Source organism: Schistocerca gregaria, chromosome 6, assembly GCF_023897955.1.
Source record: "Schistocerca gregaria isolate iqSchGreg1 chromosome 6, iqSchGreg1.2, whole genome shotgun sequence".
NCBI classification, from domain to species: domain Eukaryota; kingdom Metazoa; phylum Arthropoda; class Insecta; order Orthoptera; family Acrididae; genus Schistocerca; species Schistocerca gregaria.
Window position 1 is genome coordinate 280,769,726 of NC_064925.1, and position 288,358 is coordinate 281,058,083.

The window sequence follows — 288,358 nt, forward strand, 5'->3', positions numbered from 1 at the left end:
TAACAGATTTGGAAGAGGTCGAAATTAGATTCAACAACTGGTGCACAAATTAATCGTGTTCAAATGCATGTGGGTGCTGCTCATTCACTTTAGCCACTGCATATCTCATATGTCTCAATATTATACTTGGCCACTGTCGAGATCAGAGACTCATCACACTGAATCAACATCCTAAAAATGCAGCTTGTCATGTGAGTTATTTAAGGGTAGCTTAACCAAGGCTAAGTTGAAGAAATTTAAGGATCTCAAGGGAGTAAGGCATGCACATATCTGCAACTTGAAGATTAGATGTAACTGGGACAAATAATAACTCCAAAGAATAGAGCACATAAGATGTGTAATAGAATTAGTTAACTGTGAGCTCATCAGGCGTATGGACTGCGCTAAAGTCCGAGACACATTTTACAAGTGCGGTGTCAGTCAGGATGAGACAAGAGCAATTAGTGAACAAAACCAAATGGAAGTTCTCTCTCCTGAGCAGGCCTCAGTTCCCGGAACTCCACTTGGAGGGCTGACAAAATGTCCTTTACACACGTAAAAAAGGCAGGATGCAACTGAAATTTGTCATTCTTACCGTATTAGATTGATTAGGTTGGTTCTGGTACCGAACAGTCTCCTTCCGTTGTTTAGCATTGTTCACGCCACATCTTATGGTGGGGACGATACAGTCTACAAATCAGACAGAAAACATCAGACTTTCTCACGCGGCCAGAGTAACGCTGGATGGCGGCTCTTTTTGTGTGCAGACAGAAAGACAAATCTCATGTTCAGGTCCCCCCAGCAGAACGCTACGAGGACCGGCGGCAACGTTCCTCTTAAAACAGGATTGTGCCAGGAACTTGACCGCAACATTTCCGGGATACGGGACCTTCCGCGAAAACTAGGGGGCACCCATGAGACTGTCGTTGCCTGCTTTTGAGACACAGTGAAAGCCTTCAGCAGCCCAAACGTTAAAATACTGAGCGTGACTGCGAGAAATCTAATAACTCTCCACTCCCCACAAAACAAAAAAAATTAGTAAGTATTAGTAACAAAGCTGAAACAAATATCCTATTTCTGCGTACTTCCTATACATGTGAAATTACAGGAGGTGCCTGAGGACACCTTTGGTACCATTGCCAAATTACCACTTTCCTGTTCAATTTGCGAATTTGGCTTGGGATGAACGACAGTCGGTATAACCCCCAATTTCTCTGGTTTTCTCATCGTTGTCATTTCACAGTATGTACGAGGAATGAAATAAAGAACTAATCGGCTCTTCCTGGGATGCCAAATTTGAGATGTAAACTTATAGTGCAGAATGGATTTCCATGAAGAAACCTGTAACATTAGATTGTGTAGGCTTCTGGGGCCCTTAACATACACTGGTGTGCAAAACATAAGAACGAAAGTAACGTTCACGTGATTTGTCACTGTCAAGTAAGGTAGTTCAGTGGAACTTAGAACATGTATATGAAGATCTGGTACTCTATAATACAGATAGTAACTCGAAGAAATGCGCAGTGAAACTAACGGAAATGACACTTCCATTGAAAGTTAGTAGCGACACCGAAGTCACTACGAATTATGACGGTCCCCTGGCCTTTGAAAAAGGTAGAATGTGACACTTAATAGTGTCTTCGTACATCCACGTATAAATTGGATGGTGGTGGGGCATCAGCTGCTATAATTTTTATAGAAAATGAAACTCCTTTAGCTGCACTTAAAATTTCATATTTACTTGGCTACTAGTTTCGAAGTTGCGTCAACGCCATCTTCATGTCCACACACTTTGATGATATCAATTGTGTGTGGCTGAGTACCTGAAATCCGCGGCGAGACCAATGCATGCTCCACACAGATGGCGATCAGTAACTCAACTCAATGTAGTGCGTCATCCCTGTAGAGAGCAATGCAGGCTCTCCAAGTGGCTCCCATGCTGGCCACTGGGAAGGTAGTTGTTGTGGTAGGATGTTCCATTCCTCCACAATGGCAGCTGATAACTGCTGTATGGTCCTTGGTGCACGTGTTAGTGCTGCACTACATACCCCCAAAGCATCCGACACATGCTGAACAGGGAAGTCGGGGAATGGGCAGGCCATTCTATTCACCAAACATCCTCTCATTCCAAAAGCGCCATTATCTGTGTTTTTCAATGTGGTCGTGCACTGCTGTCCATAAAAGTGACGTCAGACCTGAATGCACCTCCGAAAAGGCGCTCAATGGGACAGTACAGTCCTACAATAACGTAGATTGGTGAGTGTACAGTGTTCAAAGATTTGGAGGTCAGTACGCCCATAAACTATGCAACAACTGCACGGCCGAAACGATCATGTTAGTATCTCCACTGCTCGACATATAAGGGTACTTGCAGAATCACAACTCAGACTGAATGTGCTCTCATCCGAGAAGAGCACCTGACCCCACATCTAGTTCATCCAGCCCTTATTGAAAGGTGGCACGCCACTATCTCACTTTAACTATATTGTCGGTCAGATTAATATTCATATTTTAGATCACAATCTCCGCGTTCCTGATTTGCTTACATGAGAAAACTGTTGGCAGAATGTCCTTATAACTGCAAGTGTAGGCTGTAGATAACTTGTACCCCAGGGGCCGTAGTGGAGGCGACAGAGAACAGGGAGAAAGATGGATCGTAGAACATAAATGTTGTGTTCAGCTACCTGGCTGTGCAGGTGATTTGGAGAAACTGCGTTCTGTGAATTATACTTGCAGAGGGACTTTGAGCAACAGCAATCGCCTTTCCCCATTTAGGGTCGCACGGGAGGGCGCCAATTCGCAAAACATTTTATCTGAGCCAGGCAACAGACCGTTATGAGGGTGACCAGTTGGTAAAAAGTGATTGGACAATGGTTCAAATGGCTCTGAGCACTATGGGACTTAACTTCTGAGGTCGCCAGCCCCTGTACTTAGAACTACTTTAACCTAAGTAACCTAAGGAAATCACACACATCCATGCCCGAGCCAGGATTCAAACGTGCAACCGTAGCAGCAGCGCGTTTCGAGACTGAAGCGCCTAGAACCGTGACCGACTTTTCCGACAATAGAGATTCGGAGTCGATGATTGGCTCCTTTCAGGATACGCAAAGCAGCGGCCTGTTTCCCCAGCTTGGAAAGCCAGGTGCTGTATCTGGATTGGCTACCAGGCCAACAGAGCAGTGAACAGGGGAGATTCAATGAATAGAGGTTAGTTCGGTTGGTTTGTACAATGTGGAGGCGGGATTTCTCTGATAATTTGGCTTCCGTACCGAGGCTTGGTGGAAAGTGATTTTGATTCTTGGCTTCTTCATCTTCTGATATTTGTCTGGTGGAGATCTTGTGATCTTTCCCTACTGAGCGAGACCTGTGGTCTGCAACTTGTGGTAGACTAAGAGCCAGTGGCAGTTTCCAGCTGTACCTACAGCGGAGCTATATATCATCTTGGACAAATCATTTCTCACGAGGGAGAACTGATTCCTCCTGAGTCGGTCATCTATCGTTTGACAATTTCAGCACATCGTATTGTCCTTCAGTCAAATAGGTTTGGCCAGACCACTGAATGGGTGCACCTCACACTGAAATCTGCTGGGATTTCGGGGCTCCGATAGCGAAGTTGCCCGCTATCTAATAATCAGAATGCCTGCCTTCCTAGTTCGCAAATTGTCACGGACGCTTCAGAACATTATTGATGCCACAGTGCATTGCTACTCACCCACAGCATGCCGTTTTCAGCTGCCACCTGAATCAGGGTGAAAAGGTAAAATACTACTAAAACGGCGTCGAGTTGCTAAATGATATTCAGAGTTCCCTGTTCTCCGTGAACCATAGTTTGTGCTGTAATTGGTCGTAGTTGATTTCATTCGAATAGAATTGGGCCTCGCAGTCGATTCATGTAAACAAAGTCAGATTGCGTTGTAAAGGGATAAATTCAGAGAAGAATTGGCGTTTGTCATTAACTAATGCACGTTATGAGAGATAATCATCAGTGTAAGAGAATAGATAACTAGCTATGATTAAGTGGATGCAGAAATTAAATGTGAAATTATTCAAATGTTCCTTTACTTGTCACACGATACAGTTACCATGAATAATAGCACAATAAGAGACATGGAAGAGTTTGAAATTAGTTTCAACAACTGGTGCACAAGTAAGTTTTTTATCAGTCTAACACAATCAATTTTTCTGATCTATGTTTTTGTAAGATTTATCAGGTCAATTTTTTGTAAACTTAAATACGCCACTGTCCTCATTCATATTCTTCCAATCATTCACTTTTTTGTTATAGTGTGATGATACAAGGACAAACTAGCAATTCAAAAATCAATCATGTTAAATTAGTTGACTATTAATTTCGGTCCTGAAGGTGGGACGTAACTTCTCAGGTCGTCAGTCCCCTAGACATAGAACTACTTTAGCCTAACTAATCTAAGGACATCACACAAATCTATGTCCGAGCCAACAAATAGGCAATAAAAGTGTCATATTTCACATATAAAAAAGAAATGCGTAGTTCAGAGATTCAAGATTCTTCAGAAGATATTACTTTTCCCGGCGTAAAGATAATAACATATAGCATCAAATTGGCATATATTTATGATTAAAGCAAGCGATCGCTCGCATTATATTCTTGGCACCATCACATCGAAGCCGCCGATGTGCAGGTATCAAGGGAACACAGCGTGATGGTCGTCGGGCAAAGAGGCAATCCTCAGTCTGTCACCGAGTCACGGTGGAAGGGATGAGATTGTGTGCACTGCAGTCATGTTACTGATGGTTGCAATTGCACCCGCTGTTTCACGGGGGTGCCCTTCTTGTATGTTGCAGAAAGCAGTTTCATTTGACCGTGATTCCGAACGCTCGCTGTGCACGTGAATCAGTGCCGTCAGCAACGCTTATCTCCTCGGTGACACACATCACACGTGGTCCATCTTCCACCTTCCAGATTGTTCTAACTCGTGTCAAGTTCCGCGTGTGTTGCTTCCGGGCTATGTAGTAATGAAGACCACCACCAGATTGGGCCATACGTGCTCTCTGATTGGCCCACCCTTCCGTCAGCCGTTTCTTCAACTGCGTCCGTGTTGTGGAACCAGCCCAGTTCGGCGCTATAGTCACGCTGACGTCACGACATCTGCCATCACGCTTTCTGTACTCTACTGGGAGACGTGTGGAATCATGTTCAATCCCAGCAATAGTTAATATGCTACTCTACTTATCTCGTCCTTACGTTTTGCAGAGCAGTGTGTATGTTTTCTGGTTTTAATGCCGCGTCGTTTTGTAAAATAACTACCACTGACTATAAACGAATTTCGGCCACGTTTGCTGTTGTCCTTCTCTAACTTAAATATCGTATTTGATGGGAGATATTTTACAAAATGACCCGAGCTATTAGCATCAAACATTTATATTTATTTCCATAAAGCCTTCATAGCTGCTAAACGAAACACTGTGATAAATCGGCTCTCATATCCCACCTGTAAATGTCCCAGATTCACGAGCAATACTCAATCTATCGCACGAGTGTCTACTAACCTACATAGTTATCGATTCAGTTACATTACGTTAACATCCCTCCAATGAAATTCAGTCGGGCATTTGTTTTCCCTACTATTAATTTTATATAGTCATTCCACTTCAGGACAATGCGGACGTTATCTAACTGTTCATTCTGTTTCCAGAGTCTTATCGCAATAAGTGTAATCGAACTTAATGAATCTCGTCGCCTGTTTATGCACCCCAGATTAATTTATTAGTGCTCAGGCTCAAATGACAGCACTCGCACCAGAGCTCGATCCTTAGCAGGCCTTCCTACATATCACTGCAGTTTTCTGGCTTTGGACGTTTTCTGTAGAAAACGGCAACTTCTACGAACAGCCTCGCAGAGATTTCGACGTTATCTGCTAGTCCACTAGTTCAGCGCTTACCAACTTGTGAGGTGTCCCTAAACCCTCACTCTTTCCTCGTGGGGACGCGTTAAAATTAAATTGTGGGGGGATGAGAGCTTATCGAGAAGAAAAAAATAAATTTATCAGCTTACTGAATGAAGATCAAAGCGGAATACATTGACATAACAGAAAAAATTAGAATTCCCATTTACATTGGTAACAGACTATCGGTACACTACAGTGAATTTAATCATTAACTTGTAAATGCTAAATTAGAAACAGGTTTTATAACCATTAGTTACTTTCTTGGGTGTTTCCAGAGCAAAATTTTTCGAATGGGGGTTCAATGTACAAAATAGACGATCAGAGATTTTGTTCTATGTTAGACTGAGATTTACATTTTGTCTTCAAAAATCCAACGCAGAAAATCCGGTGTCGCAAAGGTAAGAGGTTGAAAATTGTAATATTTTCAGTACAGGAAACTCATAAATCCATCCCTGCCTCGATTTTAAAGAATGATTAAATACTAAATTTTCTTTTGATTAATCCATTTGCCGTGAAGTCTAGGATCACTTCTTCTCCAAAAGTTGGGGGATTTCATACACTATCTGTAAATCAGAGAGCAGTAGAGGGCTACCGATACTGGTTCCTTCAGTGCAGCGGAGCGGTGTTGCAAAGTAACTCTTAAGATTCCTAACTCTTAAGATTCGTAACTCTGTAGCTTCAGCGTTAATATATTCACAATACATTATAAATGAAGTGAAACGAACAAAAATTTCTCCTCTTATCTTACGAGCTAGAGGGTGCGATGAAAATTATTATTGAAAATTTGGCAGCGAATACTGAAAAGTAGAGAAACGCTGCAGTAAACAGGAATGGCCTCACCACACTCTCTTGAGGCTCTCCCGAAATTAATATTTCATTTACAGATTTTGTCCTGATGAAAACGACGTGTTTAATTGCACATTGTTGTAAGCCCAAAATCAAATTGCAAAGCAGGTCCAGCCAATTTCGAGTACTTTACATTTACTGAAACTGTCCAACTGTAGTGAATGTCTTAATGAAGTCAAAGATCACAGTATCAACCTAGACACCGTTGTAGCACTCTGAAGCTTATGGAAGAGCAGAGAAAGCTAAGGTGCACAAAATCTCTGTTGATTCGTATAGAAAATATTTTTCTTTCCTTATATTGTGTTTTAGAATTGTCATCGGACTGTAGTCAGCAATGCAGTCCTCGCGCAACAAAATATCTGTGCCCAAAAACTGGAAAGTAGCGCAGGTCACACCAACACACGGGAAAGGAAATGGAAGTAAACGGCTGACATCAATTTGCGGTTGGATTTCGGAACATATACTGTATGCGAACGCCAGGCACTATCTCGAATGAAGCCGTTTTGAGATGTGGCGAGATATTTTCACAAAAGGTGAATCACCAAATTTCTCCATCATGAAGGTATATTACTGATTCTGACCATACATAGTGAAAAATGATCATCGTAATAAAATAAGAGAAATCAGAGCTCGTACGGAAAGTTTGTTTTTTTCCGTTTTTCTTGCATCTTTCCTGCGCGCTGTTCGGGACTGGAATGTTACAGAAATAGATTGGATATGGTTCGGTGAACCTTCTGCAAAGCACTTAAGTGAATTCCAGAGTAGTACGGTAGTCGTGTATGTAGATGGATGTGGAATTTTGCATTCGAATTCGTTTCATGTAAGGCTCTACTTACGCTAATTTTTCCTTCGTTCAAAAATGGTTCAAATGGCTCTGAGCACTATGGGACTCAATTGCTGTGGTCATCAGTCCCCTAGAACTGAGAACTACTTAAACCTAACTAACCTAAGGACATCACACACATCCATGCCCGAGGCAGGATTCGAACCTGCGACCGTAGCAGTCGCACGGTTTTTTCCTTCGTTCAGTTGTTATTTGTATGAGAGGGTTTGGGAGAGTTTAAAATTGCAGTGAAGTTTTCTTTGCTTCCGGATCAGCTTTCTAACATGACTATCGAATCATGGGGCCTCTTTTCCATCCCTCACAACTTTACTCAGCACATACGTGTCTAAGTTGTACTGTATAATACCCGTGATCTTCGTCCATTTATACTCTCTCTTTTCCGTACTGGAAATTAATGTTTCACGTTGACCGCTCAGATAAACTAATTTTTTTTTTGTTCCACTTCAGCCGGCCACTGTGGCCGAGCGGTTCTAAGCACTTCAATCCGGAATCGCGCTGCTGCTATTGTCGTAGGTTCGAATCCTGCCTCGGGCATGGATGTGTGTGATGTCCTTGGATTAGTTAGGTATAAGTAGTTCTAAGTCTAGAGAACTGATGACATCGCATGTCAAGTTCCATAGTGCTTTCAACCATTTGAACCATGTTTCGCGCTTCCTAAGGATAAATATCTTCATAGCTTTCTTTACATTGCTATAGAGAACCGTTTTCAAGACACTGTAGCGGCTTTATGATCATTGACTTCCTATTTAGTGCTAACTGAGACGAAAATTTCGGGTCTGTTTGTCACCAGCGGAATTAAAATGTTAACTTCACCAATCGTTTCGCCAATAATTTTCCCAAGGTAATTTTCAGATGTAAGATTTGGCACAGTTTCTAACGTGTCCCTTTCCCTACTAATCACCCTAGTCGCTTGAGTTTCCCGGTTAAAATGTGACCCTAATACTACGACTTGATTATGAATTTTTTGCTAAATACATTATAAGCCTTCTCTTAAGTGTTCCGCTACTGATGATCGTGAGGCAGGATGTCTATAAATCCATCTGAAGCCATGTTTGGTCCATCGTTAACGGTTGAATCACCGAAGCTATTTCGCTTTTGAAATTTGTTCTAATCTTACCAGGTGTCAAATTATTTGGGGCAATAAAGACGTGTGCTCCACCAGCATTGCATCTATCTTCCTGCAATAGATTTTAGAATTTAATTGTTATTAACATTTAGTTTCAGCCAGTCATGTGACTTTTATCAAAGCAGCTGGAAACATGAATGATTTATTGAGAAATTGCATTAATCAGAATAAGAATTAGCAACAGTCGACTGTACAGGAATAGTTTTCATTGTCAGCATGAGCACATTAACCATTCTACTTAATATCATGTTCTGTGCCAAACATGACTATTTAGTCCATTGCAGCTTATGGTAGCCAAGGCTCATTACATGAGAATCCATAAAATAAACTTACCTTTGAATGCAGGCGATCTTCGATGTGAAGCTAATGTAAATTAACATCTGTAGATGTGGTGCTTGTTCTTTCAGGAATGTCCAAAAGAACATACATCACTCCTAATGGCAGTATGAGATATGCATGTGCCGTAAAGGGTACTATGATCAATTAGTGCAGACCACCTTTTGGCTGACCCCGTATGGGTCTCCGCGTGCTCCGACGAATAAGGAGGAGAAAAAGAAGTAGCGGGAGCTACTTTGGCAGTGAGTTGCAACTGGGGATTGTAGTGAGGAAGTAGGACTGCTTGAGTATTCCGTGCAGTTGTCTACCCACTGTACCAACGTTTCGTAGATGGTTGGCGGAACTGCTTGGTAAGCAGGAAACCCGGGTTCGTATCCTGGTCTTGGTACAAATCTTCATTTGTCGCAAATGCATCCTTCCATTGCTTGAGTGCAGCAGAGATCGGAATTTTCCTTTCTGAACATATGGTGCTACAAATTTTTCCAGCAGCACCTCTCAAAAGCGGATCGCCTGACGCGATTTCTTCTTACTATCTGTGTGGAAGAACGTGCAGTCTTCTGGATGTTCCTGCTAGAAGACACAAAGCAGAGTTAGAATGTGTCAGAAAAAATAGAAGGCGAGTTACTAGGTTTGTTGCGTTTTGTACGTTTTACTTTAACCAATATCTCGGACACATTGAATAGCAAGGATTCCATTCCACGAGCTCAGCGGCGCGTCACAACGTGAAACGGGCTGCCATGGCTACCAGTAAGCACTGGGAGTGTTCCTCCAAATATTGACGCTCGCCGATATTGGAATGTCAGTCTCGCGGCAGTACTGCGCACGATAGCTGCAGATGGCGAAGGCGGCTAGCGTCGTAGAGGGGGGTGGGGGTGGGGAATGAAGAAAAAAGTGAATGGAGTGACTATCGGCAGTTTTTATCGGCCACGGGAGAATGAGAAGAGCTCTTCCTGGGAAAAAGTATCAAGTAGTAGCTTAGGAAGTATAATGGCAGTATCTGTGTGTGTGTGATTATGATGAATGCAACCATTACTACAGAGGCCAGTGTTATTTCTCTGACACCGCTTCAGGAAATCTCATAGAGGACTAGAAATGACGAACCCAGCACTGGTGTATCTTCAGCTACGTGATTATGCGCAAGTGCCTACAATGCTGTGTCATCAGCAGCCATATACAGCCTTCTTTATTATTTCTTAAGTTTTGATGAAAAAGTTTCCGTTTGAAGACCGTAAGACCAGAATCGAAGTGCCAGTTAGAAAAAAATTTAGGTAATCATTCCACAGACGCACCAGACTGCAGATACCCGTTTGGTAAAACAACTTGTCCTGCTGTGTGACGAAATTCGTAAATGCGTCCGGCAAGAATTTATCGACCCTTCAAGGCCTTTATTAAGGGATCGAAGACGTTATAATCGCATGGGGAGAGATCAGGGCGGGTACTTGAGTGTCTCCGACTTGAGTTGGCCTAGCTTCTGCTTTACGACATTTGCGATATGTGGACGTGCGTCATCATGAACGTGCAGCACAGAACTTGGCGCACCATTCCACAGATGTGGTTTTCGATAGCCATGGTGTCCCATACTAATTCTTCATTCTCCAATGAGTATCTACAGGGGACTATCCGTCGGTGGCAAGGTAAAGAATAACAACACGTTGATACTCTTTAGACATGTTTGGTAAAAACTTCGCCATACGTGAAATTTCCACGTTTACTGCAAACACACCGGGAAAACACGAAAGTCCCATTACTCCCTTTCCTACATTTTGGTGCTTATGTATGCACATCTGAGTAACACTACGTTGCATATACACTGACGCAAAGGCCTCAAATGGAAACTTTTTGATAGTCCCTTTTATACGCAATAAGACGAAGAAAACACACACTACAAAGGAATTTTCCGAATGGGACGGAAATCGTAAGATGTGATGTACATGTACAGTTAGAGAAATTCTTATAATTTCAGAAAAATTTTAAAATTTATTCAAGAGTAAGACCTTTAGGAATTGAACAAGTCAGAAACGCATTGGTCCACTTCTGGCCCTTACGTAAGCAGTTATTCGACATGTCATTGATTGGTTGACAGAGTGATTGGATGTCCCCTTGAGGGATATCGTGCCAAAACCTGTTCAGCGTTAAATGGTCAAAATTCCTAAATGGTAGTAGAGCCTGGCCATAGAGCTTCCAGTGTTCTTAACTTTGGAAAGAGCTCGCGGCCTTGATGGCCAACCACGAAGACCAGTAGCAGACACACTCGCCAAAGGCATCCCAGGCTATCATTCCTGGTTATTGGACTTTATACCAGCCCGAAAGTCGGTTTAGCATCTCACCACTGCTCGGCGCGTCTCTAGACACGTCTGCGGCCTGGAATCTCATTCAGTGGAGTTGAATTGTCTTCAGTGATGAGTCCTGCGTCGATCTGAGCTTCGATGACCAGCGAAGTCACCCTGCCAATGGACACATTCTGACCAAAGAGAGACCAGTTTGTTGGTGACATCAGTTTAGAACGTTTGATTTTGACGACAGAGACTGAACCTCACCTCTACTTGGATAGCTTTATCACTGCCAAATAGAGACCCTCGAAGGTGTTCTCTACGTTTCTGAAACTAATCGATGACTGTGTACGCAAGGCAATGGATTGCTACAGAGGTGCATTGCCTGTTTGTGATCTAACAGAGTCATACTGAAGGGAGAGGAAATCTTCGAATACTAATCTTGATTACAGCATGCTGTTCCTCACGTAAAAACATAATCACGTTAAAAATCACCGTGTTTCGCGGTACAGTTAATAGGCCTCTAGCGACAAAGACCTGCAAATACGTAGCCATGAAGAACAACGATGTGGAATGTTAATAACGTTCGTCGTACTTTAAAATATTCAAGAGTTTTTACACCAAAAATTCATAGGAATTACCTTTCAGCAAGCCCTCCTAAAACCAAGGAATAATTAGTTTTTAAGTTCTCTGCTTTTTACGCTCATGGATGAAGAAATAAAGTAATAAAAATCATATAGAATTATTTACTGTAATAATAGCTGTAGCAAGGTGAGTAACATTAATAGGGTTAATGTAGGTTGATTCATACAAACAAGAAGACAGCAAGCAGCCACTATAAATACTGCTATTTATTTAAGTAAATAGCGCAATAGCCGGTTTCGAACTGGCAAGTTCATCATCAGACGCCTGTTCACATAATTTGCAAGATACACTTTAAATAAATTATAAGTATGGCGCTATGTACTTAAATAAATAGCAATATTAATAGTGGCTGGTTGCTGTCTTCTTGTTTGTAAAAATCAACCTACATTAATTGTACACAGCCACGGTCTGACTATATCAATTTTAGACAAAATGACATTAATAAAGAGCTAAATAATTCAGATGGTTTCTGTTAAGGCCAATATGTTTTCGTTCTGAATGAAGTATGGTGATGTTATACCACAGAGGATAAAAAGTGAGACAGTAAAATTTTTCCAAATTCCACGCTGGCACAGCCACAGGTGACATTTGTAAGAGGTGGTGACATAGCTGTGCAGCAGAAAGAAGCAATCAACACTGTCAGTCAGTCACACACGTTAGCACACATTGCTATACCATTACAAATCACCAGCTAAGGGCTACACTTCAACAAAATATATATATATATATATATATATATATATATATATATATATATATATATATATAATGTGTGTGTGTGTGTGTGTGTGTGTGTGTGTGTGTGTGTGTGTTTGTCCTTAGGATACTTTAGGTTACGTAGTGTGTAAGCTTAGGGACTGATGACCTTTAGAAGTTAAGTTCCATAAGATTTCACACACATCTGAGCTTTTTTTTCTTGTTATGTGGAGCAACAAGCTTTGCCTAAGACGCAGAGTCTTGACAGTGCAGTAAAGAGTCTCTAAGAATTTGTTAAACAAACACAGCGGAATGAGGATCTCTGACAACTGGTGAAGAATCAAGCCACCGTTGGTCGTAATGAACAGAGCCTCACATACTGTCTCCCTCTAATTTCCATAAATACTTCAGTTCTCAGGTCCCATTGCAATTCGTCATTAGATCAACATTGTTGACACCAAAGAAATCGATTTAGTGCGGACTCTGAAGAAACTTTCTAATGCCAAAATTGCCGATATAGTATTTATTAAATTTAGATAACCGGTTTCACCAAGACTATATTGCCGTCTTCATAACATTACTTCACACACACACTCACACACACACACACACACACACACACACACACACACACACGGTGTAACACCAGTTACAGCACTAATGAAAAGACGTTGTAGAATTATAAAGGATAAGATTCAAGGATGGAAACATAGACTTGACTAATACGGTTATCTAAATCTAATAAATGCTTGAACAGTGATTTATGGCATTACAAAGTTTCTTCGAAGTCCAGACCATAGCAGATCACCACCGTGGTGGTACAATGTCATAAATTTACACTTGATTCAATGATTACTACAGTGTAATGATATCCATGTACTAGAAGTTTCCCCACTTCTTGTGAATATGACAAGGTCCAAGTAAAAACCATCTGCTGCAAAATTTCGAGAACCGGCACTGCCGAACGATTGTGCTGCCGCTAACATTCACTGCGCGTAAGAACCACGAAGATAAGGTGAGAGGGATTAGGGCTCATATGGAGGCATATAAACAGGAAAGGAAATGACAAGTAGTGGTTCAGGGTAGCCTCCCCCACGCGTCGTACGGTGACTTGCGGAATATATATGTAGGTGCAGATGCTGCTAGCGGGACATAGTTCGTGGGCAGACTAATGGTCTTCCAACACCACCACAAAAAATGTTTCAAATGGCTCTGAGCATTATGGGACTTAACATCTGAGGTCATCAGTCCCCTAGACTTAGAACTACTTAAACCTACCTAAACTAAGAACATCACACACATCCATCCCCGAGGCAGGATTCGAACCTGCGACCGTAGCGGTCGCGTGGTTCCAGACTGTAGCCCCTAGAGCCGCTCGGTCACACCAGCTGGCTAACAACTACTTCTCGTGGTGCTTATTACATTAACATCATCGTCACTGTTGGATAAGAGAGCAGTCTGTCGCCTCTGTTCCTGACCATCGTTACAGGCACTTCCGGTTTCCAAAGGCCTACATGTCTGGTGGAGCCAGAATCACCTGAGTACACGACTTCCAACCGTGCGGTATATCCAGATGGGTCACTGCAGTTCATCGTGATCTTCCGGAGCGGGGTCAAATCGCTCTAACTCAGTATGACGCCATACACTCACGTAACGGCTTCGCCTGCCAGACAGCATCCGCAAAACTTCAGCTGAATTGTAGGAATAGCAGCCTTGCCAGCTAAATTGACTACAGGAGTCAGTGGAATTTCATCGCGTCACTGGTATGCAGCGTCAGCCGAGGCTGATGAAGAGACATAGAACTGTAAATGTGAATTAATAAATATTAAACTATTAATCACGTTTGATTAGCGTCAATGGACGCTCTATAGGTTCCACAGCACTATCCTGACAATGTGCAGGTATCATTGCTCGGCACCTCTACGTTGCACTGGATTCATCCCTATCAAATCCATATGAAAACTATATTCAAACATCATCTGTACTGCAATAGACTGTTACATGAACATTAGTATTTGTTATTAATATATTTTTGTTAAGAATGATAGTTAATCATAATTAGTGGCATAAACTGACACAGGGGAAAGCATACTACAATAGAAGCAAAAAAAGAGCCATTTGCGAGATAACTGCGCATGAATTATTTCAAGCTACCACTGATTTGAGTACGAAATTGCCTTAGTTAGTACAAATCTATTTGAAATATTTTTTCGATTAAGTCCTCATCAGAGCTCAAATATCACGCTCGACCTACTCTAAATAGAAGTACAACTACACTTCAGTACATTGCCTATTACAATCTCTCATACAGTCGTATCTGTTAATGACGGTAGTCCATATGTTGCATTTGGTTTCAATACTGTTGTTGCTTCAATCAACCATTCCTCGAACATCTCTTAGAGCTTGACAAGTCTGAACTACTCTCAACTCGAGTTCTTTAACTACGTCTGCAGAACTGCTGCACACATCTTTTCATGTGATCCGAAGATTTGACTCTAGATGACCATGGCGGACAAGGTACAGCTTCTGCTCGATCTATCCACCAAGGATGTCGACTTAGATCGGAAGATAAATGCGGCAGAAGCCCACAATTCCCCAACCACGGGCACATACCTGAAATTTGCGCCCAGCTCGGTGGGACGCAATCGAAATGTTTACATCTGATATGTATTTCGTTTAATTTGTAGAGTATTCCGTATGAAGTCGATGTGAGAGACATCTGACCTTCTCCAAACTCTCCAGTGGGTTTTGTCACTTGCTAAATGTTTGCGAATATAACCGACTTCTCGGAAAGAAGTGTGCCAAATGGTTGAAATGCCTCTGAGCACTATGGGACTTACTATCAGAGGTCATCAGTCTCCTGTAACTTAAGACTACTTAAACCTAACTAACCTAAAGATATCACACACATCCATGCCCGAGGCAGGATTCGAACCAGTGACCATAGCGTTCGCGCGGTTCCAGACTGAACCGCGTAGAACTAGTCGGCCACAACGGCCGACGAAGTGTGCCATGATACTTTTGTTAAATGATAATTTGTGTCCATATTTCTCACTTCCATCCTCATCCAAATAATGTCAAATTACAAACTCACAACAGATGCCAACGAGATACATTAGTAAAAGGAACATGGGAAGTTGCTGGCGTATCACTACTTGCACTTTGACCGACATATCTGACTGCTGCAATTAAATGTGGGATACGATTTATGTTAGCCAGGATTTCAATGTGAGCAGAGCAGAAAAACCTCCACTGACACTCGTAATTAGGAACTTTGAATATCATTTAGACCGACTGTTCAATATTCCTCTTCGGAGGCCCAGAAACTAACACGTCAGAATATGGCTAAGTTGCAAATGTGGATCTTATTGTGTCGCTCAGGCAATGCAACACCTTCATGTAACGCATTCAGGAGAGATGCTTCGCAGGACGGTCGCGTTACAGGCCCGGTGAGGTTTCATCATGGTACGTTCTCACGGGCATGCACAAAATGGACACTTCACTGATTAACGGCGGAGACACGCGTCTTGTAGACTCGATGGCTCCGGGCCATAAGTGACAGCTCAGAAACTAACGTCTGTTAATGCCCTGAGGCGACATACTGGCGCGCGGTTGAAGGTTTATAGGCCACTGTTTAAGTAGGGAGTTACTCTTCCGTAGAGTTGTTTGGGGGAGGGGGGAAGGGAAGGGGGGGGGAGGGGGGGGAGAGAAGAACAAACAGTGACAGCGAGATCATCGGTCGTTATGCCTCAGACAGATGTACCAAAGCTCGACGTATTTGCCAAAATTGTGGGAATGGTAGAGACACTTTCAAAATATAAGGAGGAATGTAAGGGTGGAAACTTATATTTTGTCATGTCTCGTAGGCTTCCGCCAAGACTGTAGCTCTCTCTGCCGGCTAATATGCAGCGTCCTCCTTTCTGAGACTCGTAAGACAAGAGAAAGGGATTAGTAAAACAAATAAGCAGAATGTCTGATTGACTGACGCCAAGTCTTTGGCGGAATTATTTTGTTGAGACGTTAAAAGTACAGAAACCGAGTCTATTATGGAGGGCAGTCAATAAAATATTCTGATACAGAAAGCGGTGCAGTCAGCGGCGTCCTGTGTTTCTGATCTGTGGAGAGGAGCTGGTTTTCGTTCGAGATTCCAGGCGGTAGCCAGAATGGTGAGTTTTCGGCTGCAGTGCTAGTATTTAACTGAGATTAGCATCTTCTGATGTTTTGGGACCTTGTGATCAAGTTAGAGTCGCTTCATAACCGTAGTATTGTTACCTAATATTTCATTTCAATCCTTCCGTGGTTCGGGACTAAAGTTCGTCACAGTGAATCTTGAGTTTCTATTGACTTGCTCGTTAACATGCCTGGTGGACGCATTCATTCTGCTGCGTGTCTAACCTTTCCTTACTAGCATAGGTAACGCTCGTATTTGTGCCACATGATTTAAAGTCGTGTCAGTCACGATCTCTGAAACTAACTCCTCTTTTACACTGTATTTTGCAATACCTTTCGGACCCACATATGTGCGCTATTTGTGACTGATACAGTTTAATACTTCATGTTCCCTGTTACTTTTAAACAAAAATTCTCACCATATTTAGTCTTTGTTCATGTCTGTAGACCCCTGATAAATAAATGTTCAGTAATCTAATTACTGTGGATATCATTTTGGTAGTTAGTTACGCTCATGTCATTTGACCGTAGATTAACCAAGGCCGTCATCCATACCTGTACATCATAGATATAACTTCAAGTAACAATTACGTGGTATAAAACTTCCTTTAAATCAGTCCATAGACCAGATTCCTTTATTTTTGTATTAATTTTGATGCTCTGGCACCTGGAAACTCTGTGTTAAATGATTATTAGAATTAGTAGTAACAACTTAACAGTTCACTTACTTCTCCCCAGATATTTGTTAATATTAGACAACTTTCATTTAGCTCACCCTGCCAGGATACTTAATCACATATGTTTCATTTAATTCGTCCTGCTAGGATACATATTCCACCATATATACACACTTTTCATTTGACTCACCCATCCAGAATATTTAGATCCACCCATAGTCTCCCTTCATTTAAATCAGATACTTCCCAGTAGGTGGCTTGTAACCACACATTCGCTGTTTTGGCACAAATGGTTCATTTGAAGAGCCATGCTTGCTGTAATGTCTTTCATTCTTTTATTGTACGGTGTGTCTCTTTTAGTTATTAATCGAAGTATCCGCTGTGTAATGGCAACAGTTACAAAATCTTACGTGTTCTCAAGTACCATTTACTCGTCGTTGGACAAAGGAATTAAGGAAACCGACTGTAGATGGTGAAAAATAACCGAAACATGTATGGATGGAGACAAAAGTAGGACCTGTGTTTAGGTAGGCAAAATGTTTGAAAACATGTTTATCCACTGTAATAGAGCTGGATTAATGAAGGCTACTGTTAATCGATATGGAGAGCTGAGGTTGAGAGCTCACAAGCACCACGTTAAGTACATTTTTTTGGACTATCATGACGGGAGGTGGTGACAGTGAACTAGCTACATAGCGAAACGAGGGGGCCAACGGCTGCCTGTAGCGGCTTAGTGAATTATTCAGCCTGGTGGTAGGGGTGGGGAGAGGAGCGAAAGAGCCTCCAGAGTACACGAGGGGACAAAGGCTGCAGGCAGGGTACACAAAGCCCGCGCCTAATGGAGGACCGCTGAAGCAAGACCGGGTCCGCTGCTTCCATACGTGTCTTACAATAGACGCGCGTTCAGCTACGCGCCGCGCTCCTGAGTTTTTTTTGGAAGTGTGCGGGGTTACACCGCTTAGCACTCGATCTCTTTTACCGAAACTTGCAGTGACAGAGATGAAATGTTTTGCACCACGGACGCAGTCAGCGAACGCTGCCAAACTGATAATCGAGTTCTTATAATTAATTTTTTCACGAGGCATTTGAGTCTTACCTTTATCTCCGATAATGATGGAAGCTGGAAAATGAATTAAAATTGGTGCCACGGCCGAGAGTTGAGCCCAGGTCTCCTCGTTTACCAGGCAGGAACGCTAGCTATCGCACCTCCACCGCACGATTACTAAAATTCCTCAATGGACTACCAAAGTGGAATGCCATCCCCAACAAAAACATTATTTCATATCTTTTTCTTACTTTCCCCTTCTTAGATCGTCGCTATTGCTGAGGCACTCCAGTAAGCAGAAGTTATGAATTGTAGTTTGTCTGGACTCGGATAGTCCATGCAGCAATATTAACCACAATGCTGTGACTGTGCAATGGCTAAGGCTCCTGCTTAGTGAGTAGGAAGACTGGGGTTCAATAGTCAGCCATGGGACAAATTTCTTCAGCTCCCATCATTATCGTTGATAATCGAGCGCCTGTGTGATATTTGGATTAAAACTGCATCCTTACTCGAGATTATTTTCTGTACTATCTGTCTATCTATCGCTTGAGCCTTGTCTCACAGTTACGCAGGGTCAACCATCGTTAATCGGACTTGGCATGTTAATGTCTAAGGGGTGGACCAGTGCTCTTCCTGCCGCCACCTCGTACCACCCGGGACGGAATTAGTGTACCCCAACTGTCTGCGTCAAGTATAATCTATGGAATAATGCGAAAGTGGTCAGATGTCTGCAAGCTGTGTAACTGAGTCGGAACATGTTGACCAGCACGGTATTCACCTAGCGAGATGTGGAAAACCGCCTAAAAACTACATCCAGGTTGGCCGGCACACCGACCTTCGTTAATCCGCCGATCGGATTCGATCCGGGGTCGGCGCGCCTACTCGAGTCCAGGAAGCAACGCGTAGCGATCTCGGCAACCCTGGCGGGTCAGATTATTTTCGGTGCTATTAACACAAAAAAAAACTATTCCAACACGTGAAGAATTTGGAGAGTATATGACTGTTATTAGAAGTTAGTAACAATGTTGGATCTTTTCAGGTGGATATCGCAACATACACCACGAGAGAACGTGGACATCATATTTCAGACTTTGAGAATCGAATCATTGGCTTGAAGGATATAAGCTCACTGGACAAAAAGTTAAGCTCAGATGAATCGTTAACTATTCGCCGATGGTGCAGTCATCGGATCAGGTGCTCGACAGCGCATCAGCTGTCTCTAGATGAGTACAAGGCAGTAGAGATCAGTGAGAGATCTATGTTTCAAGAGGACGTTGTACGTAAACATGGGTAAACGTAACGACGTGATACAGTGGCAGAAAGTAGCAATCGTGTTCGGCCGTTCCCATGGCCTAAGACTGTGAATTTGATGATTTTGTTGGTATTTGGAAGCGTGCTGTCCAAAGAGTCAAAGAGTCTACAAGTAGTTGTGTAATACAAGTGGCCACGAAACACGAAGTCAGAATTGTGTTCGGGAAAAGATCGTGACTGAGAGGAGCTGGACGCTCGTATCACGGATTGTGAAACAAATTCGCTTCCGAACTCGACTCGAATCGCTTCAGGCAGTGAACGAAGGTCGATCCGAAACTGTTAGCGACAGAGAACTGCAACAGGAACTGCATGCAATGAGCATTTAGAATAGGTCACCTCGGAAGTAACGTTTGTTTACACAGGCACACAAAGGTGACAACAGCGAAGTTCATCGGGCTGAATGAATATGCGACTGATTTTCTCAATGCTACCCCAAGCTATTAAATATCAACTGGCCGTATAAAAAATCTTTAGAATATGTTTGAACTGCGGATAAAACGCCGACATCAACATCCGCGAAATTTGGTGGAGTCATGCGATCAAATCCACAACGAGTGGGTTAACTTGCATACGACATACCTGCACAACTCAGCTGGCGGGATTCCGGCGTTTATCAGGTCCAAGCATGGAGTTGCACGTTAGGTAATGACGCTTGTAATGGTTCCTCCAGGGGAGACTAATTGTTTGTCCGCGGAGCCTATTAAAACAGTACGGGCTGATGTGTATAGATGGATGCTCATAGTATAATTACTGCAAATCCAATGGTGACGAGACGGATGGAAAATACCAGTGTGACGAGTAGGTACAGGCAGTTCGAGAAGGACTACACTACGAGAAATGGTAGGTTTGTTCGACTGGCTCTAACAAATAGACTCATGACAGCAGCCGAGACCCAGACAGAGGTTACCGGCAGAATGGAACGACGAATCGTCAAGTAACGATTACTGGAATTTGGATTGAGACCTGGAGTTGCCATGCTATGTTTACCGCTGGCACCGCAACACAGACAACAGAGTCTTCCGCTTTTTAAGTGTTGTCCCTACTCGAGGAAAAATGAGGGCTCTGAAACTCCCTCCGTACCTCCACCCACTTTGACTAGTTCGCTGACCAAATGTAACTATAACGGAGGACTTAAGATGCCATACTGATCATTGCTGTTCAGACTGATTTCTGTTCAGAATCTGAGCAGTGGCTTTGTTCGAACCGTCTACCTAGCCATGGACGCAATCCCTGTAGTTACTCAAGCGATCAAACAAATAAACAAAAAATCTGTATTAGCTTCCTTAACATTTCCCTATTCCCCTTTCTAACGTTTCTATTATTTCTTTCCTGTGTTATTTCGTTTACCGTCTTTCCTTCAATTCATTCTTGACTTATTTGCTAAATCCAATCGAAATTCAACATAACTTTTTTTTAACAGAAAGGGCATGTAAGGTGTCAAGGCGAGTGGATACCAACGGCACATTTCCTTCCCCATCGCCGAGCGCGGTAGCCGCGCGGTCAGGGGCGCCTTGCCACGGTGTCTTGCAACGGTTCGAGCGGCTCCCCTCGTCGAAGATTCGTGTTCTCCCTCGGGCGTGTGGTGTGTGTGTGTGTGTGTGTGTGTGTGTGTGTGTGTGTGTGTGTGTGTGTGTGTGTGTGTGTGTGTTTTCCTCACCGTAAGCTAGTTTAAGTCAGATTAAGTAATGAGTAAGCCTAGGGACTGATGACTTCAGCAGTTTGGTCCATATAGCCACTTACCGCAAATTTCCAAAATTTTTCTTCACCATCTTTCTTCAGCCCCTGCTTGAGCTGCTTCCTCGCAACCTTTAATATTATTCTTCCTTGCTTCCTTCAAGCTGATGCCAGCGGCAATAGGTGGAGAAGGAACAGCCTTATTGCACACAGTGCCTAAACAACTCCAACAAAATCCCAGGTTGTTTTTCTGATGTAATTTCCAGTAAGAAGCAGCAACAAGCTCTATCATCGCTACGATTCAGTGGGCTGTGATGTGAATGCGGCGTGCTCTAAATGCTGGTACAGTGAATAGGGACTCCATGACTGAGAGCTGACGACCAATAGTTTTGCGATCGACGACCGCTTCGCTTCGCATTAAATGGTGAGTCCTGCTTTGACATTAGTGGTGACAGCTTTGCTCTCAAAGCCAAGAACAAACAACGAAGTGAAGACATGGTGTGTAGCCTTACATCAGATATTCTGACTTCTGTCGCACAATAGGGCCTCATTCTGTTGCTTTTCATCTCAACTGCAATACGCTATTGTAATGAGATATTCCCATCAGAATTTGTACCCGTAGAACACTATTCTGTTTCCCTCATCACGACTGCCACCTTTAACTCTTGTCTGTAGCTGTATACACGCTATCAATACCTGTTGCACTGTCAGAACGATCTCAGATCTGTTTTGTGTCTGTAAGATGAAAATTGATTTATCTTAGCATCCAGAAACGTAAAGCTTCAACAGCTCATACATCAAATGGCTCTGAGCACTATGGGACTTAACATCAGTGTCATCAGTCCCCTAGAACTTAGAACAAACTTAAACCTAACTAACCTAAGGACATTACACACATCCATGCCCGAGGCAGGATTCGAACCTGCGACCATAGTGGTCGCGCGGTTCCAGACTGACGCGTCTGGAACCACTTGGCAACATCGGCCGGCTGCAGCATTGCATTGATACCAGTGCCCATCACTTAGAACACCTTCTGTAGATAGACGTTCATGCCAACTTTTTGACCTTCGTTGACCTTCAAATACTTTACTATTACAAATCATTGGACTCGCCTCGATATCCGCTATCAAATAGTAAGTACCAAACTATATTATCCCGTTTTAAAAAACAATTATCTCTCGCTCGACCCCACCTAGCAAAAAAAAAAAAAAAAAAAAAAAGCATCTTATGGCCCCCGTTGGCCCATGCAACTTTTGTCCCACAAACTTTTCAGCTACCATAATGCTTTCGGATTTATTTTGCATGGAAATAGTTAGTGACTCACCCTGTCAGGTCCTGTTGTACAGCTAGGCAGATCTTCCGTTGCACACGTAATGTCTGGTGCGTTGTAAGACCTCAAAACATGTATCCACTTCCGCCCCAAAGTAGAATTGTTAACTTTAACCCCGAGAGGTCAGTTAAAGAATGTTTAGACAACAGGGTCTCAACTGTTAGAAGACAAGTTTCATAAATGGTAGCTCTCGTGACAGGATCACTTACTATTAAAGCCTACAGCACAGACAGTGGGATTAACCGTATGAGTCACAAATTAAAAGTTGCAGAGTTAAGGGTAACTATGGTGAACTTGCACTTCTTGACAGAACCAGACGAGATTCTCAGGCAGATACGAAACCGTAAACACTTTTTTCAATAAGCATAAGATTAATGATTCACAAAAAATGTCCATAGATATAGGAGATAAGCAAAATTTTATGAATACAAATAAATTATCTTCTTGAGCGATAAGTGACATTGTATAATTGTTTCCTATTCTTAGTGTCAAACAGACTAAAACTTGAAGTAAATATGTTCAGATTGGACTTCAGCTATTACAGCGCACTTAACAGTACAAGTCTAACTACACTGCTTGCATATTATTGTGTTTCAAAATAAACGCAACGTAGGAGCATCGCTGGACTCATTCCGCAGAACCTAGCTGCCTACACCACTAATTAGTATCATATGTCGCTTCCATGCATTTTCTGAAGAATCTATTGTGCTACCAGATAAAGTTTTGCGGACATCATCTACGAGAGCTTCACAGAGTACAGAAAGGAGGAAACACTACTGGCCGATTCACAAAGGGAACTCCAGAAAGGATCATTTTAACTAGCGCTGTTTTTGGTGGGAAGGCTTCGCCATTATACTGTACATTGAATGTATTCGCAATTGCGAAAATGGACAACCATCAGTTGCAGAATGAATGACGAAAATGAAAATTCGTGCTGGGCCAGGACTCGAACCTGGATTTCCCGTTTATAACAAGAGGTCGCCTTGCCATTTGACTACCCGTGCATGAGTCACGGTCAAACACAAACTTCCATATGTCGTCAACCACGTGTCCAGAACCTGTACTCGTACATCCACTACGTATATTTCAATACAGGAGAGATGTTTCATTTGACAGTCGCTTTTCCGGTTTCGCCGGATAAAAACGATATTGCACTGCCTCTGTTATGCCGAATTACAGACATACATGCATACTGTATTTATCCGCCAGCGCTGATCGAGAGACTTTCATGTAAAATGTCTTTCCTATACAGCAATGTACTGTACTGGCGACTTCTGCCACCGAATGTATCAGGATGACCAAATGTAGCGGAAAGACACCAAATGTAGTGGGTGGAGACAGGAAATGCCATATTAAAACTCGGCGAGAACTTCCCAAGTGATTTATTGTTTTTTAGCTACAGTGACCTCGTTTCTCTTGGTCTGCATTACAGGGCCCCACAATGCTGAGGAAGCACCCCAGCAGCCCGTGTAACACAATGCTGTGTCATGCCGGCGTTGGACATCTGCAGAATTGTGACAGCGTCAGAATGTGCCGAAAGTTGGCTCAGCGGTCTGCATGCCTGCCAACTCAGTGGTGCTCAGTTTGACCCGCAGGCAGTCAGCTGCTGCTTCTTCTCACCGGCGTGGCTGAGATCGCGGCAATGACAAGCGCCTGTGATCCGGCGTACGAATCTGTGGCCCTCGCCTCGGAATGCCTCTGGCGTGTGTTGGACGCCAGGATGGCTGCCCGCGGAGCGACCCGCAGAGTGGCCCGCCGCTGGCGAGACCCTGCATCGGACTCAGAGGGTCGAAGCAACTACCCACCGTGGACTGAGATGCTGACGCCCCATCTGTTGCTGCGTGTAACCCAGTGGCCTGATACACCCCGCCATCCAGGAGAGCTGCCACACATGAATGAATGTCGTTAGAAAATGGCACCCTCGTTTTGCTAACGCGGCGCTCTGAGTCACGTACTCACCGCACCTGGCTGTAACCTGTGCTCAGAATATAACACAAAACTAACTTTCCATATCCTAAACGGTAGTGGCGCTACAATACATAGTGGATATAGAAGTCATAGACGCATGTTTGACGATATAAGGAAGTTCAGGTCTGGCCGTGGGTCGTTCACTAATAGCCATGTGGTAAGGTGACGGCTCTGAATAAGCGGGAAATTCGGGTTCGAGCTCCAGTCTGGCTCCAATTTACATAGTCGTCATTCCGTTCGACAGCTGATGGTTGTCCATACTCGTAATAGCGAATACATTTATTGTATTTCCCAAGTACTGTAGGTGCCACAGTGCCTGTTCTTTTGGACGTGCATGTCTGACCAAAGTAACTTTGCACCGTAGTTCAGAATAACACAAGCATTGTGATATCTTATTCTACCATGCGTATCTTACAGCGCCCACTACAGAATTGCGATTGGACTGAGAAACTATTGTAGAAGTTGATGCACACAAGGGAAGTTTGCATGATAGTGCTGTGATCCATCGAAACAATTAGTGGGGAAACAACCAAGTGACTGACTGCAATAAGCTGTTGTCTCTTTGCTTGAACAGTCCACAGGTGTACTGCCACTCCAATATGTGCAAGAAGCACAATATTTCAGCGATCAGACATGTCGCCATCGTCAGGTCCGCTGATGAACTTAGCTCCTGAGACGTTGACGCTGAAAAAGATGAGCCTTCGTTGGCTCGAGGTGGTGCAGTTAACAAAATTCGTCATTCCTGCGGTTCCTGTAAAAGAGAGAAAAATATGTTATCACTCTTGTTGATTGGTCCTTGCTGGTATAACCTGAAAATAGAAAGACACACTCTGACGGGGTATTAGTAAAACTTAATCCCTCAGCAGGTCAGGCCTCCGTATGGTTGGCCTGTGATGAGGTTGTTGGCCCAGTCCACGGATGAGCCGGTTACGGGAGTCTCCGGCTTTCTCGTAGAACTTCCTGGCGATAGCGCGAAACCTGTCTTGGAGAGGCAGGATCCCGGTATCCTCGTGCAGTTGGCGCGTCGAGAAGCGCCTCGGTAGATTCATAGCAGTCTTCAGGGAGCAGTTCTGTATCCGCTGCAGTCACAAGGTGAGCTTCTGCTGCTTTCCCCCAGACCACAGCCGCATACTCTAACTGTACGCGGACCAATGTTATGTATAGCAATGACGACTGCGGGTATAGCAGCGGATATGGGGCGTGAAGGCGTCGTATTGCTGTCCCTTTCACATCACGGATGTGATGCTTCCTGGTGAGCCTGCGGTCTTGGGTAACCCTTAGGTATTTCGCCGTCCCACTCCATGGGATAGGTTCTCCCAGGGTTTCGACTGGCGTAAGCCCTGGCGGCACAAGACTTCGAGTGAAGACAACTGCCTGGCTCTTCATGGCGTTGAATTCCAGCCGCCACTTTGTTGCCCATAAGCCCAAGGCGTCGCACCCGCGTTGGAGGCGGTTTCTCAGCACTTGGTCGTTCATACTGCGAGTGAACAAAGCTGTATCATCCACGTAGAGCGCCAGTTCAACTCCTGCCACTTTCGGTGCGTCGGCAATGTACAGTGAGTACAACGAGGGGCTGAGGACCGACCCTTGCCGTACCCCTGTACGTATCTGCAGGTCTGTGAGAGTACCGTCGTCAACCCCCACGTGGAAGGTTCGTTCAGAAGGATTGAACTCGAGACCGCCGTGCCACACCGAGTCAAACGCTCGGGAGACGTCGAGGAACACTTTCCCGAAGTATTCCCTTGCTTCCAGTGCCCTCTTCGCCGGTTCTACCACCCGCAGGAGCTGGTGGGAAGTGGAATGTTCTTCTAGAAATCCGAACTGCTCGTCCGGGATGATTCCCTCCTGGGTGAGGTGTCGCATGTCTTCTCGCGTACAGCTTCTCGAAAACTTTCGAGAGGGACGGGAGCAGGCTGATGGGTCGGTAGGTCGATGCCTGGCGTGGGTCCTCGCCGGATTTCAGAATGGCCACCACCTCCCCGTGTTTCCACGCAGAGGGGTAGACACCTGATCGGAGGATCTCGTGGAAAACATCGGCAAGTTGCCGGTGTGAGCCCGGCGGAAGGTTCTTCAGCAGGAGGTTTGTGACGCCATCGCTGCCTCCAGTCTTCTTGGGATTCAGCGAGCGGAATTGCACAGCAACTTCCTCGTCTGTTATCGGCTCGATAACCCCGCCTTCCTCAGTTTCGGCGTGGAAGGTTGGTAGTTGCTGGTGGACCCGCCGGTGTGAAGTTCGCTGCAAATGCGTCAGCCAGGACGCGTCGGGGATGCTGGTGAAGTCGTTCCCGACCTGTAAGGGCGGTAATCGCTGTCGCTGGCGTAGGAAGGATTTTACCACCCTCCATGAACTGCCATCCACAGGATTGAGCGTAGACAGAAGGTCTCCCCATTCCTGGTTTCGCTGTTACTCGAATGCTCCCTTAATTTCCCGTCTCATGCGGCTTAAGCGGCTCTTCGTGTCTGGTTGGCGAGTGAGCTGCCATTCACGGAACAGTCGGTTCTTCTCGGTCATCGCGTCCGAGATAAGGCGCTGTAGCTGCCGCGAGAAGTCTCGTGGCCCTTGGCGATGTCTCGGCTTGGCTTCCTCTGCTGCTTCGGGTGGAGAATGCTAGGGTGGCGTCTGCCCGTACCTCAGCGGGGTTTGGCGCGTCCTCGAGCTCCTGAGGGCGGGCGGCCGTCTGAACTACCCTCCCCTCGCGAGGCGTTCTCTCCACGGTCCGCGCCCACGCTTCAGCGGTCTCTGAAACGCTGGTGTCGGCTTCTGTGGTGGAGTCGGTGTAATTGCCTGTCTGTAATAATCACCCGTTCCTTTCCTTTGCTGACCGTCTTTTTAATTAGACTCAATGCTGGTTCCCATACCCTGCTAAGGTTGTAGCCGCAATCTCGGTTGATGAGTCCGTCCCTGGTACGAATTTTGATAGGCTCTGTAACGACGCTGTCCCAGTATTTAGTAGTCTGTTCCAAGACCCTGGTATGTTGGTAGTCCATTTCGTGATTTTGGGACAAACGATGCTCTATAACCGACGACTTGCTGGGGTGCCCAAGACGACTGTGCCTCTAATGTTCTCGGCAACTATCTTCGATGGTGCGCACTGCCTGGTCAATATAAATCTTCCCACATTGACACGGAATCTGGTATATGGCGGCCTTCCTCAAACCGAGATCGTGTTCCACACTTCCCAATAATGCTCGTGTTTTATTTGGTGGGTAAAATACAATTTCCTCAGTATTCGTCCTATTTTCCCTTGATAGTGCGCCAGTATACGGTATACACGCAGTGGCTATCTCTTTCTCCGTCACTTCTTCCGTCTCCACACACTGTACTGTAGAGGTGCGGCAGAGAGCGTGTCTGATCTGCCATTCCGAGTACGCGTTTTTCCAGAATACAGTTTTGAGGTGCTCCAGCTGTTGGGGCAGACACTCTGTGTCGGAGATTGTGCGCGCACTGTGCACCAGTGTTTTTAGCACCCCATTCCTCTGTGCAGGGCGGTGGCAGCTATCCACATCCAAATATAGGTCGGTGTGCGTTTTCTTCCTGTATACGCCGTGGCCCAGGCTGCCATCCGCTATTCTTTTTACCATGACGTCCAGGAATGGAGAACTTCCTATTGATTCGGTCTTCATAGTGAATTTGATGTTAGGATCTATGGAGTTCAGGTGTGTAAGGAAGATTAAGAGCTTGTTCCTACCATGGTGCCAGATTACGAACGTGTCATCCACATAACGTGTCATCCACATAACGTGTCATCCACATAACGTGTCATCCACATAACGTGTCATCCACATAACGTAGAAAACAAGTAAGTTTCCATTTGGGTGTCGCCGAAACTTCCTCTTCGAGGTACTCCATATAGAAATTCGCGACACAGGTGAGAGTGCGCTCCCCATTGCGACTCCTTCTGTTTGTTCATAGTATTCTCCATTAAAGGGAAAGTACGTGGAGGTCAGAACATGCTTGAAAAGGTAGGTCATCTCGTCAAATTTCTGTTCAATAAGCTCAACTGACTCTCGAAGAGGCACCCTTGTGAATAACGAAGCAACATCAAACTCACCAGGGTATCTGAGTCTTTCTGCTTGAAGTTGTCGAGACGTTTTACGAAATCCACAGAATTCGATGAGGTCATTTACCCACATAAGGGCTTAGTAATTCTGCCAGGTATTTGGCCAGCAAATATGTAGGTGCTTTAATGTTGCTGACAATTGGGCATAACGGCTGCCCTTCTTTGCGAACATTAGGGAGTCTTGGCGGTACAGCTCCTTGAAGTGTCAGTTTCGTGGCCACACCCTTTTCTGGTAAATCTTTGACCTTGAGAAGAGCTCTAGTATTGTTTTCCATCTTCTTTGTGGTGTCAGCGTTGTATCTTTGTTTATAGGAGGAAGGTAGTGATGGAAGGGAAGCTGTGAGTGCTGATCGTGAGCCGTACCTAAAGGGGCTGTAGTAATATTTGCTTTGCAGGTGTCATGTTACGGCTTTCAGTACTTCTTCACTACATGGTTTTAATTTGCCAAGGTGTTTCAGCTTGTAAACATAAGGAAAGGTAGACCTATACAGGATCACGTACGGTTTGCTAATGAGAAACGGGCGTCAAATGTGTGCTAGTGCTCACTGCTGTACATCACATGCTGTCGTGCGTCTGTACGAGATAAAAGGATGTACTCGCAACGTGGGACATCACAGAGACGCGCGGGGAACGCGACGGAGGCAGGCAAGCGGCCGCGGTGGCACGCTTTGGCGCTGGGGGTGCGCTGTTAGGGGGGGGGGGGGGGGAGGATAATTTCCATTACGGGCCGCGCTGGCGGTGCGGTGCCGCGTGGCTTTCCCCTGCACCACGACCACGGCCACGACCACGACCGCCATTACTGGCGACGTCACGGTAATGCCGCCACGACCGCACGCCGCCCCTGCCAACGCCACCTCCGAATTCCCCTGCCTTCGCTGGTCTACCGCGCTTGGTCTGGGGACTGCGTTTGTTACTCCCGACACGATGAAGGCCTCCTACGCTCTTTTTCTGGGTCAGGGACACTCAATTGTAAATACATTCTGAATTATCAACTAGAAAATTATGTTTCCTAAAGAAGCTCATGACTATTCGGAATGTTTCGTAAATAAACTCTGCATTTTCTTTCAACTGGTACAACCTTAGCTGCAAATAGTTTCATTAGCTTCGTGATAATTACAATGAGTCTTAACGAACTTGTTCCGATAAAATTGTCATTCTCAAATGTTCCCACTGACATATTATAATTTCCTGGGTTCGATTCCCGGCGGGGTCAGGGATTTTCTCTGCCTCGTGATGACTGGGTGTTATGTTATGTCCTTAGGTTAGTTAGGTTTAAGTAGTTCTAAGTTCGAGGGGACTGATGACCATAGATGTTAAGTCCTATAGTGCTCAGAGCCATTAGATATTATAATTGGTATAGTGGGCATATGTCTATGTATTCTCCGTGTAATATTACATTATATTCTACTTATGTCTAGATAGAATGCGACTTGGAGCAAGTTTTCTGTCTGGTAATAAGCCACTCTGTGACTCTCATACTTAATTTTGAATGGGGCTTCTAGTGATTACGTAGCACTTTTAACAGAAATTTGACAGAAATTTGACAGTTTTTGCTCCATCAATGATTTGTGTGTATAGAGTAAATTATATCGCTGAAGTTTAGGGATGCAGTTTGAGTTTCAGAGATTTCAAATTTGTAGTTGTGCGAAGCTAAAAGTATCTATTGTTTTTTTTGTTTCGTGTCATTTTGATCCTTTTTCTTTTTCTATTATTTCAATAAAGTTCTGAAGCAGTTTTTATGTGTCAGATGCTGTTTGGATATTTTTTTGTACGTGATTAAACTTTAATTCTCCTAGGGTGTCCATATCATGACTTTTAGGTATTTTATGTAGAATTTGACATGCCTTTCCGATTCGTCCTGCATTATGATTTTGGCTTCTCGGGTGTAAGTAGGAAACTTATTGGTTACCTTCACAGTTTCTTGTTAGTTCTATAGATCTGGTTACAGAATTCTTTTCAGTTCCTTTTCTATAGAATTTAGTGCACTTTTACAGGAATTTTTTTTAACGCTCAGATTTTAAAAAATGGTGACCTCATTTTTCCCTGATCTTATATTTGTTTTCAGGTTATTCTTTGTGCGAAAAGCTAGTTTTATTTCCTTATTCCTTAGCAAGCTGTTCAGTTTGTTCGATATGTGTGTGGTCTGTGTATGTTGTTGTTGAAATACAAAAGGAACATCGTGATTGGTAGTAACGCTATATTACTACAAGGAAAACTCGCTCCAAGATGCATTATGGACGTCACTTTAACTGAACATAAATACGGAATAACGTAATATTACATGAAAATACATAGACTTACGTATACTAAAACTATTATAAGATCTCAAAAGGAATATTTGAAAATGGAAAATCCACCGAAACGAGAACGTCGTGAATCAGCGTAATCGGCACGAGTCAAATAATAATATAAAAAAAATTCCAGCTAACCTTGTATCACTTGAAATAAAATGTCATATTTTGAACTTACGTACGCTCCGTATCCAGTATAGAAGAAGTAAATAAAATAGTCTGTAAGGCGTAATTATGTCTACTTATATCGACATTCCGGAAGACGTCCGATTACTCGTAGATTTTTATTGATACCGACACAGTCCTCGATTTTACAAGTCTTCATCTGATGCTGGCAGTAGCCTAAGCCCACATACGCCCACGTACCGCTCTTGTAACCCTAAATGCTCTGTAGAGTGTCGACATGTAATCTTGGCCTGCTCGATACCCAAATCTGTCTCCATTCGAGCACATTTGAGACATGGGACGAAAATTCAAGCGTCGCCCACAAACAGCATTACTTGTTCATGTACTGACCGACCACGTGGAACATGCATGTAACTCCATCAGACAAACTGGAATCCGGAGAATTTACAACTCAGTACCTTTGCAACACAGTACACGCTCGTTTGCATGCTTGAATTCAACATTCTGGCAGTTGCATCTGTTATTAAGGTACCAGCATTTGCAATATGTTATCTCCTGCTTACATTAACATGTAATATTGCAATTTAAGTTACTTAAACGTGTTACCCAGACCAATCTATTCCTGAAATTTCAGTACTCTGCATTAATCATTGTTTGCTATTTTTTCAGTCAGTATATTTTATTTCTGTGAAGTTATGCCCAGCGGCGTCTCACGCCTTCCGAGTATTAAGAAACTATGAGTTACAACTCCCTTTTTTATTTATCATTTAGTGTATAGCATCTGACACTTTACGGAGAAAAGACAGCTTTCTATGTTTTGTTCCTTCTTCGGCTTTGTTAAAAGCTTTGTTCCTTCTCCTTTCACGACTCGCTAAATATTTATGAGCTTTGTATTTTGGGTTTCAGCCAGCTCGAATGGAGACATATTTGGTTATCGAGCAGGCCAAGATCACATGTCGGCACTCTACAGAGCCTTTAGGGTTACAAAAGCGGTATGTGGGCGAGTGTGATCATTTTGGATAGTCCCCTCTGCAGTAGTGTTCATGAATGGCTGCAAAACAGGTCGAATCAACAGCGTAATTTGAGCGCTAAAACTTCGGTAGAAGGCTAGATGTTCAGGAACTTTGCTACGAATACTTCGACAATTTACTGTTAAAAGTTTGAAAATTCAAGTGTAGCTGCTTAATAAGAGATCTGATTTCGCTCTGTGCGTGTCGATGGCGAGCGTTTATTAGAGGACCTAAAACTAGCGCCTAGTCTAAAAGTATTTAGCTACCCGGGCTGCTGCTTTTTTGTACTGCATCTAGGACCTATCAAGGGTAGTCCTACAACTCTCCACCTATAACGCAGGTCTAGAGATCTGGCAGCCGTAACCGTCACAGAATAGACCGAGCCTCTTCTGCAATATTGTGCAGTAACTTTCACAGACACAAGGATATGGCGGATATTACACTACTACTCTGTAGCGAGCCCGCGCAGACTGTGAGTACATAGTACCAAAATGATTAGAATATATCCATGAACAACATCTGAAAATTTATCGGTGGAGTTCTGGTTGAGAGTCTGAAAGGTTTACAGTGGAGCTACGGTTCACCTTGTGTTTGGCCCAGCCTTGACGGTAGACACTGCTGCCAGTACCATAGGAATATAGGTATGTCGTGTCCAATACTACACATGCGTAAAAAACGTACTCTACATTTTGTTTGTCGCTTCCGTAAAAAAAAGTAATACATTTTTTGTCCATGCCTGTGGAAACATAGGCATAAATTGCGTACTTTTAATATTTTAATTACCTATTATTAACCATTTTCGAATTACATTTCAGTGACAGAAGTTTTCATTTTCGTATTATTAGTCATCTACGCATAATCCACAAAAAGCAAAGTGGTATGACAGCAGTGAATTTACAATAATTTCATTCTGTTCTTCACACAGTAAATTAACATGGAAATACATTCATCGCAATATCCCTTAGCGGCCCTAAAGGTAGAACCTGTGTGTATAGTCTCTCGTACGTAACAGCTGTAGTTTACATTCTGTTCCTTAAAGTACACTGCGCTAACTGTAGAGTAGACATCTCGCAGCATAGAGACTCCTAAGTTATATTCTTCCAAAGCCATCCCTGTTGCGAACAACACACTTCAGCAGACAGAATTTATCTAGTTAAACACAAAAACAAACTGAACAACATAAAGTAAGTTTTCATTTAGCGGACATGCAGCACTAACACCGTATCATAGATTGTAACAGTCTTGGAAATGGGGAGTTACCTACGATAAAATTCATTAACTTCATAGTTTAAATAGGACCAATATTCCCGTTGTACAGGGAAATCGCTTTCCTGGTGGACAGTACTACCTTGCTATGGACAGTCTGCTTTCGCGTAATTCTCTATAAAAGAAATTACGTGACTGAACAGAGGAAGGAAGATGAAAAATACATCAGGCCCAGAGAATTATTGACTCTTCCAGTACGATTGCTTTAATGAAATCCTCCTACATCCGTCTGATCGATTCCATCACCGGAGAGGCCACATCTCGTTGGGAAGCAGCTGAGCTGTTAACCCCCGTGGCAGCCGCTATTCAGCCTTGCCGCTGGATTCCCTCTTCTTATTCCAGCACTGCGCATGATGGATGCGTTTCCCTTAGAGGATCAGTCCGGCATAGCAATATCCCGCCCGTAGGCGGGAATCGTAGAACCCTTTAGCGTCCCACTAGGCCCCGGTATTCAACATTTGCTTCCTTCTCACCTTCACATATGTTAAATACCTGTCTCAAGTACCTTCATATCAATAAGGGGATTGTGGTCCACTGATGGTTTTGTTATGAACGAGCATATGTACATTCTCAGCATATTACATGTTCTCTTCCTCGTCACTGCATATTTTCGTGACTGGTGACTAACAAGTTTCTAACGACCAGATTATTATCTTCAACTACCAAAGGTATGTAGTATACAAGCTGAACATTAAACGCTCCACTAAAGAGGTAACTGAGAATATCTGAATTACACTGAGATAATGTAATCATCACTTTACATTCTAAACTATGTTAATTCAATAGACTTACCAATATAAGATCACTCAATTTATATATCAATGTTTTAATTTCAGAATGATATCTATGTCGGACTGGTGATTTCTAATTTGTGTGAAAATGTTTTGAGGTTGTGTATTTCAGCAGTATCCAGTATTTGGCACAGAACGTGATCAATGTAGGTAAAATCAGCATTTTCATCTAATTTTTATTAAGTGCTGGATAAAATTCGTCACACATTTCTCATCACAATAGGAATTCTAAATTTACAAAGAGATATTCAGCTCGTTCCCAGCTCCCATACACCAGTCTTCCCCTAAAATGTGCTGTAAATCACTTCTTACACAAACAGATCCAATAGGCAATTCCATTACTCTGTCATCATAACTTCATCTGGCGATATACCTCAGCCAGCATCCATTTTTATTTAATAATGACAGCTACTACAGTGTTGGTCGGAATAAACTCCTGAAAATTGTGCAGGTCTAAGGGAGAAAATAATGATGAAATTGTTAGCTACATGTTGTACATGAATCAGGCTACAGTTATAAAAACCGAAGGACGTGCAAGAGTTTATTAAAAAATGTAGCTACATAGTTCTAGGCTACCCCTTATGACGTTCAGTTTCTACACTGAGCGAGCAGTAAAGGAAACGAAGAAGAACTAGGAAAGGGAATTAAAGTTCTGGGAAGTGAAATAATAACTTGCAGGTTTGTTGATGAGATTTAAAATCTGTCCATTGCGACTAAGAACTTGCACCATCTGTTGAAGGGGATGTGTTTGGCTTTGAGCTCACAAAAAGAATATCAACAAAAGTACAATAACGATAATGGAATGTAGCCGAGTTAATGACTTGATTATGACGTTAAAAATGGAACATTAGAAGTAGTAGATAAGTTCCGATATTTGGCCACGAAAATAACTAACGATCAGTGTTTGAGGCAAGTAAATGGTTCCTGATTTGTCTCACACGCTCTCACGTCACTCACGCTATCTAGCTACAACGATAAGATTTATCTTGTGAATCAGTCTCTCTACTTTCCTCGATAAGCAGTATAACTTCTGGCGGTGTCCAGTTATGCTGACGGCCTACTTACTGTATGCAAACTGCCACGTGGTATAAATGGCACTAACTCACATAGCAATTTACGATCTTCCGTTACATTTATAAGGTAGGGCGAGTATTGTGAATTCATATTCTAGTACACCAACGTTGTAGTATTCACAGGGGCCGCGCGGGATTAGCCGAGTGGTCTAGGGCTCTGCAGTCATAGACTTTGCGGCTGGTCCCGGCGGAGGTTCGAGTCCCCCCTCGGGCATGGGTGTGTGTGTTTGTCCTTGGGATAATTTAGGTTAAGTAGTGTGTAAGCTTAGGGACTGATGACCTTAGCTGTTAAGTCCCATAAGATTTCACACACATTTGAACATTTTATTCACAGGGGATACCGGGAATGGACACAATAATATGAACATTATGCATTACCGTACATCTCTTTGCAAGTAGGCACTACTGAAAACATGTAAGTACTGCAACGCGGCTGCATTGCTCGGTTCGCATACATATCTAGGAGGTTCTTTCAGCGTATTACACACTTTGTCCTGTGACGGTTAAGACAAGCGATCGATGAAACTGTTATATCTCAGCCTTCAAAACAGGGTAAATAGTGAGTGCACGTATAGCGGCAACATCTGTGAGGAAAACAGCTCAGCTGTTTACCATTTCACGAGTGACAGTATTCACGGTAATGACAACATACGCAAAACCCTGGGTAAAACTCCGTCGGCGAAAAGGAATACAGGGTGAAATTGAAGTTAACTGATGAGCATTAAAAATGAGTGGCCAGAAAACATAAAACTATTCCAACAAAAGTGAATGGTGTACTCGACACTCGCTTGAGTACTGTGTAGAGGTAACAGTGCAGCTTCATAAGGCTTTCGTGACAGGGCTGCAATTTCGAAACCCGTAACAACGGAAGGCATGTGGAAGGGCAGAACATTAATCCTTATTTTGCACTGGGCAGAATGTCAATTGTAGAAGTATGGATACATGGGCGCAAAACGTTTAGTCTATACTGGCAGGTGTAATCCACTTAGTGGCGCAGTCTTCACCGTGCAGTAAACATCAAGTCGTAAAGGTTGTGATTTCCTTGTGGTAAGATTGTTCGGTGCAGAGAAAAACAAGCAACACATATAGGTGTGTACGTTTTAAGGCGCTACACATAAAAACATGTGCACTTATGTCCGCTAACCCTGTAGGAATGCATGCATATCTTACGATTATCCAAACGCCGAGTAAGGTTGAGTGACAGTCAGAAAACACTGATCAGCAAAACATTATGACCGCTACCCACTGCGATGTTAGATGCCCCCTTGTGTTGTTGTGGTCACGTGACACTATAATAAAAGTATGTAAGTGGAGCAGGCATGGATGGGGTATAACCCTAGCGAAGATATTGGGTGCAAATGGAAAAATCCATTGAGATAATCGACTTAGACAAAGGGCAGATAATTATTACGCAAAGCCTTTGAACTAATATCATGAAAACGGTGAAGGTGGCCGAATGTTCACTGTCGTGAGCAACAATGGAAAGAAGTAGAATGGTCTCACAGGACTCTTCACGGGACGTGGAGTTTTGAGGGTCCCCTGCTCTCCAAAGTAGGAGAGTGGTGATCTGTGGCCTCTGTCCTGAATGTGATCAAGACTGATGCTCAAACGTGTTTTGAAGCTCACCGTTCATTGTACATTGTTCAACATAGACCACCAGTACTTGTTCACACGTTGCCCCACGACATTGCCAGTTACGATCGCAGTTCGCAAGACACCATCGAGATTCGACCATCGATCAATGCAAACCTGTCGGCTCTTCAGGTGAATCGCATTTTTGCTGCAGTAGGATGGTGGACTTTGCATGGGGGCTTAATTAAAAAGAAAAGACTAATATTAATGAATAAATGCAATAATTTTACCAGCTGTGTGGCCGGTTACGAAGTCTCGTAACCGTTTGGCCCTGACTATTATTAGCACGCAATCTGACTGCATCAAATAAAAATAAAGAATGACAAGAAAGTTTCACTAACACAATTTATTTATTAAGTCCCCTGCAACTATAAAGGCTACGAAACAACAAAGCACAAGTGTAACTGTTCTGTGTGTGGTAGTTGTGACTCAACGTACATGTATCTGCCTCGGTTCTTTCTCAATACGACTAAATATTTTAAACACTATTTACAATGAACTAATTGAAATACCAGAAATACTATAATTGCACATACATTACAAGTCTAATAAATGAGCGCCAACCAGATGCTTTGTTGACTGCACCCGTGAGCAAGAGGAATTTTTATTAAAGGAAACTGTAATATCTCCTTACCTCATTATATATTGACGAAAATATTCCTTTATACCAGCACCATAAATCGAAAGCCCATCTCCTATCTCAAATATATTCTGACAATTGTATCTTGTTCCATCTATACATTACAACAACCAAAAGTTACAACATTTCAGTCAATACTAAGATCATCTACTCTCTCGCCCAGCAGTACAACGACTGCTCTCGACATCCTCTGAACTACTACTGCCCCAGTGGAGGCGGCGGAATAATAATCTTTCGCGCAATCTCTGGCGCTGTGACTCAGTGTAGCCACCCTTCGACTTTTCCACAAACATCGTCATGGAGGTGATCGGCGGCTGGAGACCTGCAGTATGCCACAGACGCAGGCTGGTGAGACCAGTATTATACTATGGGAGACATTCTCTTGCGCTTCCATGGAGCCTGTGGTAGTAACCGAAGACGCACTGACAGCTGCGAAACACCTGCATCCCTTAATGCTTCGCGTCTGTCCGACGGTGATGTCATCATTCAGCAGTATAATTGCCTCTGTCTTGGAGCCATAACCGCGCTACAGTGGTTTGAGGAGAATTATGGAATCATCTGGGTCACTCTCAGGCGCCATCACTGCGTATGCAGAATAGTGGCCCGTTAAGTACGCGAATTAAATGAGTTTTTCGTACACATTTAATGCAACATACTTCCTCAAACCAACCAACAAGCTGTTTGATTGAAACTTTTCGGAAGAGAGCTTCTGTAAAGCCTGGAAGGTAAGAGACGGGGTACTGCCAGAAGTAAAGCTGAGAGGATGGGCCGTGAGTCGTGCTTGGGTAGCTCAGTTGGTAGAGCACTTGCCGCGAAAGGCAAAGGTCCCGAGCTCGAGTCTCGGTCCGGCACACAGTTTTAATCTGGCAGGAAGTTTCGTATCAGTGCACACTCCGCTGCAGAGTGAAAATCTCATTCTAGAAACTGTTTGATTACTGATACGCAGAATAAGTGATGTATTTCGTTCCAAAGACAGACAAACAAAGTAATAATGTTTTGGCTCATCAGTGATAGTTTCCAGCAAGTGTGACAGAGCTACCTTCGTATCACAGTCGCTCTCCGGAGAAGCCTCCAGTTATTTGAAACGACCGCATCAGAGTCCCTCCGTCCATCACCTTTTCTTTTTTTTTTTCTTTTTTTTTTTTCTTTTTTTTTTTTATTTCCTTCCTCGGCAGCCGTCCTCACACACGTATTCTATCTCCCGGTATGTCTGAACGTGTATTTGGGGGACGGGGGCGGAGTATAGGGAACTCACGCCGGACGTCTGCGAGCGGGGATCGATGCTGCCCGGGAGAGAGGAGGCCTTGGATCAGAGCAGGCCGCCTGCTCGCTGCGGCTGGCATCGTGACAGCGCCCGGCGGGTTGTCTGCTGCCGCGACGCGCCGGCGACAGCTCCCCTGGGAGGCCGGCAGCCCGCGCCGCAGCTATCCCCGCCGCCCCCGTTGTATTAACAGATTACAGCGCGCCAGCGACAGGTCGTTACCGCGCTGTGGAAGGGCAGACCGCGCAGTCCACGCTCGTGGGACTGCCGTGCTGCTGCTGTGACGGACGTGCGGGAGCGCGACAGCGAGTGACCGATCGCGTCTAGGGAGCTGTTACTGTGCAGCAGCCGCGTCGCGCTCCTAATTGGCTAATCGTGACGACCGTCTGTCTCATAAAATGAGAGGAAATTACACGTCTATCAGCGAAACAAATTAGAACTGTGTATAAAGTACTAGGCTTCATTATTTTATAATGTAAATTGCGATAGCTAGCTTAGAGTCATGTGATTCAAAGTTGGAAGTGTGAAAATGTGCCCCCGTATGAAATATACGTTAATTATTCACCCTCCAAAATAACGAATCAGGAATTAAATTACTATTAAATGGAATATTAATCAAAAAATTTCGTCGATTTCCAACATTTTGGATTAATTACGCGACAGCAAGCAAAATTCTCTTGTTATTTAATTGATGCTTAGTTTTGGGTTATCCGAACAAATTTTAAGATCATACAGACAGTTAATGCAATATTTTATGAAATAGTATGTAAACATTGTATTCAGAATGTATGAAAAAGGATGGCGCAAACTTACACGGGTGAAAGTACACGATAATAGAAGCTTAAAAACGGCTCTAAAGCACATACCTTAACGGCTATGAGATTTCTTCCTTTTCAATATTCTGAAACAAATCTCTTATACTGCAAGCTCTTTGCTTTCCATATTTTGGGAAGTAGTAGTATGGATCAAAACAAGAAAAAATGTGTAGCAAACATGTGATGTAAAATGCATACCTTAGCATCTATGAGCACCTGTTCATCTTCAGTACTTTGGAACACAACTCTTCTAATGAACAAGTGCTCATAATTTTAAATGAATGCATTTTAGAGCACATGTTTACTGGAGACTTTTTTCTTGTTTTGGTCCATACTACCACATCCCAAAATATGGAAAGCAAAGAGCTTGCAGTATAAGAGATCTGTTTCAGAATATTTAAAATCAAGAATATCTCATAGGTCGTAAGGTATGCTTTTTAGAGCCCATGTTTACTTGAGATTTGTGCTTCTATTATCATGCACTTTCAGCCTTTTTGATCCACCCTGTATACATACAACAAGATCAGGATTAGCTATGAACAGTGACTGAGTAATATATTTGTTCTGTCACTGTTCATGGTTAAACTTGACTTTGTTATGGATAAGTTTGACATAGTTTGCACAGTATTTCGGAAAGTACTGTTTCGTCTGTCTGGATCATTTGAAGATAGTTTGAGTGTCCTGAAACTAGTCAACAGATACACAAAAAACTGAGTCTTTGAACTTTGGCTGTATGTATGTAAAACAATAAATACCGCTTATCCCGTTACAGAAGACATTTGACAAGTTATGATAAAATAACTGTAGTGAAACATTGGCACATCTGACAAAAGGGTCTGGGGTAAGATTATAATAATTACGTAGGTGAAAGAATTGCAGTCATGAAATAGTACCGTAATTGTCATATTGTTAATGGAGAAGACAAATAATGCTACAGGACGGAAGCCGTTGAACCTATGGTCGGGGTTCGAAGCAAGTTGGCCAGTCACTCAGAATCCAGGCCTCGCAAAGGAAGCTTGAAGTTATGATATTCTATAAAATGGCTTTAATGTCTCTCAGCTGCGGCTCGATCTCAGCCTACTAAATTGTAGGTGGAGGCTTGAAGCGGCTGCAGAATTGGCTAGTGGCGTCACATCAAAACCCGTCACATCAAAACCCGTCTCACTGTCGCTCGATACAACTGCTCAGGCGGTAGACCTTGGCGAGGAAGACTTTCATAAGTAAAATAATGCCGGTTAAAGCACAGCTTTCTACGTAGTGTGCACAGTAGTGTCTTTTGTACTTAGTCAAAAACAGCATTCCTTTTCATTTCACTCCTGTGTTATAAAACTTGCCTCATCTGAGGGCCTTGCACCATAGTAAATTATATCTGAAGGGCTTATTTCAATAGTGGTACAAGTCCATTTTTGTTCATTCCGAGATACCGGGTCCTAAAGTTAAATGAACGCTGAAAAATCTGCAGTTGAGATACCAGAAATACTCAAGTATGTATACTTGAATATTTCTGGTATCTCAATTGCAGATTTTTCAGCGTTCATTTAGCTTTAGGACTCAGTATCTCAGAATGAACAAAAATGGTCTTGTACCACTATTGAAATAAGCCCTTCATCTCTGACTGCCAGTGGTGCTTCGGTCGCGAAGCAGCGGCATTACAAAAGACTATCCAGTGGCCATCGAGCCGTTGACCTGTGTACTCCCTGTGTTCACTCTCTCTGTTCACTTCAGAGAACCGTTTCTACAGTGGTCCATGTGAGACCCATCAGTGTACAGTCAACACGGCCTGTGTGCCGCTCGTCGCCTGACGTCTTAATTAGCATCGGCACTGCCGTCACTACAGAGATACAGCCAGAGCAAGTAGATGGGCTAATGATGTGAGGTAGGGTTAGGAGCAGTGCCAGAGGAACCTTCCATGTTAAATACTCAAGGAACTTTTTAATTATTTCCCTTCTTCCTCAAGAAATCCTCATCTAGTTCCGTACTCTGCACCACATTTTAGCTTGTCTCCTGAAGCTGTTGGAGTCTGCAAGCAGTGCAACTCACTCCCTCTCAGGACACGACAGGGGCAGAAGAAAAGCCGACGACACATTTGGGGTTAGGGGGATATTGAAGGGTCTTTACATGTTTATTGAAGAATTTAGAGGGTTATTGAAGAGTTATATAGGTCTGGAAAGAGATAAAGACGAATGGAATAGGTGGAGGAACAATCAGATGAATCAGCCCTGCTCTGAACATGGAAGGAGTCGATAGCGGCAGCAGTAGTGGTCAAGAGGCCCACCATACCAGAAGCGTCGTTACTGACAGCACTCGTTTGAAATAGGTCCACAATACAAAGGGGCAGGCCGACTGTACCAAGAGGCGTCACTACAGACAGACGTGGGTGAGAGGCCCGCCTTACCAGGGGCATTGTCAACGATAGCAGCCGTGGGCGAGAGACTTACCGCGCCTGAGGCGTCACCACAAGCAACAGATGTGAGGGAGACGCTCACAGTACCAAGAGGCGTCACTACAGACAGACGTGGGTGAGAGGCCCGCCTTACCAGGGGCATTGTCAACGATAGCAGCCGTGGGCGAGAGACTTACCGCACCTGAGGCGTCACCACAAGCAGCAGATGTGAGGGAGACGCTCACAGTACCAAGAGGCGTCACTACAGACAGACGTGGGTGAGAGGCCCGCCTTACCAGGGGCATTGTCAACGATAGCAGCCGTGGGCGAGAGACTTACCGCACCTGAGGCGTCACCACAAGCAGCAGATGTGAGGGAGGCGCTCACAGTACCTGGACCCAGACGAGCACAGCAGGCATTTACGACAGGTTAGAAGAAAAGGTGACTTCCACGAATTCCACTCACAGCAATACAACACTGCACTTAAACTGTAGTGAGGCCGCGAGACTAGTACCCAGAAAATTCGATGGTGACAGAGAGCAGCTCTCAGAATTTATGAACAGTTGTGATAATGCTTACGATTTAGCTGCACTGAACTCAAAGAAATCAAACAACGGAAAATCCAGGATGGAATGTAACAATATTGTGAAAAGAAAAGTCGCTACTTTTCATATAGTGGAAAAGCTGAGTTGCATATAGGCACAACAAAACATAGTCACAAATGAGCATTCGGCCAGCAAGGACGTCATCAAAAACAGACGACACACACACACACACACACACACACACACATACACACATACACACATACACACATACACACACACACACACACACACACACACACACACACACACACACACACACATGACAAATCTCGGGAAACTGAAGCCACACTGTGAGCAGCACCACCAGTGTATGATGGGGGTGGTGACTGGTTGGGGGTAAGGTGGAGTCTGGAGCGGGAAGGGGGAAGAATGGTAGAGTAGTGGTGAGGGACAGTGAAGTGGTGCTGGTGAGAGCACAGGGAGGAGGTGGAGAGAGGTTAGGGCAGCTATGTGCAGGAAACGACATTTTTTATATAAAAAGTGTATGTGTGACTAAAGCCCTTCTGGCCTGTTCATTATTTTAAAAGTGACATGTAAGTACTGCCTGTCTACTCCTATAAATTTTTAACTATTTTATAGGCCATTTCAATTGTTTTAATTCTGATGAAGGCACTCGTATAAGTGTTGAAACCTGGTCAACAAAACTGAAAATAATTGTGACCGAGGGCTCATTTGTTTCAGTTTTAATTTAGAGACGGTCACTGAACCCAGCAGACATGCTTAAAACTTTGGGAGAAGGAATAGTACAAAGTGTCATAAACAGTATAACAATAACATATGACCCACGATTAATGGCACATCTCGCATCTATTGTTACGTCGGGGTCTAGAGGGTGGGACAGCGGGACTATAACAGAAGAGGTTAAGGTCAGGGGAGAGAAATGACTAAAATGCAAATGCGATGAACCGCACAGTTTGCTGTCCGGATAGTTGCGCGTGTTAGCACGCTGCTTGCCGTATTCGTGGAGGCGAACTGCTCCCTGCTTTGTCCACCCAGCGGATTAATCACGAGCGCCAATGTTCCGGGTACTCTGTAGGTTGGTTTTAGATGGTGTTCCATATCCCACTATGTAAATACTGGGCTGGCACCGAAGCACCGCATCATTTTCACGATATGCAAACTAACAGCTTGCGCTCTTTTGCAAGGATAGCATTCCTAGAAGAGAGTAGGAACACAGAAATTCCGCCACTGGATGGTGGGTGGGTGAAATATGCCAAATACGATAATAACCATAACGACCACGTGTTGGTAAACGATGAAGGCAAGAGGAGAACAAAAAGAGGAAGAAGAAGAAGAAGAAGAAGAAGAAGAAAAGAAGAAGAAGGACATGCATACTTACATGTCAGTACAGCGAACGTATCGCCTGCCTCGCAGCCACGCAGGGAACTAAACGGGGCGGTGGGATGTCTTTAACAACTGGGCGTATCGGTGCTACCGACCGGTGTGTGAATTAATACATGAGAAGATACAGCCAACAACGAGAATTATATAAGAAAACCAAACCGACTGGACCGTCGGCTTACAGCACAGGCTCGACAACAGTTCTGGATAAGGCGAAGAAATCGAGAAAGTCTCCATTATCGATATTCCGGTACCGCAACAGTAGCATCATATAGCGTAAACTAAACGATGGTTTGCAATTTATGAAATGTGTTTATCTCTCCTAATATAAGCTGTGAGATAATGAATCGATAAATGTCTCTAGAATCGTTGGAAAATCTCCTAACATGATTTACGTCAAATGACGGGTTGTGTAACGTAGTATCAGTACTCCCAACTGTTACATCTGTGATTATATTCAGGTAGTATTGTTTCTCATTCTTTCTAAATATTAATGAAGCGGTAGGGAGCTGGTGAGGAGTGGAACGGAACTGGGGTTAGAAAATAAAATGCTTTAGATTAATCATTCATTAACGAAGTTAATTAAACCATTTAACAAAGAAACAATTTATAAAATATATGAGACTAAGACAATTAAAAGAACAACAATTAAAAATACTTAGCAACTGCATGAAACCTGGTTGGTAGCTACTCAAAGACGGCACAGGATAAGGTTAAGATTGTGGATGGGGCCCTAAACAGTTACTGTGAGTTGCACAATCGAACACAACTTTATTTGTCCAAGAAATACATATTTACACATTGCTTTAAAAGATCACACTCAAACAATACGGCTGAAGGCCAGGTTGAAGAACACTTGAAATGCTTTCTGCGCTGATGCCACAAAACGACACAGCAAACACAAGAACGGCAGAAGGCCTGGCTTAAAAATCAAAAGCAATTAAGAATAAAAGTTAAAAATGAAAAAGTACATGCAATTGAAACATTTAGCTGCTTGAAGGCCTACACAACTCATCTGAAGGACAACTATAATGAAAACACATTAATAAACAATTTTTCTAACCAAGAAATTTCCTTTTAAACTTACAACAGAATGGCCGAAAGCCTAATTAAGGAAATACAAACTTATTGTGTGGCTGAAGGCCACAAAAAAATTTGAAACAACGGCTGAAAGCCTTAGCAACAAGTCAGACAAACAATTTAAAATAGACCCCTTCCCTCTTATTAAAAAATTTTCCCTTAAAGAAAACACACTGCTGAAGGCATTATTAAAAGGGGTTCACGTAAATCCTCGGCTCGGCTGAAGGCCTCACATAGCACATCAAATAACTAACGGCTTAGGGCCTGGTTTACAAACAATTTCAGACAGAACCAATTTTAAGGAAAAAATTTTTTTTAAATAAAATCAATCTTCAAAATTTTAATTTAAAACAGCTGAAGGCCTTTACGCAAAATTTAAAGGAACTGAATTAATTTACAGCTGAAGGCCTCACACAGTACTTCAACTAAAATTAAAATTACAATATAAAATAAACAATACAAGTGGCGCTCAGAAATGTTCCAAGGGCCGGCCTAAGAAGGTAGCTCAAACGTAAGGTGAGGTGAGACAGGCAGCCAAGAGGTAAATAATTGGCTGACAACCCAAACTAGGGACGGCCCAAGGACCGACCAATAATTTAACCACTTCCCTTATGTCCAAAAAACAGCACAATAATGGAAAATATCGACTAAGGACGAGAATACGAACAGCACTAGGTCTTCAGAAATTGGCGTATAAAACAGCCAAGGGAACAATAACCACTGTAAGCAAAATATGAACCAAACAACTTAAATGCTGTCGAACTACACGCCATGCCATGCAGCCTCAACACGACGAGGAAAGGCACACTGCCAGAAAACTGTGCTAACGACCAGGGCAGGTAACTGGGGCGTTAAAGGCCACAGGGCTGAAAATACCGCTGGAGCACTTCACTGGTAAGTAACAGTCAGTTTAAAAATCAATGGCAATATAGGGAGACGGCTGCAAGATTTCGCCGACTCCAACACATCATATGCTGCTGCCAGCCCATACGGCCCAGGGAACAACAACTCACAAATGAACGAAGAGATGTCACATTTTATAACAGGTTAACTGATAACTCAACTTCAGCGTCCAAGTTTGGTGGACAATGAACTTCGTCCCACTCGCAGGTAGCGCCTCACGATAAGACTGCGTGTGTACGCAGTTCCTCGCTGCTCCATCCCAACCGACTGAGTCATTCCAGCACGCAGACAACATTACAATAACTGCTCAGGCAAAACAGCACAAGCTACAAACGGTTGCGCCAAAACGCTTCCACAGACAATTCGAACAATACTAAAGCAGTCACTGTGGAACAACAATCACAAGTCGACACACCCAAAGATCCCAAAAGCGGTCGGCGCCCAAATACAAGTCGTCTGATGGGACGACCGACTGAACGACCAACCAAGGTCGTCCCCACTCAAGTCTTGTGTATGCAATGGTCGGGCAAGTCATGGCTGTCTGGACCTTACTGCTGCTCCATTCCGACTGAACTCCTCGACACGTGGCAACCCGGAAATACTAGCGGTTGCTCCAAAGGTAGTACGACAGTGCTCTTATTGATAAGCGCTGCTGCTGCCACTCATGGGCAGGCAAGCCAGAAACTTAGTGACGCCAATAAATCGAATAACATACGGGATGGCAGTACCGCAAAGACAAGTTTTCAAGTAATAAATGGAACAAACACGAGGCGCTCAGGGCTCAGTGCACTAATGGCTTAAAGCCAACTGAATAGTGTCCTCCACAGTAAGTCCTAAATAATTTGAAGCATCAAGAAGTTGCAGTACATGTGGTTGACAAGGAGTTACAGATGAAGTGCAATCAAATAATTGTTTCAGGCAAAAGCAGAAACGGCTAAATACCCAAGAATAAAGGCCTACTGCACTGAGGCCAAAAATAATTTGAAGGGTACTAGGCAGTTGCAGTCAGAGCATCAGCAGACAGTTCCAGGTCAAGAACATCAACTGATGAAACCAATAACAACAATTTGGATCTGTACAATCGGCTAAAGGCCCAATGACAAAAGGCTAACAACATTTTAAAGCGCAAAAATTCTATAAACAACGGGATGTAATAGGATTCTAAATAGAAGATATGTACATGCTAACTGAATTAACAGCCTGCGACAACGCAACAACCGTTTTAATTGGTGCTTTATAATTTGTCTTAAATTTGGTTAATGCCCAAGAAGCCCCTAAATAGGTATACAGTGACCTTTATGGCGTACTGACCAAACAAGACAGTAGATTGAACTTATATTAAGGATCGGCTATAAGTGATTTGCATGGATTTTCTTGATGGGGATAGGTGAAGTTAAAAGATCCTATTTAAATCAATTCACATAAAATTTTAATAATCGGAAAGCGATGGGCAATCGCTAAACTTCAGAGATAAAAGAAAACAAACAATGGCAGTAGTTGGTCAAATAGATACAGTGAGCAAGGTCTGGCGGGAACAGATTAAATAACCAAGTAACAAAATAACTATCACACAGGTAGGTAGTTCGAAAAATAGTATGTAACAAGTGACACAGACTTCATGTAATCAACTGGTTAACTGCCTTACCAAAACGGATACCTTTCACATAGGCGTCTAACAAAAACTGTTTGATAAATGTCACTGTATCGACTAAGGCATACCGTGAGATCCATGATAATCAACGCATTACTTAATGGCTAACCTGTTCTGCAACAAGGACATATACATGAGGATTTAACACTGTTCGAAGTAAATTTAAAACCATTGCGCAAAATAAGTTTACAAGCACAGAAACATGTAACAGCATTGTACCAAAATAGAGCTAACTTGGAAAATTCTAAGCCCCAAACAGTGTTCTAACAAAATTTCAAAACTATCAAAAGGCTTAATGAACATTGGATGAAGGCTACTTGAATAAAACGGAAAATCTGTAAGGCAGGTAGATAATAGTTTATGTTAACAGTAAGTGCCTTGAATACTGCTTTAATTAAATATAAAATTAAGACACAAATAAATTACAGAGGTTGACTCCGAGTGGGCATTGAATTAAATCAACGGGGAAAGTAGAAAATTTGTTAATTTGTGCCGGAGTGGATGTCGAACCAAGGTCTCACGTTTTTTGTTGTTTTTTTGTTTTTGTTTCACACACACACACACACACACACACACACAGGGCAGCCAGCCCTCTATCGGAGCACGCTGAGCTACCGTGTCCGCCCATTAGCCACCCAGGCACAATGGTCAGTGCAGCTGCACGGACTGTCCTACCACACTTCCCGCCGGATTCCAATTCTCACCTTATCCACACAATAGTAATGCCGGCCGGTGTGGCTGAGCGGTTCTAGGCGCTTCAGTCTGGAACCGCCCGACCGCCACGTTCGCAGGTTCGAATCCTCCCTCGGGATTTGATGTGTGTGCTCTAAACTGTAGGGGACTGATGACCTGAGCAATTAAGTCCCATAGTGTTCAGAGCCAATACTCATGTTCTGCCCCCTGCCAATTATTCTCATTACTCGCATCGTTTTGCTGATTCCCGTATGAGTTCGAGCATGGTGTGCATCGTCAATAAAGGGACCATTGGTCGTCCTCAGCTTAATTATATAAATATGGTGACCATTCGGACATGTGCCTTAAAAGAAACTAGCAAACATTTAACGAAAAGAAGAGGGCAGATAACCTACAAAATGAGATCACGGAAAGCCCACTGTAAGCTGGCCACGCTACGCCGTATTTTGGCTAGTAGAAAATGAAATTTGAAATTCATGCACCTTCACGAGAAGTCGTGAATATGTGTCCAGAAATACAAACGAGCGTCTTTGGCTCACAACACCAAACACGGAAAATGACATAGATATCAAGCACTCGGGAACGGAACCAGGATGCAGTTGTCCACACGTAATTTAAGAAGAAAATTAATGCCTGTTACCAACAGACCTCATTATGACTGGGAAACAGTTCGCCGAGCAAGCTCACTTCCTCCAGTGAACGGGTGGCAGAAAACTCCAACCCATCGTGATGGTGCCAGTAAGATTCCACAAGCCAGGCTTCCAGCTAAGTTCGACCTAACAAAACGCTCACACGTCCTCAATAAATCCGAGCGTCCAACTGCCCTCTGCTCCCAGAGAGCTATTTTTCTATCGCTAGCTGAGCATGGTCATATATCCCCGTCCAATTTTGCTACGTGCGCCCTCTTTCCACTACGTTTCCTCTGGTCTCCCACCATTCGGCCAGAGACAAACACAGCCCATTTGCAATCGATACCGGAATCCCTAAGACATCGCACGTACATGATATAATTAACAGTTTTTTTTATACATGTATAAAGGCAGTTACGGTAAGGAAATATGTATAGTGATTACCGATGTGGAGTTTCACAAGTTTTATGGTGACACGTTTAACAGAAAGTGACGGGAAATGGGCCAAATATGAAGTCCACGATGTAGATATTGAACGTTTCGGTGGCATATATTCAAACAAAAGAAAAATTCGGAGTAGGAATTAAAAACACTCAGGTTCGCCGATGACATTGTAATTCTCTCAGAGACTGCAAAGGACCTGGAAGAGCAACTGCACGGAATGGACAGTGTCTTGAAATAAGATGAACATAAAACAAAAGCAGGAGGAGGATAATGGAATGTAGTCGAATTAAATCGGTAATGCTGAGGGAATTAGATTACGAAATGAGACGCTTAAAATAGTAAATGAGTTTTGCTATTTGGGGAGCAAAATAACTGATGATGGTCGAAGTAGAGAGAATATAAAATGTAGACTGGCAATGGCAAGGAAAGCGATTCTCAAGAAGAGAAATTTGTTGACATCGAGTATAGATATAAGCGTCAGGAAGTCGTTTCTGAATGGTGTGTAGCCATGTATGGAAGTGAAACATGGACGATAAATAGTTTAGTCAAGAAGAGAATAGAAGCTTTCGAAATGTGGTGCTACACAAGAATACTGAAGATTAGATCGGTAGATCACATAACTAATGTAGAGGTATTGAACAGAATTGAGGAGAAGAGAAATTTGGGCCACGATTTGACTAGAAGAAGGGATCGGTTGGTAAGACATATTCTGAAGCATGAAGGGATCACCAATTTAGTTCTGGAGGGCAGCGTGGAGGGTAAAAGTCGTAGAGGGAGACCATTAGATGAATACACTAAACAGACCGGTTGGTAGGACATGTTCTGAGGCATGAAGGGATCACAAATTTAGCATTCGAGGGCAGCGTGGAGGGTAAAAATAGTAGAGGCAGGCCAATAGATGAATACACTAAGCGGATTCAGAAAGATGTAGGTTGTAGTAAGTACTAGGAGATGAAGAAGCTTGCACAGGATAGAGTAGCATGGAGAGCTGCATCAAACCAGTCTCAGGACTGAAGACCACAACAACAACAACAACAACAACAACAACAACAACAACAACAATGATTAATTTTCATTAGCGATGTGATATAATGGGGTGCACATACGGTGGCGAGCAGTGAGGCGATGCCCTTTTGCAAGATAGCGGTGTGTAGTGTACCATATGACTTTACAACCAACAATGTCCCACTACCGTGTCTCTATGCATCGTGTGCTTCGGGCAGCACGTGAACTCACTCAGACCGTCGTCAGGCCACGAGTGGCCTCCCGGGACCATCCGACCGCCGTGTAAGATTTAAATTTGATTTTCTTGTTAATTTAGCTATTGTGAGCGTTCATAGGCACAGTACTGTTCATTATGAGCGACACAATCAAACACAACAAGTGTTACGTTACAAGAGACAGCGACAATTTTCCGAGGGTTTAAACTCATTTAGGAAGAGTCAAAAGCGGGAATACTGACCACTACACTGTGGTCCTCACCTCAGAGTTGCCATAGGGCAGTGACCTCACTCATCTCCCCGTCCTGAAAGCCATCGGATATGTTAGAGACGTACACATAAACCCTGCAAGTAATTTCGCTGTGCACTAAGTCTCCGGTTCTAGAACGAATGGAAAGGAATTTCGTATACAGAGTGGCCGAATTTAGTGAAAGCCCTTCCTGGAAGATTACAATTAGTAAGTCAGAAAAAAGTGAAAACAACTTTCGGTGAAACTAAAATAAAGGACGATCACATTAAAAGTGCAATAGAGAACAGAGCAGATAGGTGGAAAGAGTGAGTTGAAAGCCTCTATGAGGTGGAAGACATATCTGATGACGTGACAAGAACAGACAGTAGTCAATATAGAAGAGATATCATTGGGAGCAATGGCAACAAAACGACTATCTTGTGGTGTGTTGAATGAATCAGTCTGACGACATATCATCTGGCTTTCGGAGAAACATCATCCACACAATTCCGAAGGTAGCAAGAGCAGACAAATACGAAATTATAGCACAGTCACCGAAACAGCTCATACATTTAAGTTGCTGGCAATAATAATTTACAGAAGACTGGAAAAGGAAGTTGAAGATGTATACCATGTGATCAAAAGCATCACGACGTTTTCAAATTAAGTGTATTGTACTGTCACATACTCCTAGGTACTCCATATCGTCGACCTCAGTAACCATTCGACAGCGAGAGAGAGCAGAATGGGGTGCCGCGCTTAAATCACGGACTTCGAGCGAGGTCAGGTTATTAGGTGTCACATTTGTCATACGTCTTTATGCGAGATTTCCACATTCCTAAACATCCCTAGGTCCACTGTCTCCGATGTGATAGTGAAGTGGAAACGTGAAGGGACACGCACAGCACAAAAGCGAACAGGCAGACCTTGCTTGTGGCCTGACAGATCGCCGACAGTTGATTAGGGTCGTAATGTGTAATAGGCAGACAGCTATCCAGACCATCATACAGGAATTCCAAACTGCATAAGGATCCACTGCAAGTACTATGATAAATAGAAGGGAGGCGATTGGCCGCTCCTAAGCCACACAACATGCCGGTAAATGCAAACGACGGTTTGCTTGGTGTAAGGAGCGTAAACATTGGACGATTGAACAGTTGCAAAACGTTGTGAGGAGTGACGAATCACGGTACACAAAGCGGCGATCCGATGGCAGGGTGTGGATATGGCGAATGTCCGGTGAACGTCAATTGCCAGCGTGTGTAGAGCCAAAAGTAAAATTTTGGGGCGGTGGTGCTATGGTTCATGGAAGGGGTTTGCACCCCTTGTTCTTCTGCGTGGTACTATCACAGAACAGGCCTACATTGAGGCTTTAAGCACCTTCTTGCTTCCCACTGTTGAAGAGCAATTCGGGGATGGTGATTGCATCTTTCAACATGATCTAGCATCTGTTCCTAATGCACGGCCTACGGCGAAGTGGTTACACGACAGTAACATCCCTGTAATGGATTGGGCTGCAGAGTCCTGACCTAAATCCTACAGAACGCTTTTGAGATGTTTTGGAACGCCGACTTCGTGCTAGTCCTCACCGACCCTCATCGCTACCTCTCTTCATTGCTGCACTCCGTAAAGAATGCGCCACCATTCACCAAGGAACGTTCCAGTACCTGATTGAACGCATGCCTGAGAGAGTGGAAGCTGTCATGAAGGCTATGGGTGGGCCAACAGCATATTGATTTCCAGCATTACCGACAGAGGGCGCCACGGACTTGTAAGTCATTTTCAGCCAGTTGTCCGGATACTTTTAATCACATAGTGTATTAGGTGGCGTCGGCTTTAGGGAAGATAGAGACACCATAGAGGCATTTTTTGACGCAGCGCTTGATGAAAGGAGGCCTAATGAAAACTGAAGACTCGTTCATAGGACTGTGACCTGCAAAAAGCGTTCGAGAAAGTAAAAGGGTTCAAGATGTTCGAAATTCGGAGAAAACTAGTATAGCGAAAGATGCGTAACACACAGTATGTACAAGAAGCAGGAGGGAAAAATCAAAGTGTAAGAGTAGGAGTGAAGTGCTTTCATTGAAAATGTGTGATACAAGAATGTAGTCTTTCACCCCAAATGTTCACCTATACATTGAAGAAGAAATGAGGAATGCAATGCGGAAGGACAACGATACACTACGCATTGTGCCATTAATCAAACTTTCTATTCTCATTTCCGCCAGCTGTACTCTGCCGCCCCACATCCCCCGACCTTAATTGAGGAGGTAGCAGCAGTGACTGTCAACACCATGCCAGAGGATATGGCTGAAGAACTTCAGGAACAAGTGACCTCCGATGAAGTCCTAGGTACTATCAACGCGGGAGTTGCCAACAAGCCCCCTGGACCTGACGGCCTCCCCCTCTAATTTTACAAGTGTTCTAGTTATCTTTTGGTACCTACTTGGACGTCCATCTGTCGTGAATGTCTCTCACGACAACGATCCCATACACATTCCTTGATGGGGTCATCATCCTGGTTACCACATGGGCTATCATGTATCTGTGATTACCGGCCCATCACTCTACTCAACAGCGACATGAAAATTTTTACCCATTTTTGGACCTCACGACTCAAGAGGGCAGCAAGATACGTCGCCTCTCTTGATCAGACTTCGCGGGGCGGTGACAACAACATTCATACGGCCGATTGCCATTACATTGACATAATCGCGCTAGCCCGGTCGCTACATCTACCTGGCGTATTAGCATCGTTTGACTACAGTCAGCGACCATACCTTTCTGAAATCGGTTCTCCAACACTTGGGTTTTTGGCCTCGTGTAGTAACAGTGGTAGTGCGAATCTTGAGCGGGGAGACTTCAAAAATATTCTGTAACGGTCACCTCACAGCGCCACTAGTGATCGCGCGCTTTCTCCGACAATTTGGCCCACTTTCCACGATACTGTATGCTTTGCCATTAGAGCTCCTACTCCAGGAGCTTCGCCAACGCCTGGTGACATGACAGTGCATGAGCACCGCTTCAGTTGCACAGACTATGCTGACGATCTAGTCCTCTACCTCCGCAATGAAGGCGGTGTTCGTGCGGCTCTGACTTGGGTGGCGACTTATGGGGAGGTATCGGGCAGTTCTCTTAACATTTAGAAATCGAAGTTCTACTCCTTGGTGAGGATCTAACTGAGAAATATATCGCTCCTCTAATTGTGGCTACCAGCGTCCCTGTTTGGGCACTGATTTTATGAATGACCTCCGTCGTTCAGCGGCAACCAACAGTAGACGTCTCCTCCAAACGATCAGGGCTGACCTCGTGGACCACCGACTTTGATCCCTCTACACTCTACAGCGTGAACAATATGTGAATGTTTAACAGCCCTCACGCATACCACATGTGGCTCAAGTGTTCCCGTTTCCGATTACCCTCGTCCGTCGTATGTCGATGGCGATGGGATCATTTGTCTGTACCGAGATGTTATCTACAGTTCAGTATTCCTCCCTTTCCCTCCATCGGGAGAGTGGTGGTGTGGGCTTACTCCATAAGCTAGAAAGAGTTACGGCATCTTTTTTTTTCTTTTTCCTCTCGCGACTGTTAGTCTGTCATCGCTGCCAAACGAGCCTGACTGGACTGCTTTTCCATGAATACGTGCCAGTCTCCATGTCAGCCCCAGTCATGTCCTCAGACATTCCATCCTCCTTTTATCACTTTCGGTGCTTTTTTCTTGAATTAAGTTACGTCCTGCACTCCTTACCCCTTCCACGTATACTCCAGACAAGGATTTTACACGACACATTACAATTGTGTCGAACCCCAACCATATCGAACAGAAGTTTCCCCAGATCTTGTGGCGTCATGTATGGAAGGCGGTGCATGCTGGTTGTCTCGACAGCAACGTTCAGTCCACTTGGTATATCACCGTCAGTGGTACACAGGTCAACCAGTTCCGTTTGCTCAGCATCCGGCTTGCTGACACACCCCTCTGTGTTCACTGTGGTGTGGAAAAACCAGACGCTCATCGATTCTTATGTGGTGCGTCGTCTGACGTCTCGAGGCTCGCGCAGCGTATCTTGGTTTTCCTTACCCGACAGACACCTTCTTGGATCGCTTTCTTGACGCTTTTATTCCCGTATGTGATTAATTAAATCGCAACAAAAACTAGCACTGTCAACTGGATACTAGGTCATACGGTCCGCTACCTTTTTGGCCCCGATGAGAAATTGGAACTAGGTTATTGGACGTACCTTAACGATCGACACTGTGCTTTTCTGCTAACATGATACTCTGAACGCACTACAAACGGAATCTCCAATAACATTTCGGGAAGACACGTTTGGATATTCCGCCAATCGGGAGGCGCTAGCGACTCCTAGAATTCAGATACATCGACTAGAATAATCCAAAAATTTAGTAAACAAAATAATAAAAAAATAAAAAACAAAAATATCCCATTCTTGGTACAGTTTTTCATTTACCGCTGTAGTCTGCATATATACGTCTAAGACGTTTGAGACTTGAGAAGCTTTCAGGAACCACACAGTCTCATCTGATAACTTATATTGACTTTTGGTTTTCTCGTCTCCGTCAGACTGCTCTCTACCTTAAGCTACCATTTCTGACTTCAAATGCTAGTTTTAATTACTGATGTATTACTCTACCTCTCTTCTGCTATTTTCTAGGGCAATTTTCAGTCTTTCAGCCTTTGCTAGCCAGCCCCTGAGAGGACCGTTAGGTCTCTTTACTGCTAGCGGAACCTATCTTCACTAATTTCCAGGCAGTCAGTATGGTCGTTAAGAAGAAACTACTCTGTCTTTGATCTTTTAGCGGCACTGCAGACTGCCAAGTTCCCAGCTTCTACAATTTATTTTAATTATTTCACCGGAGCATGCATCTTTGCAACACACGCACACACACACACACACACACACACACACACACACACACACACACACACACACACACACACACACACACACCGATATATAGAGCATTCCTTACATTATCTATGTAACCTAAGCTACATAAATTTTGTATGTTTGTAAATGTTATGCAAGTATACGTTATGTAAACTACCTACTATGCCCAGAGAAATTATTAACGTTTTAAAATCTGAGAGGAACACGGAGTGGGAAGCGCTTTGAAAGTGGAGTCGAGAGAGCGTAATAATGGCGTTCGCTGAACTGGCGATGGTAAAACGCGTGGGAGACACAAAAATTATTATTAGGTATCGGTGTGGAATGTAGCTTAGAGCGAGCGCTGACCGATGAAAAGCTCTGCAGACAAGGCAGGGGCAATGGCCTTTGTGAGAGCGATTGGAGACGTTTTGAGAAACGGAACATATTGCAAGTGAAATTATACAAAATTCATGGATATTTGCTAGAGCCACATATGATGGATCTGCTTAAGATATTAAATTCTGCAAAATTTCTGTGAGATAAAAGCTTGGGAAAGTTACCTTACTTTGCTCATTACAGTTTCATTACTGCCACATACAAGGAAATACTACGAGATTATACACTAAGAATAATCATTTCAAAGAAACGTGTTGTACGAATAGTACCTGCTGTAAATCCTGTAACTACATTGGAGCAACTACTCATAAATTATGCATACTAACGACAGCAGCACATTCACTGTCGTTCAACGAGCCACAGTTTGATCAAAATTTTAAGATTCATAAATGTAACAGTAGCAGCCAAGAAGGGCACGCGTTGTCCACCAACTATCCTCTTGACAGAAGAGAACATAGTGTGCATCAGTGTCTAAAGACTTGACTTGTCAGTTGAAAATATTGATAGAGAATTTAAAAAAATGAAAAAGGAGTTGAGCTTATTCTTCTATTAAAGCTTCTTCTCCATACACGAGAATGACCAACTTACATTTGTAAAGTTTAAGCCATGATCATCATAATAATTAACTAGCGCAAATACAGCCTGTGGAACATATAAATAATTCTACTGAACTAAACAAAGTCTCTGGCTGCTACAGAAACGTTGAAAAATATACACTACAAATTGAATATGTACTACTTGAGATTTTTGTACAACGTAAGAACATATAGCGATTATACTGCAGAAAAAGAAAGTGCGAGATTCTCTTGGGGGTTAAATTTCGCGAGGGGTCGAGAGAGATGGAAGTACCAGCCGACGCGTTCCGACCGAAAGTAGGCCATCATTAATGGCCGTAAAGTGGCTCGCAATTTACATCGCACTCCTGTTCGCTTGATGGGCCAGTGACTTCCCTTTCCTCCAGAGAAAAGTCAACAGTACTAACTTGACCTTAAATATATTCAGCAACCTCAAGGATTACTTTTTCTTCAGAACAAAAAATAAAACTCATCCAACCTTCTACTATACTAGTATGCTAACATGATGCCCCAGTTTATCACATATATATCGTATATCTAGTGGAGAACATGTAAAGCCTGCAAAATGATTATCATCAAATTCGCTGCTGCACACAATATTATTGCTTTTATTGACTGTTCTCGGTAATATATTTTACACATTATGATCCAAAACACACATCTCCATGAGTGATAGCTTAACTTACTTTTGCTGTTGGCTTTCAACATGTGTCCTGGAAGACATTAGCAATCAGCTCAAAATAACAACAAGTACAGCACTCTACTCAGAGTGAAAATTTGTGCAAATTCACCACTTTAAGAGCTATGCATAGGACCGTAATTTTCGCGAAATCCATTTTACTAGTCGCACAAAAGATTTAAAGGTTATTTTTTAAAGTGGTGGGTTGCCTACACTTAGTTTTTGAGGGTTAAGGGAAATTCTGAATTGCGTGGTTTGATATACGTAAAGATGGTATAATTTTGTGCTGTAATGAACACATGAGGTGACGTCTAATGTAGCCAAGGATTTGGTGGACTTACACATTTCCAAGAGACAGGGAGGAAGAGGGAGGGAGGAAGGGAAGGAAGGAGAGGGATAGAGAGAGAATGAGTGAGTGAGAGAGAGAGAGAGAGAGAGAGAGAGAGAGAGAGAGAGAGAGAGAGAGAGAGAGAGATAGAGAGAGGGAGGAAGGATGGAAGGAAGAAGGAAGTTCTGACAGACAAGGACAGAGCGATAAAAAGACGTAAGGAGAAGGAGTGGTCCATGTAAGGTCTCTCTGCAGGAGGGCATGTCGGCAATTACGGTGGAGTTGTGGGGACGACGTATGGCGACCGCCGCCTTAGCACTCAGCGGCGGGGCCGGGAACACGGCTCTCCTGGAGACGGTCGTTCAGCGTGCCATCGGCAGCTCGGCTTAGCATTGCATCCCTGGTTCCTGGACCGGCGCCTCCCTTCTGGCGGAGCGCCAGCACCGGCGGCCCGGCAAATCCCCAGGTAGCTGCAACTCAGGCCTCGCCGCTCGCTAGCAGCCCTGCACCGAATCGGGGCATCCCTCTGCCGCCCGTTATTGCACACCATCTGTACTACACATTCCTCTGAGCCTCGGTATTACCGACAGTCACCGCTGCTCACCAAAATTGTCAGCATCGGCATCTGGACAAATACTCTACAAAACCACGGGAGAGTGCATGGCAGCGGGTTCTTAACACAGGTCACGTATTAGGCGTTCCTCCCATTACAGATGCATATGTAAAGCTGGAAGAATGCTGAATTACATTGAAGAGACAAAAAAACAGGTACATTTGTCTAAAATAATGTAGGGCCCCCGTGGGCACGCAAACGCGCCGCAACACGACATGCCATGGACTCGACTGATGTCGGATGTAGCTCTTGAGGGAACTGACTCCATGAATCCTGCAGGGCTGTCCATAAATCGGTAAGAGTACGAGGGGTTCGCGATTTCTTCTGAACAACACGCTCGAAGGAATCCCTGGTATACCCGATAGTGTTGGTGTCTAGGGAGTTTGGTCGCCAGCAGAGTGTGTAAACTCAGAATAGTGTTCCTGTAGCAATTGTGGACGTGTGGGGTGTCGCACTGCCATGCTTGAACTGCCCAAGTCTATCGGAATGCACAGTACGCATGCGTGGATGCACGTGACCAGACATCTACATCTACATGGATGCTCTGCAAATCACCTTTAAGCGCCTGACAGACGGTTCACCGAACCACCTACACAGTTCTCAATTATTCCAATCTCATATAAACCGCGGAAAAACGAACACCTATATCTTGCCGTACGAGCTCTGATTTCCCTTCTTTTCTTATGCTGATCATTTCTCCCTATGTAGGGTGGCGTCAACAAAATATTTTCGCCTTAGGAGGAGAAAGTTGGTGATTGGAATTTCGTGAGAAGATTCTTCAGCAATGAAAGACGCATTTGTTTTAATGATGTCAGTTGCATATCCTGTAACACTTCAATGACACACTTTCTCATACTTCGCGATAACACAAAACGTACTGCCCTTCTTTGGACGTTTTCGGTGTACTCCGTCAATCTGGTCTGCTAAGGATCCCACACCGCGCAAGCAGTATTCTAAAAAGAGGACGGACAAGCGCAGTGTAGGGGGTCTCCTCAGTAGATGTGTTACATTTTATGGTGTTCTGCCAATAAAACGCAGTCTTTGATTAACATCCCCCTTAACACTTTCTGTGTATTCCTTCCATTTCAAGTTGTTCGTAATCGTAATTCCTTCGTATTTAGTTAAATTTACGTCCTCTAGATTTGGCTGATTTATTGTGTAGTTTAGCGGATTCCTTTTAGAACTCATGTGGATGACCTCACACTTTTCTGCCAATGAAGGCGTCATCGGCAAACAACCTAAGACGGCTGCTCAGATTGTCTCCCAAACCGTTTACATACTGTCGATAAGGAGCAGCAAAGGGCCTATAACATTACCTTGGGGAACGCGAGAATAACTTCTGTTTTACTCGACACTGTTAAAAGCCTTACGGAAATCCAGAAATACGGTATCAATTTTAAATCCCTTGTCAATAACACTCAACACTTCATGCGAGTAAAGCGCTAGTTGTGTTTCAGAAGACGATTTTTTATAAATCCTTGATGATTGTGTGTCACTAGACTGTTTTCCTCGAGGTAATTCATAATGTTCGAACACAATATATGCTCCAATATCGAGCTGCATATGGATGTTAATGATGTGGGCTTGTAATTTAGTGGATTACCTCTTTTGAATATTGCTGTGACCTGTGCAACTTTCTAGCCACTGGGTACGGATCTTTCGTGAAGCGAACGGTTGTATATGATTGTTACGTATGGAGTGATTGCATCAGCATACTCTGAAAGGAACCTAGTTCGTATACAGTCTGGACCAGAAGACTTGCTTAAATTGAATGATTTAAGTTTCTTCACTACTGTGAGGATATGTATTTCTACTTTACTCGTGTGGACAGCTGTTTTTGATTCTAATTCTAGATAATTTACTTCTTCGTCTTTTGTGACAGGGTGCTTACGTACGTGTCAACTGCAAGAGTGATATCTAGGAGAATCATGGGTCCGATATCCAAACTATACACGTCCCGCTCGTTCACAGAACCACCACCTGCTTGAACAGTCACCTGATGACATGCAGGATCCACGAATTCATGAGATTGTCTCCAAACTCGTTCAGCTCAATCCGCTCGATGCAACTTGAAACGACACTCGTCCGACCATACAACATGTTTCCAGTCATCAACAGGTGAGGCGTAACTCTTTGTGTCGTGCAGTCATCAAGGGTGCACGAGTGGGTATTCGGCTCCAAAAGCCCATATCGATGATGTTTTTTTGCCGACACTTGTTGATGCACAGCATTGAAATTTGCAGGAATTTGCGGATGGGCTGCACTTCTCTCACGTTGAACGACTCTCTTCAGTCGTCGCTGATTACATTCTTGCAGGGTCTTTTCCCGGCCGCATCAGTGTCGGAGATTTGATGCTTTACCGGATTGCTGATGTTCATGGTACAATCATGAAATGGTCGTACAGGAAAATCCACACTTCATCGCCGTCTCGGAGGTATTGTGTCCCGTCGCTCGTGCGTCGACTATAAAACCACGTCCACACTCACTTAAATCTTGATAACCTGCCATTGTCGCAGCAGTAACCCATCTAACAACTGCGCCTGACACTTGCTGTCTTACACGGGCGGCGCCGAACGAAACTCCATATTTTACTCAATTACATATCTCCGTATTTGAATACGCATGCGTATAGTAGAGTCTTTGGCGCTTCAGTGTATATCCGTGTGCATGCTTACCAGTATGTTCCAAAGCACCGAGCGAGAAAAAGGACGGGAAGATTTGGGGGATCATTCCTCGGATACTATTGATTATAGGAATGTGCAGTCAAATATTATGGAGAGCACTTGGTCTAGGGACCATTTGTATACTTAACTGAAGGACCGTCTTAGTATTACTATCCTGCAATACGGGCTCAAAGTATGAATATTACGTAATTACTCCTCCTTAGGCAAATGGATGTGATTTGTTAACTCTTTTTGGATTTGAAGTGGGCTACGTTGGTCTTTAGGGTGTTTACGGAGCCACCATTAGTTCAAGGACGCTTTCAAAGAACCCGAAGAAAGGATTTCTTTTACAGTTTTTTCGTACCAAGACCAAACCGTTGGTTCCAAAACGGCTATGCGTAGAAGATGGCTGTAATTTGTACAATGTAGTTCAATGATCTATACTTGGAACAAGTTTGAAAATGTTCTTAATATCATTATTCGTTTTAGAGACACAGATGTTCAAATTTGCCTTACTGTAGCAGGTAAAACGAACGTGTAAAATCCGTTGTGAGACGGACACGTGGGTTCTAAAGTGACGTAGCATGGATAAATAAGCTGTAAAGCGTCTCCGTTGTCGTCAAAAGGATTCCGAAAATCCGATGTTGTAATACTGAAGGGTAAAAAAATATTCTTCAACGTTTTACTGACGTGTAAACTTCTTGTCATATGAGTGACATGCTCTTTTATAGCAGGGAAACGAAGGGAACCAGCACCAGCGGAAAAATGTTCCTATCACAGAACATAAAGACTAAAATGCTCTTGTTTTTTGATGCTGTGACCGAAAAGTGGAGTAACGGTGTCTCTTTCTACTCGTATCTTACACAGTACCTTCAAAAAGTGTCCCAAAAGTTTTATCACACGGCATGTAGCGCTTTTTTATACTGAGAGAGAGAGAGAGAGAGAGAGAGAGAGAGAGAGAGAGAGAGAGAGAGAGAGAGAGAGAGGAGGAGACAGTGGCAGTGGGAAAGAGATGGAAAAGTAATGCACAGTATACAGGCAGATCATAGCGATTGCGAATGTAATGAGCAAAGGAGACAATGGTATTATGAGAGAAAGAGAGGGGCAGTGGCAGTGTACCATAGTTGACAGTGACAGAGTGTTCAGAAAAGAGTGAAAGAGTCAGTGCCAGTGGGAGAGAGAGATACACTAAGTGGATGTGGTTGAATGAATGTGACAGTGAGAGTCAGTCTGTGACAATGTCAACGAGGAAGACAGAGATGCTGACAGTGAGAAGGGGCAGCGATGGACTAATGGGGGAGTTACAGGTTAGTTGCATTTTAAAAAGATCGCAAATATGTTCGCACTCAAAAAATTTGGGAACATTTTTGATGTCGCTGAGAAAGAGAGACTGAGACAGCTCCTACACCACCTTTCGCGGAAGTCTTTTAAATCAACAGGAACATAATCGCGTTCTTTGTGCTCCGATAGGAACGTTTTTCCGCTAGTAACTAACTGCTTAAAAATGTCACACAGACTCAAACCTCAGTCTTCTTAAGATTGTGAACTTCTACCAGATGATTCCATGACGATGATACAAAATTTCGGGTATGATGGAGAAAAATAAATGATTTTATTTGGCCTTTGAGTGTGCCATCGACAACACATGCTGACAATGTACACATAATTGAATAAACAAATACAGAAATGCTTGTTTACAAGAATAAAAAGCTTAACTGTTACAGGTTTGTACATAATGTTTTAAAAATTGAATTGAATTGGAAAATAATTAAAAGTGTCTTGGCTTACAATTCACACCAATTCTGAAATACCTTCATCAGCAAGACATACTTATAATTTACGTACACCATTAAAACCTACAGATTGTAACCAGTACTCTTGATGAAGTTAACTATCACTTTATATAGACGAACGTCTTTAGTACACAAATGATAAGAAAGTGATTGAAGAAGATGGTAGCCCATACTGAGCAATGTCTTCAGAAAGACCAACCGTTCACGATCAAATTTGGGGAACATAAATAAGATGTGGTTAACATCAGCTTCCGACTCAGGATCACACTCACATGCTGGTGAACTGTAAAATGTTTAAAGAGACCATAGTCCGGAAGTGACCGAGCCGAGAGCTGTAAACGAAAATTCTTCTGATACTTCTGACAGTGGAACACCTATATTGTTGCTGTAAGATTAGGCAACTTTCAGGGGTGGTGGTGTTGATCAAAACAAGGCAAAACGTCTAGTAAATATGGGCTCTGAGTTGCATACCTTTAAGAGCTATGAGCACTTGTCTAGTAGAAGAGATGTGTTTCACAGTAACGAACATGAACAAGTGCTCGTCGCTCTTAAAATATGCGCTCTAGAGCACACGTTTACCGGAATTTTTTGTCTTGTTTTGGGTCATACTTTTTGGAAATCAAAGACCATTCAGTACGACAGATTTGTTTCCCAGTAGCAAAGATGAACAAATGCTCTAAGCCCTTAAGATATGCAATTATGAGCCCATGTTTTGTGGACAATTTTTATTGTTTTGGTCCATAGTACCACATCGGAAAATTTCATACCTCACAGTCTCAGCTACAACAATACCGGTATGAGTCTTAAACTGTCAGAGGTATCAGAACATTGTCCGCCTATAACTTTCGACTCGGTCACTTCTGAACGAGGGCCCTTATTTCACACCGGTATATTTACCGTTTCCGCTGAATTTAAAAGTTACCGACATCATCACTAAATCAACCTGTATAGTAGCAAATAGCTGAAACGGTCACCTAATAATTGTGCCAGGTTTCCTATCCAACAGCTTCCGGGCACAACAAAAATTTAAGATTCACTGCTTCATATAATTATTAAAGAAATTTAAATTACCCTCATAATGTACTCATTAAGAGGTACAATCTTACGTTAAAGGCTTACCACAATGGTCAGTTACAAAGTTAGAAACCGTGTATATTATGAGTGTTGTCCAGAAGGTATGTTCCGTTCGGTCGCGGAATGGAAACCACTGGGTGAATCCTGTAAAGCGTGGCACAAATGCGTTGGGCAGTGTCTCTAGTACGCCCGTCGATCGTGTCGCGTCGCTCTTTTCAGTTTTGAGTGAACAGTGAGCACGTAAGGATGCGTAGGGAATAGCATCTCCCGCCAAATATGACGGCCTGGTTAGAGATGTTACCTGTGTCATGCAGCCCACATAACACAACTGTCGAACAGTTCCTTCTTCATGCCAATTCTCGGCCGCACACTGCAGAGACAATCAGGCCGCTTCTGCAGTGTTTCCGATGAGAAGTGTTTGATCACCCACAATACAGTCCGTGATTGGTTCCCCCTGGATCTCATCTCTGCTCACAAAACCGCTGGCTATGAAGGCAAAATTTTTCCACAGAGAACGAGCTGCATACCAGTGCCTATAACTGGCCAAAAGCACAGACGGCTGCTTTCTATGACGAGGGTATTGGAAAGTTGATACAACACTACGACGAAATTCGAAGTTGCAGCGGCGACTATGTAGAGATGTAGGTGGAAGGTGAACATAGCTGTTGCAAATAAAACATTTCTGGCTTTCACTGTCGTTTCCATTTCCCGATCGATAGGAACTTACTTTCAGGATAACCCTCGTGAGCCGGTTGCAAATAAAACATTTGTGGCATCCAGTTCCCGAGCGATCGGAACTTACTTTCTCGACAACCCTCGTATATTGAGACAGTGTAACGCATAGTGCGAAACGTACACATGCTATATTTGTCCACTATTTAAAATTTCTAACAAGAATTGCACATAGATTTCTATTTTATTTTCGCTAACAAATTCCGCAAAATAATGTAACAAAAATGTATATTACTTGCTACAATTTCACCTTTCGTGCAGAGAAATTTCAGCAAATATATGACGTTTTAGTTTATAACTTCATTACTTCAAAACTCTATTTACTGAATGCATTGACGGAAAAGGAAGATCGCAACAACAAGACGGAGTTGTGCAACATAAACAAAAGTTCGTAGGCGTGTTTCTACGACTGAAAGATAATGTCTGTTGAGATTTCCGGCTAGTCGCATAAGAGTGGCGCTTGTAGTGCCATTATGAGGATTCGAAAGAGATATGCTTTAACGCTGTAACGGTCTTGAGCGTTATATACCTTTGAGGTTGGAGATGGTGAGCTGATGTTTTCAAAAATGTTTTCCAGGCGACAATGACACCTCACTGAGTTTGAAAGAGTTCTTGTAATAGGGCTACGAGAAGCTGGATGTTCCTTCTGCGATATAGAAGAAAGAGTTAACAGAAATGTAGCCACTTGACCAGATTCCTGGCAGCGGTGCCAACAAAAATCCACGGTCGCAAGAAGAACCACCTCCGGATCGGCAAGTGTCACTACCGAGACGGAAGACCATCGTGTTCGGGGTATGGTTCTTGCGCTTAGTTGTGCATCTGCAGTTTGGATAGCAATTTGAACAGTAGTTGATAGCACAGAGACACAGCGAATGGTTACAAATCGGGTACATCAAGGACTGCTCCGAGCTTGACGCCATCTAGCGTGCGTTCCACTGACTCCAAAAATAGTTCAAATGGCTTTAAGCGCTATGGGCCTCAACATCTGAGATAATCAGTCCTCCTGACTTAGAACTACGTAAACCTAACTAACCTAAGGACATCACACACCTCCTTTCCAGAAGCAGGATTCGGAGATGCGACCGTAGCAGCCACGTGGTTCAGGACTGAAGCGCCTAGAACCGCTCGGACACAGCGGCCGTCCCACTGACTCCAGACCACTTATTGTTGGCAACTTCAGTGGCGTCAAGCGAGAGCTCGCTGTAGGCTGTCTGGAGGTATGTGTTTTCTGATGAAAGTTGGTTCTGCATTGGTAACAGTGACGGCCGTGTTTTGGTTAGGAGGATGACAGTTGAGATTCCATACCGTGAGGTATAACCCAACATCATAATGCTCCACGAAATACCGCTGTTGTAGCCAGTCTGCTCTACAGATAGTCGACATGTTCTCTTGGCCTGGTCGATCATCAGACCTGTCTCCAGTCGAGCTCACACGGCCATTATCGGACGACAACTCCAGCGTCATATTAAAAACAAAACAGACACGTATTAACAGATATTTCTGTTTAAAGATAACGCGCTTCTCCGTGGTTAGGCTTCTTCCACAAACAGCATTAACAGTCCCTGTACTGCCCGAGTAATTGTTACAGACATGGAACTCTATCTTACGAAGTGACATCCGGCACCAGTACAACACAATGCATACAGCTATGTTTTCTGGCATTCAACATTTTGGCGTGTACAGCGCTTGTTAAAGTACCACTATTGCAATGGCTTATCTCGCGCTTACATTAACCTGTGATCTTCCGGTGTTGGTAACTTAAATATGATACCTAGACAAATTTATTGGCAAAATTTAATTACTCTACAGCACTTATTTTCTGGTGTTGCGGTTTTTTCCTGTCAGTGTACTTTGCATATTCATACACCACTGAATTTGCCGGAAAATTTATACCATTGTACGACATAATTCAGGAGATATGGAAATTATATTGAAATGTGTCAAAAACTAGACATTTAAAGCTGTTGTATACATGGGACTGCTATTCTTTGAAGAATTGGAGTTGAGTTTAGGGAGTGACACTCTTAGCTAGTATAATAAATTTACGCTAACCCTACGGGAGCGGTACGCACTGGAACGAAAATTATCTCTGGACATTTCTCTCTTTACTCGTTCCTGAGACTTTGGAAGTTGGTCAAATCAGGTTTTTCAGCCTCCGTACCACCCTTCTTTGTATTCCTTAAATGACCGCCGTTAGTTCTATTTGGTAGCGGTCCCACATACTTGAATAATATTCGAAGATGGGGCTCATGAATGCTGTATAAACACTCCTTTGTAGATTCACTAGATTTTCCCACTAACCTCCCAATGAAGTGAGATCTGCCCCCTGTCTTACTTACATTTGAACCTATGTGACGGATCCAGTTGATATCGGTACAAATTGTTACCCATAGGCACTGTTACAAGTCGACAGATTCCAGTTATGAGTAAGTAATGCTGCAGTCATAGTATACTGATTTTGTGCGTTTTGTGAAATGCACGTTGTTACACCTCTAGACTTTTGCGCAACTTCGAAATACGATCAAGATCCGACATCCGACGGGACATGCAAGAATTGCATTAGTGCGCGACCGATAAGTAGATTCAGATTCAAGTCAAAGGCAATAAATGTCGGCATTTAGACCCTCACACCCCCCTCCCCCCCCCCCCCCCCCAAAAAAAGACAGAGACAGAATGACAGTTGTTTCACAGTAAGTATAATAGAACAGAAACTTTTGCTGGCCGACTCGGATACATGTGGTGCACGAGACAGCAACACAACGAGTCAATCTGTCAATCTTTTTCTTCGAACACGGAGGTCAGACATTGCACATTTCTACAAAGCGCTTACCTGCCTTGTGGTCAGAGGAATATGACGTCACAACGCTGACAAATCTTGGATGACAGTGCAAAGTAATATTCCCACAATCCAGACTCAAAGGCTTTTCTTCGGGTGGAATGCTAATTGGTTTGATTCTTATTACCTGAAAGCATTGTCCGTTAAATTTGTATAGGTATTCTCAATCTTTTACTTTATTTTAAATCTAAGAGAAGTCATAGCTGATGACTTTCAAACTGCAGAGGGCTGTGAGTCTGAGACCAATGTCGTTAAACTCTCGAGTGGTTGTGATTAGGTACAATTCCATTTTTCCTTCTTTTCCCCCCATTATTCCCCAAATTTAGCTGAAAGTATGTGTTACTGGCAGTTCTAAGTACATTAGGGTGACAAAAGTTATTATAGTGATGTGCACATATACAGATGGTGGCTGTACGAAGTACACAAACTATGAAAGGACAGTGCCTTAGCAGAACCGTCATTTTTAGTCAGATGATTCGTCTGAGAAGGTTTCCGATGTTATTATGGGCGCACGACGGGAATTAATAGACTTTGTACGGGGAAAGGTAGTTGGAGCGGGAGGCATGAGGTATTCCATTTCAGAAATCCTTAGGGAATTCAATATTCTAACATCCACAGTGTCAAGAGTATGCCAAGGCTACCACATTTCAGGCTTTACCTCTCACCAGAGACAACGCAATGGCCGACGGCCTTCACTTAACGACCGAGAGCAAAGGCGTTGCCATAGCGTTGTGAGAGCTAATAGACAAGAAATACTTCGTGAAGTAACCCCGGGAATGAATATAGGACGTACGACGTACAAATCCGTTAGGATGGTATGGAGAAATTTGACGTTAATAGGATATGGCAGCAGACGACCGATGCGAGTGATGTTCCTGACAGCAGGACATCGTCTGCAGCGCTTCTCCTGGTCTCTTGACCATATAGGTTGGACCCTAGACGAGTGGGAAACCGTGGCCTGGTCAGATGAGTCCGAATTTCAGTTGATAAGAGTTGACGGTATGTTTCTAGTTGGCGCAGACCGATGGACCCAAGTTCACAACAAGACACTGTGCAAGCTGGCGATGGCTCCATAATGGTTTGGGCTGTGTTTACATGGATTGGGCTGGATTCTCTGGTCCAACTGAACCTTTTGGATACCGTTTGCAACTATTCATGGAGATCATGTCCTCAAACAACGATGGAATATGTATGGGTGAAAACACGTCGATGTGACTGGGCCACAAGGCGATTTGTTTCAAGAACTTTCTGGACAGTTTGAGCGAATGATTTTACGCTTGTATTGCTCGACATTTATGGGACATGATCGAGGAGTCATTTTCTGCATGAAACCGTGCTCCGGCAACACTTTTGTAGCTATGAATGGCTTTGGAGGCAGCATGGGACTCCAAACGACTTGCTGAGTCCATGCTAGGTCAAGTTACTGCAGTACGCTAGGTAAAAGGAAGTCCGACGCGATGTTAGGAGGGAATCCGTGACCTTCGTGACCTGATTGTAGTTAAGGGGGTAGTCTTCTCTGATAGTTTCAAAAAATCGTATGTCTTATTGTTATTTTTTTCTTAGAATATGCGCTGGGTTACCTACTTCATTTTGGTATTAATTCCAGTTTCGTAAGGAGCTCCGTTAGCGAGTTACAAGGCGATTTGTCACAAAGCGTATCCGAAAACCATTCATCAACTACTGCGTAACAGGCGTTATGTAAATTATGATTGTTCTTGAACTTGAGATGGGCCCACCCTGTTACAGCTTCAGCACTAAATCTGAAGAATTGCATGTCGAGTGAGCAGAGCAAAGGATGACAGAAGCTTTCAAAGATTCCCGCAGAAGCACTGTGGGGACAACTAAGACGTAGGAGGGTCTTCTCTTGGGTCTGAGGGGATTGCTGAAGGGCCCAGCTATCACTGATTAGAGGTGCGTTGAACTTAAGTACAGAAAACCAAAAATTTTAAATTGGTTTTTATCGAAATCGAACTTTTTAAGGTGGTGGGAAATGTAACTTGAGAACGGTGCATGCGGTTTCGATCGGAATTTGATGCCAGCACTCTAAACTGAGTTCTCTGAAGTCTTACATAACGATTTTTTTAGGTATCGATACTTTTACCTCGATTTTGTGGCGAAGGTAACGACATTTAATGCAACATGTAACCATTTTGTTAGAACCTAATATTTTCAACTATCCTATGTACGCAGATAGAACTATACTGAAAACAACTTATGCAAAATTAATTTGTTATACTACCGGTAGGAGGGCTTCGGGAATTGTCGCCAATAAAAGATGTTCCCATTGCAGTAGATACGTCCATCTGGCGCAGTGGTTACAGGCAGCGTTCGAGGTGGACACAGTAACGATTTCTTAAAGAGAAAAGTATAAGAAGTAAGTTTGTTTCGTCACATTTAGCATTACTTAATATTTTACTTGAAAAAATCACGAAAATTACCCATTATTCATACTTTCAAAGACGCACTTAACAGGTGCCGTGTGTCACAGATTTCTACAGATGAATTACCAGCGCTATTGGAGAATGTTTTCCTTTCAGAAACACACCGTCTCATGTTCTGCATCCCACGCAACAGTACCTCATAGCAACGTGTGATGTTGTGCGGTTACATGGCTACACCGATTACCAGTCCTGGATGGGTTGGATTTCCGGCTATAGGCACGTATAAAGGCATCGGTTTATATCCAACCCATTGACAATGTGCACACGTGTTTCACCAATGCACGTGAAGCAATCCACATACAAGCAGATTTATTTAAAACAGTGCATGATTCAGAGGCAAAAGGATGTGTCATGACGCATTGTAACAGCATACACCAATTCCTGTATTTACTGTATCTACGTGTCAGACAGATAGGAATGAGGCGATATCAATGTAGAAACGTTTCTTCTCGTTTCGAGCAGTATTACCTGTGTCATTCGTTTTGAAACACTTGCAATTACTAGAAAATATATTCTAACATACCTTTTGTGGTGGCCCGAAATGACAAGTAAACCTACGCAAGAAATATACTTACATTGTGATAGGCACTGAATATGTCTTAGCGTAGAAGAAAAGAAGACGCACATTTACCTTCATACGTGTCCATGCAGCTGTTACGGGGTGAAGCATCCCCTTGAAATAATATTGTTTGACATTTGTGAATTAATATAGCTGTAAAGTTTGCAGATATGAAAAAACTTCCAATAAACTTTCTATAGTTTTTCTTTTGTACATCATAACAGTGCAGCCATATTTGTCAAAAAGTAATTTTTCCAAAATACTCTCGACCGTCAGCATTTTTTGACCAAAACAATTTTTCACTTATGATTATAGATTCATACAGTAAAGTTACAACAGTAATGTACAAACAATTTAAAATATAACATAATTAAAGCTGAAAAAAGTAAAACTTGAAAAAAAATACACATAAATTAAAAATAAAAATGACTTGAAAACGGTATATGTGGTTTTCATGGGAATTATATATATATATATATATATATATATATATATATATATATATATATATATATATATATATGAGAAAAAGTATCTCCTTTTGAATAGAATTGGGGAGAAGAGGAGTTTGTGGCACAACTAGACCAGAAGAAGGGATCGGTTGGTAGGACATGTTCTGAGGTATCAAGGGATCACCAATTTAGTACTGGAGGGTAGCGTGGAAGGTAAAAATCGTAGAGGGAGACCAAGAGATGAATACACTAACCAGATTCAGAAGGATGTAAGCTGCAGTAGGTACTGGGAGATGAAGAAGCTTGCACAGGATAGAGTGGCATGGAGAGCCATGTCTCAGGACTGAAAACAACAACAACAACAACAACAACTTATGGTTTTGGAAAGTACTTATTAAACAATACGTAACACGACAATTGGCATAGGAAGAGACACACATCCGGGGCAATTACAGGGGTGATATAGCGAAATATCTAGGTTATTTCTGACATGACTTTATCATAAATGAATGCTATACGTTTTGCTATTAGTCAAATGTCGAAATGAAAAGAAGTGCGGGGAGCGGAATTTTAAAAATTATGACTTTCTCAACAAATGTGGGTTCACTTTCGTTCTGTTCGTTAAAAAACGGTAATACTTTCGTTTGAAATTTCTAATATTTGTTCCCGCTTCAGGGGTATTCATTCAGAAATATGAAACTCAGTTTTTTTTCAAGGGGATGTTTCACCTCCTTCACGGTTATGTAGTCAGGTATAAAAAAATGTTACTCTTATTTTGCTCTACACTACATCGTATTCAAAGCCGATCGAAATGCATCGCTTAGGTAGGTTTACTTCTCAGAGCCCTTAACTACGAGTCGCGCCTATGTTACAGTCACGCAACTTAGTATAGCACAGTCAGTCATCTTTAAATGTCCACTGCTGCATATAGCCTTCCTCAGCTTTAGCAGTATCCATGAGATAAATACTCCAGCAAGTGAGCTACAGTCGAAACGTGACGTCAGCGAAACGGAACATGGTAGGGATGGTGATGGAGCCTGGTGTGGTAGGGGTGTGGTAGGAGTGGGGGAAGGGGGAGGAAGGGGGTTGCGGCTATCAGCCGCCCCGGCGAGTGACGGCCGTCTCCGGCTGTGGCTGCGCCGGTATCGCTGGCTCGCCTCTGCGTCCCTCCCAGCACAGCTTCGGGGGAGCGAGGGGTGGGGAAAACTATGGACGGCTTTGTAACGGCGGCCACAAGATGTACACGCGTCGTCGGCGGGCATTCCGCAGCCTCTCTTAGCGCTCTCGCGAGAATTCCTGCAGGGGGCGTCACAGATTTTGTCTCGCTTTTTCAAGCTCTTTTGCAAGACAACATATATCTGCACTAACAGTTCGACGATGTTTGCAGCAGCATGTACTATCTGCTCGGACACCATGACTGTGGTTACCATTGACTCTGCATCCCAGACAGGAGCGCCTGCGATGGAGTACTAAACGACGAATCTCGGTGGGCGAGAGGCAAAACGTCCAATTTTTCGGGTGAATCCAGGTTCTGTTTACAGAATCATAATGGTCCCATCCGTGTTTGGCAGCATCGCGGTGAACGCCCATTGGAAGCGTGTATTCGTGTTCGCCGTACTGGCGTATCAACCGGATACTGTACCATTGGTTACACGTCTCGGTCACCCCCTGGTCGCCACTGATGGCAATTTGAACAGTGGACGTTACATTTCCGATGTGTTACGACCCGTGTTAGATCCCTGCGGAACTCTACATTTGAGCAGGATAATGCACGACCGCATGTTGCAGGCCCTGTACGGACCTTTCTGGATACAGAAAATGTTCCACTGCTGCTCTGGCCAGCACATTATCCAGATCTCTCACCAATTGAAAACGTCTGGTCAATGGTGGCCGAGCAAGTGGCTCGTCACAATACGCCAGTCACTACTCTTGATGAACTGTGGTATCGTGTTGAAGCTGCATTGGTGGCTCTATCTGTACACGCCATCCAAGCTCTGTTTGACTCAATGCCCAGGCGTATCAAGGTCGTTATTATGGCGAGAGGTGGTTGTTCTGGGTACTGATTTCTCAAGATCTATGCACCAAAATTGCGTGAAAATGTAATCACATGTCCGTTCTAGTATAATATATTTGTCCAATGAAGACCCTTTTATCATCTACATTTCTTCTTCGTGCAGCAATTGTAATGGCGAGTAGTGCAGTTACAGGGACGTTAACTTTTGCTCATATATTTCGAAAACTGTCTTGAACATATAGTTGGACGCATATAAAACAAACAATGTCAGAACAAACTTTGTAGGCCCAACGGTACCGGCCGGCCGATGTGTCATCCTTAGCCCTTAGGTGTCACCGGATGTGGATACGGAGGAGCATGTGGTCAGCACATCGTTCTCCCGGACGTCGTCAGTTTTTGTTACCGGTGCCGCTACTTTTCAGTCATGTAGTTCCTCAATTGACGTCACAAGGGCTGAGTGCATTCCGCTTGTCAAGAACACTCGGCAGATCCGGACGATGTTAGCTGAGCCAGACAACGCTTGACTTCGATCATCCGACGATGACTGCTGTTACCACTACGGCAAGGCCGTTGCTTCGACAGCCCATATGCAGCGGAAATGGTTCAAATTGTACAGAATTGAAGGTACAGGTATATGCACATATACAGATGCCAACAGTATCGGGTACACTTGATGTGAAAGGGCAGTGCATTAGCGGAGCTGTCATTGGAACTCTGGTGATTCACGTAAAATAGTTTCCAACGAAATTTTGGCCGCACTTTGAGATTAACAGACGTTGAAGCGGGATTGTATTTGGAGATAGGCACATGGGACATCCCACTTCGGAAATCGTTAGGGAATTCAATATACGGAGATCCACAGTGTATAAGGTGTGACGGTGAATACTAAATTTCAGGCATTACCTCTCACCACGGACAACGGAATGACCGACGGCCTTCGCTTAGCGACCGAGAGCAGCGGAGTATGCGAAAAGCTGTCAGTGCTAAGAAATAAACACTGCGTGAAATAACCGAGAAATTGACGTCTGACGTACGACGAACGTATCCTTTAGGACAGTGGGGTGAAATTTGCTGTCATACGACCGACGCGAGTGCCATTGCTAACAGCACGACATCGCCTGCAGCTCATCTATAGAGCTCGTGTCAATATCGTTTACATCCTAGACAGGTGAAAAACAGTGGCCTAATCAGACGAGTCACGATTGATAAGAGCTGATTGTAGGGTTAGAGTCTGGCACAGACCCCACGAAGCTATGGACCCAAGTTGTCTACAAGACTCTGTGAAAGCTGGTGGTGGCTGCATGATGCTATGGTCTGTGTCCAAATGAGATGAAATGAGTCTTCTGTTCCTATTGAACCTATCTTTGACTGGATTCTGTTATGTTCTGCTACTTGGACGCCATTTACAGCCGTTCATGGACATCATGTTCACAAACAAGAATTGAATTATAATGGATGAGAGCGCTCCAAGTCAGCGGGCCACAATTGTTCGTGAATGACTTCAGGGACATTGTGGACAGTTCAAGCGAATGCTGCACCTCGCCCAGCAAAACGAGATCTGACACGATATGATCAAATATCCGAGGACTTTCGTCAAAATGCCTCTGAGCACTATCGGACTTTACTTAGAACTACCTAAACCTAACTAACCTAAGGACTTCAGACACACCCATGATCGAGGCAGGATTATAATCTGCGACCGTAGCTGTCACGCGATTCCAGACTGTAGCGCCTAGAACCGCTCGGCTACCGCGGCCGGCAATTTTTGTCACCTCAGTGTAAATGTGGCAGAGAGAAAACTCTGAATCACTGACACGGTTACAGATAAGTGTATGTATTCGATGCAGATGGTGCAGACAACCAGTTTTGTGACGTACTTATGCACAAATTTTCAGGAAATTGCCTTGAAGATCTAGTTCGACAGTCCACACGCAATGGAGATATTTTAGAACTTTTAGCTACCAACATGCCTGGCACTGTCGACTGTTGTGAAGAGACGAAACTACTTTCGTCTTGTCGTAATTGTGGGTTCTTTCATTGCTCGGGAATAGATCATGAAACTAGAAGACATGAAATTCTAGTTCACTAGTTCACATCAATGCCAACGGTCTTATCGCAGTGGTAACACCGGTTCCCGTCAGATCACCGAAGTTAAGCGCTGTCGGGCTAGGCTAGCACTTGGATGGTGTACTCGGCCCTTGTGAGGCGAACTGAGGAGTTACTTGATTGAGAAGTAGCGGCTCCGTATTCGGGAACTGACATACGGCCTGGAGTGCGGTGTGCTGACCACATGCCCCTCCATATTCACATCCAGTGTCGCCGGTGAGCTAAGAACTACGCGGCGGCCGGTCGGTACCGTCGGGCCTTCATGGCCTGTTCTAGAGCAGTTTCTGTAGTAGTTCACGTCAATGAATAAAAGATTTACTTATCTTTGACGTAATCTGTGGCCACACAATTGTAAATTTTACAAATGTCATTGCCCATCAAAGCATTGCTTGATGCGTTTATTAACAGTTTTATAAATATCACACATTGATGGATGGAGATCGATTGCTTACTTCAATGTAAAGGAAGTTTCTCATTTGAAGATTTTTATTGCGCTGATTGCGTGTATGTACACTGGATCACCAGTTTTTCAGGATTAGGCTATCTTCTTCAGATCCACAGTATACAGGTTATGAAATCATGCTGTGCCATAAACCGCACGTTTGTTTTCTTACCATTGAAACGGACTCGTAATAAACAACGGGTAGAACGTTAAAATTTATAGCTGGGTCTTCATGGCAATACCGAGTAATTGAAGTGTCGCACGTCAAGAACTGCCGCATTTGGCACTGTTCAATTTACCAGACTTGTATGACACTGTCTTGCCAAGAAGACACGGTGCACATACTTGCGATCAAAAAAATGGTTCAAATGGCTCTGAGCACTATGGGACTCAACTGCTGTGGTTATTAGTCCCCTAGAACTTAGAACTACTTAAACCTAACTAACCTAAGGACATCACACACATCCATGCCCGAGGCAGGATTCGAACCTGCGACCGTAGCAGTCGCACGGTTCCGGACTGCGCGCCTAGAACCGCGAGACCACCGCGGTCGGCACTTGCGATCAAGACAATAAAAAAACTGCATATCGGAAGCTTTGTTTACACTGTATTAACGGAGGGTTCTCTTGTAGTACAATATACAACGTTTATGACAGTAAATCACATCAGAAACTTTAACAGCTATCAGTGTCGTACACGATGATGCTGACTGCTGTAGCTGATGTCACGAATTGGGGAATAACTTGCCCAAGCTCTTCTCTACGTTGACCTCCTGGCGAGAGCACTGCTGCGTTGAGAAGGGAGGCGTGGTGTCCAGGAGTTGGGGATTCCGACGAGACCTAACTAACGTCTGTGTCATCGACTTCGGTTTGGCGCGACTATCTTAGTGCGATATCACATCGACAACAGTGTCAGTAGCGAGAACACGACACAGGTCACGATATCATACATTAAAGAGGCTAAGCGCCTATTTATGCTAGAAAAATCGAATAAACAGTTGTTAGCATCTCACATATTCAGTGAATGGACATAGGTTAGCTCTGACAGACGTAGAGGAACTCTGAACAACGTTTAAACTGACTGTTAATCCGGCTCTGCCGATGTATGTGCTACGAAGCTTAAGGATGGAGGAAACCCTCCATGGTTTAATAAAAAAACTTAGAAAATACTGAGGAAACAAAGATTGTTGCATACTCGGTTCAAAAAAGAATGCACTAATACCGAAAGGCAAAAATTAGCTGAAATTCATGCGTCTGGAAGAATACCAATGCGCGAAGCACGCAAGCTCCACCAGTATACCTTAGCAATGAATCCTACCGGTATTCTGAAAAAAATATGGTCATCCGTGAGATTCTTAAGCGGATCAAAGGCTTCTGTCCAGTCACTCCTCGATTAGTCTTGCGTGGCAAAAAAAGTCGACAAAGGGAAAGATGATTTTTAATTTCGCGTTAAACAAATCATTCACACAGAAGCACCGAACAAACAAATCGACGTTTCACTGTCATACTGACTCCCTGGTGGAGGACATAGAAATAGGCATCTGTGGCATAGAGAAGCAACTACGAGAGTTGAAAATAAATTAGGCGCCAGTTGCAGATAAAGGTTCCGTTTTACAGAGAGCACTCTGCGGCATTACGGTCTCACTTACCTTGCGTTTATAGCGAATATCTCGCCCACGGCAAGTCCCAAACCACTAGAAAAGGGTGCATGTGACCTCTACACTTTAGATACGTATGAGAATTGACCCGTATAATTAAGGACTAATATCTACATCTACATCTATCTGATTACACTGCTATTCACAATTAAGTGCTGGGGTCAGAGATTTCCACCCTCATCGAGATGACTGAATGTTTGCGTTGTCCTCATCATTTCATGATCATTCATGCTAGCTGCCAGACTGGACTGAGCAAAGGTTGGAAATTTGTACAAGCACTGATAACCGCGCAGTTGAATGACCCACAAACCAAACACCATCATCATCGTGCCAGGCAGAGAGTTCAATGAACCTCCTTCAAGCTGTCTCCCTACCGTTCAACTCTCGAACGGCACGCGGGAAAAACGAGCACTTAAATGTTTCTGTGCGACCCCTAATTTCTCTTATTTTATCGTGACGATCATTTCTCCCTAAGCAGGAGGGTGCCAGCAGAATATTTTGGCAATCGGAAGAGAGAACTGATGATTGAAATTTCATGAGAAGATCCTGTCGCAACGAAAAACGCCTTTGTTTTAATGATCGCCACTCCAATTCAGGTATCATTTCTGTGACATTACCTTCCCTATTTCGCGACATCCGTCAGTCTCACCTCATGCGGATCCCACAACGCACAGCAATACTACAGAATAAGGCGGACGAACGAGATGTAAGGAGTCCCTTTAATGGGCATGTTGCGCCTTCTAAGTGTTCTGCCAATGAGTCGCAGCCTTTGGTTTGCTCTATCCACAACATTGTCTACATGGTTCAAATGGCTCTGAGCACTATGGGACTCAACTGCTGTGGTCATTAGTCCCCTACAACTTAGAACTACATAAACCTAACTAACCTAGGGACATCACACACATCCATGCCCGAGGCGGGATTCGAACCTGCGACCGTAGCAGTCGCATGGTTTCGGACTCGTGCCTAGAACCGCGAGACCACCGCGGCCGGCTATCTATATGATAGTTCCAATTTAGATAATTGTAATTGTAATCCCTAAGTATTTAGGTGAATTTACAACCTTCAGATTTGTGTGACTTATCGCGTAATGGAAATTTAGTGGATTTCTTTTAGCACTCTTTTAAAAACTTCACACTTTTCTTTATTTACGGTCAATATCGGTAATGTTGCTTTGCTGCAGAATTATGGTTGAAAATAACAAATTTCCTTAGGAAAGGAACGCTTCCGTCCACAAATCAGCGTGGATTTAGAAAGAATCGTCGTGCAAAACTCAGCTGGTCCTTTCAGCACATGATATCCTACAAACCATGAATGAACCATGAATGGAGGGCCGTAAGCCGGTTACATATTCCTAGATTTCTGGAAAGCGTTTGGCACAGCGCCGGATGGCCGACTGCTGCCGAACGTTTGAGAATGCGGAAGATGTTTCCAAATGTGTAAGTGAATCGAAGAGTTTGTAAGTAATAGAACCGAGTACGTTGTGCTCGACGGCCAGCGTTCATTCGTCACAAGGCTATCGCCAGGAGTTCCTTGGGAAATGTGATCTGACCACCATTTTTCTCCATGTATTAGAAAAAGAAAAGATTTGTTGCACAGGATGAACAACAATTTACGGTTGTCGGCTGATGACATTATGGTATACGGATGGTGTCTTCCTTTAGTGACTGTACGGTAATACAATATGACTCAGCCACGATTGATAGTCGTTGCGATGAATGTCACCAAGCCCTAAATGGGGAAAACTGTAGTTTAATACGAGTGAGTAGGAAAAATAATCCTGTAGCTCTGGAATACAGCATACGCATCGTGCTGCGTGACACTGTCACATTGATTGAATATCTAGGCGTCACGTTGCAATGCGAAATGAAATGGAATAGATAATAGGGAAAGCAAACAATTGCCTTCGTTTTGTGGGGAGAGCTTTCGAAAAGAGCAGTTCAAAAATGGTTCAAATGGCTGTGAGCACTATGCGACTTGACTTCTGAGGTCATCAGTCACCTAGAACTTAGAACTAATTAAACCTAGCTAACCTAAGGACATCACACAAGTCCATGCCCGAGGCAGGATTCGAACCTGTGATTGTAGCGGTCGCGCGATTCCAGACTGAAGCGCCTAGAACCTCTCGGCCACACCGACCGGCTTCTGAAAGGGGTGCGATGGGTAGTTTCCCTTGTTAGTTTATTGCAACCTTTCAACGTAAGTAAATGAATGAATGAAAGCATGTGCTAGTCTTGCTGATTCGTCCGATTCGTTATTAACTACGCAACGAAATGAAACGATTATCAGTTACATTGAATATGATGTACTTTACCTTGACTTGAGTTTTTCAACCATCTACTGTCGAATGGGAAGCTTCTTTCTTTCCCTTCCCTGTTGTTAAATCCCCTCGCCCTATATTGACGCGTAAGCATTTTTTTCATATTTATTATACCACCCTTATTAATATCCATTTAAAAAAGATGTTTCCCGTATCGCTACGGTGTTCGTGTTTCAATTAATCTGCATGATTATTTAGGGTGGCTCCTCGTTCTGTTTGTAATCGGATTTTGTGTGTCCTAGGGATATGTTCGTACCACAAACCACACCACGCATCATCAAAATAGACCTTCGGACGAACGGAATTTGGTAGCAATCCAAGAGCCATTGTGCTCTCCGAACTTTGGTGATAGAACTGTATTACGTGCAAAAGTGTTTCTCTGTTTTTTAACTTATGCTCTGAGGAGCATTCAAGTGGGCATCAGTGGGTCCAGTAGAGCTCATGCAAGGCACCGTGATCGCCAAGGACTGTCGTACGCTGGTTGCAGACCACAGACACCCGTTTATGACGATCATGTTTCCCGACGGCAGCAGCATTTTTCAACAAGATTATGCGCTATGTCAAGAGGTCAGGAGTGTGATGGAGTGGTTCGAGGACCGCAGTGACGAGTTCCAATTTTGCTGGCCCTCCAGCTCGCCAGATACTAACCCGATCGAACGCACCTGGGATGTGATTGAACGTAGCGTCAGAGATCGTCGTCTCCTTCCTGCGCATTAACGGGAATTAGGCGGCTAGTGTGTGGAGACGTGATGCCGTCTCCATCCAGCGACATAGTAAGGCCTCGTGGCTTCCGTGCCCCAAAGCGTCGCCACTGTTACCCGCACCAAGGGCGGACATACCGTATAGAAGTTCGGTGGTCATGAAGTTCTGGTTGATCAGTGTATAATACGTGCGACATTTCCGCCTATGAAATTATACATTTTACTACGCAGGACGTGTAGAAAAGAGGGGAATTGGAAGCATCAACAGTTCCCACCAGTTACATAAAACACATACAAGAAAAAAATGATAATTAATCGAAACCCTCAGCTGCCAACAGGTGTTGTTGATATACCCCAATGGGGACAGCTGAAAATGTGTGCCCCGACCGGGACTCGACCCCGGGATCTCCTGCTTACATAGCAGACGCTATATCCATGTGAGCCACCGAGGGCACAAAGGATAGCGCGACTGCAGGGATTTATTCCTGGCACGCTGCCCGTGAGAAACACATTTTCAACAGTTGACATCCTACATACATTTCCAGCTGTCCCCATTCATGGTTGAAATGGCTCTGAGCTCTATGGGACTTAACTTCTGAGGTCATCAGGCCCCTAGAACTTAGAACTACTTAAACCTAACTAACCTAAATACAGCACACACATCCATGCCCGAGGCAGGATTCGAACCTGCGCCGGAGCGGTCGCACGGATTCAGACTGCAGCGCCTAGAACCGCGCGGCCACCACGGCCGGCTGTCCCCATTGAGGTATATCAACAACACCTGTTGGCAGCTGAGGGTTTCGATTAGTTCTTCATTTCTTTATAGAGAAGCTGCATGGCCATCATTAATATCTGTTCTTTCGGAACAATTACTATCTTCACAAACAAGAAGGTCGAGCTACCCTAAAGTTTCAAGAGCTACCTGAGCACTGTTCACTGCCATTTAAATATCTGTACACTGGCTGATGTAAGAAAACACGTGACCGTCAGTAAGGAATAACTAGTATCCAATATTACCTACCCACGCCTATACATTCAGACTTCGGTTCTTTGATATTCAGGTCACTTGTCTACATCTTCGGAGAACGCGCCTACGAGAACAAAACGACAAGAAACATTTTTCTACGAGTACTGCTGTAATCTCCAAGTCACCTTAGGGAATGTGGCGTAGGTTACTTCAGACAGCACTATCATTTGCCTTTTTTCTACAACATTCTTTCCCGTACCAGTCTTTTCGTGGGATTTATTAGAGAGGAAGTTATATGCTGCTTGACTCCACCTGGAACGTACTGTTTCGAAACCTTAACAGCAACGGTTTCGGTTCTAGAACTTCACGTGTATTTCCCAAACACTGTAGCATTTACGTAATGAGTCCGTAACGAAACGCAACGCTCTCCTCTGGACTGTCTTTATATCGTCTATCAGTCCCAGCTATTAAGAATTCTAAGCTCACAAATGATTGTCTTGTGAGCCACTTTTTTCTAGAATTTCCTTAGGATTTTTCCAATGAATGAATGCCTACCATAAGCTTTTCGTAGAACAACGTTTACGTAGTCATGCAACTTTATGTGACGCCGGACGGTTATCAGTTTATACTTTACGGTTATTACCGTATCCAGGCATTTATCGCCAATCGTAAAATAGAAGATTAATGGGCATTTCTGTCTATTTATGCGCAATATGCTAAATTTATTAACGACGAGAGCCAGGTGTCCTTCCATATGTGTATCCACGGCACACTGCACATGTAGGGTGTATCAGAAAGGACTTTACAACTTTTTAGATTCGTACAACTTTATTCATTACACTTACGAGCTCAGTATTAGTGTCAGCTTGAAAGAAAATACATGAAGTTGTGACTGACTAAAAACTGATATGCTTTTTGAATTTGAATATACTGCTGATTATGAAATATCAAACATAAGCTCTGAATATTGTAAACTGACCAGACTGAAAACTGAATGTGAAATCAGAATCTGAATTATGTTCTGAATGCATTAAGAACTACATCTCTGACGAATGATTCAGATATTGTTTTAACTACTCGGTGAGAAATCAGAAATGTATTTAAGTTTATAGCGTGAAGTAGTGCGCTTTTGAAATTACATTCTCGTTTAGTTTTGAAAGTTCCAATCAAGAATCTTCCAGCTGCACGGAATTCGTCTCTGCTGCCCGACGTCTCACTGCTAAGTGTTTCGTGGGCTACACCCCATAAATATATTAGAATTCTTTTGATAGACTGATTCGTCGTGATTGGACTTTGCTAAGCGTTACCGACGGCAGCGGTATTTTTCAACATGATAATGTGCCATGTCACGAGGCCAGAAGTGCGACTGAGTGGTTCGAGGAACACAGTGGCGAATTCCAGATTGGAACTTGCCTCCATCCGGCAGAACAGGTGTCAAGGAGCTGTTCCCGTGGAAGACGACGGATTCGCGCCCTCGAACAGGCGTGATGAACAAGCTGTCGGGATTCTGCAGACTGTGTAAAGCTCTGCCATTGGTCCTAACTGAAGTGCCGATGGTCACGTGCCCATTTCAGTCGTAACTACCGATATCGCAGGTGTTAACATTGACACGTACGTGGGTCGACTCCTGCAAAGACTAATTATTAGGAGTGTTCCCTGTACTGCGTGTTCACACACATTCATACTGTGCAGCGCTGAAATCTGATGTTAGTAACGCCACAGTTCGCCACCTGTCCTGTTGCACCAGTCTGCCCAGCCTACGACTTCTGATATCTGTTCAAAAAATGGCTCTGAGAACTATGGGACTTAGCATCTGAGGTCATCAGTCCCCTGGACCTTAGAACTACTTAAACCTAACTAACCTAAGGACATCACACATATCGACGCCAGAGGCAGGATTCGAACCTGCGACCGTAGCGGTCTACGACATCTGTAATGAAGGGTAGGCACCAAACCCAACGAAGTCTGGGGCTGGCTTTACCTTTTTCGCTACGTGTTGAAGACACTCACCACTGCATTCCTCGAACACCCAACAAGTCATGCGGTTCCTGGAATGCTTGTGCCGAGCCTCCGAGCCATAACAATATGCCCTCGGGAAAACTTGATTGGGCGCCATCCCCATTCTACAATCGGACAGCGCGCTCACTGATACAGCATGCACCGTGGTTGTGTCATTCGTTGCCTGGTGATAATCGCCTGGACTTTTTTATATTGATAGCATGTCGGTGGTCACAATGTTCTGGCTGATCATTGTATTCTTGGCTAATGCTCCGTGGTTTGCTGAAATTCTCAGAGAAACACGTTGTTTCGTCTCCATTTGTGAAGGACGTCTTCACTGGAGGGTGTAGTTTCTGTGAAGATTCGCTTCACACCCTGCCTCGTCACCCTAGAGGGCCAGGCTTTCAATCGGACTTTTATGTGGCTTTGTGGCTCTGAGTAAGTGTAAGTCTAGAAACGCTAATGCGTCCGTTTCATAGCCGTCAATAGTGGCCGTGCGGTTCTAGGCGCTACGGTCTCAGGTTCGAATCCTGCCTCGGGCATGGATGTGTGTGATGTCCTTAGGTTAGTTAGGTTTAATTAGTTCTAAATTCTAGGCGACTGATGACCTCAGAAGTTAGTCGCATAGTGCTCAGAGCCACTTCGTCCATTTCATAGTGGCTACGACCCCATAAATATGACCTCCGCAGGTGGGTTCAAATGGCTCTGAGCAGTATGGGACTTAACTTGTGAGGTCATTAGTCCCCTAGAACTTAGAACTAGTTATACCTAATTAACCTAAGGACATCACACACATCCATGCCCGAGGCAGGTTTTCGAACCTGCGACCGTAGCGGTCGCGCGGTTCCAGACTGTAGCGCCTAGAATCGCTCGGCCACCCCGCCCGGCCCTTAGGTGGGGGACGCAACGTTGCGTTTCTCTAGCAAATTCTTTCGACGACGCCACAATGGCCTACAATGTACTGATTTGAAAGCCTGGCTTGTAATCTGCTACTGAATGAGTCAATCACTCAACATTTCGTAAGAGTTCAATAACTATTTTGGGGACAGATTCCCCCCACCCATCTGCGTATTCTTATATCTATTCTAGATTTGAGTTTCACAAATGTTTACCGTAGTATTCGCGATCGTTGTTTTACGTCCATCACCAAGAAGCTGGAACATTACTAAATTCGCTTTTCCAGATATGCTTTACCTGGAGTGTTGATTTCTTTCAGTTGCTCTGATTTAAGTGTCTTGTGTACCACCACTCACTTTTTAGTGCAAAGCCAAATAAACATAAATAACCGTTTGAAGCATGTTGTAAAAACAAGGTAAAAACTTATATTATAACAACAAATTTTCAGCTTCAACGTTATGAAAGTAAACGATTTTGTGTTTAGACGAATAATCCGCTACCTTATTATACTAAAAATGAAGTACTAATTAAATCGGTTAGGTATTTATTGTATAGCACTAGTAATGGTGGATAAAGTTGGTTACAAAATGTTAACAGCTTTCAAAAAATTATCATGACGTATTGACATCCTACTGAGATAAAATATAGTACTTAAGTAAGTTGGTTTTCATCGTGCTTTGGATAACAATCGCTCACATAGCTTTTCTCTATCTTTTCACATACTAGTGAAACATCTCACTGTTACTTCCACTGAGAAGATCATATGCATATATGTCAACAGTCAGACGCTGATTAATAGAATGGGTACAGATTCTTAAAAAAAACATGTAAGTTTGAGGACGCAAAACATTCATCAGGTACGAAAAGTTAACACATGTTTTAACGGCGACAGTAAAAATTTAGATCCTTTATGCGAGTGATATTCTGATTTATATGTGAACTAGAGTTTAACAGTAAAATTATGTTTAGTGGATTAGACAACAGCTAGATTGTAGAATGTCATCTGCGATAAACCGTGATCTGAATTTCGCCCCAACGACCGTCTCATTTCGGCTCTAAAAGGCACTTATGGTTTCTATCAGGTATTTAGGTTACTGTTTTGTGTTCTTTTCCAAAGGACTCACCGAGACACCTGTCTGAAATTGATTGGTTCAGGAAAAGGATAACATAAATATGGATGGTCTGAATCCAGCTTCTGCTAAACTTTGGTACATTTTCTTAACAGCTGAGCCATTTCATTCCACAATGCATGCACAAAAAAGAATTCATGGTCATCACAGGAAGAATGCGTGCAACAACACCGTTGATGCAACAACCGCGATTGTATCTTTAAGACCGCCTGAACTTCTTACTGAGTAGAAGGCATGTTGGATTTCCATTATAAGAATCGAATCGAATATCAGACTAAAAAGACGAAACGCCTTGAAAAATGGTCTGCGGAACCAGTAGGTACATATACATATTGTTCCACAGTTCCTATTCCACTTTCTAGGAGATACAGGGGGAACATAAGGTACATAAAGTTCTAATAAGGAACCCACTCTCGGAAATATGCCGTTTGGTTTTAAAATAACTTTCAAGATCGGATGGCTTTCAAATGACCCACACTGAGAAGAGGTTGCCGTCGTCATTTGATGTTTTTGTGACATCAAATACCATTTTGTCCGAGTACAACAACGGCAGAAAAAAAACTAGCAAGTTCTCAAGTAGAACGAACGACTGTGGTGTTCCACGGACGAACCGAGCTATCTTGTTTTATGAGGACGCCCTTCGTCACCAAGAAGAGAACCCTACAACGACTACTCGAAACATTTTCCTAGCCAAGGCCTCCTTTAGATCACACATTGTCTCTAATATGCGCGTACCTTGACGGGAAAGATTTGAAAGAGACCTGGAATTCAAAATTATTTCACATTTAAAAGGCGCGTTTACGTACGTTAGTTCCTTATCGTAACTTTATCTATTAAGTCCCCTCTGCAACCCGAAGAAGCCTGTAATAAGAATTGCGAAACACCGTGTGTCGTGAGTTCATTTGCCTCAGCAGTTATTGTAATGTCTTGTAAACGTAAAAAACTGAGAATGAGAGAAAACTAAGGCAAGAAACGCCGTAGTACAATGTGTGTACATTTTACAACCATAACCTAATATATTATATTGTGAACACCTTGTCAAGGTCGTCATAGGAAATGGCAGGAGTTTGGTGTGCCTGGTACCTTTTTGTTTTATCACTATGCCTTGTTCAACACCTGTTTTCAGCAGTTTATCTTCCTCAAATATAGCACTCTCCATTTATAAACTTCTGTTTACAGCAGTCCCTCTTCCTCAAATACGCTAAGGGGATTATTTTCTAATTTCTTTTTTCTGTCTGTTTTAGGTAAGACGCAGCCCTACTTTATCTCACAGAGGTGCCACCAATACCAGAGCAGTGACACGCTTCCTGTAGAATTGCAGAAGTAAGTACTGTAGCATTACTACTTGTTTCCCATATTGCCACATAGTACCGTTCAACATTTCACTTAAGGTACTAAGATTACAGTAATACTCATTGTGACGTACTAGTTCAAGCACAAAATAGGGTACCGTACCCTGGCACACTGATTTTTGTGAAAATAACTCGAGATTGGTATGTTGAATAGCGTAGCAGGTTATGAAATCACTTGTCAGATGCAAATTGTGTGCCGGAGAGAAACATAAACTCAGGACCTAGGCTAGCAGACAACGCTGTTACCGAGTCAGACCCCGCAGACAACGCTGTCACCGGGTGAGACATTCAACCACAATTCGCGACCCCCTGTGAAAGCTTCAGCTTGTCTAGTACCTCACCCCACCATTCTAACGTTCATAGAAGCTTTGCATTCCCCACGAAAGAAAAAGTTTCGGGCTTCAGTCACTATCCGGCGTGCAGTTGTAATGCACCATAAGGTTTCAGTTAGTGATAGTGTTAACGTGCAGAGTGTATACAGTTGCACGCCTTGGCGCCCTCGCAAACAAAAATTTGTGTTATTGCACGTTTAGACAATGAAAACCTATGGCATGCAATGAAAACGAGAAAATATGTTCCAGCATGCCTCGCCAACTGCAGACGATGCAGTATTATCACTGAAGCAAGTTATAAGGCCGAATAGCAATGTCTCTGAAACTTCCACGGTGTCCTCTTGGTTAACGTAAATTACGTGCTGTACATTATTTCGAACATCAAGAAATTAATTGTACATTCTATGAACTTACGTGAGAATAAGAAGTACAACTGATAGTTTTGTTTCTTATCTCCTTCAAAAATACGTTAGTTTTCTTTGTTTTTCTTTTTCTTTTTCTTCTTCTTTTTCTTTTTCCTTCCCAAGCTTTCATTTATCTGTAAGTAATGCATCTGGGTAGGTTATATTTAGTTGTTGTTGTTGTTGTGGTCTTCAGTCCTGAGACTGGTTTGATGCAGCTCTCCATGCTACTCTATCCTGTGCAAGCTTCTTCATCTCCCAGTACCTACTGCAACCTACATCCTTCTGAATCTGCTTAGTGTACTCATCTCTCGGTCTCCCTCTACGACTTTTACACTCCACACTGCCCTCCAATGCTAAATTTGTGATCCCTTGATGCCTCAAAACATGTCCTACCAACCGATCCCTTCTTCTAGTCAAGTTGTGCCACAAACTTCTCTTCTCCCCAATCCTATTCAATACCTCCTCATTAGTTACGTGATCTATCCACCTTATCTTCAGTATTCTTCTGTAGCACCACATTTCGAAAGCTTCTATTCTCTTCTTGTCCAAACTAGTTATCGTCCATGTTTCACTTCCATACATGGCTACACTCCAAACAAATATTTTCAGAAATGACTTCCTGACACTTAAATCTATATTCGATGTTAACAAATTTCTCTTCTTCAGAAACGCTTTCCTTGCCATTGCCAGTCTACATTTTATATCCTCTCTACTTCGACCATCATCAGTTAGTTTACTTCCTAAATAGCAAAACTCCTTTACTACTTTAAGTGTCTCATTTCCTAATCTAATTCCCTCAGCATCACCCGATTTAATTGGACTACATTCCATTATCCTCGTTTTGCTTTTGTTGGCGTTCATCTTATATCCTCCTTTCAAGACACTGTCCATTCCGTTCAACTGCTCTTCCAAGTCCTTTGCCGTCTCTGACAGAATTACAATGTCATCGGCGAACCTCAAAGTTTTTACTTCGTCTCCATGAATTTTAATACCTACTCCAAATTTTTCTTTTGTTTCCTTTACTGCTTGCTCAATATACAGATTCAATAACATCGGGGAGAGGCTACAACCCTGTCTCACTCCTTTCCCAACCACTGCTTCCCTTTCATGCCCCTCGACTCTTATGACTGCCATCTCGTTTCTGTACAAATTGTAAATAGCCTTTCGCTCCCTGTATTTTACCCCTGCCACCTTTAGAATTTGAAAGAGACTATTCCAGTCAACTTTCTCTAAGTCTACAAATGCTAGAAACGTAGGTTTGCCTTTTCTTAATCTTTCTTCTAAGATAAGTCGTAAGGTCAGTATTGCCTCACGTGTTCCAACATTTCGACGGAATCCAAACTGATCCTCCCCGAGGTCCGCATCTAGCAGTTTTTCCATTCGTCTGTACAGAATTCGCGTTAGTATTTTGCACCTGTGGCTTATTAAACTGATAGTTCGGTAATTTTCACATCTGTCAGCACCTGCTTTCTTTGGGATTGGAATTATTATATTCTTCTTGATGTCTGAGGGTATTTCGCCTGTCTCATACATCTTGCTCACCAGCTGGTAGAGTTTTGTCATGACTGGATCTCCCAAGGCAGTCAGTAGTTCTAATGGAATGTTGTCTACTCCGGGGGCCTTGTTCCGACTCAGGTCTTTCAGTGCACTGTCAAACTCTTCACGCAATATCGTATCACCCATTTCGTCTTCATCTACATCCTCTTCCATTTCCATAATATTGTCCTCAAGTACATCACCCTTGTATAAACCATCTATATACTCCTTCCACCTTTCTGCCTTCCCTTCTTTGCTTAGAACTGGGTTGCCATCTGAGCTCTTGATATTCATACACGTGGTTCTCTTCTCTCCAAAGGTCTCTTTAATTTTCCTATAGGCAGTATCTATCTTACCCCTAGTGAGATAAGCCTCTACATCCTTACATTTATCCTCTAGCCATCCCTGTTTAGCCATTTTGCACTTTCTCTCGATCTCATTTTTGAGACGTTTGTATTCCTTTTTGCCTGCTTCATTTACTGCATTTTTATATTTTCTCCTTTCATCAATTAAATTCAATATTTCTTCTGTTACCCAAGGATTTCTAGCAGCCCTCGTCTTTTTACCTACTTTATCCTCTGCTGCCTTCACTACATCATCCCTCAGAGCTACCCATTCTTCTTCTACTGTGTTTCTTTCCCCTATTCCTGTCAATTGTTCCCTTATGCTCTCCCTGAAACTCTGTACAACCTCTGGTTCTTTCAGTTTATCCAGGTCCCATCTCCTTAATTTCCCACATTTTTGCAGTTTCTTCAGTTTTAATCTACAGGTCATAACCAATAGATTGTGGTCAGAGTCCACATCTGCCCCTGGAAATGTCTTACAACTTAAAACCTGGTTCCTAAATCTCTGTCTTACCATTATATAATCTATCTGATACCTTTTAGTATCTCCAGGGTTCTTCCACGTATACAACCTTCTTTCATGATTCTTAAACCAAGTGTTACCTATGACTAAGTTGTGCTCTGTACAAAATTCTACTAGGCGGCTTCCTCTTTCATTTCTTAGCCCCAATCCATATTCACCTACTATGTTTCCTTCTCTCCCTTTTCCTACACTCGAATTCCAGTCACCCATTACTATTAAATTTTCGTCTCCCTTCACTATCTGAATAATTTCTTTTATTTCATCGTACATTTCTTCAATTAGTTATCAGACATCTTTTACACATTATTTTGTAGTTTTCCTAGTAGCGTGATTTATTTCTCCAATTCAGTTATACCAGACAACATGCTGGTGACATACTATTAGCATCCTACTCTTAAGACTTGTTAAACTTATTTCTGATTAAGAACTGCTATACACTTAGAAGATGTTCCTGCCAAAGATAAAATCCCGATTTAAATATCTTATTACAACGTAATGTTAATTTGAAATGTTTTGTTATTTTTCCATAATTTTACAAACAACTTGTTAATTATTCCTTTATATTTTGACCATCACTGTAAAGACCAATCTGCTTACCTGTCCACACTACTTATCCTGTTCCAGTCTCTTCATCTCTCCAAAATCCTTCCAACCTACATTCACTAGAATGTACTTACTGCACTCAAACATTGGTCTCCCTCTGATTCTAAAACTGAATTGATGTTTACGATGTATTTACTTATTTTTTTGTGTATTTCACTAGGTCAGTCCCGACAACCTGAGCTGATATTTTCATGCAAAGTAAAAATTTTAAAACAAATTATTTCACAAATCATACCATAAATTACGCAAGATGCATTTAACGGACTTCTAAACCGCATAAGTAATAACATTCATCGGTAATATTTGAAATATATAAAACCTCATCTCAAAAATTATGTAAAAATGCTTTTATAAATCTTGCACAAATTTTCATTTTTCTGTATACGTATGAACCGAATCTTTATTACACCAATGAACATATAACAGTTATTAAGTTTACAAAGTAGTTTTGTTGAGTTATATCACACTTTCCGAAATACATTGTTACGTCGAGATCGTATGGCTTATCAGCAGGTACAGGCCATACTGGTGCGACACTGAGACTTCAGTAAAACCAAGAAGCGGCAAGGGTTGTATGCAGTGATGAGTGGATACTTGAGCATACCAGAGAGATCAAGTCCCATTTTGTATGGCCGTAATCGAGAGTACACCTTTGTCCACAGCTCTCGGAGTCGGATCAGTCCAACGCGTGTGAACGTGTCCAAATCTGCACTACGATGCCGTCTACTGTGTGATAGACTGGTGATGTTCATGTCAATGTGTCACCGAGCGTCAACGTCTCACATAACGCTGATGCGTAAACCTCTTCGCTAGTGTGCTGAGTGGGAAAAAAGCAAAGTTACGTCTCTGCCTTTTCAGAGTGGTATGGTGTACGAACCAGAGTGTGATTTATTGGGATGTCATTCCATGTATTGTATGAATGATTCAAATGTACTGTGGGAAGCTGGAAGAGCCATCTTTACGTTATGGAGATTTAACAGTTTGAACTATTGACCTTCAGACACCACCATACCTCATATTCCGTCGGGACCGTTCCAAGGTTTCGTTCCATTTCCAAGTTACCGTCGAGGAACGACTCGCACCAACACTTCTTTGGCTGCCAATTTCCCCGGAAATGTGGCCCATCCAAAATATCTGGAATATCTACAGAGAATAAGGAAAATCTACTGAAAATCTTCGAGGCACAAATTTTGAACACTACAGATATATGGGGGTCAGGGCCTGCCATCAGCCATCCCTTCGTCAGTAAAGTTGAGTTTGTACGCCACGGGACCAAAGTCGTAAGTTCTCGCAGTGACACTGACATCATACAGGGTCGCGTCCATGTCTGCAACAACGAAAGTGCTTCAGCGTTACAGTTCGTGTTTGCTGCCGAAGGGGTGGCCTAGCAGGAGTCGTTGACGCCCATATGTCACTCGACAGCGACATTCGATGACGTTCCTGGTCTTCGATTCATACCCTTATCTCTTTTCTGAACAAGTCCTTTCAGTACCATTTTTTTTTTTTTTTTTACATCCTTGAAACTTTTGAAGTGGCGTGCAGTCCAAAAGTTGATTGCTTCATAATCAGCACGGACGAAAACAATTGTCTCTTGAGATAGGCAACCCAACTTACCTCATCCGCCGCAGTTGCGGATGGTTTCAGCTCAGTTGCCTATCTTAAGGTACAAAATATATTTTCCTGGGCGATTTTTCAATATTGTGCAGACTTAAAGCGAGAGTAGCTTCCGCATGATTTGTAACTGCCAACTAACACAGCTCGATGAAACTTGGAAATGACAAAGAACTGGGACAGTAAAAGATACTTCAGTGTAGTATAGAATAGCACAGAAGGCAAATGATAGAAATACACAATGAGCCAAACAGAAATTACGCTTTTATTCAAAGACAATAAACGTACTGAAATCAGCGCGATTAATAACGGTCCTTTGGACATTATAAAATGCGGTGCATTGTTCTAAAAGTAATTAGTTTTTCCTTTAGTGGCTTCAGTGCCGCCTACAGTACTGCTGCCATCTAATGGATGATCGTTGATATACGTGGACGTGCTGCAGTACGTCCCCGAACGATCCCACGTGTGCTCGATACGATGTAAGTCGCGGAAACTGTCAGGACAGTCCATTCGCCGAACATTCTCTCTTCCCAGGAATCCCTCGTTGCAGCCGTCCACAATACTGAAGTTAGGGTCTAATGAATCCGTGAAAACATGCACATGGGAAGGGAGTGTAGTGTTGCAGTAACGTTTACTGGTGAGTGTACCTTGATCAAAGATCTGGAGGTCAGACCGCCCATGCAACATCGTACCTTCCAACTCCACAACACATGGGCCACCAAAACTAAAAAGTTCCAGAATCCTGTATGTATGCTTACATGGTGAGAGGTGAGAAACATAATGCACTCGGGAAAGTTGTCGAACATGAGGGTTTTGATTGTCCAGGTGTTAGGATGTGCCGGCCGGTGTGGCCGAGCGGCTCTAGGCGCTTCAGTCTGGAACCGCGCGACCGCTACGGTCGCAGGTTCCAATCCTGCCTTGGGCATGGAAGTGTGTGATGTCCTTAGGTTAGTTAGGTTTAAGTAGTTCTAAGTTCTAGGGGACTGATGACCTCAGGTGTTAAGTCCCATAGCGCTCAGAGCCATTTGAACCAATTTTTGTTAGGATGGCTGGAGACATAACACATAATATTGCGTGGTCGAGTTGGCCTCCAGATCTTTGAACGCTGTACACTCACTGATCAGTGTAATTCTGGCATTGTACTCCTTAGCCATGTGCGTCCTTTCAGGGCTGCATTCGGCTCTCAATTCAATTGTACGGATGATAATGCATGACTGCATCCAACAATGCAGGTGAAAGAGCTCTTGGAACGAGAGGATATTGGGGGAATGAACTGGCCTGCCCGTCCTCCCGACTTAAATCCCATCGAACAAGTGCCGAGCACTTATCAGAAAACGAATAATATACTTTCCTAGGAGACATATGAGTTTTCTGTAAGAAATACCTAAACTGTGCTTTCGATTACCTGTTTTAAAAGAAGCTTGAAAAGTCCGTAAATACATCTTTACTGTAATTCAATATAGCTCCTGTCACTTATGTGGTGTCGAAACCAGAACGTCAGGACACATACAGCAACTGACATTAAACGTCGGAGAATTAATTTCCCTCCATCTAAAGGGACATTCACGTGATTAGTAGCTGTATCAACTCTGTTGTTAAACCGTTACTAATCGACACCAAAATCTCTCGCGCACAAGATCAACAAACACAGTCGTACGTTAACGTGGTAATTGCGGTTTACAGAAACAAGGGCTGTGGTAAGTATTGGAACGTCTCTAAACGAAATTTACGCATTCAGGAAACCTGACGAAGTTCGCAAAACCGTTTCAGGACGTCATCTAGATTTCAGTTTGTATTTCTTGTCAGCATGTCTAATGTTTCGTCAGCGATTAATGTCGTTACTTCGTCTCTGTACTTGTGCATCTACATCTGAAAATATGTGAAACTGTGACTTCATTTCCTCATACAAGTTGCCAGTGCTTTAAAGTATATCTCTCGGTTAGAGGAGCTATCCTCTTTAAAATCTGCGAAAGACACTGCTGAGGATTGTGGTACTAATTATGGACTACACTTCTGATGGTAAAGATTTGTAGTTGTAACAGATTTCCCGAATCACGGTTCTAAAGTTTATGGCAAAACCGACTTTTGACAAGGATGAAGCTCAGCCTAAATGGCAGAGTTTAACAGGTGGGCTCGAGCTGCATGAAAGGAAGCTCTTCAGTTGCGCAATACTAAAGGAAGACCATTTTTCATCTTACTGATAGGACACATTGTTAAGCGGAACTCCCCCCTGCGGTGTGTGAGGATGACTTCATGGCGTACATCTGCAATATACAGGGTGTTACAAAAAGGTACGGACAAACTTTCTGGAAACATTCCTCACACACAAATAAAGAAAAGATGTTATGTGTACATGTGTGCGGAAACGCTTAATTTCCATGTTAGAGCTCATTTTAGTTTCGTCAGTATGTACTGTATTTCCTCGATTCATCGCCAGTTGGCCCAATTGAAGGAAGGTAACGTTGACTTCGGTGCTTGTGTTGACATGCGACTCATTGCTCTACAGTACTAGCATCAAGCACATCAGTACTAGAATCAACAGGTTAGTGTTCATCACGAACATGGTTTTGCAGTGCCCATTTGATGCATGGATTAGCACGGGGAAATTGACGTGGCGCGGTACGTTTGTATCGAGACGGATTTCCAGAACGAAGGTGTCCCGACAGGAAGACGTACGAAGCAATTGATCGGCGTCTTACGGAGCACGGAATATTCCAGCCTGTGACTCGCGACTGGGCAAGACCTAGAACGACGAGGACACCTGCAATTGACGAGGCAATTCTTCGTGCAGTTTACGATAACCCTAATGTCAGCGTCAGAGAAGTTGCTGCTGTACAAGGTAACGTTGACCACGACACTGTATGGAGAGTGCTATGGGAGAACCAGTTGTTTCCGTACCATGTACAGCGTGTGCAGGCACTATCAGCAGCTGATTGGCCTCCACGGGTACACTTCTGCGAATGGTTCATCCAACAATGTGTCAATCCTCATTTCAGTGCAAGTGTTCTCTTTACGAATGTGGCTTCATTCCAACGTGATCAAATTGTAAATTTTCACAATCAGCATGTGTGGGCTGACGAGAATCCGCACGCAATTGTGCAAGCACGTCATCAAAACAGATTTTCTGTGAACGTTTGTGCAGGCATTGTAGCTGATGTCTTGATTTGGCCCCATGTTCTTCCACCTACGCTTAATGGAGCACGCTATCATGATTCATACGGGATACTCTACCTGTGCTTCTAGAACATTGTCCTTTACAAGTACGACACAACATGTAATTCATGCACGATGGAGCTCCTGCACACTTAAGTCGAAGTTAGCGAACACTTCTCAACAACAGATTCGGTTACCGATGGATTGGTAGAGGCGGACCAATTCCATGGCCTCCACGCTCTCCTGACCTCAGCCCTCTTGATTTTCATTTATGGCGGCATTTGAAAGCTCTTGTCTACGTAAACCCGGTACCAAGTGTAGAGACTCTTCGTGCTCGTATTGTGGACGGCTTTGATACAATACGCCATTCTCCAGGGCTGCATCAGCGCATCAGGGATTCCATGCGACACAGGGTGGATGCATGTATCCTCGCTAACGGAGGACATTTTGAACATTTCCTGTAACAAAGTGTTTGAAGTCACGCTGGTACATTCTGTTGCTGTGTGTTTCCATTCCATGATTAATGTGATTAGAAGAGAAGTAATAAAGTGAGCCCTAACGTGGAAAGTAAGCGTTTCCGGACACATGTCCACATAACATATTTTCTTACTTTGTGTGTGAGGAATGTCTCCTGAAAGTTTGGCCGTACCTTTCTGTAACACCCTGTATACTTAACATCTCACTGAAAGTGCAAGGCAATGGTTACTTCTAACTAATATCTTTGATTATCTATCCTACTACATTTGCGTATTTAGCGTGGGAAATACAGCTATATGCGTCTTAGCCGTCCTAACCTCTCTTATCATTCTCGTCATCACTAGTTACAGTTTCTCTAAATTTACACAGTAGAGTTTCACAAGAACTACATCGTCTTGAAGTTGCGCCTGAGGTGCGCCGACCTGCTACGATTTAAGCAACGCATCTCACACTTTGTTCGATATATATCTACTTTACAAGAAAACTAGACGAGTACTTGCGTTGCCCGCATATTACAGCTAAACCTGCTGGTACTTGTCTACTCGTGAGACTTAAAAATAATGCGGTGCCGATATCGAGCATATCCTCATGAGACACACATGTCTATAGGCAACGTTAAGCGGCCCCTGAGCTGGTGTAAAAAGTTTCGAACGTGTGATTTAGAGTGACAGATCCCATATCACGCTACCGCAATCCAACGAAGTTCTTGGGTTCGGTGGACGCTACCTGCTAACATACACTGATGAGCCAAAATAATATGACCAATGCCATCTTCGACAATGGATGACGCCTGGTGGCTTTGCGAGCACGTGACGCAGTAACAAAAGTATATAAGCGGGGCAGAAACGCACGAGTGATTATCCTAGTGAAAATATGGTCTGCCAATGGAGAAATCCATTGAGATAGGCGAATTTCACAAAGGACAAACTATTATTACACAGAGCCTGTGAAAGAGTATCTATAAAACGGTGAAGTTGGTCGAATGTTCATGTGCTACTGTTGTGAGCATATACGGAAAGAGGTAGAAGTACAGTGTAACTACCGCTATGCGCTAAATAGTTGGACGTCCTCGACTCTTCACTGAAAGTAGAGTTCGGAGGCTTGTGTGCTCTGTAAAGTAGGATAGACGATCGCTTCCCTCCCGAAAGAGCTCAATGCTGGTGCACGCTTAAGTGTTTCGGAGCACACTGTTCATCGTCCATTGTTTAACTTGAAGCTCCGCAGCAGACCACCTCTCCACGTTCACATGTTTACGCAACGACATTGTCCATTTCGATTGCACTGGTCACAGGACCATCGCGATTCGACCATCGACCAATGGAAACGTGTCGGCTCTTCAGGTGAATCACATTTCGCCTGCACTCGTATACAAACTCCATCATCGAGGTGAACGATAACTCGAAACATGCAGCGCGCCACGGACGTAGGCTGCTAGGAGTAATATTACGCTATGAAACACATTATCCTGCGCTTGCATGGAACTTGAGACTGAAGGCACGCTGATGGCGTGAGTCCCTTCATGATTGATGCCTTACCCGACAGCGATGTCATCATACAGTAGTAAATTTGTCCGTGTGTCGGAGACAGAAACATACTACGACGAATTAAGGGGTATTATGATGAACTCACTTTGATGTCTCGGTGAGCAAATTCGCCTTATGCAAATCCTATTGCGTGCCATTGCCGCGTACTCAAATCAGCGGCCAGCTACTTACGCGAATTTCATGACCTGTACCTGGACATCTAATGTCACAAATCGCCTTGAAACTACCACCGAACTGCCGGACCCCCGATATGCAGAATCATTTATGTATATGGTCCAAAGACGGACAGGCAACTAAGCAGGTTATTGTAATATTTTGGCTGATCGGTGTATGTAGTGCAACAGAAAATTATGGAGGAACATGTTTAGCAGTGTGGTGGTATCTTTTGTGGTCCTCTTATTGCGGTTCAGAAAACACTAAATGCACAAGAACATGAATGTGTTTTACAGCATTATGTATTGGGTATAATACAGGGACTATGTGGATACGATTACTGACTCTGTTAATCGTAAAGAAACATATCTGAAGCTAAAGTTTGTGAATAATAACAATCCTGAAATGGACTGGCCTGCCCTGTGTCCCGATATGAACCCAACGGAGCACGTTAAGGACGAATTATAACCTTGACTTTGTTCCCGCCCTCAGCATCCGAGACAACTACCTTCTCCCCCAACCCCCCCACCCCCCCCCCACCCCCCCCCCCCCTCCAACCCTCGAGGAATCATGGCTGCCATTTCTTCACGGATGTTTCGAAATATCACTGAAATTGCTCCAGGGGGCTTCAAATCGTCATAAAGGTGAAGGATAGAAACACCCCATATTAATATTAAAAAGTGTCCCGATACTTCAGATCGTTTATAAGAAATGCCAACTTCAGAGTCAGAGAAATGATCCAACATGCACCCAAAACAGCATGCACAAAACGGTTGTATAAAGTAAATCGTTGCAATAAAAGCTCAACTAGACATGTTCACAATTTGAAACCTGTATCTGCTACTGAACGAGGCGCTACTCTGAAACTTTATTATTTTTTACTAAACTTTGTATTAAGTAGCATTAAATAAATGGTTGTCGAATGCTGCCGAATTATTCGTGCGACACAGTTTCTCCCGCCTGCTGCTATTCCGCTAGCGTTCGGCACCGCGCGAACGGCAAGAGCAAACGGGAAAAATAAGATAAAACGAAACGCAAACGAGCACAGCATACCAGAGGCTGTTATAAAAAAGATACCGCATTTCCCGGTTTCTCTCTCAGACTCTGCAGTCGGTGTACAACGACATGCTGCATCGTGTTGGAGCTGTATTTAATTGCTGTTCTCTATATCGGATGTACGTTAACAATAAAGTTAAATATAAAAATTAAAAAGAAAACGACGGTGCACTTCATTCGTGTAGTCTTTTTGAAAAACACTGTCTGGGCAAAGTTGCATTTCGGTCGAAATAAAGGCCACCTCTTCAGATAAAACACAGTTCAAATTCGTGTTCAACCATTCAGATTTAGGTGTTCCATGCTTGTGACAAATTACTGTAGGCGAATGCCAATATGGATGCGAGAAAGCTGCGATAGGTTCCGTTCCTCTCTCATATCCAAATAATTCAGACTCTAATACTCTCGACGTTGACAAGAAGTCGAATTCTACACTTCCCATTGATGTACTTTCCAAGAATGTCATTAAGTATACCGTTTTTAGTTACTTAACAGTTAAAACCTACAATCGTAAAATAGTAACAAATTCAGCTGTCTGGACCCTTACCGTGAAAATCTCTGCAGCTTGAACAGAATAAAGCAAAAGTTATCTTTTGGCACATTAGCGCTAGTTCGTTAGAGGAACGTAGCCTTCAGGTGACTCTCCTATGTCTCCGATGTGTCAGATGTGATCTCACGCTGTGTTAAATGTTACTGTTCCGTAACTGAATGGCTGTTAACTTGGTATTTCAAAAGCACATGAGTATAATTGGGGGCTCCTAGATCGACATTCAGATTACGACGCACACCCCAATACCCAGATTTCCTTTGATGCCCATATCATTTGATTTAGCTTTCGTCGATGTTTTCAACGAAACATATTTCTGTGTGTCATCTGTTGTCTCGGATTTTGACAGCCTGCTCAAGTGACAAGTCCACTTAGTAGCCGAAAATAAAAGGCAGTGAACGATTTCCCCTGTTCCTCTCTCCGTATGAGGGGATATCTCCATACAGATGATCCTATCTGCACCTCTTGTTCCTGTCCCCGCAGCCTTTCGTACTTCAGGAAGTCTGCATAGAGGATAATGACATGTTAAACGTTCACTTATTGTTTCCGTTAATGTTCCAACAGGGTTTAAGGATCCAACGATACCGACCGAACGCCATGTCCTCATCAAACAATAGGCTGGATGTGGATGTACGGGGCGAGGGAACGGGGAGCTGCATCTAGCCATCACACTGCTCTCTTGGACGTTGTCAGTTTTCATGACAAGAGTTGCTACATCTCAGTCAAGCTTGTCCTCAGTTTGCCTTACAAGGACTGAGGGAGACCATGCAGCCAACAGCTCTTATTAGGCTCAGACGGTCCGGCATTGCCAATTACTCCTACATCTAACTGGTCTCAGATTTCACTCATGGCTTACGTTAACACCTTCAGCACGTTACATACTATAATTTCGCCTACAAAAGTGCCTGTTAAAAAAGGTGTCGCATATTTCCCCACTTGGACCCAGTAAAGCACTAGTCTGTGCATTGAATTGTGGATTCCTTCTCTAACACCTTCCGGTCATATCATAACTCTACGCGAGGTTTTGCAACTCACTGCAGCAGTTCTCTAGCTGTATCAAAGGCAGTCTGAAGAGTTCACTTTAGACACCATCCCAGACAGAAAAAGAAATAGGATGATCTTCGAGGGCTAGTAACAGGCCCTGCTTGACCTATCCACCATGATTTGGTGCGTTAAATGCCGTCTTACATTGGCATTAAAATGTCCTGGTACCCCATCATGGATTTACCACATACCCTGCCCTGTGTCATAGTTGAAGTCTGCACCCAGTTGGAAATTAATCGAAAATTTTACGTTTCAAATACATTTGTATTAATTAGGTAAACAACATGAAATTGGATTCAATTAGGAAATGTCGTGCTTAGCGACTTTGAAAATGTTATAATCGGGCGTGAACACTGCAATCCGTATTTTACTGCAAATTGACCTAGATTTCAGCTACAGTACAGCCTCATCAGTGCGCTTAGTAGCGAGTCATGTAGACCAGAAAGCTTGTATGCACATGTGTGGCTAAAGCGACTTTAATCTGCTTATATCCCTTCATACCGAAAGTGCTATATAGCAAGGTCGGCCAAAATTTCGGCTCGTGGGCCAGATGTGAGTTGAGGGCCTAAGCGCCCAGCCTCTCTTTACACGTCTCCCACTGCCACACCACGCTGCCAGAATGTGAGGAGGGGAAAGAGGAGAGAATTTCCAACGCACTGAATTTCAATGTCAGTGCAGTCGCACAGCATATTACTTTGATTTATATTTTTACGTTTCTCAACAATATAGGTCACAAATAAACCAAATTTTCGCTATTATTTAAATATCTCTGGCGCGCTGAAGACATAATATAACTTTATCCTGGAAGAAGCTGTCGCCTTTCGGACAGACGCAAATTATTTCAGGGTTTCACACTCAAGTTGCCAAGTAATCGTCTTTCACTTAGTTTAATATTCGTAGAAAGGTCTTTCACACAAATATGTGGATCACAAAATTATATCATTTTAGCAACCTCATTGAGGAGACCGCGAAACTACTTGAAAAAGCGATGTAGACATCTTGGACTGTTGTAAAACGATTTTTCATTGAAATGGGAAATAACTCGCAGGTCGATCAGTTGCATCTGCACATCCACAGGGGTGCTTTCAACTGAAGCACCAAACGGTTCCGAAACCAACGCAGAAACAGGTGAGAGATCGACACTATCCTCAAAAATCTTAATAAGACTAGTCTTGTAATTCTTTCGAGGCCACAGTGAATTCTTCGAACGTGGCATGTTCTTTAAAGCCAGAAAGCTTAGCGAACTGGACTGTCTTTGTCAGATTGTGTCCCTTCTACATCATCATTTTCTATTTAAATGCATCCTCATCAAATCAAAAAGAAGCTACCTTGCAATGTGTTACTGTGAGCAGTGTCCAGACAACTCCACTTAAAATGCGAAGTCGGCAATGCATTCAGGATCTTCTAATTTTCGTTCCTGTAATCCTTCACAACCTCAACACTAGCGAGTATTAAATCGAAAAATCGTTCCTGGCATTCGCTTTGACTTAACCAACGGAGTTCGCAGTTGTATATTAGGTTTCCATAGCCTTCCTTCAGTTCCAGTGAAAACTATTGTAACACACAGTGAGCTCCAGGCCTACATACACTCCTGGAAATAGAAATAAGAACACCGTGAATTCATTGTCCCAGGAAGGGGAAACTTTATTGACACATTCCTGGGGTCAGATACATCACATGATCACACTGACAGAACCACAGGCACATAGACACAGGCAACAGAGCATGCACAATGTCGGCACTAGTACAGTGTATATCCACCTCTCGCAGCAATGCAGGCTGCTATTCTCCCATGGAGACGATCGTAGAGATGCTGGATGTAGTCCTGTGGAACGGCTTGCCATGCCATTTCCACCTGGCGCCTCAGTTGGACCAGCGTTCGTGCTGGACGTGCAACCACGTGAGACGACGCTTCATCCAGTCCCAAACATGCTCAATGGGGGACAGATCCGGAGATCTTGCTGGCCAGGGTAGTTGACTTACACCTTCTAGAGCACGTTGAATGGCACGGGATACATGCGGACGTGCAATGTCCTGTTGGAACAGCAAGTTCCCTCGCCGGTCTAGGATTGGTAGAATGATGGGTTCGATGACGGTTTGGATGTACCTTGCAATATTCAGTGTCCCCTCGACGATCAGAGGGTGTACGGCCAGTGTATGAGATCGCTCCCCACACCATGATGCCGGGTGTTGGCCCTGTGTGCCTCGGTCGTATGCAGTCCTGATTGTGGCGCTCACCTGCACCGTGCAAAACACGCATACGACCATCATTGGCACCAAGGCAGAAGCGACTCTCATCGCTGAAGACGACACGTCTCCATTCGTCCCTCCATTCACGCCTGTCGCGACACCACTGGAGGCGGGCTGCACAATGTTGGGGCGTGAGCGGAAGACGGCCTAACGGTGTGCGGGACCGTAGCCCAGCTTCGTGGAGACGGTTGCGAATGGTCCTCGCTCGCCGATACCCCAGGAGCAACAGTGTCCCTAATTTGCTGGGAAGTGGCGGTGCGGTCCCCTACGGCACTGCGTAGGATCCTACGGTCTTGGCGTGCATCCGTGCGTCGCTGCGGTCCGGTCCCCGGTCGACGGGCACGTGCACCTTCCGCCAACCACTGGCGACAATATCGATGTACTGTGGAGACCTCACGCCCCACGTGTTGAGCAATTTGGCGGTACGTCCACCCGGCCTCCCGCATGCCCACTATACGCCCTCGCTCAAAGTCCGTCAACTGCACATACGGTTCACGTCCACGCTGTCGCGGCATGCTACCAGTGTTAAAGACTGCAAACGAGCTCCGTATGCCACGGCAAACTGGCTGACACTGACGGCGGCGGTGCACAAATGCTGCGCTGCTAGCGCCATTCGACGGCCAACACCGCGGTTCCCGGTGTGTCCGCTGTGCCGTGCTTGTGATCATTGCTTGTACAGCCCTCTCGCAGTGTCCGGAGCAAGTATGGTGGGTCTGACACACCGGTGTCAATGTGTTCTTTTTTTCATTTCCAGGAGTGTATTTAGCAAAAAGCGTTTTCGATGTACAGCACAGTGAAATCCGCCTGCCAATCGGTGTGCCAGCCGAAGTGGCCGTGCGGTTCTAGGCGGTGCAGTCTGGAACCGCGGGATCACTACGATCGCAGGTTCGAATCCTGCCTCGGGCATGGATGTGTGTGATGTACTTAGGTTAGTTAGGTTTAACTAGTTCTAAGTTGTAGGGGACTAATGACCTCAGCAGTTGAGTCCCATAGTGCTCAGAGCCATTTGAACCATTTTTTGAATCAGTCGGTGTACATTTTTCCTCTTTCGTGCTTGGTATTCTAATGTCGTTCAGTAGTAAATATGCAATACCTGTCGCTTATGAGAACTCTCATCGCTGTCATCCCTCTTTTCTGTCGTTCCCATTCATTTTAAAGGATTGCGACGACAGATCGCTAGACAACCTCTTTTAGTGCTAACAGGTACTGGACATATGAAAGTCTTACAATATGTATAGCGAAGTTTAAACAGCACTGACAGCGCCATTCTGCCGAACTGAGAGAGCTGTGCCGACCGAAAAATGCCGCACCGCAATGCTAAATGAAATGTCAAGCTGTTCCAGGTGCTTCTGAAAAGAAAAATCGAGTAAGGCGGAGCCAAGCCGAGTGACAGGTTGGGCCTTGGCCTGCACGTAGCGCGCACACGCTGCACACGTGACGTGTTGCATGCCACGGCCGGCGCTGCCATATAGCGATGCACCGTCAGATGCCTTACACTCTCGCATACTCCATAGCGAATGTATATCTGCTCTTGGTACGAGTTACAACCCACTACCTGTCTTCGGAATCTCTGCCTCACCTCGTTTCCCCCTCTTGTTATTCTTGAACAGAATATTCGCTTTGCTAACCGAAGATTATTGCGAAACTTAATTACTATTTCTCTTCTCCCATTCCTTGTACCAAGCCCATAGTGTCCTGTAGCTCTTACTTCTACTCCTTCCTCTACAGTGATATTCCAGTCCCACATGACTATGGGATTTTCATCCCTCTTTTGTATCGAATTAGCCGTTCAATATCCTCATATACATCCTCTATTTTTTATTCTTCGGCATGCGATTTTGGCATACATACCTTGTCGTTGTTAGTTTGCTACCTATTCCTATGAGGAAAAGTCTATCACTGAACTCTTCATAGTACCAGTAATTCACTCTTTGTCCTACCTTCCTGTTCATAACGAAGCCTACTCTCGTTATACAGTTGATATTACCCTATACTCATCTGACCAGAATTTACCCCCGGTAGTTGAGTGGTCAGCGCAACCGAATGTCAATCCTAAGGGCCCGGATTCGATTCCCGACTGGGTCGGAGATTTTCTCCGCTCAGGGACTGGGTGTTATGTTGTCCTAAACATCATTTCATCCCCATCGACATGCAAGTCGCCGAAGTGGCGTCAAATCGAAAGACTTACAGCCGGCGAACGGTCTACTCTACGGGAGGCCCTAGTCACAAGACATTATTATTATCTGACAAGAAATGCTTGTCTTCTTTCTATTTCACTTGATGAACCCTTAAAACCCGACAAGTTATAACTTTATATAAATGCAATAAACTATTTTAAACAGGAATCGACTTAATTTTTCAAGGAAACCCTCGATAGAATAGATGCAGTAGTCCAGGAAGAAACTGTTCATTTTGGATATCAAATCCCTTGGATAATTGCTAAGATTTTTGAATGTTTGTGATAGCTTATTGAAAATGGATGCAGTAGAATACTGCACACCTTTCTGAACGAGATTTGAAGGAGGTGCGACACAAATGCAGACTGGATTTCTGCCCAGTATTAGCTGAGTGAACGCTGCTATTTCTTCGGAATAAGTTGGTATTGTTAACAAGATACGACGTTAAAGAATATACATAACGACAGGCCATTGTCAGAATACCCATATTAATGAACAGGCTGTAAAAGATGTTCGCGAACTTACATTACTTATTGCCTGAACCACCCGTTTATTAGCCAAAAATGCCCTTTGAGAATGCGAAGAGTTACCCTAAAATATCATACCATACATCGTGTGTGAATAAAAATAATCAAAAGACCATTACGTTTGGTGTCGAACTGTCACTTACTTCAGATACTGTTCTAATAGTAACGTCTTTGAACAAGACCCTGAACATGGACTTTCCACGACAGTTTATTATCTATCTGAACGCCTAGAAATTTGAACTATTTAGTCTCACTAATCACTTGCTCATTCTGTGCAGTTAAACGTCAGTTTTTGTTGAATTGTGTGTTATAAATCCACAGTTTATTTTCTACAAGCTATGAACTTATGTCTTTGAAATAATACACTGCCAACGTTTCACATGACATCCTTTACTAAGAACCCAGTTTAATATGTAAACAGAAATATTTCATTATCACCAATTCAACAAAACTACTAGAAGGCATTTATATAAATACAGAACATGAGTGGCCCCAGCAGTGATTCTTGGGTCTCCCCCCACTTAACTGTGCCCAACTCGGATTCTATATACAGCCATTCTCAATTCTGTGAGAATGACCGTCTCTTGTCTGTTCTTAAAGCAGGACGTGAACCAGTTCTGTTATACGCTGGATATTCCGTATTGGTCCCACTTCTTGAGCAATATTTTGTGATTAACAGACTCAAACGCCTTATTTAAATAAATAAAAGGCTTAACGTTCGAAACCTTTTGTTTAATCCGTCAAGTAGAGCACAGAGAAAATATAATATAGTATTTTCAGTTGATAAACCACTACTAAAACCAAACTGTACATTTGACAGCAAATTACATGAAATAAAATGATCAATTATCCTTTCACTCAAAGTCTTTCCAACAACTTTAGCAAACACTGATGATATACAAATAGTCTTGAAATTATCTATATTATCCCTATCCCCTTTCTATAAAGCAGCTTTAAAACAGAGGACGTTAATCGTTCAGGAAACCGACCATACCTAAAGGAAAAATTACAGAGATTGCTAAGTACAGGGCTAACATGTGCAGCACAGGACATCAGCGTTCTGCGAGATACTTCATCACATCCATGAGAGCCCTCAGTCTTCAGTGAATTTATTATTGACTCAATCTCTCTCTTGAGTGTCATCGACGAATATTTCAGATATTAGTCTCGGAAAACCATTTTGCCATCAGAGTTGCGTAAGCCCCTGTACAAACAAAGTTTTTATTTAATTCATCAGGTATGTTCAGAAAGTGTTCGTTGAATACTTTACAAATATCTCACTTTATATCCTTGACCTTGTACTTCTGACCAGACACTTGCTCTACAACTGATCCTATGGTTTCAGTTTTATCTTGAGAATTAACTATTCTATTTGCATGGCGCGTCCTCTCTCCTTTCTAATAACATTTTAAGCACCTTACAGTACTGTCTGTAATAGGCTACTGTAGCTCGACTGTGATTAATCCTGGGATTTTCATATAATTCCCACTTTGTTCTACACGATATTCTGATACCACTAGTCAGCCACCTAAGCTGCCTTTTACTGCTACCATGTTTTGAACGTACTAATGAAAAGCAGATTTCAAAGAGCGTGAGAAATGTGTTAAGGAAAGCATTGTACTCTTCAGCTGCCTCATCAGCACTATAAAAATCCTCCAACTCTTGTTTCTTAACGAGTTTTAAAAGAACAGTATATCTGTTGGATGTCCGCAGTTCGTGGTCTCGCGGTAGCGTTCTCGCTTCCCGAACACGGGGTTCAGGGTTCGATTCCCGCTGGGGTCAGGGATTTTTCCTGCCGCGAGATGACTGGGTGTTGTTGTGTCTTCTTCATAATCATCGTTCATCCCCATTACGGTCGGAGGAAGGCAATGGCAAACCACCTCCACTAGGACCTTACCTAGTACGGCGCCGCGGGTCTCCCGCGTCTCTCCCCTACGCTCTGTAAAGAAGTATGTTACTCATCATCATCATCATCATCATCATTTCTGTTGGATGGGCTTTTGTACATAGTTTACAACTATATATAAAGTTTTTTAGTACAAATATCCTTTAATGTTAAAAGTTATGCGTCATGATCTGGGAGCCATATCACCTTTTCACTAATAGAATGCTCATCTAATAATGAAGAATGGATAATAATATTGTCTTTAGCTGTGCTGCGGTTAGCCGGCACCCTGGTTGGAAAAAATAGTCTGCATCAGATCATCGGAATTTAGGACATATTCCAGCATTCTTTTTCTTGCACAGTCACATACAAAATTAATATCGGAGTCACCACAAGCTCCTAACAATTGGTACTCCTTGTAAAGTGAACCTCGACCCCTCTCCAGCATGAACGGAAATTCTCTCATGTCAGAGTCAGGGGAGGTATACATAACAACAATTAGAAGTTTAGTTTCACTAAATTCAGCTTCTCCCGCACAATATTCAAATACCTTTTCGGTTCAGTGCCTCGACACGTCGACAGACTGAAAAGGACTACTGTTCTTTACGTACATGGCCACTCCCCCATTCCGCAAAGAACTTGTTGAAAAAGAGCCACTTAATCTGTATTCTGGCAAAGGAAGCCTCTGAACTTTCACATTATTTAAATAATGCTCTGATACACCAATAATGTCACAGTCAACATCTATAAGGTTTTCACTAACTTTGCCTCTAATACCTCTTATGTTTTGATGAAATGTGGTAATTTCCTCACTGCATGGATACGTGGTCTTCTTTGAAGGTGGTTCCATTGCTAGAGAGACATCCTTTAAGCAGTAATACCTATCAGCTGACTGCAGTCTAAAAAAGGTGCAGCTCTAACACAACTTCACTAGGAATTTTCCCATGAGTGATCCCACCACCATCCACTACGCTCTTATCTGTAAGCTTTGCCAATCGCCTTTCTCATATCTTTTGAGATGCTGACGATGCCCAGGGAAACCTGGTCTATTCATGGACTCAGTTAGCACCACTGCAATGTGATTCATGCCCTCTGCCGTCAGTATCTTCTCAAGCCCCACTTTAACGGAAGTGGACCATGGCGCTGAAGCAGTTGCACGAAGTGCACATTTGTGCCGCCAGTTTGAGTAAGCATACACCCCTTCCATATTAAGACTATACCGAGCTCCAAGCACAATCATTACCTGATCCTCCATCGTAAATTTCCTGCATAACTGCCCTACGTTAACGGTCACCTGGACCAACTCTGCACTAGCTTTCACAATGCTGGTGAATTTGTACACACTACCCAACACTATCTGCAACTGTTGGCCCAAATCTCTGCTTAACAACACTACCTTCTTTTTTCTGTTTCAAACTGCAACTGACTTACACTCCCTATCTGCTGAGGTCTGCTGCATGTTTCCTACACCTACAGCTGCAGGGAGCTCGTCTCCACCAAACTTTGACAGTAGGTCAAATCTATTGCTGATACGCGAAGTGTAATAATATAGTGGCGTGTGACGAAGGCCTCCCGTCGGGTAGACCGCTCGCATGGTGCAAGTCTTTCGATTTAACGCCATTTAGGAGACTTGCGCGTATATGGGGATGAAATGATGATGATTAGGACAACACAACACCCAGTCCCTGAGTGGAGAAAATCTCCGACCCAGCCGGGAATCGAACCCGGGCCCTTAGGATTGACTGTCTGTCGCGCTGACCGCTCAATTACCGTGGGCGGACATACGCAAAGTACAACTGTCTGAATATCTCCTCCTTCTAGCTGCCTTCTTACCAGCTCCAAGTTCCCATTCTCCACCGCTCTTCTCTCTCCTCATCCTGTGTAATTCCTATTTTACGTTTTGCAACTGCGTTTGAAGGGCACAGATCTTACGTTCCTGGTGCTCTATTAACTTATTTCTGCAACAAATTCTGCAATTCCAAGAGAGGATGTCCTTGAATGCCCGATTACTTACCCACTGCATTCCCCCCGATGAAAAAAACTTTGAAGAAATCTCACACCGTAGCGTACTACTCACAAACCTACGAAAACGCCCACACTCCTCACTCGTAGTGAAATGTTAACAGTGACTGAGAAACTAAACATCTGCCTTATCTAAGTTCAGTTACTACAGTAGAAAGATTTAAAGAACTGGCCATAGTGATATCTACTTTCACTCTCTACTCAAAAGTAACATTTTCTGTTATGCTACTAAACCATAACTAATACCAATACCACAACACTTCACCCAATTTTTGGTGTAAAACCAAAAATTTAAGGATATATAGGAATACACAATGAAACTAAGAAAGTGAGTGAATGTTTTCATTGAACTATTTCACTAAAAACAGCGACTGGAAACTACCGTACTAAATTTAATACACGACTACAACACCCAAACAACTTCATAAAATACACTGAGCGAAAAGTTGTCGAAACTTTATTGAACTGTTATTTCACCAGAAACAACACGAGACACCTATGAAAACCACTGAATACAGTTCACAAACAACTTCGTCTGTACTTAACTTAAGGGGTGAAAGTTTGGATATCGCAGGTTTCATCCAGTTTAGGCAAATGCAGCAAAACGGTTGGTTCTTATTACATTGTACGTAGTGTATGGTGTTTCTTAAAGTGCTTATGGAGGCACCATTTAGTTCATGGACTGTTCCTCACAAAACTCGAAACCCATTATTTCTGGATACAGGAACCAAGCCACGGATTCCAAGAAGGCTATGCAGAACAAATGGCTGAAGTTTTTAAGATACATTTTTAAGATCACGATCTCGAATAACCTTAAAAATATGTTTATCTGTTTCCCAGGTACAGAGCTTTAAATTCACCCTACTTGCACACGTAGATTACGGATGTAAAATCCAGTGTGAGGCGAAAACGTAATTTATATAGTGAAGTAGTACGGAGAAATATGCTGTAAACCGTCTCCGTTATCATCAGAAGAGTTCTAGGAACGCGGGTTGTAGCAGTGAAGCACATGCAACATTTTTTTGCACATAAAATCCGATACGAGGTGTAAATTTATGTAGTACTACATTATTACAGTTTCACCTAAGTAAACTATAAAAATTTTACTAACCCATAAAGTTCTTTTCGTACAAGTGGCATGTCCTACTGTAGCAGGAAAAGAAGGGGTCAAATGGAGAAATGCTATCTGGGCACAAGAAAATGGAATAAGCTGCTGTTTATTTATTAACACTCCGCCTGAAAAGTTGGGTACCAGCTGCCTGCGTCTACTTTCCTCAAGTCCTTTAAATTTGTTTCCAAACATTTTGGTGTGAGAACATAATCGCGTTTTTTATGCTGCGAGGGAAGGAGACAGTGACAAAGGGAAAGAGACGGGAACGTAATAAATAACTACTGGAAAGTACGAGACAGTGGTTGTTGTCTAGAGAGAGTGAAGGAGACAATGGCAGTGCGACAGAAAGTGAGGGACACGGTGGCAGAGGTACGTAGTTCACAGTGACAGAACAGTGCAAGGGAGAGAGTGAAGGAGAGAGAGCCAGTAGGGTAGGAGTAAAGAGAATGAAAAAGTGGAACCGGTTGAGAGCCAGCGATAGTGATGGACAGAGTCTTTGACAGTGACGACGAGGAAGGGGAAGATTATGACAGTGGCAAGAGACAGCAGCCGCAGGCTGGAATGTGAGAGATAGTAAGAGAAAGACAGAGCAACAGGAAAACATCCTGACAGAGAGACGAAACAGTATTAGTAGGACAGTACGAAGGGGGCTGTGGCTGTGAGACAGCAGACAGTGAGAGTCAAAAAGAAATAATGATAATAAGTGAGTGAAAATGAGCAAATGGAATTGAATGGGTAAGAGCGAGTTACAGCGCTGGACAAACATGTGCGAGCGACTTACAGTTAGGGTAGCTTGCAAGAGTGAGAAGTGAGTTGCATGTTAAAAAGAGCATGAATATGTTCACATGCCCGAATTTATGGGAAAACTTTTGAAGGAATGGACCTGTATTCACTGACAACAATAATTCCTTTCGGGTTTGGAACAGAGTACACCTATTATTGACAGTGCGTAACACAGGTCTGCAATTCCTTTCACTTGAGCTCTTTCTACGACCACTGCACTCACGCTGTGTATATGGTTGAAGTATTATGGCATTATTTGTAGCCAAGTCAGGTAGTACGTGTTGAAAACACAAGATGTTAGGTAACTTCTTTTAGAACACACTCTTCAGGGCAAGTAAACACTGCTTTTTGCCATTCTGTCACGTCGACACATCTTACTACACTGCTTCCTTGTTACCAACTCGTACATGCAAACACTTTCACTGCTGTGACGTGTCAACAATGAAGGTTCACTTTTACTACACTTCCATCAGTCATAAGCAGCAAGTGAACTCTTTTAATCTGTAGAGTAATTTTCTAGGAGGAAACGTAGTTATACGCATATACAGGGTGTTACTGTGGTATCAATGTTCGACACCACATTTGTTAGGGGTTTCAGATACCGACCGCGGTCCGTAATAGATATTGCTGGACCCGCGAGTCGCGACTAGCGGCGCTAGTGCCGCTCGCAGCTTGTGACAAATACTCTACTGGCCATTAAAATTGCTACACCAAGAAGAAAAGCATATGATTAACAGGTATTCATTAGAGGAATATATTATACTAGAACTGACATGTGATTATATTTTCACGCGATTTGGGTGCATAGATCCTGTGAAATCGGTACCCAGAACAACCACCACCTCTGGCAATAACAACTGCCTTGATACGCCTAAGCATTGAGTCAAACAGAGCTTGGACGGCATGTACAGGTACAGCTGCCCATGCAACTTCAATACGATACCACGATTCATCAAGATTAGTGAATGGCGTATAGTGACGAGCCAGTTGCTCGCCAACCATTGACCAGACGTTTCCAATTGGTGAGAGATCTGGAGAATGTGCCGGCCAGGGCAGCAGTTGAACATGTTCTGTATCGAGAAAGGCCCGTACAGAACCTGCAACATGCGGTCGTGCATTATCCTGCAGAAATGTAGGGTTTCGCAGGGATCGAAGGGTAGAGCCATGGGTCGTAACACATCTGAAATGTAACGTCCACTGTCCAAAGTGCCGTCAATGGGAACAAGAGGTGACCAATGGCACCCCATACCATCATGCCGGGTGATACGCCAGTATGGCAATGACGAATATATGCTTCCAATGTGGGTTCACCGCGATGTCGCCAAACACGGATGCGAACATCATGATGCTGTAAACATGACCTGGATTCATCCGAAAATATGACGTTTTGCCATTCGTGCACCAAGGTTCGTCCTTGAGTACACCATCACAGGCACTCCAGTCTCTGACGCAGTGTCAAGAGTAACCGCAGCCATGGTCTCCGAGCTGATAGTCCATGCCGCTGCGAACGTCCTCGAAATGTTCGTGGAGATGGTTGTAGCCTTGCAAACGTCCAAATCTGTTGACTCAGGGATCGAGACGTGGCTGCACGGTCATTTACAGCCATGCGGATAAGATGCCTGTCATCTCACTGTTAGTGATACGAGGCCGTTGGGATCCAGCACAGCGTTCCGTATTACCCTCCAGAAACCACGGATTCCATATTCTGCTAACAGTCATTGTATCTCGACCAACGCGAGAAGCAATGTCGGGATACGATAAACCGCAGTCGCGGTAGGTTACAATCCGACGTTTATCAAAGTCGGAAACGTGATGGTACGCATTTCTCCTGCTTACACGAGGCATCACGACAACGTTTCACCAGAAAACGGCGGTCAACTGCTGTTGGTGTATGAGAAATTGGTTGGAGACTTTCCTCATGTCAGCAGGTTGTAGGTGTCGCCACCGGCGCTAATCTTGTGTGAATGCTCTGAAAAGCTAATCATTTGCATATCACATCATCTTTTTCCTGTCGGTCAAATTTCGCGTCTGTAGCAGATCATCTTCGTGTTGTAGCAACTTTAATGGCCGGTAGTGCATCTATTAAGCTCTAGGCCACTCTTGCTCAGGATGTCAACTAGGAATGTAGCACAGCGTTCAGCTGATAGGAAGCAACCTCTTATACATCGCTTAGTCGAGTCTGGCATAATTAATTCCTCTCTCTCTCTCTCTCTCTCTCTCTCTCTCTATATATATATATATATATATATATATATATATATATATATATATATATATATGAAGAAGCTGTAACACAAGTTAAGTACAATATATATTAGTTTTTACCCAAGATTGCTAATTGTTTCACTCGCTGCAGACACAGACTAAGCAGTCTGTTCCTTACCGACTTCACTGCGAGACCTGCAGTATATGTTTCTATTTAGCATTGCCCACCTGTCATCATAACAACTGACGACGAGAATTATAAGAGTTTTATAGGTACATATATTGTGACCGTTAGTATCTTAAGACGTAACCACTTAAGTGCTTAGTTTTTCTTTTTCTGCGCCTAACGTCCTTCCCGCTAACGCTTCACATAATTTACCACCTGATGTTTTCTGAATGGTCGTAAATGTATCAGGAAGTTGATTACACCTGTCAGGATAGACCTTTAATTTGGTCATGTATCCAGACGTCAAGAAATGACTTGCTGCCCAGGGGAAAATAAATATTAGTGACGAACTTCTGGCGAGGATACTTGGCGCTACTGATATACGTAAAATTATACTACTTGCAATAGCTATAATTATTAGTCTGAAAATAAATACAGAAGTAATGTTGTTCAGTATACTGTACTCAGACATAAACAAAAATATCAGCTCTTTCATCCCTAAAACCCCCGTGCACTTAGGTAGCAGTCTGGTCCACCACAGTAGCGATGATCTATAGGCTGCAGTGACTCTCTAAACAGCCAGATAGCTATCTGCTTGCCAATTCACCTTCTCTAATGTAGTAGTGTTAAAACGAGAAAGCCTGTCAGATTTTACAACTTTTTAAAAATGTTCTGGAACATTCACAAATGAGTAGTGTTCTAAGGAAGCATTTGTTTAACAGTAAAAGAAGTGTAGGCGAACTATTGTCTGGTTGAAGGCATATGCGACATCCACCGATGAAGATCTGAGCGGTCCATTTGCCATGTTGCTGGGCCCATCTGTACGGCACTGCATGGTGACTTGGTTGGACCTCGTCATGGACGTCGGGAGTGAAATTGCGCATCATGCAGACTATTGCGTGCAGTTTGGGTCCTGTGGCTGTACGGAAAGCATTATTCCTCATAGTGGCGTTGCTGTCAGGGTTCCCCCGAGCCACAATCCTTTGGTAGCGGTCATTCACTGCAGTAGTAGCCCTTGGGCGGCCTGAGCGAGGAATGTCATCGACGGTTCCTGTCTCTCTGTATCTCTCCCATGTTCGAACAACATAGATTTGGTTCACTCCGAGACGCCTGGACACTTCCCTAGTTGAGAGCCCTTCCCGGCACAAAGTAAGAATGCGGACGCGATCGAACCGCGGTATGGACCGTCTGGGCATGGTTGAACTACAAACACTAGCCGTGTACCTCCTTCCTGGTGGAATGACTGGAACTATCGGCTGTCGGACCCCCAACGTGTAATAGGCGGTGCTCACGACTGGTTGTTCACATCTTTGGGCGGGTATATCTGAACAGTCAAAGGGACTGTATCTGTGATACAATATCCACAGTCAACGTCTATCTTCATGAGTTCTGGGAACTGGGGTGATGGAAAACTTTTTTTTAATGTTTGTGTTTAAATTTTCCCTCTAATCACTAATGATTCTTTTCGTAACTACGCTGACTACTTTCAAGCAGTTAAATACTATTTTGCCAAACGTAGACTTCACGCAGGTTTATTTGATTCCCAATTTGTTCTTTTCCCGCTTTTCGTCTGCCTGTGAAAATTTAGAAAATAAGCATTTTCCCTCAGATCAATAACTAATTTTTGTTAATTGCGATGATTACTTTAGAGCAATTAACTTTTTACTGCTAAAATAGAACTCTTGCTGTTAAATTTCGTATCGAATTTGTCCATATTATACTCTCCGTTCGGCTAGGAAAAGTCGGACAAGCTTTTTCTCCCTAATTACTAGTTAAATTCTTTAATTACAGTGCTAACTGTTAAGTATTTTTTTTTCTTTTTTGGAAGAGTGGTCACAATAACTCATTTCGTATTTTATTGGGAGTTCTGTTGCCATTTCGCTCCAACATTTGAGCAACATAATCTTAGACAGTGTATATTTATAGTGCGAGCAAGCCTGTACTTGGAGAGAAAGGTGGGCCTCACTGTTTTAAGGAACAACCACACTAAGAGAACAGAACAGGTTTGTTTTCTGTCAATGCCAACAGTGCTTATCATCGATATTTTCATAGTTTTGCAGGTATTTTCAGTGCTTTCGGTACCATACAGTTAAGGTGAATGGAGGTAATAAATCAAATCAATTATCAATAGTAGTTACTGTGTAGCGAGCCATCGGAGACAACACCACCATTAAATTGGTTCAGATGACTCTGAGCACTATGGGACTTAACATATGAGGTCATCAGTTCCCTAGAACTTAGAATTACCTATACCTAGCTAACCTAAGAACATCACACACATCCATTCGAACCTGCGGCCGTAGCAGTCATGCGGTTTCGGACTGAAGCGCCTAGAACCGCTCGGTCATCACGGCCGGCCCCTTAAATTAATCTTGTCGTGTGTACATAGTTCCGGTTCCCCTGCATAGAAGAAAATAGGTACCTGCTTGATAACCTGTTTTCCGTATTGGCACGGGGCTCCAGTCACAAAACACGTGAATTTTTCCATTTCGTGTATGTGTTCTGTCGCTACGATCATCGATGGCCAGTATTTCAAATACCAGTTTGGTCACATTCACTTAAAGCGAAAAACACGGAGAGATAAATCGAAGTATGAGTGTCGCACTTACCTATGTGTATAAAGAGACTTTGTTTTATTACCCATCTGTGGCAAAAATATCGTGTAGCTGATTTGCGGTTGAGCGATGACCAAACTATAGAACAAAAGAGAGCAGGGTTGTAATATCGCAGTTGTCGTTAAAAAAACAAAGACGAAGCGCACTCGCCACAATTTGTGTATCGCAACAGGATCGTTACCTACGTGACACCCCCACCTCTGTAACCCGTAAGCGATGTGTTTTCCGCGCCGTGGTGAGTTAGCGCTGCACCGCTCACCTAGCCAGTCTGATTCCATTAGCAAGCAAGCCGTACCTGCAGCGATTACAAAACTCGATTTACATTCAGGACCGAACCATAATGGTCGGTGGTGGCGGCGCGTTCACTGAAGGCGCAATGACAGAAGCGGACAGACAGGTCGAGGCCGGCCAGATATGAGGGCTAAATTGTTTGTTACCCGCCCCACTATGGTAGCCACACCGCTGCAGGCGCCGGGGCTGTCCAATTATCGGAGAGGGATGCATGCGGGATGCGAGGGAAGCTACCGCATTACGTGGTCCTCTGCCGCTCCACTCAAAGCCCACGTGTTTTATGCACGACCGCGGATCATGCGAGATAATGGGAGCGCCCTCGTGTAGCGCTCTCTCTCTCTTTCACACACACACACACACACACACACACACACACACACACAGGCACATACGTAAGTGTGAAAGTACACCTACACACGCAGACGCGCAACGCACACATGCACGCACACGTACGCACTTTATATCCAATTACGCAACTACCAAACAAGTAATTAACCCATAGGTGATCATGCCTGGAGCAGAGATCATGTCGTAATGGAGCTGCAAGCTTTTTAGGCTTAACCGAAAAAAAACAGATCTTTGTGCTTTTGGTATACATTCATAGTGTACAAGAGAGATTACATATATTTATATATTGCACAGATTAGTCACCAAAATAAATGTTAATCACTACTAGCCACACACTAACCACTGATATTTTGCATTTAAAGGATTTGTTGCTGACAAACTCTATTTCCTAATCGACAATCCCAAGGGGTAAAATGCTAATGCTACCATTTACACCGTTTATACAAACGTTCACAACTGCCGCAGACTACTAGAAGTACTTCTTCTGCAGGCGATCTGGGAAAAGGAACCGCAAAATATAATTTTTATTACGTCGAGAGACATCTGACAACACGTTTTTTACCGAACGTCAACACATTGTTTAAATAGAGACCTAGTGAAAGACAAAATTTCATTTAACATTATAAAAAAAATCAGACTGCTCGTATGACTCTGACAGTCATAGATTTTCTCTACGTATTAAACCTTAAATCCGATACGGTAGTCCCAACGATGGATCGTTGAGCAAAGAGATTTGCTCTAAAAGTCTGCATTGTGGAAATCCAGAAAACGTTTCATCACCTTGCTGTCGTTATGGAATTGACTGCCACGCTCTTGTTTCTTTATCCGACAAAAAAGGAAGAAACCATTTTTTGCCATGTGAGGAGAATACTGACAGTAAGATAGATTATGAAAACCAGGATGAGCAGCACGTGTGACTTTTTTCTGGGCCACACTGAGCTGGAGTACGGCCGTGGAGCAAAAACACCCCCTTACATAGCTTCCCGCGACGATTCACCTTTAAAGCCTCCCGTAACACCGCCAGGAGGTTTCGACACTGTACTCTACTGATGGTTCGCCCCTTAAGATCAGTATCTGTTAGCAGTGTGAGGTGGCGGCTTGTTACAGGCCTTACTTCACATATTACGTTGCTTTACATTTGAAGTTGGCTTATCAAACTTTAATTTCTTCAGTTACCTATCTGAATCGACAGGTGTTTACCGTGCATTACTCGTAGTTCTACTGAAGTAACTAAATGGTTCAAATGGCTCTGAGCACTATGGGACTTAACATCTAAGGTCATCACTCCCCTAGAACTTAGAACTACTTAAACCTAACTAACCTAAGGACATCACACATATTCATGCCCGAGGCAGGATTAGAACCTGCCACCGCATCGGTAGTGCGATTCCTAGAACCGCTCGGCCACTCCGGCCGGCCCCGCACCAATAATCAGAGCCGTTGTCCACTTGTGTTTTGGGGCCGTCAGGGAATATCTTGACCGATGGGGGCTTGCCGATGCAATCAGATGGGAAACGCCAGTATAAGTAGAGAAAGTGCGATCAGACCCACTGAGCAGATAGAACACTGTGGGTCGGTAGTTCAGTACCTCGTAATCCTAGCAAAATTCATGAGGCAGAGTGCGTTGTAGGATGATGGGTATCACATACCTTTGCTGCCTGAAACTCTGAACTAGTAGAGCTGTCCTGGTCCTTCGAACACTTTCGACTTACCCGTTGTCCCCAACAGCACGTATATTATCCACTGGCAGCCTCTGGACAATAGGAGACGTAGCTGAAGACTCCGAAGTGAACTTTGCATACTGTAACAACCGATACCTCGTGGGTGGTGGGACTGGGACACAACCGTCCTTAAAGCCACCCACCGGCGGGAAAGATACAGTTTACTTTGTAGTAACGGAAGTAGTAACGCGGAGAGGAGAATTTAGAGACATTAGAAGCAGTTTGAGCTGCAGAGAAGGGCGAAACAGAGAAGTACCGAGAAAATTATAGCGGCATAGTCGCAGTAAAATACGGAAATTTGCAGACAGAATTTCAAGAATTTAATATTTAGCGAAGATCGACCCAGAAAAACAGAGGATTATCAATACGAAGAATCAAGACATCGAAAATCGAAGAAGAGCCGAGTCATTATCACAAAACGCACTACACCGTGAACTAGCATAGACTGTAGATGAAACAGAAAAAGTCTTCATGTTCACTAGAATAACAGCGTTGATGTGCTCAGAGTTAAAAAAATGTTTATATCCGTGTTTCAGGACGCGGCCTGTGAACAGAGTAACTATTATTAAATTACTCAGTGTGATGACCACATCAAGCTGTGATGACACACTGACCAAACACGTCGCTACGTTTTCGTATATTATTGTATTCAAAAGTGTGTCCATGTTTCCACCCAGCATATTTCATTCCCATTTCCCCTCAAAAGGAGTTTTGAAAGAGTTTTTCAACGAAGTTTATCGATCAAGAAGGTGCACTCACGCAGAAGTCAGACATACAGGCGTTTTGTAATTATTTTAATCATTTATGAGCTTATTAATTGCTGTCTTCGCATCTTCCCGCCACATCGGGAACATCTACAGGTTTAGGATCGCCAGAGATTAGCAGTTTCAGCAGCAGGTGAGGAAGCTATTACATTTCTCTGGTAGTAGCCATTATATTCCTTGGAGTTCGCTGGCGCTCAACGCGGAGATTGCAGCGCCATAATGTTCGTCGCAACTGTGACAGTTCTCCTCGGAATTGAACGTTACGTATGGATATTAACTAGAGGTAGACAACAGCGAAAGATATTTAGAGGGAGATATTCTGAATAATAATAATAATAATAACAATAATAAAACTGAATACTAACTAAGCTGTAATATAACGGATATGGGTAGTCCACAGTGAGCGTTGAATATTCAGTAGCAGAATCCGCGGTTTACTGCAGATCTAGATTTAGAGTATAACTAGTCATTATTGGTGCATTACCAGAGGAGCTGTGTAGGAATAACCGTATCAGATCACATACATGTGACAGTAGATGCCAGCCTTTACATGACAGAAACAAATTTTGTATGTCGACTTTCTGGTGATCCACTGATGATGACTACGCAATAATCGAAATGTGCAATCAATTACGGATTCTGTGACTGACTCCTGACCTTCATTCCATAAGGAAACACTCTAAGCCGGCTGGAGTGTCCGAGTGATTCTAGGCGCTACAGTCTGGAACCGCGCGACTGCTACAGTCGCAGGTTCGAATCCTGCCTCCAGCATGGGTGGGTGTGATGTCCTTAGGTTAGTTAGATTTAAGTAGTTCTAAGTTCTAGGGGACTGATTACCTCACACGTTAAGTCCCATAGTGCTCAGAGCCTTTTGAACCATTTTTAAACACTCTCATTCCCAGTGGAGCTTTCGGCAGTAATACTTGGGAACATTCCTCCGGCTGGTCCCGGCGGAGGTTCGAATCCTCCCTCTGGCATGGGTATGTGTGTTTGTCCTTAGGATAATTTAGGTTAAGTAGTGTGTAAACTTAGGGACTGATGACCTTAGCAGTTAAATCCCCTAAGATTTCACACACATTTGAACCTTCCTCAGCACTCCACGTCATAACAATCCCTACTTCAACTCTGTACGAAAAGGAAACGGAAACACACACACACACACACACACACACACAGGGGCGCGCGTGCGCGATCGCGCACGTACAACAACAGCTACTCTACTTCATTTTATTCTGATATTTGTTCGGCCTTTGTATAGTGTCAGTATGTTAAAGAAAACACAGCGTATATATACGTCTCGACACGCAGAAGTAGTAATCTTATGATGGTTATTTCTTGTCACAATTTCTGTTTAGTGACCATTTTATATACAGATCATTCAGCAGGGTCAACATATTTATAACACTTAAACAATATTAACTTTACATAAGAAAATCCACTCTAGTTACATTGACATACAACATTAAGTGAAGACCAGAAAAGTAATTTATCTTGATTCTCTGTTTTTGCCTTTTTTATGTATGCGTGACTGGAGGCGCGCACATGCTTGTGTGTGTGTGTGTGTGTGTGTGTGTGTGTGTGTGTGTGTGTGTGTGTGTGGAATTAGTTGTTGGAATGGAAGCAACAGTAGAAGTGTGGGCAGCAGTGAGTAGGTTACTTGGAAGTATTTGCCTAGTACTGAATTACTCAAGAGGTACAGTAGCAGGAGAAAATGCATCATTGTATGTGTGTTCATTGACAGTGAATGTTCGCCGGGTATCCAAGTCTACGTCAGCTGCATACCACTGATATCAAGGCACTCCGTCAGTATTTTTCATTTTATCACTTTTGTTCAGTCAACAGGTCAGTCCCGCTATTAATTTATTAACCACCTCACTGCTATAGCATGATACTGACATATGTCGACCCGACTAGAAGAGGTTCTCGCTGGCATCGAAGAGCATAGAAAAATATGAAAAAAAACCGACAGTAAGAAGGAACAGACGGTAAGACGAGTATCAAGACTTCAGGGCAGTGGTCGTCAAACTGTGCCAGGGTTCAAATGGTTCAAATGGCTCTGAGCACTATGGGACTCAACTGCTGTGGTCATCAGTCCCCTAGAACTTAGAACTACTTAAACCTAACTAACCTAAGGACATCACACACATCCATGCCCGAGGCAGGATTCGAACCTGCGACCGTAGCAGTCACACGGACTGTGCCATGCCTTCGTAATATGTTACGAGCACCCAACAGTAGGAGCGCTGGAAGATTGATTCGCTCCGTGTGTTGACGAACTCTTCGAATTCGGGCCTTCGGGTTTCTGAATGTCTCGCAGTATATTTCAGAGTTTATGGTGGTGACTTTAACCATGCACTCCAAACAATCCCTACCCTGAACATCCAAGAACACCGATGCTGTTGAGGTCTTCAGTCCTGAGACTGGTTTGATGCAGCTCTCCATGCTACTCTATCCTGTGCAAGCCTCTTCATCTCCCAGTACCTACTGCAGCCTACATCCTTCTCAATCTGCTTAGTATATTCATCTCTTGGTCTCCCTCTACGATTTTTACTCTCCACGCTCCCCTCCAGTACTACGTTGATGATCCCTTGATGCCTCAGAACATGTCCTACCAACCTACCCCTTCTTTAGTCAAGTTGTGCCACAAACTCCTCTCCACCCCAATCCTTTTCAGTACTTCCTCATGAGTTATGTGATCTACCCATCCAATCTTCAGCATTCTTCTGTAGCACCACATTTAGAAAGCTTCTATTCTCTTCTTGACCAAACCATTTATCGCCCATGTTTCACTTCCATACATGGCTACACTCCATACAAATACTTTCAGAAACGAATTCCTGACACGTAAATCAATACTGGATGTTAACAAATTTCTCATCATCAGAAACGCTTCCCTTGCCATTGCCAGCCTACATTTTATATCCTCTCTACTTCGAACATCAACAGTTATTTTGCTCCCCAAATAGCAAAACTCCTTTACTACTTTAAGTGTCTTATTTAATAATATAATTCTCTCAGCATCACCCGACTTAATTCGACTACATTCCGTTACCCTCGTTTTGCTTTTGTTGATGTTCATCTTATACCCTCCTTTCAAGACATTGTCCATGCCGTTCAACTGCTCTTCCAAGTCCTTTGCTGTCTCTGTCAGAATTACAATGTCATCGGCAAACCTTAAAGGTTTTATTTCTTCTCCATTGATTTTAATACCTACTACGAACTTTTGTTTCCTTTACTGCTTGCTCAATATACAGCTACAGCCCTGTCTCACTCCCTTCCCAACCACTGCTTGCATTTCATACCTCTCGGCTCTTATAACTGCCATCTGGTTTCTGTACAAATTGTAAATAGCCTTTCGCTCCCTGTATTTTACCCCTGCCACCATTAGAATTTGAAAGAGAGTATTTCATTCAACATTGTCAAAAGCGTTCTCTAAGACTACAAATGCTAGAAACATAGGTTTGCCTTTCCTTAATCTTTCTTCTATGATAAGTCGTAGGGTCAGTTTTGCTTCACGTGTTCCAAGATTTCTACGGAATCCCAACTGATCTTCCCCGAGGTCGGCTTCTACTAGTTTTTCCATTCGTCTGTAAAGTATTTTCCAGCTCTGACTTATTAAACTGATAATTTGGCAATTTTCACATCTGTCGACACCAGATTTCTTTGGGATTGGAATTAATATATTCTTCTTGAAGAATCTTGCTCATTAGATTGTAGAGTTTTGTAAGGACTTGTTCTCCCAAGACGTCAGTAGTTCTAATGGAATGTTGTTTACTCCCTGGGCCTTGTTTCGACTTAGGTCTTTCAGTGCTGTGCCAAACTCTTCACGCAGTATCATATCTCCCATTTCATCTTCATCTACCTCCTCTTCCATTTCCATTATATTGTTCTCAAGAACGTCACCATTGTATAGACCCTCTATATACTCCTTCCACCTTTCTGCTTTCCCTTCTTTGCTTAGAACTGTGTTTCCATCTGAGCTCTTGATATTCAAGCAAGTGGTTCTCTTTTCTCCAAAGGTCTCTTTAATTTTGTTGTAGGCAGTAACATCTTACCCTCATGCGATAAGCCTCTACATCCTTACATTTGTCCTCTAGCCATCCCTGCTTAGCCATTCTGCACTTCCTGTCGATCTCGTTTTTGAGACGTCTGTATTCGTTTTTGCCTGCTTCGTTTAATGCATTTTTATATTTTCTCCTTTCATCAATTAAATTCAGTATCTCTTCTGTTACCCAAAGATTTCTACCAGCCCTCGTATTTTTACCTACTTGAGCCTCTGCTGCCTTTACTATTTCATTCCTCAAGCAAACCCATTCTTCGTCTACTGTATTTATTTGCCCCATTCCTGTCCATTGTTCCCTTATGCTCTCTCTGAAACTCTGTACAACCTCTGTTTCTTTCAGTTTATCCAGGTCCCATCTGCATAAATTCCCACCTTTTTGCAGTTTCTTCAGTTTTTCCACATCTGCCCCTGGAAATGTCTTAAAATTTAAAATCTGGTTCCTAAATCTCTGTCTTACCATTATATAATCTGTCTGAAATTTTTTAGTATCTCCAGGGTTCTTCCATGTATACAACGTTCTTTCATCATTCTTGAACCAAGTGTTAGCTATGATTAAGTGATGCTCTAAGCAAAATTCTACTAAACAGCTACCTCTTTCATTTCTTAGCCCCAGTACATATTCACCTACTATGTTTCCTTCTCTCCCTTTTCCTACTGACGATTTCCAGTCGCCCATGACTATTAAATTTTCGTCTCCCTTCACTACCTGAATAATTTCTTTTATCTCATCATACATTTCATCAATTTCTTTATCATCTGCAGAGCTAGTTGGCATATAAACTTGTACTACTGTAGCACGCGTGGGCTTCGTGTCTATGTCGGCCACAATAATGCGTTCACTATGCTGTTTGTAGTAGTTTACCCGCACTCCTATTTTTATTCATTATTAAACCTACTCCTGCATTACCCCTAGTTGATTTTGTATTTACAACCCTGTATTCACCTGACCAAAAGTCTTTTTCCTCCTGCCACCGAACTTTACTATTCCCACTATATCTAACTTTAACCCATCCATTTCCCTTTTTAAATTTTCTAACCTACCTGACAGATTAAGGGATCTGACATTCCACGCTGAAATCCATAGATCGCCAGTTTTCTTTCTCCTGATAAGGATGTCCTCTTGAGTATTCCCCGCCCGGAGATCCGAATGGGGGACTATTTTACCTACGGAACATTTTACCCAAGTGGACGCCATCATCATTAACCATACAGTAAAGTTGCACGCCCTCGGGAAAAATTACGGCTGTAGTTTCCCCTTGCTTTCAGCCGTTCGCAGTACCAAAACAGCAAAGCCGTTTTGGTTAATGTTGCAAGGCCAGATCAGTCAATCATCCAGACTGTTGCCCCTGCAACTACTGAAAAGGCTGCTGCCCCTCTTCAGGAACCACACGTTTGTCTGGCATCTCAACTGATACCCCTCCACTGTGGTTGCCCCTACGGTACTGCTATCTGTAACGTTGAGGCACGCAAACCTCCCCACAAACGGCATTGGTGATTTCTTGATTTTTGGGTAAAAATGGTGAACCCAGTTTTCGTCACCTGTGACAACGTTGTTAAGAGACCCTCCATCCTCATGCTGAAAATTCAAAAGAAGCTGTTCACAGATATCCAATCTCCTCTGATCCATTTCAGAAGTGAGACTTAGGGCATCCACCGTGCGCAGAGTGTGCTGTTCGGCAGCTGTGCAGTGACGGTCTTATACAGTCTTGTGATACGACGCACTTGCATGAGAGGTGTGCCCATGTTAGACGACGATTTTCTGTGACGACTTGACCAACTCGACTACGATGAATCTCGTCAGTTGCAGTCCGCAGTCGTCCACTCCGAGCTCTGTCACGCACTTTGATTCTAATACCACCGTTTCTTTCATTAGGAGCCCAAACAATCCAACGTCGAACGTTAATGATGTCGCTGTAATCATAAGGGAACACAGCTTCCATGGATTTCAATTGCAGCTACGTTTTCTGCAGTTAGAAACGCGATTACAACACCTTCTTCTGTCTTTTAAACCGTGTTGTGAATGCATAAATTTAGCAGCTTCCAAAATAAATATTTAAATATGTCTACAGTTCCGAATGTCATACAGTTACTGCATGACCCGGCTAGAATATGAGGCGAGCATGAAAGTGAACTAAATTGAAACACACAATCATTTTCATATGTTGTCTTTAAATAAGGTAATCTGTTCAAAATTATTCAATTAGGTTCGTTGACTACATTCATAAAAACTTAGTTCACTCTCGAATATCATTTCACTTTTATAACACGGAGACACACAACAGTGGAATCGGCGAAGTTTACTGAAAAGATTTCTGAGCTTTAGCAGAAAGATTTTTATGCTCCGACACCAGCAAAGATTGGTGGAAGTTAAAGTAGTTTCTCGTAGCATAGATTTTGATATAGAATCAAGTTACATTTACGTGTATTCGTGTGGAAAATATATATATGTCTGAATTATTCGGAAATTTAATCTCGCGGCGTGAAGTTTTCACGATATGGTGGCAGATATATGAACATAGATGTATCACAGAATCGATATGTTCCATTTACATGTAAAAATAATTGACTGAATTCGATCTGAAAAAACATTAATCGGCATTAAATAATTGTTCTCAGCATTTTAATCTGAATTAAAACTATTACCAACAAAATGATACAATCATATTACCGCTAATTTGCGGCTCGTTCGTAGCAAAGCAAAGATGGAATGCAGAGGATCAAGATTAATAATATTTTTTACAGACAATACTCGATAAACTTGACTGACATTATTCTCTAATTTTCTCCAATAATTTACAATAGGCAGTTTACATAATAGTATTAATACCATACCTTATCATAGGCAGCAGATTAAAGTGCGCCTTGCTAGCATCATGGCTACTCGAACAAGAAGAAAGAATTAAGCGAAAAATCATTGATAATAATAGTTGTTCTTATAATTAAAAGATATTTTTGTTTTCAGTCTATTTTCTGTGGCTTGTGAAGAACCTGTTATACCGTCTGTGCACTAGCAAACCCAAATTGTTTCTCCGACAACACACACCGATATCACATATTTAAAAAATAATAGAACTGTTTCTGTCGACTATAAAAAAGGGACGTGGATGTTATAACCTGTATCTCGCGCACTGACATAGTTGCAATACACACCGCCCTGTTACACGCTATAATTCGGAGTCTTCTAGAGGCAGAGGGTCGCAGCTTGGGTCAGCGAAGCAAGAAGTCGACCGAGTAAAGTCCGTGACGTATATTACCTAAACCAGTAATAAGAACAGAATAAAAAGTTGGGGCTCATTAGTTTTCAGCACGCCCTCGTAATTTATGAAGACAACCAATTCGACAGAAAATAAGATTGATAGATATGCCGCGCGACGTGGCACGGCCCCGTGTCCGAATTCGCTCTGAAGCACAAAATCTGAAGTCCCTGCTTTAGAGAACAGTTTTCGTGGTTTCCAGTATGGGGTTAACCTCTGATGGGTAAAACGAAATTTTCGCATGTCTAAAGACAAGAAGGTTGAATTGTTTTTCGGTCAGGACACTAAATTGTTTTTAGATATCATTGCTATTATCACGATATCATAAGGTACTGATGTCGAATACAAATGTGCCATAGTGTGTCGTAGGCAACACGTTACAAAATGAATGCATCAAAATGAGTGTATTATGTATGAATAACAATGAATTTATCATCAACTTATTCACACAGTTCACCCACTGCACACACATTTTGTGCTATGCGTTTCTGACATTAAAATTGAGACATACATATAATGAAGCAATTTATGGTCGATTTCGGTAACTACCTACAGCTCGGAAAAGGCACTTCCCTGAGATATTTAAGCACGCACACACACACACACACACACACACACACATTGTGTGTGTGTGTGTGTGTGCGCGCGCGCGCACGTGCGTGCTTATATGTATCACAGCTGCAAAATACTAACGCGAGTTCTTTACAGACGAGTGGAAAAACTAGTAGAAGCCGACCTCGGGGAAGATCAGTTTGGATTCCGTAGAAATGTTGGAACACGTGAGGCAATACTGACCCTACGATGAAGGAAGGGCAAACCTACGTTTCTAGCATTTGTAGACTTAGAGAAAGCTTTTGACAATGTTGACTGGAATACTCTCTTTCAAATTCTGAAGGTGGCAGGGGTAAAATACAGGGAGCGAAAGGCTATTTACAATTTGTACAGAAACCAGATGGCAGTTATAAGAGTCGAGGGGCATGAAAGGGAAGCAGTGGTTGGGAAGGCAGTGAGACAGGGCTGTAGTGTATCCCCGATGTTATTCAATCTGTATATTGAGCACGCAGTGAAGGAAACAAAAGAAGAGTTCGGAGTAGGTATTAAAGTCCATGGAGAAGAAATAAAACCTTTGAGGTTCGCCGATAACATCGTAATTCTGTCAGAGACAGCAAAGGACTTGGAAGAGCAGTTGAACGGAATGGATAGTGTCTTGAAAGGAGGATATAAGATGAACATCAGCAAAAGCAAAACGAGGATAATGGAATGTAGTCGAATTAAGTCGGGTGATGCTGAAGGAATTAGATTAGGAAATGAGACACTTAAAATAGTAAAGGAGTTTTGCTATTTGGGGAGAAAAATAACTGATGACGGTCGAAGTAGAGAGGATATAAAATGTAGACTGGCAATGGCAAGGAAAGCGTTTCTCAAGAAGAGAAGTTTGTTAACATCGAGTATAGATTTAAGAGTCAGGAAGGCATTTCTGAAAGTATTTGTATGGAGTGTAGCCATGTATGGAAGTGAAACATGGACGATAAATAGTTTGGACAAGAAGAGAATAGAAGCTTTCGAAATGTGGTGCAACAGAAGAATGCTGAAGATTAGATGGGTAGATCACATAACTAATGAGGGAGTATTGAATCGGACTGGGGAGAAGAGAAGCTTGTGGCACAACTTGACCAGAAGAAGGGATCGGTTGGTAGGACATGTTCTGAGGCATCAAGGAATCACCAATTTAGTGCTGGAGGGCAGCGTGGAGGGTAAAAATCGTAGAGGGAGAGGGTAAAAATCGTAGAGGGAGACCAAGAGATGACTACACTAAGCAGATTCAGAAGGATGTAGGTTGCAGTAGGTACTGGGAGATGAAGATGCTTGCACAGGATAGAGTATCATGGAGAGCTGCATCAAACCAGTTTCAGGACAGAAGACCACAACAATATATATATATATATATATATATATATATATATATATATATATATATATATGTGTGTGTGTGTGTGTGTGTGTGTGTGTGTGTGTGTGTGTGTTTCTGCTTAAATATCTCAGGGAAGTACCTTCTCTGAGCCGTAGGTAATTCCCGCAGTAGGCCAGAAATTGCTTCATTACTCACGTCACAACAATGGAGGAACTAACTTACTATACAATACCAGAACTACATAAAGGCTACTACACAGCTGTAGGCTCTACACTGCATTATTATTATTATTATTATTATTATTATTATTATTGTTATTACTATCGATGGTGGCACTGGTCCGACACAAGGTGTTCCAATACATGTCAGTTCAGAAGTAGGAAGTCCAGCACTCAAATGATTTACAAGTAGTAAGTATAGTGCAGGCATTTTAGCTTGTTTGATGTTGAAAGATGGTATGGAGCGCTGGTGAAGAAAGTGTCATTAGGAACAAGAATACAGCAGAGGAAGGACTATTTGTGGCAAGCGTCTACCCTCAATGTGGAAAGTTAGCTTTCTCTTCCGAGAAGGAAATGTACATAGCGCTCACGGTACACTCATAACTGCTCCATCATTCTACAAAAAAATGGTTGTTAGAAAAGAGCGGTACCAATTGTTCCAGTGACTCAGTACCTCATCATTTAATAAAAACATACAAAAATCATATATCATTTCACTTTCGTCACTTTAAAAATGAATGGGTTCGAAGAAGCTAATGTTGATTGTTGCAGGATGACGGGACGAGGGGGTTAGGGGCTTGACAATAGCTAATAACATATTTTTCTAGAAGTTTGGGCACCACTGCAATAGAGAGTTCTGTGGAGGGTAAAAACTGTACGAGAGGATACACTGGAATACATACACCAAATAATTGAGGTCGTAGGATGCAAGTGCTATTGTGATATTTTTTGTAAGTTTGTGGTAAGGTCTTACGGGACCAAACTGCTGAGGCCATCGGTCCCTAAGCTTATGCACTACTTAACCTAACTTAAACAATCTTACGCTGAGGACAACACAAACAACCATACTCTAGGGAGGACACGGAACCTCCGGCGGGGGTAGTCGCGCGGACCGTTATAAGGCGTCTCTACACTGCGCGGCTAACCCGCAGGGCTGCTATTCTGAGATGAAGAGGTTGCATACGAGAGGAATTCATGACGAAGCCCATTAAACTAGTCAAAAGGCCAGTGAAGAAAAATAAAAAAAAAGGAAAAGGAAAGGCGCTCCACGTTTTGTTGTGTCCTGTAGTGACGTGCTGCTGCGCTGTAATTCGTGGAATTCATTGTGTACAATGACTGCAGTCAAGTAAAGAATTAATTACGTAACTTTAATGTTTTTCGAGGCGGCAATTAAAACTTGACGAGTACCCCCTCGTGTGTGTGCGGGCTGGCTTTTAGGAAGCAGAGTGGTTTCGGCTGCAGCCCACAGAACTCCGTCAGAATCCGGACGCGGCGTATTGCAGAGGTTAGTGCCGGCGGCCGGGGTCTCGCCCGGCCGTAAAGGCGGCGAGCACAATGGCAGAGCCCGCCGCTCCGCCCCCCGACAGACAATAGCGGCCGACTGCCGCCGGGGACAGCGCGCTCCGGCGACACCTCCACTCGCGGGCAACGCAGAAGTGCTGCATGGACGCTCCAGCTGCGGAAAAGGCGTGGTCCCTGTATGCAGCGGCCTGCGTGCATCGCTTCCTACTTTACAAAAATAATGAGCTCTTTTCTCTACAGATATCGCAAGAGAATATTTTGCGGAACTACAACTAGAAATAGGACCTTAAACAAGAAAGTATGAGAGAAGAAATTGAAAGAAAGAGATTAAAATGGTATGGTCATGTTAAGAGGATGCATGGGCAGAGACTCCCAAAAATTATGGAAGAACTAAAGATGTATGGGAAAAAACCTAGAGGGCGCCCAAGAACACCGTGGAAAATGGGAGTGAGAATATCTGTAGAAAGGAGAGGTGTGACCAGGCAGCAAGTGGAGGAATAAAAGTGGTGGGAGGACCGAGTCAAATGGAGAGGACTCATCAGCACCCAGACCCGGCAGAAGCTGAAGCGGGATTCGGATATAGATAGACAACTAGAAATATCGACTTCTTGGAATCTTATCAAAAGATTCGAACAACGAAAAATCCCAACTGTTCCATATTACTGAACAGTACATGACCTTACCAAATATTGAACAATATTAGCGATTATATTAATGACCACTTAGGAGAACTGAAAGGGTAGTTCGTCGTGGGACCACCAAGCGAGGTTGCGCAGTGGTAAGCACACTTGACTCGCATTCGAGAGACGACGGTTCGGACCCATGTCCGGCCATCCTGATTTAGGTTTTCCGTGATTTTCCTTAATAGCTTCAGGCAAATTCCGGGATAATTCCTGTGGAACGGCATAGCCCATTTTCTTCCCCATCCTCCCCTAATGCAATGGGACTGATGACTTCGTTGATTGGTTCTCTCCCCCACACAAATCAACCAAACTTAATAACATGTTAGGATTTTTTTTTTCTTCTCCTTCAGTCTACTGACTGGTTTGATGCGGCCCGCCACGAATTCCTTTCCTGTGCCAACCTCTTCATCTCAGAGTAGCACTTGCAACCTACGTCCTCAATTATTTGCTTCACGTATTCCAATCTCTGTCTTCCTCTACAGTTTTTGCCCTGTGCAGCTCCCTCTACTACCATGGAAGTCATTCCCTCATGTCTTAGCAGATGTCCTATCATCCTGTCCCTTCTCCTTATCAGTGTTTTCCACATATTCCCTTCCTCTCCGTTTCTGCGTAGAACCTCCTCATTCCGTACCTTATCAGTCCAGCTAATTTTCAACATTCGTCTATAGCACCACATCTCAAATACTTCGATTCTCTTCTGTCTGGTTTTCCCACAGTCCATGTTTCACTACCATACAATGCTGTACTCCAGACGTACATCCTCAGAAATTTCTTCCTCAAATTAAGGCCGGTATTTGATATTAGTAGACTTCTCTTGGCCAGGAATGCCTTTTTTGCCATAGCGAGTCTGCTTTTGATGTCGTCCTTGCTCCGCCCGTCATTGGTTATTTTACTGCCTAGGTAGCAGAATTCCTTAACTTCATTGACTTCGATGTTCTCATTTCTACTACTTCTCATTACCTTCGTCTTTCTCCGATTCACTCTCAAACCATACTGTGTACTCATTAGACTGTTCATTCCGTTCAGCAGATCATTTAATTCTTCTTCACTTTCACTCAGGATAGCAATGTCATCAGCGAATCGTATCATTGATATCCTTTCACCTTGTATTTTAATTCCACTCCTGAACCTTTCTTTTATTTCCATCATTGCTTCCTCAATGTACATATTGAAGAGCAGGGGCGAAAGGCTACAGCCTTGCCTTACTCCCTTCTTAATACGAGCACTTCGTTCTTGATCGTCCACTCTTATTATTCCTTCTTGGTTATTGTATATATTGTATATGACCCGTCTCTCCCTACAGCTTACCTCTACTTTTTTCAGTATCTCGAACAGCTTGCACCATTTTATATTGTCGAACGCTTTTTCCAGATCGACAAATCCTATGAACGTGTCTTTATTTTTCTTCAGCCTTGCTTCCATTATTAGCCGTAACGTTAGAATTGCCTCTCTCGTGCCTTTACTTTTCCTAAAGCCAAACTGATCGTCACCTAGCGCATTCTCAATTTTCTTTTCCATTCTTCTGTATATTATTCTTGTAAGCAGCTTCGATGCATGAGCTGTTAAGCTGATTGTGCGATAATTCTCGCACTTGTCAGCTCTTGCCGTCTTCGGAATTGTGTGGATGATGCTTTTCCGAGAGTCAGATGGTATGTCGCCAGACTCGTATATTCCACACACCAACGTGAATAGTCGTTTTGTTGCCACTTCCCCTAATGATTTTAGAAATTGTGATGGAATATTATCTATCCCTTATGCCTTATTTGACCGTAAGTCCTCCAAAGCTCCTTTAAATTCCGATTCTAATACTGGATCCCCTATCTCTTCTAAATCGACTCCTGTTTCTTCTTCTATCACATCAGACAAATCTTCACCCTCATAGAGGCTTTCAATGAATTCTTTCCACCTGTCTGCTCTCTCCTCTGCAATTAACAGTGGAATTCCCGTTGCATTGTTAACGTTACTACCGTTGCTTTTAATGTCACCAAAGGTTGTTTTGACTTTCCTGTATGCTGAGTCTGTCCTTCCGACAATCATATCTTTTTCGATGTCTTCACAATTTTCCTGCAGCCATTTCGTCTTAGCTTCCCTGCACTTCCTATTTATTTCATTCCTCAGCGACTTGTATTTCTGTATTCCTGATTTTCCCGGAACATGTTTGTACTTCCTCCCTTCATCAATCAACTGAAGTATTTCTTCTGTTACCCATGGTTTCTTTGCAGCTACCTTCTTTGTACCTATGTTTTCCTCCCCAACTTCTGTGATGGCCCTTTTTAGAGATGATCATTCCTCTTCAACTGTACTGCCTACTGCGCTATTCCTTATTGCTGCATCTATAGAGTTAGAGAACTTCAAACGTATCTCGTCATTCCTTAGAACTTCCGTATCCCACTTCTTTGCGTATTGATTCTTCCTGACCAACGTCTTGAACTTCAGCCTACTCTCCATCACTATTGTGATCTGAGTCTATATCTGCACCTGGGTACGCCTTACAATCCAATATCTGATTTCGGAATCTCTGTCTGACCATGATGTAATCTAATTGAAATCTTCCCGTATCTCCCGGCCTTTTCCAAGTATACCTCCTCCTCTTGTGATTCTTGAACAGGGTATTCGCTATTACTAGCTGAAACTTGTTACAGAACTCAATTAGTCTTTCTCCTCTTTCATTCCTTGTCCCAAGTCCATAGTCTCCTGTAACCTTTTCTTCTACTGCTTCCCCTATAACTGCATTCCAGTCGCCCATGACTATTAGATTTTCGTCCCCCTTTACATACTGCATTACCTTTTCAATATCCTCATACACATTCTCTATCTGTTCATGCCGACGTCGGCATGTATACCTGAACTATCGTTATCGGTGTTGGTCTGCTGTCGATTCTGATTAGAACAACCCGCTCACTGAACTGTTCAGAGTAACACACCCTCTGCCCTCCCTTCCTATTCATAACGAATCCTACACCTGTTATACCATTTTCTGCTGCTGTTGATATTACCCGATACTCTTCCTTCCACTTCACTTCACTGACCCCTACTATATCTAGATTGAGCCTTTGCATTTCCCTTTTCAGATTTTCTAGTTTCCCTACCACGTTCAAGCTTCTGACATTCCACGCCTCGAGTCGTAGAACGTTATCCTTTCGTTGATTATTCAATCTTTTTCTCATGGTAACCTCCCCCTTGGCAGTCCCCTCCCGGAGATCCGAATGGGGGACTATTCCGGAATCTTTTGCCAATAGAGAGATCATCATGACATTTCTTCAACTACAGGCCACATGTCCTGTGGATACACGTTACATGTCTTTAATGCAGTGGTTTCCATTGCCTTCTGCATCCTCATGTCGTTGATCATTGCTGATTCTTCCGCCTTTAGGGGCAATTTCCCACCCCTAGGACAAGAGAGTGCCCTGAACCTCTATCTGCTCCTCCGCCCTCTTTGACAAGGCCGTTGGCAGAATGAGGCTGACTTCTTATGCCGGAAGTCTTCGGCCGCCAATGCTGATTATTTATCAAAATTTAGGCAGTGGCGGGGATCGAACCTGGGACCGAAGACGTTTTGATTATGAATCAAAGACGCTACCCCCTTTTATTTTTTTATTTTTTTAAATCTCATTTTGTTCTATATTATTCGTTGACTTTGCTCGTTGCGGACGTCGTATGATACTTGTTCTGGTTGTTTATTTATCTGTTGCCTCAGTTTTTTGTTGCAGAGGATAGCTAAACACTCTGGCCGAACACGCTGAGCTACCGTGCCGGCTACCCCTAGACCACGGATACTAACCGAAATACTAACGCGAATTCTTTACAGACGAGTGGAAAAACTGGTAGAAGTCGACCTCGGGGAGGATCAGTTTGGATTCCGTAGAAACGTTGGAACACGTGAGGCACTACTGACCCTACGACTTATCTTAGAAGAAACATTAAGGAAAGACAAACCTACGTTTCTAGCATTTGTATACTTAGAGAAATCTCTTGACAATGTCGACTGGAGTACTCCCTTCGAAATTCTAAAGGTGTCAGGAGTAAAATACAGGGAGCGAGAGGCTATTTACAATTTGTACAGAAACCAGATAAGATAATTATAAGATTCGAGGGGCATGAAACGGAAGCAGTGGTTGGGAAGAGTGTGACACAGGGTTGTAGCTTCTCCCCAATGTTATTCAGTCTGTGTATTGAGCAAGCAGTAAAGAAAACAAAATAAAAATTCGGAGTAGGCATTAAAATCCATGGAGAACAAATAAAAATGTTGAAGTTCGCCGATGACATTGTAATTGTGTCAGAGACAGCAAAGGACATGGAAGAGCAGTTGAACGGAAAGGACAGTGTCTTGAAAGGAGAATATAAGACGAACATCAACAAATGCGAAACGAGGATAATGAACTGTAGTCGAATTAAGTCGGGTGATGCCTAGGAAATTAGATTAGGAAATGAGACACTTAAAGTGGTAAAAGAGTTTTGCTATTTGGGGAGCAAAATATCTGATGATAGTGGTAGGGGAGAGGGTATAAAATATAGACCGCAATGGCAAGGAAAGCGTTTCTGAAGAAGAGAAATTTTTTAACATCGAGTATGTGTCAGGAAGTCGTTTCTGAAAGTATTTGTATGGAGTGTAGCCATGTATGGAAGTCAAATATGGACGATAAATGGTTTGGACAAGAATAGAATAGCAGCTTTCGAAATGTGGTGCTACAGAAGAATGCTGAAGAATAGATGTGTAGATCACATAACTAATGATAAGGTATTGAATAGAATTGGGGGAGAAGAGGTTGGTTCAAATGGCTCTGAGCACTATGGGACTCAACTGCTGTGGTCATCAGTCCCCTAGAACTTAGAACTACTTAAACCTAACTGACCTAAGGACATCACACACATCCATGCCCGAGGCAGGATTCGAACCTGCGACCGTAGCAGTCGCGCGGTTCCGGACTGTGCGCCTAGAACCGCAAAACCACCGTGGTCGGCGGGGAGAAGAGGAGTTTGTGGCACAACTTGACCAAAAAAAGGGACCGGTTGGTAGGACATGTTCTGAGACATCAAGTGATCACAAATTTAGCATTGGAGGGCAGCATGGAGGGTAAAAATCGTAGAGAGAGACCAAGAGATGAATACACTAAGCACATTCAGAAGGATGTAAGTTGCAGTAAGTACTGGGAGATGAAGAAGCTTGCACACGATAGGGTAGCATGGACAGCTGCATCAAACCAGTGTCAGGACTGAAGACAAAAACAAAAACAACAATAATAGTGTGTAATTCCATAAATAAAGAAGAAATATAAAAGGATGAAGAGGGACTAACGTGCCTTAGTAACTACTCTATATGCACGTAAGCTGTGATTATATGTATAATCTATCCATATCCATTCAGTTTCAAAATTGTATTAATTTTTCATTTTCGTATATAGGACCAAAGCCTATTTAAAATTTTTCAACTCAGTATCAGTACAGGTTGTTACCAAAATCGCACATTGAAAACCATTGTATTGTTCATCAGACTACGTGGAAAGATTAGGCAGTGGTTCGCAAAGAAATACATCAGCAGCATTGTAAAAATATGAAATTAACAATGATAATAATAGTTGTGATGATAGTGACAAGACGACGTTTTCTTGATATCTACGACGGAAACAATTACAAGAAATCCACTATAACTGCACTATTTGGTGGCAATGCGAATGACAGCGTGTAAAGTCAATACTCTGAGCACTATGGGACTCAACTGCTGTGGTCATCAGTCCCCTAGAACTTAGAACTACTTAAACCTAACTTTTCCCTTTGTCCAGAAACAGATTTTCACGCTTGGAGGCTATACGTTGAGGTCAGAAACTTTCTGAAAAATTTGCAAGGGTGTTGCAGGGAACATGGTTCTGAGCACCAACTGTTAAGAAAAAAATTCGAGACTGTGCATCGTTTCCAAGTTAATTAGCGCTGAAGTTAACCGATCAGGCCGGTTGCGCTCACAGGATCAAGCGACTTGCCAGATACAATTAGTGGTAGTTGATATCTTAGAGCAGATGTTAACGGTCGACATTGCTCAGTCTTTGGCTGGGGTTCGATAATTACTGCTGTCCCGTTCCAGTTTTTGTGTCGCTCTCTTTCTCGGTTTCAGGAAACCAAATGAACAACACCTCTGGGGACGTGATGCCTGGTTGCTTGGATTTTCGCACGCATCGGGCTGATAGACTAACTGCAATACCAGTTAACTCGAAAACGAATTCTTTCGGAACAAGTATTTCTCAGGGCGCTCTATCCTGCAACAGTTTTACAAGCTTTTCAGATCACCCTATAGAGACATATTTTCATGTAATCACTGTTCGAGTCACTACGCTCATCATTTCTTTACTCGATGGTCAGGTTTAACTGTCTCTTTCTTGGCATTCCTCTGGGTTAGGCATTCGAGCGAACTGCTCTGTATAACTATTTCATTGTGCTTGAATTTAGACTATTGCTATATAACATGAGAATGTGCATAGGCACTGATGATTCAAGCCTATAGGATAACGCACCACATGTCAGAAAGTAGTAAAAAATAAAGTAAATTATGATTCTTAAGTTTCTCCCGGCGTATTTGATAATCAAAATATCCACGGGTGTACTGCCGGTGTACAGCGTCCAACGGCACAGTATTTCGGCGATCATACATGTCGCCATCATCAGGTGAGCCGACGGACTGAGCTCCTGTGAACGTGCCGGTACGGAGATCCGTACGATATGGTTGCTCAGGGGGAACTGGCTTCGGCCGCGGCGGCGGCCGATTTAAATACTCTCCACCCGCGGCGCACTCCCTCCGCCGTCCGCGCACAGCGCCTCGATCACGTGGTGGAACAGATTGCGACGGCGTTTGAGATGACGTCGGTGTGATAGCTCTGTCCGCCGCGGTCGTCACAACTATACGTTTGCTCGATTTACTCTTGATTAACCCATTCGCTGGTTCCCAAGCCTTGCTAAGATTATAGCCACAGTCACGGTTTATGAGGTTGGTGCGAATTTCGATGGCCTCTATAACAACGCTGTCCCAGTATCTGTCTTGGTCAATAGAAGGGCTGACGGCATTCTAGGTCATGGGGTATATCGGAAGACAACGCACACTGATCTGTATTTGCACGCCGACAGCTGCCACCTCCCTTCACAGAGGAATGAGGTACTTAACTCTAGTACATAGAGCGCGCACTATCTCTGACGCAGGGAGTCTACCACAGGAATTGGAAAATCTGAGAACTGTGTTTCGAAAAAAAATGGGGACTCAGAGTGGGAGATTCAACGTGCTCTCCACCCAACCACTACAGCACAACCAGTGGAGATGGATGAAATCACTACGGAGGAGGTAGGCACTGCGTTTATTCCATATACAGGCGCACTCTCGGTGAAAATCGCCCGCATTTTGAAGAAACACCGGATCGGAACTGTGTTTTGTCCTCCGAATAATAGTCGTGCACTGGTGGGGAGCGCCAAAGATGACCTCGGTCTGAGGAAGGCCGGCCTGTACCAGATTCCGTGTCAATGTGGCAAGTCGTATATTGTTCAGACGATGCGTACCGTCGAGGATCGATGCCGTGAACACCAGAGGCACACTCGACTCATGTATCAGAGAAAATCGGCGGTCGATGAACATTGTTTGTCGGAAAATCACGGTATGGAGTATGAACGCACGAGGATTCTGGTACAGACGTCGAAATACTGGGACAGCGTTGTTAGAGAGGCCATCGAAATTCGCACCAATGATGACCTCATAAACCGTGACTGTGGCTATAATCTTAGCAAGGCTTGGGAACCAGCGATTGGGTTAATCAAGAGTAAATCGAGCAAACGTATAGTTCTGACGACCACGGCGGAGGGAGTGCGCCGCGGGCGGAGGGTATTTAAATCGGCCGCCGCCGCGATCGAAGCCAGATCCCTCTGAGCAGCCATGGTGTACAGATTTCCGTACCGGCACGTTCACAGGAGCTCTGTCCGTCAGTTCACCTGATGATGGCGACTGTATGATCGCCGAAATATTGTGCCCGTTGGACACTGTAGACCGGCGGTACACTCGTGGATATTTTGAAAGTAATTTAATTTTTTTGTTGGGTAATTCAATTGTAGGATCTGAATGGACTCATTATTCTTGTCTTCCTAAATGTTAAATACGGAAATCGTACGCGGGTTCTGATTATTGGTACTGCCCTGAGAGACATCCAGAAAGGTAATAGTGTCGATATACGAACCTCTACTAATTTAATGGAACCTTAATAGCATATTCAAATTTTTTAAGCACCATTTAAAATAATATCAAGTTTTTGAATCATTTACTAACAGTATTATTTTCTGCCATAGTGGCTACGTTTGTGAAACGTGACTGTGAGGGATAATTGTTTATTTGTAACTTTTCCTACCAGTCACTTTTATTTGTTTTATGTTTAATTTAATATAATGCAAAACGTTTTGTACATATTCTGTTTTTAATCAGGCGATCATACATACATACACACGGAGAAATGTTACTTAAAAGTAAATTGTCTTAAACTAAATTAACCTAGAAAGTTTTGTCCATTGTCCGTTATAGTAGTGCCTGATGTGGCATTTGTAAGGGGGGGGGGGGGGTGGATGGTTAGAAATTAAGCGCTGCCTGATGCAAAGCTACCTGAATCCTGTACTGGCTGTGATGTCATACATAACCAATAACAAGAAAAAACAGCAGAAGACATCACTGACATCGGTCTCCGGCCATCAACTGCTTACCTCCCCCAACCCCCAAATGTTACACCAGCCACTACAGTAAGGCATAAAAATCTCTTGGTTAATTTAGTTTAAGATTATTTATTTTTATGTAATACTTCTCTGTATGTATGTATGTTGGTTGGTTGTTTTGGGGGTGTTGATGGGACCAGACTTGTATGTATGTATGTATAACCACCTGATGATGAACAGAACATGTTCGAAACTCGTTGTACTATGTTAGATTAAGCATAAAACAAAAGTGACTGGTAGCAGAAATTACAAATAAATCATTATTTATTACCATGTTATTGCCAACTGCAGCTGTTGTTGGAATGTTTTATTTTACATATTTATGTTTTCACTATCGCTGCACACAGTTAGTTAGAAGTAATAGCAATAATAATAACAATGACACTATCAATGATAGTAGCAATGACTGATTAATCGTAAAAGTAGGTAACACTAATGGTAAGAGGAAGGGAAAGAAAGGAAAGACCTAATATAGTCCCCTAGGAAAGATAATCGAGATATGTTGTTTCAATTAGAAGACTTTTGGGGCTATGGGAAACGTCCCGTTCTTAAAGGGGTAAAGGGTGCTTTCAAAATCATGGGAATATTAGTGGCATGCATTTTCCTTTTTTCAGGGCGCTTTAACATTCTAAGACATAAAAAAAGGCATTTCCATAAGCCTCTTGTCGCCTGCATTTACACTGTTCCTACATTTCTTTATAATTTGTTTCCTCATGAATATTTATATTCGAAGGGTTTTTTTTTCCTTCTTATTGCGAAAAGGTACGGAATAATGCAACAGCTTGTGACTTTCCATAAAATGGCGCACTGCGGCTAGCTGACTGCGTCGCTCGAAGGCTTGACCTTGGCAAGTGTTTGCGTGTGCGTGCGGTGTTGCTTGCGTGCGATTATGCGACGCCGCAGCTTTGCGGCCGTCGGTGGGGCGAGAGGCCCGCAGTTTCATTCCCTCCGTGGGCGGCGCTGAGGTCCGACCTTAATGAACGTTCCCGAACGGAACACAAGCAAGTGAGCGATCGACTGCTACGTTAGTGCTAGAGTGCAGTGCACACAGAAGGGGAGTAGCATACAGCGGTGACGTGGCAGAATCGTGGCAGTATTTCAGGTCACACCCATAATAGCAAATGGGTCATCGAACACAGCGGTGGCGGGGCTGCTACAAGAACGTCTGTCGTCTGGGCTTGTATGGAGATCGCTAATGCTCAGCACAGTTTCCGTCAAAATGTATGGTGTATACAGGGGTTGGTCAGAAGCGAAAGTGGCCACACATTGGAGTCTCAGATGGCAAAGCGTATAGAAAAAGAAAATAACATACACTACTGGCCATTGAAATTGCTACACCCAGAAGAAATGCAGATGATAAACGGGTATTCATTGGACAGATATATTACACTAGAACTGACATGTGATTACGTTTTCACGCAATTTGGGTTCATAGATCCTGAGAAATCAGTACCCAGAACAACCACCTCTGGCCGTAATAACGGCCTTCATATGCCTGGGCATTGAGTCAACAGAGCTTGGATGGCGTGTACAGGTACAGCTGCCCATGCAGCTTCAACACGATACCACAGTTCATCGAGAGTAGTGACTGGCGTATTGTGACGAGCCAGTTCCTCGACCACCATTGACCAGACTTTTTCAGGGAGAGATCTGGAGAATGTGCTGGCCAGGGCAGCAGGCGAACATTTTCCGTATCCAGAAAAGCCCGCGCAGAACCTGCATAATGCGGTCGTACATTATCCTACTGACATGTAGGGTTTCGCAAGAATCGAATGAAGGGTAGAGCCACGGGTCGTAGCATATCTCAAATGTAATGTCCACTTGTCAAAGTGCCGACAATGGCACCCCATACCATCACGTCGGGTGATACGCCAGTATGGCGATGACGAATACTCGCTTCTAATGTGCGTTCACCGCGATGTCGCTAAACATCGATGCGACCATCATGATGCTGTAAACAGAACCTGGATTTATCCGGAAAAAAAACTACGTTTTGCCATTCATGCAACCAGGTTCGTCGTTGAGCATACCATCGCAGATGCAACGTCAAAGGTAACCGCAGCCATCGTCTCCGAGCCGATAGTCCATGCTGCTGCAAACGTCGTCGAACTGTTCGTGCAGATGGTTGTTGTGTTGCAAACGTCCCCATCTGTTGACTCAGGGATCGAGACGTGGCTGCCTAATGCCTGTCATTTAGACTGCTAGTGATACGAGGCTGTTGCGATCCAGCACGGCGTTCCGTATTTCCTCCTGAACCCACGGATCCCATACTCTGCTAATAGTCATTGTATCTCAACCAACGCGAGCAGCAATGTCGTGATATGATAAACCTCAATCGCGATAGGCTAAAATCCGACCCTTATCAAAGTCGGAAACGTGATGGGGTACCCATTTCTCCTCCTTACACGAGGCATCGCAACAACGTTTCATCAAGCAACGCAGGTCAACTGCTGTTTGTGTATGAGAAATCAGTTGGAAACTTTCCTCATGTCAGCGCGTTGTATGTGTCGCCACCGGCGCCAACCTTGTGTGAATGCTCTAAAAAGCTAATCATTTGTATATATCAGAATCTTCTTCCTGTCGGTTAAATTTCGCCTCTGTAGCTCGTCATCTTCGTGGTGTAGTAATTTTAATGGCCCGTAGTGTATTTAGCTTAGGTCAGCCCCGGCCATTCACGGTAGCGAAATTACCAGTCAGCGTGTGACGATGCGGAAATAGTACAGAATGGTAATTCTCAGGTCATAAGTTCGAGTCCGTAAGAGAATTTTTTTTTTAATTTCAGTTTTCAGGCTGAACTGCATAAAAGTTATAATTATGTATCTAATAATACGTTCATAATATTCATGAAAAGGAAAGTCAAAGGAAAATTTGGGATACCAATATATTTCTCAGAAAGAATTACAAAGAGGGATGGACAACAATAAAGCAACACAACATTTTTCTGAAATCAGTTTGGTTTTATTCAGGATTCCAATTCTCCAAATTATTCCCCACTCTTTTGGCAACAAAACCATATTTCTCAACTTAACCTCTGGCCATTGAAACAGTCTTTCGCCGTTTTACTGGGAGGTTCTGTCTGCCCGCATTGCCCCACTCTACTTGCGACGTCGGACCCAACGTCTTCTTGCACCATTTATCTCCCTATCATCCACGTACTTCACTGGACCAGGCAGGTGGATGTGAAAAGTTACGAGATCTGGGCTGTAGGGTTGTTGAGGAAGAACAGTCCAATGAAGTTTTGTGAGCTCATCAGAGATGCGCAGACATGTGAGGCCTTGCATTGTTATCGAGAATTTCGTTGCATTTTTTGGCGATGGATACCCTGATGTCGTTTTTCCAATTTCCTTAGGATATCAGAGTACACTCCAGAGTTGAACGTTTGCTCCATGAACGACTACATCAAAAAATATAACCCTTTCAAAGGCCGAGGGACCGTCGCCATTACTTTACCGGCGCAAGTGTGGTTTTGAACTTCCTCTTTTGAGGAGAGGCGATGTGCTGCCACTCCATTGATTGCAGTTTTGTTTCTGGTTCGAAGTGATGAATCCATATTTCAACTCCTGTGACAGTGTAAGATAAAAAAATTTCACGGTCAGCCTCGTATCGAGCAAGCAAAATCACATACATATCCTTCGTTCTTCTTTGTGGTCTTCTATTTGGTTGCGAGGAATCCAGCGGGGACATGCCTTTGAGTACCCAAACCGTTGGGTAGTGTCAGAGATCGGATCAGAACTGGTCACTCACTGAAATGAACTAGTTCTTTTTCATGACTAAGCACTGACCATTCAGTGACAAAAATAAGTAAAAGGAAGGTACATTCTGCTTCTAATTCAGGTCCCACAACCTATATTGCTATGTGATTTGGCCCTACTTTGAACGAAGATATAAGGAGGAGTAACAATTCTGTGTTAAAATCCTAGTAGTGTTCAGATACAAGAGTCTTAAACTTCGTCTGCTCTAAAAATATAAAAATTAGGACAAAATCCTAAATATTTGCTCACAAATAGAATACTTTTAAGAATTAAGAAGGGTACTTGGTATACTTTGATACTTTTACTAAAAAAACTGTATAAAAGTTATAACAACTGTAATTGCAATGTATCTGCCGTCACCACTTACAGTCAGTATTACCATATGCGTTACCATAAAGGAAGTAAATAAAAATTGTCATTTATAAATAAAAGTTGACCCATTTTAGTCGATACAAGTTTCTATCTCTTCTTCGTGCACATTTGTTCTGATTTTTAGATATTTGTTCACAGGCGCTGAAGTTGCTGTGATAAATAATACTTTTACAGTCAGTTGTTACAGCGGCGGCCTCAGCAATTTTCTTGTTTCTCAACAGTTCAAGTGATTGCTGTTTCTATACAAACATCCTTCCACTAAATATTAGTCCAGTTAGACAATTGCCGCATTGTCTGGGTCGTGACTTGCTTGAAGCTGACCAATAGTTTCATCAAACTCATGTCATATTGAAGCAGTCTCATGTATTACAGTGGTATCTGGTTGAGAAATGAGATCTGTTTTTTTTTTCTTGTTGAATAACCAACGCTTTCATTTCTACGCTATGGTCCATGTAGCAGTCCGGAAAATTCTTGCCCTTGCACTGCGAGTCCAGTAACGTTGCCCAACTCATCAGTTCAACATCTACATCTACATGATTACTCTGCTGTTCACAATAAAGTGCCTGACAGAGGGTTCAGTGAACCATCTTCATGCTGTCTGGTTGGTTAGGGATAATCCCAAACCACTCTGATAACCATTTAAGCAAAGTATCAACCAACTACTATTTCTTGAGGACATTCTTTATTTTTGCCCTCAAAAGATTTTAGTTGCCGTTCCATTAATCTTGGCAAGGTTTTCATTTGTAAATCTGAGAGTGTTTTTCCTGAGGTCATTAATTTGGTTGCCTCATCCACAACTTTCAAAATCATGAGGGCATGTTGCACTATCTCCCAGTCTATACGTTTTAAGTTTAAGATTATCGATTTTTCCACCTAAAATAACCAGGCAAGAAAGTAAATCTTCGTAACATTTCTTAAGTAGAGTTACTTCTGGTTGGGGCATCTTGTTTCAGTTTCAATCGATATTTTTTTTTAAATTTTCTTTCATTTCAACAAGTTTGCCTAAAGGAAAAGGGTTTCTCCTTATAACGGCAACAGTTCATTTGACCTCATCAACGATTATCTATATGGGCTCTTGAATTGCGTGTTGCGCAGAGAGTTTCAAAGAATGTGCAAATCGTGGGATATTTGGAAGTTTCAGAAGCATGGTAGTTAATTTCAAATTTTACGGAACTTCTGTTATTATGGAAGTGATTTTAAAACTGATATTGTATTTAGATAACAGACTTTACTCAGTTTGAGATGTTTTCTGCCGTGTGTTTGTCTTCGAATTGTGAGTACTCTGAAAGGTATGACATTCGTTCACTCTCCTCTTTTATTAAATGTCCAGTGAGTCCATAGAAGCTTATGATATTTACAGTCGTCCACGTCTCAGACGAAAGGCAGACTGCCTTTGCAGTGCTCATATCATTTTTAATTTTATCAAATAGTTTTTTATGCAAACTTGGTATTAGAGAGTTTGACAAGGTTTTCTTTCAACTATACAGAAACTGTGGTATTCTCTGCAAATCATTTTTAAAAGCTGTATATCTAATGCCATACTTTTATTAAACGTGAGCAGCTTCATAATATTAAAAAATGCTGATTTGTTGTTGTAACAGACAAGCATTTGAGGGTGAGGGCACAACAAAAGAAAAAATAAATCAGGACATGGTCAAGGACCTGAGGACACTGATGGGCTGAATACAATCTGATAATCGATTTATAATTCCACCCGATGTGGAAGCGGGAGTGCGTGAGGACGGTGAAGCAGAAATGGTTTCTCGAGTTTCTGCATCGTTCCAGAGGTTCTGTAGGATGCTTACATTTCAGATTCTTCAGCTTTTATGATAAGCTAGAAACCATGGCAATTATCTGCTGTCAATAGTAGCACTTTCCTTTATCTTCCATTTTGGTAAAATGATACCGATCATCGCCCGTAGTTCTTCTAAGCGAAGGCAATTTGGATGACATATTGTTGTGCAGCGCTGAAAATTTCACAGGTAGAATTAAAATATTGGCTATTAACACAGCCACTTTTGATTGTAAAAGATGAAAGTGAGAACAAATATAAATGCGGAAAATTCTATAATCAGAAGTTTTGGAGTACAATGTAGAACGCTGTAATCTGCGAAACCTAGGCCCGCAATCATGAATTATATACGGAAAGGTCTGAAACAGTTATAGTGATTAAGAAACTTTAGAAGCAAGCCTGATAATATGCGTAGATTTCACTGCTAAAAGGTAAAAGTTTTGAATAATGTGATATCCGAATTTGAGCTACCTAGCGCCTGAACAAGAGACGGCAGGATAATGGTGCGGATAAAGACTGGAAAAAAGCAGTGCAAATGACCTCTAAAGTGTGTGCTTTAGGAGCTATGAATTTGTCTGTTCTTGCAGCCATTAGATCTACTAGTGTTTCTCTACTGTTACTGCAGAACATAGCTGACCTTCACTTTCAACTCCGTCATGTACTTCAGAATATCGACATCCATGTTTTCATTCTAACGAACGTCGGCACCTGGCTCAAGCTAAGGATGCTCTCCAGTTCCCTAAATATACACTCCACTCACTTAAGACACCACAGAAGTAACAGATACACAAGTGGAATAGTGACTTACAGGCGCTTTAACTGATGCCGATCATGCTCCACTAGTAATGAAGACAAAAAAGTCAAATATATGTTCGTAAATATCAAATCCCTTAAGAAAATTTGCCTACTGTGCTCCTTCGACAGATGTCGGAAAATATGGGGGATAGAATTTTTAAAAACTGACATTCCAAAACTCGATTCGACTTACATATAATGCGCGGAACACTAACATAAATATTCTGCACCTTCACTGTGAAATTCAAGTGTGTCGTCTCTTCTTCAGATGTAACAGTATTTCAGTTTGCACTTTCCCCATAATGCAGCTTATAGTCCGGCTCCATGTGTATATTTTCCACGAAATCCACAAGCAAAGAAATTCGTACCTGGAATATCAGCTTACAACACAACATTCATGACTTGCTCTCTAAAATGTGCAAGGAATAAACTATGCCAATATACAGAGACTTTAACTATATCACTGTGCCTGAACTTGCAGAGGAAGCACAAGAGACATTTAGGGGGACGATTTACATACCATTGTTGGATGTGAAAGACCAACTCCTTGAATTTACTACCACACTAACTCTATTATGCAATAAATAAACTCTTACAAGGACCGGTAATCTGAAGGGAAAACCTATATCTTGGCCAACGGAAGAGCTAAAACAGTTCATGAATCTAGGAGACACTGCACATCAGGCTTACAAATGACCTCCTACCTTTAAAAATAAAATCGATTACAAGCTGAAAGTAAACAGAGTCAATCTGAGGGAAACAGTATCCAAGACATGCCTGTACATTAATCTAAAACATAAAAACCAGGATGTTCTGTGGAAAAGCTTGTGTGGTGTAGGGAAGAGCAGGCAAATTGGAAGCTGCAGCTGATCCCACTGACCCAACCAATAAACTAAACCAGTACTTGATTTTAGTGATAACCTTCATAACGGAACATAGAGTTACTAGGTATCTCGCGGAGGTAAATGATAGTAGATGCGAAAAATTCCTTCTTGAGCTGACAACGCTGTCGAAAAATCCTTCAAGTCAACGATTAGTGCTCAGGACAGCTCTGCGGTCTAAATGATCAAACTATTTGTTGACCTACTACTGCTCATAGTAACTACTGCTTCTTAAACCTTGAAACTCTTGTCTGGACAACACAACGGAAACACTCATTGCCATCAGAATACAAGCGCTTAAGTTAAGTTAAGTAGTGGGTGTTTAACGTCCCGTCGACAACGAGGTCATTAGAGATGGAGCGCAAGCTCGGGTTAGGGAAGGAAATCGGCCGTGCCCTTTCAAAGGAACCATCCCGGCATTTGCCTGAAACGATTTAGGGAAATCACGGAAAACCTCAATCAGGATGGCTGGAGACGGGATTGAACCGTCAGCCTCCCGAATGCGAGTCAAGTGTGCTAACCACTGCGCCACCTCGCTCGGTACAAGCGCTAGAGATCCGACTGTTAAGAAGAGTAGCTGGGTACATTCAGTCTGAGGGGAGCGTCAATGTAGACACCTGAAAGAATCTGAAAGCGACAAACATAAATGAGCAGATTAAAGAATACAGAAACAACCAGAAGGATTATCTCACAACTATGGCAGTCGACATATTACTAGAATTTGCTGATAATTATTACCCAGTGGGTAGAAGATATTTAAGACTGAGGAAAATCAACAGTTTCAACCAAGAGGGCGTAAAAGGCAAATGCCTGTTATATTCAGAGACAGGAAGGGATATCATATTAAAAATATTATGATTTTTTAAGTAACAGTGGTTTCGATTAGTTTTGGAGTTACATATACCTATTGTCTGATGTAAGAGGACTCCAGTAGGCATTAAGCTAGTCAGGTTAAATGAATAAATAAAGAATTAAACATAATGTACATGTTGTCCCAGGATGAATTCTCAATGTTCAGGGATATGACACGAACGATCATTTTAAGCAAAATACTTCATGTGGACATCTGGACTTTTCTAAATTGTTTCCGAGACAGAACATATTTAATGTACAAATTTACTTATTTTCTCTAGCGTTCAGTACATTGTCGACGTACCATAGTACCACTGTTGTTTAGACGAAGTCGAGACGTATTATTTGATCAAGGACACGTGGTCTGTCAGGTCGAGAAACTACCGCAAACTGGCTTACATACACCTCAATGCATGCATATTAAGCAAGGTTTAAGTATTCTTTCCCTCTCTTCAAGCAACATGAAGGTATTTAAGAAAAATGTATTGTACATTATAAAGGAAATTTAATGCAGCCAAAGTTTTTACTGTAACACGTTTTGGTTAGAGGACGTGGATTTCGTGTTGTTCAAGAAAGATTTACATAAGTAACTTTAAGTATGTTTCATCTCAGAAATAATTTGGAATATGGCGTAGGTCCACATTTAATTTCTTTCTTCCAATACGTCCGCAGCTCGTGGTCGTACGGTAGCGTCCTCGCTTCTTGCGCCCGGGTTCTCGGGTTCGATTCCCGGCGGGGTTAGTGATTTCTTCTGCCTCATGATGACTGGGTGTTTTGTGATGTCCTTAGGTTAGTTAGGTTTAAGTAATTCTAAGTTCTAAGTTCTAGGGGACTGATGACCATAGATGTTAAGTCCCATAGTGCTCAGAACCATTTGAACCATTTTCCAATGATCGTCCCTGTGAGCTTTCTGAATATTTACCAATACTCTGGAGACTACATTTATACATGGACTATCATGTGTGTTATGATAGTGTGTGGTACATACCGTTATATATAGTATCCTATCCACCTAAAGGCTACCAACGCACCAACAAAAGTGACTATAAATGCAGCAGACATGGATGAAGGCTTAATACTACACCTAACAAGAACATTCACTCAATATGAAAACAGAAGAACAATAACACAAGATGATGACGACAAGAACAAATAAAATTACAAAGAATAGAGAGTTGAACTCGGACGGAGAGGTGCTGAGTGAAGAAAGCGAGTTGCAAGATGTACCATTATGCCGAGAGTGCAGAAAACGGACTGGCGCCTCAGGTCTTCGTGTGATCTGCTCCATGACAGCTAGTTGCCTTGGCGGGGAGCAGTGAGGTAGCTTGCAATCCGATCCGTAAGAGTCGTGGGGAATAGTGACCAATCTTGCAATCTGATTCCTGGGAGTGGTGGGAACCAGCGAACTAGTGACATGGCCAAGGGTCCGATCGGTGAGGGTAGTGGGGAGTCCGAGTTGATGGGAGAAGACTGATGCCTGGATCACCTTGTGGTATGCTCCGACCGCATGATGGCAGAAGGCCTTAACTGTTATGATCGCTGGTAACACATTCGGGGCGCGGTACACAAGTCAAAGGATAAGAAGCACCAACTCACTCAATAGTATGTAAATGTTGATTTAACTTCTGAAATCTGAAATATTCTTTTGAGGTTAAGAGTGAAACGAGGTGTTGGAAGTACACTCCTGGAAATTGAAATAAGAACACCTTGAATTCATTGTCCCAGGAAGGGGAAACTTTATTGATACATTCCTGGGGTCAGCTACATCACATGATCACACTGACAGAACCACAGGCACATAGACACAGGCAACAGAGCATGCACAATGTCGGCACTAGTACAATGTATATCCACTTTTCGCAGCAATGCAGGCTGCTATTCTCCCATGGAGACGATCGTAGAGATGCTGGATGTAGTCCTGTGGAACGGCTTGCCATGCCATTTCCACCTGGCGCCTCAGTTGGACCAGCGTTCATGCTGGACGTGCAGACCGCGTGAGACGACGCTTCATCCAGTCCCAAACATGCTCAATGGGGGACAGATCCGTAGATCTTGCTGGCCAGGGTAGTTGACTTACACCTTCTAGAGCACGTTGGGTGGCACGGGATACATGCGGACGTGCATTGTCATGTTGGAACAGCAAGTTCCCTTACCGGTCTAGGAATGGTAGAACGATGGGTTCGATGACGGTTTGGATGTACCGTGCACTATTCAGTGTCCCCTCGACGATCACCAGAGGTGTACGGCCAGTGTAGGCGATCTCTCCACACCATGATGCCGGGTGTTGGCCCTGTGTGCCTCGGTCGTATGCAGTCCTGATTGTGGCGCTCACCTGCACGGCGCCAAACACACATACGACCATCATTGGCACCAAGGCAGAAGCGACTCTCATCGCTGAAGACGACACGTCTCCATTCGTCCCTCCATTCACGCCTGTCGCGACACCACTGGAGGCGGGCTGCACGATGTTGGGGCGTGAGCGGAAGACGGCCTAACGGTGTGCGGGACCGTAGCCCAGCTTCATGGTTGCGAATGGTCCTCGCCGATACCCCAGGAGCAACAGTGTCCCTAATTTGCTGGGAAGTGGCGGTGCGGTCCCCTACGGCACTGCGTAGGATCCTACGGTCTTGGCGTGCATCCGTGCGTCGCTGCGGTCCGGACCCAGGTCGACGGCACGTGCACCTTCCGCCGACCACTGGCGACAACATCAATGTACTGTGGAGACCTCACGCCCCACGTGTTGAGCAATTCGGCGGTACGTCCACCCGGCCTCCCGCATGCCCACTATACGCCCTCGCTCAAAGTCCGTCGACTGCCAGTTTGCCATGGCATACGGAGCTCCATCGCAGTCTTTAACACTGGTAGCATGCCGCGACAGCATGGACGTGAACCGTATGTGCAGTTGGAACACTGGTGGAAAACCAGCAACAAAGACTACATGATGCACTTGTTTTCTGACAAACGAGAGTGAAGAGTGGCTGAAATGTAAGCACACGTTACGAAAAAAAATTGAGTTAAGAGTAGTAGAGTAATTACAGCAATTACAAAATCTTTATTATCAATATTACTAATTATTTGACTTCATTAAATCTTTGAATGCTAGGGGAGAATTTTCTGATAAGATATATGGCAGGCAAGAGTGATGTTATGTATATAACATAGAAAAATCATGTTGAGGTTCACGCCACGGAACATTTTCAGTATTCAAGGCAGTCATTTGTCGACCAGATATGACTGTAATTGAAACATTGAATCATGAGTTCCCAAAGAGATTCCAAGACCTTGCACGCTGAAGGCTGTCTGAGATGTACCTCCTCATTAGCTCCAACTTGAGGTGGTAGATGTACAGTACTCTATGATCTGTTTGTCCAGTTCAGGAATTTTCAAAATTCTTATACAATGTTAGCCAAAGAGTAGTATCTGCAACTGCACAGATAAACATTTAAAGTCATGTCAATGTTTGGTTGAACAAATATGTGCAAATAGATTTCCCTCTCCTTTGAAACTGAAAAAGTCTCGCAGGCATTTGTGTGTAACAGATTTTAATCTGCGAATCACCATGTGTACCTAGTATATTACGTATTTGGAAATCGGAATGTGTGTTAATTTATAAATAGCACAACTTAGTGGTAAGAGCCTCAGCCTTTATCTTTTCATATGCTCTGCTGACTGTATTAACACTGACAGACATAATTGAATAAGTAGGTAAGGTATTGTTTTGGCAGAAAAATAAAAAGTTGAAGATAAAATCTAGCTACTAAAACTCCCATATAAAAGTATTCTCCCACATTCACATCTTTGAATTAGTTGTGTCGTCTTGAAAACACCTTCTCTTAAGTTTTCCGCAAGTGCAGCCTTCTGAATGCAGCCGTAGCATTGGCACACCTGGATCACGGAGTTGCCCGGCTGCACTCCCGGGCCGCGAGCGTCCTCTGGGAGAGCAAATCTTGTGACGCCTGTTCTAGACTAAAACAGAACTTTAAATTTTTATGAATTTTTATCAACATTAGAAATTATCACCGCCTGGCAATGCTGTATGCAGGTGTGGTGACATTGATCTGCCCAGTTTCCTGACGACCTCAATAGCAGATGCTGCTGCTCGGTAAGTGCATTCAGCTGATAACTGGCCAGGAAAGGGTGCCGCTAGAGTGCAGGGCTCCGAGTAATTTTTCCAGCTGGGATGGAAGTATCTGTACCCTCCATTAATTATTTTTTTGTTATATGAAGTTTTATCTGTCCGTGTAATTATAGAATGCATTACAGAGAAAGAAATTAGGAGGATCCTAGTTGAAACATCTAATTCCAAAGTAACAAACAAATTGTCTGGAGACCACTGTGTACTTGTTGAGGCGTAAAGGCAAATAATAGGTATTAATTTTCTTGAAATATTCTTAGAGTGAGTAAACGTTATTGTGTTTTCTTGTCTGTAGGAGAAAGGTGTAGCCCTTGCATAGAACAATTGCCCCAAAACGTTTAAGGGTACATTGTCATTTTCTCACGCAAAACTACAGTAAACAGCATGTAGTACTGGTGGAGCGCCTAATCCAAAGCAAATTAATGAAAAGAAGTACATAAAATGCAACGAAATCAAGTGATAATTAAATTTCGGAGAATGTAGTGAATTACCTTTCCGTTACATGCAAGTATCCCAGCGAAATCTACAGATGATGAAACCCAGAACAGTTATCATGGGACAGAAAGACAGTCTTTCTGTGATAAGTTCACAGAATTGCTACAGCACACTCATCGTAGGCTCGCATCAACTCTGTATGATATGCAAAACGAACGAAATGCATTTTTAAGACGCATGGCAGTATGTACATGTGATACGACTTGATACATACACTATTCGCCATTATTATTGCTACACCACGAAGATGTACTAAAGAAGCTAAATTTAACCGACAGGTAGAATATGCTGTGATATGCAATTGATTAGCTTTTCAGAGCATTCACACAAGGTTGGCGCCGGTGGCGACACCTACAATGTGTTGATATGAGGAAAGTTTCCAACTGATTCCTCATGGACAAACAGCAGTTGACCGGCGTTGCCCGGTGAAACTTTGTTGTGATTCCTCGTGTAAGGAGGATAAATGACTACCATTACGTTTCAGACTATAATAAATTTCGGATTATAGCCTAGCGTGATTGCGAGTTATCGTATAGGGACATTGCTGCTAGTATTGGTCGAGATCCAATGACTGTTAGCAGAATATGGAATCGGTGGGTTCAGGAGGGTAATACGGAACGCCCTGCTGGATCCCAACGGCCTCGTATCACTAGCAGTCGAGATGACAGGCATCTTATCCTCATGGATGTAACGGATCGTGGAGCCACGTCTCGATCCCTGAGTCAACAGATGGGGACGTTTGCAAGACAACAACCATCTGCACGAACAATTCGACGACGTTTCCAGCAGCATGGACTATCAGCTCGAAAACTATGGCTGTGGTTACCCTTGACGCTGTATCACAGACAGGAGCGCATGCAATGGTGTATTCAGCGACGCACCTGGTTGCACGAACGGCAAAACATCATTTTTTTTCGGATGAATCAAGGTTCTGTTTACAGCATCACGATGGTCGCATCCGTTTGTGGCGACATCGTGATGAACGCACATTGGAAGCGTTTATTCGTCATCGCCATACTGGTCTATCACCTGACGTGTTGGTATGTGGGGTGCCATTGGTTACACGTCTCGGTCACCTCTTGTTCGCACTGACGACACTGTGAACTGTGGACGTTACATTTCAGATGCATTTCGACCCTGGGTCTAACTTTCATTCGATCCCTCTGAAACCCTACATTTCAGCATGATAATGCACGGTCGCATTTTGCAGGTCCTGTACGGTCCTTTCTGGATACAGATAATGATCCACTGCTGCCCTGACCAGCACTTTCTCGAGATATTTCACCAACTGAAAACGTCTGGCCAATGATGGCCGGGCAACTGGCTCGTCACAATACGACAGTCACTACTCTTGATGAACTTTGGTAACGTGTTGAAGCTGCATGGGCAGCTGTACATGTGCACGCCATCCAAGCTCTGTTTGACTCAATGCCCAGGTGTATCAAGGCCGTTATTACGGCCACAGGTGGTTGTTCTGGGTACTGATTTCTCAGGATCTATGCACCCAAATTGCGTGAAAATGTAATCACATGTCAGCTCTAGTATAATGTATTTGTCCAATGAATAGCCGTTTATCGTCTGCATTTCTTCTTGGTGTAGCAATTTTAATGGCCAATAGTGTATATTTCCATGTCTTCGCTGAAAACTGCCTCTCTGTTCTACATCCTATCAGATTATTCATTTTGCTCAAAATCACTTGAAACATCATGGAGACATAACTGGCATACCGATTTTTCTTCGAGAACAGTCCCCCTTTCAAGCTGCTCTGGATGGTACGTGACCCAATAACGCTCCGAGAGAAAAGTCGTGAAATGTGGCAGCGATGCGTCCAGTCGACTCTTCTTGTAGGAAGCCAATCGAGTTAAGGATCGGAGAAGCCGTGCGACGCAAGTTCAATTTGTTACCCTTTCCTGTCGTCGTTCGTTAGATCTTCTCCTTGTCTGCTGCCTCCCGATGGAAATAAAGTTGCTTCCGCTCCCGCGATGATTCAATAAAAAATAATCGCAAAGCTGACCGACTATACGAAATTTAGTTATGTCACGACTTCCTTTGCGCTGAAATAATGTCGCTTTCACTCCTGGAACCGTTATGTGCTTCGAAACCCAAAAACACGCGCCGTGCAAGTGTAGTATCACCTTCGAAAATTTGTTGCAGAATTATCGATGTCCCTTGACATGACTAGGAAATCCAGGGAAAAAAATCTCTTTATTTTGTGCTGAGACAAATTCTGGAACTTTAACACATTCTTGTCAGACTTGTACTTATTTTTCAAACTGTGCGCAACTGCCATAAATTTGTTACACGGTGGTTGTAATTTCATTCGGAGCTCTTGTTGGTAATATCCTATAGCTATACAAACATCAGCTATTTGTAACTGATGACATGGTGAAGTTACAAAATGCCGTGTAGCTGTTACAGGAAACATGAACGTCGTGACTGGACAGAAACACAGGATATTATCAAAATGAAACTTTCCCTTTCCTTGTTTTTGTTCCAGTTTCTTGTTGTAAGGTGGGGGATTTTTATAACAGAGACTGTGGTGTTCCATTGACTTAAGCAGATGATCATTCATGTCACCACACAATATTTATCACGCCCAGAAATGGTTTGTTTCAAATATTGGAGAAAATCAGTAGCTACGTAATGCAAACAAAAGGGCAATAACTTTTTCCGGTAGATGTGCTTGTCTCTGAACTTTAGTAGGTGTAATACCCATGATTATGGGCGTGAGTAGATTAGCACTAGTCATAATTAGTTGTTAGTATACTAAGTAACCTGCAGTGGTTGCTTATTCCTGTTAATGTATTGGTTGTTACATGTAAATAAAAAAAGCGAAGTCGGTGAACTTCGAGGGGCTGTAGAGAGTGACACGGTGCGCGATTTCTGGATAGGGACCCTTATCAGGAAACGTCATCCAACGACGCTGTAGAGCGTAGAAATTATAGGCGTCGCTGTCTGCAGCTACGCCACCCCTTTCAGCCAAACGTGAGGTTGCGCGCTGACGGATCGTAGCTGGAACATCTAGCAAATGTTGGTGCACTCAGTAATCGCGACTGATCGTTGCGACCGCCAGCGAAGATGGTGAGCTAGCTGCTACGTAAACAGAGCTTGTCTCGTATGAATGTGAGGCTCTGTTACCCCGGTGGATGACTGTTTGGAACAGGGGTTTCCATCTGCTGTTTCTTTCTCTCCTCTATGCCGAAAAACGCTGGACATTACATCTACATCTACATGATCACTTTGCAAATCACATTTAAGTGCCTGGCAGAGGGTTTATGAACCATCGTCACAAGAATTCTTTGTCATTCAGTGCTCGAACAGCTTGCAGAAAAACGAATACCTACGTCTTTCCCTTATTTTATTGAAATGCTCATTGTCCCTCGTATAGATCGGCATCAACAAAACATTGTCTGATTCGGTAGAGTAAGCTGGAGATTGAAAATTCGTGAGGAGATCTCGCCGCAACGAGAAACGCCTGTGTTTTAATGCTGTTCACCCCAAATAATGCATCATGTCTATGACACTTTCTCCTCTGTATCTCGGTAATACAAAAGATGCTGCCCTTCTAGGAACTTTCACGATGTACTCCGTTAATATTATCTGGTAGGAATCCCACACCACATAACAGTACTCCAAAAGAGGACGGACTAGAGTTGTGTGGGCGGTCACTTCAGTTGATCTGTTGTATCTTCTACGTGTTCTGCAGATGAAACGCAGTCTTTGGTTCGCCTTCCCCACAACATGTTCTAAGTGTCATTTCCAATTTAAGTTGTACGCAAATGTGATTCCTAAGTATTTAGTCGAATTTGTGGCCTTTAAATTTGATTGATCTATCGTGCAACAGGAATTAAAATGATTCCTTTTAACACTAATGTGGATGAGTTCACACTTTTCATTATTTAGGGCCAATTGTCAGTTTCCGCACATCGCAGGTATCTTATCTAACCGATTTTCAGTTAGCTTTTATCTTCTGATCACTTAAATAGACGATGAACAACAGCATCACTTTCCAAACAACCTAAGAGAGCTGCTCAGATTCTCTCCTATATCATTTATATAGATAAGGGACAACGGAGGGCCTACAACACTAACTTTCGGAATGAAAGAAATCAGTTCAGTTGTACTCGATTTCTTTCCTTCACTTACAACGAGCTGTGACCTCTCTGACTAACAATCACGAACCGAGTGGTGTAACTGAGGCAATATTCCATAAGCACACAATTTGATTACAAAGCCGCTTGTGAGGCACGGTGTCAAAAGCCTCCTGGAAGTATAGAAATACTGAATCAATTTGAAATCCTTTGTCATCAGGGTTCCACGAGAAAAATAGCTTGCGGACGAAACATGTTCCCGAAATCATCATCCACCGACGCTACAGAGGACCGCATTCATAGTAGACAAGCCCTGTACACGCACCATTTACCTCTCTTCTCCTCTACGGTCCGTCAGCGTAAAAAGTCGCCTATGCTGCCGACGGGTTCGAGTCGTTTTCTTTTCCTGTTTTGTCCCCTCCACTTTTTTGCATACAGTGTGTGTAATGACCGAAAGAGACCAAAAGTGATAACCAGGTCCGACGGAGTTACACGTTACAGAAGCACACCAGGATCCCGTTTGACCATCAGGTGGTGGTACAGAACGGTCAAGGAATCCGGGTGTTTCATGGACCGGACGAGTTCTGGACGTCTGTACGCGTTAATGAGGACACACTAGGCCGGAGATGGGAAGAACTTGAATATTGCTAAAAAATCTTGCGTGTTAAAGATGGCGCGCACGTTGAATTTTGTTAAACGGCAACTAAAACCTAAGTGTAGATGTACAGTCTGCCGCAAACTGTACCTTTCTGCCTGTACCTATTTTTGAAACATACGTGATTTAATTTGTAACGATGATTTTGGATACTCGGAATACATGGGAGTTGTAATATCACACCAAATCGTTATAGCCACTGAAGTCCGACTAGAGTCGGAGATAAGTTTACTGATTATTTGCGAAGGACCTAACGGTTTTCAGGAAGGACAGGATAAAAACAATTGGCGGTGGCGTCTTTGTTGCTGTTAGAAATAATTTATATCGTAGTGAAATTGAAGTAGATAATTACTGTGAGTTAGTATGGATAGAGGTCATTCTTGGCAACCGGAATAAAATAGAAACTCGATCCTTTTATCGACTTCCCAACTCGAATGATGCAGTTACCGAGAGGGTTCAAAGAAAACGTAAGTCCAATTTCAAACACATACCCGTCTCATACAATTAATATTGGCTGTCACTTCAATTTACCGTAGATTTATTCCCGAAAGTACATATTTAAGTACGGAGAAATGCATGTAACAATTTCCGAAATTATTCTAAACAGATTTTGTTAAAACCAGATCGAGCAATTGGTCCCTGAGCCTAGTCGACTCGTGAATAGTAGTGAAAACGTACTTGATCTCTTAGGAACAAAAGAACCTGAGCTAATGAGGAGCATGAGAACGGATACAGGGATTAGTTAACACAGGGTTGTCGTAACGAAACGGAATACCGTAACTTTCAAATCCACCAGTAACTAACGAAAAATGCGAGATTCTGGTCGCACGTAACGTATGCTATCGGCAAGACACAATCAGTGCCATCTCTGGCGACAACAATGGGAATAATATCGCTCACAGTGCTCTAAACCAAGAGTTACTAAACACAGGCGTCAGGAATTCAACAAAGAAGACGAAGTAAATATTCCAAAATTCGAAGCGAGAACACCGGCGAAAATGAGTAACTTAGAAGTAGATACCCTCATAATAGTCAATCAGCTTCAATCTCTTAATAAAAGCAAGTCTGCCGGTCCAGAATGTACGCCAAGTATGTTCCTTTCAGAATATGCTGAAGTAATAACTCCATACTTAACAGTCATATAAAAGTGCCCCCTCGACGAAAGACCCGTATCCAAAGACTGGAAACTTGCACAGGCCGCACCAATGCTCAAGAAACGCAGTACGAGTAATCCACTAAATTGAGGACACATTAACGTCGATATGCAGCAGGGTTTTGGAACATATATCGTGTGCGAATATTATGAATAACTCGAAAAGAGCAGTCTATTGACACATAGTCCACACGGATTCAGAAAACATAGTTCTTGGGAAACGCAACTAGCTCCTTACTCACATAAAGTGTTGAGGGCTATCGACAAAGGAATTCAACCTGACTCCGTATTTCTAGATTTCCAGAAGGCTTTTGACATTGTACCTTACAAGTAGCTTTTTTATTGAAATCTGTGTAACTGAAATATCGTATCAGTTATGCGCTGTATTCGTGATTTCCTGTCAGAGGGGCCATAGTTCGTAGTCATTGACGGAAAGTGATAGAGTGAAACAGAAGTGATTACTGGTGTTCATCAAAGTATTGTTGTAGGTCCTCTGTTGTACCTTATCTAAATAAATAATTTAGGAAACAATCTGAGGAACTGTCTGCAGATGATAATGTCAGTTACCGTGTAGTCAAGTCATCAGAAGATCAAAATCAATTTCAATACGATTTAGATGAGATATCTGTATAATGCGAAAATTGGCAACTTATCGCAACTAATGAGATGTGTGGGGTCACCCAGACGATTACCAAAACGAATCCGTTAAACATCGGTTATACCATGAATCAATCAAATTTAGAGGCCACAAATTCAACTAAATACCCTAGAATCAAAATTAAGAACAACTTAAATAGGAAATAACACATAGTAAATGTTGTGGGGAAGATGAACCAACGACTGCGTTTTATTCGCAAAACAGAAAATGCAACATCTACTAAAGAGACTGCCTGCACTAAGCATTTTCTTACTGTTTTGGAATACTGCAGCACGGTGTGCGATCATTACCAGGTAGGATGTCCGCCCCGATAGCTGAATGGTCAGCGTGACGGACTGCTGTCCTAAGGGGCCCGGGTTCGATATCCGACTGGGTCGGGGATTTTCTCCGGTCAGGGACTGGTTGTTGTGTTGTCTTCATCATCATTTCATCCCCATCTGGCGCTCAGGTCACCCAGTGTGCCGTGGAATGTAATCAGATCTGCCCCCGTAAGGGGCCTTCCCGCCAACGACACCAAACGCTCATTTACATTACCAGATAGGTTTGACGGAATACATCGAGAGAGTTCAAAGAAGAACAGCACGTTTTGGATAAGGGAGAAAGTGTCACTGGCACAATACAGGGTTTGATTCGGACATCATTAAAACAAACGCGTTTTTCGTTGCGCTGGAATCTTCTCACGAAATTTCAATAAGAAACTTTGTCCTCCGAATGTGAAAACATTTTGTTGACGCTAATCTACACAGGGAGAAAGGATCATCATAATAAAATAAGAAAATAAGGGAAATCAGAGCTCGCATTGGTGTTCGTTTCTTTCCCCTATCTGTTCGAGGGTGGAATAAAAGAGAAATATTGCGAAGGTTGTTCGGTGAACCCTCTACCTGGCACTTATGTGTGAGTTGCAGAGAAACTATGTGGATTTAGATCCATGGTTCCAGTAAACAAGAAATAAGGCAGACGACATAAGTTAAACAAGCTGAATTCCATCCTTTGAATTATGGAAAAGACTAAAAAGCTATAAGAATAGAAAATACAATGCATTTGTAAATATCGTGCAGAATCCTGGAAAATGATATGACAAGATAGAAGACGAAGCAGTGCAAAGAAATTTTTTAGGAGCAATGGAGAGTTTAATAGCGAAGGAAGGTTCCAAATAAAGAAATTAAGAAGCAAATGGAAAGTCCCACGTACAGCACCGAAGAGTGGGAGAACCGATTTGTAAAATGGTATGGGCATGTGATAAGACTGCGGGATGAGCGAAGGCCGAAAAAAAGTACTGTGTTGACAAAATCTACACAAAGGAAAAAGAGGAAGACCCTACCGGAATGCCAAAACCAAGTAGAGTAGGAATTCAACGACACACTTCCTCTCCCATGGTTAGTCACCTCCAGTAATTTTTTCGCATGAGTACAGTAATTTTGAAATGTCAGCGAGTGACAACCGAAGTTACTAACAACCGAGTTGCTATGTTTATTTTTATTTCGTCGTTGTATGAAACATATATCGTATAATCAAAACAAAACATAGGTAATTTCAGGCTGTTACAATAAGCATTACCAGATTTCTGCAAACGTTTTTCATAATAACATGCTTTTAAATGCTGTGAGACCAATATTTAGCCACCTCGCAGGCTTCCTGGATAATTGCCATCAGTTCGGGTTAATGCAGTTGGTTAGCAAATGAGGAAATGAGCCATGGTTTCCTCCCTTTCGCATTCGCACAGGGTGGAGTCCGACGTAAACCCCACTTCTTCAAGTCAGTCTTATACTGCCTAAACTAGATTGTAGCCTGTTGAGCGTTCTCTATATCGACCAACTTTCTTCGCAGAACGTAAGTTCTCACATAGTTCCACCAATTCTAGTATGTTGCAGTCTTGGATACGACAGGATTTTAATCTGAATGCCGAAGGTCGTTGAGTGAGGGTTTCTGTAGTATGGAGAATATTTCGTCTTGATTTGAACAGGAGAGTTTCAGGCGAAAACCCACACAGAGAATTTTCTTCTATACAGGGTGTTACAAAAATACATGGCCAAACTTTCAGGAAACATTCCTCACACACAAAGAAAGAAAATATGTTACGTGGACATGTGTCCGGAAACGCTTACTGTCCATGTTAGAGATCATTTTATTACTTTTCTTCAAATCACATGAATCATGGAATCGAAACACACTGCAACAGAACGTACCAGCGTGACTTCAAACACTTCGTTACAGGAAATGTTCAAAATGTCCTCTGTTAGAGAGGATACATGCATCCACCCTCCATCGCATGGAATCCCTGATGCGCTGATGCAGCCCTGGAGAATGGCGTATTGTATCACAGCCGTCCACAATACGAGCACGAAGAGTCTCTACATTTGGTAAAGGGGTTGTGTAGACAAGACCTTTCAAATGCCCCCATAAATGAAAGTGGAGGCCATGGAATTGGTCCGCCTCTACCAATCCATCGGTCACCGAATCTGTTGTTGAGAAGCGTACGAACACTTCGACTGAAATGTGCAGGACCTCCATCGTGCATGAACCACGTGTTGTGTCGTGCTTGTAAAGGCACATGTTCTAGCAGCACAGGTAGAGTATCCCGTATGAAATCATGGCGGTAAATCGAAGAAGTACAGTACATACTGACGAAACTAAAATGAGCTCTAACGTGGAAATCATGCGTTTCCGGACACGTGTCCAAATAACATCTTTTCTTTATCTGTGTGTGAGGAATGTTTCCTGAAAGTTTGGCCGTACGTTTTTGAAACACCCTGTATTTATTGCTTTATATGTAAATTGAAGGCGGTGAAGGAGGGGGGGGGGGGGCAGTAAAGAAAAGGGAAGATACTAGTGATGTTAGCTCTATAGGGACATTACGCAGAATGAGCAGTGACAAGTGAAGACATGTGAAAGACCGAGATTCGAACCGGGATCTCCGGATTGCTAGTTCGGTTAGCCATTGCGCAACCCGGACACAGTGTTTAACCAACTGCTCGGATTATATCGGCACATTGCCCGGCCGGCTCACAGTCACACTTAGCTCCACCTACCACCTGAAGTCCTTGTCCATATCCTCCATGCCCGCTGCTTAGAGATTCCGGCAGGAGGTCAGACGCAAACGTTCATCCGCACTGAAGAAAGTTGATTCGTTGCCCATCGAGGCGAGTCAATTATGTGAATGCGTGGAATCCAGCAGCTATGATATATTACATGTATGTTGAAGGTGGAGTACGCAGGAGGTCCTCGCTCCTGAACCCAGTCTCGCACACAATTCCACTCGTCGACGCTAATTCCGCATAACGTCGCAGTACAGCTGCCGGCAAGTATTCCCTTCCCTTTCCTTCTCCCTTCTCCACCTTCAGTTTAAATTCAATGTATCACAGCTGCGGATTCCGTGTGTTGTCTGTCCGAGAACACGCACCCATATAATTTACTGTTTTATGTCTTTCTAGTCGGGCCGTAAATTCGCGGCGGATTTCCGGGGGGTGGGATACCTGCTGGACAGTACACCTTTCGGAGTGGAGTTGATCTCAGCCTGCCTGTGATGATTCTACTGGTCTCGTTTACGGCAACATCAACTTGTCTGGCATTACTGGAGCTGTACCAAGTAGGACTGGCTAATTCTGCTGCAGAGAATTAGAGGGCTGAAGCATGTGCTCTCGGAACACGAAGCTGTATCCATGTTGTTCCAGAAAGTTTCCAGAGGATGTTAATTCTTTCTTTTGATCTTCAACCGGTGGCTTCCGTAAGTAGTCTTCAGTCAAGGGTGACTCCTAAATAAATGAGTGTAGTGCTGTGTTCTGCTTGCCTTCCCAGGTTATCTGCAGTTACTTGGAAGGCGCATACTTGTATTTATAATAGATTGGGTTTTGACATTTTGTCTTGGAAGTAACTATTGAGGTGTTTTAGAGATTGGGACAGCCTCCCTTCAACATGTTTCGAACCTGTCTATTGTGCGTCTATTACACGATCGTCTGGATACGCAAAGCTTTTGTTTCTTCTGGGGAGGAATGGTCATTGGTTAAGCTGCTAAGGTGCATAACAAATACGACGTTTTCTTGCGAGTGGTCATATTTCTGGTTCTTCCATCTGCTTCTGTCCTTAGCAAATATTTGAATCTGTAGCAGACATTGCAATATCTGCGCTTTACTGTGTCATATGCTGCCGTCACATCGATAGAAACTACACCCGTGATCGTATTGTTTCAGAACCGTATTCAGTATTCTGCGTTAGGCGTAATACGTGAGAGGTGCTGCCCTTCCCTGGTAGGAAATCTTCTTGTTCTGGTATAAATACTGATTCTATTATTGTGGATAGTGTATCTCGCGTGAGAACTTTTTAGTTGTTTATACACATGTCCTCTATGTAGGTAACATGCATTTATTATTTTTATTTTTAAACAACAATATTTTTAACAACATCTTTTTTACGTGTGGGGCTCCCTGTACTAAAATTTTCCTCAATTAAAATATTAAATGCCGTGATACCAACGTCAGTGTACACCAGAGCGCGACCGAGGTGGAACTGACGTCCACGCCTTTAACGGAATTTTGCAGAAGCTGATAAAATATAGATGTTTCCTATAATATTTGAGTACACATAGCTTATACTACCCTGATAATCACAAAGTGCTCGCAATATGCTTACGTGCTGTTGGGAGAAGGCAATCAGTTGAGAGACAAACGTCAGTTTCTTATCTTACTTTTAAGAACGAAGTCAGAAATTCACAGGAGACCTTTCTTTACAACTCATGGAAAGTAGAATCCCCATCGATATCTTCAGGAAACCTTCCACCATTGTGTATGCTATACATTCTACCTCCAATCATCCGAAGCGCTACATGCTTAGTTATTATCGAGCTGCTGTTGTAAGAATTGGAGGGACAGTAGATTAATCTGAAACCTGAATAAAAGGCAGGAAGCAGAGATAGAAGGGGATGGTGTGAAGAAGAAAGCAAAAATAAGGAAGGAAGTAAGACAAGGATGCCCATTATCACCACATTTGTTCAACTTATTTATTGAAGAAAACTGTTGAATAATTGAAAAGAATAACCAAAGAAATAAAATTAACGGGGAACGAATACATTGTGTCCGTTTTGCAGATGATATAATCGTACTCACTGACTCAGTAAAGGAAATGGAGTTTATGCGGCTAAAATTTGCCAAAACGTTAAGAGAATTTAATCTAAAAATAAATAAGAAGAAAACAAAACTATGGTGGTAGGGAAGACAAAAGAAAATAATAAAATTAATATTAAACTAGAAGATGAAGTTCTATAGCAGGTTGAGATGTTCTGTTATTTGGGGAGCACAATCACTGACGACAATAAATGTATCACAGATATAAAGAGAAGAATACCCTTGGCAAAGCAAGCTTTACAGAATAAAAGGAGTTTACTAACAGACAATCACATAAGCCTAGAAAGTAGGAAGAAGTTTGCCCAGACTTTTGTCTGGAGTGTCTTAACATAAGGATGTGAAGCGTGGACTCTGGGAAAGGCAGAGAAAAAGAGAGCGGAAGCAATGGAAATGTGGATATGGTGAAGAATGATGAAAACAAGCTGGGTAGACAGGAAAAGTAATGAACGGATCTTAAGAGAAGTGAATGAAAACAGAACGCTGTTATATTACGTAGGAAGAAGAAAATACAAAATGGTAGGGCACATGATGAGACACAATCACAGTTCGGTAAGTGTTAAACCTTATATTTCGTACTATCAGAGCTAGAACCCTCCTAAACGCAATTTAGGACCTGTATCTTTTATGTTATAGAATTAAAGAATTTTTACGTTGCTTTAGAAGTTTTGTGTATGGCTAATATATCTGTACTGGGTTTTGTAACTTTCCTAGATTGTCTGAAGATGGTTTTCAATACGGGCGAAAGGGGTGGCACATGAACACCTAATAAACCCATATTTATTGCAACCACGATTGAATTCCTTGTATAAAATTAGCGCGGTTAATGCACCACATTTTGGGAATGGAGTGGAATGATTTTTGTATGAGATTTGAAAGCAAGAAAGATTTGGTTTTAACGTCCCGTCCACATATATGTATTAGGGAAGGATATGAGATTTGTAAATACTTTACGGTGGGGTATATAATACTCAGACAGAGGCTAATACGTTATGTATTAAACTTGTAGTAGATCTTCTATTCAGGGATACAATGAGATACATACCTGGAAAAGAAGGTGCAGTGCTACGAAAAGATTTTAAAAACTTGCGCCATCTGTCATTTCCAGCAAGGAGCGCATTGGCGAGGAACTAGTTTTGACACATCACGACAATCTCCAGCACGAGTCCTAGCTTTCTCAAACACAAGCTGGCATCTGTGTGAGGAGCGAGACGTGATGGCCCCTCATATGCTACCGTCCTGTTTCGGATTCCACGCAACAATCGATGTCACTATACCGGAAAGCCATAGGACAGTGGATGCCAGTGGACCCCTGTCAAAAAATGTTCAAATGTGTGTGAAATCTTATGGGACTTAACTGCTAAGGTCATCAGTCCCTGAGCTTACACAGTACTTAACCCAAATTATCCTAAGAACAAACACACATACTCGTGCACGAGGGAGGACTCGAACCTCCGCCAGGATCAGATGGACGCCTGTCGAGGAATGGCTGTCCCACCTATGCAGGTGAGTGGCAGATCCCGTCTTGTTTGGATCGCTGGTAGCTGACCATTGGCAACTTGTAATCACATTCGTTTCCATTTTGTTGAGGCCCTTAATAATATAGGTAGCGCCTCTGTAAGAGGACTGCTTTTAGATAGTGTGAAGTCTCTGTTAGCTTCCTTTCATGTTAATTTCTTAAATCTGTTGTCATTTACAGCATACATTTTAATTCTAAATTTACTGTGGTGTTTCTGACTCTATGTGGGAGGAGACTGAGCAGTAGATTGTGTTACTTTTACACATAATGAAGAACGATCTGTCACATTACTACACTTTAAAACACATTTTGTATGTAATTCATGTCACACATTCTAATACGGAACCTAGATCCGATTTATTTTATATACTGTATATTATAGGATACTGTCATCCCCCTTCCCTTCTGTGTGAAAGGATGAATGAGCAAATGCTCGATGGTAGCAGACAAGCTAGTCTGCAAGAGAACAGTAGGTCCAACGTCGGAACAGGTAGCAACGCTTTCTAAAATCAAAGAACTTTCTACTCTTGGTATGGTTCTGTTCGTCCCTTAGGTTGGTGTAGGAAGCTGCCACTCTGGTTATTTCCGTTTGTATCTGTGAGGTACCCTCGGTAGGGGCCCACGCCAGTCTGTCTGCGGCGAGCGTCTGAAGTAAGACCTCCGGCTAAGTGTGTCTCTGCTAAGTCCGTAGGACAATGGATTTCTTAAGTTCAGCCTAAATGGAAATTTAATTACCTTTGTTTCAGGTTTGGATCTAAAATATCTTATGTTATCTTAAATTGCAATGCAATGTAATTCGAGTGTGAAGTTCAGAATATCTTCCAGTAGTTTCTTAGTCACTACTTTGTAAGCAAAGTGGAACCACGTGTTGATGATCCTTAACTCTAACTAAGATCATAAATCTTAAATGCGAATGTGCATGAGATAATAACGTCTCGTCTTGACAATATTTTTCAATATAGCAACTTCTCTTTATGTTCAACCCACGTCGAGTGTACTTTGTGAGACCAGTACCACGAGTTTATATAACTGTTTGATCCATCAGGTGAATAGTATGACGATAGTAACCAGTTCGAGTTTTTTCTTTTTGATGTAATTTATTTTAATTCTCAAAATTATTGTGGAGTTACACTCTTTGTGTAAACCAAGTTGACCACGTGAAGCATGTGGTGTAATCATCAAAGTAGCACTCAGCTATTCTTTTCGAGGAGATTTCACAGACAATTAATATGAATTTAGTATACCAGTGTGTGGTAATTTCATGACGGACAAGATTGCACTATGACCGTAACTTCTTTGGGTGAAAATTGAATCGGTTGGTTGTGGTTAATTTCCTCTTGCGTATGTTTCAACGTTCTTCGTGTGTTATTTTATGAATGCAGTGCTGTAAGCAGTCTCCCAATCTTGGCTCCATATTTGATGTGTTCCATAAGATTGCAAACTGACATTTTCAGAATCCCAAATAGGGCACCAGTTTAGTTTTTAATCAAGTTTAATATGTTGAAATTTTAATGGTACAATGATCAACGTTTAAAAAAAAGGTCTAAATATAAACTGATTCATTTCTTTTTATTTAAATTCTATTTATATATATATATATATATATATATATATATATATATATATATATATATATATATATATATATATATATGTATCACCAGTTGCCGTAAGATGACTATTAAAAGATTATAATTAATGTTAGTCTGGTTGGCAATTTGGTAAACTAGACTGTATTCCTGGTGAAACAGTTGCTCAGTAATGCAAGGATAACTTCCCCAGACAGCTCACAGCTTTTAACCCACTTTTATTATCTTGAATATCAGCACCACTTTCAGAACAACTTAATGTATCAACTTTTCAAATGTTATTGTATGTATTAATATGTGTAAAGAAAATGATATACTTGAAGAATTGTAGTCAGTGGAACATTTGTTAGGCAAGAGTATGTGTGTATGCTATGCTAGCACTGTGGAGTCGTAGAGCCTTTATCGAGCGAGGTGGAGCAGTGGTTAGTACTCTGGATTCGCGTTCTGGAGGACAACGGTTCAAACTCGCGTCCGGCCATCCTGACCTACCTTTTCCGTGGTTTTCCGTGGTTCTTCTAAATCGTATCAGGTAAATACTGGAATGGTTCCTGTGAAATGCCACGGCCGACTTCCTTCCCCATCCTTCCCTAATCCGTTAGGAGCGGTGACCTCGCTATTTGGTCCCCTCCCACCGAATCAGCCAATTCAGCCAGCCAGTCGTAAAATCTTTCACAGTCAGTAGCGGATGCCTGCTGTGTGCAGCAGGCTGGGATTCGTTGAGTGTACTGTGTAATGCATGAATGCACTTTTGGAACTACGTGAGATGCAGATTTATTCCGAGGAGGAATGCACACTCAAAACAACGGTTGCATGGCATACGGACATAAAAAAAAGGTTTCGAAATGAAGAACAAGGTGTTATTTGATGAGGTAATAAGTTTTATTTTGGTTTTTGTAGACTTGTTGGCCCACTTCATCCTCATCGCAGTCGAGTTTTTGATCATTATTCTATTTATTGATCTTCTTAGTTAATTTACTGTACCGTGGAAGTTTTCAGATTAAATGGATTTTCATATTAAAGTCAATAATTATTTTCTTTTATAAGTTCCTTCCTAACTGAAATTTCAGAACTTAAAAAGTTGAGACTAAAATGGCTTTCAGCACTATGGGACTTAACATCTGAGGTCATCAGTCCCCTAGAACTTAGAACTACTTAAACCTAACTAACCTAAGGACATCACACACATCTATGCGTGAGCCGAGGAAGGACTCGAACCTGCGACCGTAGCGGTTGGGTGGTTCCAAACTGAAGCGCCTTGAACCGCTCGGCCACACCAGCCGGCAAAGATGAGCCATTTGTTTCATGGGCATTCAGTGTTAGGACTATTAACACAATTTCCATGGACCAACTGATATTTTTGTGTGGTTCGGAGTCTTGCCGTGTTGCTGTTTCTTCCAGTACTTCATTTTGCAGTTGAGATTCATAATACATGATGGTTTTGTTTCCTTTCTGCAGTGTAGGTTCTGTCAGTTTCTTCATATGACCAGAGCCATATGACAGGGCAGAAATTTTCGCGTATTTCAGGTTAGACTCATATACAGGCCGACATTACAGCCGCGATTCACACAGTTCACACTGGCCAACTCTAGTGGTCGTAAAATTATTGGTTTGCTTATTTAATTGCTTATGAATGCTTTAATTTTCACATAGAGCATTCGTTTCAGTTTCAAATAAGTGATGTGGCTTCGAGCTCAATAGGGCGTTTACGTAGCCAGTTCACATTCCCAAGTTTGTATTTACGATATCACAGACACAAGTAAAGGCTACTCACTTAGATCTCTTGTAGTAAAAGAAGATGGTCGAAAAATCGGTTTTAATGGTTCGTTAGTTTCAAAATGAAATGTCGTAACATAATAAATGGCCAGGTGCGAGTAAGACTCGCTCACCTAGTGTTCCGTACGTATGGAGACAGTTCCATTCTGGAATCGAGGATCTCGATGATTTCTGCGTGTTGTCGACATTGTTACTAGCAAGATATCGATCCCTGGGATTCCAAGACTTGGGAGAAATCGTAATTTCAGGTCGGGTACCAAATTACTTTTTTTCGTGTGATATAATTACAAAATTAACAATTTCCTAGTTCCATTACATGTACTGTGAAACCTTTGTTATTGCCAAATTTCATGATTCTACGTCAAGGGGAAGTACCTTACTGGTTGTATTGAGTGAGTTTGCGAGTATGAAAGTATGTGACATAAATTGTCGTATCTTTTATTGAATTAATTTAAATGCTTCATTTTTCTTATATCACCAATAGACCCTATGCCTTAATAAGTGATGTAAATTACAACCTGATTCCTCCACTCATTCCTGAGGAAAGTGGTTTTGAACAGTTGGACAGACAGACGGAAAGTCAGGCAGAGAGATAGATAGACTGACAACCAAGTGATCTATAAGGGTTCAATTTTAACCGAGTGAGACGAGGAATCGCCGGCCGCGGTGGTCTCGCGGTTCTAGGCGCGCGCTCCGGAACCGTGCGACTGCTACGGTCGCAGGTTCGAATCCTGCCTCGGGCATGGATGTGTGTGATGTCCTTAGGTTACTTAGGTTTAAGTAGTTCTAAGTTCTAGGGGACTAATGACCACAGCAGTTGAGTGCCATAGTGCTCAGAGCCATTTGAACCACACTTTCAGACGAGGAATCCTAAGAAAGTGTTTTATTATTGCGAACAAGTTTGGCAGCGAGGATCGCCAGCTCAAATGTTTTACGTGCTTAAGTACAAAAGGTAACAAAGGTGTATAAAGCACGGAAGTATCCTGCGTTGCAGTGTTTTGTCAGCATTGCGACGCAGTGGGTCAACCGCGCTATAAACGTTACGCCCCAGACCGCTACGGAGTAGCCCACACGACCGGCTCGTAAATTTGTCTGCAACCTACAAAACCCGGAGGGAGAAATAAAATGTTGCACAGCGACCTGTAACGAGATTACCGCGGGACCGGTGCACTCTAAACGTCCGATTGCTAACCATCTTCCTAGACTGTGACATTTGGTCCTCCAATTAACCTACCTTCTGCTCATTAACCTAGCTTACGACTTAGCTCTAACTGCTGCTCCCCGTGCACTGTTCGAATAATATAATGATTTGGGAGAGGTACTGATTTTGGAAGTAGAAGAGAATTTCAGTTGGTATCAGTGACGTATCACACAGGTGTATTACATTCGCATTGCTAGAAAGACATAATCATTATATTGCCAGATTTGGCACTAGCGTATATATCTGAGTATTGGACGACTGATCTGACTTGTCACGCTTGTAAACTGCTGAAGAGAATAATGATCAGTATATGCAGCAAAACAGGAGACTAACTACATAAAGAACATTTCCGTTTCAGAAAAGCGGATCCATCGAAGAATCAGTTCTGACATTGCCATAAATAAAGGAAAGTAGTTTAAAGAAAATTACATCTACTTTCCCGACATTTGTGGACCCAGAGCGAAACTTCGACAATATCAGATAGAATAAGACCTGTAACCTCGAACCACCTAATTCTTTTGAAGAACCCAGGTACCACGTATGAAAAGGTTTCACACTTCTGAATACTTCTAAAAAAAGTTAACTTGTTAAATATTTGAGGGAAACCACGCAAAACCCTCATTAATTTGGTTTTGTTACTATTCGACCACTGCTTAATGCAAATGGAACTGAGTGTTTGGCGTCACTGGGCCGGAGGCTCCTTACGGGGCAGGTCCAACCACTTTGGTGCAGGTCTTATTACATTCGACGCCACGTTCGGCGATCTGTGCGCCGGATGGGGACGAAATGATGATGAAGATAACACAACAGCCAGTCCTCGACCCAGCCGGGAATCGAACCCGGGCCCGTAGGACGACAATCCGTCACGCTGACCACTCAGCTATTGGGGCGAACACTGCTTACTGAAAATATGGAAACAGAAACTGATGTAATAAATGTCTGGAATTACGTTTGACGTCTGTTGGAAGTCATGAAGCGCACTTATTATCAAACTCTGGACAACTATAGTCTAATTCTCTCTCCGTTTTAAGAAAAGCTAGATTTCCACCCACCTCAATATTTATGACGTCATGTCTCCTGAGTCATAAGGGGCAGTCAAATGAAAATTGCACGGATGAGAAAAAGTAAGCTTGATATTATTTCAACGGTAACCGTAATAATTATTGTTCAAATGTATGTGGGAATTAACTGCTAAGGTTATCAGTCCCCTAAGCTTACACACTACTTAACCTTAATTATCCTAAGGACAAACACAAACACCCATGCCCGAGGGAGGACTCGAACCTCCGCCGGGACCAGTCGCACAGAATAATTATTAATACATTAATTTCCCTATGAGACACAGTCAGTGCCTTCACGGAAAGATGTTGCAATAGCCCACGGAACCAGCACCCAAGACTGAATCTCTTCATCCGGAGCAAATCAACGGCAAAGAGTGTCTGTCTTGAGGGCTCCAAAAATATGGAAACCGCATGGGAGAGATCTGGACTGTATAGCAGATGTGTGAGGGCTTCCCAGCGAATCTTCCGCAGCGTGGCCCAAACAAAAGGCACACTGTCTCTGAGAAAGTCGTGATGACCTACTTCTTTGACTGCCAAGGCTGCTTGACTTTCTGGGACAGAGCGCCACTTTTGAACGACGGAAGTAACGTGACAATTTGCAAAAATTGAAGAGCGGACGGCATCGTTCTGTTGCAGGATAATACCCGCGTACGTGTTGCCAAGGTTGTTTCGACTACACTACAGAAGTTTTGCATGGACCCTGAACACATTCTCCACACAGTCGCGACTCCTCCCCTTGCGAATTTCCATATTTCTTGTGTCCTGAAGGAAGACATTGGCCGTCATTTGCTTCGGACGACGAGGTGCACGCATGGGTGTAATCATGGTTTCGTAGGCAACTGCAAACGTTTCTTCCAGAGGTCACTGACCGTCTTGTCTCACAGTGGGGTAGATGTATTAACAGTTACGCCGATTACTTTTGAGATACTACTCAGTTTACTTACATTAGTTTTGTCACTGATCGTCCCTTTATAATAATGTTGATTATTAGATATAGGAGAAAATGACCAATCACTGTTTCAAACGAAGGTCATAAGATACAAATAGAATGTCACTACCACTGGATGTAGGAAAGTGCTACGGTATCTGAATCCTGCGTGTGCAGGATGGACTGCGTGAAACAGCAACAAAAAAGAGCGAAAATTGCCGCCTGGAAATAAACATTAACATTTTACAATTTGTAATCGTATAATGTAGGTCAGTGGTGAAGCGAACGCTCTGACAAATTACCGTTTCACGGAAGTGTAGTGAGAGACAACTGAAATACAGGAATGGCCCCTTGAGGGGTTCGTTGCATTCTGAGGCGTATTTATGCCGTTATTTTTAATTCATTAACAATCGAGCAGAAACAGCAGTTTGTTGTACTGCATGAACATAGATTTCGGCAGTTTGAATTCAGTAAACTTTCTGCTTTAGATATTACACGTCTATTAGGAGCACTAGTGATTATCACACAGATCAAAGAAGTAACATTTGCAACTCATTTAGAGAGTGGTTCAATATATCGGAACCATATTTTTGATAAATAATGATATGCATATGATACGTAATTACTTTGTATATTTAATCCTCTTAGAACTCTTATCATGCGAATGATTGACACAGGTTTAATGGAACGATACACACACAAATTTGCTTCACCTCGATTCCGAGAGTTCCGGAATCTGTACAGAAAATTGGAATAGAGATCAACAGAAACATAATTTCCACCATTTTCATTGCTCATGAAAACCACACATTGCGTGCTGTACCACCATACAGCGAGACCTTGCGACGTGGTGGTCCAGATTGCTGTACGCGCCGCTACCTCTAAGACCCAGTAGTACGTCCTCTTGCATTCATGCGTGCATGCTTGTATCCACAAGTTCATCAAGGCACTGTTGATCCATCCAGACTGTCCCACTCCTCAACGGCGATTCGGCGTACATCCCTCAGAGTGGTTGATGGGTCATGTCGTCCATAAAGAGCCCATTTCAATCTATCCCAAGCCTTTTCGATAGGGTTCATGTCTGGAGAACATACTGGCCACTCTAGTCAAGCAATGCCGTTATTCTGAAGGAAGTCATTCAGAAGATGTGCACGATAGGGGTGCGAATATACTGCACTATCGGACGGAGGATGGCATACACGTATCGTACAGCCATTACGGCTACTTCCATAAACATCAGCGGCGTACGTCGGCCCCACATAAGGTCACCCCAAAACTGCAGGTAGCTTCGACGTTTCCGGCGATTGTCTGTTTGAAGCCATATGCGACATTCATCGGTGAAGAGAACGTGATGCCAATCCTGAGCGGTACATTCGGGATTTTGTTGGGCCCATCTGTACCGTGCTCCATGGTGTGGTTGCAAAGATGGACCTCGCTATGGACGTCGGGAGTGAAGGTGCGCATTACGCAACCTATTGCGCACAGTTTAAGTCGTCCTGTGGCTGCACGCAAAACATTATTCAACATGGTGGCGTTGCTGTCAGCGTTCCTCCGAGTCATAATCCGCAGGTAGCGGCCAGCCACTGCAGTAGTAGCCCTTGGGCGGCCTGAGTGAGGCACGTCATCGACAGTTCCTCTCTCTCTATCTCATCCATGACCGAACAACTTTACTTTTGTCCATTCCGAGACGTCTGGACACTTCCCTTGTTGATAGCTCTTCCTGGCACAGAGTAACAATACTAACGTGATCGAATCATGCTATTGACCGTCTAGGCATGGTTGAACTACAGACTAAACGAGCCGTGTACCTCATTCCTGGTGGAATGACTGGAACTGATCCGCTGTCGGACAACACGTGTAACAGACGCTGCTGACGCATGGTTGTTTACATCTTTGGGCGGTTTTTTTGACGTCTCTGAATATTCATAGGGACTATGTCTATGGTATAATATCCAGAGTCAGTGTCTATCTTCTTAAGTTCTGGGAACAGGGGCGGTGGAAAACTTTTTTTGATGTGTTTACTTTAACGGCTTTCGAAGGATACTGAAAGGATTGATGTGTAACAACAACGTTTCATGGTGACTGTAACTTTTCGTAAAAAAAATCAGAAAACGAACTAAGATTGAAACACAAGGCGGCAATATGGGCTGTTGTGGTGGAAATACCTCCGTTTGGATGAGTCATGCTATGATCCGTCCTTGTTTCAAGCCCTTCGACTGTCCACTTGTTTCCACGAAAGCTGTTCGATTCAGTAGGAGTAATTACACTTATATGATAGTTATTTTAGCGTTCTAAAAATTAAATGTCCTGCGGCATTAGTTCCTGGCATATCGCATGCAATGGGTTCAGCCGTATAGTTCGATTGGGTGTTCTCAATTCGCTTGCATAGACCCCTAGCCTTGTGGATACGTGAGGGTTGCGTAGCATGCAAATTTGCAGTGTACATGAGTGTAATGGATGGGTGTACACTGAGGTAACAAAAGTCATGGGATACCTCCTAATATCGTGCCGGATCTCCTTCTGCCCTGCGCAGTTTAGAAACTCGAAGTGGGTCACAGTTGTCATGGAAATATGATATCCATGAAGGCTGCAAATGGTCTCCAAGTAGCCGAACATAATCATTTACAGACAATGAGTGATTCTGTTGGGGCAGAGAACCCAGTTCATTTCATGTAAAGACATCCCACACCATTACGGATTGGCTACCAGGTTGCGTAGTACCTTGTCGACAAATTGGGTACATGACTTCGTAATGTCCGCGCCATATTAGAACCCTACCACCAGCTCTTACTCACAGAAATCAGGACTCATGTGACCAGCCCACGGTTGTCGAGTCATGTAGGGTCCAACCGATGTGGCCACGAGACCAGGAGAGGTTTTGCTGTTAGCAAATGTAATTGCTTATGTCGTCTGCTGCCAGATTTCGCCGCACTGTCTTAACGGATAGGTTCGTCGTACGTCCCACCTGTATTCCTATAGTTATTTCACGCAGTGTTGCCTGTCTGTTATCACTGACATCTCTACTTAAATGCCGCTGTTCTTGGTCGTTAAGTGAAGGCCATCAGCCACTGCGTTGTCCGTGGGATACACACTACTACTGCCATTTGTATGTGTGCATACCGCTATCCCATGACTTTTGACAACTCAATGTATATTGTAATGTTTGTGTTGTGTGCTAATGATGATCATGAGAGAAGAGAGTGGGTGACATACAGCCTGCTCTTTTCGAATATTACCAAGGAGGTCGCCCAGCCTAATGTCCCCACGCAGCGGACGGATCACGGTGAATAGTGCCACATGACCTCACTTCGAGAGACACTGTGGAGAGTTCAAAATTTACTCCAGGACCATGACGCAAGGACTGTACACCACCATCCTCCTCCCGGTGTATACTGGAGATATTTGGACGACTCTCAGCATTCGAACCGCGTACTTCAGAGTGAAGCGCCAGCACACAGGCATGCGATAGCGACGTCGGCTACGAAGGTGGGTTTACGCCCCTTATGATAGAAGTTAGCATATAGAAGACCCTTTATGTATGCCGTATAAAATGGGGCCAAGAAGAAATACGTTTTATCTCAGTAAAGTACACCTATCTGTCTTGTTACATACAACGACGGTGTCTGCGATTATCGCCCCACGTGACGGATATTACACCACAATGACCTATTCCAGCCTCGTTGCCTTTAAACTTCAGTACACCTCTCGGCTGCTTTTCAAGCCCGACATTAATGAGTGTTTTATCACTGCACCAGTGTCTCCAACCTCTTTTGATAACTGGTATTAAAGTATATCGTTCCTTTTAAAGAAACATACATGCTTCCAGTATCTCGATTGGTGCTAGAGTTAACAGGATTTAGCTTGATTTGCCGGAAACCTCGTTTCAATGTTTTCAGTTTCACGGAATATAAATTAAGTTAGTTCATCATGTATGAGGTGAACTCGGTGGTTTTTGTGATACGAGATTCCATTTAATAACGCTGGCCGCAGAAAAACTGAAATTCTGTTACTTTCATTATGTTTTGAGTGAATATTATGATGTAATGTGAAAAAAGAGTTTCCGTGATTGCAGTATCCGTTGTTTTATTAGCGATATTGATATATAATGAGAGATCGATTACATTTTGGTAAAACCTAGTCGCATGTGGTAGAGGATCTGTTAGAATTACAAGCAGTTAAGTACCCAAAAGACAGAAAGCTGTTGCTTAAATTTGAGGTAAGGACACATTTTTCATCTTTGTTACTAAATCCGAATGGCGAAAGAAAAATGAGTACGACAAAGGTGCTGCACCTCCCCAAGTTTACATACATGAAATAATGCTTATAAGGAAAACAGAATGTTTAAAAGGTATGTGTCTAGACAGGAAGATTTGTTTGAACAACTTACTACATACTGACGATGCAGCGATCCTAGCAGATAAAGAAGGGGACCTTCAAAAAGAATTTTCTTACTGAAACAAATAGGTGCGGAATTTGACAAGGAAATCTTAACAGAAAAATCTAAGAAAGTGGCTTTCATGGGGAAAAACATGATGGAACCGAAATAGTGGTGGATCAAAAGATTTCAGAGTAAGTGAACCATTTCATTTGCATAGAGTGTGAGGTGTCGTATGGCTACAACAAATGTATAGAAATTAAGCTTACTAAATTTAGCCGGGTATCTGGAACAATTGAGAGGAGCCTAAAAAATAAAACTAGGAAATACACAAATTAAATTCTAGATAACAGTTGCAGTCACCTCACTCCTCAACGGAAGCGAGACCTGGGTGATAAGGAAAAAGCAAGAATGCCGTATTCAGGCACAACAAATGAAATTCCTGAGACGCGTTAAAAGTTTCACAATAGAAGACAGACTAAATAATCAAAATATTACAGAAGAACAAAATGTTTTGAGTCTATAGGATAAAATTGTTGGGTATAGACGAAAACGGAACGAACACTTAGAAAGATATGAGAGTTACAGACTACACTTAAAGCCTAGAAATTGTAAGAGCCGGGGAAGAAGAGAGAGAGAGGAAGACCCTGGTCACGACGGATACGGTAATGGATAATTTCGCCTAATACCTGAAGAGGAGAAGGAGAAGGAGAAGAAGAAGAAGAAAAAGAAGTGGCAACCAAGTAACTGTAGCATCGTCAACAGACACTAAAGTCGAAAAGGGTCAGATGTTTAGAAATGCCAAAGGGCATGATTACGCTCTCTTTAACCATCATTTTATTACTTCATCTAACAGTCGTGAAGCGCAGAGGTGAGCAGACTTTAAAACTTGAAGTTACACATATTTATGGCAGACCAACTACGTTTTACCGAATGCTTCACTATGTTCCACAGTGACACAGACACATGACACTGGACACTGGACACTGTTTTCCAACACCGTTACCTAATATCTGTAGACAACGGTTAGAACCCTATACCTGTTGATCAATTTCTCGGCGATAGGAATCCGTTCCGTCGCCACTGAGCCATTGAAGAACCGTTTTTTGACCACCCGCTTCGCAGGAAAATCTGTGAATGTTACGAATCAGTTGCTCGACTGTCTGTTATCGTCTTCTGCGACCGATGTCTATGGCCTTGCATCGCAATCAGTTTTTCCCAGGTCTGTGCGTCCTTGAGGCAACTGCCTTGCCTCAGTGGTTACACCGGTTCCCGTGTGTTCACCGAAGTTAAGCGCTGTCGGACGTGGTCGGCATTTGGATGGGTGGCCATCCAGCCCGCCATGAGCTGTGGCCATTTTTCGGGGTTCATTCAGCCTCGTGATGCTAATTAAGGAGCTCCTCGACCGATTAGTAGCGGCTTTGGTCAAGAACATCATCATAACGATCGGGAGAGCGGTGTGCTGACTCCACACACCTCCTATCCGCATCCTCCACGGATGATGACACGGCGGTCGGATGGTCTCGGTAGGCCACTTTTGGCCTGACGATGGAGTGCTGTGCGTCGTTGGCCAAAGTGTTGACTTCATTTCGTTACGGTTGGACGCTACATTCCGTTTGGTCCGTACGTCACAGATAATTCACTGTGAATTTGTGTGTATTTTAGACATTTTGCCCACAAAAGTCGTACTGTCCTAGATACTAAAGCTCTGAAGTACGTTTTCAGCTGCTACGCCCTTTAACGCCCTCATTGTGATGCCCTGTTAGCAGCATCGCGATAAATCTGTGTCAGCAGCAAGGCACGAACATTCACTCACTGACGACACTGTGCCATGGGCCATAATTTTCGCACCAGACGATATGTGTAATTTACTTTCTCAACTCTCTACGTCAAACATCCTGTTATTTTATAACAATTGACGTGTTCGTGCCATCTTGCAGATTTTATTTGCTGACACTTCCTGATTCAGAAGTGTGTACGAAAACTGTGAGGGATGTTCGTCCGTTCGGGCTACCGCATACATGATCTGTCATGGTCTTCACAAAACGAAGAAGTATTAGCAGGCGAGGGTGGAACAGTTTGGACCAGTCTTGGTACACATATTGAGTAATGCTAGGATACATCCACCGTCATGGTAAAGACACCACAGCGACCCCTAGTTGTTGGTATGATGATGCAAGGAATTGTCTTGAAAAATTAATCCAAAACCACCGATATTAGAATCGCTTCCGACGTTTTAGTTGTTGCTAGTCTTACCTGGTACCAAGTCCCAGGCGAGTTGGGCAGCTTATAGTAGCTCCGGCTCGCCGCGGGATCGAGTGACGTCAGGTGGCGCTAGGGGTGGGCGCCACGTTTGAAACTGTCGCTCCCGCCTCCCTACAAGCGTTAAGCATCCGCCGTTGCTTCCTTTCGACACATAGATGGAAACCATTGGGCCAAAATATCCAGCGTGTCTTCTGCTGGCACCCTCATAAAAAGTGTTACCCTGTCCAGGTTGGATGTAAAATCACTTGTTACGAGGTAATCATAGGCATATAAGCGAGAAATAGTGCCAGCCCACCAGTTAATAGTTTTACTCCTGACAACGATATCGGAGATACCCATCTAAAGCTTGTGAATATTATTTCGATTGACGTGGCTTGGAAACAGATTTTCTCCAGTTTCAGATCTGTTGTGCCCACTGGGAAGTTATAGTGTCTCAACACATTCCTTAGATATTCGTGACTCATTTTGTCCAGGCATTTTCGAGGTCGATGTCCAACAATCCTTTTGTTCCGGTTGGGAACGATGCACGCTTGGCCAGGCCTGATTACCTCTGGAAGAGTCTTCTTTACTCTTGCGGCAATGGTGCGTGCCATTATTTTTGCGTTGGTTTCGAAGTTTTGTGTACAAGGACCACAATTTGTAGTTCATTTTCCGAATATATTTAACTCATTCTCTGTTTCTTTTTCATCAGCTCCATGATTTCCAGTACCAGAAATTTTTTTAAATTCATTCGCTATGGCGTCAACGCGCAGACTGCTATTTAGAGGTAAATGCTTCACAGTGTCTTCAGTGTCTTTTTTGGATAAGGGCTCTATAAACATTGCGACATTTTCAATGGTGAGGACAGTCTTTCTGTGTTGTAGCAAACAAACGGCCTTGGTAGGATCTGAAAGTCCTTCTCCGATCAGTTTCCGGAAATGGTCCGTAATATCATCCATTTAGGCTGTGTCGTACCTGTGGGAAGATGTTAATTTCCGATAAATTTTTGTCTATAGCATTTATGTTTTCTGTTGAGATGAAAGATGTTCTACTGTTCGTCTGGAATGTATCCCTTGCTTCGGAAAGTGAGTATTTTGCCTTCGAGTTCTCTTTCTTGTAGTTATAAGATCTTATTTTTTAATTTCTTCAACTAATGAACTCAGTCATCTACGTTATCCGCTTTTTCTTGGATCCTATACGTTACTTTCTAAACAGTTCACGAAGTCCAGGTTTCACCAGTTTATCCCATCATTCAACAATGCCATTGAAGAAATGCATCCAATGAACCCATCTTCGATAACATTTGCAGAATTCTATTTTTGCCCACTCGACGATGAGCACGTACCAATTTAACTACCAGTATCCCTTTGCCATTACAGTGGGTAGGGATAAACCTTTTAATTGGCCGGCCGGTGTGGCCTTGCGGTTCTAGGCGCTTCAGTCTGGAACCGCGTGACCGCTACGGTCGCAGGTTCGAATCCTGCCTCGGGCATGGATGTGTGTGATGTCCTTAGGTTGGTTAGGTTTAAGTAGTTCTAAGTTCTAGGGGACTGATGACCGCAGATGTTAAGTCCCATAGTGCTCAGAGCCATTTGAATCAAACCTTTTAATTTGATGACAACAGCGTGGTGGTCCGGGAAGCTGACGGGGATTACTCCATATTTCTCTAAATCTATTCTTGTTATGATATAGAATCTGTCCAGTCTCCTATCTGATAGTGGAGATAGTACGTATGGTGGGATTGCGTAGACGCGTATCAGTTTCAGTTCTCCAATCATGTTATTTAAGGGGCGGCAACGAGAAGTCGTTCGTGCTGTCTCTGCCGATCCTACAACACAGTTACAATCTCCTCCCGTTATTATGTCACCTTTTGCGTGTCAGGATAGTTCCACTAAAAAAATTTTCTCTACCAGTCCTATCATTTGTTCCTAATGAAGCCTAAAGGATTAGAATTATTATTTCATTCAGTTTGACTTTGATAACACGTCCATGCCGTTGCTTTTCTAAATTTTCTGATTCCTGCTCCATTCCGGTTAAAACGCAGCAACCCCTGCTGCTAGAGCTGATGTTGCTGTACACATTTCATTGCTGTTGCAAATTCATCTCTTCACAAGCTACATCCTGAAGAAAGACAATGTCCACATCATTGGTTTTAAGAAATTTCCCAGAATCCTCATCTTTTTCTTCACTTTTTATTCCGCATATATTTAGGGTGGGGAGATTAAGCAACCTCCTATTGTCTATTGCAAGCTATTTGTCCATCCATAATCTCCCATTTAATTGTCTTGTCGGGATTCATTTCTAGGAGGTTCACTTTCCATTCCTCATTTCTAGTTGTTTTGGCGCTCCCTTTCTGTATCTTTCTTATTTTGCCGACATCTGCTTTTGATTTGCTTTGGCTATCTGTACCTTCTCAACACCTTGAGATCTTAGAACCTTCTGGTTGCTGTTACTTCCCTCTATTGTTTTGACTGTGTTCTATGCAGATCGTGTGCTGCCAATAAAAGTTATTTCCGCACAGTATTCTATTTTCCTTTGCTATTTACATGCTCCAGTCAGGACTGCTGCGGTTTCTTGCAGCTGTTTCTGTGTTTTTGCCTGACGAGTTGTTTACTGCTGTGTTTGGTGTTTACTTTCGTGCTGTGGACAGCTCAAAAGGAAATACCGAGTATGGTTGCCGGGACTGAAGAATACGCTTGAGTCTCCATCCCAATCTCAGGTCCACTCTGTATTGCCGAAACGTTAATTGGCTTCTTTTTCTGGTTATCGATGCCGATTTTTCTTCGGGTTCTTTTTCCGAGCTCGTTTTGCCCTTTTCTAAAGGCCGGTTCTTGCTGGCCAGACTTCGATGAGAACAAAGACATTCATTTTTTTCATCTCTGTTTCGTTTAATTGATATTGAATTGAAATCTCACAGACTCTGTAACTGTTTACCTCAACAACGGCTGCTGGCTGGTCGTTATCGATTTCATACTTTTGAGCTTTATATGCGTTCTTGTGTACTTCACTTGTTGCTGGTCTCTTGTTGAATGTTAGAAGTTCCTCTTCAGCTAAACTAGGGGACTGGTCAGTGTATTACACGCGAATATTCTCGGTGTTGCCTGTTGCAGTACTTGTAGGAGGCAGTTCTTGTGCCACGAAAGATGTCCGCTGTAGCAGATTCATTTCGGAGAATAAACACGCAACGTGGGCAGGTTTCTCGAAGATGGCCTGGTTCACTGCACACTTGATATGCGGGTTCTCCACAAGATATATTAAGTATGTATTGCAACCGACTAGAAAAATGTGGGATGGGATATCGAACATAAATATCATTCGTAGAGATCTGAAACTTGTAGCTAAAAGATTAATATTCGAATCTGATGCTTTTTTTACCTGTTCGTAATTAGAAAGTACCTGTATTAATTCCTTGTAGCTAATAGATTACTATTCGAATCAGATGCTTTCTTTACCTGTTCGTAATTAGAAAGTGTCTGTATTAATTCCTTGTATTCTAGTTCTGGTGGAATACTTAGCGTTAAGACAGCTTTAAGGCCACTGTTATCGTTACTTATATCAACGGTACTATCAGAATCATCACGATGACAAAACAGAAATTTGCCCTGCGTTTTCAGCAATATTCTGTCCAACACATCAGAAATATCAGTTTAGCAAAACAACATACACCTCACAATCCATTGGAGTGAACTGCTTTATCATCACCATAAATACCGAAAATTACATGTAGCCAGTCATGATCGTGGAAAGCTGCAGATTGCACATGTCTTTTATTCTTGTCAGAGGTGAATCTCCCAAGTAATTTTCCTGACCGAATCCATTTACAAGTACGAATCGTAAGTTCAGCATCACGAAAGGTACACAAAGACGATGAACAAGATGTATCAATGTTTTTCAGTTCGGTTGGTGCACGAGGGACCCACTGTACACCTACCGTATACTTGTTTACGTATCTAACCAAGTAAACACGGATAGCTGCACCGCACGTCCACACAGGCTGAGTACTAGGCCGCGACTGCCAGCCGATGTATAGTACATCTACATCTGCATCTACATCCATACTCCGCAAGCCACCTGACGGTGTGTGGCGGAGGGTACCCTGAGTACCTCTATCGGTTCTCCCTTCTATTCCAGTCTCGTATTGTACGTGGAAAGAAGGACTGTCGGTATGCTTCTGTGTGGGCTCTAATCTCTCTGATTTTATCCTCATGGTCTCTTCGCGAGATATACGTAGGAGGGAGCAATATACTGCTTGAATATTCGGTGAAGGTATGTTCTCGAAACTTTAACAAAAGCCCGTACCGAGCTACTGAGCGTCTCTCCTGCAGAGTCTTCCACTGGAGTTTATCTATCATCTCCGTAACGCTTTCGCAATTACTAAATGATCCTGTAACGAAGCGCGCTGTTCTCCGTTGGATCTTCTCTATCTCTTCTATCAACCCTACCTGGTGCGGATCCCACACTGCTGAGCAGTATTCAAGCATTGGGCGAACAAGCGTACTGTAACCTACTTCCTTTGTTGTCGGATTGCATTTCCTTAAGATTCTTCCAATGAATCTCAGTCTGGCATCTGCTTTACCGACGATCAACTTTATATGATCATTCCATTTTAAATCACTCCTAATGAGTACTCCCAGATAATTTATGGAATTAACTACTTCCAGTTGCTGACCTGCTATTTTGTAGCTAAATGATAAGGGACCTATCTTTCTATGTATTCGCATCACATTACACTTGTCTACATTGAGATTCAATTGCCATTCCGTGCACCATGCGTCAATTCGCTGCAGATCCTCCTGCATTTCAGTACAATTTTCCATTGTTGCAACCTCTCGATACACCACAGCATCATCTGCAAAAAGCCTCAGTGAACTTCCGATGTCATCCACCAGGTCATTTATGTATATTGTGAATAGCAACGGTCCTATGACACTCCCCTGCGGCACACCTTTTTGTAAATTTTAATCCTGCAGCCACTTGCATCAAGCCATAAAGGAAGTAGTGACGCAGCTGCCAGTGAGCATTGATTGAAATCAATCATGGTCCTGCACAAATTTTAAATTTTCCGTATTGATTTAATTCAATGTCCACACGTAGCCAGTGTCTGTAATCCCTTCGTGTCTGGAATTGATACAGATGTGTTTGGTTTCCGTGACACATCTTTCGATAAATTGACTATTCTGAAATCGATTATTTACATTGCCAGAATAATCGACATCAATAAATTTCAGCGTATGTCTGTAAATAAGAATTGGTCGCAGTGTTTTCCAAGCCTGTTTTTCCTCTTCCAAATTCCATCCAACAGCGGCGTTTCCTGTTGTTGCGAGACCTACGCCAGAGTGGCTGCTCGTTTAATCCGGGCGGTAGCAGGCTAGTTCCGCAGAAACGCCACGCACGTGAAACCTGGGCTATTAATCCGAGTCCCCCGCGGCCTCACCCTGTAGCGAGCGCTAACATAACCGGCAGCGGCACTGGGGTCACCAGTGCAGTGGAGCCCTGGAGGCCGAGCCGCGTAAATCAAGAGATAATAGCGGCACAGCAGCCACGTGTAGTGCGGAGCTGGGCTGCGCTGTGTGTGAGTGGGCGAGGGCACGGGGGTAGCCTGACGGCGCCCATGATGAAATTCCACCCTGCAGAGGAGAGACACTTGCACAGATTGCATTGCCGGTATGCAGTCTCCATTGCAACATATGCGGACCTACTCAGCAAGTCAGTCCACAGGCTGTGATGAAGATACACTGTGACTGCCAATTGTTGTTGTTGTTGTTGTTTATGTCTTCAGTCCTAAGACTGGTTTGATGCAGCTCTCCATGCTACTCTATCCTGTGCAAGCTGTTTCATCTCCCAGTACCTACTGCAACCTACATCCTTCTGAATCTGCTTAGTGTACTCATCTCTCGGTCTCCCTCTACGATTTTTACCCTCCACGCTGCCCTCCAACGCTAAATTTGTGATCCCTTGATGCCTCAAAACATGTCCTACCAACCGATCCCTTCTTCTAGTCAAGTTGTGCCACAAACTTCTCTTCTCCCCAATCCTATTCAATACCTCCTCATTAGATACGTGATCTATCCACCTTATCTTCAGTATTCTTCTGTAGCACCACATTTCGAAAGCTTCTATTCTCTTCTTGTCCAAACTAGTTATCGTCCATGTTTCACTTCCATACATGGCTACACTCCAAACAAATACTTTCAGAAACGACTTCCTGATACATAAATCTATATTCGATGTTAACAAATTTCTCTTCTTCAGAAACGCTTTCCTTGCCATTGCCAGTCTACATTTTATATCCTCTCTACTTCGACCATCATCAGTTATTTTACTTCCTAAATAGCAAAACTCCTTTACTACTTGAAGTGTCTCATTTCCTAATCTAATTCCCTCAGCATCACCCGATTTAATTTGACTACATTCCATTATCCTCGTTTTGCCTTTGTTGATGTTCATCTTATATCCTCCTTTCAAGACACTGTCCATTCCGTTCAACTGCTCTTCCAAGTCCTTTGCCGTCTCTGACACAATTACAATGTCATCGGCGAACCTCAAAGTTTTTACTTCGTCTCCATGAATTTTAATACCTACTCCAAATTTTTCTTTTGTTTCCTTTACTGCTTGCTCAATATACAGATTGAATAACATCGGGGAGAGGCTACAACCCTGTCTCACTCCTTTCCCAACCACTGCTTCCCTTTCATGCCCCTCGACTTTTATGACTGCCATCTGGTCTCTGTACAAATTGTAAATAGTCTTTCGCTCCCTGTATTTTACCCCTGCCACCTTTAGAATTTGAAAGAGAGTATTCCAGTCAACATTGTCAAAAGCTTTCTCTAAGTCTACAAATGCTAGAAACGTAACTGCCAATTATCTTTACAAATTAAGACTTTAATGTCTTTAATACTATAATAGATACTAACAAGCGGTTTTAAACATATGATAACTTATGAAGTTCTATATCGTCATTCATACATATGTAAGTGTGCGAGGTCAGGTGGTGGACATCGAACTGGATCATCTCGTCAAATCTAGCTGTCCAAAACTTTTCATATAGAAACTGATAGACTGTCAGGGGCGAATGGAAAGTGCGCCATCCTGCTAGAATATGACACCAGTTTGCAGATGTTCCAAATGCAGCATAGCAAACTCTTTTCACACGTCTATTTAAACAGCACCATTGGCGGTAGACTCGACGAAAACGTGTGAACCAATAACGCAATTTTGCATCGGTCCACACCAAACATTCACCTTAAGATTCTCTCCATTCCACGTGTAACATGAGGGTGCTGTGAACCCCATATACGAATGTTATAACGATTCATTTTTCCGGATAAACAAACATTTTCCAATCATGTATTGTTTGCGTCAGTCTTGTCTAGCATATACACTGCAGACGGTTTCCACTGAGGTTTGTTCGTGGGCTTTAAAGCCTCAAACAGCTGCTTGTTGTATGGTTATAGCCATAAACTCTTGTGCAAGACTATGTGCACAGTTGAGGGTCTCATTCCCAACTCTCTGGCGGCCATACGTACTGATTTTAAAGGAATCCTTGCAGGCACCTGTCGCACCATTTCCACTTTGCCGTCTGGAACAGATGGGTGACACGCCCCCTCTTAAAGAACACTACCTGTTTCCATAATGACATATGGCAAGCCTAATAGTTGGTTAGAACGGTAACTGCCTTAAAAACTGTGTTGGAAAGTTTTGGGTATCGAACGTCCTCTGTATGAACCAGGCCACACACTGCGTGTTCTCTTGTGGCGTCCATATTTTATCAGGTTTCCATTTTCAGTTTTCGGTCAAAATTGCGTCACTTGGAAATTAAAAATATTTCATCAGTTATCCTATTACATGTTGAAAACCATTTGCTATCTATTATAGTTTTAAAGTTAAAATATACTTAAGTTGTAAAGATAATTTAGGAACACCCTGTACTCCTATGAATATTATCGATTTCTTATACTGTTTCACTTATCTATTGAGCAGAGGAAAACTGTCAGTCGACATCCACATACATATTCCACTAAACACTGGGAAGTGCACGGCACAGAGTACTCAGTAAGGTATCGCGTGTTAATGTTTCTTCCTGTTATTACTGCGTGTGGAAAGAGGGAATAATAACTGTTTATATGTCCCTGTGCACGATGAAATTAGTCGAACACATAAAATGGTTCAAATGGCTCTGAGCACTATGGGACTTAACTTCTGAGGTCATCAGTCCCCTAGATCTTAGAACAACTTAAACCTAACCAACCTAAGGACTTCACACACATCCATGTCCGAGGTAGGATTGGAACCTGCGACCGTAGCGGTCACACGGTTCCAGACTGTAGCGCCTAGAGCCTCTCGGACACCACGGCAAGCTTAGTCTAACATTGGCCTCACAGATGTTATGGGAGCGACACGTAGGGAATTGAGGAATATCTCTAGACTTCAGAAAACGTTTTTCGAAAGCTTTGTACGTATTTCGGATTGAGAAAGAGTTGTCGTTGCAAAGTTATTTATTTCAGAACGCCTATCACCCTTTTGGGCATCATAAAAGTGTAAAAGTAACTTACTTTGTAGGTATTATAGTTGTTGTTGTTGTGGTCTCCAGTCGAGAGACTTGTTTGATGCAGCTCTCCACGCTACTCTACCCTGTGCAAGCATGTTCATCTCCGAGTAACAACTGCAACTCACATCCTTCTGAATCTGCTTCATTTATTCATCCCTAAGTCTCCCTCTACGATTTTTACCAACCACGTTTCCCTTTAACATTAAACTGAACCCTTGACACCTCAGATCATGTATTACCAACTGATCAATACTTCTAGTCAAGTTGTGCCACAAATTACTTTTCTCCCCTGTTCTATTCAGTACCTCCTCATTGGTGTTCCAACTGCGCTCTCGTATTTTTCGTTATCTTCTTGGTTATTTGGTTCCTGATATTGCTACGTCTAAGCTCTCGATTTCGTTCATTCTCGAGACTTAGCTTTCTGCGTGTTGTCTTCACTGTCCGTCCATTTCTGTTGTTGTCTTTCCGTGTTAATCGACGGGCCTATGCTGTGGTAACTTTATAACACGGTCGTGGGAGGCGATACTGTCGTGATCGAGCGTGGCCAGCGCATAGCTCTGAGGAGACGAAAGAAGCACGCGCGAATTTTTGGAGCGCCGCCTAGCGGCTACCATCTAGGTCCTTGCGTTCCGGTGGCCTTCCTGTGTCGCGGGACTGGGATATTAGAATGTTGTATCATTTCTGCCTAGCACGGCGGCTGGTATGGTCCACCATACTCCCCGCTTCGTTATCCTGACAACTATCGAGGTTTTAACTTAGGCCACAAATAGTGGGAGTCGTAGGATAATAATCGTCAGTCTTCAGAGGACCTGCAGTTTTTCCGTCTTATATAGCGTCCATATTAGGTACAGGAAAATAGCCAGGTGATTTTGTCAACAACTGCCGATTTTTCGACAGGTGCATTTTCAAGGCAAAACTCAATTTGGTCAGTTACGTCACTCGGCTGTAATCCCATTAGTTATTCGAGCAATCTTTAAGCGGTTGGCAATTTAGGTTTTTCATCTTATCTGTAACGCTTTTCTGTAAGTCAAACAAACCTGCTATCATTTTTGCTCTTCTAAAATTTGACGCACAAGTTCTTTGTAGGCTGACTGCATTGTCCCTGTATCCAGCCAATGAAGTCTGCCACCTAATTCACTTATGACTGAGCCATTTCACATCCTTACAAATTGTTGGGATTTGTGTTGGCTGACTGATTATGATTGTTACTCATTATTGCTGTAATAATAGGATAACACGTTACAGCGTTTTGTGAAGTGCACAAATTTACATTGCTGAACACTTAAAACAAGTTGCCAATATCGGATTCACTTTGAAAACATCCGAAGATCTGACTGGATGTTTGTGCAGCAATTTCTTTTTTCGGTAGTTCTTCGTCACGGAAGTGCCATCACTACGTTTTGGGCGTTTCTGTGGAAAGCAGTAGCTCAGCGATAGTCAACGGGCGGCCTCGGTGGCCAATCGGTCCCAGGCGCTTCAGTCCGGAACCGCGCTGCTGCTACGGTCGCAGGTTCGAATCCTGTCTCGGGCATGGATGTGTGTGATGTCCTTAGGTTGGTTAGGTTTAAGTAGTTCTAAGTCTAGGAGACTGATGACCTCAGATGTCAAGTCCCATAGTGCTTAGAGCCATTTGAATCATTTGATAGTCAACGACGAAATCATAAGGAGCCAGTGAGTTTCAATGCGTCAGCAGGCCAGTGGTTTCTGCATTGCGAGCCAGGCTTGGACGAGCACCGCAATTCTGTCAACATAGTGGACAGACAGGTCGTTACAGTAGTCCCCTCTCGGTTTCTATACTGTCGAGCGATGGATTAGTTATTCCGGTCCTACCTGGAAACAGCACATCGGCACAATAAATTAGCTTCTGATGAAGCTAATCCATTACCGATATTTTAGAACTCGTGACTGTTAACTAAATGTAAATACTCGTACATAAAACTTCAACTTGTCACTTCCTTTAATAGTGTATTATTCCATGCACCGGTTTTCGAACCTCTCCAGTTTCATCATCAGATGGTTTTCTAGAAGTTACACAGCTCCTAGCGTAATGCAAGGTTGTGACTCTGTGACTAGAAGATGGAAAATACTTTAATGTATCGCCCTGAGTGTTGTTTGTCTGTCGATATCAATGTAAGAGTTTAGTTTTGTACTTACTGCGACAGTACGGGCACTTTTTTTTCTGTTAGTGTCCATGTGTCTGCTTCCAATTGGTACATCACTTCACACGCTTTTACACAATCTGTATGCATTTACGCTGTGACAGCGAAACTTTCCCAGCATCCAGCATATGCTGTACAACTGTTGCTTGTAACAAAGATTTTGACAAAAAGATTTGGCATAGGCCTACCTTGCACATATCTCTTCTACCTTCCTGGAATTTCACTATAGTTCTGCTTCTCTCTCACCCTCTTATTCCGAGCTCTTCAGCTTCTTCCTCCCTTATCTGCCCCGCAGTTACCAATCCTGTTCGTGTACCTTTCTCTCTCGTTGATCTGTGGCACATTCGTCAATACGTACTTGCTTCTCCTGTTTCTCTGCCCTTCAATCTTGATCCCAAATTCCGACCAATTATTAATCGTTGTCTGCCTTTATCTGTGGCATATTGATCGGTGTATACTTGTCTCTCCAGTTTACCGTCCCTTCAGCCTACATCCTCAATTCCAATCAAATCATCACAGCACTTGGTTCGTACGTTTCCTCCTATCCTACCCTTTATTTCTCGTACTAGCCTATTCGTGGTTAGTAGTGATCACATTCCACAAATCTCCTGCTATTCACGTTTCTCTTGACTTTGTTCTCACGATCGGAATCAGTCCTTCCTTCAGTCTTCACATCCAACTGTCAGCATCTGTTTTGGCCCTGAGTTTTGCCCAGTATTTTCCTATCACATTTTGTAGTGTCAGAAGGCTGACTTCATTTCGTTCATTCTCTGTGTTTTCTTCCTGCTCCTTCTTCCTGTTACAATTTCTGACAGGTATTTTAAATTTGCCCAGCTCTCTCGCTGTGCCTTCTAGTATCTTCCAATCACCAACTGTACTTAGTGTCTTGTCTTGTTTAGGCAATCCTCAAATCGATAAACTTTTTATTCCCATGTGGTTACCTCTCTTAGGTTGTCCGATTATTTGCTTGCACTTTCTTACGCCTCGCTGTCGTTATATCGTCTGAATAGGCAAATTAGTCCACTTGGCGCTCTTGTCCATTTTGTTTCCAAGTATTCCCAGATCCTCATTTGTTGCTCCCAACTGATCACTTCATCCAGCGCTATGCTGTCCTGTTTTACACTTGCTCCGGTCTCACACACTTTTGAGAGTGCTCCTATGAGCCTTACACTTGGCCACGTCATAATTTCTGTTATCGGTTCTCTTGTAGTGCCGTTCAGTTCTCCATTCTTCATAATCCTCCCAATAGTGTGCCAGTCAATGAAAAGATCAATTAAACATTGTTAAATTATTTATCGAGAGAAATCGAATACAGCTGCGAGGTGAAAAAGAATTACTGACCTTCGCGGTGCGTGTTTGCTGTACAAACCCAACCTCCAACGTCAGACTGCCGAAGGTATAGTTGAAAAAGGGGAACGGTATGCTATAAATCCGTCTTGCATGTATCGAGGGTAGACAACGACATACTTCTGAATGTCGATGTATCGAGTTCCCGATATTTTTAGAAATATCCACAGTCCTAGTCGCAATATGTTACATCCGGTGCAGATCAGGTGAATTTGCTGACCATTAAGTCCTCTGCCATCCTCTTCAGAGCACTGTATCACGATTTAGCTCACGGTTTTTATTTATGAAGATGCTATTACCGTCGGTGAAGACGTAATGCTTTAAGGGATGCAGGTGATCCACAACAATGTTCACTTAATCATACTGTGTAGGCTTTCGCGGCTGGTATTTGCGATATTGCTGATATTTGATTTATGGCAGTAAGGCCGTGGTGCACGCCGCAGTTGTCTGCCTAAAAGTTTCGTCTTCCACGGCTGGAGACTTATTTAACGAGATCTAATAATTGCTTTCCTAGGATGTGCAAAGAGGCCACAGAAATTTAAATCTACAAAAACAATTTTAATAGAAAAGAAAAAGGGTTGAAGTTAAACTAGTTGTGCACACCAGTGAGAAACGCGACCGAAACGAACAGCGTCAACTCGACCCACCGAAAAGCTCCATAGCATACTTCGGTGCAGGTCACAGACAAACAGTTGTGTACGTTCACATAGACAGTTCATCTTCCTAAGCTTGTTTTGAGCCTGTAACAGGTTTTTGAGTCGTTAAAGTTGTTGATGAAGTCTCCAGCAGTGGACGACGAAACGGTAAGCTGAGAATTAGGCCTTGGATCAAGCGGTTATTCCCATGAATCAAATATCATCAGTGTCCATGTACTTCAGCTGTCATGGGGCCACCGTATACTACTACAAATCCCTTGGCACCTCAAGTCACTGTGCCCCGTATACCAGAAATTTATGAGAATTTAAGTTTGGAGCACAGCATTTTATGGCAACGATTCATTTACATTTGGAAAAACGGAACAGATGAGAATCGAAGTCTTTGACAAGTGGTGCTGTACAAGGATATGGAAAATTAGGTGGACTGATAAAGTACGGAGTAAGGAGGTTCTCCACAGAATAGGCGAAGAAAGGAACACATGCAAAAGACTTGCAAGTAGAAAGAATCAGATGACATGAATTACGACATCAGTTAATAACTTCTGTGCTTTTAGAGGGAGCTGTACAGAAAGACAAAAATTGAAATACATCCAGCAAATAATTGAGAGTGTAGAGTGCAAGTGCTGCTCTGAGGTGAGGTGGTTGGCTTGGGAGAGGATTCGTGGCGAGCCGCGTCAAACAAGTCAAGAGACTCCACAGAATAGGCGAAGAAAGGAACACATGCAAAAGACTTGCAAGTAGAAAGAATCAGATGACATGAATTACGACATCAGTTAATAACTTCTGTGCTTTTAGAGGGAGCTGTACAGAAAGACAAAAATTGAAATACATCCAGCAAATAATTGAAAGTGTAGAGTGCAAGTGCTGCTCTGAGGTGAGGTGGTTGGCTTGGGAGAGGATTCGTGGCGAGCCGCGTCAAACAAGTCAAGAGACTGATGTCTAGAAAATCTCATGATATTCCCCACACAACGGTAACATTTCTTGAACTCATTCGACTGCATGGCGGGGTATCCACATTTCACTTTTTCTTTCATTTCACAAAACTTATGTCCTTAGACTGCCGCTTTCAATTTTCAAAAAAATGGCTCTGAGCACTATGGGACTCAACTGCTGTGGTCATCAGTCCCCTAGAACTTAGAACTACTTAAACCTAACTAACCTAAGGACATCACACACATCCATGCCCGAGGCAGGATTCGAACCTGCGACCGTAGCTGTCGCACGGTTCCGGACTGCGCGCCTAGAGCCGCGAGACCACCGCGGCCGGCTTCAATTTTCAATGCCCATCTTCAGATCTGTTTTATAGCTTGTTGTAAAGCAATAAAGCCATAGTGGAACCGACACAAAATCATATCCGAAGACGTTCATTGGTTACTGAAACCCGTAGTCTAAGAACCAAAAGAAATTCTTTCTACATTTCGTGCATCACTGTTTTAATCCGCGACCATTTCACTTATTGTAGATTGAAAGCCCCTTAAACAAGTATTTTAAAACAGGTCGTATCTTCCACAGTTTTTATCGCGCAATAATATACGTTTTTCCCATATTACATGTAAATTTAAATTTCAGCAAAGAAAAATCAAAGGAATAACACTGTGCATCCGAACACGACGATCCATCTGGTGTAGTGAGAAACGCCATTCACCTGACCAGATGAGACGTTTCCAATAATCCAAGATCCAGTCTAGATGATGCCGTGTCCATTGAAACCGTACCTGACGACACCGTTCACATGGGAACGCGTGGTGGTCGTTGCTGCGAAGTCCCACGTCAACAGTGGGCCCCGAGCGGAGCCGTTTGGAGCAGTTGTGCCGTTACTAGCATTGCTATCTGTCGTCAGAGCTCCTACTAGTTTACGTGTGTCAGAATATCTTGCCAATGCGAAGTAAAAAAAATCTGGTCCAACGTAAAATCGCTTAGCGGAGTTAAAGCCGTCCTTTCCCGACAGGTGAACCTGCACTCTACAACATGGATTTCCACGTTCCAATACATTTATGAGCGTAGAATGAAGGATCTGGCACGTCATATTTCTACGTCGTAGAGAATATCGTGGCCATTGAGATTCGGTATCAGTTTGCGTTACAAGTAGAACTTAGGAATCGCTATATAGTATGGCGTTAAATATCGTATTTTGTAGATTTTCTCTCTCATACCGACGTGATATGAATATCAGTTTTTTTTCAAAGCATCAATAAATTCGGGATCTCTTGGAAACGAGTCGTTCTAACTACGATTCGTTTAATAAAATGAAGGTAGGCAAAATATCGGTAGGTAAAGGGATCCTGTAGTTGATATTTTTAGTTTTTTGACTTACATGTCTCAATGCTACGGCACAATGATTATCCATCAAAAACGCGTCTCTTCTGTACGATTTGCGTTGAATTATCAAATAATGACGTTTTTAGGTACAGTTTTTTAGACAATGTGTGCCATATAGCGAGGCCCTGATGTAATGTCGAAGGTGGAGTGCGGTTAGTAGCGTCATGAGTGGTGAGAAGGGGAGGAAAAAAGGCAGGTTCGCGTCTACCTCCTTCTACTTTTTTCTCATTTCGTTTTTCAAACTATTATGGGTCTTTCTTATTCTTTTAACAGAAGTATTCGCTCAAACGTAGTTGTAATTTATTATGTGGTGTATTCCTATGGGAAAAGACAACGACTGGAATGTTTTGCCAGTAACCTGAACGTGAATGCCAGTCTGCGTCTGAAAGTAAACACCAGCTGCACGCTCGAAGATTGTGCTATTATGAAACATAATGTGAAATATATAGGGCTACACCTGTCGCTGGGTTTATGGACCTCCTCATATTTGTACGAGGTTGACTCAAATGGAAACATTACATATTTTTTAAATATTATATATTGTGCAGAAATGGTAGAAATCTGTATCACTTTTCGACATAATCACCCCCACGCTCAATGCAAGTCCTCCAACGCTTACAAAATGCATAAGTTCCTTTAGAAAAATATTCTTTCGGTAGTCCGCGCAGCCACTCATACATTGCGTGGCGTAGCTCTTCATCAGAAAGGAACTTCTTTCCTCCCATTGCGTCTTTGAGTGGTCCAAACGTATGGAAATCACTTGCGGTAAGGTCTGGTGAGAATGGTGGGCGGTTGAAGTGAACCCAGGTTTCGTTCCTAATAACGACACTTGCAAGGAAGCCATCACCTTACATTTCAAAGCGCCGAAAAAGTTCTTCACAAGCATAAACACGTTGTTGTCTCATTTCAGGAGTCAGCTGCCATGGCACCCATCTTGCAGACAATTTGTGAAACTGGAGCACATCATGCACACTGTGGTGTGCTAGCCCATGAATAATCTGTAAACATGCTGCAGTGTCACTCGTCGGTTTTCCTTCACTATGTCTTCAACTGCTGCAATGTTCTGTGGAGTCGCAACTCGTTGTGCCTCACCTGAACGAGGGGCATCTTCCACTGAAGTCACACCATTTGCCAACTTCCTACTCCATTCGTAGACTTGCTGCTGTGACAAACACTCATAACCGTACTCAACCTTCATTCGTCGATGAATTTCAATAGGTTTCACACCTTCACTACGCAAAAACCGAATAACAGAACGCTGTTGTTCCCTGCTGGAAGTAGCAAGTGGGGCGGCTATCTTTACACTGGCTCTGCAACGGTATGTGTGCATCTGCACTATGCTACCACCTACAGGCCATTCTGCAAGCTGCAGCACGCTTACCAGCTTACAGCTTTGTTACTACAAATTTAACGTTTTCATTTGACTCACCGTCGTATTTCTAGTAAATACCTTTCTCAGCGATTATAAGCAGCTTCTAAAAATATCTCCGCCTCCATTGGAATGAAATTATAAAACGAATACGGTCTTGAAATCTGTGTAATGACGCGCATTATTTGAGTGCTGGTGCTCAACACAACATCAAGACTATGGATATTACACATGCGCGAACTGACATTAGACACTATACCTACATTCAATTTAAAACCGAAAATGAGATGAACATCCAGTGGAGATAACGAATAACTTCTACTGGTCTTTATTTCAGATCGTTGTACAACATTTTACAGCATAATGCACTCTACCATCAATTCGCTTTCCTAACTTTTGACGAGTCCAGGATCTACTTCGCTATTTTCTCCGCTCCTCTTCTGCAATCGCTTACATAGTAGTTGTTATTGTAGTGGTCTTCAGTCCAGAGACTGGTTTGATGCAGCTCTCCATGCTACTCTAACCTGTGCAGGGTTCTTCATCTCCCACTACCTACTAAATCTGTTTAGTGTATACCTCTATGATGTTTACGCTCCACGCTGCCCTCCAACACTAAACTGGTCATCCCTTAATGCCTCAGAATATGTCGTACCAAGCGATCCCTCCTTCTGGTCAAGTTGTGCCACAAATTTCTCTTCTCCCCAATTCTATTCAGTACCTCCTCATTAGGTATGTGATCTACCCATTTAACCTTCAGCATTCTTCTGTAACACCACATTTCGCAAGCTGACATAGTTAACACAGTTATCTTACGCGTGTCCAATGTCGTAAGGAACAGTGTGGTTTGCGAGCCAAACAAAGCCGATATCGGCCGCTGGGGAGTGCTGGGAGAGCATATCACGTCGACCAGTTAGTCCCGTGCCGCGACGGCGATCTCTGCTGTGGTCGGATGTCCAGCTCGCATCCGCGTGAACGTCAGTTGCCTCGTCGTGTGAGAGGACGACTTGAGGTTTCCATCGACTCATTTGTTGGCCAGTCTGGAGTGGCAGTAGGAGACAGAAAAAGGAAAGCCAGAGTTTTAATTTTAGCTTTTAAGAAATCGATCGCATAGGACAGTCGTACAAACATACTGAATTTTCACCATAGCACACACTCTCTTATGGAGGACACAGTAATCAGTACAGGAACAACCGGAAGAGTTGACAACAATTAAGTCGGTAGGTCCCACCTCGGTTTTATAAAGAATGCTCCACGGTATAGGCCGCTTACTGAGCTTGCATTTATCACGAATCTCTTGTTCAGCGCAAAGTTCCAAGGGACTTGAAAAAAGCACAGGGGACTCCTGTGTATAAGAAGGGCAAATGAACGAACACAAAAAATTACATACCAAAATCCTTGAACATATTCTCGGTTTGAAAATAATAAATTTTCTTGAGACGGAAAACATTGCGTCCACGAATCAGTATGGTTTTCGAAAGCAAAGTTCATGCGAACCTCTGCATGCTCTTTTCTCACGTGGTACCCTGCGAACAGTGGATGAAGGGCAACATCGTGATTCCAAATTCCTACAATTTCCAAAGGTAGGGCCTATTTGGCGCGGCCATCCACTGAAAAGTTTTTTGCGAAGGTACGAGCATACGGAACAGGTTCCGAGATGTGTGAGTGGATCGTAGCCTTCTTGACTAATAGAACCCAATAAGTTGTCCTCGATGGCGAGACAAGGGAATTGTCAGGAGTGCCTCACGGAAGTGCATTATCACCACTATTATTTTCTATCGACATACTTGATGTGGCGGACAGGGAGGCCAGCAATGTGTCGTTGTTTGCTTATGGTGCTGTGGTGTACGGGAATGTGTCGCCGTCCAGTGACTCTAGGAAGATACAGCATGACTTTGACAAAATTTCGAGTTGGTGTGGTGAATGGCAGCTAGATCTAAATGAAGGAAAATGTAAGTTAACGCAAAAGAACCCATGATGTTCTGATACTGCATCAGTAGTAACCTGCTGGCACAGTCACGTCGTTTAAATGTATAGCCGTAACGTTTCAAAGCAAAATGAAATGGAACGAAAATGTAAGGATTGTGGTACGCAAGGCGAATAAGTCGACTTAGGTTAATGAGGAAAATTTTAGGAAAATGTGTTTCATTCATAAAGGAGACCCCAAATAGGACGCTACTGCGACACATTCTTGGGTACATCTCGAGTGTATGGGAATAAGGCCAAGTCGGACTGAAGGAAGACGTGACAGTTCAGAGCGGGGCTGATAGATTTGTTACCGGTAGATTCGTACAACGTGCAAGTATTAGACAGATGCCTCGGGAACTCGAATAGAAACCTATGGAGGCAAGGCGACGTTGGTTCAGTAGAACAATATTGAGAAAATTTAAAGAAATGCCGTTTGAAGCTGACTGTAGAGCGAATGTACTGCCGCCAACATACATTTCTCGTGAGGACCATGAAGGTAAGAGAAAATAAGGCTCGTACGACGGTGAGCGAAACGGGAAAGGAAATGACTAGTAGTGGTATCCCCCAGCATGCACCGTACGGCGGCTTGTACCGTATGTATGTAGATGTAGATCCTGCTTCGCAAAGCGGTAGATCCTCCTTCACAAAGCGGTAGATCCTCCGACATAAATATTCTGTCTTGAGGGATAGACGTGCTACACAGTACCATCCTAGTCAACACAGATTCTTGTATTTTGGACTTCAAAATCTTGGTACGATAATGATTATTATGAGCTGAAACAGTGAAATTCAGAAGAACTAAAAGAATGTGAGTTTTCGATTCCTACTTTTTATTTTAAAAAATCTAGACACTTTGCCGTCCGCACGTCTCTTACAAATTTATTCACTTGGTGGCGGCAGCGCTATTTCGGACTACTTGGCTGGTCTCTGGCCGTTCTTGAGATTATCGGGAGGTATAAATTGTTTCGTTTTACTAATCTCATCGTTAATTCTCATAAGTTCTCAACCCTGTTCCCCTACTTTCATGAAATTTCGAAGATATACATACATAAATAAATACAAAATTTGTTCGCTTCATATATTTGTTTATTTTCATCGTCTCTGGGACTTAGAATTTCTCTTTCATATGATATGCTGCAAAACGGTCTCCAAGATGTAACGCAACTCCACAAGACTTGCACACTAAGTTTGTTGCTCTTCTTTTATTGTTTTTGGAACATACATGGCACTTTCTTCGTTTTCGTTTATTCTTTTCGGAAACAAGTATGCCTATTAGTTGGTGTTGCTTTATGTGACCGGAAGATCTGTCAACCGGATCATGATGAGACGTACTCGGTGTAGTGGCAACCTCCAAGTTTTGCTCCGCGCATTCATCGCGTTTCGTCTGCCATGATGAAAGGGCACAGGTACTTATAAAAACAAAGAACTTTTGTATGTGTGTAACTTACTGTTACCTAAACAAAACACCAACAGAATGCAAAAGATACTAAAGTGCTGTGGCAGGCCACTGCGCGATACAATACTTAGTACACCACTGTGTTGTAGCCGGCCACTGACTGGCGCTATGCACAAGACACGACTGTAGTGTCCCCGGCAGTTGCCCGCTATTTCACACACGGCACCACTGTGGTGTCTCCTGCCGGCAGAGTGTTAAAATAAGGATCTTATTTTACTCGCATGCTACATCAAAATTACCTCTTCTTCACAGCTTAATTTAGCCTTTGAGGCGTTTCCAATTAATCATTTCGCCAACACTGTCCCTAATGTACCAGATGCGGACTTGTATGTAGAAATGCGCACCAACCACCACAGTACAACACTGACCAAATTTCATTCAGATGAAGAACGAAGTGACGTTATTTCTCTTTTCTATGTGGAACAAGGGAAAAAACGTCTGTACGCGATCTTGGTTTCATTATACAGGAATTACAGTATCCGAGAGGCGGGAAAGAAACTGAGTTTCCCGGCCGTACAGAAGTTGTCGGTGGCTGCTCGTTAACTTGAGGGTTCTCCTTCTCTTCGCACTCGCGGGCACGCTGTTGCGAATAAAGTCCCGAGTTCTGAAACACTACGTCGATCCCAACTGTTGAGAATTATTTGCTTTCCCAGTGGTAATTAGACAGGCCTAAAAGTTCTACTGTGGTTTTTTTTAATAAATCGCATTGTGCTCGCAAAGTACTCACGAAAGAACTTTCGTAATTTATTAGCAGATCTGCACTGTATCACATTTGAAGAAACGTTCCAGTGGCCATTAGTTACTCAGAGTGCCGTCCAAGACCGTACCCAGGATCCGAGATCGTGGTGGGAAAGGATGGAAGGGTGGAAGGGGGTGCGGTTGTTGGGGGAGCTCGTATTATATTCGTTAAAAGGGAAAGATGGAAAAAAACTAAGCACAATTTATCACAAAATGAAATTAAGAAATTTTGTTGATTAATCGCCGTACATACCAGTGCTACCACAGTATGATGGTTAGTATTGTCCGAAACATCAAAAGTAACTGAATCAGTTGTGAAAGTTGGACTCGGGAGTTCCTTGAATAAATACAATTTCATGAAGCACAGTTTGGTTTCTGAAGTGCGAGACATACAATACCAACCAATACGGAGTTTAAGAATAAGTTACTTGAAGCCCTTGACAGGGATGACATTATTACAGGCGTAATCTTAGACGTTTCCGATGCTTTTGACATTGTTGCCCATAAAATTCTTCTAAGCCGGTAAGAAGCAGTAAGCGTAAGGGGAACAGCAAACGGATGATTACAATCTTACCAATAAACAGAGTGTAAATGTACAGATACTTCACAGGTCTGCTGGTGACAATTTATTAGAAAAACAATAATCAGAGAAGAAAGGTATGAACGAAAATATTCCCTAGAGTAGTGAATTGCATTCAGTTCTATTCTTAATACATATCAATTACTTTCCTCACAGTATAACGTATGGAGAAAAAGTTCCATTTGGTGAGAACTTACGAACCCCTTAAATCCTATTAGAGAAAGCAAAAGAAACACTCAAGGACGTTTATGTTAGGGCAGTATGTAGTAAATGAACGCTTAACTTAAATAAAACAATGGATATGCACGTGAGCATTAAAAGGAAAAGCAACTATGTCTCAATAAACATAGATAATAAATATATAGTAACAAATGTAAAGTTTTAAGGTACGAATACCGGTTGACAATGAACATGGAATGAACACACAAAGATAACGACCAAATAAAATTTACCAACTTGTTATGCTCTTGGGATCGAAAGGATGAAAACCAATAGTCGAACTCATTTCAAGCAACCATTAAAATGTGGTTATATTTCCTGCACCAGGTCAGTATGTCTACAAATCAACTGTGCATATCACAGAAGACATTCCTAAGTATTTCACTAATAGTTCTCTAAATAATCATGGAACAGGAACCAGTTTGGATATACATTCACCAAAACACAACACTCAAAATATCATTTTTTGTTTTGTAAGCAGACGCAAAGTTTACTAAAATGCTTCTGTATAAAATTGAAGCTGTATTCGTTATCCTGTAGTTAAAGACGGTATCGAATCCCAGGGGTGGCAAAGACAGAGTTTTGACACACGCTTTCTTTCATTGTGAATATGACTTCTCAACTCGAAACACAATGATACGCTTCACGTTCCGTTGATTCGAGGTAAGCAACACCTATAGCGGTTTATTTGACACTGTTACACCCGTTCAAATACTCTAATGATTTTTGCAGTTAGAATGTGTATCTTTCTTACTGACATTTGGTAAACCCTAGCATATGTTTCATCGCTATGAGGTTCAGGTACGTATAACGCAGTTGTGGTTTCACCTGGCTAATATCCACCTACACGTGACAGTCTGTGAGCAGAGGATGTAGCCGTGGTACTAGGCACCATGTTTACCTTCTATAATTGAACACGCGCGGAACTTCCTGCTACCCCAGGTGATAGCTTAACAGCTGCTACCAGTATTCTCCATTATGTTTCAGTAGTAGTAGCAGCAGCAGTATGTATAATGTTACCAAATGATGTCAGACACTTCAAATAAAATGGAATCACATAATCATATAGCTCGCATTTTTACACTATTTTATAATACAATTAGTTTATTGTAAAGTCTTTTCAAAACAGACAGTGAAGGATAGAGATAATTTTTCTATTCAAAAGACGTATCATTTTGCTCTCCTACCTCCACTCTTACACACAAGCGACTTACTGAAACTTCCTGGCAGATTAAAACTGTGCGCCGGGCCGAGACTCGAAATCGGGACCTTTGCCTTTCGCGGGCAAGTGCTCTACCAACTAAGCTACCCAAGCACGACTCACGCCCGGTCTCACAGCTTTACTTCTGCCAGTATCTCGTCTCCTACCTTCCAAACTTTACAGAAGCTCTCCTGCGAACCTTGCAGAACGAGCACTCCTGAAGGAAAGGATATTGCGGAGACATGGCTTAGCCACAGCCTGGGGGATGTTACCAGAATGGGATTTTCACTCTGCAGCCGTGTACGCTGATATAAAACTTCCTGGCAGATTAAAACTGTGTGCCGGGCCGAGACTCCCGAGTTCGAGTCTCGGCCCGGCACACAGTTTTAATCTACCACAAGTTTCATATCAGCGTACACTCCGCTGCAGAGTGAAAATCTCATTCAAGCAACTTATTATTTCTCACCCCTCCCTTTCCTCACTCGCTCATCCCTTAGTTGTCGTTCCATTGCCTTTATCCAGGACTTTAAAAAAACTCAAATTCTACTGAACATGGAAGTGGGTTCCGGACCCGCGCGACTGCCACGGTCGGAGGTTCGAATCCTGCCTCGGGCATGGATGTGTGTAATGTTCTTAGGTTAGTTAGGTTTAAGTAGTTCTAAGTTCTAGGGGACTGATAACCATAGATGTTAAGTCCCATAGTGCTCAGAGCCATTTGAACCTTTTGGAAGTGGGTTGGTTTCACTACTAATTATGATAAAACTGGCAGACAAAGATATGGATACACCAAAGACAACATATTTGAATGCCTAATACGGTCTAGGAAACTCTTTGGCATTCAAAGCAACTTGCAGTCGTCTCAGAACGGCAAACACAGGTCCTGTATGGTTTTCAGCTGTATCATAAACCATTCTTCTTGCAAGGAAGAAGCAAGTTCAGGTAAAGATGATGGAGGTGGATAGCCATAACGCACCCTTCTCTCCAAAGTGGACCACCAAGGATCAGTGACGTTGAGAACTGGTGACTGGGGGAATCAGGGGAGATGAGGAAATTCATTTTCGTACTCACATATCCAGTCCTGGGCGATGCGAAATGTGTGCACGGGGGTTCTGTCGGTTTGGTACACAGCATCACAAGTGGGAAACAAACCTTATCAGCGAAAGTGGTGACAGAGCCCTCGGCAGTAATACAACCTTACAAAGTAAACGTGGAAACATTGAAATACTACGATATGGTTGCCAAAATCTTCACCGAACGCCCTACAAGTTGCACTCTATTGACATACAGTCTGCCAGAAGTTGGATTCATTGTGAAACAAGACACGTCCGTTGAAATGAGTTTCTACCATTGCTCCATAATCCAGGTTTTATGGCTTCAGTACCATGTTACTCTTTTGCGGGCTGTTGGATCATTGTTGAGGGATCTTGAAAATCCCTTTAGTGATCTTTTTTTTCCTCTTCTCTACTTAGCCTCTTACCTTATTCATTTTTGTCTTCACAGTTTCAATGCTTTCAACAGAGTTTAGCCATTTGGATACAGTTGCTACGTTCCTCTCAAAATTCATAGTTTTATTAATAGAAGGAATAAGTGGTATTTCTTCCAAAATTATTATCTGTCTTGCTAAGGAGTAGTCAGTTTCTAGGAAGTTTTAGGTTTAGCAGGAGTGCACTCCAAATTAGTGTCAGTAAAGGAATTTGACTAGTGCAGATATCTCTGCTCTTTTGATGTGCGAGGAATCGGAACGTATATTTTGGCACAGATGTATCTACCGCCAAATAAGAATAGTGTGAGACTGTTGGCACCTTCAGTCGGACTATCCCTTATACCTTGAAGTTAAATTTAATTGTGCTGCATCTATCTCACAGTTCAACAACTGGCCAGTTCCCCCGCCCCATTATCTGAAAGAGATGGCCATTCCTATTTCTCTTTCTAGGTAACAAACTTGGCGTCGATTTTAGATTATTTTAATGCCTACACGTTCTTCAAGTTGGCAGTAGTAAAACTACATCTGTAATGCGCAAACTAAATCTTAATACTAAAGTTATCTAACCAGACGATAAGACCTTTCGGTTTACAAGAATAGAGAATGTCATCTTTTCACAGAATTAACACGAAAGTGACACCAACACTTTTGCACCACTTTTGTTCAAAAAAGAGCTTCCTCTAAAGTTGAGGGTGTTACTTTTCAGCGGCGCATTTGTGGAATACGCCACTGGCCCATCTCACCCAATGGTCCAACTCTCCCGAACTTACCCTAGTCATCTTGTGTACCTTCCTTAACCTATGACAATACACGCTGAATTTATTCTTGGTAAGATGCAGTAAAACAGGCGTAGGAAAAATTATGCCAAAGTACACTGTTCGAAGTGTTTGCACACTAATATTCCAAACATTTCCTTCGTTAATAGTGTATGAACACGAGGATAGTTTGATAAGTCTGGTAAATTTCCATGGAAGAACGGAACATTTCTGTTGCCCTTTCATGAATGGTAAGCTTGATTATTCCAAGGATCGTATAAAGACTTTCATCAGTAAATTTTTTTAAAAATAAACGATGGGGCCCCTCCAGGCCCACACCAACGTGGTGATCAAACCAAAAGTTCTACTGTCACCTCCGTAAACATGTTACTTTTTGAATCAGGCGTCACAGGATGCGGGCTGTGATGTTGTCCATGCGTCTGGGTAAGATTACTCATTAACATGGTCCATCAGGAGATAGAAGTGGTCGAAAACGATTGAAGGGTAGCGGTTGTAAGGGTAGAGGAAAAAAAAAGTGCCAAGGCAAAAGCCAAGGGAAAAAACCTCTGCGACAGTAGGACGGGTAGTAAGGGCTTTAGCGGCTAGCTATCTGCGACAGTGCATGCAAGGTGTGGTTGTGTTAGTTCGAGGTATCGTGCATCGTTACCTTTGTCGTTGTTGGAGCTTGTTGCGGCGCTTGCTGCAGTTGCTGCGTCCCTGCAACAGTTCAAGGTCGTTGTAGATTAGTGGGCGATCGGTCATAGATCGGCTCACAGACGGTGTAGGGGGTGTGTGTGGCTGGTTTGCGTGCTGCGTACAGAACGGTTTCCCTGCGGTTGCCGTTTTTCGGCTGGTCGCACATCTGGGTTTCCAGTAATAACTGTGTTGCAGGAGCTCGCCAGTACTGTCGTGTTAGCGTTCTATGGACCATAGATGTTTAGTTCCTAGCCAGTGATGTCCTTGGTCTGTTTTGCTTCCGTTTATGGTTGTGGTCGTAGTTACCCAGAGAAAGTGTAAACGGGTTGCGCGAGTGTCTTGTGTTATTGTACAGTCATGTGGAGAGTTTTTGGAATACCTGAAAGATAGTATCTAGCTGGTATTCCCGGTGAAGGTCCGCGATGCGTGTGTAGCACGGAGCGTTGCTTATGATTTTGAGTACTTTGTTCTGTATGAGCTGCAGACGGCGGAGGCGAGTTAGCGCAGCGTATCTCCAGACAGGGGCTGCGTACGTCATCAGGGGTCTAATAAGTGTCATGTACATGGACCTAGACACCCTCCTGTTCAGTGTGCTACTCCTGTTAAGCGTAGGGTACAGTTGTTCGAGCCTCGCGTTAGCTTTGTTGGTCACGTGTTGAATGTGGTCCCCCCAGAGTAATTTCCTGTCCAGCCAGACACAGAGGTATTTGACCTTCTCGCGGAAGCGTATTGGGCGTGTGTGTAGTGTTATTGGGTTGTAGTGCTGATGTTTGCGCAGTTGCTTCGGTCTTCTAGTGAACAGAACGGCCTCGCACTTGTCGACGTTTACTGTAACACGCCATTTCACCAGCCAAGGCTGCGCCGTTCTGAGTGCAGTCTGTAGTCGTGAGTTAATGTTAGACGGCTTCCAATCTTGCGCGAGGATGGCAGTGGCATCTGCGTAGATTGCTACCGTCGTGTTATGTGTAGCTGGGAGGTCGTTAATGAAGAGGTTAAACAGTAAGTGCCCTAGGATACTACCTTGGGGTACTCCTGCCTGTATACCATGTCGTGTCGATTGTTTGCCCTGCACGTCGGATTGAAACTCCTGTCCGTGAGATATGAGTGTACGAGACGTACGAGCCCGTCGGGGAACCCTGCGTCACTAGGTTTGCGTATTAGGCCGTTGTGCCATAGACGATCGAAAGCCTTTTCGATGTCAAGGAACACCGCCCCAGTTGCCTTGTTGTATCCGTGTGTTATGTATTCTACGACACGGAGGAGTTGTTGTGTTGTTGAGTGGTGGTTCCTGAAACCGAATTGCTCCGGTCTCAGGGTTTGTGATGCAGTGCCTGGTGAGTCGTTTTAGTATTATCTTCTCAACGATCTTGCTGAGAGCGCTCAGCAGACTGATGGGTCGGTAATTTTGTGGGAGGGAGTGGTCTTTCCCCGGCTTCCTGAACATCAGGACCTTGGCCGTCTTCCAAATGGCGGGGAAGTGTTGGTGCTTGAGTATGGCATTCGTGATGTTTGTTAGGTGGTCTACAGCTTTGTCCGTGAACTCCTGGAGGACACGGTTTTGAATGCCATCGTGACCAGTGGCCTTCCTAGCGGTGGTATGCATGATGGCCCATTTGACTTCTGCTGTACTAGCTTGTCGGATGATGTTGCGCGCTGGTTGGGCCAACATGCGTGTGACCTCCTGGTCCGTAGCAAGTGTGAACGCTGGGTCTGAGGGCTCCATGTTCGGTGTGATTGCCGCTGCGAGTGTGAGGGCCATCAGTTCCGCTTTTTCTTCCGCAGAACATGCTGGTCCGTCGGGCCCTTGTAACGTGGGGGTGTACAGTTTCTCCCTGGTGAAGTGTCGGGCTAGATGCCACAAGCCAGGTCGCGTGGTGTCCAGCCCTTCGAGTTTCTGGTCCCACTGTTGTGTTTTGAATGTGTGTATTTTTTCCCGGATTATACCCTGGAGCCTTTTAATGTGCTGTTTGAAGTGCTGGCGCCTGGTACGCTGCTAATGTCTCCTGAGGCGGTTCCTCATTGAGATTAGGTCCAGGATTTCCTGGGGCAGGGCTGCACTGTGTTGTTGTGGCGTGCGGATTGGTATGGTGTCGGCTATTGCGTCCTGGACGGCGCCGATGAGGGTTTCAACTGCCTCGTCAATTTGGGCTGTCTCGTTAATCGCGTGGGTGGGTGGGATGCGACTGTCAAGCGTTTCCTTGAACTGGGTCCAATTCGCGCGCCTGTAGTCTAACATCCTGCGTTGTTCCATGTGCTGCAGTGTTTCTTCAATGCACAGTACAATGGGTTGGTGATTTGAGGGCAGATCATTTTCAATGGCAACGTTGAGTGTCGTTGTTATGCCCTTGAGGGCAATGTCTAACATGTCTGGCCTGTGTCCCCTCCGGTATGGAATGTGCGTCGGTTCGGTCGGCGCTAGTGTGATGTAGTTTCGTCCTAGTGCGTGTTCGTATAGTTTCTTGCCGTTGGAGTTTCGTATTCGTGAGTTCCAGTCCGGGTTTTTGCGTTAAGATCTCCAGTGTCTATTACGCGCGGTGATATGTTGAGTAGTGAGCTGATGTCACGTGTTATAATGTTTTTAGGGCTGTTGTATACTGACACCAGTGTAGTGTAGGCTCCGTTAAACTTGACCCTGACGGCGGTTGCCTCTAGTTTTTCAAGTTCAGGGAGTACTATGTTTGTGTGTTCTATATCTTTGTGTATGATTATGGCTGTACCGACGTGACCTGGGCCGTCCGGTCGGTCGGTGAGATAGACGCAGTAGCCGGTGAAGTTTAGTTGGTTGCGTGGTTTGAGCTTAGTTTCGCTCAATAGTGCGATAAGAATACCCTTACGCTGCATGAGCGCGGCAAATTCCGCCCTTTTGTTGTTGATTCCAGAACAGGATCCGTGTTAGTGTTCGGTTGTTTGCGTTGGGGACGGGGTGTGGCGTGTTATCCATGTATGGGTGTAAACAGTGTGGTGAGCGCTTTTTTTATGGCGGCCCAGTACTGCCCATGTTGAGCAGTCAAGAGCTGTGTGAAGAGTGTGGCGACGGCCGCCATGATCTTGTTAAGGATATGAGCTGTCGTGTGATGGGGGAATATTGTTTCCAATAAACCCTCAAATGTTGTGATGGTGTTGTGTGTGTCGGCCTGTGGCTCAGTTGTGGTGTTGGCGGCCGCTGGTGCGGGTGTTGGCGTTATGTGTGGGCTGGCGCTTGTGTTGCTGTTATGTGGAACATTTTGAGGTACCTGTGTGTGAGACGTGGTGGGCGGTGGAGTAGTGTGTGTGCTAGTGTCGCTGGCTTGCTGACTGTGTGTCATTGTTTTGTTGTCGCTGGGTATTTTGCTGTGGTGCACGTTCGTTCCCGCTCCTGTTTCCGCGTGTACGCCTACGCCATCTCTGGGTTTTTGGTTCTGGGGTTCCTTGTGTTTGTGTGTTTACCTGTGTGTCGTGTGTAGGTCAGCAGACAGTGGCTTCAGGGGGCGGGGTTGTGTTGTTTTGGGGGGCTGGTGTTGGTACCGGTGTGGTTGCAGTGTCGTGTGTTGGCTGAGAAGACAGTGTTGTTGTCACAGCGGTTGTTTTAGGTGCGTGTGCTGGCCGCAGAGGTTCTGCGGCCTGCTCCGCTCCTCCCGGGCCTGCAGCCACGGCGAAAGACACTTCGCTCCTGACAGATTTAGGTGCGGGCCTTGGACGTGTTATGACGTTGGGTGGCTTCGACTATTGATTTTTGCGCCTCTGCACCTCTCTGTATACGTTTCATCCCCTGTGGTTGGCCTCATGGCCTTGGCCACAGTTGGCGCAACGGCGTATGTTTTCGTGGATCAGAGTACATGCGTTGGATGCGTGTTTGCCAGCGCATCCGCGGCAAAGGGGTGCCAGGCCGCAGCGGTGGGCCGAACGACCGAACCGCTGGCAGTTGTTACATTGTTGCGGGACCTGTGGAGGTTCGTATATCTCTACCCTTACGTCCATCCACAGAAGGCTTTTTATCTGCAGAAGGCCGCGGTAGGCGGCCGTGTCGGCCATCTCGACCAGGTAGTGTGGTAGAGGGTGGTGGGAGCGGAAGCCTGTCGTCCTGGAAGCACTTTTTGCAGTCGAATCCTAGGAATTTGAGCGCCGCTTGTACTCCCTTGACCACGTACTGCTGTGTCCGTTCTTCTGCGGTCCTGTACGTATAATGTTCGATCCCCTTTTCTTTGAGGAAGATAAGGAGATCTTTATATTCAGTGTTAGTTGATACGTAAAGTGAGGCCCTACCCCAAAGCACTTCGTGTGTAGCGTGCAAGGTGAGTGGCTTTCCGTAAATGTGTTGAGGACGCTGAGGTCCCCGTAGTTCTGTATTACGACTGGGGGAAAACCAATCTTCTGTTGTGATGGCATAGCTGCGGTTAGTACTTGTGTGTTGTTGCTGACCGCAGGTCGGATCGTGTTTGTCGTTGTGTTGGTGTTTCTAACCGGAAGTGCGGGTTTTGGTGTAGGTAGCAGCTCCTTTCGGCTACCTTGCGAGTGTGGTTGCTCGCTTGTTTGCGTGGTGTTTTTCTGTTTGCGACGTGGGACCTCCACCTTCCAGCGCCCAGTGTAGTGTTGTTCTGTGTTCGCATCTGCAGCCGCTGGTTCCGCCGTTGGAGTCAGCTGCCGCAGTGCGACAGTAGTACATGAGTCACCAGTTGCAGTTGAATGTAATGTTATGTGCAGTGTACTTGTCCGCGTGGGGGACTCACTTGGGCCGCAGAGGTCGGTTACCAATCGACGCTGGCTCAGCAGTTCCTGCGCTTGCGCAGCGATCTGCCGGTCGTTGTCGCCCAACACCTCCTCAACGGCTGCAAGCGTTACGCTGACGTCGACGGGAACAGCCGACTCACGCGCCTCTTTAGCTGCAGCCTTGCTGCGGGTTAGGGCGGAGTAAACACCGGCGGAATCTGCCATCTTCGTGTTTACATGAGCTTTGTTTGGTGAGGATGGGCACGACAATTATGCTTTTTCTGAAAAGAAAAGGCTATTACGTAGGTCCTACAGAAGGGGCGGGGGGGGGGGGGGGGGGGGAGGGAATGTCCTACGGCCTAGCGTGCGCCGTTGGTGCAGTGGCGCGGCACCAAAAGGAGGTGCGGAGGAAGAGAAGTGGCCTACAGTACGCGGGGTGGTCCGACGTTAACGGGCCCGTGGCACTGATCAACCCTAACACGGAACGAGATAGTCTCGCTAAGTTTGTAACCGAAGTTACGGGTTACTGTGAGTCTGTGACTCTTAAGACGATTGAGCTTCTCCGCGAGCTACGCGGCTTTTCGACGAAAGGGAGCAAGCTCAACCTTCCGCCGATACACCGAGCGCTACTGGCGCTTCGAAATGGAACACTCTGTAGAGCTGAGCGGTCAGCGAGGCCTAAACCCCAAAAGCTACCGTTGCACCGGCCATCACAGGCTGAGAGCTCCTTCCGCTGCGACGGCAGGAGCGAGTGTCTCATCATTATACAGCATACAGTTCATTGATAACGCCCGTCTGAATGGGTCAGTGGGTCGTCTGCGATTCAAAAAGAAAGGAAACGGAGTTTCGGGCTATTATTAAGCATTTTTATTTGAAGGACAGTCGAGCAACAACGTATCCGACACAACTTTTCAACAGAATGTCTGGCGATGTTTAATCGCAAATTGCACCGATTTGTATTTGCTGATGAATCCTGGATCTATTATTACACACCAGAGTGAAGATGGAAGTCAAAGCAATTGAGAAAGGCTGGAGAAAGTGCACCAAAGAAGGCAATAACTGTTCTTCCAGCTGGTAAGGTGATAGCTTCGATTTCCTGGGATTTCCAAAGAATAATCCTCATAGATTACCTGTAAAAAGACAGAACAATAACTCGATCGTATTAGCCTTCATCGTTGGATCTTTGAAACTTGCGAACGCGAAGAAAAAAAAAAGGTAAACACTCAAAGAAGTGGTTTTTTACTAGGATAATGAAACGTCCCGCACATCAAGAATAACAACGGCGAAAGCGCATGAATTGGTCCCTCATCCACCCTATTCCCCAGACATAGTCGCAAGTGACTTCTTCCTGGTCCTTAATTTGCTGGGAAGAAATGTTCGTCAAATGGGATCATGGTAGTTACAATTAACGAGTATTTTGCAGAGTTTGACGAATCCTACTTTTCCTTTTGGATGAAAGACACGGTGAATCTCTGGATGAAATATGTATCCTTCAAAGGAGAACATGTTTTGAAGTAAGGTGTTTACGAAACAAACTTTTTTAACAGGTTTAGCAAACCGTTTCTCGTGTGCCGTAACTTATTTGAAAGAATATATGAAAGGTATGATGGCCAGTGTCATTTGATTATGACCTGTGTTCCCAGGAGTATTCCTTTAGGGCTAGACCTCGTAGGCTAAGACATCGACTGTTCAAATTAAAACCGTACCGGAACATGTTTTTAATACTGACGCAGAACTGACCACTGCCAATGAACAGGAGAACTTCTCGCCACAGAAAATGCTGAAAACTGCTATTCCGATGTACCTGTCACTTGCTGTCACATGTATGTGTGCGTACTTCAGTATGCTCTGCCGCAACTACTTCGTTGCGTCATTCACTCTGAGTGGGAAGAAAATGGTTCAAACGGCTCTGAGCACTATGGGACTTAACATCTGAGGTCAGTCCCCTAGAACTTAGAACTACTTAAACCTAACTAACCTAAGGACATCACACACATCCATGCCCGAGGCAGGATTCGAACCTGCGACCGTTGCGGTTGCACGGTTCCAGACTGATGCGTCTAGAACCGCTCGGCCACACAGGTCGGCTGAGTGGGAAGAACAGATGCGTTAAGCGACCAGTTGAATGCGACACAAACTAGTGGTAACTATAAAACGGCGCTTGTTCATTAACGACTGTCGTGCAAAATACAATTCGTGGAAAAACGAGTGTGGGAGTATTTGTACGGGAATCTGTAACTACTGTGGATGGTCTCTCAGACCGCTACAGGTTTGTTTTTTTTTTTTTTGCGATATTGCTCTTACCCGTTTGAGAGGAAGCAGATTTTTCTATGTACCTTCCTGTTCTTTGGCAAGCTACACGTGCCAGAAATTCGGCATTGTTGTTGCAATTTGTTTCTTGCCTTATAGATGTACCATAGTGTTTGGGTTTCGTGTTTTTGTTGAAAGTTACAGTTTCTCCGTGGTGAGGAAAGCCAGACCTTCTACTCAACGTTTTGTATGCGAGACTGATGTGGCTGTTCAATAAAGCCTTTGTGAATTCTCATATGAGGACTTAATTGACAATCGGACCCTGATTTCGAGTATTTAGTGACCAATATACTAGTTCGGAGAAGGAAACCGAAAGTAATGACGATACGACAGGTGTGACGATGAACAAGCGTACTTCTTCGATGAAAATAGTAAGATGGTTTCAATGGAGAAAATAGAAACCAATAACTAACGGGAGAACAAAGCCAACGCAACATCGTCTTGCAGGCGCCTGGACTGCAACAGACTCCGCAAAGTCTCAGAGAAAACTTGCTGTTTTGGAGGTATGAGTCTCAAGTACACACAATAATATTTTGTAGAACAAAAAATATCAGCCTTTTGTTGTCCTTGTTTGAATTGGAAAGCAAGATGTCCGGGTCAACAGTCTGGTTTTCCGATTTGGTTGGAGCACTGTAGGAGGAAATTTTATTCCGATCTTCAGAAAAATACATAAGGTAATTACTTTCTTCTTGATTTTTAAAATAAAAATTGGGCATAATTTCACCCTTGACATTAACTATTATGGAGTTGAATAATCGCTCTGAGGCACAAACGATGAATGGTAAACACAAAGCTAATTCCAAGTATAGCCTGTCTTAACTGAAATGTGTTTTACCATACAGTTATATTGCGAATCTGTAATACTAACTCCCAGATAATAATCTGTGCGTGAGTAGAGAGGTAACTAAGTGATATTATTTTTGTAGTACATAAAATAGAAATAAACTGCAAATTTATGTGGTTTTAGTTTTCAAAATGTTTTAAAGTCCACATTGTTTTAAAAAATGCAAATTTCCATGATGTCTGTTTGCAAGACGTATAAAGAACAACAGAAAGTCATGAAAATATATATTCACCAAAACAGTGGATTGATACACAAAAATAAAAAGGTGATCTGAGGCACCCCTCCATAGTAACTGTGTTCCTGTCAGCATCCAAAGTAGCTAAGGGTGAGAGTGGAAATGTGTTGGAATAACCTCCACAATGTCTGCAGTGCAAAATGTAATGGAAAAATGTTGCGAAATGGCTCTGTACCTTTCAGAAAAGAATCGAACATCAGAAAACGATATTGTAAATAATTTCTGCGCCAGTTCTAGTTTTCCCAGCGTTATAGCGTAAGGCAGTAATGGTCGATTTGTGTGAATATACGTGAATAATGTACTGTTAATGTCGACATTAAACTAGTCTCTGCGGAAAACCATGCTTTAATAGTTACAAATTTGAGTAACTTAATTGTGCTAACGTTTTATATCTCATTTTCTCTCACTGATTAGTGTAGGTGACTCCATGCCGTCTATTCTATGCTCTTTCACCACAGCGTCTAATTTTTGTTATTATTTTGTTGTGCCAAGTAATTCACACGCCTGGAACAAACGCCAATAATGAGTAAATTAATGATCTTTCCTTCATGGTGGACCACAGTTGATCAAATGGCTCTGAGCACTGTGGAACTTAGCATCTGAGGTCATCAGTCCCCTAGAACGTACAACTACTTAAACTTAACTAAGCTAAGGACATCACACACATCAATACCCGAGGCAGGATTCGAATCTGCGGACGTAACGGTCGCGTGGTTTCGTACTGTAGCGTCTAGAACCGCTCGGCCACTCCGGCCGCCGGCAGACCACAGTCATGTACAATTTTTGAAAGATATTTCCATAATTTGACCCTTAATTGTTCGTCCCTTTTATTCGATCATGATTTCGGGTTTATACCAATTCTCAAGTGTGCGTTGAACTGTAAATTAATAAAGCGTGCATGTACACAGTGCAGGGTATAGGAACAAGAAGATATGACGCATTTGAAAACATTGCCTACAGATACATCCAAACTATGGCTAAGCTGTCTGTCAAATGGAATCGTCGAAAAAACGTATTTCTGGTCTTATAGACCAGTTGTAACCCTCGGGTCATTAATACATATCGTAGATACATAGTATGGCTGACATTGTGGACAGTGAAATATTAACATACATTATGGCGTACTTAACAACCAATATATTCCTGTGACCTGCATTCGACACTTCTACTCGTCAACTGACGTTTAAATATGTCACATCAGGCGCAGAAATCGTAACAAAGCGACACCGCTGTGTGAGGCCCTTGCTCTTAGTATTACCAGAGCTATGACCAGGGAAGGCAGAGTCCTTCATAACAACCTTTTACAACATACTATGCAATTGGTTGGTTGATTGATTTGGGGAAAGGACCAAACAGTGAGGTCATCCGTCCCATCGGTTTAGGGAAGAATAGGGAAGGTAGTCGATCGGTCCCTTTCAAAGGAACCATCCCGGCATTTACATGAAGTGATTTAGGGAAATTACGGGAAACCTAAATCAGGATGACCGAACGCGGGCTTGAACCGTCGTCCTCTCGAATGCGAGACCAGATTGGTAACCACTGCGCCACCACACTTGGGACATTGTAATACTCTGCACACAGAGTGTAAATATAATCATTTTATTGCACCATAAAGTTTTGATCTCAGAACGATCGCATGGTTGCAATATTATAAAATCGCAATTCATTGCTTCACCGAGAAACTTAAAAGTTGTCACATGTGTAACAATTTGCACGATTAGCATGAAATGGTGCCGTGGCCACAAAACTCAAAAACTGAAAGATCCTGAGCCAGAAATCAGAACTGCTCACTGAAAGTCTCTAAGCATTCGTAAAATACGACTTTTTACTAATTTTAGTTCAAATACACTTGATAATGTCTATAAATCCGAAATCGTGACTGTGTAAAATAAGTGAACTATTAGCAGTCAAAGGGAGGAAATTTCTTTAAGAAAAAAGATACGTGGATTCACAATTAGGCAGTGAAGCAAAAATAATCAATAACAGCTGAAGAAAATATGTGATTAATGTAATAGGTAACTGGATTTCAAAATATCCATTTGAACGAAAGGATGGTCCAGGATAGAGATATTTCTTTGTGATACTGATTCCTGAGGGGCTCTGTAGCCTGATCGTAAAACAAGTCCAAGTCACTAAATTTGTGGTAAAGTATGAGGTTCAGTTAGCAGAAGAGAAAACAAGGAACGAACCCAGGGCCTTCATGGAGGAGAGTGTAAAAGCTTTTAGAAGCCGCTGGACGGTGGACGACACGGGAGTTGGCGGCGGCGTTGGAAGTTCTCCAGGTCAGGATGAGTCACACGCAGACTCTGTTCACGCTGTGAAGTACGTTCCCTGACCCGAGAGATACTGCATCACCACTCGCTGAGGTAGCGGCTGCGCTGCCAATGCCTTTTACACTTTCTTACAATTTCGACCTTCTTGTTTAGTGGAACGGTCGAGTAATATAAACAGAAGTTTAGATGGTCTTCAGAGTTCGGCGAGTAGACTTTGGTATTTGTACCGCGTATCTTTTTTAAAAATAACTTAATTTAATAGTTCAATTATATATAGCTGTATATTACTGTATCTTGTCAATGCGGCTTCGAAATTGTACATCGATAAGCAGAGACATAACGAATTCCGTATTTGTCGATGTGTGTATGACGAAAGTTTCCACAGTTTATTTCCCAGAATTTAAACAGAAGTGCCAACACACACACACACACACACACACACACACACACACACACACACACACACACACAGGTGAGCGAGGGCCTCCGCGAAAGGAGATGAATGTTGCTGCTACTTATGAAACGTCAACTTTGTGTAGACATCGGTATTTTCCAACGTTTATTAAACTGTTCTGTGAGACTGCAAAATAAATCCGGTTCTTCCGCAAGGAAAGTGGAGATTTTTATTTCATGTTCCTCCTATTTCGTGTCAACTTTGGTCTAAGACCTCCTTTTACGTGTAATTGCAACTTTCTCATTAGGTGAACAGTTTTGTAGTTCATACTAATAACTATTTCCAACTGAGGAACAAATTTTTTCAGTTTCACGAGGGCATCTTTCCAGAATGTCACACTTTGCAACCTCTTTATCGATTTTTTTGTCGGGGTGAAGCGTGACGCTATCGGTAAGGAGGCAGCAGTCTTAACGTAATTTACTGACTGGAAGTATTTCAGAAAAAATATAAAAAATTTTACTTCCTAAGGGGCAATCTGCATTATATAGTTAAAGCATGATGACTAGATTCGGACCTGCGCGGTGGTCTAGCGCTTCTAGGCGCGCAGTCCGGAACCGCGCGACTGCTACGGTCGCAGGTTCGAATCCTGCCTCGGGCATGGATGTGTGTGATGTCCTTAGATTAGTTAGGTTTACGTAGTTCTAAGTTCTAGGGGACTGATGACCACATATGTTAAGTCCCATAGTGCTCAGAGCAATTTGAACCATTTTTTGACTAAATTCGGTTGTTTTGTACAACCATCTTCGGATCTGTAAACAAGTAAATGGAAAATATTATAAGAAAGTTTTGTATAGTAAAGTCGAAGATAAAAAATGTAATAGCTCAGCAAAGTATAAAAGGATACCCTACCCTGATAGTAAAAGTGATGATTTAACAAATCCAGTGAACAGTGTTGTATCGGTAATACGTTGCTGCCTTTAAGACGATTTACCGTTCAAAGTGTAAAAACGAGTTGAAAACGCATTAAGAAACATCATCACTGGCAACAGTCATGTATCGACATGCATTCGTATTATGGACCACCAACGCCGTGATGGATCATTCCCTTGGAAGGCGGGTTGTGATACTTCTCTCCAATTTTGTAGCTGCTAATCACGTAAATCCATTTATAAAATTATTACGTACTGTTTGGTTTCTATAGTTGCAGACGTGGAACAGCTAGCAATTATTCTTACAGTTGTAAATATTTTTCTCACCATGATATCTGCTGTACAAATGGGTATGATGGGCATTTGATGCAATTTTTACTTTCACAACTGCCCGATTTTCTTCTTTACTATTTGAATCTTGCGAGAGTATGGTGGTATGTTGTTCATATTTTTAGCGTTACACTGAAATTTGTTTTTGTCATTTGATAGTTACGTAGGATTTGTCTTTTACGTATGGCATCTTACCAGCTAATTACATGAGATTGCTTCCATGTCTTGTTACTTTAGCTTCATTTTCTTGTTATTTTTATAGTTTTAAAATTACTTTTCTGTCACTTGACAGTTACATAGGTTTTGTCTTTCACATATGGCATGTTGGTAGTTACCAACATATGAGGTGTTACCTGGCTTGTAATTTTAGCTTCATTTCCTTATTTTTATAGTTTTAAGAGCACTTGGATTTAAGTACAAGTCTTTAAGATTATTTTTTCTTCAATTATTTCAGCGGACTTACAACATGGCTGGCTCTGGAAGATGCTTCTAACACCTCAATATCCCGGTCTTGTTGGCATTTAATACGAATACACGTCATTAAATAACTGTTGCTAATTGTGATGTTTTTCAGTGTATATTCAACTTCTTTCTTTACGATTTGAAATCTAGGCCATCTTAATCAAAGGAACATATTACCTATAAAAGACTCTGAAGTGGATTTGTTACATGTAACAATATTATCAAAAGGATAGTTGCCTCTCACCACATAGTGGAGACGCTGACTCGCAGTTACGCGCAAGAAAAGGACTGTCAAAAAGTGAGCTTTCGGCCAAAACACTCATGACCACTGACTGTGGTTGCTGCTGTCAGACTTCAAGATTACTATTGGAATTGGTTCTTCTTATACATTTTGTTCATCTGTTATGTATCTTTTATATTATACTTAACTGTACAAGGCATTTTGCCTCTCCTTGCTTTTCCGTGGTTTTCCAAAATCACTCAAGACAAATGGAAACGGCCGATTTCCCCATCCGTTCCTCTGGAATCGGAGCGTTCACTCCGTCCCTACTGACACCATCCGTGGCGAGATGTTTTGGCCTACTCTTACTTCTGCTAGTTGTCTGACAAAATTGCTATCAAGAGACATCAAAAAATCAATAAGATTTCTACAATGAGAAGACAGTGTTAGATATTACACTACTGTAAGATGCAGACCTTACACCTCTCTCCACTGTTCTCAGGACTGCAACAAAGGCATATATTAGCGGATCATGTGATGTATTGGAGTGACGTCTCAAGTAATGCAGATTTCGTCTGTTCGGGAGTAACTGTACAGGAAAATATAAGGTTTGAAATGTAATCATGCTTGCATTTCTAAAGCGTCTACATTCTGAATACGAAAAAACAAGATTTAGTTCTAGTTTCTGTTAAAAATATGACTTTTACCTACCTTTGCGCTACTGTATCTGCTACGGTTGTGTGCGAGGGGGAGTAAATTAAAAACCTTAACAGTGGAATTAAAAATCGACATTTCTCGTCCCTGCTCAGGAAGTTGCCAGTACTGTTACCAGTTACGTAAGGAATGACGTACATGTGGCAGGATACTACAGACAAGCGAAATTTATCCACAGTACCAGTTCGAAATGGCTGCCCCGTTGGCGATTTGCACCAAGGAGAAACAATGTTGCTTAATACGATTTCTGAGCAGCAAAGGCGCGAAATCTATTTAAAAACTCAATGAATGAAGGTCTAGTACGGTGATGCACATCTATCACAGCAGAAAGTGTCTGAGTGGAGTAGGAAGGAAATGGCTTGACTTACGTGGTAGACGCTCAGCGCCCGGGTAAGGCACACGAAGCTCTGACACCAGGGTGAACTGCAGCATTGAAGCCATTGTGTCAGAAAATAGCCCAGTGACATTGGATGAAATAACTGCCGATCTGAATGTTGGTAAAGCTTCAGCACATCACATCAGTTAAAAAGTGCTTGAGTTTCGTGAAGTGGCTGCAAGATGAATGTCACGGCAACTTACTCCAGAACTGAAAGAGCTTTCGTTGACGTGTGAAGAACTTATCGCGGCGCTTTTAACCAAAAGGTGATGATTCCTTTGCGAGAATCGTTACAGCTGTGGGAGCACGCAGACGAATAGTTGCGTGTGCACACTACAGGGGCAGCGGCAAAGACTCTAGAGAGCACATAATCATTTACTCTTTGCTTTTTGTTTGTTTTGTCTTAGATGTTCCAAGTTAATGTCTGGCTCATTGCTTCAGAATAAAGTTGAACATTAAGAATAGGAACTAGTCTATCATTAATGTAATGGAGCTACGTAGTAGCTACAAAGTGGTGACCCCAAAGTCAAAAGAACACGTAGGGCAAGAGGGAGAGGAGAATGGCAACGAAGGTACACTAGAACATACGCCAGACGGCAGAAGCTATACAGCACGATCAGTACACCGGCAGGGTACGCTGCGCGGTCAGGTTCGGGAGTTATGGAACGACGTTCGATACCACGGAATGGATTCAGCAGAGCGGCACAGTGATATTACCGGGGCAACATCCGCGGCCGGAACACACATTCGAGAGGAGGATTCGCTGGGACAACGCATGAAAGTACGCCCGCCGCCGTTCCTGGCCGTAGAACCGGAACTTTGTTTCTCCATGTTAGAACCGGCATTCATGCATAATCGGGTAACTGACGACCGGGAGAAATTCATGATAGCGGCAAACAGTCTGGATGCCAGGGCAGCGATAATGGTTGAAGAGATAATTAGATGGCGGCCGGAAACGCAACAGTATACAACATTGAAGGGCTTTTTGATAAGCAGGCTTACTAAACCGCTAGATCAAAGGATCTGCCAGGTGTTGCGAGGTGAACGTAGAGCTGACAGAATTACCTCCGAATATTGAAGGCACTTGCGTGGAATCGTGACGGAAAATGAATTTTCGAACACTACACTTCATTCCATTTGGGCAGCACAGCTTCCGCCTGCAGTAAGAGCAGCTGTGGCAGCGAATGACGGATACGACATACAAGCACTACTCCAACCCACCGACTGGGTCCATGCGACGGTTGAACCAACAAATTCTCTCAGTATAACAAAGGTGGAGGCGACGGCGGAAGAACACGAAGCGGCGGCGTTTAATAAACAGCGTCGCGCTGTTACTGGTACACAAAATCTCTAGGATCAGCTAGACGGGCTGCAGAGGCAGATAGAGGTGTTAGAGATACCAGTTCGGAGGTCCTGCCGACCCACAAAGACAGCGGAGATGCCGGGAAGGAGCAGTTGTGTTGGTATCATTGACGATTCGGGAAGCGAGCCTCATAGTTCCTTCTACCGTGCAGTCAAGCTCGCCACGTAAATAACATGGAGACTGTAAGTACAGATGTTTCTTTATTAAATGTATCTCGGCGACTTTATGTTCGGGATGAGACAGCTTCGTGTTATTATTTGATAGACACGGTATCTGATGTCAGCACGTGGCCAAAGAGAAAATGTACTTCCCTCAGTGACAGCACATCGTTTTGCCTCAAGGCTGCAAATAAACAGCCCATAATGACGTATGGCAGTTGTGTCAAAAAAATTGTTCAAACGGCTCTGAGCACTATGGGACTCAACTTCTGAGGTCATCAGTGACCTACAACTTAGCAGTACTTAAACCTAACTAACCTAAGGACGTCACACACATCCATGTCCGATGCCAGGATTCGAACCTGCGACCGTAGCTGTCGCGCGGTTCCAGACTGTAGGGCCTAGGACCGCTCGACCACCCCAGCCGGCAGTTGTGTCAAAGAAGAGAATTTAGGACCTAGTATTAGTCATTGGACTTTGGTCATTGCAGATGTGGCAGAGTGCATATTAGGAGCAGATTTTCTATATGCATTCGGTATTGCGGTGGACATTCGTTTATCGCATCTTAGAAGGGGCAAAGGAGTGGTGCATGGTCATGTAGGAATAATAATATCAGAGAAGGTACACGGTTCGGTTCGAGTGGCAGAAGTATGCCCACTCAGAGAACCGTCAGCGCAGCCGACAGCCAGGGTGGCCCATCATACAGTTAACCACATAAACACCGTGCCCGGGCCTCCGGTCTCCCTCAGACCGAGAAGGTTTGCCCAGACAGATTTGCAGACACAAGAGCTGAGTTCGAAGAGATGTTGGAAATGAGAGTGATATGAAGGTCTGATAGTGCATGGGCCCTACATCTACATTTAGTGCGGAAGAAAGACGGAAGTTGGAGACCTTGTGGTGATTTTAGGTTGGTGAATGATCGGTATCCGGTTCCCAACATTCGCGACATTACAAATAAATTGGATGGAGCGGAATGTTTCAGTGTAGTCGACTCTAAAATAGCATACCACCAAATTCCGGTGGCTGACAGTGACATACCGAAGAGAACAGTCACTACACCTTTCGGTCTCTTCGAGGTTTTACGCATGGCATTTGGTTTAAAAAACGCTGCACAGACATGGAAACGTTTCATCGATGAGGTGCTGCGAGGGCTATATTTCACTTTCGCCAATTTAGATGGTATACTGGTGTTCTCAGCGACAGCAGCCCTGCTCGAAGAGCACCTCAGGACAGTTTTCGAGAGGCTACGTACTTATGGTGTAGTGGTAAATGACACCAAATGCAGTTTGAGTATAGATCGGGTGACTTACCTGGGTCACACAGTCTCAGCAACTAGCATCCGTCCTTTGGAGGAGAAGGTCAAGGTTATACAGCAGATGCCTCGCCCGTTAGATTAGCAAGATTTGCAGAGGTTCCTAGGTGTTATAAATTTTTACCGCAGACATCTGCCAGGTGCTGCGGCTTTACAAGCACAACTCACGGAGGCTTTGGTGGGCACGAACACTGGAAAAAATCAGAAGCTACAACGGACAGCAAGCATGCTGCGCACGTTCGAGCGGGTCAAGGAAAGCCTAAAGCAAGCGGTTTTACTAGCTCACCCAGAGAAAGATGCGAAGCTAGCTATTGTTGTTGACGCGAGTCAGGTAGCGATTGGGGCAGCGTTGCATCAGTGGTCTGCTGGTCGCTGGCAGCCTTTAGGAGTCTTCCCCAAGAAACTCACAGACCTACAGCGGAATTGGAGTACAAATGATAGAGAGCTGCTGGCTGCTTACGAAGCGATAAGATATTTCTGGCCTTATGTGGAAGCCAGACCATTTACATTGTTTGCAGATTACAAACCGCTCACTTTCACGTTCTGCAAACGTATGGATACTTTTTCACGTAAACAATTCAGGAAACTGGAATATATAAGCCAGTTCACTACTGCTTTACGACATATTAACGGGGCAGAGGATATGGTGGCAGCTTACTTCTCACGAGTTGCGGCAATAAAGTATTCAGTGAACTATGCTACAGTAGCGAGAGAGAGGAAGGATGAAGCACAACTGCAAGTTTTTCGACAGAGCACGGCCACCGGGTTGAAGTTAAAAAACTGTGTCCGGAAGGTGAGACAATACAGTTATGGTGCGATACCTCACAGGGACGGCCTAGACCTTTTGTGCCGGAGAGTTTGCACCGGGAAGTATTCGAAGGATTACATGGTTTGGCTCGTCCAGGACCCCGAGCGAGTGTAAAATTAATGACAGAGCATTTTGTGTCGCCAGAAATTAAGAAAGACTGTCGGAAGTGGGCGCAGACGTGTCTGGATTGTCAGCGATGTAAATGGGACGCCATGTGAAGAAGCCAGTGGGTAAAGTTGACGGGCCAACTGGTCGTTTCGAACGTGTGCATCTAGATATTGTTGGACCGTTGCCAACGTCCAAGGGCTATCGCTATCTATTGACAGCAATTGACAGATTTACGAGGTGGCAATAAGCAATCCCTCTTTCAGATATATCAGCAGAGACAGTCAGTCGGGCGTTGTTGACAACGTGGATAGCACGGTTCGGATGTCCGGTACATGTCACGACGGGCCAAGGACGTCAGTTCGAATCCTCCTTGTTCCTGGGGCTGGCAAACATGTTCGGGTTCCACCGTCACCGTACCACAAGTTACCATCCGGAAAGCAACGACATGGTAGAGCGGTGGCACCGAACACTTAAGGCCGCGTTAATGTGTCATGGAGAGAATTGGTCAGCAGCTTTGCCACTAGTGTTACTAGGCTTACGCACTGTTTTCAAACCTGACCTCGGAGCATCTACAGCGGAATTAGCATACGGGGAAACCTTACGCCCACCCGGAGAGTTTTTTCGGAAGAGTACTAACGAGACGGAGCTACCGTACTTGTTAACGAGATTAAGGGCTCAACTGGCCGAGCTTAGGCCACAACCAGTGCACGGCATGGTGTTAGGCCGTTGTTCGTACATCGAGAATTGAGCAAATGCTCTCATGTAATGTTGTGAACCGACGCAGTCAGAACTCCATGGCAGCCGCCATATACGGGACCTTATTAAGTACCACATCGTACGGACCAGGCCATGACTATCCTATTTCGCGATAAGAGTGTTACTGTGTCAAAAGACTGGGTGAAGCCGGCTCTCTTACTGCTAGAAGATGTAAGACAAGAAGAGGAGGCGGGCCTGCAGCAAGACGAGGGGTCCCTGCAGCGTGCAACGGATGGTAGGACAGCGACCCAGATGAAGCCGGGAGAGTATGCAACGATGGAGGAAGCACAGCCGGAAATTCGCACAAGACTGGGCGAAGGGTCTGGTACAAGTTTTCACACATTCCTGGAGCTCCACTCTTATGGCAGGGGGCTGTGTGAGAGCACGCAGACAAATAGTTGCGTGTGCACAGTTCAGGGGCAGCGGCGAAGACACTAGTGTGCACATAATCATCTACTTTTTGCCTTGTGTTTATTTTCTCTTAGATGTTCTATGTTAATGTCTGGCTCATTGCTTCACAATAAAGCTGAACATTAAGAATAAGAGCGAGTCTATCATTAATATAATGGAGCTGCGTAGTGGCTACACAGGACACGAAACCTACGCACACTACCACCAACACGAAAAAATGGAACAAGTAAGGAATGGCGCTATTTCTCATTACCAAATCCAAAGAAGCTTCGGACGCAGCAATGTGCAGGAAGGTTTAGATGACTCTCTTTTGGGATGAATGAGACGTTGTCCTGGAACACTATACAACTATCGGCACCACCACACCAGTGCGTCACAATCCAGTGGATCAAACAGTCAACTTCAGACTACAATAAGACTAAAGCGATGTGGACTTGTGACTACAGCTGTCTTTTTGCAACATGACAACGCTCAGCCTCATACAGCCCTTGCAACACTTGAAACATTCTGGGACCTGCACTTCGATGCTCTGACACATCCGCCGTACTCATCATGCTTCCCACCGAGGAATTATCATCTGTTTGGACCATTCAAAGAGGCGAGGGAAGAAATTTAGTTCTGACAGATAATTACAGAAAGTGGTGGGTGAGTGGCTTCCAACATGACGAAAGGTTTTTTTTTTTTTTCCGGAGGGGCTCGTGCAATTCCTACGTACTGGAGGAAATACGTTGAACGGTAGAGACACTAAGTCGAAAACTGATACACTTGGGTTTCGCTTGTGTTCGCCAAAAGATTTATAAAGATGTTTAAGATTTTCATTTGACCCTATCTCGTATCTGCAGCGCTCCTTTGGTTCGTAAGCTGCCTAACCAGTCAGTAACTTAGGCTCGCAGTTGTTGACCATGCGTTTCAAGTTTTGGTGGAGATCAATTAATAACTATGTCTTGTTTGTGGCTCTGATAGAGACAGATGAACTTTCTTACGGGATGAAACTGTGTGCTATTGAAAGTGGCTGCATTTATGCAGCTGCGGAAAAGAGCAAGGGTTGTGTGTGTGTGTGTGTGTGTGTGTGTGTGTGTGTGTGTGTGTGAAAACAGCAATAGTTTGTATGTGTGAGATATTTTATTAAAGCTAACTTCCTTTCACACTCAGGACAAAGAAAGACGTTTTTGCATTACTAAATGCGGAGCATGCCTGGTTAAGTGGTCGAGATTTATATGACTAAAATATGGAATTTAGTGTCTTACATGATTTTGCAATATACATTGGAAAAAAATGATCTTTGGATGAGTGTGCTAAAGGCTACACGTGTTTCATGTAAGTTCAGTCGATGTGGGACATGTAGACTTTTGTGTGTTTATGTTCCAATAATAATACAAACATAGTGCAAATCTTAAATTTGTACCTTATTTCAAATCCATACCTTTCATATAATCATTAAATTGGATGTAACTTTTGTGAGATAATAGATGTGACCAAATATAGTACGGAAGTAACTGAACTAAATATTTTCATGGATAATTTAATTAATGTTTCACTCAGGGTTACTTTCACTACAGCGAATATTCAGAAACCAGGCAATTTCTGAATTATTAAGTAACTTTCAGGTCACAGTACGTAAGATGACCTCGAGGTCTTTAAGAAGATTGTTGTATTGTATTCTGATTACATGTATTGTGATACAATGGTAATTACAATCTTACCACGCCGGTGTTTAATCATTTTATATAAGAATACACAAGCTTGGTATACTCATATATCTTCTTGATTTCCTAATTAGAGAGATACTTATGTTAACTTACTTTCAGTGAACGAAATGTTTTACAGTGAACAATATTAAATTAATACAGATAGCAAATATTAAGCCCGTTCAGATATTTAAGTATATGTTTCAGAAGAATCGTTACTGACTGCAGTAAGACTGCATCGTATTAATTGGGGCGTATGAAGTTTTGTAGTAAAGACAACACTTGGAAATTTGGTGACCACAACGCGTTGCACTTTAAAATACAAGCAAAACGCCACTATGCGGACACTGTACACAGTCGACTGTTTATGCGAAGGAAAATGACCCAGGCCACGCAAAGCAAGGAACCTATCAAGTCTAATGATAAACTGCGCGGTAGTACAGCAGGAAAGGGAGCCAGAAACGAATAAAAGGAAATGAGACTCCGCGAAAAGAAAATGTAAGCCATATGCAATTATGAAAAAGATAATTCATAGAAGCGCAGTGTGATCCAACAGGGTAAAACTAGCTTACGTTAACTTGAACTGCAGTTTGATGAAAAGTAGTCGAAATTTATCAGGCTAAAATATGGAATTTAGTGTCATGTAAGACACTAAATTCCATATTTTAGCCAGATAAATTTCGACTACTTTTCATCAAACTGCAGTTCAAGTTAACGTAAGCTAGTACTCTGGGATTTGACTTTTAATGAACCTGTTTAGTGACGCCGCACAGGAAAATTATTATTCTATTTTTTTCGACATATTACACGATGGAATCATGTGCTCACGGTATGGAACAGACACGACTAGAAACTGCTCATAAATTAACAGGAATTATACTGCAGCGAGTTCCCGGTTATCGGTGTTAATGAGGAACAGGGACGTAACGGGTAACTAAAAAATGCGGATAATCGAAAAAAATACACATCTCTTTGTAGATAACTGATGTTTACTTTATTTGCAAAATCTGCTAAATGCCACATTGCAAATTCCGATGCGTTACCCACGAGTCTTCCGTCGGAATCGGGCGACTTCGTTTGTCGGGTAGTGCAGGTGAACGAGCAGCTCTGGTGCTACGAATTAGTTAGCATCCAATGAATAGCCAATGTAGTCTGCCAAAATACTTGTTGCTGTGGCTCTTTTCTTTTATAGACGTCTTAATTTTCTTTGTGGTATATTTATGTGGCAAGTCGATAGTGATTATGTTAGCATCTGCAAAACATTGGTCGATGACAATGTTCTGAATTACATGTAGTGTGTCTGAAAATACATTAGAATGTTATGAAACGATATTCATTTCATCTTTTAATATACGTGTACTTGCACTTTAGATCACATAAATCTAGCGCACATTAATTAAATTCTTTTCTATTCATTTTTGGGGAATTCACGTAATTAGTGATGATCTAGCTATTTCGTGGGTTACCTCAAGAGAGAGAGAATTTGTCTATTGTCTCTAACTCATACATATCGCTGTCCATTGTTCTAAATGTACTAATTAATACTTAGGAATTTCATACTCTTTGTTGTAGAGTTGTTCATGGTACTGACCAAGCATTTGCTGAAGGTTAATGATTCATTGTAATTCAGCCTTAGCCGGCCGGGGAGGCCAAGCGGTTCTAGGCACTACAGTCTGGAACTGCGCGACCGCTACGGTCACAGGTTCGAATCCTGCCTCGGGCATGGATGTGTGTGATGTCCTTAGGTTAGTTAGGTTTAATTAGTTCTAAGTTATAGGGGAATGATGGCCTCTGAATTTAAGTCCCATAGTGCTCAGAGCCATATTTTTTAAACTCGGTCTTACGTTTCAAAAATCTATACTAATTAATTTTTACAACTCCAATGAAAGTTGTCCGCAGTTTTTCTAATACAACAAACTCCCGATTGTCCAGCTGCCGATCATCCTGCTTGCAGGTGATTTGTATTTATCTCGATAATTTTTATTAAAATAAAATTGAAAATTCAGTCTGATGTATTCCTTTACCAATAGAACAAAAACAACGTAATATGCCCTTCTGATTGTGAAGATGTGACATGGGAAACGTTTTGAAGACATACAACGCACAGGGTGAGTCCACAATGGCTCTCCAGGCCAAATCATCTCAGAAAAAGGATATCCCAATAAAATTTATTTCCTAATTTCAGTCACTGACTTGAGTTACTTACAGAAGTCCGGATTCATTTATATACTTTTCCGTCACATTACTTTCAATTTACACCCATCAAAAGTGTTTTGCAGCGCGGACCACTACGAAACCTGCAGCAATAGAATAAAAGATTTGCTGGAAGGTACCGATAGGAAAGTGTAGCAATGTCGTGTCCACATGCACTAGGTTTCTCGGTCCAGAATCCATGGCGTGAACTGTCAGATCGAAACGGTCCCACAGAATCTCGATTAGGTTTTAATCTTGTGAGTTTAGTGGCCAGGGAAGTAGATTCATTCTAGTGCTCTTTGAACCACGCACGTAGACTGCGAGCTATATGACACATTGCATTCTCCTGCTGATAAATGCCATCGAGCCGAGGAGAAATGCCTCGCTGGGTAGCCGCGTGGTCTTGGGCGCCTTGCCACGATTCGCACGCTTCCATCCGCCGGAGGTTCGAGTCCTCCCTCTGGCACGGGTGAGTGTGTTGTCCTTAGCGTAAGTTAGTTTAAGTTGGATTCAGTAGTGCGTAAGGCCAAGGACCAATGACCTTAGCAGTTTGGTCCCATAGGCACTTACCACAGATTTCCAAAATTTTCGAGGAGAAATAAGCTGCATGTCGTGGTGGACACGGTTCCCAAGAATATAAGACAAGATCACCCAGGGAATGCAACGAAAACATTCATCAGACGATAGCGCTTCCGGCTCTCTTGCTTTCAGAAGTTTCAAGCCGTACACACCAACGGCCATCGTTCCAATGGGGCATGAAACGTTATTTATCTGTAAAGGCCACCTGTAATCGCTCAGTGGGCGTCCAGTTGCGGCAGTTGGGTGTAAATTCCAACCTTCGTCGCCGATAAACAGCAGCCAGTATGGGTGCATAAACCAGGAGGCTGCAACGGAAATCCATACGCATCAACGTTCACTTAACGCTACTTGTGTTAGCCGCTTGGTTCATTTGGGCGCTCATTGCTCGAACGTTGCTCGTCTATTCGCCCATGCACATCTCCGCAACCGTCGTTCACACTGAGACCTATAGCCAATGGTGCACCACTTCTGTCACGGTGTTGGATAGCGCTGTTTTGCCATGCACTGTAGAGTTTAACCATGGCGGTTCGCGAGCGGTTTACAGACTTGCCCGTTTCGGAAATGATTCCATTCTTGCTCTTCTGGATGTCAGATAAATACAGCCGATTCCACATTACAACAATGGCAATACTTTTGTTCGCGTGTCCTTGACCGCCTTATGTACCTTCCACTGCCGGTGCTTCCACTTACCATCTGTGAGCTTTGAGATCGTAAATAGATGGTTGTCATATTAATGGGACTATACGTATGATAGTCTCAAAAGTAACTGCTAATTAATTAAAAACCCATTAAACTAGAACTAAATCTATCATTTTATGTTATCAGACTAATTTTCTGTAGCAATAGGACAGAATCTGCCTGCACATAGTACCATCTGTTCGAGAAGGGAAGTAATTTTAACTTTCACCATCTAATTGATGAAGAATGTAGAAAATATATCGAAATACTGTAAAGGTGAGGACCATTATATTTGAAGTCACTCCGTTACAGACGCAAAGTAACTCCTGCCTCATTCCGAGAACTGGCTACCAGGCAGGTGTCACAACTGGCGTGCAAAGAGGCTGTGCTGTTTCACTGAATCACTGCAGCAGCCACGTTCCACCTTCAATCTCTGCCTCGTTAGATATTGGAACCTTTTGTTTAACCACTGACACACACTATGGTATGGGGCTGAAGCTTATAAGTACAGAGGTTTACTTCATCCCCACTGAGTTATATATTCTGGACGTACACTACTGGCCATTAAAATTGCTACACCAAGAAGAAATGCAGATGATAAACGGGTATTCATTGGACAAATATGTTATACTAGAAATGCCATGTCATTACATTTTCACGCAATTTGGGTGCATAGATCCTGAGAAAAGAGTACACAGAGTAACCACCTTTGGCCGTAGAAACGGCCTTGATACGACCGAGCATTGAGTCAAACAGAGCTGGGATGGCGTGAGAAGGTACAGCTGCCCATGCAGCTTCAACACGATACCACAGTAGATCACGAGTAGTGACTGATGTATTGTGACGAGCGAGTTGCTCGACCACCAAAGACCAGATGTTTTCAGTTGATGAGAGATCTGGAGAATGTGCTGGTCAGGGCATCAGTTGAACATTTTCTGTAACCAGGAAGGCCCTTACAGGACCTGCAACTTGCGGTCGTGCATTATACTGCTGAAATGTAGGGGTTTCGCAGGCATCGAAAGAAGGGTTGAGCCACGGGTCGTAACACATCTGAAATGTAACGTCCACTCTTGAAAGTGCCACCAATGCGAACAAGAGGTGACCGAGACGTGTAATCAGTGGCACCCCCTACCATCACGCCGGGTGATACGCCAGTAGGGCGATGACGAATACACGCTTCCAATGTGCGTTCACCGCGATGCCGCCTAACACGGATGCGACCACCATGATGCTGTAAACAGAACCTGCATTCATCCGAAAAAATGACGTTTTGCCATTCGTGCACACAGGTTCGTCGTTGAGTACACCATCGCAGGCGCTCCTATCTGTGATGCAGCGTCAAGGGTAACCGCAGCCACGGTCTCCGGGCTGATAGTCCATGCTGCTGCAAACGTCGTCGAACTGTTCGTGCAGACGGTTCTTGTCTTGCTAACGTCCCCATCTGTTGACTCAGGGATCGAGACGTGGCTCCACGATCCGTTACAGCCATGCAGATAAGATGCCTGTCATCTCGACTGCTAGTGATACGAGGCCGTTGGGATCCAGCACGGCGTACCGTATTACCGTCCTGAACCCACCGATTCCATATTCTGCTAACAGTCATTATATCTGGACCAACGTGAGCAGCAATGTCGCGATATGATAAATCGGAATCGCGATAGGCTGCAAGCCGACCTTTATCAAAGTTGGAAACGTGATGGTATGCATTTCTCCTCCATACACGAGGCATCACAACAACGTTTCACCAGGCAACGGCGGTCAACTGCTGTTTGTGTATGAGAAATCGGTTGGAAACTTTCCTGATGTCAGCACGTTGTAGGTTTCGCCACCGAGGCCAACCTTGTTTGAACGCTCTGAAAAGCTAATCATTTGCACATCACAGCTTCTTCTTCCTGTCCGCCAAATTTCTCGTCTGTAACGCGTCATCTTTATACTGTAGCAATTTTCATGGCCCATCTTGTATTTACATCGCAGAAAGTAGTAATCCGGAAATTATCGCCACTTTGATATGAAAGTATTGTTTTCCATTATCTTGGGAACAGCTTTGTGCGAAGACCCTCTGATTTTGGTCAACATGTTTTTCGATAGGATATTTGCTTTACTTAAGTTGGTTGCTGCCGTGAAATTACACCTTTTTCACCTGGAGTACATGGCATCGCGACACCACCTGCTGTAACACAGTGACCGTTTTCTTTCACCCCCTCTTTCAGCGATCACATCCTTGAAATTTTGTTAATACTTTTCAATTTCTTGGTTCATGTCGAGAAAAGAACCCTCGCTCTGTCTATGTACTGGAGGTATTCTTGTTTATTTTCCATTTTGCCTCCATGTTTTTCTATTATATTATGCTACTTGTCCTGCATAAGATGACAGCTTTCAAAGTCACTGTGTTAAAATATTTCAATTCGAAGATAATGCAATGTACTGCCTATTACTGATTTTCACCTTTGACCCTGATGCCGTTTCTTTAACTCAACTACCAATTTATGTGAAGAAATACGTGCAGTGGGTGAGAAGCCCGATGCCTGCTCGGCCTTGGGACAGATGATTAGCTGGTGGGAGAAATTGCGTCTCACAGGGAAAAAGAGCCAGAAAGGACAACCCCCAGTGTTCATCCTCTGTCTCAACAGACCTTACGACAGAGAAAGTACCATATCTATCAGCGTCTTGTCTCACCTCTCCCCCCCCCCAACAGTCGATACGAAGAGAAAGGCGATGAAAACATCCGCGGTTTTTAAGCAGGTAGATTACGTGGTTATTGTGAAAAGAGTGTGATCGTTAGAGGAAGAGAGACTAGACTGTCAACCACACAAAGGCACTGATGTGAGTTGGTCTGCATATTTGCTAGACCACGCTTGCCTGGCATACTCGTTGTATAACCCAAAGATAACTTGCCACAGAAGTCAAAGATTTTGGCGCGGGTACAATCTACTGCTAAACTCACATTCCAGCGTTTGTAGAGGGTTTACAGTACCACTTTCAAAACATTTCTCGACCGTTCTACTCTCGAAAATCACGTGAGAAAAATGAAGTCAAAAAGATGTCCACAGGAACTTTATTTTCTTGCGATGATTATTTCTCTGTATGCAGATGGCAGTCTAGAAAATGTTTCGTCGTTCAGAGAAGGAAGTTGGTTACAGCAGTTTCGTGAAAAGACGTCGCCGTGGTCTTTAAATGTTTCAGTGGTTGCTACCCCCAAATTGGAGTATCATCTTCGTGAAACTGCCTCTCCTTTTCTGTGATAATACAAAATGAACTGTGCTTCTTTGAGCTTATTCGATATACTACGTCTGTCGCATCTGGTAAGTACCCTATATTGTGCAGCAATACTCGAGATCTTGGACAAGTGTACTGTACGCATTATCTTTAGATCTGTTGCATTTTCTGAGTGTCACGCTGCATTTGGTTCCCTTTTCCCACAACGTTTTATATGTCGAGATTCCAGATTAAATAGATTTTTTATAGTAATCCCTGTGACTTTTGTTGAATCTGCAACTTTTAAATTTATTGTATTTATCGTATAACCGAAATTTAAAGGAAAATGTTATAGTGATAATCTGGAAGACCATACAATGTTTATCGTTAGGAGTCAATAGCCACTTTTCCCTCAGTTCTTGTCCAAATTATTAGAATCACTGAAATAAATTAGGTAATTATTCTTCAATACCGGTAACAGCGCAAGAAGTTTTTTCTAAAAATAGTCCAGTATTTTCAAACTGTTATCAGAAACTTTTACATATTTTGCTGTCAAACTTACTGGCTGAAGCTTTTTAACTAACCGCTCTAAATATACAGTGTATACATAATTCATTAGGAATACGCTGATAAATTACATTGCTTAGGTAAGTTCATATTTGGGGCTTTGGTCTACCGACAATGACACATCTTTCCAACATCACTCGAAAGAGAGTATTTCAGAGCTTACGGTTTGACTGATTATTAAGAATGCTAGGTGTATAACCGCAGGTACTTTTATTGGTGCCTGAGGACAGTGTGCTGAACAAAACTACATCTCATTCTGGAAACACTACATCAGATAACAATAGCTATTAAGAGAACTTTTTAGTTCGTTAGTTCGTCGAAGTACACGTGTCAAGGGCAATCGATTAATGCATGTTTTCCCCTGTGCAGAAGTTCAGCTGTTGAAGGATAGAAGAATGGACGCAAAACGGTTAGTGTATACCTACAGGCGTATTCCACTTAGTGGTGCATTTACGACCATGTAGAAAACTTTGGGTAGTAAATTATGTGATGTCTTTGTGGGAAGGCTGTTAGCCGATGATAAAAATCAACTAAAGCACTGAAGTGGGTTCGTATTAAAGTACCAATGATTACACTGTCTCCACTTATACCCTCAACATCCTAAGTACAAGGCGAATCACTCATAAGTTGCACCGCAAATCGTGTAGAAATAACGCTATTGATGTGCGGTTTGCACAGAATGAATCGGTGTTCAGTGGCTCGTGTTGTTGGCCAATAAAGAAACTGTAATGATAGTTTTAAAGCGTATTTTATGTGCAAATATACACTTTTAAAATAGACAACGCGTACTGACATTAATGAAGTGAAACGGGGGAAACTAGAATGTCAGTGGTGTTTGTTGCAGAATTCTGTCGTTTACTAGATACCGTATTTTCAAAGGTCTCCACACCGAGACTTGTTTGTGCCATTCAACCTGCGCAGTTGGTAGGTACGATATTGGTATGCTTGCTTATTGTGTGCCTGTCTGTTCCATGAGTGCATTGCGACTTTCAAGTCAGTCAACGTGTACCATTCCAAGCAAGATGAGATTTACCAAAGCAGAAAAGCCGACATGCTCGTGATGTGTGGAAAGTGTAGGATGAATGCAGTTCTCTCTTGTACGGTGTACGCGACGATATGTGCCAACAGATGTCAACTACCTCGTCAATTATTTATCAGTCTCCCCAATCAGTTACATGAAAGTGGTGATGTAACACCCAGAAAAAGTAATAGAAGGTGACAAATGACGACTGAAGAGGGAGGAAACTAACGTTCTTACTGATGCTGCTATTGCTCATTAGCTCCCGCCAGGGCCGATCAGTTTTAGGCGCTTCAGTGTGGAACCGCGCTGCTGCAACGGTCGTAGGTTCGAATCCTGCCTCGGGCATGGATGTGTGTGATGTCCTTAGGTTAGTTAGCTTTAAGTAGTTCTAAGTTTAGAGGACTGATGACCTCAGATGTAAAGTCCCATAGTGCTCAGAGCCATGTGAACTAGCTCCCGCCCAGGGAGTGGCATGAGTCCGGCAAGTGTCCTACGCATTCTCCATTGATATAGGTTGCATCCCAATCAAATCTCTCTCCATTAAGAACTGAAAGGAAACGATTATGAGGATCGTGTTAACTTCTGTACATCAGCATTAGGACAGTATGCTCCAGGTGTATCATGTACCTTGTTTCGTGATGAAAACACATTTACCAACCATGGCCAGGTAAAAGGCCGAAGCGTACGCTATTGGTCTGTTGACAACCCCCGTTGGCTTTATTATCAGTTGGAACGTGGGCGTCCACTGAGTTTAAGCATGTCGTGACGAATAGTGAAGCATCAGTTCACAGGACCTTGTTTCATAGTCAAAACACGTAACTCACACAAGTAGCGCAGCCTCCTAGCAGACCATCATTAACGCATACTGGAATACATTGCTCTGCAGACTAGGAGGAACCTGTGGTATCAGCATGATGGTTGTCCAACACATATCCCACGAAGTACTACAGCACGTCATCAGAAACTGTTCCCAAATCGTTGGATTGGACGAAGAGAACATGTGCCTTGGCCGACTCATTACCCGAATTTGATGCCTGTAGACAATTTTCTGTGGGGGAAGCTGGAAGACGCTGTGTACAAGGACATACCAACTACACTTGGTGATGTGCTACTTCGTACTACTGCAGCCTGCTCAGACATCTCCGTTGAAATGGTGGCACGTGTGCAGCAGTTGCTCCATACCAACCTGGAAGTTTGTATTGCCGCTGCCGGTGGGTATTTCGATCACAACCTATGGCGGGCAATTATCTAGTTACTGATTCATAATCCACATAACTAGTGCATGCCCTTGTTTTGTTCTATGTGTGCTACCACACATATCGTACAAGTGTTGGTGTGGAAACTGTTTACAATACGATATCTCGTAAACAACTCACACTAGAATCCTGCAACCGACACCACTGACATTCAAATTTACCCAACTTTCAGTTTGTTAGTGTCAGTAGGCACTGTTCTATTTAAAAAAAAAGTGCATGTTAGAGCAATGAATACTCTTTAGAAGTGTTATTGCAATCTGTTTGTTGGCTAACAATACGAGCCCCTGTGGAAACCGCATAAAATACCAGTTCCCATTTCCGCCATATCTGTCGTGCAAATTTTTGGTGATTCACCCTGTACACATACGGTGCCCTCCTAAGGGTTTTTACAATCTATAGCTGACGTCAGCTCGGAAAATACTGCTCATCGCGTGTCTCGTGCTACGCCCACTACTGAAGGAAAGCGTAGGTTCGTTTCTAGGTACAAACAAAATATTTTTAAAGCGATTTTTTTCCACCCATTGGACGCAGCGGTCCCTATTTGGTCCAGGGTGTTTGTCGATTAATGGGTGTGTGTTAACAGGGATAGAAAAAAAACAAAGAATAAGACTACAGCAACGACGACTGACTGCTACCACCATGAGCAGCGCTAGTCAGTCGCTGCTGGTGTACTGGATATCTTTCGTGTTACACTATCGCTGTTAATAAATATCGACAAAACGAATACTCCACGAGAATAATTTTGGGCCGCTCTATCGGAGACGTAATATTTTGCTTTAAAAGTCATGTTTGTCCTTCTACAAGGAGCGCCGTGTGTAAGATCAAATGGGCAGTATTTACTTGTAGTAGCTCCTGCTACGCAATTCAAAAATGAAAATGCAGTTACCTTCCGAAACAGAAAGAAAATTGTACTGACGACTCTTAAAACGGACACCAGGTATGCAGTGAGGTGATAAAAGTTACGGGACGCCTCCAACTATCCTGTCAGACATCCTGTTGCCCGGCAGCTCAACGTGGCATCGAAACAAGAAGTCGTTGCAAGTCCTCTGCCTGATGAATGCTGTAACATGGTGCATTGTCATCCATAAAAATTCCATCGTTGTTTGGAACATACAGCCCACCAGTGGCTGCAAATGGTCTCCAGGTAGGCGAACTGTGGCCTGGTAACATGGTGCATTGTCATCCATAAAAATTCCATCGTTGTTTGGAACATACAGCCCACCAGTGGCTGCAAATGGTCTCCAGGTAGGCGAACATAACCATTTCCAGGCAATGATCGGTTCTGTTTCAAATAAACACAGCGCACACCATTATGGGCCCACAACTAGCTTACAAAAAATGGCTCTGAGTACTATTGGACTTAACATCTGAGGTCATCAGTCCCCTAGAACTTAGAACTACTTAATCGTAACTACCCTAAGGACATCACACACATCCATGCCCGAAGCTGGATTTGAACCTGCGCCCGTATCGGTCGCGCAGTTCCAGACTGAAGCGCCTAGAACCACTCGGCCATAGCGGCCGGCAACTAGCTTACACAGTGCTGTTTTGACCCTTTTGGTCCGCAGCTTCCTTGGGCCTGTGACACAGTTGAACCACACCACAACCTCTTACCAACTTAAATCGGGGCTCATATGAGCAAGTCTCGTCTTTTCATTCGTCTACGATCCAACCAATATGGTCACTAGCCCAGGATAGATGCTGCAGGCCATGTCGCGCTGTTAGCAAACGCACTCGAGTCGGTCATCTGTTGTCACAGCCCATTAACGCCAGATTTCGCAGCTCTGTCCTAACGGATACGTCGTCGTAGTCCGCTATTCGTTCTTGTGGTTTTTTCACACATTGTTACTTGTCTGTTAGCACTGCCAACTCTATGTAAACGCCGCTACTCACCGTCGTTAATTGAAGGTCGCCGACCAGTGCGTTATCTGTGGTCATAGTTAGTGCCTGGAATTCCGTGTTCTCGGCACTCTTTTCGCATTGTGGATCTAGAAATATAGAATTCCCTAACGATTTACTAAATATAATGTCCCATGCGTCAATCTCCAACTGCCGTTCGGCGATAATTCCCTTCGTGAGCCCATAATCATGTCGGACATCCTTTCACAAGAATTAACTGAGTTCAAACGAATACTCCGCCAATGCACTGCCTTTTGAACCTCGTGTACGCGATGGTACCGTCTTCTGTATATACTCATATCGCCATCCCATGACTTCTGTCACCTTAATCTTTATACAAGTCTGTGATAAACCGTCTGAAAAGCTTCTAGGGCGTTCCATGGTAGGGTGTGATTAGAAATAATTGTTAATATTCGATAGGTTGCGCCGTTTGAGTTTAATTAGCATTGAAGTTAGCCTATCAGACCGTTGGCTTGGAAAATTTAAACATCCAGCGAGACGATATTAGTTTCAGTTGTTCTTATAACGTAGGTGTTAACGCATGCGATGGCTTAGCCTTCGGGTGCCATGGTCAGTTTTTGCACCGCTGTTTTCTTCGGTTTCAGGAATGCAAACGAAATACACGTTTGGCGACACCGCCTCTGGTGGCCTGTTTTGCTGACTTCGATGCTAATTAATAGGAAACGACGCAACATACCGAACTGTTTTCGTAACAGTTATTTCTTAGCGCAACCTACCCTACAAAACACAAATTTTTCAGACTGCTTCTGACCATCCTGCATATCCATGGTATCTACAGCTCAACAGTAGAGTCGAACTGTGTCTACTAGTCTTGAGTACTAGGAGCCATTTGATATGGAGTCATCAGACCACACCACCTGAACGGAGACCCCACTTCTCCCTTGGCTCACCTAATGCGCTACAGCTTTGACCAGGTTTGTCACAATAGTAGAAATATCTCAGACTTCTTTGTTGGATCTAGATCCAAGTGGGCGTGGTTCAGGGAATTTTCGACCCAGAGTTGTCGTCATGTGGAGGTTACATCGAAAGATTTGATACTCTCACGGTCATTCCATGGTGTTTTGCGCGTTTCCTGGATGGATCTTGTTAGGGATCGAGAGACGAGAAGGTCTCGAGCTAGTTTACCTTAGTTGCTTTCTTCCTTTGATCTTGCGGAGCAATATCAGCTAGGACAGGTTACTACTAATTGGGAGTAAATCTAACGGTGCAAATCAATCTTTTGTTGTATGGGCGTTGTTGGCAAATACATTAACGTAGTGTTCACCAGCAGAAAGTAGTGTATTGGAGTTTCAAATGCTTCCGACAATATTAGAAGTTATCTTCAGCTAGCTTACCTTCGCTGCTTTCTTTCTTTGATCTTGCGGAGCAATAGTAGCTATGACAGGTAACCAATGATTGGGAGTAAATCTGTGGTCCACATCAATTTTTGTCTTATTAACGCTGTTTTCCCATGCATGCTTCCGAAAATCTTTCGAAGTACGATTACTCTTGACCTAAGCTTAGTTTACACGTAAAAGACCGATGTAGAGGAGTATCTAGTTATTTGGTTGTTTTTATGGGATACTTCAATTCCCTCGAGAGTCTCATGTGAATTCGTTTGGGCTTCTTTATTATTTACATGGAATGCATTACCCAAAATTTTATCGCAGTCTACGTCTACGACTAAGTGATTAGTGTGCTATTCACAATAAAGTACCAGCAGAGGGTTCAACAAACCACCTTCAAGCTGTGTATCTACTGTTCCACTCTCGAACGGTTCGTGGGAAAAACGAGCACTTAAATTTTTCTGTGCGAGCCCTGGTTTCTCTTATTTTATCGTGATGATCAGTTCTCCTTATGTAGTGGGGTGCCAACAGAATGTTTTTGCAATAGGAGGAGAAAACTGGTGATTGAAATTTCATGATAAGATCCTGTCGCAACGGAAAACGTCTTTATTTTAACGATTGTCACGTATTATGACTGTGGTACAATCACCCCTATTTCGTGATAGTAAAAAACGAGCTGAACGTCTTTAAACTTCTTCGATGTCATCTGTAAGTCCCACCTGATGCGTATGCCACACTGCACAGCAGTACTCCAGAATACGGCGGACAACTTGCTGTAAGCAGTCTCTTTAGTAGACCTATAGCACCTTTTAGGTGTTCTGCCAATGAGTCGCAGTCTTTGGCTTGCTCTACCCACAACACTATCTATGTGATCATTCCAATTTAGGTTATTCGTAATTGCAATCCTTAAATATTTAGCTGAATTTACAGCCTTCAGGTTTGTGTGACTTTCTCGTAATCGAAATTTAGAGGATTTCTTTTGGTACTCATATATATAATTTCCCGCTTTTCTTTATTCGAAGTCAATTGCCAATTTTCGCACTGCTAGTCTAAAACTTCCTTTCATGAAAGTGTTCAGTCAATTTCATCAGACTCTTTGTGAGCATTATCCCCTAATGCGTAAGACTTTTGTGTGATAGACTAATTTTTGCCCTCCGTATACTATAGTTTCATGGAGTCCCTGCCTGGCATGACATGTATATACTGGCTAAGCAGAAGGGGGACAGAACTAACGCCTGAGGTATACCGCTAATAAAAATTCCTCCATCTACTAGTTTTTACATTCAGTAACATCTTTAAGCACCTGACAAAGAGCGTGTTCACTGGAAACGCCAGCATTGAGCAGGAGATGATTTCAGTAAGCTTCGATATCATCCCCAACTTCAAACACTCCCATAACGCGGTATAAGAATCACAAAAACTACTGCTGATGTTCTTGTTAAAACCCAGGCTCTACGCGATTCATCAGTGATAAGATCTCGCAGTAACTCCGATTGGCCATCTTGTTCAGTGGGGATGATTTAATCTGTGGCCATGTGAATGCGGCTCAGAATAAGCCTTTCTAGCAGATTATAGGTCATGTTGAGCAGCAAAAGTGGTCGATAATGTGATTCACGGAGTGAGAGGTCATACCTGGCCAAAAGGAGTCTACTGATATCAAACAAAATCCTTAGACTGAGGAACAAATTTTTGAGAATATAATTTTGGAGCGAAGTATTGTATAGTAGTGAATCATGGACAATCGGAGAACATGAACATAAGAAACTCGGAAAATAGATTACAAATTAGGTGGGCTGATAAAATATGGACTGAGGAGGTTCTCTGCTGAATTGACGAAGATGTGTGTGTGTGTGTGTGTGTGTGTGTGTGTGTGTGAATTACACACTATTTAAACTGACTTACGCTAAGAACAACTCTCTCTCTCTCTCTCTCTCTCTCTCTCTCTCTCTCTCTCTCTCACACACACACACACACACACACACACACACACACACAAACACACACACACACGCCAGAGGGAGGACTCGAATCTCCGGGGGAGGGGCAGCGCAATACGTGACATGGGGACTCAACCGGTTGAACACTCCCGCGCGGTGAATTGACGAAGGAAGGAAACTTACAAGAAAGAGTCAGGCTCATAGGACATCTGTTAAGACGTTAGGGAATAAGCTCCATGGTACTAGAGATCACTGCAGAGGGCAAAAACAGTAAGAGACTGGAATACATCCAGCAAATAATTGAAGACTCGGAGTCCTAGTGCTACTGTGAGATGAAACGTTTTCACCAAGAGACGAATTTTTTATTGGTAGAAAAATAAAAAGGTTTTGATAATTTAGAGGTTTTCAGAATCTCATTCATAATTTCAGAGTGCCAAAATTTGGTTTCAGGTCCGAAAATTGTGGTCACTGAGTACCAACCAAACACGGAACACTCTCATCTATCTCCTTTGGTAATAACTGACGGATACGTCGCTTGCACACTGAATCGATTTGATTAATTCATAGAGTCGCACGTTGTGAAACACAGAGTCAGGGACGGCGCGACTGCTACGGTCGCAGGTTCGAATCCTGCCTCGGGCATGGATGTGTGTGATGTCCTTAGGTTAGTTAGGTTTAAGTAGTTCTAAGTTCTAGAGGACTGATGGCCACAGATGTTAAGTCCGATAGTGCTCAGAGCCCTTTGAACCATTTTGAAAAACACATGTAATTTTAATAATACCAATCATAATTATCGTGAATGAAAGGGCCACAAGTGAATTCTCACAGAAAATTTACGTTTAGCGTCTTTAAAGTAGGAAACTTTATTAATGCGCTTGGCTCAACTATACATTGCAAGGAGCACTTGCCCTACTGCACAATGAATGGCACACACAGTCGTTGTGTAATTACCTTCCAGCGGTGTTAAGAGATATGAGCATTCAGCGTTTATCCAAATTAATTGTGTTCCCCTCCCTGCTACAACGCACAGTGTTATTCATCGGACATCCGCGGACACACAGTTATCACTGTTGATTATCCCCATAGAATCTTTGATCAGAAATCTGCTCCGTTTATCAGCAGGACTATCGCTGATTCATTTCGACCATTAAATGTTCAGGTTGTTTGAATGCCACTTTGTCATTGCCTGCTGTTTAACTCCGAAGGAATCTTCGTGGCATCTGCCCGAAATCGGTTTAGGAAAGATACAGGTGACATACATTTCGATTGTTGGATGAAGGTTTGGATCCACTATCAAACACTGGTGAACTATCTTAACAGCTGCGCCATCTCACTCGATAATGCGATCAGAAAAGTGTTTGAGATTTTTCTTTCTTGATCATCACGCTCAGGACTGTAGCCCCATTGATCATGCCACCTTACTGTTAACACAGATAATGCTAAATTCAGTGCGATCTGAAGTTATTACTGGGTTTAAGACCAGACTCGATAAATAAACTGATATTCAAATTACAACTGTGAAATGTATTGCAAAGTGAAATATTAACTCCACCTAGAACAGCAGTTCTCAACGAGGAGGTAATTCTCCCCTGAGGGGTAAATGTAATTTTGTGTGGGTTAAAAGGAAAAATGAGCAGTTGTGCTACGAAGCTAAATTATTTACAAAAGGTCATTAATATTACGACTGCTTCGCATGACTGTAATACTGATCACCTGCGTCACCAGTTATTATATTTCTTTCCAAATACCGGCATTAATACGTGACACAATGTACTGAAAGTTACAGCTTTTGAAGCGAATGTATGAACATGTTTCTCACGTAGTACACCCAGTACACACATATGTTTTACTTTTTACTGTGCATGCCTCTATGACAATGAAACTGGGACGTAGTCATCGCATATGTCTAAAGATCTCGTGAAAATTCCTTCTCCGAGTTCTACGCAATTCCTGCAAATAGACGAGGAAATAATTCATTATTCGTTTCGGAACAATAAACGAATTAATTGACAGTGCTTCACAACAGTAACTATGTAACAGGCTACTACACTGCCTTTGGGTATACATATAATTATTATTATTATTGTTACTATTGTTCAGACACAGTTGACTGGTAATCTGCATGCACACATTTCTACATAGTTGATTCCGAATGACTGGTGCAGCGTGTGGAGGATGCAAGGATCGCTAGGGAAAAGAGTGGTTCAGAGGAAGAATGTAACAAGTGTCTACCTGACGGTGGGTAGTTACCTTCCTTTTCGCAGAACGAGTCGTATGCAGCACACGCAATAATTTTGTTAGAAATAAACAGCAGTGATTTTTTTCCAATGATTCATTAGTTGTGGTTTAATAAAACATCTAAAAAATGAAATATAATTTCCATCTCGTCATTCTAAAAATGAAAGTATTCGAAGAAAATTCCTTTTCGTTGTAAAGATTAGTTAGGCGATAGTGTTGATAGCGAATGGGCCTGGGTACGTACTAATATCTGACGGCAGTCGTGTGTTATGCTCTCAGAGGGGTTGTTGGCCATTGATCTACATTTACAGTGTGATTATACTCAATGTGGACAAAGTGCAAGAAACGTTTCCCGTGTGGATGAGATGTAGAAAAGATCATATAGACGTATGTCAGGAATTACGTTCCCATGAAATATACTTCTTTTGAAAGTTATGTCAGCAGCAGACTGGTGACTACCCAACGCAGGGCACGCCAGACGATCGTGTGGAACATTCTGTATGAGCACTGCCACTACCCCTACAACTAACAACTTGTACAGGCCTTCCTGCCTATGGAATAGCCTCTTACCTTTGGTTCGTCGCTGGTTCAGTGGTTCGTCATACAGGCCCCCACTGTGCTGAAATTTCTGTCATCCATACTGTTCACTGGTATGTCTCCTTAACACAAACGTATGGGCAATGCAGAAACAGTATAGTACGGTGGTGGCCAACCATCAGCATCGCTTGAGCCTCAGTTTGCGGGCGGGGATTAGAGTCGACCGCCACGAAGCGTCAGCACACATTCTTTCTTTAACAGAAGCTGTTCCGCATCACGTAACCTATCATTCATAGATGCCTGATGCAGAGACTTTGAAATACCCTATATAAGAGTATATTTGCCTTTGCAGCTACTGTACTTTGTCAGATAATGTATGAAGAGCAATAGTACACCGTGTTATTGCTATTTGTAACCAAATACTGCGTCTTCTGTTCGTCTTGTCAAAGCTGACACCTCAGAATTAACAGGTCTTTGTCGTTGCTAGTACCTAACTTTCAGCACTCCGCTTTTGTTTAAGGTCCTTTTTTCAGTATGCTATCCTCCTCAAATATGCCGGAAGAATTCTGTTCTAATTCATTTCTTCTCTCTGTTTCAGGTAAGAAGCAACAGTGTTTTAACGCGAGCAGCATCCAACTGTAGAATACACACGCTTTCAACAGAACCGTAATCGTAAGTACAACAGTGTTACTACATAATTTCGGTAATTTCGCTCAGTAACCTCCTACATTTCAGCTAATTTGCAAGAGCGGATTGGCTTACTACATAATACAGTAAACTAGATACCATTACGAGAATTGTGTGGTACGTTGATGTCCCTGAAAGTTAAACATCCACAAACAGGGCCTCCAGGGAATCTAAGCTGATGTATACTCACAGAATAGCGTATCGCCGTTGAGCGACTATTCAACGGAATCTAGCACCCCCCCCCCCCCCCCCCCCCCGATATTGACAAGCAAGTGGGCTCAACAATATCAAGCATCACGATGCGAACAGAATACTATTACACCCATGTCGCTGTTCCTGGATCACTATAAACGTAATTACTAAGAAGTCACTGAGACCGCTAACGATATGGTACTGAATGGTACCGTACCACCAAATTCCCAACCCTGAAGTAAATTTCGAAATTAACACAGGCCAACGACAATTTTTTTAAAAATCCTTTTTTTAGTTTGATAGCTGATCTTTATAGATTTTTATGAGCTGAATTCAAAGCTAACCTTAGTTTTTATATCGCCCTCAGTTTTCCAGCCATATGCTTTTTATTATATAGTATAAAAATCCTATGCTATACGGTAAACGGGGAAATTAATGAAACGCTTTGTTACAACCTAAGCATGGTTTTATTTACAGTAAGCTACTTAAAACAATGATATGTGTTAATTGAGGTTTCACTTGTCAGGGGAATTGGTTTGTATTTTGTTTCTCTTTTTTCTTTGAAGCTTCTTGTGTAGCTTTTCCTACGATGAGTCGCTTGCTGAACTTCTCGGTGAAGTGACCAACAGTACTCCCCCATCATGTTGGTGTAACAGAGGGCTTGGCAGCGCTTTTCATTACTTTAATGTCCTGGTGAAAACGCCCTCCTTGCTCCCCACTGAAATCTCCCATATTGTCCGGGAAGTAATCAAGGTGGCTGTTCAAAAAGTGAACTTTCGGGCTCATTAAACAACCTAAAGTTTTAAAGTTCTTTAACATTATAGCTATGATAGAAACATATTCTAGGTCTTTTTCATATCCTAAGAACTTTGTAACTACTTGCTTGAATGATACCCATGCTTCTTTCTCATTTGTCATTGTGGATTCAGAGTTAACATAAAACATCAATTTCCTAATGTCAGGTCCGACAAAGACGCTTTCTTTTACTTAAGTTTCTGAAAGGTGTGGAAGCTTTTGGCAGAGATACTTAAAACATGTTCCATCTTTAGGTAAAGCCTTTACAATCTGTTTCATTAGACCTAATCTTATAGGTAGAGATGGCAGGAGTACGTTTTTTTGGATCTACAAGGTTTTAGCTTACAATGTTCCACTCACCAGGTTTTAAAGCCTCCCTCGCAGGCCAGTTCTTTTTGCACCAATATTTAACCCAACTCCTACTGTCCCATTCACACAACAAACATAGAAATTTGGGAAAGCCACCTTGCTGACCAGGAAGCATGCATCTTACTTTCAAGTCGCCAAATATCATCCAACTATGAGCAGAATAGCCTATTTTATTTAGCACTATTTCTAGGTTTTCATAGCTTTCTTTCATATGTACAGAATGTCGAACAGGTATAGATGCATACATATTACCATTGTGTAGTAAAACAGCCTTTAAACTAGTTTTGGATGAATCAATAAACAGCCTCCAGTCTTCCTTTATGCATTCAATGCCAAACTCATTCATCAGACCGGGAATGTCTGAGCAGTACACTAAAACACCTTCTTGTTGAAAAAACTTAGAAAATTTCTGCTGTCTCTTTCTATAAGTGTATATGGTGGTTCCAACTGCCAATAACATCTTTTCTTTTAATCTAGAGCCAAATCGTTAAGCTCGGTCTGAGTAAACAATTTTGGCTCTATACTTTCTGTATTACAATGGAATTCATCATCATCTGGTTCATCTAAATCAGACTGTACACCAGTAAATAAGTCTGTAGGAATAGAATGTCAGTCATCTGATGGTTCAGGAATCGGCAAAACTACACCAAGACTTACTGGTCGGATGGCGGACGGAAAGTTAGGGTAGCTTATTACCTTCTTATTTTTCGAATTATGGCCTGTAATATCTACACTGCAAAAGTATCGATCAACGGAATGATTTCTTGGCTCCCTCCATAACATAGGAACAGCAAATATAAAGGCTTTTTTTCTCCTTTTCCTCCATTTTCTCACATCTTCAACACACACATAACATACCTTATGCGGCGCCCAAGATTTATTTTATCACCAAGTTTAGATGCAAAGTATGAAAGATAAACATGTTTCACAAAGTATGTAACGTTTCTTTCATAATTTTTAATAACAAATTCACCACAAATAAAACAAAATCTGTCAGCAGAGTTTTTACAACCACGATTAGACATTGTACTGAGCACATGTACAGGAAATGTGAACGTGAGGTTAGGATGACAGTCAACAAAACACCATCTGTTTCCCAAAAATAAAATCGACTTTTTTTACTAGCAAATGTTTTTCAGCAGTGCTCCTTTTTAAATAATTTCAACTATAAAAAAGCTGATAAATTCTTTAAAAAAACTATAAAATTTAAAGAAATGGTGGCTGATACAGTTTTTAAGTATGATATTTGGATTTCCCACACTAAAAACATAAGAATAAGGTACTTTCAGCAGCAAAGTTTTTCCATCGTTGACCTGCATAATTATCAATCGTTAGAACATCGTAAATGAAATGTACATTCAAATGTGTCTGTTTTTAACTGCAAATCCACACGCACTGGATATTTGTTGATTACAGTGCTATCTATCACGAATGGGAAATAATGCTTCAAGTAAACGGAACGTTTCTTTTAACGTTGGGGTCCTCATTTGAAAATGTAAAGTAGACCCGGCCCACGCCGGAGGCCTGGTTAGGAGGCGGCCCGCTGTAGCACAGATTGATGTCGCTAAATTGACTAAAGCTACCTTTTCACCTAGAACATTTTATTTCTTACGTTGCATCGCTTTCGAGATATTTAGTTGTCTCAACACAAACACTGTGTATGAATATACAGCGTAAGATAAAAAAAAGTACGCACCTCGAAGGAATTATTCGAATGGGACACAAATCGGTATATGTGACGTACGTGAATATGTAAACAAATGATTACAATTTCATAAAAATTGGGCGATTTATTCAAGAAAAAGAGCTTCACAAACTGAGGAAGTCAATAAAGTGATGGTCCACTTCTGGCCCTTACAGGAGTGATCGTCTCGTCTGCCATTCCTTTTCACAGCAGCACCGAGCGAGGTGGCGCAGTGGTTAGAACACTGGACTCGCATTCGGGAGGACGACGGTTCAATCCCGTCTCCAGCCATCCTGATTTAGGTTTTCCGTGATTTTCCTAAAATCGTTTCAGGCAAATGCCGGGATGGTTCCTTTGAAAGGGCACGGCCGATTTCCTTCCCCATCCTTCCCTAATGCGAGCTTGCGCTCCATCTCTAATGACCTCGTTGTCGACGGGACGTTAAACAACACTAACCTAACCTAACCGTTTCACAGCAGGACCTCTTTGTTTGTCATCCGCTGAACCTTTACAGCACAATGGTACGTCGACTACTTTCTACACCGTGTTTTCTTGCCCTTCGTAGGATGCCATCCTGGGCTCAAATTTCCGTTTCATCAAGTAAATGATCTGTGTCACATAATCTAAAAATGTACCAATTATAAATTTAATCCAGCTCTATACAATTACCTACTTGAATTCCAGTGCAAGATAAATTGTTTACACTAGCAATATCTTACCAGTTGAATTCTAGAACCGTTTCTGAAAACCATATCGTTTTTGTCAAAAACTTCGACTGAACGTGTCTCCGACTTCAGATAGCTTTCAGCATCTACAATTTGTGTTTCAGTGCTTTCTATAAACGCTTGCAGCTCTAATTCTTTCCCGACACCGCTACGACGGTTTAGAAATATAATATATATACTAAAATGGTATCTGTTCTTTTGAACATGTCCGAAAGAACAGATACCATCGGTGACCATGCAGCTCGTTAGAATGAAATTACAATGAAATTGTATTGTATGGTGTCACTAGGGCCTCCCGTCGGGCATACCGTTCGCGGGGTGCAAGTCTGTCAATTTGACGCCACTTCGGAGACTTACATGGCGATGGGGATGAAATGATGATGATTAGGACAACATAACACCCAGTCCCTGAGCGGAGAAAATCTCCGACCCAGACGGGAAACGGACCCAGGCCCTGAGGATTGACTTCCTGTCGCACTGACCACTCAGCTACCGGAGGCGGACATACAATCAAATGGAAACTCTTAACTGCTTACAGGCGTTGACATACGTCAACAGGGACTTATCAAAATGTGTGCCCCGACCGGGACTGGAACCAGGGATCTCCTGCTTACATGGCAGACGCTATCCATCTGAGCCACAGAGGACACACAGTATAGTGCCACTGCAAGGATTTATCTCTGACACGCCTCCCGCGAAACCCACATTCTCAACGTATTGTCCCGCACTACATTCGTAGTACCCCCGCCCATTATACTCATTACTCACGGCGCGTTGCCGATTCCCGTAAGAGTTCGGGCACTGTTTGTGCATCAGCACAGAAGAAGAAGATGGTCGAGTTGCCAGTGAGCCTTAACTGTATATATACTAGGCTGAACAACTTGCGTTAATGTCATTCTGAACTATAGTTCTACATCAAGTGCCTTTCAAGGTCCGCAATTAATTTTGTCACGGCAAAAATCTCCCTACTTTAAGCCCTTTAATCTCTGACAAAGTAGCTCCGTTGTGACCTTGCTGTAAGGTTATTTGTTAATAGCAGTTTCACCAAAATTAAGTGTTTTTGAAACCCTGTATCGTAAAAGAGATGGCCAATTCACACGTGTGGTCACCATTGGTTGAAATAGTCTTCTCTTTACTAAATATCAGTTTTCCACTATTATGATTTTTCTCTTAGATTGTAGTCCACTATAGTGCCCCTTATATATAACTATTTGCGATTATCATTTTCTCAGAACATTTTATTCGTATGGAGGCACTACGAGGTGTAATAAAAACTCACTACGGTATCAGTGAAATATGAAACATGAATATTATTTTGTATTTTGTCAATAATTTTGATCCGTCATCCACGTGAAGAAGGTAACTGACTGCCACAAAATTTAATCAGATATGCAATTTAGATTCCCTGTTGTTCTTTTGTAACTGTTGTGCGTTCAGTAATTGAAGAAGATCAGTCAAAGTGTCTTTTGGTAACTTGGACGCACAAGTTGGCAACATTAGGTCATTCAGCACTTAAGTGCCTCGCACTACAGCTGTCAAATTAATAACTGAATTTTGAACCTTTTTGTGGAGACACATATCCAGTACAAAGTATTTGTTACCCGTTACTGGTTTTTGCTATTCTGTTGTCAAATGTTCTGTCACTACATTTGACTCTCCACATTCATCACCCTTTGGATTATTAGTCGTACATATAGAAATTCTATGCTTTGACTTCATTATTTGTGAATGGAAATATAAATTGAACAAAGGAATGAAGATAACGACTTATGAATACGTGAATGTAATTTTCTTTGCGGATGATATCGTTGTTATTCAAAAGAACAGGAATGTACTCCAAATATCAGTATACCAGCTGAACGAAATATGCTGGAAATATAGCTTTAAAATGTCTGGTAACAAAACGTAAATAATGGCGTTTCGAGGAAGATATCCATTAAGATCAAAAGTTTTAGGCCAAGTCTCTCTAATCCCTTTTTTAGTCTATAAGTCTTGATTTTGTCTATGATACTAAAATTTTAATACATAGTTTCCAAGCTGTCTGTGGTACAATTAGCAGAACATTCGGACGTGAAGTGCAAAAAGGGACCATTACGAAATTCTGTAAAGTGAAAACAGTTCTTATGTTATCCAAGGTAGCGCAAGTTGTATTATCATAAAATAAAGAACAAAAAACAGTAGACATAGGTACCAGAGGGAAACGAAAGGCTGCGCTGGAAGAGTCGTGATTAGAAGAAAGGCATTAGAATTAAATTATTTAACATGAACGAAACGATTCAAAAATATCGTAAAGATTGGAGGCAATGTCTCATTAGAATGTCTGGTTACAGAATTCGCCAGGGGATCTGAACTGCAAGCCGAATGGTAAAAGAGATTTGGAAAAACCTCAAAAAGGAAGGGAAGGACTTTGTTTGTGAGTTCGGAACAGGCAACTCTTAGTCGTTGAAGGTAAGGTTTTGGTGGTGGTGGTGGTGGTGGTGGTGAAACATAGGTAGATCGATCTTACTGATGCCGCAAACAAACAGTTTCCATACAAGCCACTCTTGCCATCTGTTGATCGCGCACGGCGTTTATCTGTTCACAGGACTAACGAATGGAGTCTTGGAGCAATTAACTGGAGGATTACAAATACAGCCAACATATAGCCCGCATGCGGTAAGGAAACACAGCCGAATAATCCATGTCACTTGCCGAATTTGCCCACTGAGGTGACGAAAGTCTTGGGATATCTCGTAAAGACGGCCGGGGTGGCCGAGCGTTTCTAGGCGTTACAGTCTGGAACCGAGCGAGCGCTATGGTCGCAGGTTCGAATCCTGCCTCGGGCATGGATGTGTGTGATGTCCTTAGGTTAGTTAGGTTTCATTAGTTCTAAGTTCAAGGGGACTGATGACCTCAGCAGTTAAGTCCCATAGTGCTCAGAGCCATTTGAACCATATATCGTAATATCATGTTGGACTTCCTTTTGCCTGTCTTAGTGCAGCAACTGGACGAAGCATGGACTCAACAAGTCGTAGGAAGTTCTCTCTAGAAATGTTGAGCCATACTGCCTCTACAGACAATAATAATTGCGAAAGTGTTGCCGGACAGGATTTTGTGAGCGACCTGACTTTCACATAAATGTTCGATGGGATACATGTCGGGCAATTGTCCAGAACGTTCTTCGAACCAATAGCGAACACTTGTGTCCCAGTGACGTGGAAAAATGTCATCCACAAAACTTTCGTGGTTGTTTGGGAACGTAACGCCCATGACTCGTCCAAACTACCTACAAGCAGCCGAACATCCAAAACACTCAGCCCATTCAGTGGAAACATAACCCACACCATTATTGAGACAAACCAGCTTGCACACTGCATTGGTGACAACTTGGGTCCATGGCTTAGTGAGTGTCTGCGCCACACTCTAAACCTACCATCAGCTCTTACCAACTCAAATCGGGACTCATGTGACCAGGCCATCGATTTCTCATCGCTTACCGTTCAACAAATATGGTCACGTGCCAAGGAGAGATGCTGCTGGCAATGTCGTATTGTTAGCACTCACGTTGGTCTTTTACTGCCATAACCCATTAACGCCAAATTTCACCGCTCTGTTCTAACAGTTACGTTCGTTGTACGCCCCACACTGATGTCTTGATTGCTTCACGCAATGTTGTCTGTCGGTTGGTACTGGCAACTCTGTGCAACCGCCGCTGCTCTCGGTCGTTAACTGGAGGCCCTTGGCCATTGCGTTATCCGTGGCGAGAGATAATGCCTTAGATATGGTATTCTCGGCACAGTATTGGCCCTCTTCATCTGTGAATATTGGATTCCTTAACGATTTCCGAAATACGTCTCATTCATCTAGTTCCAAGTACCAGGCAGCGTTCAAAATTTATTAATTCCGGCCGTAGGGCCATAATCACGTTGGAAACATTTTCACAGTAATCCCTTGAGTAGACATGACAACTCAGCCATTGGACTGCCCTTTCGTACCTTCGGCACGCGATACTCCCGTCATCTGTTTAATGTGCGTAACGCTATCCCATGATTTTTCTTGTCTCGGTCTAAGACACTAGCGGACTTCGAAAACTAGCACGTCGGCACTAACTGCGTGCGACGAAGACGACATGTGAGTCACGCAACATGTCCACTGAGGGAACGAATTGGATGGATAGGAAAATTACCGACTCGGCACCAATATGGCACGAACCGCTTGCGGGGAAGAAAACAAGGAACATTGAATGTTACAGACATTACCGGAACACCATTTCGAACCTCGTGGCATATTTCTTACTCAGTAACGAATAATTCGTTACTTATTTGTGGATACATATGTTACGTAACGTGTAGTCATCCACTGTCTTGTTGAAAGATAAGAAAACTGAAACTCCGAAGATAGGTTACAGCCACATGCATTACCACGTCAAAACGTAATGGCTGCTTTCCTAATTACCGACTATGCGAAGCAAGGTTTATTGTCTTGTGCACCCAGTCACACAGCACATACTAACACACGTGATGCTGTAGCTGTATGATAATGATGAATGCAGACTTTTAAGATTAATTCCCCTCGGAGCCTCCGTACATGGACACATCCATCGCGATGCCGTATTCGTCTGCATAACAATCATCTCTGTGGCTCAACGACCTGGAGCGAGTTAACAACTTGTGTGACCCCTAACCTACGCCATTAATTCTATCAGGGATAAAGGGAGCTACAGTTTAAAGTGGAATCCGATCCTCGTGTCGATCCTGGCAAATCTCCTCAAAACTGCAAAGTGAAGGAGAGAATTAATGAACGAAGAACTCCGTGACCCGACTGGATTCGACACCGCAATCCATCGCTTTCGAGGCACCCGCTTTGCTTCTAGACCACCAGCCCCGATCTCTCATGAAGATACACGTGGTGCAAATCCTGTGTTCGTCTCTAAAAGTTGACCTCTAAACCATTTGATGTGGAAACACCCAGTAATTAAGACTCACGTCGGAGCAGGTGCAAAACACCTTTCCGTTGAACTAGCGTGCTGTTAAGATCCAGGCGGTGCACAACAACGGTCTTCTTTCGCTGACTGGCCGCCTTTCTACGACCGCACGAGGTCGTTAGGCCTTGCTTCTCTTTCCTCTCCTCCTCTCCCCCCCCCCCCCTTCCCCTAGGCTCGAAACGATCGCATAACGAGCAACCCAACTCTTTCCACACCCATCGTGCCCCCCGCCACACCTCAAGCAGAGGCGGTGGCGCCAACGAGGGCCTCCACCCCCGCCGCCTCCGCAAGTCTGCCGCTTTCTATTGTCTCCGCTCCCGATACCTGCTGGCTCTATTGTGACCGGCGAAATAATGATCCACAAGCTGAAGCGGGTGACGGAGGCAGGGGGGCTTGGGAAGGGGAGGGGAAACCGCGAGAGAGTGCAAGACCGCAGTGACGATGGGGTCAGACAAAACGGCAGGGAGCGCTCTTATAACTGGCATAGGCGCCTGTACTGCAGTGCACCAGTACGAGGGTGACTTTCAACGTCGTACTTTGCTCTCCGACCATCTTCGATGGTCCTCCCACAGCTTGAAATATTTTCAAACGACGCCCTTTCCACACCATGAGAGTATTGCAGAAGCTTTTATTCAGCTACAACTTCACAGTGTTCTCTTTTGCAGAACTCCTTTGTTTCTGATGAAGTCCACTGTTTCTTACTTTCAAGTTAAAACGTTGCCCGGTAACTATTCACTCTTTTTAAAGAATGCCATATCCAATGAGACCTGTTAACTCCTAGTAGATGCTACGAGGGGCGTTCAGTAAGTAGTGGAACAAAGTTTTTTCCTCGACTAATTTTGTTTGAAAAACTACACAATTTTGTTGTGGGACATCCTGGAACATCTTCGCTTCAACCTCTCCGAACTCCCGCGTACCGGCCGGTCGCACACATCTGTGATTCCCGTAATGGTGGAACATGAGGACACTCTCATTCAAGGTGGTCAAAGGATCACAGGCAGACACCTCGCTGTTCAACTGGACGTATAGTGCTGACACGTTCGGCCACCAGTCGGGGTCCTCAAAGGTGTGTGTCCACTGCGTCCCTAGCCTCCTAACAGACGACCGTAAGGAGGAACTAAACTGTGCGAAATTGAAAGGCTAATAGTCACAATTTTTGTCGAACATCATCATAGGTAATGGAACATGATGTTAGGAAGAAGTCCGCTCGCAGCTGGTAAAATTGTTCTTTGTTAAAACAGTGCCGGTTTCTTGGCCTTAAGCCGCATCATCAAGTGAACCTTAACGGCGAAAAGCAAAGTACAGAGTCATCACTTTTTGTGGATGTTTTTAATCTCCACAAAACGTGATGACACAGTACTTTGCTTTTTACCATGTAGGTTCGCTTGAAGATAGGCTTAAAACAGCGAAACCAGTTGTGTTTTAATGAACAACTACTTCATCAGCTGTAAGCGGATTTCTTCCTAATATCGTATCTTTCAACAGCTGTGGTTTCCCGGAATAAAAGTTAGTTCATGATGAAAAATAGATTCATCACATCGTATCGCGAAAAACCGGCATGGAATGGCGTTACGGCAACTCTCCTCCAAAGAAAAGGTTCAAAGCCACACCCTCACTCGTTAAGGTATGGGGACTGTCTCCTAGGAATCTGAAGGGGTTATTCTGTTTGAAGTCATCCCTCATGGTGCGACGACCATCACTGAAGCGAATCATGCTATCCTCAGGAAATTGAGGAAACGATTTCTGCGTGTTGGCTTCCAAAAAAAAAAAAAAAAAAAAAAAAAATGCAGAGGAACTTTTTCTTCTTAATAACAATGCAAAGCCTCACACACAGCTTCGCACCACGGAGTACCTCGTGGAACTTTATTGGACTGTTCTTCATCTATTATACGGTCCCGATCTCGCACCTTCCAACTCCCACCTGTTTGGCCCAACGAAGGATTCTCTCCGCGGTAGCACTGCATGGACGATGGGGAGGTTACTGACGCAGCAAGACGTTGGTTCCGACGTGGACTAGTACAGTGGTGGGGCTACCATGCAGTCATCCAGGCCCTCCAAAAGTGGAAGAGTAAGGCCGACGGACTTTACTATGTTGAAAAATATGGTATCCAAAAGAATGGGAAATAATATAGTGTATTGGAATCCTAAGTAACACCGAACGGCTTTCAGAAAGAAATGTGTTACATTGCTTATTGAACGTCCTTCGTGTAAGCTCACCGCACAAAAAAATAATCACCCCGAAAGGAATCATTTAACACCTTTTAAATGCGCTCCCGGACTTCATAACCATTTGAATTCTGTTACGATATGATTTCATAAGATTGTACAGGTACGTTGCATCCAGGTTAAGCCACTCACTAAGAGCGTGTCAGTGTAGTTCCACCAGCATTCGAGGATGCTGATGTCGTCTTTCACTCGCTGATGCAACATGCTCCACAGATTTCCTGTGGTATTCAACTCCTTAGGTTCTGTGGACCATTCGTGACGTATTACTGTCGGTGAGTGCTCTAAAAGCCAGTCAGACATTCTTTCAGCCTCATGAACTTTGTTATTGTCGTCCTGAAAATAGACGTATCACACTCATAATACAGAAGTTGACTGAAAGGCAACACATGATCAGTCAGAATGTTTAAATAAACATGGTTGCCCACGTTAGTAGTCAACAAGTAATAAAAACATCAGCAAACATCACAGACCCACCTCCGGCATACACCTGACCTTACATATATGGAATGCGTTCGGTGCGCTCGAAGCTGTGCATTGTTTGAATAGAGACAAAATCGAGAATCGTCAGGCCACATTACGCTCCACCATTTAGCTGTTGTCTAAATGCCCGCATCTCGTGGTCGTGCGGTAGCGTTCTCGCTTCACACGCCCGGGTTCCCGGATTCGATTCCCGGCGGGGTCAGGGATTTTCTCTGCCTCGTGATGGCTGGGTGTTGTGTCATGTCCTTAGGTTAGTTAGGTTTAAGTAGTTCTAAGTTCTAGGACACTGATGGCCTTGGAAGTTAAGTCCCATAGTGCTCAGAGCCATTTGAACCATTTGTCTATGTTTGATTATCTCCAGGCCATTTATGATGCGGTGCTTTATGTGCCTGTGCGAGCTATGGCCTCCTGTGAGCTGACCGACTCCAAATGTTCAGTGCACGTTGCTCTCGTCACAGTGCTGTCTCGCTAACACATGGGGGCGGACCTTCATTCACTGCCTGCAGCACCTTCTGTCGGATTTTGAAGCAATTTTTATTCACAAGCCGTGATACGCGTCTCCGTACCCTCTCAGTGAGTATCTTTTGCAAGCATGACTCTGAAGCGTTTAGTGGTCACGTGTGTTACACGCTGAACAGTCCACAAAAAAACACCAACAAATTCATCAACTTAACACACCGTATGGCCATAGGCACGGCCTATTACGATTACCTATTTTTTCCTCGCTGTCACGTTTACGTAGAATGTCCGCTTGGGACGAAAACGTCTCACCACTTCATTATGCCCACGTAGAGGCAGCACGAATGCGGATCATCATGTGAATCGATCGCTGCGCCATCTGCAAAGGCTTCACAAGTCATCTGTGCGTGCGCACTGGCGTGACTGTTTTCTTCTCTGTTGAGCTTATGAAACGCTTTTGTAATCTAGCAGTGTTACATGCTGGTTCAAATGGCTCTGAGCACTATGGGACTTACCATCGTAGGTCATCAGTCCCCTGGAACTTAGTACTACTTAAACCTAACTAACCTAAGGACATCACACAACACCCAGCCATCACGAGGCAGAGAAAATCCCTGACCCTGCCGGGAATCGAACCCGGGAACCCGGGCGTGGGTAGCGAGAACGCTACCGCACGACCACGAGATGCGGGCCTACATGCTGGCTCTATTGCTGCTTAAGTTCCTTTCGAACAGTATCAGTTCAAATGGTTCAAATGTCTCTGAACACTATGGGACTCCACTGCTGTGGTTATTAGTCCCCTAGAACTTAGAACTACTTAAACCTAACTAACCTAAGGACATCACACGCATCCATGCCCGAGGCAGGATTCGAACCTGCAACACTATCTGTAACTTAGTTGTTCTCCAGCAACCGACTGGTGAAACGCTAAGGCAGTCTACATTATAACGAATTGCACGTACATACGGAAGCCTAACATGGTGTCAAGTGGAAGTAAATCTACTGCTTCTATACAAATTCCGAGGTCTTCAAATCTTCCAAAACAAGTAAAAGACTTGCTAAGATTGATCTGACATAAGAAATCTTGAAGAAGCACATGAAAAATATAACAATTTTTCAGAGGAATCCGTCAGCATCATTTGTTATACGCATCGTCCATAAGTCACTAGTGTACATATGTTACAATTTAGGAATTATAGAAGAATGTAGGCGAGTATGTCAGGTGGTGCCGCCTTCCATATGTAGTACATAAAGATGGTAAAGTCATTACGTTAAAATGAAACATGTTCCAAGAGAAAAGTAATATTTCAGCCTGTGTATAATATAAAACTATAATGGAAGATAATTCTGCACTTCATACCTTAAACATATTTTCTCCAGTGCCTTATATTGGAGTACGTCTCCCTTAGCGAGTATTCCAGTACAGGGCATTGTTTTCCGTGTCACCAGACAGCGTGCAGTTCAACTCCGCTGCCGGTCTGGTGCCGCTGTTGCAGGACTGGTCACAACGGCCATTGTAAACCTCATAGCGACTGACTGTTCCATCCTATACAGAGTGTTTAACAGTGCCTGTTACATGCTTCTAGGAGCTATAGAGGGGACTCACTAGATAAGATTTTGATAAGCAACCCTTCCTCGGATGTAGGTTCGGATGTAAAACAAGTTTGAAGGTCGGGCCACTTACAAATATCCCGCTTCATGGGCCACACTGTGGAATAGAAAATCAAAGAAAACCGGCCGATAGCGGAAAGGTAACTTCCACGGGTGAGAGGTACTTCGGAGATTGCGCAGAGATTATGGGACAAAGTTTGCTCTCCTTCTAGTAGCCGTCTATCGTAGGTCGCTGGCTCACCGAAGGATGTGATTGGAAGAACACACAGTTCATTTTCGATTACGTGAAGGGTAATTGCAGACCCATGTGGGTGGCTTGTAAAGCTCAGAGACGCCAATCCCATCACCATTCGTACCTGCAGTGGGCCGGTACCCCATTCAGTAACTCGATAAGCGTACTTGGACTAACAGTGTAGCTGCGGAAACATGGTGAATTTCTGGGGTATGACAATTACTAAGAAATAGAAATACATTAATGAAGATTGGAAAGTTTCCACGTGGCTCTTTAGGGAAATTGCTCAGAAGGAATTGCATTGGCTAGCATTTGAAAGGAAGGGAAATAGTTTGCATCAGTTGAAACAAAGAAGAAAACATCCGGAAATAAATTATAGACGAGTATATATTGATATACAGTGACGTAAAGCAGGAACAAAGAGCAGGAAAATTTGTTGCTATCTACTTTCATAGAAAATGATAAGATGAAGTACTGGACTATGAATGTGTAAGTGAACGCATTGTACTAGTAGGAATTTGAGGTCAAGGAAGAACCCCAAGAAAAATTGCAATTTAAGACCCAGAAGAAGAAAAAATTGGTGATCCCAAGACCTTTTTACATTTAAAAGCCGATAAGTGACAGCTGTGAAAGATTGAGATAACCGAAATAACAAGTTAAGGATCTAAGAGGAAGAACAAGTGCTTAAAGTGTATCTGTTATAAGATGGAGTGTAAGAGATTTCTACCAAATGCGGATGACAAAAGCATTATCAAATTTAACACTGTAGAAGACTTGGAAGTAGAATGGAAAAATATAAAATCAACGGTATCGCATATACCTAATGAGGTCCCGCGTAAGAAAAAGAAAATCAGGAAACGTTGGGTAAACCGGCCGCTGTGGCCGAGCTGTTCTAGGCGCTTCTGTCCGGAACCGCGGTGCTGCTACGGTCGCAGGTTCGAATCCTGCCTCGGGCATGGATGTGTGTGATGTCCTTAGGTTAGTTAGGTTTACGTAGTTCTAAGATCTAGGGGACTGATGACCTCATATGTTAAGTCCCATAGTGCTTGGAGCCATTTGAACCAACTTTCTCTTCCGAATGCGAAAATATTTTGTTGAGCCCAACCTACATAGGTAGGAACGATCATCAAAATAAAATAAGATAAATCAGAGCTCGAACAGAAAGGTTTAGGTGTTTGTTTTTCCCGCGAGATGTTCGGGAGTGGAACGGTAGAGAGAGAGTATGATTGTGGTTCGATGAACCCTCTGCCAAGCACCTAAATGTGAATTGCAGAGTAATCATGTAGATGTAGATGATGGATTTGAACTCAAGTTATGGAAACAGAAATTAAAGAAACACATGAATTTTTCTGGACCTATGTAAGTAGTGCCACTAATGAGAAGTATAATGAAGAATATAAAGATGATGGTAGTCCAATTCAGATGCTACCTGAACTGAATGCCACAAAAAGCCTGGCCGATACTGATATAATGGAAGTGTGGAGTACTGCCCACTCGTCTCTTACAGGGTGCCTAAAGGATGCTGCGTTCTGGGAATGCTGTACAACTAATCAAGCTAATCACATTAATAGTTTCCATTACGGTAAAGAAGATAGACAACAGTTAACTTTGAATTTGCAACTGTATCGCAAGCGGTGGGCGACATGCAAATAAGTCAGAGTCCTTTGCTACATACAGTGTTCACGTAGATTTGTCACACAGCTTGTGGGTCACTAATAAAGGCTCTCGTACTGCTGTCTTCTAGAGCTGGGCTACTACTGTGCGTCCGAGGCTGGCAGGAGAGGCGCTTCTATTCTCTTCTTGTAGAGGCCGCTCCTGCCGTGGAGACGTCCTGGTCAGCGTGCTATTGGCTGACGTCGTCTCACGGCCTTTCCTGATCTGACATTCTTCGCCTTCTTGCCGGCGCTTGTCGATAAGCGAGAACAGTAAGCTCTAAAACCTTCAAAAGGTAGTAAAGCCTCTGGATTGAATGTTGTTAATATGGAACTGTGGAAATACAGAGAGGTATTCATATATGTAAGACTACTTCACATTTGCAATCGATGTTGGAGAAATAAGAAGGTACCGAATGACTGAATGAGAGCCAAAGAAATATTTACCCTTAAAAAAGGTGATAAAAGTAAATTTATTTACTCTATAAATTATCCGCCAAAATCCTGAACACGAGACTTAAAAATATCACAGAAAAGCTAATATCTGAAGAACAGTAAGGTTTTAAAAAAGGATGATCAATTATTGAGGATGTTTTTACGCTGCAACAAATCGAATTTTGAGACAGAATTGGATAATGTGAGGAGAGAAATGGTGTGTAATATTATGACTGAATTAGGGTGTCCATCTCACCTCATATAGTATTAAGAGTCCATGAACACTGTATTTGTTACAGATATGGAAAATATAACAACAAAGTCAACGACCACAACCAAAGGAGTACGATAAGGATGCTGTATTTCACCAACCCTTTTCAACATATATGTAGTTGAAGTTATCAGGAAATTGATATGTTGATCATAAATGGAGCTCCTTTGGATAGTGACACTAGGCTAAATGTAATTTTATATGTAGATGACCTATCTCTAGTTACACAGAACGAAAATATGCTTCAGATGGAAGATAGCCTCGTTTTACAGCTTCATACTGTCAGTAGATAAAACGAAGGTGATGGCATTTCAAGGCAGACTATCAATAACATCTAAAACAGTCTTGAATAATAAAAACTTGGAGCAAGTAAAATATTTTGAATGAATAGAATTCGACATCACTTAAAAATAAAACCATGACGTGGACCAAAAATTAAATGTCTCGAACCATCGCAAAAAGTTTGCAGGATAAAGCTAGGCGAGAGCACCAGCTTTAGTTTTATAAAATAACAGCAGTTCCAACCCTTACTTATGGAAGTGAAGCTTGGGCAACAACAACAGGCAAAGAAAGTATAGTAAAGTCTCAAGAAATGAAATTTCTAGGAAGAGTTGAAGGATATGCAAGGAAGATCGGAAAAAGAATTGGAATCATTTAGGAATATATAACCTAAATCAAAAGAATACAGAAAAATAGGAAAAATGGAAGGTACATTCAGACCATTTGACATGAAAGAGACTCTCGGTAAAGGCTCTCAGATATAAATGCGGTGGAAGAAGAAATATGGGAAAACCATATAAGAGATTGAGTACCGTCACAGGCAATTTGCCTAATACGGGAAGTTAAGAAGAAGATAAGGATAACCTCTCAATCCGTAGTTGAGTTATGGAATATGTTTTATGCTCACGTATTATGCATCTTCTAAGTGTGTAAGTAGGTTCTCATACGATAGACACCGTCTGTCTTCAGGATTCTACCATTCAGGTTTCTCAGCATCTCTGTGACGCTTTCCTATAGGTCAAACAAACAATTGACCATTCTCGCTACCTTACTGTGTATAAATTCAACATTCCTTAGTAATATGGCATGGGTTCCACACATTTCAGCATATTTTTCGCTGGGTTGTACGAGTACGTCTTAAGCTATCTTCTTTGTAGACTCATTGCATTTTCCTGGATTCCTATCAATGAACCAAAGTGTGCTACCAGTTTTATCTACAGCTGAGCCGATGTGATAGTTTTATTTCATATTACTATAAATTTTTACAGCGATCTATTTGAGTGAGTTGACCAACTCAGACTGCGTCGTTGATACTGTATCTAATGGCACAAGGTTTTCTCTTTCTCTGATGCCAACTGTTTTAAATTTCTGAACTTTATATGGAATTGTCAATCATTGTATCACTTTGACCAAAATCTGATGTAATACTTGTGCATTTTTTTCGGAGAGTACTTCATCATACAGGATGAACCAGAACTCCATCAGTAAAGCTTAAAAGAAGGTAGAATGGACGAAACCAGGAAAAAAGTCCAATAAACGCGGGTTCAAAACTGAATGCTTAAGGACGGTGAGCACTTGTTTTTCTTCGCTACTCTGGTACATATTTCTATTGAACAAGTACTCATAGCTTTTAACGGATGCATTTTAGAGCCCACGTATACTTGACTTGTTTTCTTGTCTCGGTCCATATTACTTCCTTCACAAATATGGGTAGCAAATGGCTCGAAGTACTAGATAAGTGTTTCATAGTATCGAAGATGAACAAGTACTCATAGTTCTTAGGGCATAGATTTTGGAACCAATAGACTTATTTACTTTGTTTTGGTCCATACCACCAGTTTAGAAAGTTTGTCAGTAGAGTTCTGGTTCATGCTGTAGATAACTGCATAAACTACGGAATCCGTGGTTACTGCTATCTTTCTCTGCAAGGTTATTAATATACAACAGGAACCACAAGGATCCTAATACACTACCCCGTGGTGTATTTAACCTTCCGTCTACATCTGTCGATGAATCTCCACCTAAGAAAATATGCTGCATCTTTCCTACTGACGAATCCTCCAACCAATCGTAAATTTCGCTTGATATCGAATACGACTGTGCTTTCGATAATAAACAAATTTGTGGTACTTAGTCAATTATTTTTCCTAAGTCAATAAGTACTGCGTATACCTGACAGGCGAGATCCGTGGTTTCAGGATGTTACGTGGGAAAAGTGCTAGGTGGCTTTCACTTGAAAGATGTCGTTTTTATGGAGGAGGTCATTCTGTTCTTGATGCGACATTACGTTTAAGCTCAGAATATTTTCTATCATACATTCTGTGGGGCGTTGGGTAATAATAAAATGGTCGTTACTTTGTTATGTCCGTATTAAAAGACTGAAATTGTCTATCCGGGCATTACACCTAACTTTGCTATCTACAAGAGCGTATAAACTATTTTTGCGGTCAGCCAGAAAACAATGATGACCTACTGACCATAATTTCCAGCCTGCATTATGCTTTGTGCTCCCTGAAAGTTAATGCTCCCAGCAGGATCAGGAGCTGCGACAATAAAGAACGTTTTGAGTTTTAACTGATTGATATAGTCTGTAAAAGTTCTCACGTACAAAATATAAGGCTTACTATTGTAACTAATACCCCTATCGGAAAGAGCAGTATTAATATTTTAGAGGCTACCTGTACGGAGAGCTCCACGAAAAATGGTTTATCGCCTGACCCCTAATCACCAAAAGTTAATACCTCGCCTTAAAAGTGGAAAATAATCTCGCGGTTTTGTCAGCATTACCGAAAGCACCCAAACAGCTACTTCCGTGAAAACTATGCGATCTGGGACGGTGTCCAGTCCTCGCGAGTTCATATCTTACTTTTACCAAAAAACGCACTCAAGTCTAAGCAGCTCACGTGATCAGAGGCACAACGCACGCGGATGTTTGACTTACACGGAGAGTTTGATCTCTCAGAATGAAGTGTGAGTTACCACTGCTTCTCTGATTGCATTTATATAGGGGTGCAGCTGGCCATCAAAAGGAACATCTGCTGTCAACCGTCCAGGACACGGGTAGTAGATTGTAAAAGACCCCTTCCTCAGATACGGAATAATTAATAGCTTTGTCGTTCAAGAATTTGCAGTCTTCTTAATTTTTATATAACAAGAGTTAAGTTTACTTTACAGAATGAGATTTTCACTCCGCAGCGGAGTGTGCGCTGATATGAAAATTCCTGGCAGATTAAAACTGTGTTCCCGACTGAGACTCGAACTCAGGACCTTTGCCTTTCGCGGGCAAGTGCTGTGCCGTCTGAGCTACCAAAGCACGACTCGCTTCGGTAGCTCAGATGGCAGAGCACTTGCCCGCGAAAGGCAAAGGTCCCGAATTCGAGTCTCGGTCGGGCACACATTTTCAATCTGCCAGGAAGTTTCAAGTTTACTTTAGTTTGCCGACTAGAATTTCTATAACGGAACGGACAGTAGAACGTGATGCCTGAACAGCTTCTATAAGATTCCCTGTAACCTTAGTTATTTACAATAGACTCTGGAAATTTGAAACAACTATATTATTTCATGAATGTGATCGAGTGCTGTAATTATAACTTTCCATTACAAGTACAGAAGCTACTTAACATACCACGAATAAGTAGTATATTTTTGTTCCAAACTTGATTTTTAGTAAATAGTTTCAGAAGTAATAGAGGTACGTTGTTGGTGTCAAGTATTTAATGTTTTTACATGAAACTCAGGCTACATGCGAATTTTCAGCTGTCTGATTCTAATATTCAGCAGCTTCAGTTTTTCGTAAAGGGTTCCTAATATTGCTCTGATCGAGCTGAGTCTTGTAAATTTACATTTAGAAATACTGACCGGTTTGTGGATTTCTGATTATTCAGGACTCTATTTTGCTTTTTAGTAGAAGTTAACATAGAACATACTGAAACTTAAACTAATGAAGTTCATAAAAGCTATTTTAATTTAACTCTTATGCATCCGTCCTTTCTATCCCAAGCATAGGCGCGTTATGCAGACGTGGCCCTGGTACTAGTGAACTGAGGTAAGCCCCGCACACTCGTTCGTCTCTGTGCCTCTTACAATTGTACAACGCTTTTTTAAAACCTCGTAATTTGATTTTTTGTTAAAAAATTCTTTTTGCACAAATACACAGAGCGACTATAATTACAGTTACACATCCAAACCGCTGTATAAATAACAGCATTGGTCAGAATGACAACAAATTGCAACGGGATATTATCGGAGGAGGAGGAAAATAAATAGTTACAAAATCTGGCAATAGATGGCTCTGTAAGCAACATACTTTAGGTGTGGTCGAGCACATATGACTAATGAATCATACAACAATGCCTAAGGTGTACGTCTGACTTTAAACAAACTGTACTAAACAGTGTGCATGAGTGTACAGGTGTGATACTGTTAGTTACGTAATTTCATTCAGCATGGTAAGCATCGGATGGTAAAAACAGGTTTTTAATTGTCTTGAGGCCAGAAACCGCATAAAAAGCAGCACTCAAAAACAAATCGGATTATTAATTTCTGTCGCAAAACTTGTTCAGTACGCTGCCCACCGTTTTCTGCAACTAGCTGTAATCGATGACCAGTGTGTTCCACAACTGATCGAAGTATTTCCAGGGTCACGTTCAGAATGTGCTGCACAACGCGTGCCTTCACTGCAGCTAGGTTTGCAATCGGAACACTGAACACAATTTCTTTCATATAGCCGCACAGCCAGGTCACACGGATTAAGGTCAGGTGGTTGGGAAGGACAGGTTTTAGGGAAATGCCGGATGACAATCCTACCGTTTCCGAAATGGCCTTTCAGCAGCTGCTTATCTAGATTTGCAATGTGCGGAGGTGCGCCATCTGGCATTAAAATTATCCCATTCACACATCCACGCTGTTGGAGAGCTGGAATTGCGTAGTTGCGCAAGAGACACTCATAGCGCTTACCAGTGACGATACAGGTACCAGGAGCGGAAGCACCTGTGACTTAGAAAAAATATGGCCCTTTGATAAATTATGACGTAAACTCGCACCACACAGCTACCTTTGTAGGATGAAGTGGTACTGGTTGATTTGTGTGGGGATTACCCATATTCGACAATTCTGTGTATTGACACATCCTGTCAGATGGAAGTGGACTTCGCTGTCCACAAAATCTTCCACGGCCAATCATTGTCCACTTCCACGCGAGCAGGAAATTGTAATCCAAGTTCTCTCTTTCTGAGACGTCAACAGGAAGCAACTCGTAATTTTGAATAGATAGCAAATAAGTGTGTTTCGTAGGATTTTGCGCACCGATCTCACGGATACATCCAATGTTAGGGCAATTCTCCGCGCATTTCACGTTTGCACACCACCACTCGTCTACTCTCGCATTTCAGTGGACACTGCTTCCACTGACGTCGAATCAATTCGTTTCCACCTTCTACCGAGTCGCACACCAAAAGGGTCCGTCTTTTCGAATTTCCGAATCATTTTCTCCAAACCCACGGCAGACATCTGATCAACGCCGTTTTTCATACCCTGTAGTGTCCGTAACTTCAGCAGAGCGGTGTGTGCACAGTCATCATTCTTGTAATACAACTTTACAAGCAGAGCGCGACCCTGCATTGAGACAAGCATGGCGAACGTCGCAGACGCATATGAGGAAAAATGGTTCAAATGGCTCTAGGCAGTAAGGGACTTAAAATCTTAGGTCATCAATCACCTAGACTTAGAATTACTTTACCCTAACTAACCTAAGAACATCACACAGTCCACAGCAGAGGCAGGATTCAAACCTGCGACCGTAGCAGCCTCGTGTTTCCGGACAATAGCGCCTAGAACCACTCGGCCACAGAGGCCGTGTACCAGAGTTTATACCAAATTCAGAGGGTCGTGCGCATAACAGGTATTTTCATTTACTTAACTTGACACACACAACGCCATCTATTGATCAGTTTCCGCACTTCTTTTGCCATACGTTTTCCCCTTCTCCGATAATATTTCGTTTTAATTTGACTTCATTCTGACCAGTGGTGTTACTTCTACAGCGTTTTGAAAGATTAAATGTAATTGTAATCACCCATATATATATATATATATATATATATATATATATATATATATATATATATATATATATATATATATATATATAGGGTGGGTCCATTGATAGTAACCGGTCTTAATACACTCCTGGAAATGGAAAAAAGAACACATTGTCACCGGTGTGTCAGACCCACCATACTTGATCCGGACACTGCGAGAGGGCTGTACAAGCAATGATCACACGCACGGCACAGCGGACACACCAGGAAGCGCGGTGTTGGCCGTCGAATGGCGCTAGCTGCGCAGCATTTGTGCACCGCCGCCGTCAGTGTCAGCCAGTTTGCCGTGGCATACGGAGTTCCATCGCAGTCTTTAACACTGGTAGCATGCCGCGACAGCGTGGACGTGAACCGTATGTGCAGTTGACGGACTTTGAGCGAGGGCGTGTAGTGGGCATGCGGGAGGCCGGGTGGACGTACCGCCGAATTGCTCAACACGTGGGGCGTGAGGTCTCCACAGTACATCGATATTGTCGCCGGTGGTTGGCGGAAGGTGCACGTGCCCGTCGACCTGGGACCGGACCGCAGCGACGCACGGATGCACGCCAAGACCGTAGGATCCTACGCAGTGCCGTAGGGGACCGCACCGCCACTTCCCAGCAAATTAGGGACACTGTTGCTCCTGGGGTATCGGCGAGGACCATTCGCAACCGTCTCCATGAAGCTGGGCTACGGTCCCGCACACCGTTAGGCCGTCTTCCGCTCACGCCCCAACATCGTGCAGCCGCCTCCAGTGTTGTCGCGACAGGCGTGAATGGAGGGACGAATGGAGACGTGTCGTCTTCAGCGACGAGAGTCACTTCTGCCTTGGTGCCAATGATGGTCGTATGCGTGTTTGGCGCCGTGCAGGTGAGCGCCACAATCAGGACTGCGATCTCCTACACTGGCCGTACACCTCTGGTGATCGTCAAGTGGACACTGAATAGTGCACGGTACATCCAAACCGTCATCGAACCCATCGTTCTACCATTCCTAGACCGGCAAGGGAACTTGCTGTTCCAACAGGACAATGCACGTCCGCATGTATCCCGTGCCACCCAACGTGCTCTAGAAGGTGTAAGTCAACTACCCTGGCCAGCAAGATCTCCGGATCTGTCCCCCATTGAGCATGTTTGGGACTGGATGAAGCGTCGTCTCACGCGGTCTGCACGTCCAGCACGAACGCTGGTCCAACTGAGGCGCCAGGTGGAAATGGCATGGCAAGCCTTCCACAGGACTACATCCAGCATCTCTACGATCGTCTCCATGGGAGAATAGCAGCCTGCATTGCTGCGAAAGGTGTATATACACTGTACTAGTGCCGACATTGTGCATGCTCTGTTGCCTGTGTCTATGTGCCTGTGGTTCTGTCAGTGTGATCACGTGATGTATCTGACCCCAGGAATGTGTCAATGAAGTTTCCCCTTCCTGGGACAATGACTTCACGGTGTTCTTATTTCAGTTTCCAGGAGTGTATATCAGGAAATAAGCGTCAAACGATGAAACTACAAAGAATAAAACTTGTCTAACGTGAAGGGGAAACCAGATGGTGCTATGGTTGGCCCGCTAGATGGCGCTGCCATAGGTCAAACGGATCTCAACTCTGGATTTTTAAATAAGAACCCCCATTTTTATTACATATTCGTGTAGTACGTAAAAAAATATGAATGTTTTAATTGGACCACTTTTTTCACTTTGTGATAAATGGCACTGTAATACTCACAAACATATGGCTCACGAACTTTTTACGAACAGTTGGTAACAGGTAGGTTTTTAAAAAATTAAAATACAGAACATTGCTACGTTTGAACATTTTACTTCAGTTGTTCCATTGTGATACATGTACCTCTTTGATCTTGCCATTTCTGAGAACGGATGCTGTTACAGCGTGATTACCTATAAATACCACATTAATGCAATAAATGCTCAAAATGATGACCGTCAACCTCAGTGCATTTGGCAATACGTGTAACGACATTCCTCTCAACAGAGAGTAGTTCGCCTTCCGTGATGTTTGCACATGCAGTGACATTGCCCTGACGCATGTTGTCAGGCGTTGTCGGTGGATCACGATGGCAAATATCCTTCAACTTTCACCACAGAAAGAAATCCAGGGCCGTCAGATCCGGTGAACGAGCGGGCCATGATATGGTGCTTCGACGACAGTTCCACCTGTCATGAAATATGCTATTCAATACCGGTTCAACTGCGCGCGGACTTTGTGCCGGACATCCATCATGCTGTATATCGCCATTATGTCATGCAGTGAAACATCTTGTAGTAACATCGGTAGAACACTACGTAGGAAATCAGCATGCATTGGACCATTTAGATTGCCATCGATAAAATGGGGGCCAATTATCCTTCCTCCCATAATGCCGCACCATACATTAACCCGCCAAGGTCGCTGATGTCTCACTTTTCACAGACATCGTGGATTTTCCTTTGCCCAATAGTGCTTATTATGGCGGTATACGTTACCGCTGTTGGTGAATAACGCTTCGTCGCTAAATAGAACGTGTGCAGAGAATCTGTCATCGTCCCATAATTTCTCTTGTGCCCAGTGGGAGAACTGTACACGACGTTCAAAGTCGTCGCCACGCCATTCCTGATGCATAGAAATATGGTACGAGGGCAATCGATGTTGATATATCATTCTCAACACCGACGTTTTTGAGATTCCCGATTCTCGAGCAATTTGGATGCTACTGATGTGCGGATTAGCGGCGACAGCAGTTAAAACACCTACTTGGGCATTATCATTTGTTGCAAGTCGTGTATGACGTTTCACATGTGGCTGAATACTTTCTGTTTCCTTCAATAAATTAACTAACGTATCCGGCGAACAGTCCGGACTCTTGTATGATGTCGTCCAGGATACCGAGCAACATTCATAGCACACTTTCGTTGGACATTTTGATCACAATAGCCATACATCAACACGATATCGAGCTTTTCCGCAAATGGTAAACGATCCATTTTGTCACGGGTAATGTATCACGAAGCAAATACAGTCCGCACTGGCGGAATGTTACGTGATACACGTACTTATACGTTTGTGACTATTACAGCGTCATCTATCACAAAGCGAAAAAAGTGGTCCAACTAAAACATTCATATTTCTTTACGTACTACAAAAATATGTAATAAAAACGGGGGTTCCTATTCGAAAAAAAAACCGCAGTTGATATCCGTTTGACCTATGACAGCACCATCCAGCGATCGAAGCATAGCGCCATCTGGTTTCCTCCTTGAAGGTAGATAATGTGCATAAAATAATTTAGAAACATGAAATAAAATTTTCGGACATTACAGAATTAATTTTATGATTTATAATTTTGAGTCTTTACCTGAAAGAGAAATGTACAAAATCATTTCGCTCCTTTGCAGCTTTTTAGTACTCACTCATTTAGATACAACCGCAGGCACTGTGGTATGGGTCGTTACGAACCATTCTGATTAAAACGTTTGAGGTAGAGGGTGGAAAGTCACTGTGGTTGGTGTCTTCCTCACTTACTTCTTCATACAGCTTGTAGGCTGTCTTTCATGAAGCCTCCATGTCTCTGAGAAACAGGTAACATAGTGTAAGCTTTCGTTCTCAATTTATATGTAAGGGCGGACAAAAAGTTCTAGTTTTCCTTCTATAATTAATTAACTGAGAAGCTATCAGAAACACCTTTTCTCTTCAAAATTTCTTGTTCGGAATACAATTACTAACTTTTTAAAAATGATTATTCGAAATATGTTGCTTTATAAAATCGTGATGTTACCCAAGCCCACTTTTACTAGTTACTTCATTACTAAGCTTGATCCACGAACATTGATATTTATTTTGTTTTTTATAAACCGTAGATATTCATGCTTTGAAGGTGCACATAGGTTTTTAAAATAGTCACATTCGGGCTACTTTGCAATTTACTTCATTGCCTTAGATGCTGCCTTAATTAGAAAATCGAGTAACCTTCTAAGCTCTATCTTCTTATGGCTCAGTTATCGCACGGATTAGTATCTTAAAGAAGCTATTGATTCGACAGCAGCTACTTTGTTTTGTTATACACACAGTTAGAAAGCTGTCTTTATTATAACATACCAGTATTCTACAATTTGCATTTCTTAACACATCCGTTTATCTGTCTCTATAAGTCAGTATTTATCTGTTAATTGACCATCCGCCTTAATCAAAATTAAGCGTATCTCAACCCTTTTTACCTGACGTGAGGAAATTACACACAAGTTTTGCACCGTTTTACCTTATATTTCAGCCTATTCATTTCACTACTCGTACTTATCCCTATTTTCATTTATCCGTATATTTCACCTTCTTCCATGTTTCGACGGGTCTGTCTCCCGTTTATCTTCCGCAGCCTACTGACCTTATTTGCACACTGCTTTGAACTGACACGTATACCACATTCACACACCTTCTTTAATTAATATGAAAACGCTTTGGCTTGCCTCTGTTGGCACTATATTATTACTCTCTCTTTTCTACAGACAACTTTATGTCCGACATAATATTATTAATTTGTCCAGAGTTTATTCTTTGAAAGTATGGGAATTTTCAGCTTTAATTACTTCTCTGAACGCAAAGTGTCCCTGTTTTGTTGTTACTAACTCTTTTTGTAGATATCATTTATTATTTGTTTACTTTAGTCATTATTTTTCAATCACTGCTGCTCATGAGTTAGCCCATTATTATTTTAACATTCAGAATTTGCTATAGCAAACTACTTCTCAATTCTCTTTTAAGTCATCATTAGGCTATAGTCATTTTCGGTAATCATTCTTACTAGGAAGATATTAGGAACAAGTAGCGCATGTATAACAAGAAGGCATATATTTCTTACTTACTGCAGATAGAACAGAAGAAGAGAACGAGACTTGAAAGGGAAATAAAGTTTCATCCAGATGGGACCTCTCAGTACGCCAAACTGTGTATCCACCAAAGAGCGGCAGACTCTCTCTTAACTGCAGATAAATTTATTTCCGACATAATCTACAGAATCTAATTACTGTCAGTTTTCAAAGGCTTTAGATCTACAACAATTCGTACACCTACTTCTCTATTAATTTTCGGGTATTCCAGTCGGTATCGTTTGCATGAGGCTTACCTATTATTCTGAATGGTCCTTGATAAACATCCACAAACTTCTTTGTTTCCGCTGAAATTTTCTTGGATTTGTTTTGTCTAACACTAGTAACCAACGATAAAACTGGTGTGGGCAGATTTTGCGTCACGCCTCCTTTTTCTGTTCAAGGCTCTCTTACGTATGTTTGCTCTAGCCTGTGCTTTCTTATCATCTACTGTGCTCTGAATGGATATTGTGGGGTTCCTGGTTAAACATTAGTTTACAAGAAGCAAAGCCTAAGGCATGTTGTTTAAGGTCGCTGATGATGTTTTCAAAGCTTTTGATATGATCGGCTCAAGCTAAATGCTTCCTGTCGCCATAAGTTCTACGCAATCTCCTGCATAACCCTCTTGATCTTATTACCCTGTTGAAACCACACCTACATCCTTATATGGCGAATCTGGTCTTTTCTAGACATGCTTCAAATTTTTCAGGTACAGATTGAGGACCATTAGACTCTTTGGTCTGACAATCCTTACAGAATAGTCCTTTCCCAGCTTGTGTACCAGCGTTTTGGCATTAGCTGTCTTTGTTGGGTATAGTTTGATGTTGACGTAATTGCTAAAACTAATAACCATCACAAAACATGGGTATATCCCCCTTAAGACATCGGGAAGGGGCCAAAAATAGCGGTTGCACACACATCCAGGGCTTCACTTGGCTCTACATTGTGCATACATCTCTACACTAAATCATTTACTGCACGTACCTTCTGACATGCTCTACAAGATGCTAGCTTCCTTGATACTCTAAGATGCGTATTGTCGAAAATCAACTTCTCAATTTAGCGATGCATTTATTTGCTTCATAACTGCCATATCGTAGAAGCACGTAATCTATCAGCAGATCCAGATGTTGGAATGAAAATATTTCCTCCATTCTGCTCAATCCTCCTTCGGAATAAAATTCTTTTATGGAGACAATAGCACTGGATTTCTTTTGGATTACTGGGGACCCCTAAATGGCTTTTGACTAATCTCAACTAAGCAGCATTATACTTTCTTCCAGGCACACTCCTCCTTGACCTCAGGTGTGACAAACTTGCACTCGTAGTTCTTATCTGCCAACGGAATTTCTACATCTACATCTACATTTATACTCCGCAAGCCACCCAACGCTGTGTGGAGGAGGCCCTTGTCATTACCTTCCTTTCCTGTTCCAGTCGCGTATGGTTCGCCGCAAGAACGACAGCCGGAAAGCCTTTGTGCGTGCTCGAATCTCCAATTTTACATTCGTGATCTCCTCGGGAGGTATAAGTAGGGGGAAGCAATATATTGGATACCTCATCCAGAAACGCACCCTCTCGAAACCTGGGCAGCAAGCTACACCGCTTGCAGAGTCTGCACTTGAGTTTCCTAAACATCTCCGTAAAGCTATCACGCTTACCAAATAACCCCGTGACGAAACGCACCGCTATTCTTTGGATCTTCTCTATCTCCTCCGTTAACCCGGCCTAGTACGGATCCCACACTGATGAGCAATACTCAAGTATAGGTCGAACTAGTGTTTTGTAAGCCACCTCCTTTGTTGATAGACTACATTTTCTAAGGACTCTCCCAATGAATCTCAACCTGGTACCCGTTATACCAACAATTAATTTTATATGATCATTACACTTCAAATCGTTCCGCACGCATACTCCCAGATATTTTACGGAAGTAACTGCTACCAGTATGTATTCGCAATACATTACATTTGTCTATGTTAAGGGTAACTTGCCATTCCCTGCACCAAGTGCTGCAGATCTTCCTGCATTTCGCTGCAATTTTCTAATGGTGCAACTTCTTTGTATACTACAGCATCATCCGCGAAAAGCCGCATGAAACTTCCGACACTATCAACTAGGTCATTTATATATATCGCGAAAAGCAATGGTCCCATAACACTCCCCTGTGGCACGCCAAAGGTTACATTAACGTCTGTAGACGTCTCCCCATTGAGAACAACATGCTGTCCTCTGTTTGCTAAACACTCTACAATCCAGCCACATAGCAGGTCTGATATTCTGTAGGCTCTTACTTTATTTATCAGGCGACAGTGCGGAACTGTATCGAACGCCTTCCGGAAGTCAAAGATAATGGCATCTATCTGGGAGCCTGTATCTAATATTTTCTGGGTCTCATGAACAAATAAAGCGAGTTGAGTCTCACACGATTGCAGTTTCAGGAATCCATATTGATTCCTACAGAGTAGATTCTGGGTTTCCAGGAACGACATGATACGCGAACAAAAAACACGTTCTAAAATTCTACAACAGATCGACGTCAGAGATATAGGTCTATAGTTTTGCGCATCTGCTCGACGACCCTTCTTGAAGACTGGGACTACCTGTGCTCTTTTCCAATCATTTGGAACCTTCCGTTCCTCTAGAGACTTGCGGTACACGGCTGTTAGAAGAGGGGCAAGGTCTTTCGTGTACTCTGTGTAGAATCGAACTGGTATCCCGTCAGGTCCAGTGGAGTTTCCTCTGTTGAGTGATTTCAGTTGCTTTTCTATTCCTCGGACACTTATTTCGATGTCAGCCATTTTTTCGTTTGTGCGAGGATTAAGAGAAGGAACTGCAGTGCGGTCTTCCTCTGTGAAACAGCTATGGAAAAAGGTGTTTAATATTCCATCTTTACGAGGGTCATCCTCTGTTTCAATGCCATCATCACCCAGGAGTGTCTGGATATCCTGTTTCGAGACACTTACTGATTTAACGTAAGACCAGAACTTCCTAGGATTTTCTGTCAAGTCGGTACATAGAATTTTATTTTAGAATCCACTGAACGCTTCACGCATAGCCCTCCTTACGCAAACTTTGAGATCCGTTTAGCTTCTGTTTGTCCGAGAGGTTTTGGCTGCGTTTAAATATGCAGTGAAGCTCTCTTTGCTTTCGCAGGAGTTTCTTAACTTTGTTGTTGAACCGCGGTGGGTTTTTCCCGTCCCTCACAGTTTTACTCGGCACGTACCTGTCTAAAACTCATTTTACGATTGCCTTGAACTTTTTCCATAAACACTCAACATTGTCAGTGTCGAAACAGAGATTTTCGTTTTGATCTGTTTGCTAGTGTGAAATCTGACTTCTATTACTCTTTCCACCAGATAAACCTTCCTCCCTTTTTTTATATTCCTATTTACTTCCATATTCAGGGATGCTGCAACGGCCTTATGATCACTGATTCCCTGTTCTTCGGTCACAGAGTCGAGAAGGTAGGGCCTGTTTGTTATCAGTAGGTCCAAGATGTTATCTCCACTAGTCGGTTCTCTATTTAATTGCTCGAGGTAATTTTCGGATAGTGTACTCAGTATAATGTCACTCGATGCTCTGTCCCTACCACCCGCCTAAACATCTGTGTGTCCCAGTCTATATTTGGCAAATTGAAATCTCCACCTAAGACTATAACATGCTGAGGAAATTTATGTGAAATGTATTCCAGATTTTCTCTCAGTTGTTCTGCCACTAATGCTGCTGAGTCGGGAGGTCGGTAAAAGGAGCCAATTATTAACCTAGCTCGGTTGTTGAGTGTATCCTCCACGCATAATAATTCACAGGAACTATCCACTTCTACTTCACTACAGGATAAACTACTACTAACAGCGGCCAACACTCCACCACCGGTTGCATGGTATCTATGCTTTCTAAACACCGTCTGTGCCTTCGTAAAAATTTCGGCAGAATTTATCTCTGGCTTCAGCCAGCTTTCCGTACCTATAATAATTCAGCTTCGGTGCTTTCTATCAGCGCTTGATGTTCCGGTACTTTGCCAATGCAGCTTCGACAGTTTACAATTACAAAACCGATTGCTGCTTGCTCCCCAAATGTCCTGACTTTGCCCCGCACCCTTTGAGGCTGTTGCCCTTTCTGTACTTGCCCGAGGCCATCTATCCTAAGAAAACCGTCCAGTCCACGCCACACAACCCCTGTTACCCGTATAGCCGCCTGTTGTGTCTAGTGGACTCCTGACCTATCCAGCGGAACCCGAAACCCCACCACCCTAATTCCCTGCATAACTCTGCACTTCATGATAGCCCATCCGCTACTAGACTGTCCTTCGCCTGAATGTATTTCATATCAAGGGCTAACTGCTGAAGGTATATAGTCCAATCTGTCCATCTTGGACGTCTCGCTTTGCAAGTTTTTAAAAACGTAAGTGTCTTATCATCACTATTTATTATCACCTTATGACCTGACAAATAATGATCCAACTTTGACATATCGAACGCGACAGCCAGTGCATCTAACTTAAAAACTCGCAATTTCGATTGTTTTATGTGCCTCTTGGTCGCATTCTGTTTCCATCTGAAACAACTCTACCGCAATCTCGTAAGCACTCGCGTCAACAGCCATGAAAAAATGGTTTAAAAAATCAGAATGGCTCAGTAGCAGACTACTCATCAAACAGTGTTTTAATTCTTCAAAACCTGATTGGCGCTCTTCAAACCCATCTGGCATTCTTTTTCAACAGTTGGAGTAGACAAAGTGCTTTAAATAAGACATCTGTTGTAAAACGGTAGTAGAATCCGAATGAATTGAACACTGGCATGGGCTGCATTTAGTTTCTGGGCCCTTCAAACTTTTCAATGAGTGATAATTTTGAAGGTTCAAGTAATATAACTATCCTGCTAATTTCATGGCCCAAGAATTTTAATGTGCCTCTAACACACACAGTTTTCTCTAACTTTAATTTCGTACTTCCTTTTCCTATAGCTTCCAGCACCCTGTCCGATAGACCCATATGTTTCTCTCATTCTGAGTTGCCAACAGCATATAGCCAACAATTCCTGGTCCAGTACATTAGCCATCACTTTCAAAGACACGCACAGAAATATTTAACACAAATGGGATTACTCGATACTAGTAGTACACTCCTTCATATAAAAAGGCTGATGATTACGTGATTATTTTGCCTCGGGCATATTACAGTACTCACATGTTACATGCGTTGATGTAAGATACATAATGCTTCGGGACTTTTGTATCAGCTTGTTCGTATTTTGAGGGCGGTCGCTCTCTCTTATCACGGTTTCACATAGCCAACGGTCGTCCAGTATCAATCTGACGCTTCCGTCACCCTTAGGCGGTCCGCAGCTCGTGGTCGTGCGGTAGCGTTCTCGCTTCCCGCGCCCCGGTTCCCGGGTTCGATTCCCGGCGGGGTCAGGGATTTTCTCTGCCTCGTCATGACAGGGCGTTATGTGATGCTCTTAGGTTAGTTAGGTTTAAGTAGTTCTGTTCTAGGGGACTGATGAACATAGATGTTAAGTCCCATAGTGCTCAGAGTCATCTGAGCCATTTTTGAACCCTTAGGCGGAACAAAAGAGGATTATTATATTCACTAATTGCTTGCTCAATGACACCCAATGCCAACACATATTGAATTTATTTTTTAATAGCTTTCTTCTCACAACATATATCTGACCAGTTTTTTTGAAAAATGTCTGCCTTTAGACTTAAACGGCACTCATACTCTTTAACTTCACCAGGCTTGTTTCGCAATATATTGTGATGAGTAGTTAATGCTTCCCTTAATACTGCCCTTTGTTTATCAGAATTTGATCTATAGGCTGTACTTTAACCGCTGTTTCTTCCAAGGAATAGTTACATCTCTTCCACATCAGCACCTTGCACATTATTCCCGAAATCATTATATTGCTAGAATTACCCCTACTCCGTACTATTTCATTATTAGCGTCCACATAACATCCAATGGAAGACTCCGTAACCACTCCAGAATCTGATAAAGTTAACACTAAATGGCACTGATCAAAGTCTAGCTTTACTTGATATTTAGTTAAAAGGTCTGTACTAGTCAACCTTTCGACACTTAGCCCGAACACTATTAGACAATGATGATCTTTTATTATGTTAACCACACAACATGGTATCAAAGCTTCGTGCTGTACTGCTCTAAAAAGTTTTCCCTTAGCACTTATTATTCTTAAGCCATTTATTCCTATGACAGTTAACTCATTCTTATTAGGAACAGAATCAAAGAATGGGTGGGACAAAGCACCTGCTACACTGACACTATCAAGAAAGCAACGCACTATTATACCTGAGAAGTTAATTTTTATAATACGATGAGACATTTTAGTCCGAAGAGGTTGCTAGTGAATGTGTTCTAATAAATATTTTTCAGTCTGTCTCCATCTAAAGTGATTTTGGTCAGCTGAAAGTACACTCACACTTAGATTCAAGGTATAACTAGCCTGTACATCGGCAGCTGCCTTTTCCAACCTGTGCACCAATTTTAGATCAAAGCCCTTGACTACTTCCTCTACTTTCGTTTTCCGCACATCAGCTAAACTACTTTCTACCTCTGAGCAACTACATCCCTGCTCAACATTGTTGTCTATAATACTGTCGCCTACTTTTACGTTTGTGTCAAGTCAATACAACTAGTAGGTTCCCCGACCTCATTATTACTGCTACCCCACTCATCTAACAACCTTTCAAAACTGACTGAACTTCCTCCACGAACACTTTAGCCTTCAGATTGCCATCATTGTAAGACTTTACTTCATCTTTTTCGTCATCTGATTCAAACCAGTTAATTTGTTCTTCGCTATTAATTTTTTGCTTCTTGTTCTATTTTTCCAACGTGTCCAAAATACACACTGTTAACGTGTACATATATAAGCGTACCTTGACGAAGTTTGTAAAAGTTATTTTAATTTTTAATTTCACTCTTAAATTATGGTGCAGTCCTTTGTATGTAAAGCACAGGTGCGTTATGACGACGTGTTGCTGGTAGCTGTGAACTGTGGTAAGCCTCGCCACACTCGCTCGCCTCTGTATCTCTTACAATGATACAGCGCTTGTTTCGCCTCAAATGGTCAACTGCTTGTGCCTCTTGGATGATTTACGTACATGATAAATTTTTGTACATGTGAGAAGAGGAGAGGACTAGACCCTTACCTACCGTTGGTCGAAAAAACATATCATGAACAAAAACTTAAATTTGAGAAGGATATAATAAGAAAATAGTAGAAATTTATCTATATCAGAGAACACAAGATTTGTTACCTACAATTTTAATCCGATATGCTATATGTCGGGAAGCATATGCATTTCACCACTGAGTACTTGGGATTAACTGCTAGAAGCTAGTAGCTACCACTAAACGTTGTGGTTCCATTGTCACACTACTGAAAAGCTAGGCTAGGTGGTGAACCAAAAAAGGTAATACCGCAAAGTAAAGTTCATAAGGGTCCCCGATACGCTTTAGGTCTTCAGTTTTCTGTGCAGTGCCAAAAGTGCTTGTATACTGCAGAACCTACACTAACGAAATGAATGTGTCATTGCTGTATGACTTACTTCAGGTCTTAGAATTAAGTTTTTAAGATCAAGGCATACTGTTAATCGTAAAGGAAGAGGTTCAACTGCAGAAATTTTGTAAGTGTGGGAAAGAGGGACTAAATTGAAAAGTGTCCCATACAAAAAACTAGGAGAAGGTCAGTACTGAGGAGACTTACTTATCGGGAGTAGGTGCTGTACTGTCACTTGCAAACTGGACAATTAATAATTTAGAATTCTTGTTCGTGTACTAAATGTCAAGAAACATACACTCCTGGAAATTGAAATAAGAACACCGTGAATTCATTGTCCCAGTAACTTTATTGACACATTCCTGGGGTCAGATACATCACATGATCACACTGACAGAACAACAGGCACATAGACACAGGCAACAGAGGATGCACAATGTCGGCACTAGTACAGTGTATATCCACCTTTCGCAGCAATGCAGGCTGCTGTTCTCCCATGGAGACGATCGTAGAGATGCTGGATGTAGTCCTGTGGAAGGCTTGCCATGCCATTTCCACCTGGCGCCTCAGTTGGACCAGCGTTCGTGCTGGACGTGCAGACCGCGTGAGACGACGCTTCATCCAGGCCCAAACATGCTCAATGGGGGACGGATCCGGAGATCTTGCTGGCCAGGGTAGTTGACTTACACCTTCTAGAGCACGTTGGGTGGCACGGGATACATACGGACGTGCATTGTCCTGTTGGAACAGCAAGTTCCCTTGCCGGTCTAGGAATGGTAGAACTATGGGTTCGATGACGGTTTGGATGTACCGTGCACTATTCAGTGTCCCCTCGACGATCACCAGAGGTGTACGGAGAGTGTAGGAGATCGCTCCCCACACCATGATGCCGGGTGTTGGCCCTGTGTGCCTCGGTCGTATGCAGTCCTGATTGTGGCGCTCACCTGCACGGCGCCAAACACAAGGTAGAAGCGACTCTCATCGCTGAAGACGACACGTCTCCATTCGTCCCTCCATTCACGCCTGTCGCGACACCACTGGAGGCGGGCTGCACTATGTTGGGGCGTGAGCGGAAGACGGCCTAACGGTGTGCGGGACCGTAGCCCAGCTTCATGGAGACGGTTGCGAATGGTCCTCGCCGATACCCCAGGAGCAACAGTATCCCTAATTTGCTGGGAAGTGGCGGTGCGGTCCCCTACGGCACTGCGTAGGATCCTACGGTCTTGGCGTGCATCCGTGCGTCGCTGCGGTCCGGTCCCAGATCGACGGGCACGTGCACCTTCCGCCGACCACTGGCGACAACATCGATGTACTGTGGAGACCTCACGCCCCACGTGTTGAGCAATTCGGCGGTACGTCCACCCGGCCTCCCGCATGCCCACTACACGCCCTCGCTCAAAGTCCGTCAACTGCACATACGGTTCACGTCCACGCTGTCGCGGCATGCTACCAGTGTTAAAGACTGCGATGGAACTCCGTATGCCACGGCAAACTGGCTGACACTGACGGCGGCGGTGCACAAATGCTGCGCAGCTAGCGCCATTCGACGGCCAACACCGCGCTTCCTGGTGTGTCCGCTGTGCCGTGCGTGTGATCATTGCTTGTGCAGCCCTCTCGCAGTGTCCGGAGCAAGTATGGTGGGTCTGACACACCGGTGTCAATCTGTTTTTTTTCCATTTCCAGGAGTGTATTTGTCTTTTAATTGAAGTAACTCTCATATACACCTCTGGATGCAAAGTAGAACTAGATGATTTTTCATTTCTATGCAGCACATTGTTCTTACTTCTATATCGTTGATACAAGACCCATTCCTTCAGAGTTGAATCATTTATGAAATACATGAATTTTCGTTTACAAACATATTTATTTCAGCACATTTTCGAATTCTGTGAAATGTTCCATTTGGATACGAATTCAGATATAACAACAGGAAACTATAATTAAAGGAAGTATTTTATATATAGTATGAATGTAAGTTTTCGTCGTAAGTTGGCGGCATTTTATGACGAACGGATTCTCTGGCCTGCTCAGCCTCAAAAGCGTCGTTATACCATACATAGAATTGAAAGGTTGTTGTAAATCCTAAGGAACTCCCTCAGCAGTAGTCAGCTGTGTTAATCGGGAGTGGAACATTCCAGAAACGACTTTGCATTTATCCCTTTCCTCACATAACTCTTGTAAGACTACAGTAGGACCCTATGTTATCTGGATTATGGAGACTTCGGATAAACACAAACACTCAAATTACACGTAGATTTTGCCCAGTTACTGAAAAAAAAGTTCTTATGGTGTGAAACAATCAGTTAACTTTCTTTAAGCCAGAGTCTTATGATTTTTATGTGCAGTACGAAAATGTAGGTCTGACGTTCCAAAAAACTATCATTTTGTCTTGCTACGTTGTTGACTCTGTTTGTCATAATATCTTCAGATTGGACGTCAACTTCGTCAGCTAATCCAGCAACATTATCGCCATGATCAATAGACGGACAAACGGTGACAATAGCGCAAATAGAAATCGTCATTTAGAAACAAAAGGCTTAAATATATTCCCAGTTATTCTTCCAACCTCACATTGTTTAATTTCCAACAGTAATTCAGCAATAATATTTTCGACATTACTCCTTTATCCTTTCTATGCAGTGTATCCAACTTTTCCCACGGACACGCATATTTTTTTCGTCTTTTATGTCATTTTAAACTCGCAACAAATTCTGAAAGACTGTAGTACACGGCACAATGCTAACCTGTTAAGATCGTGCAAGATTCGTGTATGGCGATTGGCTAAAATCAATTTTAATTGTTGTCGTCGTCGATTGTAATCGTTGTTACTTCTGAGGTATCGAATATTGAAAAATTTACCAGTAACAATTTGTTTGCTGTTGCTGCTTGGGGAAGCAAAACCCTAGAGCATGAAATTAAGTAACAGCGTAGGTGATATACAAACATAGCAATATAACAAGCAGCTGTTTTACAGAAGTGGTAAGAACGAGCAGTTTCATTAGTATGTGGAAGAGTAATCCCATGTTTACTACCTTTTATCTAATATGAAATATCTGGAAGCACAATGTATAGGCACTTAGAAAAGCTCTTTATGGTACAGTATAGATCTTCATTTCATGTAATTGTTGTTGATTTTTTTAAATGGAAAACATCTTCCACTTCTTTATTATTTATTGTATTAAACTTAGGTAAGCATAATTATGACGGCAAGGTTTTCGGTAGTATCTCAGAAATTTACCACGAAGCTACCGTTCTCTCAAGTACACTACCTGAATTTCCAGAGCACTCAGCCTGAATTGTGTGCTCCATAGTTGGCAGATCTGGTTCCTGTGACTGCTCAAAACATTTCCGCATATTTACTGTGGAACTCCACCAGAACTCCTGTGAATGGTTGATTTCTTTTTCTTCTTTTCCTGTTGTTGCTTGAGAGAAAAAAACGCTCATGTTTCCTCTTTGTTTCTCATTGGGTTGATCGAGTTTGACAAAACTTCTCGCCGGCAGGTGTGACCGAGCGGTTCTAAGCGCTTCAGTCTGGAACTGCGCGACCGCTACGGTCGCAGGTTCGAATCCTGCCCCGGGCATGGATGTGTGTGTTGCCCTTAGGTCAGTTAGGTTTAAGTAGTTCTAAGTTCTGATGACCTCAGATGTTAAGTCCCATAGTGCTCAGAGCCATTTCATTTTTCAAAACTTGTCACAGCAGGGTGGACCCAGTTCAAACAGCTACGTAATCATCAGAAGCGCAGTTTTCATTCCAGCTTCAGTCTGGAATTCCGTTCTCCGAACTGAGAGATATCACCTTGAATCCTCGTCCGCCTTTAATGACGCTAATGTCAACAGGGTGCCGAGTTCTAAGAAATCTCCTTTCTCACAAATAGCGACATTCCTGGTAACAGCGAAAAGAGGTCCTATGAAAAATTTAACGACAAAAGGAAAGCAGACAGTCGGACATGAAAAATTGCGAGGCGTGAATTGGTGGGACAGCCGTAGCCATTTACAGGACGGGGAAAGAGAACAACATGCGAAAAAATTTATAGCTTGCCATGAGGATTCGTGAAATATGTAAAAACGCCACAAAAGATGAAAGTCCCCGGTAAATACGAGAGCCAATTACGAATACACGCAAATAATGACATCGTATTTTTTTACTTACCTACATTCCTTTTAAAAATGCAAATATAGAAGTCAAACTAAAAAAGTCAACTGACTTTTTAAGATGGTCTCCTATTAGAGATGCCTACTATACGACCGACTCACGAACAGCATTTCACTACTGGTATTAATAATAAATTATCAGATTAGCTGTAAACAGATTACATCTCACTCCTAGATTGCTCATGAATATCATTACAGAAATTTTATTGTGTATAATAATTTTTTACTTTTTGAAATGCCGTCAGACGGTTAGAAAAGTAGAAACTATCAGTATATCGTAATATTACACGCAACTGAGGAAGACAGCACCACAAATCTCGAACAGGTCATTACAGAAATATTTCCTTCATTTTATTTATTTATTTACTGTTTCATGCAGTGTCATTTTTTATTGTTATGTTCGTGAAATATTTTATGTAATATGTTTGAAAAGCTTGACATGTAGGCCTATTGCCAGGATATAATATTATTGTCACTTCCCGAGCGTCTACTGCCTAAAGCGTATGACGAGTGTCACTTTCGTACACTGCTGGTGTCATGATGCGTTTTTGTGGAAACTAAATGTCAGAGGAGGAAGAGAACAGGTACAAAGTGTTTCACAACGGATTTGTCTTACTATTTCTAGTCATCAGCTATAGCCCTATCTTGGGTCACACATCACAGGAGGCGCTTGGGAAGATAATTATTACGGGATCGTGGAATACTTCCCCAAATAGCTATCTGTAATCCCACAAGGCGTACATACGGTTTCATCCCTATTTCGGTCTTCACTGTAAAGAGCAAGAATTAGACTTTTCTAACAGAGTTGTTTGGAGGCAATTATACAAGCAATTTCTTAGACATATCCTTTGGTCTCGCTCGAAAGCTTAGTGCAAGGGCATTCTCGCCTCTATAAAGACAAAATGTACTATGTGAAACGAAATGTGTTTCACATTTTTAAAGTGCTGTTCTTTACAAAGATTTTCTATGTTTTACACAAATACGACACAAAAATCGCATTGGCTTATTTCGGAAGTCCAGACCTGTCCACAGTATTATAAATGCCACACAACTTCGCTTGTGAATCTGCTGCACACCACTGCCAATCACTGTTGACTGCTCACAGTTCCCACAAGCACATCAGTGCATTTTTTACTGCGTAATAACGGCGGGAAGTATTCTCATCACAGTTTCTGAAATACTGCAACGGCAGCAAGTTGTTTCAATTGCCTCCTCAGCACTCGCCTGAATATCGTCATAACCATCACGTCGCGCTGTCGGAGGAATAAAAATGTAGAAAGCATTGAATGCTTAGCAGTGCGATGTGAGAATGGTGGACTTTAAAATGATTATGGTTGCCATCTTCCATCGTCACTGCTAAGCTTCAAATGAAGCGACAGGGCGCTGATCACTTATACTTAAAAGCCGTTTTCAAAAGATGGCTTTTTCGCAACCTCTTTAGAAACTGAATATCTCTGCAAGCGCATGAACACATACTGCAACTGCTTATGGTTCCTGTGTGGTGCAAGACTGGACAGACTTTTATGGAAGAGCACGCAGTTCAAACACATGAAGCGCTGTGTGTTGGTCACATAATGTACACTCCTGGAAATGGAAAAAAGAACATATTGACACCGGTGTGTCAGACCCACCATACTTGCTCCGGACACTGCGAGAGGGCTGTACAAGCAATGATCACACGCACGGCACAGCGGACACACCAGGAACCGCGGTGTTGGCCGTCGAATGGCGCTAGCTGCGCAGCATTTGTGCACCGCAGCCGTCAGTGTCAGCCAGTTTGCCGTGGCATACGGAGCTCCATCGCAGTCTTTAACACTGGTAGCATGCCGCGACAGCGTGGACGTGAACCGTATGTGCAGTTGACGGACTTTGAGCGAGGGCGTATAGTGGGCATGCGGGAGGCCGGGTGGACGTACCGCCGAATTGCTCAACACGTGGGGCGTGAGGTCTCCACAGTACATCGATGTTGTCGCCAGTGGTCCCCCATTGAGCATGTTTGGGCCTGGATGAAGCGTCGTCTCACGCGGTCTGCACGTCCAGCACGAACGCTGGTCCAACTGAGGCGCCAGGTGGAAATGGCATGGCAAGCCGTTCCACAGGACTACATCCAGCATCTCTACGATCGTCTCCATGGGCGAATAGCAGCCTGCATTGCTGCGAAAGGTGTATATACACTGTACTAGTGCCGACATTGTGCATGCTCTGTTGCCTGTGTCTATGTGCCTGTGGTTCTGTCAGTGTGATCATGTGATGTATCTGACCCCAGGAATGTGTCAATAAAGTTTCCCCTTCCTGGGACAATGACTTCACGGTGTTCTTATTTCAATTTCCAGGAGTGTATTTTTCTGATGCATAGACCCGTTTCTTATACAATATTCCAACTGTCTACTGTATTAAGTTCCTACGCTATCATTTCCTACCAGCGTCGGTGTAGAAATATGTGTTTACATTTTTCTAATGGATGTGTACAACAAATAGACTCATCAAATTCTTCCTTGCTCAACGCAAGAATCTCGTCAATTGAACGTGTGACATCCAGGTGCTGAAAAACCTTTACAATAGCAAAAGAAATATCATAAATACATCTGACACTACCCATATTTTAGACAAATAATAATATTTTTGCAACTACTTGCAGATGCTGGTGCAAGATGAGTGATGCAGCCGTTGTCCACCCAACTGAAAGTATTAACAGCTACTCCATGCGAAATTCTGGGAGCCACTGAAACTCAACCGCCCGTTGGCCGAATCAGATCGCTATCTGAGGTGCCTACTGTCATCATCCTGCAAACTTCAAAGTTTGTTTTCTAAACAGAGGCAGAAGGCGATCGTCAGTTGGCACGCAACTCACACACTTTTGTGTATCACACACATGGACTCTGAATTGCCTAGCCTAACAGCTAAGAGTGCTTGTTCATCTTCCCTACTATGAAACACATCTCCTCTACTGAAGTAGTACTGATACTTAACGTATGCTTTTCAGAGTGAATTTTTACCGATAATTTTTTTGCTTTTTTTGATCCATAATGCATCTTCCTAATACATGTAAAGCCAAGAACCTACAGTAAAGGCCGGCCGTTGTATCCGTGCGGTTCTAGGCGCTACAGTTTGGAACCGCGAGACCACTGCGGTCGCTGGTTCGAATCCTGCCTCGGGCATGGATGTGTGTGATCTCTTTAGGTTATTTAGGTTTAAGTAGTTCTAAGTTCTGGGGGACTGATGACCTCTGCTGTTGAGTCCCATAGTGCTCAGAGCCATTTTGGAATCCACAGTAAAGGAGATGTGTTTTGAAGCCTCAGAGATGATGAACACGTGCTAGTGACGCTTAAGGTATGCGTTTTATGACCCATGTTTAATTAACACTTTTTCTTGTTTTGGTACATACCACCACCTCGTAAAATGTGTCTGTGGAGCTCTTGTTCGCCCTACGTATGACGTACGGATGTGTGTGTCGTATATGCTAAGTAACAGTCCCCTCCTTTCTTTCTAAGGAAAAAAACACAGACGTTAGGGTGTTACGTTTCGTACCATTGCTACAGCAGACATTTTGTTTAGCCATTTAGTCTCATATATGTCAAGCACTGCCATACAAATTAGCAGCAGGTTTTTTATATATTTAAAGTTCTCGTTTTTTCTTCGTACATGTCATGTTTTAATCATTGTTGTAGCAGGCATTTTGTTTAGCCATTTACTCTCATATACCTCAAGCACTGACATAGAAATTAGCTGCCGATTTTTGATATATTTAAAGTCCTCGTTTTTTCCAGTATGTTACGTTAAGGATATTACTATTATTTCAAGGACTGACATAAAAGTTAGGAGCACATATGTGATTTCTTTAATGTTATTGTTTCTCTTTTATTTCTTACCTTAAGGACGCTACTATATTATTTCAAGGACTGCCTTGGACATTAGCAGATTATTAATTTCTTTAGTGTTTTGTTGCTTTAAAGATGATACTTGATCAAATCGTTCTGATATTGTCTATCTGTCAGACACATCTTGATTCTTCAAAATGTTTGTCAGGGTACTTGTGGTCACAACCTGTACACTGACACCCACTTCACAGGCACTTTGAGCTTTACCATGTCACCGATGCCGGAAGCGGAGAAAGGCATTTAATGAACAGCTGAAACATTTACACAAAATGACGGGTCTTCGGGATGTAGAGATCAAGTAGAATCATACGACTTCTGTCCACTCATAGGATGGTGGATCTGATACTATCTGTGACACAGAAGCCACTGCTCCTAAGCTGATGGCCTTTAATGACAGTCCCTGATAGTTCATCAGAAGCGAAAGGACACGTTGTGTTGCCAAGTACATTAAGCAGGAACTCAGAAGTCTTTTCAACAGCAGTTCAGTTATATGATGTTTTATAAATTGCATTCCTCTGTGTTGTGCGTACGTGCAAGAGAATATTTGAAGTTTCTTTCTTGTGTGTGTGTGTGTGTGTGTGTGTGTGTGTGTGTGTGTGTGTGTGTGTGTCTATGGACCTTCTTCAACATACTGATGACACCGCTTTCCTCACCCCCTATCCTATGCCCTAGAAATCCCAACGTTCCCTCATTCAGTTTACCTTCTGCTGTTACCAATAGCTCCTCAATATCAAGTGTTTTAGGCCCTGTACTGCCCCTGATGCACATAAACGATTTTGAAGACAATCTGAGGAGCCATAGTAGATTGTTTGGAAATGATGCTGTCATTTGCCGTCTCATAAAGTCATCAGATTATCAAAAGAAATTGATAAACGATTTAGATATCTGTTTGGTGCAAACAGTGGCAATTGACTTTAAATAATGAAAAGCTTGAAGTCATTCACATGAGTACTGAAATGAATTCGCTAAATTTGGGTTAAAGGGCAAAGCACGCAAATCTAAATGCTGTAAATTTAGCTAAATACTTAGGGATTACAATTGCATATACGTCAAGTTGGAAAGATCACGTGCATAATATCGTGGGTAAAGCAAACCAAAGACTCCTATTTATTAGCAGAACGCTGACGAAATACAACAGGTGGATTAAGGAGACTACCTACTCTAGGCTTGTACTTCCTCTTCCGGAGTATAGCTTTGCTGAGTGGGATCCGCATCAGATACGAGGGTTGTCCAGAAAGTAATGCATAGTATTTTTTTTCTTCAACAATTACTTTTTGAACATAATGAGATTTACACACAGGAGAGAATGGTGTTTTATCTAGACACCTTATTTTTTCACAATCTCCATGCCGTTCTATGGCCTTCCTCCAGTGCAAAACAAGGACGAGTAAGGTATGTCGGTAAAAAGCATTGTCCAGTTGGCGGAGTCAGTGCTTCACTGTGTGAATCACCTCCTCATCGCTCTCAAAATGCCGAGTAGTAATGCGCCAGTCCTCGAGAATGACAACATCAGCTAGCTGCAACATGTCAGGTGTGACAGCCTTGAATGGTCTCCTCAACTGCTGCAAATCGTGGATCTCCGCCGAACCGCCTTCTGAAGATCTCACCCTCCGTGCCAGTCGACTAACTGTACATCTGCCGACAGGAGATGTTCATAGACTTTGAAGAGCGTTTGTGAATATTTCCCACAGTTCTTTCTCTGCAGTGAGAAATTCAATGACGGCACGTTGCTTGTTGGATCAATCATCTACAGATACCATTTTCAAATTTTCCTACGCCTACGCTATCTGTCGGAAGAGACGGAAACCTGGGTCATTTACTCAGAGGACTTCAAATACTTTGAACGTAACGCGTCGCATTCGGTGCATAGTTTTCGGCTGAGAGAAAAGATGCGATGAATTACTTTCTGGCCAACCCTCGTAGTATCAACGCAGGACATCAAAAACGTTGAAAGAAGAGCAGCTCGATATGTACTAGCGCGGAATAGGGGACAGATTACCACGGATATGATACGTGAATTGGGGTGTCGTTTTTCGTTGCGTCAGGATCTTCTCACGAAGTTTCAGTCACCAAATTTCTTCTCAGCGTGTGTGAAATATATTTTGTCAGTGCCCCGCGCCTACGGAGGAATGATGGTCATAATAAAATAATGGAAATGAAAGCTGGCACAGAAAGGTTTAAGTGTTCGTGTTTCCCATGTGCTGTTCGAGAGTGGAACGGTAGATAAATTTCTGGAATGTGGTTTGATGAACCTTCTGCCAGTGACTTAATTGTGAATTGCAGAGTAATCATATAGATGCAGAGGGTGATAATTATCGGAGTGTATGAAATAAAATCGTCATAACTTCTGAACGTTTTGCGTTAGGACGTTCAAACGGCACGGTTGGCTGTGGCGTATGATGAGAATTAGTATGCGCTTGCGTGGTTTGGTTTGACGACGAAGCTCATTTTCATTTGGATGAATTTCTCAATAAGAAAAACTGGCGCGTTTTGGGGACTGAGAACCCGCATTTCGTCACCGAGAAGTCTTTTCATCCTCAGTGGGTGACTCTTCGGTGTGCAGTGTCCAGTCACGGAGTAACCAGTGCGATATTCCTTGATGGTATGGTGACTGCCTAAGTGTACGTGAAGGTTTTGGAACATGATTTCATCAGCATCCCAAAGTGAAACTGATTTCGACAAGCTGTGTTTCTTGCAAGACGGAGCTCGACCCCATCGAAGAGGGAGAGTGTTTGGTGTCCTGGAGGAGCACTTTGGGGCCGCACTATGGTTCGGTGGTACCCAGAGGCTACTGCCATGGCCTTCGATTGGGCGTCATATTCTCCAGATCTGAACACATGCGACTCCTTTTTTTTTTTTTTGAAGCTATATTAAATACAATGTGTATAGCAATTACTCTAAAACCAATGCTGAGCTGAAAACAACTATTCAGGAGGTCTTCGAGAGCATTAATTTTCTGACCCTTCAGTACGTAATGCTGAATTTCGCTATTCTTCTGCGTCGCATCACTACCAATGATCGTAGGTATATCGAACATGACATTAGCTAAACCCAAATATCTATCATTGCGTTTACATGTTGAATAAAGTGTATGAACGTCGTAGTTTGTAACTAATTTTCGAGGGCTTTGGTGTGGAAGGTGGGGCGATAAGGACATATGGTCTTCGTAGGAATGAGGTCTGTCGTCATGTTGATGGAAACACAGGTGGTGGCTTTCAATTTTGGTTTCCATGAAATACCGTTTGTCATTACAGTTAGCATGGGAACAGTCTTGTAGAACTCTGCAAAAGAGAATGTAAACTGGGGCTTACTATGGTTTGGACAGGTATACACTAAAAGATATTTGTTGGTGCATAGGGAACGGATGTTGTGGGATAGGATACTACAAAGTTGTAAG